Consider the following 240,112-nt stretch of genomic DNA (forward strand, 5'->3'; position numbering starts at 1 on the left):
AATCTTTGAAATTTTTATGCCAAGTGCCAGGTCAATGAATACTGTGTTTTCAAAGGTGAGTTCAAAAGACAATGTGGACCAGGGAGGAAAAAAGAGTTACGGGACTGACATAGAGACCAATGATCATGAAGTTATTGCTCTGTAACGCAGGTTCAGGAGACCAAACAGATAATTCTTCTCTATTTCTCATGTTCATTAATTTCTATTGTTATTTTGCACTTCCATTTCAATTCTGGGTAAAAACAAAAAGCTTATTTTATCTTGAATTCTATCTTCAACCATAGGAATGGAATTAGCCATTTGACCCTTCGAGCCTACTCCACCATTCAATAATGGCTAATTTATTATCCCTGTCAACACTAATCTCTTCATCTGATGTTCAAGAATGTAGAATTTCTTATATCTAAATGCCTGTTCTGGAATCAAATAACAAAGTGTCCATTCAAAGAGGTGCAGACTGTATGTACAACCAGGCTCCAGGACAGCTTCTATCCCAGTGTTATAAGAACATTGAATGTTTTCCTACTGCGATAAGATGGACCCTTGACTTCTCAGTTGTCCTTGCACCAAGTTGGATAAGTCACCAGGACTGGACAGGATGTACCCCAGGCTACTGTGGGAGGCAAGGGAGGAGATTGCTGAGCCTCTGGCGATGATCTTTGCATCATCAATGAGGACGGGAGAGATTCCAGAGAATTGGAGGGTTGCGGATGTTGTTCCCTTATTCAAGAAAGGGAATAGAGATAGCCCAGGAAATTATAGACTGGTGAGTCTTACTTCAGTGGTTGGTAAGTTGATGGAGAAGATCCAGAGGGGCAGGATTTATGAACCTTTGGAGAGGCGTAATATGATTAGGAATAGTCAGCATGGCTCTGTGAAAGGAAGGTCATGCCTTACAAGCCTGATTGAACTTTTTGAGGATGTGACTAGACACATTGATGAAGGTAGAGCCGTAGATGTAGTGTATATAGATTTCATCAAGGCATTTGATAAGGTACCCCATGCAAGGCTTATTGAGAAGGTAAGGAGGCACGAGATCCAAGGGGACATTCCTTTGTGGACCCAGAACTGGCTTGCCCACAGAAGGCAAAGAGTAGTTGTAGATAGGTCATATTCTGCATGGAGGTCAGTGACCGGTGATGTGCCTCAGAGATCTGTTCTGGGACCCCTACTCTTTGTAGTTTTTATAAATGGCCTGGATGAGGAAGTGGAGGGATGGGTTAGTAACTTTGCTGATGACACCAAGGCTGGGAGTCTTGTGAATAGTGTGGAGGTTACAGCGGGATATTGATAGGATGCAAAACTGGGCTGAGAAGTGGCAGATGGAGTTCAACCCAGATAAGTGTGAGGTGGTTCATTTTGGTAAGTCAAATATGATGGCAGAACACAGCATTAATGGTAAGACTCTTGGCAGTGTGGAGGATCAGAGAAATCTTGGGGTCTGAGTCCATAGGACACTCAAAGCTGCTATGCAGATTGACTCTGTAGTTAAGAAGGCATACGGTGCATTGGCCTTCATCAACCGTGGGATTGAGTTTAAGAGCTGAGAGGTAATGTTGTAGCTATATAGGACCCTGATCAGACCCCACCTGGAGTACTGTGCTCAGTTCTGGTCACCTCACTACAGGAAGGACGTGGAAACCATTGAAAGGATGCAGAGGAGATTTACAAGGATGTCTATTGGACTGTTATATTTACATAAATATTTGCATAGTAGTAATAACCAGCTGCTTTTATTTTCAGATCCTCCAGAATGGTTTCCTCTACATTGTAAAGATGTACGGTTAGTAGGTTAATTAGTCATATTGGGTGTAATTGAGTGGTGTGGACTCACTGGGCTGGAATGGCCTTACTATTCTGTATCTCTAATTAAAATATTTAATTAAGGATTTAAACATAAGTATGGCTTGCTGTAAGTTGCTACACTAACTCTATACCCAAGGTAACCTGATAACAATATGCAAGATCCATGCAAATCACTTACTTGCCTCACAAACATGAGTTGAAACCAACTATTTCCAAAATAAACCCAGTTAATGATAAAAGAAAGTTTTTTTAAAAAAGTTAGTCACAAAATTTTACACTTACTTGGCGCCACTGAATAAAGCTGGAACTAGAGATGGATCTTAACTCTTGGGAGTAGTTTCATCACTCCCAAGTTTGAAAACTTTGTTTGGTTGTTTTTCCTCTAGAGTCAGGGAACATGAATAATATCCTGGGAATCTGGTAATTAAACTCTGCCAGAAATAAGTAAAACATTTGAGATTTCCAAGAATTGGCGGAGCTGTTGTCTTGGTATCAATGGCCAGCAACCAACTACGCTGTGGTAAGAGCTTACTTAGGATTCTTCTCATTTTTCAGAATAGCGTCAAGCAGTAGGTCTTTCAACCCACCACATCCATACCAACTAGCGAGAGCCAATGCAACTACTCCCATCTTCCAGCACGTGGCCCGTTGCCCAATCAAGTGCTCAACTAGACTAGTACTCTGCTTCCATCGCTCTCTCAGGTAGGCATTATAGATGAAAAAAAAAGTCCCCCTTATATCTCTTCTAAACCCTCTTAAGTTAAATCTATGTCCTCTGGTTTTACCCACCTGATGCGGGGAATAGTTTCCTGCAGTCTATCCACTCAGTACGCCACATAATTTGACATAATTCAATCATGTCCCTTCTTAACCTTCCCAGCTTCAGGGAGAACAGGTCATTTAGGGACATTTAAAATGGAAGATTATGTGGGAGAGAACAGTTAGATTGACCTTGGAGTAAGTTAATGGGCTGGCACAACATATGGGACGAAGAGGCTGTACTGTGCTATGCTACGTTCTATTTCAGTAACACATCAATATCAACTTGTAGTCAAAAATTACCCTCCACTCCATCAACAGTGCCATCAATCTTCATTTCATCTTGAAAACCAACTGCTATGAAACTGCAAGAGAAAAAAGACCCTGATTGGAATTATCTACAGACCTCTGAACAGTAGCCCAGAGTGGGCTACAAATGACAATGGAACATAGAAAATGTATCTCAAAAGGACAATGTTATAATAATCATTGGGGATTTCAATATGCAGGTAGATTGGTAAAATTAGGTTGGTGCTGATTTTGGATCCCAAGAGAGAAAAATTGTAGAATGCCTACGAGATGGCTTTTTAGAGCAGCTCGTGGTTGAGCCCACTAGAGGATCAGCTATTCTGGACTGGGTGTTGTGTAATGAACTGGATTTGATTAGTGAGCTTAAGATAAAGGAAACCTTAGGAGACAATGATCATAATACGGGAGGAGAAGATAGCGACGTGCCTCCGGTGAAAAATGATATCATATCTGTTAAATAGGGGCCGTGGACAATTCTGATTTGATGGAAAATGGACGTGAAAGCACAGAGGAACATCTGGAGAAATTTCTGAAACGCCTCTTCGCTGCTCTCGTTACTGTGTGGTCGGGAATCCTTCGGGGGGTAGGCCTCAAAATCCCCGGCCTTGCATGCTTTTGGCGACCAAGAAGGAGGTTGAATCGTTCAGACAGAGGTGGCGCTCAGTACTCGGTGTCGGAGAGCTGATCAGAGCTCTAAGTTTTCGGATGACTCAGAGTCGGATTGTGGTTGGCATGGCAGGGAGAGTTTTTCTTCCTTCTCCCGTCTGCGTGAGATGCGGGACATTTGAGAAACTTTGAACTTTACTGTGCTCATGGACTTCTTCATCAAGTTATGGTATTGTTGCACTGTGGTAACTATATGTTATAATTATGTGGTTTTGTCAGTTTTTCCTGTCTTGGTCTGTCTTGTGTTTTGTGATGTCACACCGGAGGAAATAATGTATCATTTCTTAATGCATGCATTACTAAATAACAATAAAAGAGGACTACGTGACTTCATAATCATCATCATAAATTCACCCTACAATTTGAGAAGGAGATGCTAATGTTGAATGTATCAGTATTCTAGTGTAGTAAATGGAATTACAGAGACATGAAAGAGGAGGTGGCCAAAGTTGCTTGGAAACAGACACCAGCAGGGATGATGCCAAAGCAGCAATGGTTGGAGTTTTTGCAAGCAATTCGGAAGGTATAGTATAGATACATGCCAGAGAGGAAGTATTCTAATGGCAGGATGAGGCAACAATTGCTGACAAGGGAAGACAAACTCAACATAAAATCAAAAGAGAGGGCATATAATAGAGCAAAAATTAGTGGGAAGTTAGCGGATTGGGAAGCTTTTAAAAACCAACAGAAGGCAACTGAAAAAGTCATAAGGATGGAACGATGAAATATGGAGGCAAGCTAGTCAAAATGATGCTGGAGAGGTAGTAATAGGGGACAAGGAAATGGTAGAGGAACTGAATAAGTATTTTGCACCAGACTTCATTGTAGAAAATGCTAGCAGTATGCCAGATATTCAAGAGTGTCGGGAGAGAGGAGGACAGAAGTGTTATTATAGTTGCTATTTCTAGGGAGAAGGTGCCTGGGAAGCTCAAAGGTCTGAAGGTAGTTAAGTCACCTGGACCAGATGGACTACACCCCAGGGTTCTGAAAGAGATAGCTGAATAGATTGTGGAGGCATTAGTAATGATCTTTCAAGAATCACTACATTCTGGCATCGGTTTGGAGGACTGGAAAATTGAAAATCTCACTCCTCTCTTCAAGGAGGGAGGGAGGCAGAAGAAAGGAAATTATAGACCAGTTAGTTTGATCTCAGTGGTTGCGAAGATGTTGGAGTCGATTGTTAAGGATGAGGTTTTGGGGTACTTGGAGGCACATGATAACAAAAGGAGAAAGTCAGCATGGTTTCTTTAAGGGAAATTCATGTCATGCTTGACAAATCTGTTAGGATGCTTTGTGGAAATAACAAGCAGGATGGAGAAAAGAGAGATAGGGGATGTTGTTTACTTGGATTTTTCAGGAGGTCTTTGACAAGGTGCCGCACATGAGGCTACTTAGCAAGATAAGAGCCCATGGAATTACAGGAAAGATACTAGGATATATAGAACACTGGCTGATTGATTGGCTTCCAGTGACTAGTAGTGATCTGCAGAGGTCAGCATTGCGACCACTTATTTTTAAGTTGTACGTCAGTGATTTAGATGACAGAGATTTTTGCCAAGTTTGCAGACAATGCATAGATGGGTGAAGAGCCAAGTGGTGTTGAGGAAGCAGGGAAGCTGCAGAAGGATTTAGACAGATTAAGAGAATGGGCAAAGAAGTGGCAGATGGAATACAGTGTCTGGTAGTGTGTGGCCATGCACTTTGACAGTAGGAATAAAAGCGGAGACTTTTCTAAACAGGGAACAAATACAAAAATACAAGGTGTGAAGGGACTTGGGAGTCCTCGTGCAGGATTCCCTAAAGATTAATTTACAGATTGACTCTGTGATGAGGAAGGCAAATGCAATGTTAGCATTCATTCCAAGAGGACTAGAATATAAAAGGAAGAATGTATTCTGAGGCTTTATAAGGCACTGGTGTGGCTTATAAAGATCTGGAGTATTGTGAGCAGTTTTGGACCCCTTACCTAAGAGAGGATGTGTTGATATTAAAGAGGTTTCAGAGAAGATTCACAAGAATGATTCCAGGAATGAGAGGGTTATCGTGTGAGGAGCATTTGTTGGTTCTGCGCCTTTATTCACTGGAATTTAGAAGAATGAGGGGGGATCTCATTGAAATCTATCAAATGTTGATAGGCATTGATAGCGTGGATGTGGAGAGAATGTTTCCTATAGTGGTAGGTATCTTAGACCAGAGGCCACAGCCTCTGAATAGAGGGATGTCCATTTAGAATGGAGATGAGGAGGAATTTCTTCTGTTGATGAATCTGTGGAATTTCTTGCCCTAAGTGACTGTGGAGTTCCATTCATCAGGTGTATTTAAGGAGGTCTTGATAGGTTCCTGATTTGTCAGGGCATGACTGGTTATGGAGAGAAGGTAGGACAATGAGGTTGAGAGAAAAATGGATCAACCACGAGGAAATGGAGGAGCAGACTCGATGGGCTGAATGGCCTAATTATGCTCCTATGTTTTTTGGTCTTATGGTCAAATACTCACATCCACACCACTCACATATATTACAAACAACAAAAGTCGTAGCACTGATCCCTGTGGAATACTAATGGTCACAGGTATATTCCCTGTGACTTTTTGTTTAATTTCAGAACCACCAGGAACTCTTGCTATCATTTTGTTACTAATTGTCAAATTATTGTTCTGATGGTGTGATATCTGAGCCCCTGGTCACCAGTTATCTTGGATCCAAATACCTATCATTAGCTTGAGCTGGTTAGTCTTGTCAAGAATAACATCGCTAGTTTGATTACTGGGCTATTATCTGTTTCTGGATACTGTTGGGTAAAATTGAAAACCAAAATTAAAATCTTGGCATATCAAATTAATTTGCTCTGGGTCTGTAGTTTCTGGAATTTAGAAGAATGAGGGGGGGTCTCAATGAAGCCTATTGAATATTGAAAGGCCTAGATAGAGAGGACATGGGGAGGATGTTTCCTAGAGTGGGGGAGTCCAAGACCAGAGGACACAGCCTCAGAATAGAGTAAAATACAGGTAAGGAGAAATTTTGTTGGCCAGAGAGTGGTGAATCTGTGAAACTCATTGGCACAAACGGCTGTGAAGGCCAAGTTAATGAGTATATTTAAAGGTTGATACGTTCTTAATCAGTAAGGGCATCAAAGGGTACAGGAAGAAGGCAGGGGAATTGGGTTGAGAGTGATAATAAACCAGTCATAATGGATTTGCCAAATAGCCTAATTCCATTCCTATATTTTTTGGTCTTATATTCAAAGTAAGAATCCATAAAATTGAAGGAAGAATGAAGGCATAAAAGCTACAAAAGAGAGAAATGATTCATCTGTGGCTGACTTAAGAAATTAAAAGCAGCATTTATCAAAGAACGAGGTTTATAAAGTTACCAAGAGTTGCAGTAGACTTTAGCATCAGGGTGTACCTTGGAACTGAGTTTGAGAGGTCCAACTAACTGATAAAAAGGCAGAGCGTAGGCTGGTGAGAAATATAAAATCAGACTGTAAGAACTACAATAGGTAGGGAAAGGGGAAATTTGGTAAAGAGAAAGGAAGGTAGAGGAGCTAGGCAATTACTTTGTAACTGACTTCAAGGACAGAGACATACAAAGACTGCCAGAAATATCAAGGAAACAAGGATATAGTGAAAATAAGAAAACCAAGAGATTGTTGAGCTGGAAGGCAGGTGAGTACTAAGCACCTGACTGCATTTCAAAGTTTCAAAAAGCAACTGCATCTGCCATTCTATGAACACATGAATTAGGTTTCCTTTGAATATTTTACTTTGAGAAAGTGAAAAGATCCATCTCGGTTTTACTATTGGTTTGCACAGGCATTTACAGTAGCTTGAGCATACTCTCACTTGCGTGCAGTGAAATCTTATTGCTAACAAATTCTTTAGAAAACAGGGTCCTGATCTATGCTATGCCCTTTCCTCCTCCTGCGTATTACCTGGCTACGTCTTAAGTTCACGATTTGATCATAATTTGTACTCTTCTAATACATAGACCCAGTAGAGTACGAGGGTACTTCATTTACGTGTGTAACTGGAGAAATTCAGCAGGTCAGGCAGCATCCATGTAAGGGAATAAAGACCCAACACTTCACACCGAGATCCTTCATCAGGACTGAAAAGGAAAAGGAAAGAAGCCAGAACATGAAGGTGTCGAGGGGGTTGGGAAGAGGGGAAGGAGTACAAGCTGGAAAATGGTAAGTGAAGTCAGACAAGGGGACAGTTACCCGGGTGGAGAATGAAGTGATAGAAGCTGGGAGGTGATTGGTGCAAAAGGCGAAGGGCTGAAGAAACAGGAGGGGAGAGTGAATCCATGATGAAAGGGAAGGAGGAGTAAGTGATAGGTGGGTGAGGAGAAGAGAAGGGGTAAGAGGGGAGCCAGCCTGGGAAATGGGAAAAAAGAGAAGGGAGGAGGGAGAAATTACTAGCAGTTAGAGCAATTGATGCACGTTTGGCATAGAGCTGTTCAGGGCACTGCATGAAGCCACCTGCCTCTCCACCTCCTTTTGAAGCTTGAGCAATGGGTCATGCATTTGCTCTCTGATCCTGAGTTTCTTCCTGCAAGCACTCGTGTCAATAGAACTCTATTCTGTGAGGTATGATTGTAAGCTTGCAGACCTGATGATTGACAACTTTTCTGCTAACAATTCTACACTTAGTCTTCATTCCACTCACTTTAATGAGAAGAAAATGTATGCTCTTCATCTTGATATTTACGGTGACACCTGGGAGATTGAACAAGGGGGCATTTTGTCGCCGTTTTTGTTTGTTGCCATGGCCTGCTTTCTGAAGAAGCCATGGTGTGAAACCATTGTGGAATCCAATGAGCCCTCAGCTTCTGGCTGGTCTGTGTGATTTCAAGTTATCAGACAATATAAAGCAGATAAGCTAACCAAGAGAGCTCAAAAACTTTCAGTCTGAAGGTGAACAAAGTTATGCATTTTGAGCGTAATTAGCTCTATTTCAGAGCTTGCAATAACATGGAACTCTTTACTATAGGCTCTGTATATCTGAAATAATAAATTTCACATTCTAACTTTGCAATGAATAAAGCTGTTTATTTTGAATTCACTATAGGAATGATGTTAAGGTTCATATACTTATAATTCCAGATCTAAAATAACTTTAACAACAGGAATTCTGCAGATGCTGGAGTTTCAAGCAACACACATCAAAGTTGCTGGTGAACGCAGCAGGCCAGGCAGCATCTCTAGGAAGAGGTGCAGTCGACGTTTCAGGCCGAGACCCTTCGTCAGGACTAACTGAAGGAAGAGTGAGTAAGGGATTTGAAAGTTGGAGGGGGAAGGGGAGATCCAAAATGATAGGAGAAGACAGGAGGGGGAGGGATGGAGCCAAGAGCTGGACAGGTGATAGGCAAAAGGGGATACGAGAGGATCATGGGACAGGAGGCCCAGGAAGAAAGACAAGGGGGGGGGACCCAGAGGATGGGCAAGAGGTATATTCAGAGGGACAGAGGGAGAAAAAGGACCCGACGCAGACTGGGAGACCGCTTTGCTGAACATCTACGCTCTGTCCGCCAGAGAAAGCAGGATCTCCCAGTGGCCACACATTTTAATTCCACATCCCATTCCCATTCTGACATGTCTATCCACGGCCGCCTCTACTGTAAAGATGAAGCCACACTCAGGTTGGAGGAACAACACCTTATATTCCGTCTGGGTGGCCTCCAACCTGCTGGCATGAACATCGACTTCTCTAGTTTCCGCTAGGCCCCACCTCCCCCTCGTACCCCATCTGTTACTTATTTTTATGCACACATTCTTTCTCTCACTCTCCTTTTTCTCCCTCTGTCCCTCTGAATATACCTCTTGCCCATCCTCTGGGTCCCCCCCCCTTGTCTTTCTTCCCGGACCTCCTGTCCCATGATCCTCTCGTATCCCCTTTTGCCAATCACCTGTCCAGCTCTTGGCTCCATCCCTCCCCCTCCTGTCTTCTCCTATCATTTTGGATCTCCCCCTCCCCTGTATAAAGGTGTTTCGCCTTGCCCCTCCCCCTCAGTCTGGGGGCAGACACTCACCATGGAGGCCGTATTGTGCAGCGAATAAAAGCCTGTCGGTATTTTACCTAACCTCAGTCTTTTGGGGTTATTGAAGGTGCTTCAATTTTATTTGCTCTACATTTTAAAGCATGGAACATGCACTGAGACCCGACAAATTAGACCTCGATCCGCAAACATCTGAAGCTGGAAACGCTTTCGAACTCTGGCCTGCTTCGAAGCGTACCTAGAGGAGATTAAAGCGACCGACCCTGTAGCGAAGCGCAGAGTTCTACTCTCCAGGGTCAGTCCATGGGTCTATTCGCTATCAAAGACCAGCCGAGCTACGATGGCGCGATGAGAGCTCTCAAAAGCCAATACCTGCGGCTGATAAACAGCGTCTATGCTCTGCACCGCTTAGCAACACAGCAACAACAGCCTGGGGAATCAAGTGCTGAATTCATCCGAGCCCTACAGACACTCGTGCGGGCCTGCAATTGCCAGGAGCTGACGGTGGCGCAGCATGCAGAGCTCCTAGTGAGAGACGCCTTCGTCACGGCGACTAGGTCAGTGTACGTGCACCAGCGGCTGATGGAAAAAGCTGATCTTACCTTAAGTTCAGCGATCGAGCTGGCCGACATGCTGGAGGCCGCTCTGCATAACTCTGAGGCTCTCCAGGCACGTGATCCCCCGATGGCCTCGTAGGTGCCGCGGACCCCGCAACCCGCTGGCAAATCGACCTTGGCTGCCGTCAGTTGCAAGTCCCCGCAACTCACCGGCGAATCGACCTCAGCTGCTGCTAGTCGCGAGTCCGCAAGGTACTACTTCTGCGGACTGGAGAAACACTCCCGGAAATGCTGCCTGGCCCAAGAAGCTACCTGCTCCAGCTGCGGAAAGAAGGGCCACTTCACGAAAGTCTGTAAGTCCAAACCGTGAGCGAGTTCAAGCTGCACCGCGTGCAAAACATGGGGGTCGCCATCTTGCCTGCTGCCATCTTCCCTGCACGCCACCACCACATGTGAGACATGGGGGCGGCCATTTTGGTCAGCACCACCTCCCACCGCCTACGACCAACGGGTGCTCACGGGGCACCCCACCACGCCGGACCAAGACACCGACCCAACCCTGGCTTCCATGACCCTCAACCAAAGCGTTCCCCACCAACTCGCAAGGTCAATGATGGACATCCTGGTGGAGGGACACAAGACAAGCTGCCTGTTTGACACAGGCAGCACAGAGAGTTTTATCCACCCGGACACGGTGCGGCGTTGCGGACTCATGATACGGCCGGTAAGTCAGAGGGTCACCATGGCTTCCCGGTCGCATACAACAGACATCCAGGGGGGTTGTGTAGCGACACTAGTGGTGCAGGGCACAGAATATCGAGACTTTACGTTACTGGTTATGCCTCAACTGTGTGCCCCTGTGCTGTTGGGGCCGACTTCCAGAGCCACCTGAAAAGCGTGACAATGGAGTATGACGGGCCCCTCCCACCAATTACTGTCGTAAATCTCCAGTTTGGTAGGAATACGTCACATATCCGCTACTGCCCACACACACACGCCAACCCGCACATCCCACCCAACACCATGCCAACTGCCACACTACCGACACCACTTGTGGCCTCTCCACCCTTAGGATCCCTCCCCCACCGCTGTTCGCCAACCTGACCCCCGACTGTAAACCTGTGGCAAATAAAAGCAGGAGGTACAGCGCGGGGGATAGAGTTTTTATTAAGTCGGAGGTGCAGCGGCTGCTCAGGGAGGGGGTCATTGAGGCAAGTCCTTGGAGGGCGCAGGTGGTGGTTGTCCGGAACGGGGAGAAGAATAGGATGGTCGTGAACTATAGCCAGACCATCAATAGGTTCTCGCAGCTCGACGCGTACCCTCTACCCCGCATCGCGGATATGGTCAATCAGATAGCACAGTACAAAGTGTACTCGACCATAGACCTAAAATCCGCTTACTATCAGCTCTCCATCCGCCCGGAGGACCGCCCTTACACTGCCTTCGAGGCGGACGGCAGGCTTTATCAATTCCTGCGCGTCCCCTTCGGTGTCACGAACGGTGTATTTGTCTTCCAGAGGGCAATGGACCAGATGGTGGACCAGTGCCAACTGAAGGCCACGTTCCCATATCTGGATAACATCACCATCTGTGGTCACAACCGGCAGGATCACGACAACAACCTCCAAAAATTGCTCCAAGCAGCCAAAGCTTTCAACCTCACCTATAACAAGGACAAGTGTGTGTTCAGAACCACCCATCTTGCTATCCTTGGGTGTGTCGTGGAGAATGGAGTCATTGGCCCTGACCCCGACCGTATGCGCCCCCTGCTGGAAGTCCCTCTTCCTAACACCCTCAGAGCCCTCAAAAGGTGCCTGGGCTTCTTTTCATATTACACCCAATGGGTCTCTAACTACGCAGACAAGGCCCGTCCCCTGGTCAAGTCCACCACATTCCCCCTCTCTGCCGAGGCTCGCGCGGCCTTCAGCTGCATTAAAGGGGACATTGCCAAAGCAGCAATGCATGCGGTGGATGAGGCCATTCCCTTCCAAGTGGAGAGTGACGCCTCCGACTTTGCGCTGGCTGCTACCCTCAACCAGGCAGGAAGACCAGTGGCGTTCTTCTCCCGTACCCTTCAAGGCCCTGAAATTCGGCACTCTGCGGTAGAGAAAGAGGCCCAGGCCATAGTGGAAGCTATTAGGCACTGCAGGCACTATCTCGCTGGCAAAAAGTTCACCCTGCTGACTGACCAACGCTCAGTCGCATTCATGTTTAATAACCAACAATGGGGCAAAATCAAAAATGATAAAATTCTGAAGTGGAGAATCGAACTCTCCACCTTCAACTATGACATCATGTACAGGTCTGGGAAGCTCAACGAACCCTCCGATGCCCTATCCCGGGGAACATGCGCCAGCGCGCAGATCGACCAGCTATACATCCTACATGTAGATCTTTGCCACCCGGGGGTCACTCGACTTTTCCACTTGGTGAAAGCCCGGAACCTGCCTTACTCCCTTGAGGAGATCAGGACGATGACCAGGGACTGCCAAGTCTGCGCAGAGTGCAAACCGCACTTCTACCAACCCGAAAAGGCACAACTAATCAAGGCCATCTGCCCCTTTGAGTGACTGAGTGTTGACTTTAAGGGTCCCCTTCCCTCCACCGACCACAATGTGAACTTTCTTAACGTTATCGACAAGTACTCGCAGTTCCCCTTCACCAGCCCCTGCCCCGACACCACTACCACGTCAGTTATAAAAGCCCTGCGCAAGCTCTTCACTCTGTTCGGATACCCATGCTATATCCACAGTGACAGAGGGTCCTCGTTTATGAGTGACGAGCTGCGCCAATACCTACTGGCTAAGGGAATTGCAACCAGTAGGACCACGAGCTATAATCCCCGGGGGAATGGACGGGTAGAGAAGGAGAATGGCATGGTGTGGAAAGCCACACTCTTAGCCCTCAGGTCAAAGGGACTGCCGGTCTCCCGCTGGCAGGAGGTCCTTCCCGAGGCACTCCACTCCATCCGCTCCCTGTTATGCACGGCCACCAATGCCACCCCTCATGAGCGGCTCTTTTCATTTCCCAGAAAGTCAACCACTGGGACCACCCTACCAACTTGGCTAACATCCCCGGGGCCAGTGCTGCTCCAGAAACATACGAGGAGCGATAAATACTCCCTGATAAATACTCACTTACTCCATGCGAACCCTCAGTATGCCTATGTGGTTTTACCTGATGGGCGGGAGGACACGGTCTCCATCCACGACCTGGCGCCCGCAGGAGCACTGGGCCCCTATCCTGAACACTCCGTGGTGACTATTGCCCTGTACCCACCGATGGATGTACCCACGAGACACCGTGCACTCCAAACCCTACATAGACACCACACGACACTCCCATACTGGGCGCAACGCACACGCATGAAGGATTAACAATGCCTAACGTGCTGGCACCTCAAGTCAGGCCGGAACCAGCACAACCACCGTCACCGATGTAATCACCACCGGTGCTACGTAGATCACAGCGACGGACTCGACCACCTGATAGACTTGACCTGTAAATATACTTGTTGTAAATATTATCAGTCACTTCACCCCGCTGGACTCTTTTAAAAGAAGGAGGGGTGAATGTGGTAAACCATATATATGTTGTAACTGGGTTAACTGTCTGGACACGCCCCTCTGCTGACTGCCCCTGTGGCTCCTCCCACAGATTCCTGTATAAAGGTGTTTTGCCTTGCCCCTCTCCCTCAGTCCAGGGGCAGACACTCACCATGGAGGTCGTATTGTACAGCAAATAAAAGCCTTTTGGTATTTTATCTAACCTCAGTCTTCTGGAGTTATTGAAGGTGCTTCAATTTTATTTGCTGTACATTTTAAAGCATAGAACATGTACTGAGACCTGACAAATTAGACCTCAATCCGCAAACATCTGAAGCTGGAAACTCTTTCGAACTCTGGCCTGCTTCGAAGCGTACCTAGAGGAGATTAAAGCGACCGACCCCGTAGCGAAGCGCAGAGTTCTACTCTCCAGGGTCAGTCCACAGGTCTATTCACTGATCAGAGACCAGCCGAGCTACGATGGAGCGACGAGCGCCCTCAAAAGATACCTCCTTTTCAGTCTTTTGGAGTTATTGAAGGTGCTTCACTTATTCTCCTCCAAAGATGCTGCCTGACCTGCTGAGTTCCTCCAGTATATTGTGGGCTGCTCAGGGCCTAACTCCTGCTGCTGTCCATTTGATGAAGAATGTTACAGTATATTACTTTTGGTTATGAAATTAATACAGCAGGCAATGGAGAAAGCTAATGGCATGTTGGCCTTCATAACAAGGGGAGTTGAGTATAGGAGCAAAGAGGTCCTTCTGCAGTTGTACAGGGCCCTGGTGAGACCACACCTGGAGTATTGTGTACAGTTTTGGTCTCCAAATTTGAGGAAAGACGTTCTTGCTGTTGAGGGAGTGCAGCGTAAGTTCACAAGGTTAATTCCCGGGATGGCAGGACTGTCATATGTTGAAAGATTGGAGCAACTGGGCTTGTATACACTGGAATTTAGAAGGATGGGAGGGGATCTGATTGAAACATATAAGATTATTAAGGGATTGGACACGCTAGAGGCAGGAAACATGTTCCCATGTCGGGGGAGTCCAGAACCAGAGGCCACAGTTTAACAATAAGGGGTAGACCATTTAGAACGGTGTTGAAGAAAGACTTTTTCACCCAGAGAGTTGTGGATCTGTGGAATGCTCTGCCTCAGAAGGCAGTGGAGGCCAATTCTCTGGATGCTTTCAAGAAAGAGTTAGATAGAGCTATTAAAGATAGTGGAGTCAAGGGATATTGGGAGAAGGCAGGAACGGGTACTGATTGTGGATGATCAGCCATGATCACAGTGAATGGTGGTGCTGGCTCAAAGGGCCGAATGGCCTACTCCCGCACCTAATGTCTATTGTCAATTGAGTTTACTTGCATTCAGTGAGATAGTGGAAATGAAATTCATCCTGGTTCTCATTTTCCCTTATGAACCCCTCATCCTTATCCACTTAATCAGCTCATTATGTCTCCTCCAAATTGTCTCATACTATGGCCTATTTATATCTTTGCCATTTCCTCTTTATTTTGTTGGGTAAATTTGCTGTTTTAAAATTCAATTTTAAAGAAGTTGAAGTCAGTATGCTAAACTAAAACAAAGGCAGAAATAAATTCACCATTTCAAAAGTAAATGTAAGTTTTGAAAAACAAAATAAAATTCATTGGAGAGGGTCCAGGGGAGGTTTGTGAGGATGAGCCCAGGAATGAAAGGGTTAACTAATGAAGTGTTTGATGGCTTTGGATCTGGACCCGCAAGGAGTTTAGAAAAATAAGGGAGGATCTCATTGAAATATTGAAAGGTGTAGACAGAGTGGATATGGAAAGGATGTTTCCTATATCGGGAGAGTCTAGGATCAGAGGGCACAGCCTCAGAATAGAAAAACGTCCCTTTAGAACAGAGATGAGAAGGCATTTCTTTAGCCAGAGTGTGGTGAATCTGTGGAATTAATTGCCACAATTGGCTGTGCAGGCCATGTCATAGGGTATACTTAAAGCAGTGGTTGATAGATTCTTGACTAGTCAGGGCATTAAAGGTTACAAGCATATAGCAGGAGAACGCAGCTAAGAGGGAAAATAAATCAGCCACGATCAAATGGAAAAGCAGATTTGATGAGTGGAACAGCCTAATTCTGTTCCTATGTCTTATTGACTAAAACAAACATTAACAATAGCACTCTTTTCATTTCATTCAATTTAATAATTGCAGCACACAGATTTTACTTATTTGGTGGATTATTTCAGGAAATCTACTTCCATTGCATAATATATTATTGATGCAATGCATGCAAAGAATATCCTGAAAATCATACAAAATGGTTTCCTTTTTATTCCAATCACATAGCAATACAACACAGACGTAGACTCTTTGTCCAATGGTCACAATGCCCAGAAAACTAGTCCCAACTTCCTTCATTCCACCCATATCCCTCTAAGCCCTCCCCTCCATATACCTATCCAAGTGCTTCTTCAATGATACTATTTCATCTGTCTCAATGTACTCCCCCGCTCTCTGCGTGAAAAATTTGCCACTCAGATCTCAACTAAATCTTTCCCCTCTCACCCTAAACCTATGCGTCCTGGTTTTGGACTCTCCTACCCTGGGGAAAAGACTGTTACCACCCAACTTAACTTTACCCACATAACTTCAAAATATTTCTATAAGATCACCCCCTCATTCTCCTACCTTCCAATTCTTTTCTTTTTTTGAAGAATGCTGTTAAGTTAATTTCAACTTGATTTTATTTGAATTTGTTTCCTCCCAATATTCAAAATGAACAATTTTTCAGACTGAACTCAATTTAGAGTTCAACATTTTTAGACAATCAGAATGTCCAGAATTCTGTTCCCTTTCTTTTGATTATTTCAGTTATTTCACTTCCCTTTTTACAGCTCCCAGAACTGAACATTAGTTTCTTCACTGCTCCACCATCACTCTTACTTTGCAATATCATCACTATTGCCACTGATTTTTAGATAGCAAGACCCAGAATGTTTATATAAGACTATAACGCCTAGGACCAGAATTAGGCCATTTGTCCCATCAAGTCTCCTCTGCCATTCCATTGGGGCTGAGTTATTATCCTTCAACACCATTCTTCTGCCTTGGCACTGTACCATTTGACGTCCTGATTAAGCAAGAAACTAACCTCCACTTTAAATATATCCAATGAATCTGCCTACACAGCTGTCTGTGAGAATGAATTCCACAGATTCACCAGCCTCTGGCTAAAGACATTTTTCCTCATCTGTGTTCTAAATGGATGTCTTTCAATTCCGAAGCTGTGCCCTCTGGTCATAGACTCCCCAACTATATGAAACATCTCTTCACATCCACTCTATCTGAGCTTTTCAATATCTGATAGATTTCAATGAAATCACCCCTTCTTTCTTCTAATCTCCAACAAACAGAGGCCCAAGGTCATCAAACGCTTATGTTAACCCTTTCATTGCTGGGATAATTCCCATGAACATCCTCTGGACCCTCTCCAATGTCAGCACATCTTTTCTTGGATAAGGGGTCCAAAACTTCTCTCAATCTTCCAAGTGCAGTCTGACTAATGCCTTAGAAAGCTTCAACATTACATTTGCTTTAGTGTTTTAATCCTTTTGAAATGAACCCTAACATTGTATTTGCCTTCCTTACCACCAACTCAACCTGCAAGTCAATCTTTAGGGAATCTTGCACAAAAGTCTCTTTTCACTTCTGGTTTTTGAATTTTGTGCCCATTTAGAAAATAGTCTATGCCTGTATTTCTTCTGCCAAAGTACATGATCATGCAATTCCCTACACTATATTCCATATTCCACTTCTTTGCCCATTCCCCCAATCTGTCTCAGTCCTTCTGCAGACACCCTGCTTCCTCAATACTACCTGCTGCTCCAACTGTCTTTGTATCATCTACAAACTTGTTCACAGAGCCATCAAGTCCTTCAACCAAATCACTGACCTATAACATGAAAAGAAGCAGTAACACGTCAACACAGACCCCTGTGGAACACCACCAGTCATTGGCAGCCAGCCAAAAAAAGGCCACCTTTATTCCCACTCTTTCTCTTCTGCCAGTCAGCCAATCTTCTATCCATGTTAGTACCTGTCCTGTAATACCACAGACTCTTACCTTGTTAAGCAGCCTCATGTGCAACACTTTGTCAAAGGCCTGAAAATCCAAACAAACAACATCCACTAACTCTCCTTTGTCTATCCCGCATAGTATTTCCTCAAAGAATCCTTTGGTGCATTTCCTCTTTGTATTTGCACCGTTTGTTTTTTGTCCACCCTGTCAGGTGCAGTCTTTTATTGATTCTATTATGGTTCTAGGACTTACTGAGTACGTCTGCAAAAAAATAAATCTCAGGGCTGTATATGGTGACTTTGGTAATAAATTTACTTTAAACTTTGAACAGACTTGTCAGGAAAGAGTTCCCCTTTATAAAACCATGCTGACTTCAGCCTATTTTATCATATGCCAACCACTGAAGTCAGGCTAACTCAGCTATAATTTCATTTCTTCTGCTTCCTTTGCTTCTTAAAGACTGGAATGACATTTGCAATTTTCCATTCCTCCAGAGCCATTCCGGAATCTAGTGATTCTTGAAAGATCTTTATTAATGGCTCCACAATCTCTTCAGCCACCTCTTTGAAAACCTTTGGTGTGTCCATCTGGTCCATGGGACTTACCTATCTTCAGACTTTTCAGCTACCCAAACACCTTCTCCTTGGTAATAGGAATACCACTTACTTCCGCCCCGACACTCATGCATTTCTGGCACTCTGCAAGTACCTTCCATAGTGAAGACTGAAGCAAAATACTTATTAAACTCATGCCCCATTTCTTTCTTCCCAATTACTATCTCTCCAGACATTACCAGCAACAGAATCCAACAGTGTATTTGACAGAATTTCATCACAGCCCTCTACATTTTATTTAATTCCTCTGATATATTATTTTGGTTATGTGGTTTAATGATACTTCTAGTCATTAGAACAAAATAACTGCCACTGCAGGAAATCTGACACAAAAACAGAAAATACTGTAGGAAGTCAGCAAGTCACGTATCATCATGGAGAGATGACATTTCATCTTAACGACTCTGCAAAACTGCAAAAAATAATTTTTCCTGCATTGGTTGGATAACTTCAATATGCTTTGTAACGATCTGCTGATGCTGAGATACATGGGTCTCCCTTTATATTTTCAATTGGCTAAAGACATTATTCAACCTCCATTAGTAGATGCTTAGTTATATAATTGTTAGATAGTTCATTGACAAAATAATTAACATTACATGTCTAAGTTTAAATGAAGTCTGTAAATAACGTCATTATCATTTTCATAGAAGGAAGTGAAAACATACTGAGAAATAATGCAGTTCCTTGTCTGACAGGAAGTGTAAAAATTGCTATTCATTTTGCTTGGTAGATTGCCAAAAGCATGTTTAAAAAGTTTGGAGGATAGAAACATTGACTCTCCCTCCCCCACATTTTCCATAGGGATCACTCCCTACACAACTCTCTTGTCAATTTGCCCCTCCCCACTGATCTCCCTCCTGGTACTTACCCTTGCAAGTGGAACAAGTGCCATACCTGCTCCTCACTACTGTTCTGGGTCCCAAAGAGTCCTTCCAGGTGAGGTGAAAATTCACCTGTGAGTCTGTTGGGATAACTACTGTATCCAGTGCTCTCGATTTGGCCTCCTATATATCAGTGAGACCTGACGTAGATTGAGAGACCGCTTCACACCTACACTCCATCTGCCAGGAAAATTGGGATCTCCCTGTGGATACCCATTTCAATTCTACTTCCCATTTCCATTCCAATATATCAATCCATGGTTTCCTCTACTACTGTGATGAGGCCACACTCAGGTTGGAGGAGCAACACTTTGTATTTCATCTAGATAGCCTCCAATCTGATGGCATAAACATCAATTTCTGGAATTTCCTATAATTGCCACCCGCCCCTCCCAATTCCTGTTTCCCTCTCTCTCCTCATCTCCTTACATGCCCATCATCTCCCTCTGGTGCTCCTCCCTCTTCCCTTTCTTCCATGGTCTTCTACCCTCTCCTATCAAATTTCCCCTTCTCCAGCCTTTTATCACTTTCACCAATCAGCTTCCCAGCTCTTTACTTCACCCCTTCCCCCCTCCGGGTTTCACCTATAACCTACCACCTTGTCCTTCCTCCCCTCCCCCACCTTCTTACTTTGACTTCTCATCCGTTTTTCCAGTCCTGATGAATGGTCTCAGCCCGAAACGTCGACTGTTTGCTGTTTTCTATAGACGCTGAGTTCCTCCAGCATTTTGTGTGTTTTCCTGTGAGAGATTATGTCACATGGTGTCTCTCAGCAGGTGAAACAAAGGAATTTGGAAATTATGATTTAACAGAGTCCTTATTAAAGCCATTGATCAGTGACCTCCAAATGGCCTTACACTCATTATTTCCCTACTCTTCTCAGCTGGAGAGACAGTTAGTGACTTCCTCACATTGTCTTCTTCAGTCTCCCATGATTTTCAGCCTTTACCTCTTGGCCATCTGGTTATTGGCTGCCACACTGCTCTTTGGATTACAAGATCATACAGCTACAAAATGGAGAAAAAAATTGCTCCTCCTGCAGGGTAACCCCAAATTGATAGAGAAACAAGAATCAGGCTTCCAGAAGATCTACAGAATTTTATAAAATTCTGCTACTTGCATGACTCTCATTATAGCAGCACATAGAATCTATGGTAGGAGTGCAAATGATCAGGATCAGAATCAGGTTTAATATCACAGCACATGTTGTAAAATTTGTTGAATTTGTGACAATACATAATAATAAACCATGAATTACAGTAAATACATATATATAATAGCTAATTAAAGAAATAGCACAAAAATGGAGATTAAAACGTAGTGTGGTTGTGTTCATGGGTTCAATGTCTATTCCAAAATCGGACGACAGAGGGGAAGAAACTGTTCCTGAATCACTGAGTGTGTGCCTTCATGCTTCTGTACCTCCTTCCTGATGGTGGCAATGAGAATAAGGCATGACCGAGGTGATGGAGGTCCTTGATAATGGACGCCACCTTTCTGAGGCATCACTCCTTGAAGACATCCTGGATTCTAGAGGCTAGTGCCCATGATCACAAACCTGAGAAGTACGGGGTTGATCTTATTATTCACAATTCAAAGTTCAAAGTTAAATTTATTATCAGAGTACACACGTCACCACATATTTAACACATCTATAGAATAGTAGCTGTAAACTGCAAACATCAGGAACTGTTAACAAACTGTGCAAATGCAGATATAAATAAATAACAATATAGCAGAATTCTCAGGTGAGTGTAGCCACCCCCTTTTGTTGAAGGGCCTGATGGTTGAGGGGTAGTAACTGTTCTTGAACCTGGTGGTGTGAGTCCTGAGGCACCTGTACTTTCTACCTAATGAAAGTGAGAAAAGTGTATAGACTGGGAGGTAAAGATCTTTAATGATTGATGCTTCTTTTCTACTGCAGCATTTCATGTAGATGTGCTCAATAGTTGGGAGGGTTTTACCCTTGATGTACTGCGCTGAATCCACTACCTTTTGTAGATTCTTCCGCTCAAAGATATTGGTATTCCCATACCAGGTTGTAATGCAGCCAGCCAGCAGCCTTTCCACCAGACATCTACATTAGTTTGCCAAAGTTCTTGATCACATGCCAAAACTATGCAGACTCCTGAGGAAGTAGAGGCGCTGTTGTGCTTTCTTTGCAATAATATTTATATGCTGGGTCCAGGATAGGTCCTCTGAGATAGTGACACCCAGAAATTAAACCCTCTCCACCTCTGTTCTCCCGATGATTACTGGCTCATGGACCTTTAGTTTCCCTCCCCCAAAGTCTACAATCAGTTCCTTGGTCTTGAGTGGGAGTTTGTTATTACACCACTCAGCCAAGTTTTCAATTTCCCTCCTGTATGCTGATTCATCACCTCCTTTGGTGCAGCCCACAACAGTGGTATCGTCAGCAAACTTGTATATGGTGTTGGAACTGTATTTAGCCAAACTGTATATAGGTGTAAAGTGAGTAGAGCAGGGGGCTAAGCACACATTCCCATGGTGCTCCTGTGCTGTTGGAAATTATGGAGATATTTTTGCCAATCCGAACTGACGGGGGTCTATAAGTGAGGAAATCCAGAATCCAATTAAACAAGGGGATATTGATACCCAGGTCTTGGAGTTTACTGATTAGATTTGAGGAGAGGATGGTGTTAAATGCCAAGCTGTAATTGATAAAGAGCATTCTGTCCAGGTGTTCCAGGGTTTTGTGAAGAGCCAACAAGATAGACCTGTTGCTTCAGTAGACAAATTGGAGCAAATCCAAGTTGCCACTCAAGACAGAAGCTGATTTACTTCAACACCAGCCTCTCAAAACACTTCATCACTGTGGATGTTAAGTGTTACTGGGCAATAGTCATTTCGACAAGTTACTATTCTCTTCTTGGGCACCAACCAGTAGAATTGAAGCCTGCTTGATCTCCTTTTCACTACTACTGGCAGTTTGGTAACTCAGTAAGATGAGCCCCGGAAAGATAGAATTCACAATGAGGATGTTTCCTTCCCCACATCCCCCAAATAATCCACAACCACCTGAAAATTGCCAAAATAAAATAGGCTTTGTAGAAAATGTAAATTATTAAATTGGCAGAATACTGATGCAAATATCTGCTTATGAGTTTTTGTTAGCTCCATTCAAACTGTCAAGTGGTGAGTTTATGGAATTATTTTAGAATAATATTGCAGGATTTGAATTATCACTTACGGGAAGCTAAGAATGTTCCCGTCTCAGAAAAAATACTTAAGTAAATTTGCATGTCATAAATAGGCATAGGATTTTCATGCTCTATTTTCCCTTATCTGCTGGGTTTTTTTTTAGGTAACATAACAATGAAGAAAATCCCTTTAATTTACAGTGATCTGAAGAAAATTTTGGCTACCATGTTATTTCAGGAAATATAAATATGCTGAAACACAAGTTCTACAAAAGGTAGCAACAAACAACTTGTCAAGCAAACTGCTAATTTTATTCATTGGAAAGAATGTCTTAGGTTTAAAAAAATTACAATACTTAAAATCAATACATTTCACATTTTTTTAAAAATCCAAATCCGAAAGCAGGTTATGTCACTGTAGGTATCTTTTCTGTTCTCCTTAGCCTTATTTCAGACTTTCTGTTACATATATACATATTAATGACTTGGATGAGGGAATTAAATGCAGCATCTCCAAGTTTGCGGATGACACGAAGCTGGGCGGCAGTGTTAGCTGTGAGGAGGATGCTAAGAGGATGCAGAGTGACTTGGATAGGTTGGGTGAGTGGGCAAATTCATGGCAGATGCAATTTAATGTGGATAAATGTGAAGTTATCCACTTTGGTGGCAAAAATAGGAAAACAGATTATTATCTGAATGGTGGCCGATTAGGGAAAGGGGAGGTGCAACGAGACCTGGGTGTCATTATACACCAGTCATTGAAAGTGGGCATGCAGGTACAGCAGGCGGTGAAAAAGGCGAATGGTATGCTGGCACTTATAGCGAGAGGATTCGAGTACAGGAGCTGGGAGGTACTACTGCAATTGTACAAGGCCTTGGTGAGACCACACCTGGAGTATTGTGTGCAGTTTTGGTCCCCTAATCTGAGGAAAGACATCCTTGCCATAGAGGGAGTACAAAGAAGGTTCACCAGATTGATTCCTGGGATGGCAGGACTTTCATATGAAGAAAGACTGGATGAACTGGGCTTGTACTCGTTGGAATTTAGAAGATTGAGGGGGGATCTGATTGAAACGTATAAAATCCTAAAGGGATTGGACAGGCTAGATGCAGGAAGATTGTTCCCGATGTTGGGGAAGTCCAGAACGAGGGGTCACAGTTTGAGGATAAAGGGGAAGCCTTTTAGGACCGAGATTAGGAAAAACTTCTTCACACAGAGAGTGGTGAATCTGTGGAATTCTCTGCCACAGGAAGCAGTTGAGGCCAGTACATTGGCTATATTTAAGAGGGAGTTAGATATGGCCCTTGTCGCTACGGGGATCAGGGGGTATGGAGGGAAGGCTGGGGCAGGGTTCTGAGTTGGATGATCAGCCATGATCATAATAAATGGCGGTGCAGGCTCGAAGGGCCGAATGGCCTACTCCTGCACCTATTTTCTATGTTTTCTATATATAAAACAATACCATGAGTCAAATATGAAAATAGTGATCACTAAAGAAATTGAGTAATCATAACCAAGACAAAATGTTTTATTGTAGTCAATATGTACAATAAGGATTATATATGCCACTATTCACAATAGGGTGTTCTGCTAGCAGTTGCCGAGTTATTACAAATTTTCAAATTCCTACTTAATCCAGATCCTATTGGGCACAGCTCTGAAGGACATAAATTCTAAAATCATGACTCAGAATTCCATTGAATGATGAACTGAAAGGAGCTTCATTGTACTGGACAGTATATTGCGTAAATGCTTTAGCTGCAGCTTTAAATTAAACAAATACAAAGTCATTGACACTTCATCAGGCTTGAATTTCCAGTGAAAACATTATCACAGATGTTAATGTAACTTAGTTAGCTTTTTTTTGTCCCGCCTCTTCTGCCTTGGGGTCTTTGGCAATACACCTCTCATTGAAAAATGATAGCATCTCTCTGTTTGTCAAGTTTGCTGACTTCATTATCAAGTTTTCTCCATCATCTGTTAAATGGTGAAAAATAAATGATGTTAGTTATAGTTACTGAATCCTAAAATAAAGAAGCCAAGCCATGAGACCTCCATATTTTTTCTGGGCATTCAAATAACTTACATCATTAAACAATTTGAGTAATTAATTGTTCTACAAATATAACAACTAGGTTTGTTTTGGAATGAAATGGACTGCAAAGTGGAAAGAAAATTCATAAATGATAACTCTGAAAGTACTCTTAAGCTAGAGAAGTTAGGCATAAGAAAATCTAAAATTTCAGTTCTAATTACATCCCATGCCAAGCTAAGGTTGGCGCAAAATAACTTGTTCTTCAAAAATAAATAAAATATAAGATACACCTAGTGTTTGTGATTAAGTTCTGTTTTTAAATTCGGCTTCACTAGCCTGAGGCATATTTATACGGAGTGGGTGAATTTATTTCTATGAAGATAGTGCAACTCCCTATAGATTGAGTTGAAAAATGGATGCTGAACTTGCCATAGGAGGAGAAATAAAGTTGACTAGGTTTATATTCATTTGAAGAATGAGAGCTGATCTAATTGATACTTGCAAAGTTTATCTAAGTTAAACAAACTGAGCAGGTGATGCCAACAATTGCTGCATGATACAGGAACTGCACTGTGGTGGACAGGAAGACAGGTAATTTTGACCATCCGCTGCAGAGCTTTCCTGTCCTCCCTCTACAGTGCAGTTTCTGTATCATGCAGCAATTGTCTAAGCTGTTCAATGCATCACTGGCACCAGCCCTCCTGTTTACCACAGTGCAGTTTCTGTATCATGCAGCAAAAGTCAAAACTGTCCAATGCAACACCTGCGCCAACCTACCTGTCACAAGGACACACTGTATATACAAAAAGGTACTGGAAAAGGCCCAGTAACATCATGAAGAATCCCACCCACCCTGCTCATGGACTACTTATCACACTCCCATCAAGGAGAAGACTATGTAGCATCCAAGCCAGGTCCACCAGACTCAAAAACAGTCTAATCAACAACTCCACCCCACCAAACCCCCTACCATGACCACTTCATCATGTCCTGTCAGAATCACCTTATGAACAGACATTCTTGTGCCTAGCGCCAATTTATAGACATACAACCAATGTCTTTTTATCATTGTGTTCTTATCTTATTGTTTCCTTTTGTGCTGCATCCGATCTGGAGTAACAATTATTTCATTCTCCTTTACACTTACGTACCGGAAATGACATTAAACAATCTGGAATCCTAAATAAATGCCACACTTGTGACACTTTCCACTGCTGCCAGAGGTGGCTAAGTTGCAGGATATATTTACAGAGAAAGGTAAATTTCCACTTTCAAAAGATATCAAGGGGCATTAGGAGAGAGGGGGAACATGATACTGAGATAGCTAATCAGCCTTGATCATGCTGAATAGCCAGTCATACATCACAGCAAAGAGTGTGGCCTGGTATCTGTTTATAATTTACTGGCTATGGAATAGTCCCACAGATTGTAGGGTCATTGAGCAATACAGCATGGAAACAGGCCCTTCGGCCCAACTGGTCCATGTTGACCCACAACATCCTCCCTACTAGTCCCAGTTGCCTGCATTTGACCCATAATTCTCCAGGCCCCTCCCTCCACGTAATATCCAAATACTTCTCAAACGTTGCAGTTTTACTTGCCTCAATCACATTCTCTGGCAGTTCATTCCTGGTAAACCCTACCTTCTGGTCTCCCTTAAAATTTTCCACTCATCTTGTATCTTTGCTGTTTAATTTTGGACTTCTCAAAATTGGCCGTGCATCTTATCCATTTCTTTCATGATTTTATAAACTTCTGTGAGGTCATCCCTCACTCTCCTTTGCCCCAAGGAATAAAGATCCAGAGTGACCAGCTTCTCCCTATAACTCAGGTTCTCTTGTCCAGGCAGTATCATAAATCTTTTCTGTACCCTCTCCATCTTGACAATGTCTTCCCTATAACAGGGTGACCAAAACTCTACACAATACTCCAAACGTAGCCTCAGCAGCGACTTGTATAACTGCAATATAATGTCCCTTCTCCTAAACTGGATGCCCTGACTACTGAATGCCAGCATGCTGGGGGCTTCTTCACCACACTGTCTACTTGTGTGGCTGCTTTCAGTAAACCTTGCACTCGTACATCCAGCTTCCTCTGTTCTACAATACAGTATTCGAGAGTGCTCTGCCATTCACTGTATTGATCCTACCGGGTTTGAATGTCCAAAATGGAACATCTCACCCTTATCCAAGTTCAAATCTGTTTGCTATTCCTTAGCCCATCTCCCTAACTGATCAGGATCTCTTTGTAATTCATTATAACCTGCTCCATTATCAACAAGAACTCCTATTTTAATATCAGCAAACTTGCTGATCATGCTTATGTACATTCACATTCAAAACATTTATATAAATAATGAATAACAGAGGTCCTTAACTTGACTCCTGGGGCACTCCACTAGTCATAGACTTCCAGTCAGAGAATTGACCTTCAACCATTATCCTCTGCTTTCTATCACTGGGCCAACCCTGAATCCACCTCACTAGCTTCCTCTGAATCCCACATGACCTAAACTTCCAGATCAGCCTACCATGTGGATTCTGTCAAAGGCCTTACTGAGGTAGACAACATCCGTCCCTCGACCTTCATCTATCCCTAGTTATCTCTTATGATCTCCCATGCACAAAACGATGACTATTTTTGATCAGGCTTTGACTATCCCAGTGATGGCTGATCTTATCCCTCAGAATTCCCCCCAGTAACTTCCCTACAACTAAAGTCAGTCTCACTGGCCTGCCTTGCTACCTTTCTTTACAAATATGATTATTGGTGTCTTTATTATTCAAGTGCAAACGCTTGTCAGGATTCTCTGTGGCTTGAAAACACAAATCTCATTGATTGATGATTTTGATAAATTCATTTAATTTTCCCAAGTATCCATATCATCTTCAAGATAGTGTAAATACTTATGCACTAATGGTTATCCAATACTATTTAGTTGCTTCTTCTCCCCCACCCCCCCATGGCACCTCTAAAAAGACTGGAGGTAAGTAAAGAATTCCAAGGATAATAAAATGTTTTGCTTCAGAAATCAGGCCAAACATCACATGCAGACAAAGTTCTGTTTCCAGTTTGTTCTACAAACCCTATGTTCTGTTTTGTTGTGTTCTGAGATATTCACGGAGGGCATGCTATGTTAGCACCAAAACCTGTGGTGACACTTGCAGACTGCCCCCAGTAGATCCCTTGGTGTGCTGTTAATCACACAAATGGCATTTCACACTCTGTTTCGATGTACATGTAATTAAAAAATCTGAACCTGAAATGTCCATTGCTTCCCCTTGTAACTTCATGAAGAACTGAGATTTTTTTTTATCATTGCTGGAAGAAGTCAATAAATACAATTAATTGCTCCAAATGAATCTGAATCAGGTTTAATATCACGGGCATGTGTCATGAAATTTGTTGGGAGTACATTGCAAAACATAATAAAAACTATATATTATAATAAGTATATAAAAATTAAATAAGTAATGCAAAAAAAGAGGGAAAAATATACTGAGGTAGTGTTCATGGGTTCACTGTCCATTCAGAAATCTGATGGCAGAGAGAAGAAACTGTTCCTGAAACATTGAGTGCATGTTTTTAGGCCCCTCTACCTCCTCCATGATAGCAGCAATGAGAAGAGGGCAAGTCGTGGCTGATGGGAGTCCTTAATGATGGACATCAGCTTTTTGAGGCATCGCCCTTTGAAGGTGTCTGGATTCTGGGGAGACTAGTACCCATGACGGAACTGGCAGCTTCCTGCAGTTTTTCCCGATCCTGTGCAGTGCCACCCACCTCCCCCCCCCCCACCAGACGGTGATGCAATCACGTAGAATGCTCTCCACAGTACATGTGTAGAAATCTGCAAGTGTCTTTGGTGACATACCAATTCTCCTCAAATTCCTAATAGCCCCCAATCTAAGAAAGGATGTGCTGACATTGGAAAGGGTCCCGAGGTTCATAAAAATGATTCCACAAATTAACGGTTAATGTATTAAGAGCGTTTGATGGTTTTAGACCTGTACTTGCTGGAGTTCAGAAGAATGAAACCTCCTGGATATTGAAAGGTGGACGTGGAGAGGATGTGTGGGCGTCTGGTACCCGAGGGCACAGCCTCAGTTTACAAGTCACTTCAGAACAGAGATGTTGCAGAATTTCTTTAGCCAGAGGGTGGTAAATCTATGAAATTAATAGTCATAGATGGTTGTGGCAGCCAAGTCATTGGGTGATTTAAAGTGGTGGTAGATAGGTTCTTGAATAGTAAGGGTGTCAAAGGATACAGGGAGAAGGCAGAAAAATGGGGTTGAGAGGGATAATAAATCAGCTGTGATGAAATAGTGGAGCAGACTCAGTGGGCCAAATGGCCCAATACTCCCTCTATGTCTTATGATCTAAAATTTCAAATCAATTCCTCACAAACAAAAAAATTACGTGAAATTTAACATACAACTACATAGTTTGAGAGTATCATCCAAGTTGTTCTGAAAATTTAAACACATAATTAAATATTCTAAAATATAATATGATTGACTGTCTGGCAACACATAAAATTTGCTGGTGAACGCAGCAGGCCAGGCAGCATCTCTAGGAAGAGGTACAGTTGACGTTTCGGGCCGAGACCCTTCACCAGGACTAACTGAAGGAAGAGTTAGTAAGAGATTTGAAAGTGGGAGGGGGAGGGGGATGGGGATATCCAAAATGATAGGAGAAGACAGGAGGGGGAGGGATGGAGCCAAGACAGGTGATTGGCAAAGGGGATACGAGAGGATCGTGGGACAGGAGGCCTAGGGAGAAAGAAAAGGGGGAGGGGGAAGCCCAGAGGATGGGCAAGGGGTATAGTGAGGGGGGGGGGGGGAGAAAAGAGAGAGAGAGAGAGAGAGCGAGAGAAATAAAATAAAATAAATAAATAAATAACAGATGGGGTATGGGGGGGAGGTGAGGCATTAACGGAAGTTAGAGAAGTCAATGCTCATGCCATCAAGTTGGAGGCTACCCATACAGAACATAAGGTGTTTTTCCTCCAACCTGAGTGTGGCTTCATCTTGACAGTAGAGGAGACCGTGGATAGACATATCGGAATGGGAATGGGACGTGGAATTAAAATGTGTGGCCACTGGGAGATCCTGCTTTCTCTGGTGGACAGAGCGTAGATGTTCAGCAAAGCGGTCTCCCAGTCTGCATCGGGTCTCGCCAATATATAAAAGGCCGCATTGGGAGCACCGGACGCAGTATATCACCCCAGCCAACTCACAGGTGAAGTGTCGCCTCACCTGGAAGGATTGTCTGTCTGTCTAGGTACCATATCCAATGCAGACTTTGGTGACCATGGTTTTCCATATAGATCTATCCTTCGTTTTTTGGATGACTTCCATTTCCTCGATGTGTAGCCACCTGGCTAGGCTTTTGATGTACATAAGCCGAGGTCTTCCTCCAGGTTTACTCCCCTCAATCTTTCTAGAGAGTATGAGTTTTTCTAGTTCATCTTTCCACATGATGTGTCCTCGGAATCTGAGTTGTCTTTCTCTCTTGTTGGTATGAGTGATCGAACTGCTTGGGCTCTTCTGAGAACTTCTTCATTTGATGTGTGTGTGGTCCATGATATTTTTAACATTCTCCCGTAGAACCATAATTCGGCTGCTTCTAGTCTCTTTTCCATTGCTAGAGAAATGGTCCAGCATTCACTTTAATTTAATTTAATTTGATTAAATGATCTAAAATATGTTAAAACAGATGCAGATTTGACAAAAATGTACAATCCACTCTTATATAGAAAGCAACAGAATATACATGTACATATTTTTCCACATTCCCAGTTTCTCTTACTACTAATTAGCTCGGGAATTTAAAAGTTGAACTGATACGAGAGTGGGGGAGGGGGTACAGATTGCTTCCTGCCAAATTACCACCAAAGCTACTGCTGATGTATGTAGGGCAATGAACATTCCCTTTTGAATTATTGCTCTCTAGCAAGCTGACATTTGACCTCTGCAGTACATTTAGTACTACAAATGAGGTTGGAAAGCTCTGGATAATGTTCATATGAAGTCTGTTATAAATTGACAGTCACCCACAAAGGAAATGACTAAAAGGTAAATCACAGTGGCTTAGAGATAGTTCTAAAAGGCACAGAAATTTGGAGAGGTAAAGATGGCTGGAGAGAGAATAATGGATTTAAAGGTATGGAGACAAAAGTACAGGGATATGTGCAAGGTGCAGAATTTTAAAAACTGAGAATTTAGAAAAGCTATAAATCTGAAATAAGAACAGAAAGTGATATAAAAACTCAGCAAGTGAGGCAGTGTCTGTAAAGTGAAACAGTTAACCTATCAGGTTCAGTGCCCTGCATCAAAACTGAGAAACATGTGAATCTAGGTAAATTGGTTCATTATTGTTATTTGTACCGAGGTATAGTGAAAAACTTCTTGTTCATACAGATCAAATTATTACAACAATGCATTGAGGCAGTACAATGTAAAACAATAACAGAGTGCAGGTAAATAGATAGATAGATAGATAGATTTTATTGATACCGAGGGAAATTGAGTTTCGTTACAGCTGCACCAACCAAGAACAGAGCATCAATATAGCAATACAAAAACCACAAACAATCAAACAACAAAATGCAAACTATGCCAGATGGAAATAAGTCCAGGACCAGCCTATTGGCTCAGGGTGTCTGACCTTCCACGGGAGGAGCTGCAAAGTTCCATGGCCACAGGCAGGAACAATCTTCCATTACGCCCAGTGTTGTATCTCGGTGGAATATGGCTGGAGTCCAATAGCAAATGGTTCAATATCCAGTCTACAAACATATTCCTCGATCGTAATATGACCAGGATTGCACCATCTGTTGTTAACCAGAACTGCAAGCCCCCAACTCCTTTACGCTTACCGCTCTCAGTGCACTTATGGTCAGCCCGAACGGTCTGGAAGCCCTCCATAGAAAAGTTTTGGTCAGTATGTCCTCGTGCAGCCCCGTTCAGTAAAACACATGACACTGCTCTCCTGAAATGTTCTCTGACTCCTGGCTAGCGCTGTCAACTCGTCCATTTTATTACCCACCGAACTCCTCTTCTCCATAAGTCTCTGTTGTCTCGACCCGATCCTCTTTCCTCGCCTTTGTGATCCCCCTCTGCATCCTCTGTGTGTTTTCCTCCAGATTTTACCAGGGGTGTTCGCTGCTCTGTTCGCTAAACCGGCTGGCATAAGCACAGTCAGCTGGTCCCTGGAATAAACAATGTGACCATACTGCTGCCCCGCTAATGAGACGTGTCTGAATGTAACTATTTCCAGCGCTAAAAAACCAACTCTCTCCACCAGCATGTTAGAGAGGGTGCAGCTTCAACGTGTTACCATGAAAAAAAATACAACAAATAACGTAAGTTAAAAAAGTAAGAAGAAAAAAGTAAGAAAACTAGTTGGAATGGCTGTAACAGGCTGCAGGAATAGTGTTACAGTTATAGACAAACTGCAGTGCAAAAACATAGAAAACCTACAGCACAATACAGGTCCTTTGGCCCACAATGCTGTGGCGAACATGTACTTACTTTAGAAATTACCTAGGGTTACCCATAGCCCTCTATTTTTCTAAGCTCCATATACCTATCCAGGAGCCTCTTAAAAGACCCTATTCTATCTGCCTCCACTACCGTTGCCAGCAGACCATTCCACACATTCACCATTCTCTGCGTAAAAAACTTACCCCAACATCTCTTCTGTACCTACTTCCAAGCACCTTAAAACTGTGCACTCTCACGTCAGCCATTTCAACCCTGGAAAAAAGCCTCTGACTATCCACATATTCAATGCCTCTCATCATCTCATACACCTCTATCAGGTCATCTCTCATCCTCCATTACTCCAAGGAGAAAAGGCCAAGTTCACTCAACCCATTCTCATAAGGCATGCTCCCCAATCCAGGCAACATCCTTGCAAATCTCCTCTGCACCCTTTCTTCTCCATCAACTTACCAACCACTGAAGTAAGATTCAGTAGTCTATAATTTCTTGGGCTAACTCTACTCCCTTTCTTGAATAAGGGAACAACATCTGCAACCCTCCAATCCTCCGGAACTTCTCCCGTCCCCATCGATGAAGCAAAGGTCATTGCCAGAGGCTCAGCAATCTCCTCTCTTGCCACCCACAGTAGCCTAGTGTATATCTCGTCCAGTCCTGGTGACTTATCCAACTTGATGCTTTCCAAAAGCTCCCGCACATCCTCTTTCTTAATGTCTATAAGCCCAAGCTTTTCAGTCCGCTGTAAGTCATCCCTACAATCACCAAGGTCCTTTTCCATAGTGAAGCAAAGTATTCATAAAGTACCTCCACTATCTCCTCCGGTTCCATACACACAGGTAGATAATAAGATACAAAATCATAAGAGGGTAGAAAGAGATAAAGACTCTATCATCTCATATTAGGAACAGTTTAATAATCTTATAACAGTGGGATAAAAGCTGCCTTTGAGCCTGGTAGTACATGCTTTTAAACTTTTGTATCTTCTGTCCTATGGGAGGGGGAGAAGGGAGAATGTTTGGGATGGGTGGGGTCTTTGATTATGCTGGCTGCTCTATTGCAGCAGAAAAAAAGGTTTACCAGTATGCTGCCTGGATTAGAGGTTGGATTACTTGTGTTAATTTCTCTGCAGCATCTGAGACTGAGGGGAGACCTGACAGAAGATAAGGTCATGAAGCCACAGACCATCAGAATCATTTTGCCCTGGATAGAAATGTTGAGTACTAGAGACTATACATTTTTAGGTGAGGGGGGAGAAGTTTAAAAGAGATGTGTGGGACAAGTTACTTTGCTTGTTTTTTTTTGAAACACAGAGACTGGTAGGTGCCTGGAACAGGCTGCTGGGGGGAAGCAGTAGAAACACACATAATAGTGGCATTTAAGAGGCTATTAGACACACAGATCTGCTGGGGTTGGGTGGGATATAGATCATGTACAAGCAGAAGAGAATTATTTTAGTTTGGCTTGGTGTTCAGCACAGACGTTGGGGGAAAAGGGTCTGTTTCTGTACTGTACTATGTTCAAATACTGAAATGAGTAAACAGTAGAAAACAAACAATTAGAAAAGCTGTGGGAAACAGACAGTGTATTGGGCCTAATTAGATGAGTTCATGGGTGGGCTGAACTATCTCCTTCTGGCCAGTATTATTCTACCATCACATTTTATCCTTGAGATTCCAGGCACCAGAGGCATGTACTAAGTTTGACCAGAGAAAGCTGGACATCAGCTTGAATAAAAGAAGAAATCTCAAGATGAATTCTGTGCATAATTGCATATAATAAAGGTTGTCATACTAGATAAGAACTACAGTTTGGGTTACAACAGTCCATTACACTTATCAATGTAGCTCAAAAAACAGGGTAATACTAATCAGAAGTAATGTTAATGTCAAGAATTATGCAGCAGTGCAGTCAACAGTCATAGTAAAAAATATATAAATACATCTGTCTCCTGACACCGAGGCTAACATTAAGTAAAAATGTGGAATAGATGTTGACCTTCTTTTATCATTTCTGATAAAGCCTCACTTTTAATAAACTAAAATGGAAGCAAAACTTACTGAATGTTACAGTTATTACAGGCTCTGTCTCATCATGCCTTACATCAGCTACGATCCGACAGTTGGTGTTTGTTTGACGTGCCTTTTCTGTTCCTATTGCAGCAAGAAACTCTCTACAAAACAGGATTAGAAAAGAAAGGTAAATGGACGTAAATTGTGCCAACAAGGTTAAACTGTTAATAGGCTTTTCATGCTATTTTGGTGCAGATGCCACATTTATATTTCATGTCAAGTTTCAAAGAAAATTGTCTTATGTTCTTTTGCAGTTATTACATCTCAGTCTATGTATACAGGTCTTCTGAATACACACTATTAAATACATATATAAATACGCAAAGTAATAAACTTACTGCAACTTCTAAAAAATGTGAAAACCAATTTATGAATGTCACCATCATCATTATATCCCGTGTCGTATGACGTGGGCGGGCGATCATGGTTCTATCCATGACCGTGACTGTTTTTGGCAATTTTTTCTTCAGAAGTGGTTTCTTCTAGGCAAGGTCTTTACAAGGCGGGTGATCCCAGCCATATCAACACTCCAGAGATTGCCTGCCTGGCATCCGCAGTCGCATAACCAGGTTTTGTGATATGCACCAGCTGCTCATACGACCATCCACCACCTGCTCCCATCGCTTCACATGACCCCAATATGGACTAAGCAGGTGCTACACCTCGCCCAAGGGTGACCTGCAGGCTAGAGGAGGGAAGGAGTGCCTTACACCTCCTTTGGTAGAGACGCATGTCAACTCCACCACCCAATTATGAAAGCAAGTCTTCCAAAATACTAAACTTCCCTGAAATTTTAAAGGCATACTTCATAAAAGCTAAGATGTGATATTATTGAAAATGCTCTCTGGATTGGGGAGCATGCCTTATGAGAATAGGTTGAGTGAACTTGGCCTTTTCTCCTTGGAGTGATGGAGGATGAGAGGTGACCTAATAGAGGTGAATAAGATGATGAGAGGTATTGATTGTGTGGATGGTCAGAGGCTTTTTCCCAGGACTGAAATGGTTGCCACAAGAGGACACAGGTTTAAGGTGCTTGGGAGTAGGTACAGAGGAGATGTCAGGGTAAGTTTTTTTTACGCAGTGAGTGGTGAGTGCGTGGAATGAGCTGCCGGCAACGGTGGTGGAGGCGGATACAATAGGGTCTTTTAAGAGATTTTTGGATAGGTACATGGAGTTTAGAAAAACAGAGGGCTATGGGTAAGCCTAGTAATTTCTAAGGTAGGGACATGTTCGACACAACTTTGTGGGCCGAACAGACTGTATTGTGCTGTAGGTTTTCTATGTTTCTATGCTAAACTGCTAAATCTCTGATAACAGTCACAAGAGATCTGGAGAAGATTTATTATCAAAAGTATGATCTTCGAGATAGTTTTAAAAATTAAGATACAACATGGAAAAGGCCCTTCTGGCATTTCAAGCCACGCCACCCAGCAATCCCCCAATTTACGGAGGCCGCTTCTAGGCAGACGGAGGCCCTCCAGAAGGACTGAATTCGAGCTATTGTTCTCGATGCTGACAGAGGATATTTTCTAAATCCCTAGACATATGTGATTATTGGTGTGCACTGTAGATTATACTCGTCTTCTTCAGTTTTTCTGTTTTAGTTCTTATTGCCAATTGGCAGGTGGGCAATATGGTACTTTTTTTGGGGGTGAGGGAGGGGTTGGGTGTTCGACATTACTGTCGCTATTTTTTTGTGTGGAAGGAGCTTGGGGGTTAGGGGTTTGATGTTCAACTTCTTCAATGGTTTTTCTGTATTTTATGGCTATCTGGAGAAGACGAATCTCAGTTGTATTCTGCGTACATACTTTTGATAATAAAATGAACCTTTGAACCTTTAACCCTAGCCCAATCATGGAACAATTCACAATGATCAATTAACTTACCAGTCAGTACATGTTTGGAATGTGGAAGGAAACCGTAACACCTGGAGGAAACCCACATGGTCACGGAGAGAACATACAAGCTCCTTGCAGGCAGTGACGGGAATTGAACCCGGGTTGCCTGTACTGTAAAGCATTGCACTAACCACTATACTAAGGTGCCACCCCAATAGAAGTAGAGGTATACAAGATAAGAAGCACAGATAGAGTGGACAGCCAAAGACCTTTTTCCCAGGGCAGAAATGGCTCATACAAAGGTGCAGAATTTTAAGCTGACTGGGGGAAAGCAGAGGGGAATGTCAGAGTTAAGTTCTTTACACAGAGAGTGGTGGGCAAATAGAATGGCCTGCCAGGTGTGGTGGTAGAGGCAGATACATTAGGGGTATTTAAGAATCCCTTCAACAGGTACATGGATGAAAGAAAGATGGGCTGTTATGTAGGAGGAAGGGTGAGATTGATCGTGAGCTGAAGAGCCTGTATGGAGCTGTAATGTTCTAAGCTCATTAAACCATAATCTGAACATCTAGATGTGATTTAAAGATCTCATTATGACCCTCTATAAGCAAATCTCACAGCTATCACAATAAGGAATTGGGACGATTGTTTCAACCGAACCAAGCAAATATTTATAGTTCCACACTTCAATTATTTCTTTTAAATTTATGCTGTATCTCTTAATTTCCTACTTGTTCATGAATGCATTGGAGTTATCTACCACAGCATGTGGCATCAAATTCTATGTAACACCCACAAAATGCTGGCGGAACTCAGCAGGGCAAGCAGCATCTGCAGTGGGAAATAAATAATCGACATATAGTGCCAAGACCCTTCATCAGGACGGGAAAAGAAATGCTCTTCTGGCTTAAAGAAGCCATGCTGATTTTAGCCTATTTTATTGTGTGCCACCAAGTACCCTGAAACCTTATCCTTAATAATGAATTCCAACCACCGGTTAGGCTAATTGGCCTATAATTTCAAGTCTTTTCCTCCCTCCCTTCTCAAAGAGAGGAGTGACATTTGAGATTGTGAAGGAGAAAGTGTACAGAGAGGTGTTACACTGCTTGAGATTACATGGTACAGTGCCTGGGAAGAGAAGGAGGGAAGAGCTGCATTTTCTCAAGGAGGCTTTGAGGACATCCTTGAATCTTTTCCTCTGTCCACCTGGAAATCCCTTCTCAAGACACAGCTCAGAATAGTGAATGCTTCAGGAGCCTGTGCAGTACACATGAATAACGTAGCCTGTCCAACAGAACCAATCATATGCAATTGGAACTTCAATGCTGGAAATATTAGTGCTGATATTGGTTTTCTTATCTATCCTGTGGATTTGGGAGATTTTATAGACAGTATTAATTTTGCTGCCTTCCAGTGCCTAGAGGTAGCTGTTGTAGCCTACATAATTGTAACAATGCTATTCCTAATGTCCAATATGCCATTTGCCTTCTTGTTGTACCTGGACATATTTGTGAACATAGTCATAAGAAAACCTAGAATCTGATGTATTTCTCCTCATTTACATTCTCTCTAAATAAGTGTGCCTTTTGATTCCTCTTACTGAACAGCATGATCACACACTTCCTCACATTAAACTCCATTTACCAAGTTTTCATCAGCTGACTCAACTCATCTATATACTGTTGCAAGATCTAAATACAGTACCCACATCGCAACATGCAGTCCCACCAATTTTAGTGTTATCAATAACTACTACATCTTACATTTTGCATTCTCCTGCGTCATTAATATCAATAGTAAATAACTGAAGGTCATCATCTAATTGAGGGAACTCCACTAATTACCTTCTAAGTCCTCCCGGGAGGGGGGAGAAGATAGCAGCGCGACAACAGTGTGCGCGGCCACTTCAGTGATGAATATCTGTTATCTGTCAAGTAGGGGATCATGCACAATTCTGATTTGATGGAGACAGATGTGAGAGCACAGCAGGACATCTGGAAAACTTCTTAAATTCCTGCTTCACTGCTGCTGCTACTGTGTGGTAACCGGAATCTCTGGAGCTGAAGGCCCCGAAATCCTCAACTTTGCATGTTTCAGCGGCCGGGGAGAGGTTGAAGGCGCTCGGCAGAGGATGGCGCTCGGGAGGCTGTATCAGAGAGGCTGGTCGGAAGCTCGGAGTTTTCGGACGGATGGACTCAGTGTCAGCTGGGGTCGGCTGCTTCCAAGGTATCAGCAAGTTGACGGTGCCTGGAGGTTTATGGCAGGGAGCTTCTCCCTTTTGCCACCGCTATCGGGGACTTGGGAGTCGATCGACTCGGGACTTTGAGACTTTTTTTTATTGTGCCCATGGTCTGTTCTTTATCAAATTATGGTATTGCTTTGCACTGCTGTAACTATATGTTATAATTATGTGCTTCTGTCAGTGTTAGTCTTTGGTCTGTCTTGTTTTCTGTGATATCACTCTGGAGAAACATTGTATCATTTCTTAATGCATGTATGCATTTCTAAATGACAATAAAAGAGGACTGAGTGTTCTCATAATCTAACAACCTAGAAAAGTCCCAATTATTCAGATTCTGTCTTTCATGCAATAACCAAGCTTCAGTCCATGCTATCACACTTTTCCCAATCCCATGAACAATGGAGGGACAGAGTACATTTGCCAATAACTTACAGATTTGTGCATTGGACTGTTCATATGCAAAGCCTAGAGTCGTTATCACTTAGCCTTGCACTTCTTATGAAGTAAAATCAAGTGACATAGGCAGCAACAGGGCTTCACTTTCAAATGAGCTCAATGCCTTCTATGCTTGCTTTGACCATCAAAGCATGGAGGAAACATCACAAACTGCCACAGCCCTTGCTGATCCTGCGATATCAGTCTCTAAGGCAAACAGCACTTGTCAGGGTACCTGGCCAAGTATTAAAGACCTGTACTGATCAACTGGTTTGCGTGTTCACTAAGATTCTGAGCCTCTCACTTCGGCAGTCTGAGGTACCCATCTGCTTCAAACATGCTTCACTTACACCTATGCCTAAGAAAAATGTGGTAACCTGCCTCAATGACTATCATCCAGCAGCACTTACATCTACAGTGAAGGGTTGGTGATGAACCATATCAACTCCTGTTTGAGAAGTGACTTGGATCTGCTCCAATTTACCTACCAGCACAACAGGTCTGGACAGCTGAGATACATACATCGGGATGCTCTTTACTGATTACAGCTCAGCATCCGATACCATCATCCCCTCAAACTAATCAATAAGCTTCAAGCCCCTGGCCTCAATACCTCTTTGTGCAATTGAATCCTCGATTTTCTCATTTGCAGACCCCAGTCAGTTCAGATTGTGGAGGACATGTTGCCAATCTCCACAAGTGCGCTACAAGGCCATGTGCTTAGCCACCTGCTCTACAGTCTTTACCCTTACCACTGTGTAGCTAAGCACTGCTCCAATGCCACATTCAAGTTTGCCAATGACATTACTACTCTGGGCTGAATCAAAGCTGGTGACGAATCAGCATACAGGAGGAAGACTGAAAATGTAGGTGAGTGGTGCTACAACAACAACTTCTTACTCAATGTTAGCAAGACCAAGGAGCCAATTATTGACTTCAGGAGGAGGAAACTAGAGGTCCATGAGAGGATCAGAGGCAAAGAAGGTCTGTGACTTTAAATTCCATTATCATTTCAGAGGACCTGTCCTGAGCCTAACACAAAAGTGCAATTACAAAGAAAGCATGGCAGCATCTCTACTTTCTTAGGAGTTTGCAAAGATCTGGCGTGACACCTAATACTTTGACAAACTTCTACAGATGTGTGGAGAGTATACTGACAGCCTAGTATGTAAACACCAATGCCCTTGAATGGGAAATCCTACTAAAAGTAGTGGATATGGCTCAGTCCATCATGGGTAAAGCCCTCTCCACCATCGAGCAAAAATCTACACAGTGCACAGTGTTGTCGCAGGAAAGCAGCGTCCATCATCAGGGATCCCCAACATCCAGGTCATGCTCTTTTCCTGCTTCTGCCATCAGGAAGAACATACAGCAGCCTCAGGACTCACACTGCCAGGCTCATGAACAGCTATTACCCCTCAACCATCAGGCTCTTGTATCAGTAGGGATAACTTTATTCAACTTCACTTGCCCCATTACTGCAAAGTTCTCACAACCTATGGACTTACTTTCAAGGACTCTTCTTCTCATTCTCTCAACATTTATTGTTTATTTATTGTTATATTTATTTCTTTTTGTATTTGCACAGTTTCTTGTCTTTTGCATACTGGTTGAATGCCCAAGTTGATGCAGTCTTTCACAGATTCCATTATGGATTTATTGAGCATGCCTGCAAGAAAATGAATCTCAGGGTTGCATATGGTGACATACATGTACTTTGATATAAATTTACTCTGAACTTTGAACTTTAATGGAAGAGCTGCAAACTTCACAACAAAATCAGCAAAACTCTCACTCGCTGCTCCCCTCTGTGATCCAGCTTGCACCACTTCCCCTCCCCCCACCTTTTATTCTGGCTTCTTCCCCCTTCCTTTCCAGACCTGATGAAGAGTTTTGGGCTAGAAATATACTCCCCTCCACAGATGCTGTCTGACCTGCTGTGTTCCTCTAGCATTTTGTATGTGATATCAAGGTCATTATCTCCCTTGCCTGTGTGTTGTCATTTCCACTTAGTCTTCACTGTGAAAAATATGAGGCAAAATATGCACCAATATCATCTATTCTGAGTTTGTATTATCCCTTCCTGGCCCTGTATCTACTTTAATTTTCATTATTTTAATTATGCCTAGCTATTTTAGCCAAATGTGATATTTTCATGTCATGCCTCATCTATTCTTCCCCGATTGTCCATTCATTCTTCTCCTAATGTTATTGTATTATTTTCTTCTTGTTATGCTTTCCACTGTTAAAGCATTCTGTATTCAATACTTAATTTACCCAAGGCATCACATTTTCTGATATCATTACTTAGTCACAATTATATATTTTGACAGGCCATGCTCTCTTCTTGCTGCTGCCATCAGGTAGAAGGTACAGGTGCCTCAGGATTCACACCACCAGGTTCATGAACAGTTATTAACCCTCAACCATCAGGCTCTTGAACAAAAGGGTATAACTACACTCATTTAAGGACTCTTTTATCTTGTTATTTCATGCTCGATATTTACTGCTTTTTTTTTATTACAGGCTTCCCCCGCCATCCGAAGGTAGAGTGTTCCTATGAAACAGTTCGTAAGCCGGAATGTCGTAAAGCAAAGAAACAATTACCATTTATTTATATGGGAAAATTTTGTGAGCGTTTGCAGACCCAAAAATAACCTACCAAATCATGCCAAATAACACATAAAACCTAAAATAACAATAACGTATAGTAAAAGCAGGAATGATATGATAAATACACAGCCTATATAAAGTAGAAATACTTTTCAACAATCATTACTGAACTGTTCTCCGTAGCTAAAAACTCATGCAAGCGCTGTCGGCAGAAACACGCACAAGCGCCGTCGGCAGAAAATCTCATGCAAGTGCTCTCCAGTAACCTTCAAGCTATGAAGCTACGAAATCATACCAAATAACACGTAAAAATACACAGCCGATATAAAGTAGAAATAATGTATGTACAGTGTAGTATCACTTACAAGAATCTGGAAGTCAGCACCGAGCACATTGATGGTGGTGTGTTAGGGTGAATTGTCGGAGTTTGGGTGGTGCACTGGCCCCCACCCTCCGGGCAGCGAACCAATACCGATCCGTGAAGCATGCAGGGGTACAGCGGTAGCCGGGAGGCACACAGCACATCTTTACGAAAAAAGCCAAAATAAACACGGTAATTAATTAGGTGCCGCCCGGCACATAATTGTCGGTCCAGATCAGAGGCGACGCAATCGGCAATCCCCTCTGATCTGGGCCGACAATTACGTGCCGGGCGGCACCTAATTAATTAGCATGTTTATTTCGGCTTTTTTCTTCAAGATGTGCTGTGTGCCTCCCGGCTACCGCTGCATTCTCTGCGAATCGGTATCTGTCCACAGCCTGGGGGTTGGGGTGGTGGGACACTGGGGTGTCATCTCATCGTGGTCTGTCTCCATGAGGGTAGGCAGGTCATCTTCTCCTATGATTGCCCACCTCGATGTCAAAGGTCAAGGTTCATCATCTGCTGTGACTGATGTGGAAGGCTTGTTTGACTGCTGAGCCTCCCGCATTTTTAGATCATACAGTTCTTTGTAAGGACTCAAACCATCTTGCAAATATGCCCCAAACCGAATCAAAATTAAAGTCGTACTTTATCATTACTCATTTGGTTTCGATTGTTATCCCTTCCTCTTCCAATTGCATCAGCTCTTCATCTATCAGTTCTTGGTCATGGGATGCCAAAACCTCTTCAACATCATCTTCGTCAACTTCCACAAGCCAAACTCACTTTGTCCTTACTTCGTTCACCACGATCGAAACGCTTAATTATGTCTAGTTTTACGCTAAGTGTAACACCCTTACGAGCTCTTTTAGGCTTTTCCGATACCTTAGAACTCATCTTGCTAACGGCTGCTCACAGGCATGTGTTTAAGCAATGCCGGCAAGAATGCCGTTCCGAATCCGGGGGGACAGTGGCTGTTCGGGACGCGTGCTGCTTTTTTTCGTAACAGTGAAAACACCTCCTGTAGCAAAAACAGGGAAGTAATGTAGGTCTTTCGTAGCTTTCGTAAAGCGAACGTTCGAAAAGCGGGGGACACCTGTATCTGCATTTGCACAGTTTGTTTACAGCTTACAGATTCTGTTTACAGTTACTTATCTACAGATTTGCCCGCAGTAAAAGAAACTTAGGGTTTTATGTGGTGACATGTGTACTGATAATAAATTTTACTTTGAATTTTCAAATCACTTATTCTTACCACTTAAATTTTGAACTCTGCACAACATAACTGTAGCAAACATGCTCTTTGAAGTTTATCTTCAAGTAACATCAGAGATCATCATTCTCCTAAAGAGCTCTAGACCAGCCATTCTTAACGGGGGCCTGGCATATTTGAAAGGGGGCCACCGACTGAAAACTGTGAGAAGGGTTTATGGGGGCCCTGGTAACTGAACTGATGAAATACCCAAGCAGCAACCTTCACTGGAGTTAATAGTTACCCTCCTATTTATAATATCTTTCCAACACACCGTTTGAATTCGGCGTACCTGGTAAATTCATTACTTAAGCTCCTCCCACACAGCCTCACTGCAGAGTCAGTCGCGAATCAGACTGCACTGTATTCAATTAAGGGTTCTCGCATCCAATATCGCCATACTTCATTCTCTGAAGATCAGCGTGTCTTGCTAGGCCTTTTTTAACCTAGTAACTTTAAAGTGTATGTGTTTGGATATATTATATGTTACGGTAGGTTGTGAAGTGTTTATTACTGCATATGAAGTCACCGAAAAAAATATCCCTGGCTCCAGGTGACAGCATTTTTTGTCAGTATTTGAATTTTTTGAATCTGTATTTCGCGCGCTTAATATTTTCAGAAATAAATCTACCCATGAGTTCCTTGGCGAAAAAAAAGTGTCAGTAGTATTTAGTGAAATACTTATCATATGGTTTCATCGCATCTCTGCAAAACCCGTCTTTGCCCACGTGTTTGAACTGCATGATTACATTGTCAAATGAAAGCATGAGGCCAAGCAAATTGAAGTGGTCAAAAGTTACTTAAGCAAGAACACTGTTACAATGGAGAATATAATTGCTTGTTCAACTGATGGTGCCGCTTCTGTGGTTGGTCGATACAGCGGATTCATCGTCCATCTAAAAAGAGTTATACCTTCTGTCTTTACTATTCATTGCGTCATTCACAGGGAGCACCTAGTAGCTAAAAACTTAGGAGGACGTCTCAATCTTTCGCTTTCAGTTGTCATAAAGGCTGTAAAGTTCATTAAATTAGGACACATCTCATTAGCGAGGCAGCAGTATGGTCGCATTGTTTATTCCAGGAACCAGCTGATTGCGCTTATGCCGGCCGGTTTAGCGAACAGAGCAGCGGACACCCCTGCTGAAATCTGGAGGAAAACACACAGAAGATGCAGAGGGGGATCAAAAAGGCGAGGAAAGAGGACTGGGTCAAGACAACAGAGACTTATGGAGAAGAGGAGTTCTCCACTTGGACTGCACGTGGTCATACCCGACCAAAACTTTTCCATGGAGGGCTTTCAGACCGTTCGGGCTGACCGCAAGTGCACTGAGAGCAGTAAGCGTAAAGGAGTTGGGGGCTTGCTGTTCTGGTTAACAACGGATGGTGCAATCCTGGTCATATTACAATCAAGGAACATGTTTGTAGCCCGGATATTGAACTCCTTGCTGTTGAACTCCGGCCATATTCTGCCGAGATACAACACTGGGCGTCATGGGAGGTTGTTCTTGCCTGTGGCCATTGAACTTTGCAGCTCCTCCCTTGGAGGGTCAGAAACCCTGCGCCAATAGGCTGGTCCTGGACTTATTTCCATCTGGCATAGTTTGCATATTGTTGTTTGATTGTTTGCGGTTTTTATATTTCTATATTTATGCTCTATTCTTGGTTGATGCAGCTGTAACGAAACTCAATTTCCCTCGGGATCAATAAAGTATATCTATGTCTATGTCTAAATCCCATGCCCTTCAGGACCGTCTTTTCCAGCAGCTGTGTGAAGAAAATGAAGAGGACTTCCGGATGCTGCTGCTACATACTGAGGTGAGGTGGCTTTCCAAGGGAAACTGTCTTCAACGTTTTGTTACACTCTGGGACACCACAGTTTCCTTCATGTCTTTATCAGAGCATGGAGAAAGACTCATTAATGCTAAGGCAGGCATATTTTATCTGGCAGATATTTTTCAGAAACTTAATTTGTTAAACAAGACCTTACAGGACAGAAGCAGTAACCTCGTAGATTGTAAGGAAGCCATCATTTCTTTCCTTAAGAAACTCGAAGTCTATTGCCACAACATGGGATGTCGGAAATTTTTACAATTTCCAAACCTGAAGATGATCGCAGAGGCACTGAAGGACGATGACCTTGCCGTTTACGTGAAACATCTCAAGCAGATACACAAGGATATGCAAGAAAGATTTAATGACCAGTTAAACCTTGGTATCCCAGATTGGATTTTGAATCCATTTGAAGTACAACCCACCCAAGTTGCGGCAGAAATTCAAGAGCGAGTGATGATCTTCAGTGATATAACAGCACCTCGTCAGTTCAGTCAGCTTCAAAAAGATTTTTGGATCAAGAGTGATCTGCCGAATAAATTTACAACACTGTGGGAAAAAGCCTAAAGATATTTTATTGCCTTTCCCTCAACATATTTGGTTGAGAGCGGATTCTGCAAGGTAGTTTCCTTGAGAAAATCCAGCAGCAGAATTGATATCGCAACAAGAGGTGACCTCTGACTGTCATTGTCTAATTTGGAGCCCGATATCATGAAACTTGCAGAAAAGCACCAAGCTCAAGGATCGCATTAGGCCTGATAGATGTTTAATTTCGTACAGTCTTTTTTAAAAGTTTTGTCCAGTATGTCAGAAAGTTCAGGTTTTCTTGGTGTTCAATAATAAATGATCTTCTGTCTATCTGTTCGTGTTGTATCCCCATTTGAAAGGGGGGCCCTGGAACCTGAGAAGAGCTCCTAAGGGGACCGTGGCCAAAAAAAAAAAACGGTTGAGAATAACTGCTCTAGACTAGTTAATTACCTTTAAATATACATATATACACACATATACGCATTAGATATACAGACTTAGATAAACAAGCTTACATTAGACTCATAATTATTGTTCCAAGTTTGTATCATGACTATTCCTCCTGAGCTGCTTCCCCATAATTAATTTTCCTATCTGCTCCGATTCATTTCATGCTCTCAAATCTGACTCTTGTTCTTTCTTTGTTAAGTCTTTCTTGCGTATCAGGTTAGAGCATTCTGTGTTGTCTTGTAAAAATTTCATCACTTTTTTTGTTCGCTTGCCCCATAGGTTGATTTGGAGCAGCCAGAATTTCCCACCATTATGTGGATTTACTCAAATACAAATCTGCCCATTTCTTTCTCCCCATATTCCCTATACGCTATTTGGTTGCATGCAATTTGCCCCGAATTATACGATTAATCCACTCTTGTCCTTGATCACATTATATAAAAATTTTTTGATCTATTCACTACTTTTGTTCTTTTCTTCTATTTCCATTGTTATTTCTAAGACAGTAACTCTTCCCTCACTAATCCTTTCTTCTATCATCTTCACATACATTACAACAAACAACTTTTTCGATAATTCCTCTCATACACATTACCTGAAAAAATTTAATTATGAAAAATGTGAATATGGGAATGTAAAATGCATTAGCATCAAAGCCAGGGACTGCAGTAAAAGGTAAATTATTACTTTTGTATAGTTTTCTTAATTTATTATATTTTGTAATGGATTATCCATTCTATTCATCCTTTCTTTCACTGATAATTATTATTATTATATCCACTTTAAACCTCACTTACGCCATTTTGGAGTTCATTTGAAATTAAATATCTCTCTCCTGCTAGGATCTTAGTCCAACCTATACAGCTCGTTCCAGATCTATCAGCTAATAAAGTAAAGTAATGAACTAGAACTTCTTTCCACACAAGTCAGTTTCTTCTTCTTTTCTCCTTATGACATTAGCACATGACTGAAGAGGAATATTACCCTTAAGGAAATACATGTTGTACAAAACTATTTTTTGTAGATGAAACTGAAACAATCAAAATGTTTTACTGAAAGAGAATTTAGGATAGACAAAGTTCATGTTCCAAGTTAGTGAATGGAGCAGATCCATGTTCTCTTCTTGCTACTACCACAGGAAAGAGGTACAGGAGCTTTAGGTCCTACGCCACCAGGTTCAAGATTCAAAATTTTTTTATTGTCATTCCTCAGTAGACAAGTGTAAAGGAGAATGAAATGATTTTTATTCCGGATTCGAAGCAGCATTAAAAAAAACAAGCTCACAATAAAAACAAAAAAAAAACAATCAATATAAAAGCAATCCTATAAAACATAATGTACAAGCTTCTGATACGCATGATGCTAGGTGATGTGTATATAATGGTAATGGGGAACAGTTATTACTCTAAACCATCAGGCTCCTGAACCAGCATGGATAACTTCACTCACCTGAACTCACAACCTACAGAATCAATTTCAAGGACTCCAGAACCAATGTTCTCAGTATTTTTATTTGCACTATTTCTTCTTTGCATATTTGTTGTTTATCAATCTTTCTGTATAGGTTTCTCATAAATTATATTGCACTCATCTATTTTCAAGTAAGTGACCTTTCTTAGAACACTACAGCACAGCAGATCCTTCAGTCTAAAATTATATTTGAGTTAATTCACAATTTAAATGAATTTTGTTGCTTTGTTATGTGTGCTTGCTTTAACATTCCAAAAGTAGAACTTTTATATATTTTGGCGCAGTTGTTTGAGTGCCTTGAATGCAAATGTTGGAGAGCTTTAATAGTTTGCGAGTTTACAGAGAGGGCTCAACACCAGCCAAAGCTGTTCTGGGTACAAAGCCAGCCACTTAACAGAAGGGTTATGCAAAACGCAAAATCTCGCCAACTGGCCTTCCATCGACATGAAATCGTGTACTGTGAGGACAGGAAATCCAACTAAATTTCTGTTAAATTCTCTCCACTGACACTGCCCCATCTACCTTCAACGGTTACAGCTTTTTCTTTGTTTTTGTCAAATTATATTTACAGTCAAGAAGCGCAGAGTTCAGGCTTTTCTATAAAAGTGCAAGTGATTAGAAAAGTAATCTGGTTTATTTATCAGAATGTTCCTTCCACACATTTATGTACGAATGATAACTCTCCTCCATAAACAGCAATCAATTCTAATTTTAATGCTAAAGCATCACAGCGATCACTAAATGTACTTGGCCATATGGGGCAAGGCTGGGATTATGGATTAGCTCACAAATCAGGCATAACTTCAGACTCCAGTAGCTAAATGGAAGTCTATTCCTGGCCTAAAATCACTTAGCAAGCTACTGGAAGATGTGCGTTCATTCTGAAGGGCTTCCCTACCTGGCACTTCGGACATTGGACTGGAAAGGACAAAACTGCACGCTGATATCTTTCACCACTTTCAGCACCACTTTCGCCCTACCCGCCGCCATTTCACTGCACCCGGCGTCGTCAAAGAGCACACGTGACCCGAGTCTCGCTGTGCACGCTGGGGATTGTAGTCCTTGATCTTATCCAGGCAATGTCACTGCGCAGGTGCGTGTGCAATTATCCCTTCGCTTTTCAGACACCACTCTTTTTGGGGGGGGTCCCTGGGGGTGCGCAGGCGCAGTCGTGCTCTTCCCAGCTGTTTGCAGCGGGTTGTGTCTGGTCCAATGTGTGGGCGGAGCAGCAGGGAGGTAAGAAAGGCAGCTGGAGGCAGGCAGACTCGCTGCTGAGCAAAGCTCTGTGAGAACTGCATAGGGAAAACAAGCCCGCTATTCTCTCCGTTACAGCGTTGCAATCTACTGCTTCATATTTGTGCAGCACCTAAGCCACTAGTGCCTTTAATTTCCAACAACTCGGGTTGAGGAACCGCTGTGCGAATTAGAGGACTCGTTCGACATTTTTCGTGGCAAGTTTTCCCTTTTATAATTTTCGGCAGCTGGATTTGCAAAATATAGATGAAATAATTGGGACATATCACAGGGAATAGTATCTAAAACGAATCATTAATTTCTCATGCCGAAGGCAGTTTTCAGATGTTGATGTACAGTATAGGGCTGTGTAATACTTTGTTGCTTGAGGGATACAATGAAGAAGGCTGATGTGGTATAACACGGTTAAAATCATTAAAATAGTACATGACTACCTATGTGCTTGATCTGTTTTAGTTCAGTTTCAATCTTTTCCAGTAAATGGAAGTGTCTGACTTCGCGCAGTGAAGGAAATACATTAGTGCTGCACGCATTTATCGAAAAAAAAATTGTTCTTCATTAGAACCGTCACAGTTGCCTATGTGACTTGGATTCAAATCTGTAAATTGTGTCGAGTTGCGAGTTGTGTGATGCACTACGCGTTTCGTTTAATTGTTCTCCGAGATAATTTCGTGACGGTATTTTCAAACGTTAATAAGAAGTTGTAATTAAAGCCTAACAGTCTCGGAAGCAAATATAATTTAAGATTCCTCTAATCGCGTGCAAATTACTCGTTTTTTTTTGTCGTGTATACCCCGAACCAAATGTGAGGTTTTTATTATGCTTCGGTTTACAAAGCACGTTGTCATGCCTGGTGAATTTGAATTTAGGATTCTTGAATACTGCATAGACAATGCCAAATCTAATTAACTTTTATACGATTTTGATCGATTGCATGCGAATGTGATAGTTTACTGTAACAAATCAAATATTTGGTTAGATAATTTTTAACTAATCTTGGAAATGAACGTTCACAATGCAGTTTTGTGTTAATCTAGTTACGTACGGTGGTGCCAACCTAGTTTAAAGAGTCCTTAATAAACAGGATAACTAAACAGCTTCAAGCGTCTGGGTGGATGGCACTTGGATTTGTTACACATATAATTATGTGATGGAGATTCCCGGTCCAGGAACAGGAGGCCTTTCTTTTTGCTTCTAACATAGTTGTTAAAGCTTCTAAGAGATCAAGGTGTTGTTTTGAGCAAGATAAACTTCCAACCAATATTCTTTGTTCAGCTTCTTTCATAAATGGGAGCCAGACTTCAGCTGGCAAGCAATAATCTGTCTGAAGTTTAAAGGACAGCTTTTCAAGCAAATGCACTGACCCACAGCACCTGGACTGAATTCTCAAGAGTTATAGTGTAAGAATACAGATTTCTTTACAGTAATTGGGCTTGTTTCAAACCAGACAATGTGGCTAAGTTATTTAGTCAAAGGGAGCTTGCTGACCAGATTAATACCATCACTTAGCACATCAAATAGCTGATTTGTTAATAGTGGGAATTTGGGAACTCTGAAGTCACCCAAATGGCAGAAAAACAGTATAAGTGTAGAGAGTAGTCAGGCTTGTTAGGAATGATGCAGGAACATCAAAAAGATGACATAAAGATGGGGGTGGGGAATCCATATCTATGCCTTTGATTTTTGCGATGAACAATTTGATGTGTCTTTTTCGCTTATTGGAATTTTGCCTGTGTTTTGGAAATCCTTTGCATTTTAGAAATTGTTTGTAAAACTCAAAAGTTTTTCTATCTAATGAAAGAGTACCAGAGTTTTAAATGTATTTTGTTTTGTCAGATTTTAATCATATATCACTAGAAATAAGCTGTGTTTAAACTATTTTGTTAGCTGGAAATATTCCCATCCATGGCAGAGAAGGGGAACCCACCACTCAATAGCAGGTATTGTTTAAAATACAAAGGAAATTTATTGTCAAAGTACATATATGTCACTATGTATAACACTGAAATTCATTTTCTTGTGGGCATACTCAATAAATTTGGAGAATAACAACCATAACGGAATCAATGAAAGATTATAATCAATTCAACCAGTGTGCAGAAGACAACAAACTGGCAAATACAAAAAGATAGATATAGTATTTAAATAATAATAAATAAGCAATAAATATTGAGAACATGAGATGAAGAGTACTTGAAAGTGGGTCCATTGGATGTGGAAGAATTTCAGTGACAGGGCAAGTGAAGTTATTCCCTTCAATTCAACAGCCTGATAGTTGAGGAGTAGTAGCTGTTCCTGATCCTGGTGCTGTGAGTCCTGATACTCCTGTACCATCTTCCTGATAGCAGCAGTGAGAAGAGAGCATGTCCTGGGGTGGGGGGGGGGCGGTGGTTAAACTTGCTGTGGAGGATAAACAGGGAAGTGAACTAGTCTTTGAAGAACAGGTAGATACAGTATATTCAGCGAGTTATACCCATAGCTATCTGTATCAGATAAGGCATAAGGTATTTGTTTGAGGTTAGAACTTTGAGACTGGCAAACCCAAACATTATGCTACTTGGTGACAGAGGAACATTTGTATGTTTGTTCATGGTTGCATGCCAGTGGAATAAGCATACAGGGGTGCTGTGATTGCAGATGATTGCTTTTTACCCAATCAAGTGCATATTGTTTCCCAACAGAGCAATTGCATCACTCCTATTGCACCCTGCTTGTTTTCTACTGACTCATGCTGAAGGGTCATTGACAGTAGCCAATTAACATTAAATATTTTTTGAGATATAGAAGGAAATTGGAGCAGTCAACAGAGCCTCACAGAGCTATAAAGAGGAAGTCTACCCAGACAGCATACCGAGTCAGGAATTAATGCTGTTTCCTGGAGCTGAGGCATTGGTGTTAATACTGCACCACTATTCTGCCATTTCAGGATTTACCTTCCATTTGAATGGCACTTATTATTGCATGCTGTAATAGTAACAAAATATGTTTATAGAATGGTCTATTTGGAGAAAGGAAAGTTGGTTCCGAAGTTGTAGAAGGGTAAACTGTTAGGGCTTTTTTGAGGTTAGCACATAGAGCAAATAACTTCAGAAGCTAAATTCAGCCACCGATCTTCAAATCTGAATATGGACTGTAGATTAAATTTAAAATGCAGCTTTGAACAATGGGTTCTTAAGAGCCATGAATTACGGTTAGCGAGACCAGACAATGCGGATTAAAATTAATTTGATGGCTGTGGTATGGATGCGAAGTGGGAGGCACGAAAGTTGTGTGTATTTCAGAGGAATCATTGTGGATGCATTGTAAATATGAAATTATCTTTTGATCTTTAGCACATAAAATGTCAAGCGTACCTCTTCCTCCGAGAGGAGTCTCAATATGATACCTGCTGTGTCCCTTTTTATCAAATAAAGAGACTGCTTCATATCTACCAGTACTTTTTGGTGATTTTGTTCATGCGACAATATGTGTGGGCTCATCCGGGATATAGAATTTCTCATTAGTGGTATAATGCAGAGTAACTATGCAAATCTCTTTGATATGCAAATTAAATATTGTTCTGTGTAACGTTCCAAGTTTTTAGGACTGATTATTTCTTGCCTCATATTTCTCTGTCTTGGTTTTATTTTTAATAACCACTATCTCCTGCAAATGTAGTTCATTTGTTATACTTGTCACATTGTAATTTCAACATCAATGTTCTTACTAGTTTTTATATTCTAAATGAAAAATGTTTGCCTAGTTATATAAAAATGGAAGTTATTGGAAATTAGCTTTTCACAAATTCTTCCACCAGAAAATTTTGAGAATGTCATCTCGCTTTGGTCCTCAATCAATTTTAAATGTTTCTATTAAAGATTTGTGATATCATTAAATTACAATCTATTTTCTTTCCTGACTAATGTCTTGTTGTGTTGTTGGTCACCTAGGTTATCAAAGATCAAAAGATACTTAAAGCAAAGTGTATTGATATGCTAGGGCATTTTCAAATTAAGGAGGTAGAGTTCAGTCTCTTAAAGAGCATTAAAGTGGATAAGTCCCCAGGGCCTGTGGGATGTACCTCAGGTTGTTGAGAGAGACAAGAGAAGAGATTGTCCACCCTAGACACAGGCAAGGTCTTGGAGGACTGACGAGTAGCTATTGTTCCATTATTCAAGAAAGGAACTAGGCATCATCCTGGAAACTATAGACCAGTGAGTCTCATGTCAGTGGTATGGAAGTTTCAGGAAATAATCCTTAGGAATAGGATTTCTGGACACTTGGGAAACCATGGCCTAATTAGGGAGAGCCAGCATAGCTGTGAGTGGGGCAAGTCATGTCTCACCAACTTGATTATGTTTGTTAACAAGGAGACGAGGGTGATTAGTGAAGGTAGAGCTGTGGATGTTACCTACGTGGATTTTGGTAAGGTGTTTGACAAGGTCATTCATGGGAGGCTCATCTAGAAAATTAAGATACATAGGATCCATGCTGTTTGGATTCAGAGCTGACTTGCCCATAGAAGACAGAGGGTAGTGGTTGAAGGGACTTGTTCTAGTTAGAGGTTTGTGATGATTAGTGGTGGTCTGCAGGGATTTGCACCTTTGCCGTTTGTGATGTATATAAAAGACCCGGATGAAAATAAACTGTTTGGTAGGTTAGTAAGTTTGCAGGTGATACAAAGCCTGGTGTTGTTGGATAGCGTTGAAGACTGGCAAAGAATACAGCTGGATATAGATCAATTGTAGATATGGGCAGAGAAATGGCAGATGGAGCCTGGACTAATGTGCCCCTTGGTCGGTCAAATGTAAAGGGACAGTACAGTGTTAAGAGCAAGAGCCTTGGCTCTTGCAGAGTGGCGGGAAGTGTAAAGGGATTTTGGGGTCCAAATTCAGATCTCCCTTAAAGTGGCTGCACAGGTTGATAGGATGGTTAAGAAGGCATATAGAAGAAGAGAAGAAGAAAGCCCTTAAATCCGAGTGGAGTCATCGGGACGCTGTCATGACGGCGTTTCTTTTTAAGCAGGCTTTATTATTTTTACGAGGCCGAGTTGCTAGTTCGGCACTCAACCCAGCACGGATGGAAAGCATGCAAGGGAACCAGCTGGATTCGAATTCGGGATCCGTCGCTCCGAAGTCCGGCACTGATGCCACTACGCCACCAGCCGGCCAAGAAGGCATATGGCATACTTTTATTAGTCAAGGCATTGAGTTCAAAAGTCAGGAACTTATGTTCCAGCTTTATGAAACTGTAGCTAGGCCACATCTGGTGCATTGCATAGAGTTCTGGTCATCACATCATAGGAAGGTTGTCAAGACCTTGGAGATGGTGCAGAAGAGTTTTACCAGGATGCTGCCTGGATTAGAGGACGTGCTATAACGAGAGGTTGGACAAACTTGGTTTGTTTTCTCTGGAGCAGCAGAGGGTGAGGAGAGATCTGATAGGGGCTGATAAGATTGAGAGGTATAGATGGAGTAGACAGTATCTTTTTAAAATCATTTTACTTTATTTTATTGAGATACAGCATGGGATTGGCCCTTCCAGCCTTTTGAGCCATGCTGTCCCATCCAGCAATCCTCCAATTTAGTTCCAGCCTAATCGTAAGACAATCTATAAAGACCAATTAAACTATCAACTGATACGTCTTTGGACTGTGGGAGAAAATTGGAGCACCCGGAGGAAACCCACGTGGTGACGAGGAGAACGTGCAAACTCCTTACAGGCAGAGGCAGTAATTCCCAGGGTTGAAGTATTTAATACTAGAGACCATGCATTTATGGTGAGGGGTGATTTCAAAGGAGATGCGAGGGGCAAGTTTTTTATACAGAGAGAACGGAGGGTGCCTGGAATGTGCTGCTGGGGTGGTGTTAGAGGCAGATACATTAGGGACTTCTACTAGATGGTGAGGTAGGCACATAAATATGAAGAAAATGGAAGAATATAGACATTGTATAGGCAGAGGGTTTTAGTTTAGTTGGCATTTGATTACTAATTTAATAATTTTGGCACAATGTTGTGGATCAAAGGGCCTGTTCCTGTGCTGTACTGTCCATGTTCTATGACTTATTTTGGAAGTAGTTCCTCTTGGAGACAAACCCCTTCAGCTATTTTAGCTGCATGTTCTTTCCTTGATTTAGGCCCACACCTTAGAGTATTCCATTAAATCTAGTTCCTTGCCTGTGTTTTTGGTTACATATCCTGTTGTTTCCTTCTATAATGCAGCGTCTATCTACATGGGGTGAGAGGAGAGGCATTCCTTATATGGAAATGCTGCACTGAGGAGGAAATCCTGAAAAACAGCATTGAAAAGTTGGCAGGCCCAACTCTGGCAGGTCAGGCAAAGCTTGGCTTTCTTAAGGGGATGCACACCTTATAGTTTAGTTCAGTCCCATCTCCTCGAAAACAACTTGAAATTATACAATTTTAATGAAGAAAAATGTCTCAAATTCATCTCAAATTCAAAATCATTGTCATGCAAAATTTGTCATCAAACTACATGATCTATTAGGATGTGAGGGTTTTTTTTTTGCAAGCTGTGCAGAAGATATGGAGAGTCCACCGAGGGATATAGATAGGTTAAGTGAGGGGGCAAAGGTCTGGCACATGGAGTACAATGTTGGTAAATGCGAGGTCATCCACTTTGGAAGGGGAAATGAAAGAGCAGATTATTATGTAATGGTAAAAAAATTGCAACATGCTGCTGTGCAGAGAGACTTGTGCATAAATCATGAAAGATTGGTTTGCAGGTGCAGCAGGCTATCGGGAAGGCAAGTGAAATGTTGGCCTTCATTGCTAGCGGGATTGAATTGAAGAACAGGGAGGTTATGCTGTAACTGTACAGGGTACTGGTGAGGCCATACCTGGAGTACTGCGTGCAGTTCTGGTCTCCTAACTTGAGGACGGATATACTGGCTTTGGAGGCAATGCAGAGGAGGTTCACTAGGTTGATTCCAGAGATGAGGGAGTTAGACTATGAGGAGAGATTGAGGAGCCTGGGACTGTACTCACTGGAATTCAGAAGAATGAGAGGAGATCTTATAGAAACATATAAAACTATGAAAGGAATAGATAAGATGGTAACAGGAAAGTTGTTTCCACTGGTAGGTGAGACTAGAACTAGGGGACAAAGCCTCAAGATTTGGGGGAGTAGATTTGGGACAGAGATGAACTTTCCCCAGAGAGTGATGAATCTGTGAGATTCTCTGCCTGATGAAGCAGCGGAGGCTACCTCAGTAAATATATTTAAGACAAGGTTGGATAGATTTTTGCATAGTAAGGGAATTGAGGGTTATGGGGAAAAGGCAGGTAGGTGGAGACGAGTCCATGCCCAGATCATCCATGATCTTATTGAATGGTGGAGCAGGCTCGACGGGCCAGATAGCCTACTCCTGCTCCTATTTCTTATTATTGTGTTCTTGCTTAATATTCCTTCCATATTGAGAGGACTCCAACATACAGAAAAAAATGTGTCCTTTATTGTACCATTAATAAGTTTTAATGATTTACCTAATCTTTGCTTAAAATTATTTAATATAGTGTTTAATGCTTGGCATTTCCAATATTTTTACATGAAGTTCCCAACGGGGGGTGATTAAAGCAAAAATAAATACATTAAGCATATCTTTGACAGGGGGAAAATAAACTGTATCACTGAATGTTTCTCACTGCTATTCTGCCTTTGAAAGAAATTCACAATGTAATCTTGTTTCTTAAATTTAATTGTCAAGTTCCAAGCTGAAGTGAAAAAGGAATACAATGATGTGGTGGGTGTGTGATGCAGGGGGATGAAAGGAAACTCTAGCTTAGAGCAGCTGATGTAATGTTAATTCCCATGCCATTTCTGGTGTTTGAGAGGATCAAAGGATTTGGAAATGGAAAAACAAGAAATGATGCTAGAAATCTGAAATAAAAATAGAGGATGCTGGAATCGCAGGGCAGATTAAGTAGAATCAGTGGAAAGAGAAACAGTTGAAAGTTTTGGGTCTGGGATACCTCGCCAGTTCAGGACCTGGAACTCTACTGTTTCTCATTCCACAGATGTCGCCAGAATGATTCCAGCATTTTCTGTTTTACAGAGGATTTGGAGGGGTTGCTTAGGGAGGCTATCACTTCTGATGTGCAAGATCAGAATTAAGTGGCAGTAAAACAAGCTGATGTCAGGACTATTTCTTTCAGGTACTAGAAAAATGTCTTCCTCAAAGGTTCATTTTACTGTCAAAGTATGTACGTGTAATATTTGTTTTCGCCAGATAGCCATTAAATACAGAAAGACCATGGGTGGTGATGAAAGAAAAGGCATCAACTCCCTCCCCCACCCCCCCAACCCCCACAAGCATGAAAAAAACGGCCTGGTCAGCTGACAATTTTAAAAGTGAATTGAACTAAAATTTGTTTTTTAAGAATATAAAAAAAGCTCTCCAGCATGTGGTGAAAACTGCCCAGCGGATTATCAGCACCCAATTGCCCACCATTGAGAACATCTGCCATAAACGCTGCCTGGGCAGGGCGAAAAGAATTATCAGGGATGCATCTCACCCTAACTGTGGGCTTTTTACTCTCTTCCCATCTGATAGGCGCTACAGTAGTCTCCGCTCCCGCACCAGCAGGCACAGGAAGAGCTTCTTCCCTGAGGCTGTGACCCTGCTGAACCTCTCATCACGGCGCTAAGCAGTATTGCATCCCTATTGTACTGTCTCAGTACTTTTATATTTGTGGGCTGTAGCACTTTTTATTCGCAGTTATTTTGTAAATAACACTATTCTTTGCATTTCTGGTCAGATGCTAACTGCATTTCATTGGCTTTGTATCTGTACTTGACACAATGACAATAAAGTTGAATATAATCTAATCTAAAGGGGCAAGGAACATCTTTTATAATTGCTAGGTTTGAGTGGCTGAATGTTCCATACCTGTTCGGTATGCCAATCCCTATAATTTTGTGTATTTTTGCCATTTTCAAAACCCCACTGGATGAGCGGTCTAATGGGTTGTTCAAGTAATGTTGATACATACCTTACTGCTCAGGATGGTGCAGAGCGAAGAGGAGTGGACACTACTGGAAATATCAAAGCCATTCAATGTCCCCTGGAGGGATCATTCCCTTTTCGAATCCTGTTGTGATTTGTGGCCTCGCGGTGGACAAGTCAGGGCTTAACCCATCCAAAAAGGAGTTTGGGTTGGAAGGTGAAGTTGAGGAGAAGCTTGCCACATTTCTGGAATGATGAGGGTGAGAGGAATGTCGGAACGGGAACAGATGTTCTCAAGTGCCTTGTGGAGGAAATTACCAACAGAACCACAATGAGCACTGGTATGGAGGAAGCATTGTATAAGCAGCGGCAATGGAAACAGTGGAAGTACGGACAAGGCTGCTGCCAGGAGTCATATGGGGACCACTTGTTGCCAACGTCTCCCTAGAGAAGCTTAGGAAGAGAAGGATTATGCATATTCTTATCCTCGTATGGTTGTGCTGCTGCAATCTACTGCTTCATCATTAATGTGCAGATCTCATTGGAAGCTGCTTCCTGAGCCATTTCACTTGTAGTTTCTACAATAGGTGGTCTCTGCCTCCCTGCCTCTGAAGTGCTTTTTTCCATGGCTCGAGCTGATGGATGCCTGAAGCTGTGCCTTAAGGTCACATGCTTTCCCAAATACTGACTTGTGGTTTTGCTTCTGTCCTGGCCAGACATAATTGGTTATATATTGGTTATAGACCACTTTACAGTCACAGGAATCATGGTTTCCCATTTCTGACTCTGGCGGTTAGCTTGTTTCCTATAATTTTAAATAAACCTCTGTATATCAGTTACCAGGTGCCAATGGAGAAAACGTGCCTGATAAACCCATTCGTATAGCTTTGCCAGATAAATTTGCATCTGCAGCTTGTGCTGATGTAAGCACCTTCACATTTGTCAGTACTGTATCCCTTCCATCCATTCTTTCTGACTTCAGAAAAGTAAAGAGCTGTGTCAGAAGCGGGAGGCCTGTATCCATAAACCAACCTACAAAAGTGTTCCAAATTTGTGTTGTTTTGACAAGTCCTTCAGACTTGTAATCCCCAGTTAATGCTTCTGCTATCTTGATGTGAGGATTGAAATCCTAACTGAAATACTTTGGTCAGTGCAGGTTTGTGGCATGCGTCTAGCTTAAATTATTTTTTCAAGTTGAGTATCAGTTGTTTTATCGCAAAGGCAACAGGTCTGCTGATGCTGCATCAGTTTTGAATCCCAATTCTGAACTACATTCTGTGTTTCAGCATTGCTATCCATTGCCTTTATGGTGTATTAACCCAGCAGAATATGTCCAAACTGATCCAACCCCTATTTCCACCCCCATCAGCCCCCTCCACACTGGAGTTCCTAAGCATTTTATTGCACCCCATTTGTGCCTGCACCAAACCTAATCTGAACCCTTAGTTTCATTTTGGGGAATCCTAATCACTTAATTGCCAGAAATGCCTTTTAGTTTTCTATCTTGCCACCATACAAAAACTTAACGCAGTCTACAGCCTGGGAACTCTGTGTGACCCATCCTTATTGCCAATGTGGTGTATCATATTATGCTTGTCCACAACTGAGAATCCCTTTCATGCATTTGCTCAAGAGTGGCAAAGGTATCAAGTATACACAATGGTGAAGAGTGACTGCAGGAAAAGCAGTGTTTTAATAATTAACCATGTAACATGGTCCTTCTTGTGATAGTGATCTCGTCATTTTTTAAAACATATTCTCATGTAATAGATACACAGCATTTTGGTACCTAAGAACCATAAGATAATTTTCAAGAGCTGTCTTTGCCTGAGGAGAATTTATCTTCTGGGCCAGGGAGCTGGGCGTGCTTTCTAAGCACAAGAGATTCTGCCGATTAAGAAGAGCTTGGGTAACGCAAGCAAAATGCTGGAGGAACGCAGGAAGGCAGGTAGCATCCATGGAAGGGAGTAAACAGCTGACCTTTTGGGCTGACACCCTTCATCAGGACTGGAAAGGAATGGGCAGATGCCAGGTTAAGAAGGTGGGGTGAAGGGAAGAACAACAAGCTGGTAGGTTGAGACCAGGTGAAGGGGAAGGTTGGTAGGTGGGTTAAAGTATGAAACTGGGAAGTGATAAGTGGGAGAGGGAAGAGGTTGAGAAGAAGGAGTCTAATAGGAGAGGGACAGTGTGCCATGGAAGAGGGGGTGCGCTCCAGAGGGAGGAAATAGGCTGATGAGAAGAGAAGGGGTGAGGAACCAAAATGGGAATGGAAAAAGAGGTGGGGGAAGTTAGAGTAATTGATGTTCATGCCTTCTGGTCTGAGACTAACGAGATGGAAAATGCAGGAGCAACATCTCCGTTTGAGTGTGGCCTCAGCATGGCAGTAGAGGGGACCATGGACAGACATGTGAGAATGGGAAGTTGAACTGAAATGGGTAACCACAAGGAGAGTCTGTCTTTTGAAATAGCCCCTAATCTACGTCGGGTCTCACCGATGCAGAGGAGGCGGCTCCAGGAGCATGTGAGAAAGTAACTCAAAGACTTGTAAGTGAGGCATTCCTTCACTTGGAAGGACTGTTTTTGTCCTTGACTGGTGGTGGAGGTTGGGGTGGGGGGAGGTGTCTGGGCAGGTGTAGCACTTGTCATGCTTACAGGGATAAGGTAGCAGGAGGTAGATCAGAAGGAAGGGACGAGTGGACAAGGACATCACACACTTCCCCTCTTTACGTTCTTGCATCTTTACAGGAAAGATGTAAATAAAGTTGAAAGAATACAGAGAAAATTTGCAAGTCTGTTGCCAGGTCTGGAGGGCCTGGGTTATAAGGAAAGATTGAATAGGTTAGGACCTTATTAATAATATTGAGAGGTACAGATAGAGTAAATGCAAGCGGGTTTTTTTTCTGCTGAGGTTGGGAGGGACTACAACCACAGGTCATGGGTTAAGGGTGAAAGGGGAACCTGAGGGGAACATGAGGGAAAACTACTTCTCTTAGAGGGTCATGAGAGTGTGAAATGAGCTGCCAGCACAATCGGTGCATGTGAGCTCAATTTCAATGTTTAAGACAAGTTTGGATAGGTACTTGGATGGTAAGAGTATGGGGGTGGGTTGTGGTCCCTGGGAATAGACAGTTTAAGTCGTCTTTGGGAGTAGATAGTTTAAATGGTTTAGCATGGACTAGATGGGCCGTAGGGCCTGTTTCTGTTCTATACTTTTCTGACTCCTGAAAAAAACACTGTTCATTGCACTTTTGGCTTTATTTGGGAATATCTTGTCCACAAATGAGCTTGTCTCCAATTCTCAAAAATCTGTGGGAGAGGTTCACTGTATTAGCATGTGTTGGATATACACTGCATGTCAACTGATATTTCCAACCTGGGGTCCACGAACACCTTTATGGTATTGGTCCATGGCATAAAAAATGCTTCTAGTGAAAAGCCAAAAAAAAAGAAATGTTACTCATACTTTAATGTTATTCATTTAAGTAAGACTTTGTAGTCGAATTAGAGGGTGTGAGACATGCTACATTTTTAGCACTTGTAAATGGTGTTAAGTCTTGAATTTTAGTAAATTCTTGCAGTCCCAATTTACATTTATGGTGCAAAATGCAATAATGCTAACACGAGGAATTCTGCAGATGCTGGAAATTCAAGCCACACACATCAAAGTTGCTGGTGAACGCAGCAGGCCAGACAGCATCTCTAGGAAGAGGTACAGTCGACGTTTCGGGCTGAGACCCTTCGTCAGGACTAACTGAAGGAAGAGCTAGTAAAAGATTTGAAAGTGGGAGGGGGAGATCCAAAATGATAGGAGAAGACAGGAGGGGGAGGGATGGAGCCAAGAGCTGGACGGTTGATTGGCAAAAGGGATATGAGAGGATCATGATCACCTGTCCAGCTCTTGGCTCCATTCCTCCCCCTCCTGTCTTCTCCTATCATTTTGGATCTCCTCCTCCCCCTCCCACTTTCAAATCTCTTACTAGCTATTCCTTCAGTTAGTCCTGACGAAGGGTCTCGGCCCGAAACGTCGACTGTACCTCTTCCTAGAGATGCTGCCTGGCCTGCTGCGTTCACCAGCAACTTTGATGCAATAGTGCTATTGTTCGACATTATTTTACCCAGTTAATGTTGATTGCTATTTTGGAGACATTTTTACCTCCGTACAAACTTATGTAGGTGGAACTGGAGGTAACTTTGTCCAAGAAGCTCAGTAGCTGTTTACTAACAATCGTATCAATTGTTGAATAGAATTAGCACTTGCAACTTTTAATTAAAATTAATTAAAGAAACATACTGTGTTTCTGAGTTAAAGACACTCAAGATATGGATAGATAGATAGATATACTTTATTAATCCCGAGGGAAATTTGGTTTTGTTACAGCCGCACCAACCAAGAATAGAGCGTAAATATAGCAATACAAAAAACCCCTAACAAATAAACAACAAAATGCAAACCATGCCAGATGGAAAATAAGTCCAGGACCAGTCTATTGGCTCAGGGTGTCCGACCCTACATGGGAGAAGCTGCACGTTCGATAGCCACAGGCAGGAACGACCTCCAGTGCCGCCAAGTGTTGTATCACGGTGGAATGTGGCCGAAGTCCAACAGTAAAAAGTTCAATATCCAGTCTGCAAACACGTTCCTCAATCGTAATATGCCCCGGATTGCACCATCCGTTGTTAGCCAGAACAGTAAGCACCCAACTCCTTTACGCTTACCGCTCTTAGTGCACTTCCGGTCAGCCGGAATGGTATTACCCACCGAACTCTTCTTCTCCAAAAGTCTCTGTTGTCTTGACCCGGTCCTCTTTCCTCGGCTTTGTGATCCCCCTCTGTGTGTTTTCCTCCGGATTTCAGCAGGTGTGTCCACCACTCTGTTCGCTAAGCCGGCCAGTCTTTGCTGGTCCGTGGAGTACACAATGCGACTTTGCTTCTGTCCCACGTGTCGGGATGTAACCATTTCCAGCGCTAAAGAAAACCCAAGTAAAACTCTCTCTACCAGCATGTTAGAGGGGGTGCAGCTTCGACGTGCTACCGTGAGAAAAAAAATACAAAAAAGTGTAAAAACAAATAGTTTTATTTGTGCTTGTAAGAACAGTGGAAAGGGTTGATATAACTTCTAACACAATATCATTAAAAAAAACCTACTCATTCAGTAAGTCTGAATTGCAGTTCCCCTTGGTGAGGCATATGTGACTCTAACGTGGAAAGAATTTGGATAATGTCTGCAAAAGCTAGTTAAAGGACTGCAGTGTGCCCTGGGCGAAATGAAGAAATCATGTTCCTGATCCTTGCAGTATGTCAAGCTGAAACCTTGTAACAGGTCAGACGAGGAATGGCTGGAAGATTTTGCAGCATCAGAAGATAATGCTTATTCATTCAAGGAACTTCTATGATATTTTGCTCACTTTGCTTTAGGTTTTGACTTCATTTGAATGTATATTTATGGTACTTAATAGATGCAATAAGACCTTGCAGTTTCTTTTTTTTTAATCCTTTTCCTATAATTGACTCTCATATTCAACATAGTAAAGAGCGAATAATTAACTTGATTAGCAACAGGGCTCTGTGTAACTAGTTTGTGCCAGTGGCGTAGTGGTATCCAGACAAGATGTCCCAGGTTCAAATCTGGCCAGCTCCTTGCATGCTTTTCATCTGAGCTGGATTGGGTGTTGAGCTAGCAATTCGATCTCGTAAAACAGACAAATGTTTAAGAAACAGCAAGGTTGCTACCCAATGCACCAAACAAGGCGTGGGGTGGAACTGTATATAACTGACAAAGTTACCTGGTTGTCATGTTGAAAGACAATGTTAATTCTGGCTTCATGTTTTATTCTCTACTATTATATTTCTATCTACTCAATCTAATTGCCATTGTTTTAATGGAAATTTACACTTATTTATAGACAGACATTTACTGAGTGTGTAATTTGATTAATAATCTGTGATGAGAACCTTTTAAAATTCCATTTTTCTTGATTTGAATTTTTTTTAAGCGGCCATTGTTTTGAACGATTATCCTCAGTCTGAATATTCTATGGCTAGAAAAAAAATCAGTAAACTATATTGCACAAATATGTTCATTTATCATTTCTCCCATCATTGTACATCAATAACATTGGCTCATGAATTTGGACTGTCGGCACTTGTAATAACATCAAGCTAAATTGTATACTGTTTGCTTAGAATTTGTATCTGGCAACTCCAGTCTGTAACTTCAGTGTGCAGAAATGTTTCCCAAGAGCTGAAGGTTCAGTGCACTGAAGCTGGGCGTAAAGGGATTTCTGTCTGTGTACCAGCATTGGATGCAGCAGGTATTTGCCAGTTTCTGATGGTGGCTGTGACCATCTGATAAAGTTGGAGAACGTGTATTAAGTTGCAGAGTATGTAGTATTTTAGCTGAAGTTCTGCAGAACAAATTGTGGCAAAGATGTAGCAGCTGGAGAAATGAGTGCATCTCATTCAATGGGACAACTTCTAGTTATGCCTTGTGACCCCTGACTACTTCCGGACAGCAGATAGTAAGCAGAGTTTTAAAAATAGTTGAAGTGCAGCTGATGTGAATCTGAAAACCTGGTTCAATGTAAGTAACCCACAAGTTCCACAATGTTTTAAAATCAGAAAAGTATCTGGTTTCAGCTGCAAACATCTATATAAACATTGTAGAATAAATGCCTCTTGCATCCCACTGTGTACAGTTTATTAGGTGGTAAGTGCAAACCATGTTTCCATAACTTACACTGAAAACATGGACATTTCCAGCCCCTGCCCTCCTTTACAGATGATACTAGCACCAAACTTAATTTCTTTCCTATTTGCTTCTCAAGTGCTCTTTTTTTGTTGCTGGGTCTGAGGGACCTGAGTTATAAAGAAATATTGAATAGGATAGGACTTCATTCCTTGGAATTCCGGATTTGATCAGGGACCTCGAGGTAAAGGAGCCATTAGGAGGTAGTGACCATAATATAAGTTTTAATCTACAATTTGAAAGGGAGAAGGGAAACTCGGAAGTGTCAGTATTACAGTTGAACAAAGGGAACTATGGTGCTATGAGGGAGGAGCTGGCCCAAGTTCAATGGAACAATACCCTAGCAGGGATGACAGTGAAACAGCAATGGCAAGTGTTTCTGGGAATAATGCGGAAGGTGCAGGATCAGTTCGTTCCAAAGAGGAAGAAAGATCCTAAGGGGAGTAAGGGGAGGCCGTGGCTGACAAGGGAAGTAATGGACAGTATAAAAATAAAGGAGAAGAAGTATAACATAGCAAAGACGAGTGGGAAGCCGGAGTATTGGGAAACTTTTAAAGAGCAACAGAAGGTAACTAAAAAGGCAATATGCGGAGAAAAATGAGGTACGAAGGTAAACTAGCCAAGGATATAAAGGAGGATAGTAAAAGCTTCTTCAGGTATGTGAAAAGGAAAAAAATAGTTAAGACCAAAATTGGGCCCTTGAAGAGAGAAGCGGATGAATTTATTATGGGGAACAAGGAAATGGCAGACGAGTTGAACAGGTACTTTGGATCTGTCTTCACTAGGGAAGACACAAACAATCTCCCAGATGTAATAGTGGCCAAAGGACCTAGGGTAATGGATGAATTGAAGGAAATTTATATTAAGCAGGAAATGGTGTTGGATAGACTGCTGGGTCTGAAGGCTGATAAGTCCCCGGGACCTGATGGTCTGCATCCCAAGGTACTTAAGGAGGTGGCTTCAGAAATCGTGGACGCATTGGTAATCATCTTCCAATGTTCTATAGATTCAGGATCAGTTCCTGTGGATTGGAGGGTGGCTAATGTTGTCCCTCTCTTCAAGAAGAGAGGAAGAGAGGAAACAGGAAATTATAGACCGGTTAGCCTGACGTTGGTGGTGGGAAAGATACTGTAGTCAATTATAAAAGATGAAATTATGACACATCTGGATAGCAGTAACAGGATCGGTCCAAGTCAGCATGGATTTACGAAGGGGAAATCGTGCTTGACTAATCTTATGGAATTTTTTGAGGATGTAACTATGAAAATGGACAAGGGAGAGCCAGTGGATGTAGTGTACCTGGACTTTAAGAAAGCCTTTGATAAAGTCCCACATAGGAGATTAGTGGGCAAAATTAGGGCACATGGTATTGGGGGCAGAGTACTGACATGGATTGAAAATTGGCTGGCTGACAGGAGACGAAGAGTAGCGATTAATGGGTCCCTTTTGGAATGGCAGGCGGTGACCAGTGGGGTACCGCAGGGTTCAGTGCTGGGACCGCAGCTGTTTACAATATATATTAATGATTTAGATGAGGGAATTAAAAGTAACATTAGCAAATTTGCCGATGACACAAAACTGGGTGGCACTGTGAAATGTGAGGAGGATGTTATAAGAATGCAGGGTGATTTGGACAGGCTGGGTGAGTAGGCAGATGCATGGCAGATGCAGTTTAATGTGGATAAATGTGAGATTATCCACTTTGGTGGCAAGAACAGGAAGGCAGATTATTATCTAAATGGAGTCAAGTTAGGAAAAGGGGAAGCACAACGAGATCTAGGTGTTCTTGTACATCAGTCACTGAAAGCAAGCATGCAAGTACAGCAGGCAGTGAAGAAAGATAATGGCATGCTAGCCTTCATAACAAGGGGAATTGAGTATAAGAGCAAAGAGGTCCTTTTGCAGCTGTACAGAGCCCCGGTGAGACCACACCTGGAGTACTGTGCGCAGTTTTGGTCTCCAAATTTGAGGAAGGACATTCTTGCTATTGAGGGAGTGCAGCGTAGGTTCACAAGGTTAATTCCTGGGATGGCAGGACTGTCATATGTCGAAAGATTGGAGCGACTGGGCTTGTATACTCTGGAATTTAGAAGGCTGAGAGGGGATTTTATTGAAACATATAAGATTATTAAGAGATTGGACATGCTGGAGGCAGGAAGCATGTTCCCGCTGATGGGTGAGTCCAGAACCAGAGGCCACAGTTTAAGAATAAGGGGTAAACCATTTAGAATGGAGTTGAGGAAAAAACTTTTTCACCCAGAGAGTGGTGGGTATATGGAGTGCTCTGCCCCAGAAGGCTGTGGAGGCCAAGTCTCTGGATGTTTTCAAGAACGAGATGGATAGAGCTCTTACAGATAGCGGAATCAAAGATTATAGGGATAAGGCAGGAACTGGATACTGATTGTGGATGATCAGCCATGATCACAGTGAATGGCGGTGCTGGCTCAAAGGGCCAAATGGCCTACTCCTGCACCTATTGTCTGTTGTCTATAACATAAAAGACTGAGAGGAGATTTGATACAGATATACAAAATTGAAGGGTATAGATAGGGTAAGTGCAAGCCAGTTTACTCCACTGAGGTCAGGTGGGGCTATCACCAGAGGTCATGGGTTAAGGGTGAAAGGAGAGAAGTTTAAGGGGAATATGAGGGGAAACTTCCACACTCTCACCACCTTCTGAGTGAAGAACAAGCTGCCAATGCAAGTGGTGCATATGAGCTCATTTTTTTTTAATGTTTAAGAGAAATTTGGATATGTATATGGATAGTAGGGGTATGGAGGAATATGGTCCAGGTGTAGATTGATGAGAGTAAGTAGTTTGTGGTTTGGCACAGACTAGACGGGCCAAATGGCCTGTTTCAGTGCTGTACTTTTCTATGACTCTATTACCCTTCATTTTACTTTTTTCTCTTCCACCGTCAATCAATTTCCCCTGATTTTTGTTCTGATATACACTGTTGATGACCATTTGTTTTACCACTCAGGCCTTAATTTGGATACTGATCATACCATTCCCAACTCTACTCAACCACCCCCCCACCCCCCCATCCCCTTTCCTTGTTAACTGTTTTGATTCAATGTCTGGTCACTATTGTTCAGTGACTTGTAGACCAGAACAAAGCAATACGTTAGGAACATAGAATAGTACAGCACATTACAGGCCCTTCGGCCCACAATGTTGTGCCATCTGTCAAACCCTGCCTCCCATATAAACCCCACCTGAAACTCCTCCATATACCTGTCTAGTAGTCTCTTAAACTTCACTAGTGTATCTGCCTCCACCACTGACTCAGGCAGTGCATTCCACGCACCAACCACTCTCTGAGTAAAAAAAACCTTCCTCTAATATCCCCCTTGAACTTCCCACCCCTTACCTTAAAACCATGTCCTCTTAAGTATTGAGCAGTGGTGCCCTGGGGAAGAGGCACTGGCTATCCACTCTATCTATTCCTCTTAATATCTTGTACACCTCTATCATGTCTCCTCTCATCCTCCTTCTCTCCAAAGAGTAAAGCTCTAGCTCCCTTAATCTCTGATCATAATCCACACTCTCTAAACCAGGCAGCGTCCTGGTAAATCTTCTCTTTACCCTTCCCAATGCTTCCACATCCTTTCTATAGTGAGGCGACCAGAACCGGACACAGTACTTCAAGTGTGGCCTAACCAGAGTTTTACAGAGTTGCATCATTACATCATGACTCTTAAACTCTAACCCTCAACTTATGAAAACTAACAGCCCCATAAGCTTTCTTAACTGTGTTAGGAAGTAGAATTTAAGTATTTTTCTTTATGGCATGTATGTAGCTGATAGGTTAGCTGGTCGCTTTCCCTGTTGCCGGTATCCACGATGTGACTGATACAGTACATTAAATGATTTTTTTTTTTGTAGTCTTTCAATTTGGTCAGGTCTCACTTCTTATTTCGGAACAGACTTGGCGCTCAGGGCTGCCCCTACCAATTGTGTGTACATTGATAGTAAATAGTTTCTCAGTAAGTTACATGCTGCAAACCTGACAGCAATGGACATAATGAAGGTCCTGATCTGAATGACAAGGTGGTATCAGTGTCACAAGACTGGAAATCTAGAGCTACACACACAATGTGCTGGAGGAGCTCAGCAAGTCAGGCAGTATCTATGGATACTGGAAATAAACAGTTGATGTTTTGGGCCAAGACAGAGGCTCTAACTTCTTCCCCCTTCCTTTCCAGTCCTGATGAAGGGTCTTGGCCCGAAATGTCGACTGCTTATTCCCATCCATAGATGCTGCCTGACCTACTGAACTCCTCCAGCACATAGATGGTATCAGTGAACTGAGACAAAAGTAGGGTCCAGGAGTACTGATTGGCAATTCTTCTTTCTATATATTTACAGTATGTCAGCAAGACTGATATTTTGTGTGATATTAACCAATAGCTGCTGTTCCTAAGAGCGGGAATCCTGTGGTGTTCCAAGTTCCAAGATTTCGATGATATGTCAATAAGATGTTTGCAAGTCAGAAAGGTGTAGAATATAAAGGGCAATTGCTGTGTACTGTATGCTTTCTTCCTTCCTGCCCTGTCCTTAATGAATCTTATCTATTTCTATGTGATGAAGATTGTGGATTTGGGAAGAAGTTTTGAGCTGTAGTGCTATGCCTGGTGTCGGGCAAGTGAATATTTAAGGTCAAGACAGGGTGCCAATCAAGTGAGCTTCTCTGACCTGAAGTAGTTTTGCTGAAATAGTTTGCTTCTGGGCAAATGGAGAGCATATTTCAACCTTTTAGATGGGTGAAAGGCTTGTTGACAGTTGGTAGTTGGCCTGCTGGGTTTCTAGTCTGGCTTTAGTTTTTACCTCCTAAATTTGCACACTGTGCTTTGTTTTGTAAAGGAATATTCATGGTGACACCTCCTTACATTGGCTACCCAGTTCTCTCCCCACCCCCCCATCTTTTCACAATTGTATGTAGAAGGGTAGGAGGACTTCTATAAGGTTAGGGTTTGATCTGAGCCGTAGACATAGGTTTGTAGCTTTGGCTAACTAGTATGAATTGAATTTGTGAAACCAAAAAGTGACGGTGTATACCAGGGGTTCCCAACCTTTACTATGCCATGGACCAAATGACATTAAACCAGGAGTCCACAGACCCCCAGTTAGGAACCCCAGTTGTACACTCTGAGGTGCTGGAAAGGCGGAGCACCAGCTTTGAATTGTCATGGAGGAAATTGATGTGAAGGAGAGAATGGATTCCTGAGCCAGCTGTCAGTCATTTGGCAGAATATCTCATCGGCAGAGTTTACAAACAAGCACTAAACCTTACCCGGCTATAAGTAGGAGCTCTTTTCATCATATCCTTGTGCATAGTCACAGTTTCACTTCCACCATACCACTGACTTCAGCTTCAGTACAAATGAGACCATTATCCACCTTCTTGTGGACTATGTGTTTGCCAAAAACTTCTGAAAAGGACTGCTTTGGTCCTACTGAAGTTCATTCTTTGATCTATGGGCTCTTCCCAATGAAGAAGATCGTCAACATGGTGAAAGGCATACTTTAATCTGTCTTAAACTTGTTGGTCTTCCTGTGTAAGGAGATGTCATCTGCTGACATGCTGAGAGAGAGAGAGAGAGATACTAAATCTGGGTGCAGCCACTACAAAGGCTTTGTGCGGAAGGTGCACAAGTAGGTGCTGCCACTGATGGTCTGGGTTCTGCTTAGCAGCCTCTCAAAAGTTTCTCAAGTGCACTGCCTTAAGAAAGCAACACAGGTGCTGATGCATTGTAAGAAATGTTTGGAATCATTTTTTCAATGAACGTAGAGAATGATGTGTACTGTAATCCATATTTTTGAATTTGAGAAAATCGGAGGTGAGTTGAGAAAGCAATTAAAATGTACAGATGGGGAAATATCAAAGCCTAGTTAGGTGTGTTGGGGTTGAGGGCAGATGATGTCATGTAAATGTGAAAGATTGAATAAGCTCCGCTAGGTGTGTGGTTAATTTTAATCTGAAGTGCTATATATTGTATGAAAACATTTTGGTAACCTTAGTAATGAATATCATTATCTTTTGCATCTTTTCATATATGAAACTTGTTTGAAGTAGCGAATGAAAGAACAACATCTTGCAGGTCAGGAGCCATCTGAAAGCTGCAAGTCTCATCAAGAATGAGTCATTGTTTAAAGTAGTGAGTAAGAGGGTGACATCTTGCAGGTCAGGAGCCATCTGAAAGCTGCAAGTCTCATCAAGAATGAGTCATTGTTTAAAGTAGTGAGTAAGAGGGTGACATCTTGCAGGGCGGGAGCCATTTGTGAGCTTCAAATCTCACCAGGGCTGAGTTTTATTTGAGCCAAGGGAGGTGCAAGAGGAGCAGGGGTGGGTTTGGCAAATGCAGGCAGAGGGTCTAAGTAAGTTGTTTTTTTTTATATCTCTTTGACTATTAGTACGTAAATAGTGTGCTGAGAATGGGTCTAAAGTTGGTAATGTGTTCTTTGTGTGAGATGTGGGAACTTCAGGAGACCTCCAGTTCCTTGATAACTCCATCGGCATGGTGTATCGAGCGGCAGCTCCTCAGATACTGTGTTAAGGAACTGGAGTTGCAGCTTGACCTGTGGGTCAAATGGGAGACTGAGGTGATGGGAGCTGCAGGAAGGTAATCACCCCGAAGTTGCAAGGGGGACGTACCAGGAGAGGGGAAAGGAATAGACTGCCAGTGCAGATTACTCCTGTGGCTGTTCCCCTCCAATAGTAAGTACACAGCTTTGGATAATGGTGGGAGGATAGGGGTGGGGACCTACCATGGAGAAGCCACAGCGGCCGGATCTGTGGCACTGAGCCAGGCTCTGTGGCTCAAAAGGGAAGGGGGAAGAAAAGGAGTGTGGTAGTGATAGGAGATTCCATAGTTAGAAGAGCAGACAGGAGATTCTGTGGATGTGATAAAGACATCTGGATGGTATTGGGCCTCCCTGCTGCCAGGTTTGGGGATGTCTTGGATCCAGTCACAGCATTCTAAAGGGGGGGGGGGTGAACAGCTGGAAGTTGTGGTACATATTGGTACCAATGACGTGGGTCAGAAATGGGAGGAGGTCCTGAAGAGAGAATACAGGGAATTGGGTAGAAAGCTGAAAAGCAGGATCTTCAGGGTGGATATCTCTAGATTGCTGCCTGTGCCATATGCCAGTGAGGGTAAGGAAAGAGTAATTTGGCAGATAAATGCATGGCTGAAGAATTTGTGCAGGAGGCAGGTTTTCAGATTTCTGAATAATTGGAATCTCTACTGGGGAAGGTATGACTTGTACAAAAAGAATGGGTTACAGCTGATCTTGAGGGGTCCAATATCCTTGTGGGCAGATTTGCTAGAGCTGTTGGGGTGGGTTTAAACTAATTTGGCAGGGGGATAGGAACTGGAGTGACGGTGCTGGGGATGGGGCTGTTGGTATACAAGTAGATACGGTGTTTTAGAGAGACTAAGGAAGAGCAGGCAGATAGAGGGATGAGTTGAAATGTTACATGGGGGCAAAATTGAAAAGAGTGAATACAGGACTGAAGTTGTTACATTTGATTGCATGCAGTATATGGAATAAGGTGGACAAACTTGAAGCACGGTTAGAGATTGGCAGGTATGAAGTTTTGGGCATCAGTGAGATGTGGCTGGGAGAAGATCATAGTGGGTGCTTAATATCCAAGGATGGATATTGTATCAAAAGGACAGGTAGGTAGACAGAGAGGGGAGGTATCTCTGTTGGTAAAAAGTGAAATCACATCTTTGGAAAGAGGTGACATAGCATCAGAAGATTTAGAATCCTTCTGGGTAGAGTTAAGAAACTGTTGGTGTAAGAAGGCCCTGATGGGAGTCATATACAGGTCTCTGAATAGTAGCCAGGATGTGGGATACAAATTACAATGGCGATAGAAAGGCATGTCGAATGGGCAGTGTTATGATAGTCATGGGGGAGTTCAACATGCAGGTAGATTGGGGAAGTTTGGTTGTTGCTGGATCCAATGAGAGGGAATTTGTAGAAAGCCCATTAAATGTTTTGTAGCAACACACAAAAAAAATTGCTGGTGAACGCATTTTTTTTGTGTGCATTACCAGCATTTTTTTTGTGTGTGTGTTGCTTGAATTTCCAGCATCTGCAGATTTCCTGGTGTTTGAGAAGTTTATTAGAACAGCTTATGGCTGAGCCCACTAGGCGAAAGGCAGTTCTGGTTTGAGTGTGATGTAATGAACCAGATTTGTTTAGGGACCTTAAGGGAAAAGAACCCTTAGGAAACACTGATTATTTTGATAGAATTCACCCTGCTGTTTGAGAGGGAGAAGCTAAAATCAGATGTATCAATATTACAGTGGAATTACAGAGACATGAGAGATTTGATTGGACGAGAACACTAGCATGAGCAGCAATGGCTGGAATTTCTGGGAGCAACTCAGAAAAGTACAGGAGGGATACATCCCAAAGATGAAAGTATTCTAAGGGGAGATTGAGGTAATCATGGCTGAAAAGGCAAGTCAAAGACAACATAAAAGGTGAAGAGAGGGTATATAATATAGCAAAAGCTAATGGGAAGTTAGAGGATTGGGAAGCTTTTAAAAACCAGCAGAAGGCAACTTGAAAACCATAAGGAAACAATGCCAAACATTTTGTTTTCAAATATATAAAGAGTAAAAGAAAGGCAAGAGTGGAAATTGGACCACTGGAAAATGATGGTGAGTGGTAGTAATGGGGGATGACCTTAAGCCTTTTGCATCAGTCTTCACTGTGGGCAACACTAGTAGTATGCCAAGAAATTTGAGAGTATTGGGGACAGAAATGAGTGTATTTGCTATTACTAAGGAGAAAGTGCTTAAGAAGCTGGAAGGTTTGAAGGTAGATAAGTGACCTGGACCAGATGGACAACATTCTAGGGTTCTGAAAGAGGTGGCTGAAGACATTGTGGAGGCATTAGTAACCTTTCAAGATTCACCAGATTCTGGATGGTTCCAGGGGACTGGAAAATTGCAAATGTTATTCCACTCTTTAAGAAGGGAGCAAGGTAGAAGAAAGGAAGTTATAGGCCAGTTAGCCTAACTTCAGTAGTTGGGAGGGTGTTGAAGTCCATTATTAAGGATGAGTTTCTGGAGGCACATGATAAAATATGCAGAAGTCAGCATGGTTTCCTTAAGGGGAAATATTGCCCGACAAACCTCTTTAAATTCTTTGAGGATACAAGAAGCAGGATAGACAAAGAAGACTAGGAGGAATGTGTGTACTGGATTATCAAAAGGCCTTTGTCAAAGTGCCACACATGTGGCTGCTTAACAAGATAAGACCCATGGTATTACAGGAAAGATACTAGCATGGATAGAAGGTTAGCTGACTGGCAGGAGGCAAAGAGTGGGAATGAAGTGGGCCTTTTCAAATTGACTGCTGGTGACTGTGTTCTGAAAGGTGCATGTTGGGGCCTGTTTTTTTTTCATGTTATATGTCAGTGATTTGGATGATGGAATCGATGGCTTTGTGACCAAGTTTGCAGACTATATTAAGATAATTGGAGGGGCAGGTAATGTTGAAGAAGTAGAGTGTCTGCAAAAGGACTTGGATTAGGAGAATGGGCAAAGAAATGGCAAATGGAGTATAGTGAAGGAAAGTGGATGATAGTGCAGTTTGGTAGAAGGAATAAAGGTAGAGACTATTTTTTTAAATGGGGAGAAAATTCAAAAGTCAGAGATGTTAAAGGACTTGGGTCCTTGTGTAGGATTCCCTAAAGGTTAACTTGAGGTTGAATCAGTAAAGAAGGCAAATGCAATGTTGGCATTCATTTCAAGAGGACTAGAATACAAAAGTAAGGTTGTATTGCTGAGGCTTTGTAAAGCATTAGTCAGACTACAGTTGGGAGTATTGTGAGCAGTTTTGGGCCCCTTATTTATGAAAAGATGTGCTGGCATTGGAAAGGGTCCAGAGGAGGTTGATTCTGGGAATAAAAGGGTTAACATATGAGGAGTGTTTGATGGTTCTGTGTTTGTACCTGCTGGAGTTTTGAAGATTGAGAAAGGAATGTTATTGAAAGGTCTGGATAGAGTGGATGTGGGGGAGTTTAGAACCACAGGGCACAGCCTCATTCTAGTGGACGTCCATTTCGAAAAGAGATGAGGAGGAAATTTCTTTAGTCACGGTGGTGAATCTGTTGAATTGATTGCCACCGATGGCTGTGGAGGCCAAGTCATTGAGTATATTTAAAGTGGATGTTGGTAAGTTCTTGATTAGTTATGGCATCAAAGCTTACAGGGAGAATGGGAGTCGGGTAGATAATTAATCAGACATGATGGGATGGCAAGGCAGACTCAATGGGCCAAATGGCCTAATTCTGCACCTATGTCTTATGGTGGTCTCTCTTTCTTTTATTTATTGACATTCAATGTGGAATAGGTCTTTCTGACTTTTCGAGCCACGCCGCCCAACCATCCCCCAATTTGATCCTAGCCTAATCATGGGGCAATTTACAATGACCAATTAAACCACAAACTGGTACATCTTTGGTATGTTGGAGGAAACCGGAGCACCTGGGGGAAACCCATATGGTCACAGGGAAAACATACAAACACCTTACAGGCACAGGTAGGAAACGAACTCTGGTTGCTGGTACTGTAAAGTGTTGTGCTAGCAACTACACTACTGTGCTGTCTTACAGAACAACATGTATTGCAGTTATAATGCACGGATTTCCCAGTTTCTATAACCATGAGTTAAATGTGTAAATTGGCTGCTGTTTGTTATGTTTTGTGTTCTCCGTGATGTGGTAGATGTGAAATGTAAGAAATTCCACAATATTTAGATGTTAGTTTAAAAAGTATATGCACTTGGGGCTTTTGATGTAAACAGCAAAAAATTGTCATTGTCATAGATTAATCATGTACTAAAACAATTCCTTCAACCCATTAAGTCCCTACTGAAGTATTATTTTGCCTAGAAGCATTGACCTACGCACAGACCTACCCACCCCACCTATTCACCTACTTATCCAAATGGTGCAATTGAACAGACATCCACCACTTTTGCTGGCAGCTCATTTCACACTCGCATCACCTTCTGAAAGAAGAAATTCCCCCTCAGGTTCCCCTTAAATATTTCACCTTTCACTCTTAACCCATGATCTCCAGTTCTAGTCTCACCTAACCTCAGTGGGCAAAGCCTGCTTGCATTTTCCCTAACTATACCTCTCATCATTTTGCACCCCTGTATCAAATCCTCATTCTACTATGCCCCAGGGACTAAAGTCCTAGCCTACTTAACCTTGTAACTTGGGTCCTCAAGTCCCAGCAACATCTTGTAAATTTTCTCTGTATTCTTCCATCCTTCCTTGTATCTTTCCTGTAGGTAGGTGACCAGAACTGCCCATGATACTCCAAATTAGGCCTCATCAATGTATTGTATAACTTCAACATATCTCCTGTACTCAATATTTTGATTTATGAAGCTAATGAGTCGAAAGCTTTCTTTATGACCCTATTTACCTGTGATACCACTTCCAAAAAGTTATGGATCCCTCTGTTCTACTGTAGTCCTCAGTGCCCAAATTTTACTGTGCATGTCCTACTCTGGATTTTCTTCCTAAAATGTGTTATATTCTTCAAAGCTTTTATATTTCTATTTCATTACAGGTTTCCATTAAAAACAATGATTCTGAAAATCTCTTTGCCTGTTTTTATTTCAACAGATTTTTATCAATATTGTAAATCTCACTTATTCTCTAGTTTTTTTTCTCGCCACCCTTCTAACATTCTTACCATTGAAGCAAATGTTTGGTAGTCCTGTTCTATGTTGCATATGGTATATTTTATGGAGCAACACATACAAGATGCTGGAGGAATTCAGCAAGTTAGCAGGCATCTATGGAGGAGAATTAACAGGCAACGTTTTGGGCCAAGACTTGAAAGGAAAGGGACAGAAGCCAGAATGAGAGGGTGGTGGGGGAAGAGTTGCTCAAGATTTTCAGCAGCTGTAGAATTTTTTTTGAGTGTGTGTATATAATTAGTCCAGTCACTTAGTTACAGAGCTGAGTTTGTTCACTTCATACACTAGGCACTGCTTACAAGATGTTGCTTTTTGCTTTGTGACATTACACAGCTTTCAACTATCATGATCTAGGACTAAGCTGGCAGATCATATCAGTACTCCTCTGTGGCAAAAAAGAAAATGCTAAGAATGAAAATAATACTTTTTCACATTTTCAGCCTCTAATACTGCTTCTCGAATTGACACACACAATGGTATTATTTATGACTTCCTTGGCTTGTGAATTCTGAAAATACTGAGCACCTGAAAGTGTTTCTCACACTTGGATCTTAAAAAAAAATCAGAATTGTACAAGCAGTTCCTTACAGAAGTCACATTTTGAATGAAAATTCACTTGTATTATTTTTATATTTGAGTCCATTCAAAGTAAATAGTTTTTATTTAAATAAAATGAATGATTTGAATTGGTATGTTCTCTAAAGTACCTTATTGTCTAAAAACATTTGTGACAGACAGAATTCCCAAATTTTTACGGAAGGGATGGAAGAGAAGGAATGCTGCATTATCTTCTCACTATATTGAAAGTGTGCATTTGAAATTTAATTTGTATAATGAGCAAAATCCACACATCATTGTCGTATCTCTGGGCTTCTTTGATGTTGCTACACATTCTGTTACTGAGACTCATCAGTGGATCTGTGTGAATATACCACAGTTGTTACAGACTTTATATCTGTATGTGTGTGTAAATGTTTGAAACTTTCACCAGGAAACACCAATGCCTTAGCCCAATAGTGGAAAACAGATGGAAAAAGAGGAATGTGGATGTCTCAAAAAAATACAGAACGTAAACATGTTGAATCAACATCAATCATGTGCTTTGATTTTAAAAACTCAGCATTCATAACTGATTGAAACAAAGAGAATTGCAAGGCTTGTGCTGATAAACTAGCTTTTGAAAATCTCACCACCAGCATTTATTTGGTCCTCTTGCTGCACAGCAATGTGTAGAAGCAGATTTTCATTTGGAGAATGAGATCTACTAATTGATGCCTAAGAAGTGGGAAATTCACCTTTATGCAACACTGCAAGATAACAAGTTGGAGTCCATTTAAAAGCCAGGCAAGATGAGCTTGTTTTGAAATATAATCACAATTGTTCCCTGATCTAGCAGAGTTCATGGGTGCAAAATATAGAGTCTAATTTCTTGATGCTATTGCATAAATGGAACAGAAACGCTGCAATTTTAGTAGAAATGTCCAAAATACATCCTGAAATATTTCAAGATTTTTGTAGTATTGATGCCCTTGCAGTAAATGTTTCTATGAATAGTAATATGCATGTATGCAACTATTTCACTGTTAACCACAAGTTCCTGTGGTTTATGTGCTTTGGGGATTTAGTTATATGCAGTTCAGGGTAATTCTCATGGCAAATGTTCCTTCTGGATGTCTCTACAGAGGTTCCTAACAAGAAGTGATCATTATTTTTTTAATCCAAGAGGTAAGGATATAAAATAGATGTAATCAAAATATATTTATTGCATACTTGGTCAAGTTTTAAATTGTGGGTAAGGTAACAACTTCAAGGAGGAAGATGCCCCATTAATCTAAAAATATATTTAGCTAGAGATGTGAAAATGCTGCTTAGAGCTGTTTGAACAGCTTTGCATCAGCAGATAGTTGGATGTATAACATGGGAACATAAACTTTTATATTGTGGCTCAGAGAAATTTGTGACCTACAGAGGCCATTTGGCCTATCATGTCCTTGCAGCTCAAGTACTCCACTTGACTACTATTTTTAAATGCTTAGAACATTTCTAACTCCAATACTGTTTCACACGAGTTTCCTCTTTTCCACGAGAAAAGTTGGGTGGTTTTTCTCCCAAATAATTATATCAATTAATGTAAAATATATCTCATACATTTCTAGTTCTCGAATTCTTTGCCTGGACTCCGTGACATCAAGGATGTATTACTGATTTAACAAACTTGCTGTCCTTCAGAGATGTATGTATAATTACAGACTTAAAGACCCCTCTGATCTTTGTACACTTCTTGATAGCTTTCTATATATTGTATGTTTCCCCCCCCTCACTGTTTATGCTTCCAAAATGCAGTAGTTGTACTGTTTTTTTCAGGTTGAATTCCACTTGTCAGTTTTCTGTCTACTGACCTGTCAGTTGGTATCTTCCTGCAGTTTCATTTTTTTAAAACATACTGTTTTGCATGCTGCTTCGTCATGTACTACCCTGTAGTTCATTTATACACACCATAAAAGAACAAGGAAGTTGAGCTATACGGAACCCCACATAGTCAGCAAGAATTTCATTATTCAATCTTTATCTTTTTCCATGGTGTCTTCACTGTTCCCTCTCTCTTGGTTTCTGCATCATCTTACCACTTTTTCTGCTCTAGCTTCTCCAAGTTCTAATGAAGGGTGTTCGGCTTGAAATGTTGGCCCAGAAATTCTTCTCCTTTGTTTTTGCTACCACCCAAAAAGAATTCTGTGTGAAATAAGTTCTGAGGTTCCTAGAACAGAGCTGCTGGGGTTTCTCTTGGGTAAAGCCTGATGTTGCTTTATCATGTTGTTGCATTAATCTGTTGTCAAGTTTTGCAGCTATGCAGGCAATTCTGTTGAATTGAGAAGGAATGCCTCAGTAATGGACGAGGAGAGAGAGGAAACCCCCTGAAGGCTCAAAGTATCCTCAAGGCCTATTACTTATTGGATTTATGTTCTTTTCTCCAAGGGGCTATGCAGATCCTCCAGGATTAGATGCTCCTGACAGTTTGTCCATGAAGCCTGTGGAGGGAGTAATAATTATGTGCTGTCTATGAATGCCTTCGCTCTGCAGTGATCAACTCGCATGCTCATTTTGCTGTTGCTGGCTGAAGGAAAGGCAGATGAAGTCAATTCCTCCTTTGGAATATGGAGCTTGGGTGATGCCCTAATACAGCAAGTGGCAAATTGAGATCTAGCATTAAGTATTTGTAGGGAGCATCAAATGATCCTGAAAGGAGGGTGGTGAGGGTGATCATGTCTTTGATCGTCACTGGCAAAGTAGTTCAGTTGCATATGTAATGCTGAATTTAAGGTTGCAGGAGGTGCCAATCTCAGTGAGTGCTGTTGTGATAAACAGTAACCCGTGTCACCCTCTCTCCTCAAATAGTTCTGCCTATGGAAGTGGCTCCTGATATTTTTTTTGGAAGGATAAAAATTTAATGATGATGCCTGGGAATATACATGTTTTATTTTTTTTTACTGTGCTCCAGGCTGAACAGACCTTTAACTGCATAGCAGTTGACAGAACCATTTTTGAGGCCCTAAGTTTATTCTCCTCACAGATGTGGCCTGGCTATTTAAGTATTTCCAGCTTTTTCTGTTTCTATTCAATTGTTCTTTTCACATTTTGCTATTTCAGTCCATCTTGTAAAAAGCAACCATCCAAAATATCTGTTCTCCCCACATCAATCAGCTAACTTATGTATTTCCAATTACTATTTTATCTTCTTGGAAAATAAATTTGCATCTATTTTACGTAACCTGATATCCACTTACGTGCATTTCCCCCCACGCATCCTGAAGGCTAACCGTATGCTGTAGCTGCCACCAGTCTCATTTGCATGAGCAAGGCAGTAGCATCCGTGGTTTCCACTTAATCACCAGGAGTTGTACCATGAAAATATCTCATCTGTGCAGGAGTTTAGAAACATAATTATGACTGTCATGTGGAAAATGTACAGTACTGTGCAAATGTCTTGGGTGTATAAATATATATCTATATAGCTAAAGCAAAAATAAACCTAATTTCGTGATGTATGTGAGTGATGATGAGCCTGATTCTGATCTGGGTCTCTGTTGTGGACTGAGAGTGGGAGGGGAGAGGGAAATCATGGTTGGGAAATGGGGAAGGGAGAGCGGAGGGAGTGGGAAGCACCAGGGAGACATTCTGTGATGATCAGCAAACTAATTGTTTGGAATCAAATGACCTTGCCTGGTGTCTCGGGTGGGTGTGTCTGTACCTGTACCATTCCCCCACTACTACCCCCCCCCACCATGGCACACCTTTTCTGCCACCTGTCCCACAGCGCTCCACCCTTGCCATTCCAACTTCCTTTGCTCCCGCCAAATTTACAAACTCACTGTTCCCCACATTGACAACTACAGTACTGTGCAAAAGTCTTGGGCACCTAGCTATCTGTATGTGCATATGTATATGTGCTCAAGACTTTTGTACAATACTGTACTGTGCACTTACTTCAGATGGCATGCCAATACCCTGTCCTCGCATTCATGCTATCAATCACAGGAGTAACAATGGAGAACAAGAAAGTTCTCTCTGGCCAGTGTTTATTCCTTGACCGATACCACAAAACCCACAGTGGATGTTGGTTAGTTTACTCTGTAGTGAGATATGACTCTGCTTAGTTAATCCCGCTCTTGCTTTCCATGAAGTCGTAAAATATGTATAGTCTATACTTGAATCAATGAAAAGGTATTTCTTCATTTTCATTGTTCTATAGATAGTAGAGTAACATTCAAAATGATCACGTTTCAGATGTTAAAGTTCAGATTTGCATTACATATAACATAATGGCTGACCGTTTGGTCACAACCAGCCGATGTTCCTCTTAGGCCTTTCCTGCGTACATCCAATAGTGAGCTGTCAATTCCCTTCTCACTCGAAATAGTTATCCTGACTCCCTTTAAATGTATCTATACTGTCCATTTCCATTTCACTCTCTATTCTCCTGGAGGGTATTTTGTTTTGAGTTCTGTGACTTGCTTTGCCACTATTTTCTCTACAGCCGCTGAATCAAAATCTTGCATAATTTTAAAGACCTCGATTGGACAGTCCACTTTCTGAGTAAAGAAACCGAGTTTGCTTGTTCTGTATGGTGCATGTATACCATTGCATTTCTTGTGTAATCCTTCTAAATCTATTCTACATTCGAGTGCCTTAATACATCTCTCATTGGATGCAATGATGAGAGTGATCTGGAGTACTCCAAATGATTTCTAACCAGGGTTTAATATTGATTGAGGATAATCTAGCTACTTTGCAATTCTATTCCTCTAGAAATCGTGTTTTTTTTTTTTAATTTTTTTTTTAAAGACTCTGCTATTAATCGGCTATCAAGAGCAGCAGATGTCCCAGAACTGATCCTTGTGGAGGACAGCTACCTATCGTGAACATCTGCCTAATTTTCCTTGCCCACTTTTCTATCCTAAAGCCAGCCAGCAATTAATTCTGCAACAAATCCCTCCGTTCTGCATTCTGTGGAGTATTTCATCAGTCTAATTTGAACTGGTTTATTGAAGGTGTTCAAAAATGTAAATAATTTGCATGTACCATTAATAACATTGTCTAATCTATTAAAATTCACTAAGATCGGTAAAGTAACAATTTCTTCATGGAATCAGTGTTAGATATATATTAACATTTCATCTAATGATATTCTATTCATTTTTTAAACAAGAATTCCATGTTTTACATAAACATGAGATTCTGCAGATGATGGAAATCCAAAGTAACACACACTAACCCTGATGAAGAGTCTCTGCCAGAAGCATCGGGTCTTTATTCCTCTCCGTAACTGCTGCCTGACCTGCTGAGTTTTTCCAGCATTTGGTGAGTGTTACTGCATATTTTTCATGACAGAATTGATACTCAATTAAATGGGGACACCTCTTCTTCCCTTATTGGGAGGTGGGGGAGAGAGAGAGAGCTTGTATGTCAAATTACCTGGTGAACGAGTAGTCTTTGGGGTATTAAAAGTCTGTGCCTTTATTGACACTTTGCTGCGTGCTGAGCAGTCAGTGGAGGGTGTTTTTGTTTTGCTGGTGGTGGGGGTGAGGTCATTGCCTTGCTGCTGCTTGTGTGTGGGAGGGGGGAGCTGTGGGGGGGTGCTTCGGGGTTCTAACATTTTAACTGTCATTCATTCTTTGGGGCACTCCTTCACGATGTATATTGTATACATTTCTCTGACATTAAATGTACCTATTGATGGAATCCCTGTTCATATTCCATAAAAATTAAAATATTGGTGTTGTACTGTACACATCCACAGTAAATACAAAGAAACACAATAGCATCATTGAAAAACCGTACACAAGGACAGACAAACAACCAATGTGCCAAAGACAACAAATTGTGCAAAGACAAAAAATATTTAAGAACATGTGTTGTGGAGTCCTTGAAAGTGAGTCTATAGATTGTGAAATCAGTTCTGTATAGGGGTGAGTGAAATTATTCTCTCTGGTAAAGAGCCTGATGTTTGAAGGGTAATAATTTTTCTGGTGGTGTGGGACCTGAGGTTGCTGTACCTCCATGATGGCAGCAGCAAAAAGAGAACATGGCCTTGTTGATGGAGATCCTTGATGGATTCTGCTTTCCTGCGACTTTGCCCCTTGTATATGTGCTCAGTGCTGGGAAGGGCGATACCTGTGATGGACTGGGCTGTATCCACTACTTTTTGTAGGCTTTCCTGTTCAAAGGCATTGGTGTTTCCATACCAGGCTGCGATGCAGCCAGTCCGTATACTCTTCACTATGCAGCTATAGAAGTTTGTCGAAGTTTTAGATGACATGCTGAATCTTCACAAACTTCTAAAGTAGAGGCTCTGGTCTGCCACCTTTGTAATGGCATTTATGTGTTAGTCCCAGGATAGATCCTTTGATATGATAATGCCAAGGAATTTAAAGTTACTGACCCTCTCCCCCACTGACTTGTGAACCTTTGGTTTCCTCCAAAAGTCAGCTCCTTGGTCTTGCTGACATTGAGTGAGAAGTTGTTGTGGCACCAGTCAGCCAGATTTTCAGTCTCCCTCCTGTATACTGATTCATCACCACCTTTGACTTGGCCATTAACAGTGGTGTTTTCTGCTAACTTAAATATGGCATTGGAGCTATACTTAGCCTCACAGTCATAAGTGTAAAACTAGTAGAACAGTGGTCGCACGCAGCCTTGCAGTTCACCTGTGCTGATGGAGATTGTGGAGGAGATGTTGTCGCCAATCCAGACTGACTGGGGCCTGAAAATGAGGAAATAGGGGATCCAGTTGCACAAGGAGGTATTGAGGCCTGCGTCTTGGAGATTATTGATTAGTTTGAATGGATGATAGTGTTGACTGTAGAGCTGTAGTCAATGAAGAACGTCCTGATGTATGCATCTTCATTGTCCAGGTGTTCCAGGGTTGAGTGAAAAGCCAATGAAATGACATCTGCTGTTGACCTTTTGTGATGGGAGGCAGACTGAAGCGGATCCACGTAACTCCCCAGGCAGGGGTTGATATACCAGTACGACCTTTGCCCTCTGAGCTGTTGGTCATCACGTGGATTACTGGCCACAATTTTGATCCCTTTTTATTGGAAAAAGAATATGGTGGCATTGGAGATTCATAAAGTTAATTGACACAAAGTACTAGAGGAACTCAGCAGTCAGGCAGCGTTTATGGAGGGTAATGAGATCCTTCATCAGGACTGGAAATGAAGGGGGCAGAAGCCAGAGTCGGAAGGTTGGAGGCGGGAGAGGAGCACAAGCAGGAACATGAGGGGATGGGAGAGTGGGAATGAGGTGAAAAACTAGGAGTTGATGGGTGGAAGAAGTAAAGGCTGATAGGAAAGGGCAGTAGACCATGGGATAAAGGGGAATGTGATGGGTAAGTTGAGGGAGGAGACGAGAAGGGTGAAAGGGCCGCAACAATGAAGAAAAGCAAAGGATGCGGGTATAGGGGAGCAGTTACTGGCTTGATATGAGGTTAATAAATGAAAGGAACATTGAGGTAAAATAAGCTATAAGCCACCTCCCCCGGTGCCCCTCCTCCTTCCCTTCCCCCATGGTCCAATCTCCTCTCCTGTCAGATTCTGTCTTCTCCAGCCCTTTACCTTTCTCACCAACCTGGCTCAACCTATCACCTTCTAGCTTGCCCTCCTTCCTCTCCTCCCACCCTTTTATTCTGGCATCTTCCCCCTTCCGTTCCAGTCTTAATGAAGTGCTTCGGCTGAAAATGTTGACTGTTTATTCATTTTCAAAGATGCTGCCTGGCCTGCTGAGTTCCTCCGGCATGCTGTGTGTGTTACTTGATGAAGTGTTAACTGATCAGGGAAGCCAGTTAATCTAATCTATTAAAGTTAAGGTGTTTGATAAGTTTCATTATATATCTCAATGAAGCGGTAGAGAAGAAAGGTATAAAAAATGTGGTAGTTGGTGATTAGATACATTTTTGAAAGTGTCATCTTTATTCAGTTATCTTCAATTTTCATGAAGCACCTGTAACACCCAGGGAAAGGTTTCACTGCTAATGTAATGGTCTTTCTGTAGAAGCAGTGTTTGAGTTATGGTTAGAGGTAACAAGTGCTTTGGAATGTGAGCAGTACAATGAAAGGAGTGTGTTTTCGTGTTGTGTGCCTGACACCGGCGTGAACTGGGTCTTTGGTTCGGTGGGAGATGAAGGGGAAGACGCCAGGGAGAAGAGGTCGTAGGACTCGACCTGACAAAACCCAGGGAGATGGAAGGAGGATCAGCGAAGGGGAAACTGTGAGCTCCAACTTGTGCACGTGAGACTGTTTCATTAAAATGGGCCCTTTTCTTTTTTTTACACACCCAAAGGATAGTAAACAGAATTGTCCCTAGGTTTCAGTAGCAGAATTCCTTCCATGTTTGATAAACTCTGAAGTATAGCTTGAAATTTGCAAAATGTAGAAAACTGTGGCCAGGATTGTTATTTTCCTTTACATTGATTTGTATTGATTAACAAATTACAAAAAGTTGTCACACCCCAAGCTTTGTAAAACAACAAACTCAATTGGCTAGGAAAATAATGATGTCCTGTAGTTGGGCCATGTTATCTCACTGTACACATTTTCGACATTTTTTTAGAGCCATGATTTGTGGCATGGACCCAGAACCTCTTCTATATTTATATATAAAAGTAGTCATTTATATATAGTGGTCTAAACTCCAGATGTTTGTTCCCTTAAAATTTTGCCAGGTTTTATGGTGAAACGATAAGGAAAGTAGCTTTTAAAATTATAATGAATTAATTCTCTAAACATGTTGGAACGTGAGACTGCTCTATAACAAGTACTAAAGTGAGTGTCTGAATTAAATTTCCTTAATACAGTACTGTGCAAAAGCTCAGGAGCCTAAGACTTTTGCACAGTACTGTAATAATTTTGTGTTGCATTGTACTGCTTGCTGCAAAGCAAAGAAATTTCATGACACCTGAGTGATAAATGAGAGAGGGAGATAAAATCATTACAAGATTAAACAAAACTATAGTCAACTGCTGCTGCTCATGAGATGTATAGAAGTTCTGCATAGCATTGGGTTAGTTGCAAATTGGGGCCAGTGTGACCCTTGAGTCAGATTGTTCTTGCATGAAATGTTGTGAGATTATTGATATCCTAGCCTAGAGTCTTGTGAAAGGAGAAACTGGAAGTGAAAGAAGTTGGTGGTGACATGGTTTGAATTTCTGAACTTTAAATTTGGTATTATTTTTAGGCATGTTTAAAGTTGCTGATATTTTTGTGTTTTTGTGTTTTTACAATTTGGGTACTCAACCTTATTTAATATTTAATTTTATTTAATGGGAATTTCAGATTTCTGCAGTCCACCTATTTTCCATATTAGAGTTTTATCATTTGCTCTGGCTGAAAATTCAGAATGATGGCTTTAAATATTTTATAATTATGGATGTGCCCAACATTTCATGTAAATTTTGGGCCACAGATGCAACATCAAAAGAATAGCAAACTTGTGTAACCATGCACTATGGAAAACTCTTGTCATTTTAGGCCCCAGATGGAGCCCATGAAATCCCTGATAGCTTCAGCTTAAACCCAGTGTTAATGATAATGTGGCAAGTGACCAGGAAAGTGGTTCAAAATGAAAAAATGTGATTGGGAGGTAGGGAAGGTGGAGGAAGGCTCTGGGACTCTGAAGTTGTATAAGACATTGGTGAAGCCTAATTTGGAATATTGTGTACAGTTTTGGTCACATAGTTACAGGAAAGCTGTGAACAAGTTTGAAAGAGTACAGAGAAAATTTTGCAAGGATATTGCTGGAAGGAAAGATTGAATAGGTTAGGACTTTATTTCATGGAGTGTAGAAGACTGAGAGAAGATTTGATAGAGGTATACAAAATTGTGAGGGGTATAGATAGGGTAAATGCAAGCAGGCTTTTTCCGCTGTGGTTGGGTAAGACAAGAACTAGAGGTCGTGGGTTAAGGGTGCAAGGTGAGAAGTTTTAAGGGGAACATGAGGAGAAACTTCTTCACTCAGAGGGTTGTGAGAATGTGGAACAAGCTGCCAGTGCAAGTGGTTCATGCAGGCTTGATTTCAATGTTTGGATAGTTACAGGGACGATAGTGGGATGGACGTCCAATGTCCCAGTGCAGGTAGATGGGACTAAGCAGTTTAAATGGTTTGGCATGGGCTAGATGGGCCAAATAGCCTGTTTCTGTGCTGTCCTTTTCTGACTGTCACTGCAGTAATGCAACTCGTACCTAAAAGTGTGGATTCTGGTGCTATGTTGGCAGGGGGAGCAAATTTAATCTGTCTAATCATTGTACACTCATTAACATGATGAAAGCCAATATTGATGGCAATTGCTCCCCAATAATCAATTCACCAAAATCACAAAGCTCCAGAGCTCATCAATCTTGGTTCAAGCATGAACCGAGAAGCTGAACACCAGAAGTGAGGGGGTTATGACTGCCCTTGACTTCAAGGCAGTATTTGGCAGAGCTTAGCATCAAATTCCATCGTAAAATTGACAATGATGTGTGTTAAAGATTAAACCCTCCAGATTTTTTGCACTTTGTTGTCAGTAAATCTAGCACCAGGGCATTGCTGCTAGATGTCTTCAAGGCAGGATCCTAGCCAAAAAATCTAACTGCTTCAATGACTTTCTATCAGAGTGGAGAAATAGGAGTGTACATATTGTTATGTGTAGAAAATACCAGCAGGAAGCAAGGCAAACGGCATTGAGATGTCATTGTTCACTTATGAGCATACATTTGTACTGTGAAGGTCCTGTGTGATATCTATTTCTAATGAAATTATAGATTATCAATGGGAACCATATCTATAGTTTAACCTGAAGTCCACCTTAGGCCTATGCAATACATCCATAGTGCTCTTACGTGCAAGATATGATATAGCTGTTGGCCTCAAACTAGTTGTAATATTCATGTCTTGAAGTTAGTTGGTTCAAATCCCAATCTACAGTTAAAATCTACCCCTTATGCTTCCAATGCAGTCCTGCATTGCTGTGCTGCTTGTAGTATCTTTTCTCTGATCCAACACTAAAGCTGACCTCCATCTGCCGACCTGGAAATAAGTTGAGTGAGTTTGAAGAAGGGCAAGTGAGATTTCCATTTCTCCTTCTGTGTACTTGAACTTGCTGTTATTCAACTGCCTTCCTGTAGCTACCACTGGGTTGTCAGAATGTATTTTTACTGGTAATCTTGTCAATTGAGAATGAAAGCTGTACCAAATTCATAGTCAGGTTGATCTCCTGGTGGACAAATGCACCTTGGAGAGCATTCTAACTGGTTGCATCACCGTCTGGTATGGAGAATCGGAAAAACAATCAGAAAAAGCTGTAGAAAGTTGTGAACTCAGTCAGCTCCCTCATAGGTATTAGTCTCCCCAGCATGTAGGATATCTTCAACAAAAAGTGATGCCTCAAAAAGGCAGCATCCATCACTCAGGACATCCTCTCTTCTCATTGCTACCATCAAGGAGGTACAGGAGCCTGAAGACACACTCAGTGTTTTAGTCATAGCTTCTTCCCCTCCACCGTAATATTTTCTGAATGGACAATGAACACATGTACACTGCCTCAATATTTATTACTTTGCTCTCTTTTTGCTCTATTTATTTTAATTTAAAATACATTTCTTACTATAATTTATAGTTTTTTTATGATTATGTCCTGCTGTCACAAGGCAACAAAGTAGATGACGTATGCCAGTGATATTAAACCTGATTCGGATTCTGCTGCAATAAACGCATACTATTTGTATTCCTCGTTACATATTATACCACAATGACTATTTTGAGGATCTCTGTACAGCAGCTTTCAACGTTGTCTTTTCATTTAAAAGATATTTTCTGTTCTTCCTGCCAATGTGGTTAACTTTTCATTTATGTAAATTGTACTGGGTTAGAGATCAAATGCACAAGAGATTTTGCAGATGCTGCAAATCTAGAGCAACAAACACAGAATACCAGGGGATCTCAGCAAGTATAGAGAGGAATAAACAATAGATGTATCCTACATCCAATCTGGAAAGGAAGGGACAAGGTGGAGAGAGGGGCCAGGAGTACAAGCTGGCAGGTGATGGGTGAGCCAATCACAAACAAGAGCTGGAAATCCGAGCAACGCACACAAAATGCTGGAGGAACTCGGCAGGCCAGGCAGCAACTGTGGAAAAGAGTACAGTCGGCATTTTGGGCTGAGACCCTTCAGCAGGACTGAAGAAAAAAAAGATGAGTAGAGTTAAGAGATAGTTGGGGGAAGAGGAGGGGAAACACAAGGTGATAGGTGAAACCAGGAGGGGAAGAGGTGAAGTTGATTAGAGCAAGTTGGTGCACAGCGAACCAGTCACCCAATCTTCGGGTCTCACCAATATACAGGAAGCCACACTGGGAGCACCGGACACAGTGTATGACTCATATGTTGGGGAACCTACGCTCTGTCCACCAGAAAAATTGGATTATCCCAGTGACCATTCATTTTAATTCTACTTCCCATTCCCATTCCGATATATCCATCCATGGCTGCCTCCGCTGTCACGATGAGGCCACACATAGTCTGGAGGAACAACACCTTATATTCCATTTGGGTAGCCTCCAACCTAATGGCATGAATATCGATTTCTCAAACTTCTGGTGATGCCCCCACCCCTTCTCTATTCCCCATCCCCTTTTCCCTCTCTCACCTTATCTCCTTGCCTGCCCATTGCCTCCCTCTGGTGTTCCTCCCCACTTTTCTTTCTTCCATGGCCTTCTGTCCTCTTCTATTGATTCCCCCTTCTCCAACCCTTTATCTCTTTCACCAATCAACTTCCCAGCTCTTAACTTCATCCCCTGCTCCCAGTTTCACCTATTGCCTTGTGTTTCTCCCTCCCCTCCCTCCACCTTTTAACTCTGCTCCTCATCTCTTTTCTTTTCCTCAGGTCCTGCTGAAGGGTCTCAGCCCAAACTGTCAACTGTAGCAGAGAAAGGATCAGCATGGGTATGGACCAAGTATGTCCAGAGGGGCAGGTAGTCAGACAGTGTGTACATCTTTTGCAAACCCTTCAGTAGTTGCATAGGCACCTGAAGAGCAGGCTATCTGTTGGATGGAAGTGACTGATAGAGGCAGATGCCAAGTTTTTAAGCTCACCAGTGGGAGGTGGTGCTTTAGTACTGCTGGCCCACCACCTTGAGGGAGTCTTGATCATAAGCGGGCCGAAACTCCTGAAGACAGGTGGCAGATCAACTGATGAACCTACTGGTGATAGCACAGGACAGTAAACATCTTAGTCCACATGTATTCTGTAACTCTTTCCATAGAAGCTGCCTGGCCTGCTGAGTTCCTCCAGCATTTTGTGTAGGTGATGGGTAAAACCAGGTGAGGAGGAAGATGGGTGGTTGGGGAGGGGGAGTGAACTGGGAAGTGGGGAGGTGATAGATGGAAGAGGGAAAGGACTGAAGAAGGAGGGATCTGACAGGAGAGGACAGAGGATCCTGGGTGAAAAAGGAGGGGGAACACCAAGGGAAGTGTTGCGCTGGTGAAGAGAAGGGATAAGAGGGGATCTAGAATGAAAAAGAGGGAAGGAGGGGAGATAAAAAAAACCCTGGAGTCCATTGTTCATTTATGCTTGCAAATCAAAAATGAGGTTGGCTACATCAAATTCCCAATAATTCATAATTGCTAGTGACTGACAGGTTGAGCAATTCTGACAACGCGCAAATTATCTTAAATTGTTGATGCATCCATAAAATCTTTTCAAAATCTGTTAAGTGTAAGAGGGGTCATGTGAGGAGGTCATATTTATTGCATCCACTCTTGCCCAGCCCAGCAGTGTCGTTTCAGCTATTGACTGAAATTACCAGCTGCAGCATCAGATAGTACTTAAACCAGAGGTGATGAATTATTAGAGTATTTCTTCCATCCCTGTTCAAAACCAAAGGGTGAATGAGAAGGCATAGCTTTATAAGAGGGAAGACTGCATTTTAGTGTTGTTATACTGCTAACAGGAGCACAAATACATGCTGGATGTGAACTTCATCTGAAATAATATTGTAATGCTTGTGTGTAGAATTACAATGTACTCAGTTACTCTGTTGATTTTGAAAATGGAATTAGTTATAACTTCTGGAAAGAATTCTCTTTCTCTATTTGCAGTGAGTGAGAAAAGTGCACTCATCTATTGAAGTAGTATGCTATTAATCATTTAATAACTATTTTGTACTTTATTGTCAAAATCCTTTCAGATGAACAGTCAAAGCTATTGACATCTTTATGCATTGATTATAAGTAATTTCTAATGGTCTAAGACATACAAAGTGATAATATGGCCAATGGGAGTAGGCAGTTTAAATGGTTTGGCATGGACTAGATGGGCCAAAGGGCCTGTTTCTGTTCTATACTTTCCTATGACTAAGAATTTTGTCTGCATTTGTCAGCTGACAAGTTGGTGCAATAGGCAGGACTACAAATAACATAGATGCCTTATTTCTATTGATATATTTAAGCAAAGATAGGAAGTATCTATTTAAAACTACTATGAGATTGTGCCTAATGTCTCACCCACGAGCCCTTGCAAAATGCATCTTGTCATTTTGCACCACAGAATTTCCCATAAACAGCCAATGAAGTAGATTTACTGAGAGACGTTGATGCCATGGTCAACAAAACACTGCTTGCCTTGAATATGGCTGAGGGATCTTTATCTACTGTGATATCAACATAGTCTTTCTATGCTAAGATTACCCTAGATATATACTCAGTGGTCAGTTCATTGGGCGCAGGAGTGGAACTCAACATGGTCCTTTGCTGTTGTGGCCCATCCTCAAGATCCAACATGTTGTGCATTCAGAGATGCTCTTCTGCACACCTCTGTTGTAATGCATGGTTATTTGAGTTGCTGTCACCTTCCCGTCAGCTTGAAAATCTGGCCGTTCTCCCTGATCTCTCTCCTTTACAAGGCTTTTTCACCCACAGAACTGCCACTCACTTGATTATTTTGCACCATTCTCTGTAAATCCTGAGACTGTTGTGCACGAAAATCCCAGGAGATCAGCAGTTTCTGAGATACTCAAACCACCCTGTCTGGCACCAACAATCATTCCAGTGTTAAAGTCACTTGGATCACATTTCTTCCCCATTTTGATGTTTGGTCTGAACAACAACTGAACCTCTTGACCATGTCTGCATGCTTTTATGCATTGAGTTGCTGCCAAATAATTGGCTGATTAGATATTTGTATTAACGAGCAAGTGTACAGTGCATTGTGGCCACTGAGTGTCGATCAAGAGCAAAAAACATTTTCCTTATATGAGGAAAGTTTGACAGCTCCGGGTCTGTACGCACTGGAATTTAGAAGGATGAGGGGGGATCTCATCGAAACATTTCAAATGTTGAAAGGCCTAGACAGAGCAGACATGGAAAAGATGTTCCCCGTGGTTGGTGAGTCAAGGACAAGAGGGCACAGCCTCAGGAAAGAGGGCTGTCCACTTCAGACAGAGACGCAGAGAAATTTCTTTAGCCTGAGGGTGGTGAGTTTGAGAAATTTGTTGCCACAGGCAGCTGTGGAGGCCAGGTTGTTGGGTGTACTTATGGCTAAAATTGATCAGTTCTTGAATGGACATGGCATCAACGGTTATGAGTAAAGGCCTGGGAGTGGGGCTGAGGAGGAGAGAAAAGGGATCAGCTGTGATTGAATGGTGGAGCAGACTTGATGGGCCAAATGGCCTTTTTCCATTTTGCCCTTCCCCTACTTACTGCCAGAACACGGATGGGCCTAGTCTTTCACCTGTTGGTAGACACAGAAACCCTTGTGGTTTTTCCCCAATGCTTGGGCAAACGTTTAAAATGCGGTCATTTATGTGGTTAGGAAGGAGTTCCAAAACAGGATCTAGCAGACTTTTTTTATTGTATAATAAGCAGCATGCTACCATCACCCACAAGGAAATAATGGAGTTTCAAATTTGTATTGCACTGTTTTCTCATATGTAGTCACTGGTATGTTCATTTTTTTTATTTGTTCGTAACTTTGAAAAGTAAGAAGGCGATAGAAATGCTTGGCAGGTCTGAAAGCATCAGCAGAGAGATAAAGAGGAATTGTCGTCTCAGGCTCAGTGCCAATGTTCCCTCACACCTTTTGCTACCAGTGCACAAAGGAATTTAAACTGCGCACAAAAGGTTGTTGTCCTCTATCCTGTTAAGTATGTGTCGGGATCAGTCACATTTCCTTTTCCGGTTTCTGATGTGGACAGTGTTGACAACGTGGAGTTTGTGATGATTTGTCTGCAGATTTTAGAACTGGCTTATTTATACTGTTCTTATTGAATAGATTATTCAGTGAACACATGTTGTTGTCACTGGGCGATAAATTGCACAGCACAAGATTTTTGCGCACACTGGCCATTACAAATTAGAGGGAACATTGGTCAGACCTGTCTCTTTATAAAGAAATCTGGCAGTCGATTATAGCAATGTCTAATAAACAGTTTAAAATGTCAAGTAAACAATTAAAAGAATGCTGCTGGCCAAGCATTAGGAAAGCAATCCTACAGGTCTATCCCAGCATGTGAAGACAGACTCCGGCGGATTGAGCAGACGAGACCAATGGAAGGTCCAACGGTCAAGAAGGCGGTCTCTGCAAGTGTCATGGAACGTGTAGAGCAGGACAAGACACAGAAGATGTCCTGGTCATCCACTGTACCTAGTCCCATCTCCATCCGTCTAGACTCTGTCTTGCTACTGGATCCAGATGGGAATTGGGAAGAGAGAGTGAGGCTGACATTGCACAACTCTCCCTCACTTAAATCCAAACCATGCGCTAGTCTCGACACCATCTGGTGTCCAGGTCCTCATCGACGTCGACGATGGACGAACAACTCAGGACTAGAATTCAACTGCATCTTTCATTCATTTTATGGATTGACTAAATGATTTTTCTTTTCTCCTTAAAGTTTTTAATAGTTGCTTTAATCCTGTGTGCAATCAGTTTTTCATTACTTGCTGCTTTTGTCTTTGTTCAAGAGACGCCTTCAAACTTGTGTTAACATTTTGTGGAAAGTGTGTTAGAACGAAGTGCTGATAACTTTCTCAAGTTCATGCTTTATTTTTTCAAAAGAAGCAAATGTGTTGTGTAGTTATTTTTCTTGATCATTTAGAAATAGTTCTTGGCTGTTCTGAGACAGTATGCTGAAGTGAATTTTGTTTGCAGGTCTTTAAAATCAGCACGGGTTACAAAATAATGATGAATTGCACACTTTTAAAACAATAAATCTGTCATGAAGTAAGACTTCATGGCAGGACTTACTTTGCCCAATACAGAGAATAGAAATGAGTGTGAATTTGAAGCACCCAGCTGAATATTTCAATTGAAACTGCAAATAAATCACATTGACAAGAGCAGTGTCTTTAATGGTGCTGTTTACAAGATTTATCTCTTGACTATTGACTGAATTGAAAAGGAAAAATGTATTAACACAAGCCCAGTTCACAAAATAATTCCCTGCCACAATGTCAGTTTGGTGAAGTACTTGTGTTCTGCAGTGAAAGTCTAATTTTGTAGTTCAATAAATCAAAATACAAGAGATCAAAGAATGGGTTCAGGGCCACAACCTAGTTGTCAGTTATTTTTATTCTTCCTGCTATTATCTATAGCCCCTATTTCTGTATCTTTACATCTTTGCCTATGAAGAAAAAGAGGGTTTCTCATGCTGCTGATGATAAATTCCATGTGGCATGACTTGGATATTGAGAGGACCATTTTGCTATAATATAGGAGCAAGGGTAGATCGTTCAACAGTTTGAGCCTACTCTGCCTTAATCAAGACCATTTCCCTGCACTTTTGACTGATCGCTTTAATACTCCAAAAACCTTTTGATGTTTTGAATGACTGAACCTTCGCCCCAGAATGCTGTGGAGAATTCCAAATGTTCACAGCCTTCTTGAAAGAGTGAGGGCAAGAACAAGAACCTTGAGTAAATTAGACTTGTTCTCAGACTGGCCTCTTGTTCAAACTCCTCATTCAGGGGAAACATTCTCCCTGGAACTAATCTGTTGAGATGTAAGAATCCTCAATATTTTAGTATGGATTCTGTTTCTAATTCTAGTGCAATTTCCTCTCATTGTTAATTCTAGAGAACATAAACCTGGACGAAATGACCTTTCCTCCAGCCTGGTTTAAAAATGAAAATCGCTATCAAGCACTTGAATGCTGTGGCAGGATCCGCGGAAAGATAAAACGAGTTAATGTTTCACATCAAAGAACTCGTGAAAAAGTGGGGAAAAAAGTTAGTTTTTAAGCTGCAGCAAAGGTGGTTGTAGGGATGGATAGGACACAAAAAATAACTGTGATAGGACAGGGGGTTGCTGAGGATTGAGTTCTTGACTGAATGTTTATAGGTTGACCGAGGTGTATGTTGCAGATAGCAGGTCGGGAAGATCCATTGGGAAGAAAAGAGAAGCCGAGGCAAAATCATACTTCTGGAGCCAAATGGGTATTTCTGATAACTGGCTTCCCTATCTATATTAGAACTTTGAGTCTTTTAAATTGGAGCCTTGCACTATGTAGGTCATTGACACAAACAACATATTGTGCTGCATGTCTCAATGTGTATGTGACAAATAAAGATAATCTTTACATGGCAATGGGTACCTTGTAGAATTTGGAAAGCACCCTAGTTCCAATTTACATAAATGATCACCAGAATAGTTGGTTCAATTTTTGTCAAAGATGGTCATTGTCAAACTTGAGGCATATTTTCAAAATCTGAGTGTATTCAGGTCTTGAATGAAGATTTGTTGTCTTGTCTTGATTTGAGCTGTTGGTGGGCCAGATCATTGGTGCAACCAGGTGTGATTAGGCCTGGATACTACATTGAGAATCTGCAGCAGCAGACTCCTGGGAGGCTGGAATGATTGGTTTCTTCCTTTAATTCGAACCATGTGGGTGGGGTGCATTCCCCTCCTTCCTGTCATTTTCAGCTCTATGGTGACTTCTTGATCTGACACTTGGTTAAATGTACCCCCTTGTCATCAAGGGGCCAGCTCTCTCTGCTGATCTGTTTCATGTGCCTGTGGTTGAGCTGAGGTCTGGCAGACCCTGAGCTAAGCATCTGTGTGTTCGTGGAGTAATTGCCATTTAATTATTCAGTCAGTGAGCAGTTTCCATTACTCTGAGATGCAAAGCTACTTCAAAGCACTGCATAAAAGTTAGAAGATGGCTCTGGTCACATTTGAAATGGGAGCACAATTTAGTCCAATATCAGGCTTAATTTTCTCAGTTTCAGTTTTCTCTTGAATTTTGTACGAGTATGTTGAATGGTGCTTCAGAAAATTCTAGAGTATAGTAGTGAGGCCCCTTGGCCCAACTCATCTGTGCAGCCATGATGCCTGTTCATGCTAATCTTATTTGTCCACTGTAGGCTTTTATCTCTCTCTCTTTTCTATCCAAGTCTTTTTTTCTGTCTAAACAGCTTTTAAATCCTGTAATGGTATCTACATTTAACACCTCCACCATCATCAAGTGCCATGCCCAGTTTGAGCTTTGACTGTGATGGCCCACGCACTCCTGTTTCGGGTCAAGTGGATCAATTCATTGGTATTCATTTCCAGTTCTCTGGCTGCTGTCTCCATCATCGTTTGTCTTTGTCTTCCTCTTGCTTTCTTCCCTTCAATCTTTCCCATAACTACCGTGCATTCTAACTCCTCTTTCCTAATCACATGTCCAATGAGGTGACATTGTCTTTTCATGATCTGATACATTATTTCTCTTTTTGTGTTTGCTCTGTTCATGACATCCTCATTATATATTCGTTTTGTCCATGATATTCTTTGCATCCTCCTCAAAAACCACATCTCTGCTGCTTCAATTCATTTCCTCATGTTACTAGATATTGTCCAACATTCTGAGCCATATAACATAACTGGATAAACATAACATTTCACTGCTCTGAGGTGGGTTGTCATGCCTAGTTTAGCATTGGTCAGTATACTCTTCATTCTCATAAAGGTGTCTTTTGCCATCCCTATTCTTCTTTTGATGTCCATGTCGTACCTGCCATCTCATGTCACCCAGCTTCCTAAGTAGCAAGAGTTCTGTTCTTGACTTATGTCTTTCCCGTTTATTCTCAGCCTGCAGAACTAGGATTCTCCTTTTTGGGTATCACCATATATTCTGTCTTTTTGCAATTGATAGATAGACCCATTTTTGCACTTTCTTCAACGATTATATCAATTAAGTTTTGTAGTTCTTCCTCCGTACTTGCAATTAACACGGTGTCATCTGCATATCTGAAATTATTGATGTTTTCACCGCCAACTTTGTTTCCCAAGATGTCTGTTATTTTTTCTAATATAATTTCACTGTACACATTAAATAAATCAGGGGAGAAAACACACCCTTGTCTAATGCCTCTCTTGATTTTTGTAAACTGACTCACTTCTCCATCTATTCTTACAGTGGCAGTTTGTTCCCAGTACAGATTTCTGATTAGGCGGAGGTTTTTCAAATCTAGATCTGGAGTTTTCTGTAATATTTCAAATAACTTATTACCCTACTATCAAAATAATTTTGCATCCATTAGCTCGCTCACTCTGGATTCCATGTGCTCTAACTATCAGACCAGCCTACCGTGCAGTACCTTGTCAAAAGCCTTGCTAAATTTCATGTAGACTGTCTACCATCCTCCTTTGTCTATCATCTTGGGTCACCCTTCGAAAAGACTCCAACTGTGAGTCACTATTTCCCGTGCACAAGGCCATGCTGACTTGCTCTCTGTCCTTGTCTTTCCAAATGCAGATCAATCCTATCTCTTAGAATCCCCTCTAATAAATTGCACACCAATGACTTTGGGAGTTTTGAAGCAAGTTTTTTTTTTGTCCCCGCAAGAGTGCTAGGTACCTCCAGAAGAGGTGGTGGAAGCAGATATGCTAACGTACCTTAAAAGAACATTTAAAAAGACGCATGAAGACACAAAGTAGAAATGTATGGGCCATGAGGCAGATGGGGATTAGTTTGATTAACCCTTTGTCAATGGGTGGAAGGGATTGTTCCCATGCTGAGCCTTTCTGTTTCTCATTCACAACACTGATAAATAAAACCAGTTTCCTTCTGTTTGATACCACATACTTGACATCCTTCATAGCTATTCCATCCTTCATGCTGAACGTAACTTTACACAACTTGTAGACTAAGGAACATTGTCCTTGAATTATTTCCTTTATTGGGATTTCAGTCGTGGATACAAGAGGGAATCATTTTGAGGAGATTGGAGGATAGAGGAGAGGTCAGAGGTAAGTTCTTTACACAGTGTGGTGAATGTGTGGAATGCCCTGCCAGGGTGGTGGTAGAGGCAGATATATTAGGGGCATTTAAGAACCCTCTTGGGTAGGTAAAAAATGGATGGTAGAAAAATGGAGGGTTATAGAGGAGGGATGAGTTAGATTGATCTTAGTGTATGTTTCCACCGCTGTCTGCAAGGAGTTTGTACCTTCTCCCTCTGACCATGTGGGTTTCCTCCCATGGTCAAAGACATACCGGTTAATAGGTTAACTAGTCATTATAAACTGTCCCATGATTAGGCTAGGATTAAATCAGAAGATTGCTGGGTGGCAAGACTCAAAGGACCAGAAGGGACTATTCCACACTGCATCTCAATCAATCAATCAATGATTTGCATTGTGGGCTGAAGGGCCTGTCATCATCATCATCATCATCAGGTGCCGTGCCCAGTTTGAGCTTTGACTGCCATGGCCCACACACTCCTGTTTCGGGTCAAGTGGATCAATTCATTGGTATTCATTTCCAGTTCTCTGGCTGCCGTCTCCATCATCATTTGTCTTTGTCTTTGTCTTCCTCTTGCTTTCTTCCCTTCAATCTTTCCCATAATTACAGTGCATTCTAACTCCTCTTTCCTAATCACATGTCCAATGAAGTTACATTGCCTTTTCGTGATCTCATATATTATTTCTCTTTTGTGTTTGCTCTGTTCATGACATCCTCGTTAGATATTAGAAGGGCCTGTACTGTCCCTTTAGGTTATATGTTCTAAAGGCACATTGTGTGCAGTTCTGGTCACCTAACTATAGGAAGGATATCAGTAAGATTGAAAGAGTGCAGATAAGATTTATTAGGATGTTGCTGGGTCTTCAGAAGTTGAGTTACAGGGAAAGATTGAACAGGTTAGGACTTTATTCCTTGGAGCGTGGAAGAATGAGGGGGAACTTGATAGAGGTTTACAAAATTATGAGGGGTATAGACAAAGTAAATGCGAGTAGGCTTTTTCCACTTAGATTAGGAGAGATAAGTACAAGAGGACATGGCTTTAGGGTGAAAGGGGAAAGGTTTAGGGGGAACTTCACTCAGTGGAACGAACTGCCATCTGAAGTGGTAAATGCAGGCTCACTCTCAAGTTTTAAGAATAAATTGGATAGATACATGGGTGGGACAGGTCTGGAGGGTTATGGACTGGGTGCAGGTCAATGGGAGTAGCAGAATAAAGTTCCGGCACAGACTAGAAGGGCTGAATGGCCTGTTTTCTGTGCTGTAGTGTTCTATGATGAAAGAACAATGAAAGGCTATGTGGGAGGGAAGGATTAGACTGATTTTGGAGTAGGTTAAAAGGTCAATACAACGTCATGAGCTAAAGGATCTGTCCTGTGCTGTACTGCTGTATGTTTAAAATTAACATTAAATGGAATTGCAGAAAGATGAATACATCAAATAATGTGAAGAAAGTTGGATCAATAATTCATGTGCAAATACAACATTCTTTATAAAACTGTGGTTGTTGATGAGTTGCTATTTATGCAAAGCTAATTGCAGAATGATGCCAATCATCAGGTAACATGGAGATGTCGAGCTACAAGTCTTCAGCAAGACCCCAACTAAGGAGGAAGTGATGCGAGGATAAGATCAGAAGATAATTGCCTGCCTTCCCTTGAGGAGAAAAATGTAACCAAAGGAGAATGCACAATCATAAGTTGCTGCTTCAAGCCGAGTGTGACATTCTGGGCAGCGTGTCTGAGTTGTCACCGAATCGATAGTGCAGGCGATAATGAGTTTTCGCTACTTTGTTTTCAATCCAGACTGGGAAATTGACAATAAATCAAAATTTACATGAATTTAACGATGTCACACCAAAGGCAAATGTCCCAATCTGAAGCTAGTTAACGCTTAAATAACAGCTGTTATTTGTTCATGTACTCCTGCTCCCAGTGACGACTTTTTCTGATGGAGTATCCAATTGTGTTTCACTCCTTCCAGAATGATCACTTACAGCTTGCACATCTCGTCATCCATTTAATGTGTCTGCCTTACTAAAATCATAGAGGCGGCAACTGTTCAGCCTATTATTTCAGAATCTGGGTTATTATCACTGGCTTGTGAGATGAAATTGTTTTGCAGCAGCACCACAGTGCAAAGACAGAAGAAATGCTATAAATTACAAAAATAAATAGCGCAATAAAAACCGATAATGAATAAAAAGAATAATGTGTTGCTCACGGTTTCATGGAGTGTCAGAAAAATGATGCTGGAGGGGTGGGGAGGTTGGGGGAAGAAATTGTTTCTAAATTGCTGAATGTGGGTCTTCAGACTCTTCTGCCTCCTTCCCCAATGGTAGCCATGAGACGAGGGCATGTCTCAGATGCTGTCAGCTCTTAGTGATTGCACTACCACTTGAATGGTGTGGAGATTCAAAGTATATTTATTATCAAAGAATGTATGCAGTATTACAACCCTGAAACTCGTCTTCCCCAGACAGTCATGAAACAAAAAAAGAACGTCATGCTCCCCTTCCCCATCGTGTGTATAAAAAAAAGCGCAAATGCCAACAAAAAAAAAGTTGAAATTAGAGGTATATGTCAGTACAGTTCAGCTCCATGTTCAGCTGGCTGACTCTACAACCCAATGTAGCTTTTTATGACCCTGCCCACGGGACTCTCTGTACCAGACTGGGATGCAACCACTCAGAATGCTCTCCATTTTACACTGATAGAAATTTTATAGTGTTCTGTGATGGCATGCTCAAACTCCTAATGAAGTACAGCAGCTGGCATGCAATTTTTGCGATTGCATCAAAGTGTTGAGTCCAGGATAGATCTTCTGAGATGTTGATACCCTGGAACTTGAAGCTGCTCACACTTGCACTGCTGAACCTTCAAATGAGAACTGATGTGTGTTCCCCCGACTCGCCCTTCATGAAGTAAGTCAATTCCTTGGTCTTGCTGATTTTGAGCACAATGTTGTCGTTGCAACACTATTCAACCAACTATCTCACTCCTCCATGCCTCCTCTGCACCATCTGAGATTCTGCTGACAGCAGTTGTGTCATTGGTAAATTTATAGATGGTATTTGAACTGTGCTTAGCCACACAATCAAGAGAGTATAGAGGGAGAGTAGTGGGTTAAGCACGTATTCTTGAAGTTCCTCTGTGTTGACTGTTAGTGATGACAAGATATTATAATGGATCTGTACCGAATCTGGTCTCCTCATGAAGTCACTGAGAATCCAGTTACAGAAGGGTTTACAGAGGCACAGTTTTTGAAGCTTTTTAATTAATATTGAGTGGGCAATGATGTTAAACGCGAAGTTGTAATCGATAAGCAGCAGCGTAACATATGTCTTGCTGCTGTTAGGTGCTGAAAGGCTGAGTACAGAGCCAGTGAGTTTGTGTCCACCGCTCTGGACTTTGCAGTGTAGACGAAATGCAGTGGATCCATGTCCTTGCTCAATTAGTTAATTACATTTCTTACTCTCAACTGACAGACTGGCAGGTTATGGCTTTCGTGCATTTCTAAATGCTGCTGATCATTTCCAGCACCACCACTTGTTCAGACAGTGAATTCCATACCCTGGCTTACTCATTGAAATCATTTCTGAATTTTCTTATTCTACAAGAATTCCACTCTTTTTATTCATCCCTCTGTTAAGAAGTCCTTTTCTTTTGTTCTTCGCTCAAAAATGTTATAACCTTCAATTAAATCTTCAATCAGTTTTCCTGTGTTTCAAAGAAAACTGTTCCTGCCTCTCCTCATAGCTATGTTTCTCCAGCTCTGACGTTATCCATCTCTACTAATACTAGACATCCTATAGTGTGCAAAAGGTTAGGCATAACCTGTGGTCATTAAGGAACCCTCCACTCTGTGTAGCCATGAAGAACAAACACACAAAATGCTGGAGGATCTCAGCAAGTCTGGCAGCATCTATGGAGGGGAATCCATAGATGATTCCATAGATGGGAATCCTATCCTTTGAAGGATCTCGATCTAAAATGCAGAATGTTTAATTCCTTCCATAGATGCTGCCTGACTTGTTGAGTTCCTCCAGCATTTTCTGTGTTTCTCTATTTTCAGCATCTGTGGAATCTCTTGTGTACATGACAACTGTGTTCTTGATAGATTCTCTGACTCCTTTACAAAATTATGAGGGGTATGGATAGGGTAAATGCAAGCAAGTTTTTCCACTGAGGTTGGGTGAGACTACAACCAGAGATCATGGGTTAAGGGTGAGAAGTGAGGGGTTTAAGGGGAGCAAGAGAGGACGCTTCTTCACTTAGAGGGTGGTGAGAGTATGGAACGAGCTGCCAACAGAAGTGGTGGATGCAAGCTTGATTTCATTGTTTAAGAGAAGTTTGGAAATGTAGGGGTATGAAGGACTATGGACCGGTGCAGGTCAATGGGAGTAGGCAGTTTGAATGGTTTGGCATGGACTAAATGGGCCAAAGGGCCTGTTTCTGTACTGTACTTTTCTATGACTTTGTTACCTTGTCTGACATCTTTCCAGGACTGTCACTTGTCCCGGTGCACTCTCATTCCTATCCCTGCCCTCATTAAACAAATTCTGCTAAAAGGCTGTTAAATATCAGAATAGATTTCATGAATTTGAACACAGCAAAAACACTTACTTATTTTATCTTGTAGGAGTATCTAATCATAACGAGTATAAATACATAAAAGTAGCAAGGTGGAAACATTGTTCTTTTCAGGCGATGAAGCATTTACTAAAAGGTTACTGTTAAACTCGGTGTGCTACATTGTTGCTTTGTAATGCAAGGAATTATCATAGTCAATCTGTGCATGAAGTCAGTTGCATTCATTGTATTGTGGGATTCATATTGGCCAGGCTACTGAGAAGACATCCCTACCTTGAGGTCAGAGAATTTTACTTTGGTTGAAAATTGACAGGCTATTTCCACATTCCATCAAAAAGAAGGTATTTCAATCTGTGGTTCTTTCGGCACTTGGCATGTGTTTACTTGAACTCATCGTTTTTAAGATTGGGTTTGCACTGTACTTTTCTATCACTCTATGCCACTACATATCTTGCACTTCCCACATCCCAACAGTTTTAAAAGTGTTATACTGAATATAAATTGAATTGAATATAAATATAGTGGGCAGGATTAAGGAAAACTCCAAAGCATTCTACAAGTATGTGAAGAGCAAGAGGATAAGATGAGAGAGAATGGGACCAATTGAGTGTGATGGTGGAAAAGTGTGTATTGAACTGGAGGAGATAGTAGAGGTACTTAATGAGTACTTTGCTTTTCACTGCGGAAAAGGATCTTGGCAATTGTAGGGATGACTTACAGTGGACTGAAAAGCTTGAGCATGTAGATATTAAGAAAGAGTATGTGCTGGAGCTTTTGGAAAGCATTACGTTGGATAAGTCTCCGGGACTGGATGAGATGTACCCCAGGCTACTGTGGGAGGTAAGGGAGGAGACTGCTGAGCCTCTGGCGATGATCTTTGCATTATCAACGGGAACGGGAGAAGTTCCAGAGGATTGCAGGGTTGCAGATGTTGTTCCCTTATTCAAGAAAGGGAGTAGAAATAGACCAGGAACTTATAGACCAGTGAGTCTTTCTTCAGTGGTTAGTAAGTTGATGAAAAAGATCCTGAGAGGTAGGATTTATTAACATTTGTAGAGGCTTAATATGATTAGGAATAGTCAGCATGTCTTTGTCAAAGGCAGGTCGTGCCTTACAAGCCTGATTGTATTTTTTTGAGGATGTGACTAAACACATTGATGAAAGTAGAGCAGTAGATGTAGTGTATATGGATTTCAGCAAGGCATTTGATAAGGTACCCCGTGCAAGGCTTATTGAGAAAGTAAAGAGGCATGGGATCCAATGGGACATTGCTTTGTGTACCCAGAACTGGCTTGCCCACAGAAGGCAAAGAGTGGTTGTAGACGGGTCATATTCTGCATGGAGGTCGGTCACCAGGGGAGTGCCTCAGGGATCTGTTCTGGGACCCTTACTCTTTGTGATTTTAATAAACGACGTGGATGAGGAAGTGGAGGGATGGGTTAGTAAATTTGCTGATGACACAAAGATTGCGGGTGTTGGTGTTGTGGATAGTGTGGAGGGCTGTCAGGGGTTACAGTGGTACATTGGTAGGATGCAAAACTGGGCTGAGAAGTGGCAGACAGCGTTCAACCCAGTTAACTGTGAAGTGGTTCATTTTGGTAGGTCAAATATGATGGCAGAATATAGTATTAATGACAATAGACAATAGGTGCAGGAGTAGGCCATTCAGCCCTTTGAGCCAGCACTGCCATTCACTGTGATCATGGCTGATCATCCACAATCAGTATCCAGTTCCTGCCTTATCCCCATAACCTTTGATTCCGCTATCTTTAAGAGCTCTATCCATCTCTTTCTTGAAAACATCCAGAGACTTGGCCTCCACAGCCTTCTGGGGCAGAACATTCCATACATCCACCACTGTCTGGGTGAAAAAGTTTTTCCTCAACTCAGTTCTAAATGGCCTACCCCTTATTCTTAAACTGTGGCCTCTGGCTCTGGACTCGCCCATCAGCGGGAACATGCTTCCGGCCTCCAGCGTGTCCAATCCCTTAATAATCTTATATGTTTCAATAAGATCCCCTCTCAGCCTTCTAAATTCCAGAGTATACAAGCCCAGTCGCTCCAATCTTTCGACATATGACAGTCCCGCCATCCTGGGAATTAACCTTGTGACCCTACGCTGCTCACCCTCAATAGCAAGAATTTTCTTCCTCAAATTTGGAGACCAAAACTGCACACAATATTCCAGGTGTGGTCTCACCAGGGCCCTGTACAGCTGCAGAAGGACCTCTGCTCCTATACTTAATTCCCCTTGTTATGAAGGCCAGCATGCCATTAGCTGTCTTCACTGCCTGCTGTACCTGCATGCTTGCTTTCAGTGACTGATGTACAAGAACACCTAGATCTCATTGTACTTCTCCTTTTCCTAACTTGACTCCATTTAGATAATAATTTGCCTTCCTGTTCGGTATTTAGTGCGGTATTGAAGTATTACATGAATCAAATTTTAGCTTGGCAAAAGCAAAATGACCAAAACTGAGCCATAGTATTGCTATTGAGTGACCAGTGATTTCTGCAGCTGTAAATGTGATCAGACCTGTCTTCCCAGATCCCTTCAGCATCTTTCGTTACCAAAAGAAAGAAAAATATTGTGCATTAATAATTTCTTCACTGGAATCAAATATAACAGTCATCTGACTGAAAATACAGTGGATTCCAATGAATCGAGATGCATCAGGACCAGTATATTTTTGTCCAGTTAAGCATCTGCCCCCATTAGCTGAAGATTCATGGAAGTAGTTAAACGGTATACAAAAGACAAACTACCACTTAACTGAGTAACAATTTGTGTATTGAAATGAAATGTAGAACAAACTGGAACACTGTCACTGCCTCACAGTACTATAAAATTGTATTAGTTTCAACAGAGGACTTCATCTGCCATGTTCATTCAGTTGTGTCTACTGAACAAAATCAGCACAGATATCTAGTGCAGATTGCCTTCGCACAATGCTGAAGACCGGGTGTTCCCAACATGGGGTCCACGGACCGCTGGGTTAATCGTAGGGGACCGTGGCACAAAAAGTTTGGGAACTTGTGCATCCTTTAGGCTGATTGCATCCTTCAGATTTTCGTTTTCATTTTCACTCCTGGCCATTTCTGGCAAGCCTGAATGCTTGAATCAGCATTGAGTAAAGCAATTGTCTCGCTGCTTATTTCTCACCAATTATCAGTGACAAAAATCTCTGCTTTTTGAACACAAACACATGCAACTGACGCTATAGGAAAAACTGATTGCTCTAAACATTGCATACATGTAAGCACAGATGACTGACGCTAGTTAGAAACACCTCAGCAACAGTCTTCTTCCCCAATTAAGCGGCATAATGTCCCAAGGGAACAAAAGGAATCCTGGCCATTTTCTTGATTAGTTTTTGTTCTCTAAGCATTGTCTTAAATAAATGACCATCCTGAAGGCCAAATTAACCGGAATCCACTGTATTTCTCGCTTTCCCTTCTTAATTTCTCAGTTGGTCCTTGAATTACCAGCTCTTTACTTCACCCCTCTCCTTCTACCGGTTTCATCTATCACCTTGTACTTCTCCCCCAACCTTGCTCTAGCTTCTCATCTTTTTTCCAGTCCTGATGAAGGGTTTCTGCCTGAAACTTTGATTGTTTATTCCTTTCCATAGATGCTGCCTGACCTGCTGAGTTCCTTCTGCCTTTATGTTACTGGAATTTCCGGCATCTACAAATTTTCGCTTCTTTGTACAACTGTGATTTTTGTGTATATTTATTTGCCATTCTTCATAGTAGGCAGAATCATTGTAAATCTGCGTTTGCAAATGTTCAACTCTTTAGTGTGGAAAGAAGCCGCGATATTGACCCTGATATTCTCACAGTAAGCTACCCATACTTGCTCCTGTAATATGAAGATATAGTCTCGTATTTTCTACATACCCAATGTTGCTTTGCTAATTTAGCACCATCTTGATCGCAAATGGCACAGCCTTGCATGGTTGCTGGTGGCAAAATTAATCCTCGCGGTCCAGGACAAGCATCTTTATAGAATGGTTGATAATTTTAACAATGGTCAAAGCCACACATTCAGGCTGAACTAGGTGTCAAGGCTGTCAGATTGGAAGTTTAAGTGAAGGGTGAGTACTCCTGATGGTTACATGATTTTGTTTTAAATCAAATATATGCAATTTAAAATAATTTTTTTCTCATACTCATTCTTCTTTCACCTGTGATTACTGGGGCATCGGACAAGTTATTTCTCTATTGGACTGAACTCCAAATGGAGTCTTAAACTGGAGCACAGATGTGTGTGTGTGTATTTTTTTTCTGAACACAATAAAGTGAGATATATGTAGTTCATTGAGAAACTACTCATAAAGTTTCAGTCTATTAAATTTCTGTAAACTTCCCGAGGAGCAAGTAACAAATGAAAACCTCTTCTGATAAGATTGATGCCGAGCAGCAGTGATTGCTGAATGTACCATTAAGTCATTGCTGTGGCGTCAGACAAGTCATCTATTGTGTATCTTGCAGGCGTGTGTCTATTCTGTGAAACAGGTTGAAAATGTGTTTAATTGAAACCACAATGTGATCAAATAGTTCTGCTGATTCAGCCACTGCATATTTTACATTCCTATATCCCAGCAGCTTTAAAAGTATTGTATTGAATATAAAGTATGGACTACATGACGGACGTAATGAAAATCAAATTCATTCCTGTTGCAAATAATTGTGGATTGATTTGGTGCATTTTATAAGGCGAGGGGCCTTTTAAATCATGTGCCTAATATGAGAAACCAAATTTAGTTTTTTTACATTCCTGCCCTGATTGAGAGTGCAGAGAAAATTTACAAGGATCTTGCTGGGACTTGAGGACCTGAGTTATGGGGAAAGTTTGAAAAGGTTAAGATTTTATTCCCTAGAGTGCAGGAGAATGAGGGGAGATTTGATAGGATGGGGGAATGCGGGGAGGTTTGATAGAGCTATACAAAATGATGTGGGGTGTAGGTAGGATAAATGCAAGCAGGCTTTCTCTACCTAGGTTGGGTGAGACTAGAGCTGGGTTAAGACTGCAAGGTGAAATGTCTAAGGGGGATGTGAGGAGGAACTGCAGAGCGCTGAAAGTTCTGGAACGAGCAACCAGCGGAAATGGAATGATAGTTTGATTTCAACATTTTAGGGAAACTTGGATAAGTATGTGATGGGAGGGGTATGGAGGGGTGTGATCCAGGGACAGGTCAATAGGACTAGCCAGGGTACAAAGGTTATGGTGAGAAGGCGGGGGTGTAGGACTAAATGGAGAATGGATCAGCTCATGATAAAATGGCAGAGCATACTCGATGGGCCGAATGGCCGACTTCTGCTCCTTTGTCTTGTGGTCTTGTGGACTAGCCTAAATATTAGTTCACACAGACTGGGTGGGCTCAAGGGCTGATTTCTTTGCTGTAGGGTTCTGTGACTCAGACACATATTTGAAACCCAAACAGAAGAATTGGTTTATTTATTTATAGTGTAAATATAATTTCTTAGCCGTCGTCTCCAGTTTGAGTTGTGGTAAACAGTGGAGAGGTGGAAATGATCTATGGTTAGTGGTGATTCACAAATCATAGAGCAACTCTTCTTCCTGACAAGTCGTCGAGATTAGCATTGCTAACAACGTGCCTTATAGCTTGTCATTATCCCAAGAAACATTAAAACTGACCAGGGTTTGAAACTGGGACAGTAATGTGCAATAACTGAGGATGTATACTGAAAGTGAATTAATGCCATTTCCTAGACTGCATTAGCTGGCTCTTGGGAGGAACTGGAGTGCTGGAACTGAAGATTGATCTTGATGGAAATAAACAATTGGGGCACAGCATATATTGTACCTTTGCTATGCCCAAATTAATTGGTAGAGGAATACTTCAGAATCAATTTTAGAGAAAGAACATTTTGTTTTGAACTTACTCCAGAATTTTTCACTGGTGTCAGCCATCAGAAGGATGTGTAGATACCTGGAAGGGTCTCAGCCCGAAATGTTGCTTCTTCAGCTCCATCTGCAGATGCTCCCTGACCCCTGCAGAGCTTTTCCAGCATTTTGTGTTTGTTACTCTAGATACCTGGCTGTCCCTTATTGCACGACATCAGTGCTAAGTTGAAACAATTGAATATTGAATATAAACTTTTTAATGCAAGATTAACTGAGATATTTCTGTAAGTTTAAAATCACTGGCACGTGTTGAGAAATTTGTTGTCTTTGCGGCAGCAATATAATGTAATTGAGAAGAAAAAAACGCGAATTACACTAAAATATTTTATACGTGTATACACGTGCACACGTACATACGCACACACACAGACATGCGCACACGTGCACACATGCCCATGCATCCATCCACGCACAAACACGTACACAGCTCACTAATATATATTCACTGTGTGCATGCCCACGTGTGTGTACACATGTATGCAGATCCACACACTGTACACATGCACACACATACACGTCTGTACACCACATGTATGTATATGCACGTGCAGTACGTCAGCACACTATACACGTACATGCGCATCCGTACACCTACCCATTTGCAAACATACAGGTTCACACAGGAATGCACGCAAACCCATACATGTATAAACACACGTTCACAGCCCACACACATATACACACTGTGTACACCAGGTACACAGACACACACACCTACATACACGGGCACACACCACACACAAACACACTACACATATGACAGTGCGCACACATGCACGGATGAACGCACATACATGTACACACATCATACGCATGTCCAGACACCACGCACCTTACATATCAATGCACATGTGCACATTCACACACCCACTCGCACCTGTACACCACACTCATACACATATGCACGTACACATCCACAGACGTGCACACATCCGCATACCACGCTTGCTCATGTGTATCTTCATGCACTCTTGTACATACACCACACGCATACACACATGCAAGCTTATACAGGTACAATATAGGTGTGTGTACGTGCACATGTGTACTTGCGTACTCGCATGTATTCACACAGACACATCTACATATAAACACTCACACCACAGGTATACATCCACACCCATGAGCATACTACATACCACACATATGCATACGCATGCGTACCCCACACACACCACAAGCATACACACGCACACATTCTCTCACAGCCTCTTCCGCTTGGAGTCCATAGATGCTGTGATGAAGGGCTGCTGCAAATTAAGTACTTTCACAATACAGGCATTGGCGTAGGATGACTACAGCCATTAACTGCACAGTGATTCCCAGGAAGTACGCCCTGGTCCATTTTAGCAACGTTAGATACTGGATTAAAGACTGACCAAGAAATCAGTGGGAAATCCCCTGGCTTTTAAACGAGTGCCATGGGATCTCTTGTATGTGAGCAAGTAGGGCTGTGGCTGAACATTTGATCTGAATGACAGCTTCCTAGTGCTGATTTGTCAGACAAAGGCAAGCGGATATCTTGGCTATTTATTTACTTCGCAGCTCAGCGGAGAGTGGGCCCTTTTGGCCTCTTGAGCCATGCTGCCCCAGCAACCTCACAACCCTGATTAACCCTAATCTAACTTTTGAGATGGCGTGAAGTTTTTTTTGTTTTAATGGCCCTGTAGCATTTTCCAGAAGGGAGCTGTTGGAAAAGGAGGTCTGCTGGGTGGGTAGACAAAGGATGTCCAATTAAAATTCTTTTATATTGGATAAAACATTTTGCCCTGTGATTTCTGATTCCTCCCAACTCCCCATAGCATTAAATAAACTTAGATTAGATTATGAGGACACTCAGTCCTCATTTATTGTCATTTAGAAATGCATGCATTAAAATATGATACAACGTTCCTCCAGAATGATATCACAAGAAAACACAGAACAAACCAAGACTAAAACTGACAAAACCACATAATTATAACATATAGTTACAACAGTGCAAAGCAATACCATAATTTGATAAAGAGCAGACCATGGGCACGGTAAGAAAAAGTCTCAAAGTCCCGATAGACTCATCATCTCACGCAGGTGGCAGAAGGGAGAAACTCTCCCTGCCATGAACCTCCAAGTGCCGCTAACCTGCCGATGCAGCACCTTTGGAAGTACCCGACTGCAGTGGACTCTGAGTCTGTCCGAAAACTTCGAGCCTCCGACCAGCCCCTCCGACACAGCCTCTCCGAGCACCATCCTCTGCCGAGCGCTTCGACCCTGCCCCAGCCGCCGAGCAACAAGCAAAGCTGAGGACTCGGGGCCTTCCCCTCCGGAGATTCTGGATCACACAGTAGCAGCAGCAGCGAAGCAGGCATTTCAGAGGTTTCACCAGATGTTCCTCTGTGCTCTCATGTCTGTCTCCATCAAATCAGGATTGTGTACGGCACTCTACTTGACAAATAACAGACATCACCACAGGAGTGGCTGCTGCGAGCTGCGTCGCACCGCCATCTTCTCCTCCCGCCAAACTTATGATTTGTTCTAATCCATAACAATAGTTCAATTTTTGAATTAAATGGTTACTTCTGTTGATTGCTATTTTTTTAATGATTGGTAGCTAATGAGTGAAAGAGAACTTTGTTGTATATTTAAAGCCTTAGTTAAGATAGATTGCATATAATTTTGTGGGTTCGGCTAACAGCTCATGGTGGTGGATGACTAATTCACACAGCTTTGGTCTCAAATTGTATAACTGTGGTCAGTGTCCACCCATCTTTTCCACTAAGCCTTTGCACAATCATGCACCGCCCTTTGGGTGGGACTTTGTTGTGTGGGTTGCAATTTATGATTCATGTATCCTCTGTAGACTAGCAGAGATGAAAACATTAACCTCCACAAGACAAACTTTAATATTAAATCTTACAGGCTGGAGCAGGTTATTTATTTATGATTTTCATTTTAGCAAAACATTAAAATAATAAAGTTTCAACTTCAGATTTTGAAGTTTGTCAACCAAATTCCTTGGAGTGAAACCACACTCAGGTTGGAGGAACAACACCTTGTATTCCGTCTGGGTAGCCTCCAACCTGATGGCATGAACATTGACTTCTCTAACTTCCGCTAACGCCCACCTCCCCCTCGTACCCCATCCGTTATTTATTTATATACACACATCCCCTCTCCCCCCCTCCCCCCCCCTCCCCCCCCTCCCCCCCCTCCCCCCTCTCCCCCCTCTCCCCCCTCTCCCCCCTCTCCCCCCTCTCCCCCCTCTCCCCCCTCTCCCCCCTCTCCCCCCTCTCCCCCCTCTCCCCCCCCTCCTTTATCTCCCTCAGTCCCTCTGACTATACACCTTGCCCATCCTCTGGGTTTCTTACCCCCCCCCCTCTTTCCTTCTCCCTGGGCCTCCTGTCCCATGATCCTCTCATATCCCTTTTGCCAATCACCTGTCCAGCTCTTGGCTCCATCCCTCCCCTCCTGTCTTCTCCTATCATTGTGGATCTCCCCCTCCCCCTCCCACTTTCAAATCTCTTACTAGCTCTTCCTTCAGTTAGTCCTGATGAAGGGTCTCGGCCCGAAACGTCGACTGTACCTCTTCCCAGAGATGCTACCTGGCCTGCTGCGTTCACCAGCAACTTTGATGTGTGTTGCTTGAATTTCCAGCATCTGCAGAATTCCTCGTGTTTACGTTTTTAAATTCCTCGGACTACAAGGAGCTCACTGATACCTTTCTGTGCATGCTATCAATGTGGGTTTTTCTGCATAACTTTTTCTAAATTCTCTTCTGGTTCCCCTTGCAGTATTTGTTTTCCCTTGGGCAACTGACAGCCTTCCAAAAATGGAAATCATGAACACAAGAGATTCCACAGATGCTGGAAATCTGGAGTAAGGTGTGCAAAATTTCCCCTATGATCAATAAAGTATAACTATGACTAAAATGCTGGAGGAATTCAGCATGTCAGGCAGCATCTATGAAGAGGAATAAGCAGTTGATGTTTCGAGCCGAGTTTTGATGAAGGATCTCAGCCTAAAACAGCGACTGTTTATTCCTCTACGTTGATGCTGCCTAACCTATTGATTCCTTCAGTGTTTTGCAATGTGTTACTTCCAGAAATGGGTACGTGGTCCCTAAGGAAACTTCAGGTATCAGTCTATACCATAAAATTTCAAAAACCATTGATTTTATCAGAAAAACTGAATCATGTTGGAATTCCAATCAAACAAAAACAGGGTGCAAAATTGTAGATATGAGACAATACGTTTTTAAAAAATCACCTTTCTACTGAGGAGTTTGGATTTGGGAAGTCGGTGAAGGAAGAAGAAATTACAGGAGTTCACCAGAGCAGAGGACTTGTAGTGTACCATGTGCTGAAGAGAGGTGGTTTACTGGAAAGAAGAGCAGCTTGCACTAAGCTTGCTACTTTATCAGACAGGTCAACACACTGAACATTGGAAACAACGTACAATATCCTGGTTCCTTTGGAAAATTGACTTTCGATTCTTCAAACTTGTACAAATTTTGACCTCTGCGTCTGACCATCTATTTTAATGGCAATTTGTTTTAAGTTTAGATTTTTAAATTGGAAAGAATGTATTGCACTAGATTAGTTTCAACTAAAATCAATTTAACTGAAGGTAAAAATATTCAAGTGATTATTGTTCTAAATGTGATCCAAAATGAGATATTCATGGTTATATTTCAGACTTTGAATGTTTGTAAACATTGCTGTTTTCAACCCAAAGAGGTATTGCGAGAAGTGGTTAAAAAAATTGGTTGGTCTAAGCTGGTTTATTCTTGGATGCTTCTTGGTCTGTGAGCAAGGTTCCCGAAGGAATACTGCAGCATGCAGCATATGAGTGTCTTGGAAAGCAATACTTAAAGATCTAGTCACCATCAAACAAAATTAAGCCAAATATTTTTTACACTATTTCCTTCAGTTTTCTGTCCTTGGGGCCTTGTGCTGCCAGCATTACTGCCGTAGAGTACTCAACAAGTGTGCCATCAGGGGAGACATTCTGTGTCCTTTTGGGTGAACAAAGTAACACCACCATTCCGATTGTTCAACTGATATAAAATTAGGAGGTGGCGTTGCAAGGGAAGAAGATGATTGTAGATTTTAATCAGTTAGGGATGTTGGCAGAGGACGGCAAATGGATTTCAGTGTGAGTTGATGCATTTTGGAACTTTATTGTTCACACGCACTGTACTTTCTCTGAAGCTGCTACCCATTATTCTGCATTATTATTTTTACTTGATCCACCTCGGTGCACTGTGTAATGGTCTGATCTGTACGAACAATATGCAAAGCAAGCCTTCATAACTCTGTGCATGTGACAATAATATCCCAAATCCAAACCTGTTTAGGACTTGCATCTTGAATAGTCGGGCACTAGCCAGTGTAATAGAGTACAAATGCATAGTTTATTGACAGCGCCATCACAGTTAGACAGCGTGGTCCATGGCCATCTCTATTACCTTGATGAGGCTACTCAGGTTGGAGGAGAAACCTCTCGTATTCTGCCTGGTTAGCTTTCACCTGATGCATCAACATTGATTTCTCCAATGGTCCAGTAAGCTTTTTCCCTCCCCATTACCTTTTCTTCAATTCCCACTCTGACCTTCCTCTTGCCTCTTTTCCTCACCTCCCATACGTCATGATCAATTCCTCTTGGTGCACAAATATATCAGTGCTGTCCCAGTTCTGCTCACCAGACCTGGAATATACTATTTCTGCTTTTGCATGATTTGTAATCTATTCTATATATGTATACTGTAATTGATATGCTTATTTATTATTTTTTTTCTCTGCTAGATTATGTATTGCATTGAACTGTTGCTGCTGAGTTAACAAATTTCACGACAATGCCGTGATAATAAACCTGATTCTGATGATGCCCCTCCTTCCTCCCATGCTTACATGGTCCACTCTCTTCTCCTATCAGATTGCTCCTTCTTCAACCCCTTATCATTTTCACCTATTACCTCCCAGCTTCTTACTCCTTCCCCTTCCTCTCCCCTGTGCCCCACCCCTGCCCCCCACCACCACCTTCTGGCTTTTTCCCCTTTTCTTTTGAGTACTGATGAAGAGTCTTGCCCCCAAAACATTGACCGTTACATAAGAACGCAAGAAATAGGTGCAGGCCCATTGAGCCTGCTCCGCCATTCAACAAGATCATGGCTGATCTGGCCGTGGATTTGCCTCCACCTGCCTGCCTTCTCCCCATAACCCCTAATTCCCCTACTATGCAAAAATTCATTTCCATAGATGCTGCCCAACCTGAGATCCTGCAGCAGGTCTGTGTTGCTCTGGTGAAAAGTTGCTTGGCATGCTGGCCTTTGTCAGTCAGGGCACTGAGTACAGGAGCTGGGACATTATGTTCTGGTTGTATAAATCATTCATGAGACCGCACTTGAGGTGCTGTGTCACCCTGTTTAGGAAAGATGTCATTAAACTGGAAAAGATTAGCAAGGAACACACACAAGATGCTGGAGGAACTTAGCAGACCAGGCAGCATCTATGGAAAAGAGTACAGTCGATATTTCTGACTGAGACCCTTGAATTTTTTGTGTGTGTTGCTTAGATTTCCAGCAGCTTTTCTCTTGTTTAAGGTTTATAAGGATGTTGCCAGGACTAAAAGCCCGAAGCAAGAGGGAGAGATTAGCCAGGCTTTGTCTTTATTGCTAGAAACACGAGAGAACATTTGAAGAAATGTTTAAAATTACATGAGAGACATAGATGAGGTGCTGGTGATGGTCTTTTCCCCAGTGTATGGGAGAGCCAGGGTTAGGTAGAAAGCTGCAAAGCAGAATCTCCATGGTAGTAATCTCTGGATTACTGCCTGTACCTCATGCCAGAGAGGTAAGAATAGGATGTTTTGGCAGATGAATGTGTGGCTGAGGATTGCTGTAAGCGGCAGTACTTCAGATTTCTGGATCACTGGGATTTCCTCGGCTGAATGTACGACCTGTATAAAGATGATGGGTTACACCTGAACACGATGGGGGAACCAATATCCTTGTGGGTAAGTTTGCTAGAGCTGTTGGGGAGGGTTTAAACCAGTGATTCCCAGTGGGGGTGGTTACGTGCTCTAAGGGGAGGGGCACGTTGGGGAAATAGAAGTCGTCAGGGGACGTTCAAGATTCTCGGGGTGGTGGTAAGCGGCACCCTAACCTGAGGCATGAGACCTGACTGACCATGTCATCTCGCTGCTGTCATCAACATCCAATAGGGATTCCCAATTTGTGTTAATTATTTAGTTTAATTTAGTCCCGTTAATGATGGATAAAACATATGATATGATCTCTGAGTCTGAAGGCGGTGAAGCCCTGAATTCTAATGCTGCAAAGAAATAGAAACAACAAAAAGTGCGTCAATACAATGTGACATACCTGGAGTAGGGTTTGACTCCATTCTCATCAGATCAGTGACCCCCCCCCCCACCAACAATTTGTCTTATTTGTAATACTGTACTGCCTAACGAAGTCATGAAACCATTAGGAGTGCAGAAAGACTTCCATAAAAGACACCATGAAAAGGCTACTTATGATATTACTCAATTCCAGAAGGTGAAAGAAGCATTGGAAAAGTGTTGCACACTCGAGTCATTTTCCAAGAAAGCTAAAAATGACTTTTTTTAGTGGTCTCATTGCTTCTTATAACATTTCGACCATAAGACATAGAAGCAGAATTAGGCCATTCAGCCCATTGAGTCTGCTCTGCCATTCCATCATGGCTGATCCCGGATCCACTCAACCCCATACACCTGCCTTCTCGCCATAATCCTTTGATAGAACATAGAATAGTACAGCACAGCACAGTACAGGCCCTTCAGCCCACAATGTTGTGCTGACCCTTAAACCCTGACTCCCATATAACCCCCCACCTTAAATTCCTCCATTTACCCCCCCCACCTTAAATTCCTCCATATACCTGTCTAGTAGTCTCTTAAATTTCACTGGTGTATCTGCCTGCACCACTGACTCAGGCAGTGCATTCCACGCACCAACCACTCTCTGAGTAAAAATCCTTCCTCTAATGTCCCCCTTGAACTTCCCACCCCTTACCTTAAAGCCATGTCCTCTTGTATTGAGCAGTGGTGCCCTGGGGAAGAGGTGCTGGCTATCCACTCTATCTATTCCTCTTAATATCTTGTACACCTCTATCATGTCTCCTCTCATCCTCCTTCTCTCCAAAGAGTAAAGCCCTAGTTCCCTTAATCTCTGATCATAATGCATACTCTCTAAACCAGGTAGCATCCTGGTAGATCTCCTCTGTACCCTTTCCAATGCTTCCACATCCTTCCTATAGTGAGGCGACCAGAACTGGACGCAGTACTCTAAGTGTGGCCTAACCAGAGTTTTATAGAGCTGCATCATTACATCGCGACTCTTAAACTCTGTCCCTCAATTTATGAAAGCTAACATCCCATAAGCTTTCTTAACTACCCTATCTACCTGTGAGGCAGCTTTCAGGGATCTGTGGACATGTACCCCCGGATCCCTCTGCTCCTCCACACTACAAAGTATCCTGCCATTTACTTTGTACTCTGCTTTGGAGTTTGTCCTTCCAAAGTGTACCACCTCACACTTCTCTGGGTTGAACTCCATCTGCCACTTCTCAGCCCACTTCTGCATCCTATCAATGTCTCCCTGCAATTTTCGACAATCCTTTACACTATCCACAACACCACCAACCTTTGTGTCGTCTGCAAACTTTCCAACCCACCCTACTACCCCCACATCCAGGTCGTTAATAAAAATCACGAAAAGTAGAGGTCCCAGAACAGATCCTTGTGGGACACCACTAGTCACAATCCTCCAATCTGAATGTACTCCCTCCACCACCACCCTCTGCCTAATACAGGCAAGCCAATTCTGAATTCACCGGGCCAAACTTCCCGGGATCCCATGTCTTCTGACTTTCTGAATAGGCCTACCATGTGGAACCTTGTCAAATGCCTTACTAAAATCCATATAGATCACATCCACTGCACTACCCTCATCTATATGCCTGGTCACCTCCTCAAAGAACTCTATCAGGCTTGTTAGACATGATCTGCCCTTCACAAAACCATGCTGACTGTCCCTGATCAGACCCTGATCCTCTAAATTCCCAAAGATCCTATCTCTAAGAATCTTTTCCAACAGTTTTCCCATCACAGACGTAAGGCTCACTGGTCTATAATTACCCGGACTATCCCTACTACCTTTTTTTGAACAAGGGGACAACATTCGCCTCCCTCCAATCTTCCAGTACCATTCCGTGGACAACGAGGACATAAAGATCCTAGGCAGAGGCTCAGCAATCTCTTCCCTCGCCTCATGGAGCAGCCTGGGGAATGTTCCATCAGGCCCCGGGGACTTATCCATCCTAATGTATTTTAACAACTCCAACACCTCCTCTCCCTTAATATCAACATGCTCCAGAACATCAACCTCACCCATATTGACCTCACCATCATCAAGTTCCCTCTCATTGATGAATACCAAAGAGAAGTATTCATTGAGGACCTCACTCACTTCCACAGCCTCCAGGCACATCTTCCCACCTTTATTTCTAATCAGTCCTGTCCTTCACTCCTGTCATCCTTTTGTTCTTCACATAATTGAAGAATGCCTTGGGGTTTTCCTTTACCCTATTGGCCAAGGCCTTCTCATGCCCCCTTCTTGCTCTTCTCAGCCCCTTCTTAAGCTCCTTTCTTGCTTCCCTATATTCCTCAATAAACCCATCTGATCCTTGCTTCCTAAACCTCATGTATGCTGCCTTCTTCCACCTGACTAGATTCTCCACCTCACTTGTCATCCATGGTTCCTTCACCCTACCATTCTTGATCTTCCTCACCGGAACAAATTTATCCCTAACATCCTGCAAGAGATCTCTAAACATCAACCACATGTCCATAGTATATTTCCCTGCAAAAACATCATCCCAATTCACACCTGCAAGTTCTAGCTTTATAGCCTTATAATTTGCCCTTCTCCAACTAAAAATTTTCCTGTCCTCTCTGATTCTATCCTTTTCCATGATAACGCTAAACGCCAGGGAGCGGTGGTCACTGTCCCCCAGATGCTCACCCACTGAGAGATCTGTGACCTGACCCGGTTCGTTACCTAATAGTAGATCTAGTATGGCATTGTGGGAGGAGAGAGAGCAGCGCGCTGTGCGTACGCAGCCCTCCTGTGAAAAATGATACCGTATCCATTAAATAGGGGCCGTGGACAATTCTGATTTGATGGAGACGGACGTGAAAGCACAGAGGAACATCTGGAAAAATTTCTGAAACACCAGTTCGCTGCTGTTGTTACTGCATGATCGGGAATCTTTCAGAGGGAAGGCCTCAAAATCCCCGGCTTTGCCTGCTGTTGGTGACCGAGATGGAGGTCGAATCGTTCGGATAGAGATGGCGCTCAGTACTCTGTGTTGGAGAGCTGATCAGAGCTCGAAGTTTTCAGATGACTCAGAGTCGGACCGTGGTTGGTTATGGCAGGGAGAGTTTTTCTTCCTTCTCCCGTCTGCGTGAGATGTGGGACATTTGAGAGACTTTGAACTTTTACTGTGCTCATGGACTTCTTCATCAAGTTATAGTATTGTTGCACTGTTGTAACTATATGTTATAATTATGTGGTTTTGTCAGTTTTTTTAGTCTTGGTCTATCCTGTTTTGTGATATCACATCAGAGGAAATATTGCATCATTTCTTAATGCATGCATTACTAAATGACAATAAAAGAGGACTGTGTGTCTTCATAATCTAATTCCCCCCTTGTCGGCCTGTCAACATACTTTAACAGGAATCCGTCCTGGGCACACTTAACAAACTCTGCCCCGTCTAAGCCATTGGAACTAATCAGGTGCCAATCAACATTAGGGAAGTTAAAATCACCCATGATAACAACCCTGTTATTTTTGCACCTTTCCAAAATCTGCCTCCCTCTCTGCTCCCAATATAGTAACTGCTCCCTTCCTGTTCCTGACTTCCACCCATACTGACTCAAAAGGGGATCCTGCTACATTACCCACCCTTTCTGTAGCTGTAATAGTATCCCTGACCAGTAATGCCACCCCTCCTCCCTTTTCCCCACTCTCTATCCCTTTTAAAGCACTGAAATCCAGGAATATTGAGAATCCATTCCTGCCCTGCTGCCAGCCAAGTCTCTGTAATGGCCACTACATCATAATTCCATGTATTTATCCAAGCTCTCAGTCCATCACCTTTGTTCCTGATGCTTCTTGCATTGAAGTACACACACTTTAGCCCTTCTACCTTACTACCTTTACACCCTGTATTCTGCTTCTTTCCTCAAAACCTCTTTATATGTTAGATCTGGCTTTACTCCATGCACTATACTTGCAGTTCTCGCATGACCTTTATCCTCCTCCACTTCACTATCTGCTCTAACACACTTGGTTCCCTTCCCCCTGCAAATCTAGTTTAAACCCCTCGGAGCAGCACTAGCAAACCTTCCTGCAAGGATGTTAGTCCCCCTCCGGTTCAGGTGCAACCCGTCCTGTCGGAACAGGTCCCACCTTCCCTGGAACAAGGCCCAATTGTCTAGAAACATGAAGCCCTCCCTCCTGCACCAACTCCTTAGCCACGTATTTAGCTGCATTATCTTCCTATTTCTAGCCTCACTAGCATGTGGCATAGCTAGCAATCCTGAGATTGCAACCCTGGAGGTCCTGTCCTTCAACTTTGTACCTAACTCCCTAAACTCTCTTTGCAGGACCTCCTCCTCTTTCCTATCCATGTCACTGGTCCCTAGATGGACCACGACATCTGGCTGCTCACCCTTCCTCCTGAGAATACCGAGAACTCGATCCAAGATATCACGGACCCTGGCACCAGGGAGGCAACAGACCATCCGGGATTCTCGATCTCCCACAGAACCTCTTATCTGTCCCCATAACTATCAAATCCTCTATCACTACTGCTCTCCTCTCGGTGCCAGAGACGCGATCACTGCAACTTGTCCCTGGTAGGTTGTTCCCACCAACAGTATCCAAAACGATGTACTAATTATTGATGGGAATGGCCACAAGGGTGCTCTGCTCATTCTGTCTATTCCCCTTCCCTCTCCTGACAGTCACCCAGCTACCTGTCTCCTGACTTTTAGGGTGACTATCTCCCTGTAACTCCTGTGTATTTCTGCCTCTGCCTCCTGAATGATCCGAAGTTCATCCAGCTCCAGTTCCAGTTCCCTAACTCGGTTTGTCAGGAGCTGCAGTTCGATGCACCTTTTGCAGGTGTAGTCATCAGGACAATTGTGCTCGCCCTGACTTCCCACATACTGCAAATGAAGCACTCGACTGCCCTAACTGCTGCCTCCATCACCTACTTCTGAGTTAATTAATTAAAGGAACTTACCCGGCCTTACCTCACTGGGAGCAAGCTCGTCCTCAGCCTCTGCTCGCCGAAGCCTCTCAAGCCAAAGCCTTCCTACTCTGTCTCCCACTACTCCATCACCCGCTCCATTAATCTGCTCGCTTTTAAAACTCTCCGGCTTTTCTCACAGGCCGGCCTTCATGCGCTTGTGCATTCGTGCCCCGTTCAAACTGCCGAAGAAATGACCTGACCGATCAGGAAATGATCAACTTCCACCTTAAATATACTCACGAGCTTGGCCTCCATCGCAGTCTGTGCGGAGCAATCCACAGATTCACTACTCTTTGGCTTTTAAAAAAAATTCCTCCTTACCTTTGTTTTAAAAGGTCACCCTCAATTTTGTGGCTGTGCCCTCTGGTTCTGGACACCTCCACCATAGGAAACAACCTCTCCTCATCAACTCTATCTAGTCCTTTCAACATTCAGTAGGTTTCAATGAGAACCCCTGAATTCTTTTAAATTCCAGTGAGTACAGGCCCAAACTGCCAAACACTACTTGTATGTTAATCCTTTCATTCCCGGAATCATCCTTGTGAACCTCCTCTGGACTCTCCCCAATGACAACATACCCTTTCTGAAACATGGGGCCCAAAACCGTTGACAATACTCCAAGTGCGGCCCGACTAGTGTCTTACAAAGGCCCAACGTTAACTCCTTGCTTTTATATTCTGTTCCCCTTGAAATAAATGCCAACCTTGCATTTGCCGCCTTTACCACAGATTCAACCTGTAAATTAACCTTCTGGGAGTCCTGCATGAGGACTCCTAAGTCCTTTTGTACCTCTGCTTGAACCTTCTCTCCATTTAGGTAATAATCCACACTATTGTTTCATTTCCAAAATGATAGCAAAGTGCGGAAAATCTCATACAATTGGTGAAAGAATAATAATGCCTGCTGTATCAGAAGTGCTGACCACTGTTCTCAAAATGGATACCAGTATTTTAAAATCAATTCTTTTGAGTAATAACTCTGTAGCTCGTTGTACTGATGAGATGAGTGAAGACATTGAGTATCAGCTATGCACAGAACTCCAAAATACAGAATTGTAGATACAACTTGAGGAGTGAACTGTGTGAGACAAGGAGACGTTGCTAATGGCATATGTACAGTTTATCAAAAATGGAAAGGTACTGTTTTGTAAAAAGTTACAAACAAACATCAATAGAGAATCAATCTACGACAAGCTCAAAATGTATTTTGAGGATAATAGAATTCCAATTTCTTGTGATTTCTTGTGCAACAGAAGGAGCACCATATATGACAGGTTGCCATGCTGGTTTAGTGGCATTTATGAAAAAAGAAATTCCAAGTCTATTTGCATTCCATTGTGTAATTCATTGTCAAGTTCTTGCAGTCAAAAACCTCAGCCAGTGACTTTTTTTTCAAGAATGGCTCTTGTAGTATCTGATATCAACAAAGTTAAATAGCATGATATTTTGCCAGTTATGCCAAGATGACAATGAGGAGTTTGACGCTTGCTTCTTCACAGTGAAGCGTGTTTGCTGTCAAAAGGCTGCTGCTTAAAACGTTTCTTCAATCTTTTTGACACTGAGAAATAAAGAAGGCATATAATATAGCAAAATAAAATGGGAAGTTGGATGATTGGAAAGCTTTTAAAAACCAACAGAAGGCAACTAAAAATGCCTTGAGGAGAGAAAGGATGAAATATGAAGGTAAGCTAGGCAATAATGTCAGAGGATGCCAATAGTTTTTTCAGATATATAAAGTGTTTTTAAAAAAAAGGTAAGAGTGGATATTGGACCACGTGAAAATGACGCTGGAAAGGTAGTACTGAGGGACAAAGGAATGACAGATGGATGTAATAAGTATTTTACATCATTCTTCACTGTGGTAGACAGAAGCAGTATGCTAGAAGTTTGTGATTGTCGGGGCTAGGGATGAATATAGTTGCTATCACTAAGGAGAAGGTGCTTGTGAAGCTGAAAAGTCTGAATGTAGATAAGTCGCTTGGGGCAGATGAACTACACCTCAGGGTTTTGAAAGGGGTAGCTGAAGAGATTGAGGAGGTATTAGTAATGATCTTTCACGAATCACCAGATTCTGGAATGGTTCTGGAGGACTGGAAAATTAGAAATGCACTCCACTCTTTAAAAAGGAAGAGAGGCAGAAGAAAGGAAATTAAGAATAGGCCAGTTAGCCTGACTTTAGTGGTTGGGAAGATGTTGAAGTCCATTATTAAGGATGAGGTTTCAGTGTACTTGGAGGCCCATGATAATGTAGGCCAATGTCAGCATGGTTTTTTTAAGGGGAAATATTTTGTGACAAACCTGTTGCAATCCTTTGAGGAAATAACAGGCAGGAATGACAGAGTCAGTGGATAATATATACTTGGATTCTCAGAAGGCCTTTGACAAGCTGCTGCACATGAGGCTGCTTAACAAGATAGACCGGGGTATTACAGGAAAGGTACTAGCATGGATAGATGATCGGATGACTGGCAGGAGGCAAAGAGTAGAATAAAGGGGCCTTTTTGCAGTGGCTGCCAGTAACTAGTGGTGTTCCACAGGGGTCTGTGTTGGGACTGTTCCTTTTCATGTTATATGTCAATGATTTGGATGATGGAATTGATGGCTTTGTGGACGATATGAAGATGGATGAAGGGATGTTAGTGTTGAGGAAGCAGAGAGTCTGCAGAAGGATTTGGACAGATTGGGGGAATGGGCAAAGAAGTGGCAGATGGAATTTGCCAGAAGGACAAGACTGCGCAGGTGCGTGATGTAACAGGACAGCACGGAGAGTTTAAAAAGGAGACCACCCTATACAGCGGGTAGCTGTCGGAGCGGGCAGCGGAGTGAGCGGTAGCAGAGTGTCGGGCTTTGGTGTCAACAGGCTTCGGCGGTAAACGGAAAGAGGCGAGAGCGAAGCACCAACTTTTTTTCTCTCTCTTCCCGCCCCCCCGCCTTCGAAAATTGGCCCGGACAGACAGGAACAGCAGGGCTCTCACAGCTAACAGTTTAAAAAGTTAATCTCTTTGGCGAGGTAAGTGGGTGAGTAAACTAATTTTTCCTGTTTCCTGGAAGTCAGGAACAGGAAGGGAGCAGTTACTCTACTGAGGGTATTCTATAGGCCCCGTGGTAGCAGCAGAGATACAGAGGAGCAGATTGGGAGGCAGATTTTGGAAAGGTACAAAAATAACAGGGTTGTTATCATGGGTGACTTTAACTTCCCTAATATTGTTTGGCACCTGATTAGTTCCAAGGGTTTAGATGGGGCAGAGTTTGTTAAGTGTGTCCAGGATGGATTCCTGTCACAGTATGTGGACAGGCTGACTAGGGGGAATGCCATACTAGATCTAGTACTAGGTAATGAACTGGGTCAGGTCACAGATCTCTCAGTGGGTGAGCATCTGGGGGACAGTGACCACCGCTCCCTGGCCTTCAGCATTATCATGGAAAAGGATAGAATCAGAGAGGACAGGAAAATTTTTAATTGGGGAAGGGCAAATTATGAGGCTATAAGGCTAGAACTTGCGGGTGTGAATTGGGATGATGTTTTTGCAGGGAAATATACTATGGATATGTGGTTGATGTTTAGAGATCTCTTGCAGGATATTAGGGATAAATTTGTCCCAGTGAGGAAGATAAAGAATGGTAGGGTGAAGGAACCATGGGTGACATGTGAGGTGGAAAATCTAGTCAGGAGGAAGAAGGCAGCATACATGAGGTTTAGGAAGCAAGGATCAGATGGGTCTATTGAGGAATATAGGGAAGCAAGAAAGGAGCTTAAGAAGGGGCTGAGAAGAGCAAGAAGGGGGCATGAGAAGGCCTTGGCGAGTAGGGTAAAGTAAAACCCCTAGGCATTCTTCAATTATGTGAAGAAAAAAAGGATGACAGGAGTGAAGGTAGGACTGATTAGAGGTAAAGGTGGGAAGATGTGCCTAGAGGCTGTGGAAGTGAGTGAGGTCCTCAATGAATCCTTCTCTTTGGTATTCACCAATGAGAGGGAACTTGATGATGGTGAAGTCAATATGGGTGAGGTTGATGTTCTGGAGCATGTTGATATTAAGGGAGAGGAGGTGTTGGAGTTGTTAAAATACATTAGGACGGATAAATCCCCGCGGCCTGATGGAATATTCCCCAGGCTGCTCCACATGGTGAGGGAAGAGATTGCTGAGCCTCTGTCTAGGATCTTTAAGTCCTCGTTGTCCATGGGAATGGTACCAGAGGATTGGAGGGAGGTGAATGTTGTCCCCTTGTTCAAAAAAGGTAGTAGATAGTCTGGGTAATTACAGACCAGTGAGCCTTACTTCTGTGGTGGGAAAGCTGTTGGAAAAGATTCTTAGTGATAGGATCTCTGGGCATTTAGAGAATCATGGTCTGATCAGGGACAGTCAGCATGGCTTTGTGAAGGGAAGATTGTGTCTAACAAGCCTGATAGAGTTCTTTGAGGAGGTGACCAGGCATATAGATGAGGATAGTGCAGTGGATGTGATCTATATGGATTTTAGTAAGGCATTTGACAAGGTACCACATGGTAGGCTTATTCAGAAAGTCAGAAGGCATGGGATCCAGGGAAGTTTGGCCAGGTGGATTCAGAATTGGCTTGCCTGCAGAAGGCAGAGGGTGGTGGTGGAGGGAGTACATTCAGATTGGAGGATTGTGACTAGTGGTGTCCCACAAGGATCTGTTCTGGGACCTCTACTTTTCGTGATTTTTATTAATGACCTGGATGTGGGAGTAGAAGGGTGGGTTAGCAAGCTTGCAGATGACGCAAAAGTTAGTGGTGTTGTAGATAGCGTAGAGGATTGTCAAAGATTGCAGAGAGACGGTGATAGGATGCAGAAGTGGGCTGAGAAGTGGCAGATGGAGTTCAACCCAGAGAAGTGTGAGGTGGTACACTTTGGAAGGACAAACTCCAAGGCAAAGTACAAAGTAAATGGCAGGATACTTTGTAGTGTGGAGGAGCAGAGGGATCTGGGGGTACATGTCCACAGATCCCTGAAAGTTGCCTCACAGGTGGATAGGGTAGTTAAGAAAGCTTATGGGGTGTTAGCTTTCATAAGTCGAGGGATAGAGTTTAAGAGTCGCAATGTAGTGATGCAGCTCTATAAAACTCTGGTTAGGCCACACTTGGAATACTGTGTCCAGTTCTGGTTGCCTCACTATAGGAAGGATGTGGAAGCATTGGAAAGGGTACAGAGGAGATTTACCAGGATGCTGCCTGGTTTAGAAACTATGCATTATGATCAGAGATTAAGGGAGCTAGGGCTTTACTCTTTGGAGAGAGGGAAGATGAGAGGAGACATGATAGAGGTGTACAAGATAATAAGAGGAATAGGTAGAGTGGATAGCCAGCGCCTCTTTCCCAGGGCACCACTGCTCCGTACAAGAGGACATGGCTTTAAGGTAAGGGGTGGGAAGTTCAAGGGGGATATTAGAGGAAGGTTTTTTACTCAGAGAGTGGTTGGTGCGTGGAATGCACTGCCTGAGTCAGTGGTGAAGGCAGATACACTAGTGAAGTTTAAGAGACTACTAGACAGGTATATGGAGGAATTTAAACTTGGGGCTTATATGGGAGGCAGGGTTTGAGGATCGGCACAACATTGTGGGCCGAAGGGCCTGTACTGTGCTGTACTATTCTATGTTCTAATTCCTGTAAAATTAGATAGCATGCCTGCAGGGTTAGTCTTTTGTTCAGGGTATTAGATGTGGGAATCCTGGGAGACCTCCAGCCTCCCTGATGGCCACATCTGTGCCAGGTGCACCGAGTTGCAGCTCCTCAGAGACCGTGTTAGGGATCTGGAGCTGCAGCTCGATGACCTACTGCTTATTAGGGAAAGTGAAGAGGTGATAGACAGGAGCTACAGGGAGCTTGTCATCCCTAGGCTACAGGGGTCAGAAAACTGGGTCACTGTCAGCAGAGGGAAGGGAAATGCCCGGATAGTGGAGAGCACACCTGTGGCTGTCCCCCTCAGCAACAAATATCTTGTTCTGGATGCTGTTGAGGGGAATGACCTGACAGGGGACGCCCACGGTGACCGGGTCTCTGGCACTGAGCCTGGAGCTGTTGTGCAGGAGAGGAGGAGGGAGAAGAGGAATGCGGTTGTCATAGGGGATTCCATAGTCAGGGGAATGGACAGGAGATTCTGTGAGCCTGATAGAGATACCCACATGGTGTGTTGCCTCCCAGGTGCCAGGGTACGGGATGTCTCGGATCGCGTCCAGAATATTCTGAAGGGGGAGGGTGAGCAGACAGTTGTCTTGGTGCATGTTGGTACTAATGACATAGATAGGACTAAGGAGGAGGTCCTGAAGAGAGATTTCCGGGAGTGAGGAAGGAAGTTGAGAAGCAGGACCTCCAGGGTAGTAATCTCAGGATTGCTACCTGTGCCACGTGCTAGCGAGGGCAAGAATAGTAGGATCAGGCAGATGAATGCGTGGCTGAGAGACTGGTGTAGGGGGCAGGGCTTCAGATTCTTGGATAATTGGGATCTCTTCTGGGGGAAGTATAACCTGTTCAAAATGAACAAGTTACACCTGAACCCGAAGGGGACCAATATCCTGGCGGGAAAGTTTAATAGAGCTGTTAGGGAGGGTTTAAACTAATTTAGCAGGCGGATGGGAACCGGAATGATAGAGCGAAGGAAGGGGAAAACAGAAATAAATCTAAGATAGTGAGCAGTAAAGATGTCAAGAAAGACAGGCAGGTGATGGGGCAAATTTGTAGCCATTGGGATGAGTCGCAGTGGAATAAAGTTGCAGTGAAATCAAAGCGAAAAGTACCAAATACTGGTCTTAATGTGTTGTACTTAAAGGCACGCAGCATAAGGAATAAGGTGGATGATCTTGTTGTACAGCTACAGATTGGCAGGTATGATATTGTGGCCATCACTGAGACGTCGCTAAAGAATGCATGTCTCTGGGAGCTGAACGTCCAAGGATACATGGTGTATCGGAAGGATAGGAAGGTAGGCAGAGGGGGAGGCGTGGCTTTATTGGTAAGAAATGATATTAAATCATTAGAAAGAGGTGATATAGGATCGGAAGGCGCAAAATCTTTATGGCTTGAGCTAAGGAATAGCAGGGGTAAAAGGACCCTGATGTCAGTTATTTATAGGCCTCCAAACAGCTGCAGGGATGTGGACTACAAATTACAACAGGAAATAGAAAAGGCTTGTCAGAAGGGCAGTGTTATTATAATTGTGGGGGATTTTAACATGCGAGTGGATTGGGAAAATCAGGTCGGCACTGGATCTCAAGAGAGAGAATTTGTAGAACGTCGGCGAGATGGCTTTTTAGAACAGCTTGTTGTTGAGCCCACTAGGGGATCGGCTGTACTGGATTGGGTATTGTGTAATGAACCGGAGGTAATTAGAGAGATTGAGGTGAAGGAACCCTTAGGAGGCAGTGATCGTAACATGATTGAGTTCACTGTGAAATTTGAAAAAGAGAAGCCGAAATCTGATGTGTCGGTATTTCAGTGGAGTAAAGGAAATTACAGTGGCACGAGAGAGGAACTGGCCAAAGTTGACTGGAAAGGGACACTGACGGGAAAGAAGGCAGAGCAGCAGTGGCTGGAGTTTATGTGAGAAGTGAGGAAGGTGCAAGACAGGTATATTCCAAAAAAGAAGTTTTCGAATGGAAAAAGGATGCAACCGTGGTTGACAAGAGAAGTCAAAGCCAAAGTTAAAGCAAAGGAGAGGGCATACAAGGAAGCAAAAATTAGTGGGAAGACAGAGAATTGGGAAATTTTTAAAAGCTTACAAAAGGAAACTAAGAAGGTCATTAAGAGGGAAAAGATTAACTGTGAAAGGAAGCTAGCAAATAATATCAAAGAGGATACTGAAAGCTTTTTCAAGTATATAAAGAGTAAAAGACATGTGAGAGTAGATATAGGGCCGAGAGAAAATGATGCTGGAGAAATTGTAATGGGAGATAAGAAGATGGTGGAGGAACTGAACGAGTATTTTGCATCAGTCTTCACTGAGGAAGACATCAGCAGTATACCGGACACTCAAGGGTGGCAGGGAAGAGAAGTGTGCGTAGTCACAGTTACGACAGAAAAAGTACTCAGGAAGCTGAATAGTCTAAAGGTAGATAAATCTCCCGGACCAGATGGAATGTACCCTCGTGTTCTGAAGGAAGTAGCTGTGGAGATTGCGGAGGCATTAGCGATGATCTTTCAAAAGTCAATAGATTCTGGCATGGTTCCGGAGGACTGGAAGATTGCAAATGTCACTCCGCTATTTAAGAAGGGGGCAAGGAAGCAAAAAGGAAATTATAGACCTGTTAGCTTGACATCGGTGGTTGGGAAGTTGTTGGAGTCGATTGTCAAGGATGAGGTTACAGAGTACCTGGAGGCATATGACAAGATAGGCAGAATTCAGCATGGATTCCTTAAAGGAAAATCCTGCCTGACAAACCTATTACAAATTTTTGAGGAAATTACCAGTAGGCTAGACAAGGAAGATAGTGGATGTTGTATATTTGGATTTTCAGAAGGCCTTTGACAAGGTGCCACACATGAGGCTACTTAACAAGGTAAGAGCCCATGGAATTACGGGAAAGTTACATACATGGATAGAGCGTTGGCTGATTGGCAGGAAACAGAGAGTGGGAATAAAGGGATCCTATTCTGGTTGGCTGCCGGTTACCGGTGGTGTTCCACAGGGGTCCGTGTTGGGGCCGCTTCTTTTTACATTGTACATCAACGATTTGGATTATGGAATAGATGGCTTTGTGGCTAAGTTTGCTGACGATATGAAGATAGGTGGAGGAGCTGGTAGTGCTGAGGAAATGGAGAGTCTGCAGAGAGACTTGGGTAGATTGGAAGAATGGGCAAAGAAGTGGCAAATGAAATACAATGTTGGAAAGTGTATGGTTATGCACTTTGGCAGAAGAAATAAATGGGCAGACTATTATTTAAATAGGGAGAGAATTCAAAGTTCTGAGATGCAACGGGACTTGGGAGCCCTTGTACAGGATACCCTTAAGGTTAACCTCCAGGTTGAGTCGGTGGTGAAGAAGGCGAATGCAAAGTTGGCATTCATTTCTAGAGGAATAGAGTATAGGAGCAGGGATGTGATGTTGAGGCTCTATAAGGCGCTGGTGAGATCTCACTTGGAGTACTGTGGGAAGTTTTGGGCTCCTTATTTAAGAAAGGATGTGCTGACGTGGGAGAGGGTACAGAGAAGATTCACTAGAATGATTTCGGGAATGAGAGGGTTAACATATGAGGAATGTTTGTCCGCTCTTGGACTGTATTCCTTGGAGTTTAGAAGAATGAGGGGAGACCTCATAGAAACAATTGGAATGTTGAAAGGCATGGACAGAATGGATGTGGCAAAGTTGTTTCCCATGATGGGGGAGTCTAGGACGAGAGGGCATGACTTAAGGATTGAAGGGCACCCATTCAGAACAGAAATGCAAAGAATTTTTTTTAGTCAGAGGGTGGTGAATCTATGGAATTTGTTGCCACGGGCAGCAGTGGAGGCCAAGTCATTGGGTGTATTTAAGGCAGAGATTGATAGGTCTCTGAGTAGCCAGGGCCTCAAAGGTTATGGTGAGAAGGCGGGAGAGTGGGACTAAATGTGATTATGGATCAGCTCATGATAAAATGGCGGAGCAGACTCGATGGGCCGAATGGCTGACTTCTGCTCCTTGGTCTTATGGAATATAGTGTAGGGAAGTGTATGGTCATGTTCTTTGCTGGAAGGAATAAAGACGTAGACTACTTTCTAAATGGGGACAATATTCAAAAATCAGAAGTGCAAAGAGACCTGGGAGACCTCTTGCAGGATTCCCTAAAGGCCATCTTGCAGGTTGAGTTGGTGGTAAGGAAGGTAAATGCAATGTTAGCATGCATTTCGAGAGCAGTAGAGTACTGAAGCAAGAATGTAATGCTGAGGCTTTATAAAGCATTGGTCAGGCCACATTTGGAGTATTGTATGCACTCTCAGAAAAAATGTGCTGGCATTAGAGAGGTTCCTGAGGAGGTTCATGAGAATGAGTCTTGGAATAAAAATGGTAAGTTATAAGGAGTGTTTGATCACTGGAATTTAGAAGAATGAGAGAGGATCTCATTGAAACCTTTTGAATATTGAAATACCGAGATGTGGAGAGAATGTTTTCTATAGTGGGGCGGGGGTCTAGAACTAGACACGGCCTTTAGAACAGAGGGTGTCCATTTAGAACAGAGATGAGGAAGAATTTCTTTAGCCAGAAGCTAATGAATCTGTGGAATTCATTGTCACAGATGGCTGTGGAAGTTATTATTGGGTATATTTAAAGTGGATGTCGATAGGCTATTAATTAATCAGGATATCAATGGTTGTGGAGAGAAGGCAGGAGGATGAGGTTGAGCCAGTAATGAATCAGCCATGAAGGAATGGCAGAGAAGAGTTGATGGGCCAAATGGCCTAATTCTGTTAGGGTGAGAGGAGGGATTCCAAAAGGACCTGAAGAGCAACTTTTTCAAACAGGATGGTGAGTAAATGCCAGAGGAAGTGACTGAGGCAGGTCAATTAATATCATTTAAGGAACACTTGGATAGATGGACGGAGGGGTGATGATTGAGCTGAATGCAGGAAATTGGGACTACCTTGGTGGACACCATAGTTAGCATGGACTTGTTGAGCTGAAGGACCTATTTCCATGCTTTATCGCTTCATGACTTTGTTTGAAGACTAATAGAAATTGTCTGTGTATTCCTCAAGAAATGTAAAGTAGATGAAGTATCCACTTATCTTTGAGAGTATAATGTATGTTATGATTTATATTTCTGCAATAATAGTACTATAATATACTTTATAGAATATGTAATACTCAGGAGTTCATCAATTTGAGTCTCATTTTTCTGTCCCTCCCCTTCACTTTTCACAATGGTGTTTACTTCTAACATCCAACTGAGAGAACAAGGCAATGATTTCTGTCCTGGTCATGTCACAGATGATGCCTGTCTGGGTGAGATTTAACAATATTTTTGTTTTTGTTTTTCCTTTGCATTTTTTTTTTTGTTGTGTGTCAGTGCATTTAAAGAACCTGAATAAGGAACAGGACAACTATTCTCCTGATACATGGTCAACTGAGGGATGACTATCCTTCTAGTTTAAAAAAAAGCCACTTGCACAATCCACTCGAAGAGCAAATGCTTGAAATCTCTGACAAATGTCAATAGGTTTTTTCCCCCTTGTTTTTCACCTTTTTAAAATAATTAGCAGTTGTCCTGAAGCTCTTGGCAGAATTAAATCTGTTATAGTCCTGCACAGAAATTTATCTGGTCATTTTTTCCTCATTGCTTTAAACTTAATACTGTTGTGGTGGTGGTTGACTGAATAGGACTGCATTTTGTTTGGAATACAGAATTTTTAATTATTTCAAAAACTTTTGTGTTTATCTAAATACTAACGTACATGGAGAATATTTCAAGCCTAGAACTGCCAGATTGAAAGGAATGTTGGGAATTGAAGTAGGTACAGCAAATTTTCCAGTAGTCTGTTGTCTTCATGTATGTAAAGAGCACTAACAGATTTTCTAAGGATGAATTCAAATGAGGACCATCTTCCTTATAGATTACAGACAAGACAAAATGTGCAGATGCTGAAAATCCAAGCAACACACACAAAATGCTGGAGGAACTCAGCAGGCCAGGCAGCACCTATGGGGGGAAAAAAGGTACATTTTTTCCATAGATGTTGCCTGGCCTGCTGAGTTCCTCCAGCATTTTGTGTGTGTTCCTTATCGTTTCTTCACTATTTGAACAAAGTACTGCACAATTACTGTTGTGCATTTGATTTTTAATCAATTAATTTACAATATATTTAAGGAAATACTGAGGGAATCAGAAAGTGATTTTAACAAAATGAGAGATCTAAATGGCATTGTGCATTTGTGTGAATGTTAGCAGTCTTCACTGGGATTAAACGGTGTGTGAAATGCTGTGTCTACTGGTGTACTAAACTCTGCAAACAACAACATAAAACAGTGAGGCAGTAAAAAAAATTGGATTGACGTTAAAAGATTATTAAAAAAATTGTAAAATCTCTCTGTAGAAGAGTACAAAAGCAGGTGAAAATTACAAATTTTTGACCCAAGTTTAATAGGACGAATGCCATATGTAATTTAAGAAATTAATAAATAGATACATTTAATGACAGAGAAATGTATACAATATACATCCTGAAGTGCATCCTTAATAATGCTTTGTGGGAATTGTAAGCTCTGAGAGTGGATCAGGTTTCTATGACAAAGGGTATAAAAATACAATTCTAAAATGTAAACGAGGGTTAAGCTCTCACTTCTGTGTTATGAGCAGAGCGCAATATTAAAAATGAGCGCAAAACAGTTATTGGGTGACAGTACCGTGGGACAATGAATCAAATTCATTTACAACTTTGACTGAACACATGAGTTCTCAGGTCAATATGGAACGGAGAAATGTTCTGTTTTCAAAAAAGGTGAAAACAAAGCTATTTTGTGTTCACTGTGATCATGGGAGATCTTCTATGTCCATTCCACATTTATTATATTTTAACAGAACATCAACTGCTTGTATGGGTAAGGTATGTCAAAGCATTATTACTCTTCAATGTTTGGAGTTTTTATCCTTTCACAATTGTATATGATTAAAGTTCTTGTTGATTACCTTCACCCTCATGGCTGTTCCATTTCATTCAAGTAGATACACTCACTAGATGTAACTTGCGTTCAGGTATTTCCACTGCATGAATATTTTGGCCAGTGGGGTACCTTAAGGATGAACTTTTGGATCTTGGCAGAAGAAATCTCTCCTTGTCTCTGTCCTAAATGGTTGACCCTTTATTCTTAAACTGTGACCCATAGCTGTAGACTCCAGTGAGGAAAATTACCTCCCAGCATTTACCTCATCGAGTCCCTCAGTAATTTTATGGGATGGAACTACTGCCATTCATGACTCTTAGCTGCCAGGAAGGGTGTGATTCTTGTGTGAACAGGAAAAACCCAAGCTTGCTGTCTCAGCTCTAGCGTAGTTACTCATCTGCACTCCAATGTGGAACTCAGAGTCCAAGAGTTGAGCTGCAGTTGCTGAATTGCTTGCTGCAATTTTCCAGCCGATGTACAGACCCTGTGAACGCACTCATGTGAATGGAGGGAACAGTGATGAGGTGGAGCATAATTCACAAAGTAATTTTCTCGTTCTTCTGATTTGCTTAAAGTATTGCGATTTCAGTAATGTAAGTCTTTAATTTTCATTCTTTTAATTGTTTTTGAATGTTTCTCAACAAAATTATACTGAAGCTTTCAAAATCCTTAATCCTTGACAGTCAGTCGTGCCTAACAGCTAGCCAATCTTTAAACTTGCTTAATTCGTATAGGTTAATTACAGAATGAGAAAAACTAGATATATTATCAGTGTTCCACGTACATTAAAACTAAGTGGAGCATACAAAGAGTCTGCATAAGGGAAGCATAAAGCATTGAATATGTGTCACTTGCATAAGGGGAAGGAAACTAGAAAAGCAGAATTATTTTGGAAGACTTGGTTACATTGGTATTCTAAAGGTCCAGTTCACAAATCTGTTTCTTCCTTCTACTTTCGGCTTGTTAGTAAGTCGTCTAAACCATGAGAATGAATACTGCCTATCTTTTAATTTTCAGTTTTTCTCATCAAATATTTTTTCGAACTATTTGTTTCAGCTATTGATTCCTGCCCCCCACCCCAAACTTACTACTTACCAAGTAGATTTATCAAGCACAATAGCCCGGGTTTTACAATGTAAAACTACTAGCCTTCACAAATTGGCAGTGAATTCGGGATTCCCATGCATGGCTCATTTGATTTGGAAGTCCTTACATTATGTTCTTCCATAAATTTCGACCACGAACAGTCTTCACCACAATCAAAGGAAATTATGACTTGCCACAATTCAAGATATTTATGCCCAGTTTTAAAATGCCATGAGAATTTTGTGCTAAATTACAAAATCGACATTTTAATGTCATTCTAAGTCACTGCTAACCGTCTGACTGACCCTAAGATAAACTATATTTGTGTACATCTTTTACTCCTTTTGAATATTTTAAATTAAAGGGTTTGCAATTATTTTGCAGGCTTAAATTTCAGTTGTTTAAATCGTAGAACTTTAGTCTTAGAACTTCATAATTTGTTAATTACAATCAAATTATTCTCTCTTTTCTGGTGTTCAGGTTGTGTGAATTATTTAAAGTGCTATTTAGATAGCATACCATCCACTGAACTCAACAATTCCTCTGGAGAGGCTCTTGATATGGTGGGTTTTGGCAAAGGGGACAGCTATTGCCAAAGAAATCACAAGATGTTTTGTCAGAAGCACTCCTCATGATCAGAGGCTGCTGATAAATACTTTTTCCATGTTCCCTGAAGGTCTTTTTTTTTATGTTAATACTCAGCAACTCTATGTCAAATATTTTCTCAGCAGGCTCAGGGTTAGAGGTGCAGAGCTGTGCTCTGAATCAGCCCAGGAGGAATTCTGCAGACCCAGCAATGCACTTTCTCAAGCCCAATATCTTCTGTGGTCTGACTGAGCAGCTGTGCTAATGCGTGTTGAATTTTGAATAATTTTGTTTTCTGTCCTCAAGGTTACGAAATTGTACTTGGCCTGCAAAATCAAAACATTTCATGCCGATGAAAAGGGTAGCTTTCAAATCTACGTTTCAGATGAACAGGTAGTCTTTGCACAAGGTTTTATTTCCAACCAGCAAATATATTTAGTGGAGCATCTTTTTAGATATGATTTAGATGGTGAAAATACCAGGAGTGTAGTTGAAGTATTGTGAATTGCCAAACTCTTCTGAGGAGCCAATTCAGCAGCTGCTTCTGCCCCAGGCCATGGATATTAGCTGAAGTGTTTTCATCTAATGTGGGAATAATAGAGCTATTTTTTGCGTGAAAATCCATTTCATGTCCTTTTCTTTGGAATGTGCTGTACATCTATGACATGAGAACAGCTTATTAGGCTGCTTTATTCACAAACTTAGTCAATATTGCTTCAGCCACAGCATAACAACATTGGATTTGATGGTAAAGCCATTCCATGACTTCACATTGTGAGGATGAAATGTTGTCAACTACCATACACATATAACCATATAACAATTACAGCACGGAAACAGGCCATCTCGGCCCTTCTAGTCCGTGCCGAACTCTTACCCTATCCTATTCCCACTGACCTGCACTCAGCCCATAGCCCTCCATTCCTTTCCTGTCCATATATCCATCCAATTTAACTTTAAACGACAACATAGAACCTGACCCAAAACACTTCTGCTGGAAGCTCATTCCACACAGCTACCACTCTCTGAGTAAAGAAGATCCCCCTCATGTTACCCCTAAACTTTTGTCCTCTAATTCTCAACCCATGCCCTCTTGTTTGAATCTTCCCCACTCTTAATGGAAAAAGTCTAACTACGTCAACCCTATCAATCCCCCTCATAATTTTAAACACCTCTATCAAGTCTCCCCTCAACCTTCTACGCTCCGAAGAATAAAGACCTAACTTGTTCAACCTTTCTCTGTAACTTAGGAGATGAAACCCAGGCAACATTTTAGTAAACCTCCTCTGTACTCTCTCAATGTTATTGACATCTTTCCTATAATTTGTTGACCAGAACTGTACACAATACTCCAGATTTGGCCTTACCAATGTCTTATACAAATTCAGCATTACATCCCAACTCCTATACTCAATGCTCTGTAGTACTCCTGACTTGTCTATTATCCTGACCTGCCACTATGCAGATGTGATCCTTCTCCTCATAACTGCTCATCGTACCTTTCATTTTTCATTTGTCCAAGTCCACAACTCTCATAATAATTCTAGTTATTAATAATTATTCATACTTTTTCCACTCGAGAGCTCCCTTTTAGAGGCCTTTATTCCTTGGGTAAGTTCAAGGTTTCATTGATCTCAATGTTACTGAGGTTTTCAATCCCAGTGGATGGTGTTGGCATGTGCGGTATCTGTAAGCAGTGTGGTTGACGGCACCAAGCTACAGAGGTACTGAGAGAATTGGCAGAAATATGGCAAATGGCTTAAAATGCAGACGGTCATTAGGGTTAAGTGTCTGTGCTGTGGGGCGTTGAAACTGAGAAGAAACGTAGCCAATGTTTATACATCTGGAACCGCATCTCAGTCACTTCTCCCTTCAGAAGATGCAATCACAAAGAACAGCATTAACAAAGTACAGGTACCCCAGTTCAAAGGAGCAGCATCCTTTTTGACTCTGTTACCAGGGATTCTTATCCTGACCACAACTCAAATGAACTGGATAAATCTGCTATTAAATCTTGCCTGCCTTCTATCCAGATCAATGTCTAATATCATTAGGTCATGTTTTCGTTGGCAATATTTTTTCTCACAGTAAAGATCAGAATATCTATAAAACATGTTTTTCTAGTTTAAATTGTGTTTGTCGATGCTGAAAATTGATTTCTAAAAATTGCAGCAGAAAAAAATAACGAATGATAGGGCACGGTACAAGTTATTTTATATTGTGTGTGTGTGTGTAAATGAAGAAATATTTTAATATATCTAAACTATATTTAATATGTTACTTCTGGTCTGAAAGAATTTACTTCCTCTACAGCTTTTCAATTGTATCTGTACAAATTGATAACATAACTGCTGGTGTAAATTTGTCATCTTATAATTACTCTCCCTTGGTGAAACAGCAAAACTGAAAAATTTATGCAAAGTGTGGTCACAGACGCAACCTCAAGATGTTAACTTGAAGTGTTTGCTATTTAAGGTGTATCATTTATATTCTGCTCTGAGCACTGATGGAGAGGCTTTCTTTGGGCTGCCAGGGCCACCAAGGACAGAGCATTATGGGAAGCTCAGCCTTTTAGAGACAGAAGGAGAAAAGTCAAAGGAGCGATAGTCACGGGGGATTGTGTTATGACGGGAGCAAAAAGATGTTTCTACATTAGGAATTGTCAGTGAGAGTACATTTTAGTTTGTTGGAAATCAGCATTTAGTTAATTTAGGAAAAACACAAAGGTAAAACAGGAATAAAATTTCAAAGTGGGAAGATCAATTTTGCTAAACTAAAGTGATTAAAGTGTAAATGGACTGGAAACAGCATATCAAAGGTAAATTGGTCCTTGAGCAATGGAGGCACTTGAGGAATAAATAAACTATATAATGTTTTGCAAAATAAATCTAACTTCCAGAAATATATGCATAGAAGATAACTTAAAGCCAAGGATGGGAACCATAACCTCAAGAGATTTGTAGATCAGAAAGCTTAGAAGAGGAAGTGTGGAAGAGTAATTAAAAGGAAAATGGGGAATGTGGAAAAAATAAAATGAAGGAAATTTCAAAAATGTTGTAAGTGCAAGATGATAACTAAAGATAGAGTAGACCAAATTAGAAAAGGAAGGTTCCTGATTTTATTGCAACTGTCTTAAAGGGAATATTGACAATGTCATTGTTAACATGAATAAATTTAAAATGTTAGATCTGAGAAATGTGACAGAAGGGCTGAGTCATTTATTATCTTTGAAAAGGCCCATCTTAGGACTATCAACTTGAAACTTGATAGGGAGCAAGTAAAGTCTGGCGTAGCAGTATTTCACTGGAGTATAGGAAATTACAGTGGGATGAGAGGAGTTGGCCAAAGTAAATTGGAAGGAGATGCTGGCAGGGATGTCAGCAGAACAGTAATTTGGTGAGTTTCTAGGGGAAAATGAGGAAGATGTATTCCAAAAATGAAGAAATACTCAAATGGCAAAAGAGTACAACTGTGGCCGACAAAGGAAGTCAAAGCCAATGTAAAAACAAAAGAGAGGGCATACAATGCCACAAAAATTAATAGCAAGGTAGAGGATTGTGAAGCTTTTAAAAACCTACAGAGAGCAACCTAAAAGATTCATTAGGAGGGAAAAGGTGAAATATGAAAGCAACTAGCAGACAATATCAAAGTGGGTAGAGTAAAGCTTTTTCAAGTATCTAAGAAAAAAATAGAAGTGAGATGAGAGTAGTTATAGGACCGTAGAAAATGAGGCTGGAGAAATAGTAACAGGGGACAAGGAGGTGGCAAGTGAATTGAATGAGTATTTTGCATCAGTCTTCACTGTGTGCCAGATATTGAAGGGTGCGAGGGAAGAGAAGTGAGTGTAAGGGAGAAGATGCTCAAAAAGCTGAAAGACCTAAGGGTACATAAGTCATCTGGACCAGATGAACTGCACCCTAGGGTTCTGAAAGAGGTAGTGGTAGAGATTGTGGAGGCATTAGTAATGATCTTTCGAAAATCATTAGACTTTGGCATGGTGCCAGAGTACAGGAGAATTGAAAATATCACCTCACTCTTTAAAGGAGGAAGGCAGCAGAAAGGAAAATTATTGACTGGTTAACCTGACCTCAGTGGCTGGAAAGAGGTTGGAGTCAATTGTTAAGGATGCGGTTATGGAGTATTGACACAGGACAAGATAGGACAAAGTCAGTAATGTTTCCTTAAGGGGAAAATATTGCCTGATGAACCAGTTGGAATTATTTGAGATTACACGTAGGATAGATAAAGGGGGTGTAGTGGATGTTGCATATTTGGACTTTCAGAAGGCTTTTGACAAGGTGCCACACGTGAGGCTGCTTACCAAGTTAAAAGCCCATGGTATTGCAGGAAAGTTACTGGCATGGTTAGAGCATTGGCTGATTGGTAGGAGGCAGCGAGTGGGAATAAAAGGATCCTTTTCTGGTGGGCTGCCAATGTCTAGCGGTGTTCTGCAGGGGTCAGTGTTGGAACTGCTTTTTATGCTGTATATCACTGATTTAGATAATGGAATAGATGGTTTGTTGCCAAGTTTGCAGACCATGCAAAGATTGGTGGAGGGGCAGGCAGTGTTGAGGAAACAGTTAGGCTGCAGAAGGACTTAGACAGGTTAGGAGTATGACAAAGTGACAAATGAAATACAGTGTTGCAAAATGCATGGTTGTGCACTTTGGTAGTAGAAATAAATGTACTGACTCTTTACTGAATGTGGAGAAAATCAAGAACTCTGAGATTTGGGAGTCCTTGTACAGAACACCCTAAAGTTTAACTTGCAGGTTGAGTCGGTGGTAAGGAATGCAATGTAATGTTAGCATTCATTTCAAGAGATCTAGAATACAAGAGCAGAGATGTGATGCTGAGGCTTTATAGGGCAATAGTGAGGCCTCTCCTTGAGTATTGTGAATAGTTTTAGGCTCTTTATCTGAGAAGAGATATGCTAGCATTGGAGAGGTTTCAGGGGAGGTTCACAAGGATGATTTCAGGAATGAGAAGTTTATCATATGAGGAACTTTTGATAGTTCTGGTCTGTATTCACTGGAATTTAGAAGGATTGATGAGGGGGAATCTCATTGAAACCTTTCGAATGTTGAAAGGCCTAGACGGAGTAGATGTGGAAAGGATGTTTCCCATGGTGGGGGTGTCTAGGACAAGAGGGCACAGCTTCAGGATAGAGGGGCATCCATTTAAAACAGAGGTGCAGAGAAATTTCTTTAGCCAGAGGGTGGTGAATTTGTGGAATTTATTACCACAGGCATCTGCAGAGGCTGTATAGTTTTTCAGGCTTTGGCTACAAAAGTGTTACCTGGGGTTTGCTAAGGATGACTTGTGTCTAAACATGGACTGATAAACCAAGTAGTTAGCTTAATTTTAATTTGTTATTGGAATCCATTTTAAAGAATATTTCAAAATAGACTGATTACTCAGGGATAGTCAGTAGAATTGAGGAAAGTTTCTGACTGATAATTTTGATGAAACTCTGAGAAAGTAACATGGAAGATATGTGGCAGTGTTTCTTGTCTAAATAGATTTTATCAAGGCTTTAGACAAAGTGCCACATGGCAAACAAGTCATTAAAAGTGTGGAATCTCATAGAGTTGGAAAATTAGGTCCTTCTTCTTAATATCCAATTTGCTAAACCGTTGTGCTTGAAGGGTGTTTATGATTCGAATAATGTGATCAGTAAGATTCCTTAGGGTTTAAAATATTGACCCTTGCTCTTTGTAACATATGTACAATATGTATAATTTTTTTTAAATTTTGGGATCATGTTAAAGAAGGTTAAAATAATTGGCCATGTGGGTGACAATATGGAAGAAAACCTGGACTGCAGGAATATACAGATGTCCAGGTTATTTGGACAGGAAAAAAAATTACATGTGGAAGTTGATCAGGAAAAGTGTATGGGGTGGTGCACAAGGCAAATGAATGCACAATAAATGCGAGGATACCAAATATTATGGGGTGAATGGAGTGAATATGGAGTTTCTATATAGATTCTTCAAAGGTAGAAAGACAAGTCAGTGTGATTTAAAAAGCTAGAAGATGTATTTGCCTTAGAAACATTGTAGTTTTGAGGAGTAAAGAGTATTACAGCACATAAATGAGCCCTTGGCAGAACCCATCCACACCAACCAAGCTGGTGCCATACCTCTCTCAACTCCTCCTATCCATGTACCTGTATAAATGCATTCTTGAATGTTGTTGGTCATAGTCATAGAATAGCATGGCACAGAAACAGGCCTGCAGCCCATATACTCTGTGCCGAGCCATTTAAACTGCCTACTTCCATCAGCCTACAGGAGGACCATAGCCTTCCATACCCCTATCATCCATGTACGTATCCAAACTTCTCAAACATTGAAAGCAAGCTCCCATCTGCTGGCAGCTTGTTCCACACTCTCACCACCCGCTGAGTGAAGGAGTTTCCCCTCATGTTCCTCTGAACTTTTCACCTTTCACCCTTAACCTAGGACCCCGAGTTGTAGTCCCAACTTTACACCTGCCTTGACCACCTCATTTCATACGTGCACCACCCTTTTGTATGAATAGTTAACCCCTCAGGTCCCTTTCAAATCTTTCACTTCTCATCTTAAACCTGTGATGTCTAGGTATTTTTTTGGTTCCCCTTCCTTGGATAATAAACAAAAGCTTTCGCTTTATCTGTCTATGCCCCTCATGATTCTGTTAGGTCGCCACGAAAGAATAATCCTAACCTGGCCGACCTATCCCTATAACTCTGGCCCTTGAGCTCTGGCAGCATCCTGATAACTCTGCACTCTTTCCAGTGTGATGATAGTTTTCTGATAATAGGGCAATCAAAACCTCGCACAATACTCCAAGTGCGGTCTCACCAACGTCTTGTTCAACTGTACCACTACATCCTGACTCCTATGTTCCATGCACCTCTGAAAGTCCAACCCTGCAGCCCTGTTGTTCGAGGTGGAAACGGGTAAGGCTGGCCAGCAGGGCTCTGGTGAATCTGTGTAGGCCAAACCCCTGTAGAGTGGATCCAATGTATTACAGAAATATTGATGAACTCATCAATGACCTACGTCCCACTGGGAGCAAAGGTCCAAGAAGATGATTGTCCATGCCCTGGCTGAAGGCTTGTATGCCAAACACTGCATTTAGCACAATATCCGCTTTCAACAAACTACTACTCCTCATCTCCCTCTGTTCCACAGCACTCCCCAATGTCCACCTTGGTTTGACTTCTCAAAATGCAGCACTTCACAGTTACCCAATTTCACTCTTTCTTGGATAAGATTACTGTGCATCAATAAACAGGGTGCAGAAGGATTTCGACTTGCTGCAGGCAAGTAGGATTAGCATAGATGGACAAAAAGGTTGACTTGGATATACTGGGCCAAAGGGCCTATTTCTGTACTGTATAACTCTGACTATCCTTTAATAGCCATGGTGTAGGATGTAAGAGCAAAGAGGGAATGCAAAAACTGTGCATAACACTGGTTAAGCCACATCGTAGATAACACATAGGATCCTGCTCGTCTCATTAAGCACAAAATGTTTGCATTGGAGAGCGGGCAGACGATTTGAGCAGTTTGCCGGGTCTAGAAAACCGTAGCCATGAGCAGGTAGTAGTCCTATCCCCTTGTCTGTCTGTCTGTCTATATCTATCTATCTGTCTGTCTATCTCTGTCTCTCTCGTCTCCCCTGCCCATCACCTCCCTCTGGTGCTCCTCCCCCTTCCCTTTATTCCATGCTCTTCTGTCCTCTCCTATCAGATTCCCCCTTCTCTGGCCCTTTATCTCTTTCACCAATCAACTTCCCAGCTCTTAACTTCACCTCCTCCCCCTCTCCCGGTCTCATTTATCATCTACTACCTTGTACTATTTCCTCTCCTTCTCCCCCACCTCCTTACTCTGACTTCTAATCTTTTATTTCCCCCAGTCACGTTGAAGGGTCTCGGCCCAAAACATCAACTGTTTACTCTTTTTCCATAGATGCTGCCTGGCCTGCTGAGTTCCTCTAGCATTTTGTGTGTATAGCTATGAGGAGGACTGGCTAAAGTAAGTTTCCTTAGAATGAAAGGCTGACGGGGGATTTAAGGTACATGAATGTAAGAGGCCTAGATAAAGGAAAGAAGTCCTTCCTTATTTACCTTAACAGAATGGTTAGAATCCATGAGAGAGTTTAAAAGGGGAGTGAGCATAAATTTCACCCAAGAGATTAGGCTGTGGAACTCACCGGCAAGGAAGGATGTTAAAGGCAATCAGATTTAAATAATACATCGTACGTGTACTTAAAGAACTGGCGCTGTGGACAATATGCTGGAAGATGGATTTAGTTTGGAGAGCTATTTATTTTGACCAGCACTGACCTTGACTGGATTTATGACTGTTTCCTGAGTAAATTTATTGATTTTCATCGAAATGTTTGAACTCACCTCTTTTCTATTCTGAACTGCTTGTTTACTTCCTTACTTACAAACTTGTCAGCAGATTCTTGAGACCATTCCAGCATTTTGCAACATTCCTAATTAAACATCAGGAAGCAATCTCCTCCCTCCATTCTGATTATTTTATAAAATTTAAAATGAAAGAGGTTCCAGTCTGGAGTTCATCAGACCTCCATCCACTTGATGTGGAAGGAGAATCAGCTTTTTGCCAGCTCCAGGATAAACAGGGTGATGGAAATTGTGGCTTAGATCTGTGAAGAATGAATGTCTATACAGCTGGAATTCTGTTATTTATTTATTTATATATATATATCTCTTCTCTCTCTCTCTCTCTCTCTCTCTCTCCTCTCTCCTCTCTCTCTCCCCCCTCCCCCACCAGAATTAACAAGGCTTTAGTTTTGTTCTCTTATTTTGTGGCATCATTCCTGGTTTGTATTCACTGCTGTGATATATCAAACCTAATTACTGTCCTGTATGCTGGCTTTCCCCTCTGTGACCATTTTGTAAAGGGTGATGTAAAGATCCATTTACTGAATTTGGTTATTCATGTAAATATATCCAGAATGTTTGGGGTAATTGCATTGGGACATTTGAATTGATCTACTTATTTGCAGTACTGGGTTAAGTCCTTCAGATATTTTTCACTGTTTAGTTAGTTAATGGTTAATCTATAAGTGCATTTACCTTTTACACAAAATTTAAAACTACATTTCTCTTCAAAGCTACCAAAAATTTTAACTTAATTCAGCAACCACAGCCAGTGAATTACTTTGAAGGTTAATTAAAGTTCAAAGTAAATTTATTATCGAAGTACATACATGTCACCATGTATAGCCCTGAGATTCTTTTTCTCACGGGCATACTCAATGAATTTGTAGAACAATCATCATAACAGAGGCAATGAAAGACCGCCCAACTAGGACGTTCAGCCAGACTGTAGAAGACAACAAATTATGAAAACACAAAAAGAAGAAATAATAGTGATAAATAAATAAGCAATAAATATTGAGAGTGTGGGCATGTGGCCAAGTGGTTAAGGCATTGGACTAGTGACCTGAAGGTTGTGAGTTCGAGCCCCAGCCGAGGGAACGTGTTGTGTCCTTGAGCAAGTCACTTAATCACACATTGCTTTGCAACGACACTGGTGCCAAGCTGTATGGGTCCTAATGCCCTTCCCTTGGACAACATTGGTGTCATGGAGAGGGGAGACTTGCAGCATGGGCAACTGCTGGTCTTCCATACAACCTTGCCCAGGGCTGCGCCCTGGAGAGTGAAGACTTTCCAGGTGCAGATCCATGGTCTCGCAAGACTAACGGATGCCTTTACTTAATATTGAGAACATGAGATGAAGAATCCTTGAGCGTGAGTTCATTAGTTGTGTGAGCGTTTCAATGACGGAGCGAGTGAAATTGTCCTCTTTGGTTCAGGAGCCTGATGGTTAAGGGGTGATCGAGCCATTGTTGGTTTTCAGTTTCTTCAGTAGGAGGAAGTACAACTTAAAACATGTCCAAAAGGTATGAGTTAGATCACTAATCCTTCAGTTTTCAGTCCAAACCGGAAATGGTAGCCTTTTTTGTACGGGTCTAATGCTGCTTTTACAACACAATTGTACAGTATTAATGTCATGTTAATTGTATTAATGTCGTTGTACGTGGCCTATCAGCGGCGTCAACTGAGCTTCACCAAGAGGGATTTCTCGCAGGTCTGCGGCGGTTATATAAAAAAGAATCTTTGAGAGTGTTTGTACGTGGCCTATCAGGAAACACCAATCCTGAGTTAAATAGCAGGGAAGGTTCAGGCATGAAAGAGAGATGCTGTCTAGCGGAGCGGTCACTGATGGAGTGATCTGAGGCAGAGTGGTAGGGCTTTGGCTCATGTGGGCTTCGGCGCTAACGGGTTGAGGCGAGGTAAGTTGCCTGTGAGGAATAGAAACAGGAAGTATGTCTGTGAGGCCAGTGTTCTGTACTGGGTGTCAGATGTGGGAAGGCTCCTGGACGGCCACATCTGTGCCAGGTGTGTCGAGCTGCAGCTCCTTAGGGACCGTGTTAGAGAACTGGAGATGCAGCTCAATGACCTTCATCTGGTCAAGGAAAGAGAGGAGCTATAGGCAAGTAATCACACCGGGGCCTTGGGAGACAGATAAGTGGGTAACAGTTCTGAGAGGGGCGGGCAGGAGTCAGATACTAGAGAATACCCCAGTGGCTGTCCCCCTCAACAGTAAGTACTCCTGTTTGAGCACTGTTGGGGGGGACGGCCTACCCGGGGGAAGCAACGATGACTGCACCTCTGGCACAGAGTCTGGCCCTGTGGCTCAGAAGGGTAGGGAAAGGAAGAGGACGGCAGCAGTGATAGGGGACTCTATAGTTAGGGGGTCAGACAGGCAATTCTGTGGACGCAGGAAAGAAAACGGATGGTAGCTTGCCTCCCAGGTGCCAGGGTCCGGGATGTTTCTGATCATATCCACAATATCCAGAAGTGGGAAGGTGAACAGCCAGAGGTCGTGGTACATATTGGTACCAACAACATGGGTAGGAAAAAGGAGGTCTTGAAAACAGACTACAGGGAGTTAGGAAGGAAGTTAAGAAGCAGGACCTCAAAGGTAGTAATCTCGGGATTACTGCCTGTGCCACGTGACAGTGAGTATAGGAATAGAATGAGGTGGAGGATAAATGCGTGGCTAAAGGATTGGAGCAGGGGGCAAGGATTCAGATTTCTGGAACATTGGGACCTCTTTTGGGACAGGCGTGACCTGTACAAAATGGATGTGTTGCACTTGAATCCCAGGGGGACCGATATCCTGGCTGGGAGGTTTGCTAAGGCTATTGGGAAAAGGTTAAACAAGAATTGCTGGGGTTGGGAACCAAACTCAATAGACGGAGGAAGGGGCAGTTGGCTCCCATTTAGAGAAAGCTTGGAGACAGTGTGAGGGGAAGGATAGGCAGGTGAAGGAGAAGGGATACGCTCAGACCAATGATTTGCGATCTGTCTATTTTAATGCAAGAAGCATCATGAACAAAGCAGATGAGGTTAGAGCATGGATCAGTGCTTGGAGCTGTGATGTTGTGGCCATTACAGAGACTTGGATGGCTCAGGGGCAAGAATAGTTACTGTGAGTGCCAGGCTTTAGATGTTTCAGAAAGGGCAGGGAGGGAGGCAAAAGAGGTGGGGGCATGGAACTGCTGATCAGAGATAGTATCACAGCTGCAGAAAAGGACGAAGACATGGAGGGATTGTCTACTGAGTCTCTGTGGGTGGAAGTTAGAAACAGGAAGGGGTCAATAAATCTACTTGGTGTTTTTTTTATAGACCACCCAATAGTAACAAGGACATCAAGGAGCAGATAGGGAGACAGATTCTGGCACGGTGTAATAACAGAGGGAGAAAAAGGAGAGTGAGAGAAAGAATGTGTGTATAAAAATAAATAACAGATGGGGTACGAGGGGGAGGTGGGGCTGTTATTTATTTTTTATACACATTCTTTCTCTCACTCTCCTTTTTCTCCCTCTGTCCCTCTGACTATACCCCTTGCCCATCCTCTGGGTTTCCCCCCCTTGTCTTTCTCCCCGGACCTCCTGTCCCATGATCCTCTCATATCCCTTTTGCCAATCACCTGTCCAGCTCTTGGCTCCATCCCTCCCCCTCCTGTCTTCTCCTATCATTTTGTATCTCCCCCTCCCACTTTCAAATCTCTTACTAACTCTTCCTTCAGTTAGTCCTGATGAAGGGTCTCTGCCTGAAACGCCGACTGTACCTCTTCCTAGAGATGCTGCCTGGCCTGCTGCGTTCACCAGCAACTTTGATGTGTGTTGCTTGAATTTCCAGCATCTGCAGAATTCCTGTTATTTTTGTTTTTGTCAAAGGCAGGTTGTGCCTTACAAGCCCGATTGAATTTTTTGAGGATGTGACGAAACATGTTGATGAAGGTAGAGCAGTAGACGTAGTGTATATGGATTTCAGCAGGGCATTTGATAAGGTACCCCATGCAAGGCTTATTGAGAAAGTAAGGAAACATGGGATCCAAGTGTACTTTGCTTTGTGGATCCAGAATTGTCTTGCTCACAGAAGGCAAAGAGTGGTTGTAGATGGGTTATATTCTGCATGGAGATCGGTGACCAGTAGTGTGCCTCGGGGATCTGTTTTGGGACCCCTTCTCTTAGTGATTTTTATAAATGACCTGGATGAGGAAGTGGAGGGATGGGTTAGTAAATTTGCTGATGACACAAAGGTTGGGAGTGTTGTGGATAGTGTGCAGGACTGTCAGAGGTTCCGGCGGAACATCAATAGGATGGAAAACTGGGCTGAGAAGCAGCAGATGGAGTTCAGCCCAGATAAGTGTGAGGTGGTTCATTTTGGTAGGTCAAATATGATGGCAGAATATACTATTAATGGTAAGACTCTTGGCAGTGTGGAGGATCAGAGGGATCTTAGGGTCCGAGTCCATAGGACACTCAAAAAGGCTGCGCAGGTTGACTCTGTGATTAAGAAAGCATACAGTGTGTTGGCTTTCATCAGTCGTGGGATTGAGTTTAAGAGCCAAGAGGTAATGTTACAGCTATATAGAATACTGGTCAGACCCCACTTGGAGTACTGTACTCAATTCTGGTCACCTCACTAGAGGAAGGATGTGGAAACTGTTGAAAGGGTGTAGAGGAGATTTATGAGGATGTTGCCTGGATTGGGGAGCATACCTTACAAAAACAGGTTGAGTGAACTAGGCCTTTGCTTGGGGTGACTGAGGATGAGAGGTGGCCTGTTAGAGGTGTTTAAGGTGATGAAAGGCATTGATCGTCAGAGGCTTTTTCCCAGGGCTGAAATGGCTAACACAAGAGGGAACAGTTTTAAGGTGCTTGGAAGTAGGTACAGTGGAGATGTCAGGGGTAAGTTTTTTTTCCGCAGAGCGTGGTGAGTGCGTGGAATAGGCTGCTTGCAACGGTGGATACAATAGAGTCTTTTAAGAGATTCCTGGATAGGTACATGCAGCTTTGAAAAATGGAGGGCTATGTGTAACCCTAGGTAATTTCGAAAGTAAGTACATGTTCGGCGCAGCATTGTGGGCTGAAGGGCCTGTATTCTGCTGTAGGTTTTCTATGTTTCTTATGTTAAGTTTTAATTGAGCTGGTGGTGTAGATGTGTGACATCAGACTGCATAAAGAAGAGGAAACAGCCTTTCGGTCTATTAAATCTTTGAGTGCCATGCTACATTGAAGCAAAACCACCACCTCCCATCTAGTTGTAAGGGGGTTTCGTCTCTTATGTTACTGCGTAGGCTCATTAAAATGGCTTCTTTGTTATGTTATACTTGGGAATGCTTCTTTGTTATGTTAAACGCTGAGAAAGTTTTTGTGCTAGCAGCTTGTTTTGGTTTAGAGTGTGATAAGAATATGTTACAAACCAATTGGGATAGTTGTTATGTTTTTGGTGTATTTGAAGATACTGTATGCGCGGGGTTTTTGGGGAGAAGGCAGGAGAGAGAGAGACAGAGGATGGACCAGGTGCTGTGATGTCCGCTAATGGGATCGGACCCCGAGGAGGGGGTTCGGCGAGGAGACGGAGACAGACTCGTGTGGAGCGTCTGGTCGGCCACCGTTGTTGGTCCCAAGCGGCGGGTCGAGGTGGTTCGAGGGGTCGCAGGATGAAGAAGGGTCCTGAGCTCCAACTGTTTGTGCACGAAGAGATTGAACTTTGATAAGTGTGGCGCCTTTTATTTTCCTTTTATATATTATTCTCTCTTAATTATATAGTTCCAGTAATATCTATAAACTGTAAATCATTTAATTGTATCTGGTGTATTGTCTGTTATTTGGGCGGGGTGGGGTACATCACACAGCTTCCACACAGACTAATTACCCAGCTTGGCAGTGCCGAAGGCTGTTTCCCTAGATGACAGCGAGCCGAGTGACCCTGAGGTTGGCTGGGTTGGGGGGGCTACATAGTTATTACAAGTAGAGTTTGTACAAGCTGTTTTCAGCTGATTCAAAAACTTGCATCTTAATATTTAAGGTAATTGGACAGCATGTAGCCTAATGGTTAGCGCAACACTTTTCAGCTCCCCCTGTTAGATCGGGGTTCAATTCCCACCATTGTAAGGAGTCTGTACGTCCCCCCCACCCCGACCACAGAGGTTTTCTCCACTTCTCTTCCATATTCCAAAGATGTGCGGTTAGGGTAGGTTAGAGTTGTGGGCATCCTATGTCGGCGCCAGAAACACTTGTGTGGTGACGTTTGTGGGCTGCCTGACACAATCTTCACTGATTTGATTTGACAGAAACAACACATTTCACTATGTTTTGATGGACATGTGACTAATACTAATCTCCTTATCTGTTTTTGGTTCTGTGGTTCCAGTGTCCTGATCCTTTTCATAGTATTTGGTCAGATTCATAAAATTTTCATCAATGCTGTTGTTTTAAGTTGCTGGATGATTCACCAATTTTATATGCTGCTACTATGTCCTTTCAATCCTATTTCATCTTCAATTGGCTGCAGAGCCAAGGTTTCCAACCCTATTTTTTTAAATGCCATGAAGCCTTACCATTAACTGAGGAGTACATAGACCCCAGGGAGGGAACTTTGATTTAGTATTGCATCAAGCAAGTGTATTTCAACAATATTGCAATGCAGTTTCAAACCAGAAGTTCACACTGTAAAAAATCACCATGAATCACTATTAATTGGACAATTTCTTTTGGAGACCTCTTGATAGAAATTAAAATGAAAGTATTTACAACAAAGTTGGTTACCTCAGTGGTGGTGGAAGCTTTGGAATAATGTTCCATTCCCAGCAACTAATGATGCCACGTGTCGATGAGGCACATTTCACAGCTAAAGTCTACTCTTATCAAAAAATGATTTTTGTATTAGAAATACCCAGACGGGAGATGAAACTAACCAGTAGAAAATAGGAAGAAACTATAGTTTAAGTTTGTCATTCAACTGTATACAGCTAAATGAAACTATGTTCCTCAGGGACCACAGTACATATCAAATACAGCACATAAAATATTAACACAGAATTATTAACATTATTAATTTTGTACAAGTTGACAAAGCGCATATATAACATATAATTAAATATACAACAGTGTGACTAAACCTACTGAGAGATTGCCAGCTTTGTAAAAATTTTTGAGGTTTTTCCTGCACCAAATCTTTTTGCTAACTGTGTGCTATCAACACTGCTTCAGATTTGGGGCATCTGTTCATCTTTGCTCAACACTTCAGTCATTAGTTGTAGTTCCATATGACGAGGCCCAGTAATTCATTTGCAATGTAAAGTTGTCTGCCTTCGATTTGGCTTCAGGACATTCTGCTCTTCTCCTGTGCTTTAAAGTGCTGATAAAAGTTACTTTACACTTTTAGAGATTAAGCAATCAAATGCAAAGACTATTTTTATATTTAACAAAAAAAAAACTACTTGTAATCTTTGGGGTGTTTCCTTCCATTTTAAGTATAGGCATCATTGTATTTTTAGTTGGACAAATTTACAATCCTTTAAATACCCCTGCATTTCTTTTGGTTCAAAATTTTGCCCACTTGTTCAATTTCATTTAGTCCATTTTATTTGCTTTTTAAAAAATTTTTCCTTGCCCACCTCCACACTTCATTGCAAATGTGAACTGTCCACCAATGTCAACTGAAGTCCACTGAGTCCCACATTGATTTCAGATCTGCCCACCCTGTCTGCTGTAAGGACTCCCTATCAGTTTTTCTGAAACGCCAAGAATACGATGCTGCCTTCCACAAGGGCATTTAACTATAGCAACTAAGACTCTAAACATTTGCCTTCCCCCAAGAACTGAGGTTCCCCAGTACCCTCAACTTGAATCTCACCAGTTTCCACACCAGTAAACTCTGACAAGAATAGGGTGATTTTCATGACCTACACTAATATGTAACTATTAAAAATAACATCTAGTTACTTCTCCATTTTCATCCTAAGAGAACTGTTCCCTCCTTGATCATCTTAATCTGCTCTTCAATAACAGCTGTTTCTCTTCCCTCACTATCTTCCCATAAAAGGTTAAAGGGTATGATAACTGTCTTTTCCATTCCTTCTCCCTCTATATTTAGACAGAATTCAGCGAACTCTATCATGGAAAAACAACTCCAGTGCATTGTATTTGCTGCTTAGAATGTGGTATCTTTGGCAGTGGGAAGCCTGAACATGGTTTTAGCCAAATCACTCTATTCAGTCTACAAGCATATTCTGGAGCTGCCACTTGCCCTTTGAATTCTCAATTCCACCCCAAAAAATTGTTTTATTCTAGTGAATTTAAACAGTTTTTGGTTGAGTTCTCACAACCTTCTAGAGCACGGGTTCCCAACCTCTATTATACCATGGACCAATATCAGTAATGGAGGGGTCCGTAGAGCCTCTATTCTGCAACCAACTGCACCATCCCTTATCCCTTTACACAGAGCACCACCCCCTCCACATTTCTTCAGTTAGAGCTCTATCTCAGATCTGCACATTGTCTGTTTTTCCTCTCTCTCTCTCTCTCTCCCCCCCATGATTCTGTATTTTCTTGTGATCTATTAAATCTGCCACTGATAAGTGGGTATCAGCTGGAAACATTAATTCTTTCTTTTTTCAACATTGTTCGCTAAGGACAGCAAATGCAGGCAGCGTGCCTTTAGTTCCTGATCAATGCCTTCAGCAGACCAGCTCCATTTTGAGACACGCACTTCAGAGCTGCAATCCAGCCCCAAAAAAACAGCAGCTGTTATAGCACATCTGGTCAGTTAACCTAAGTTGTAGAGTTTTTTTATGCTTTCACGTCTGGCTTAATAAGCTAGGTTTCACTTCTTGATGCACATAGTTGAATTTTTAAGAATCTGTTGCATTCTCTTAGGCTGGTACCTCCTTTGTACAGAGGGAATGTGAAAAATTCTATTTATTATTGGCTTTTTCAGATTACGTAAGTAGTTTGTGTTGTCTTCTGTTGAACTGCACTCTTGATGATGTCACTTATCCTGCAATGAAATGTTCCAGAAAACTGGTGCTCATTAGAAAACTGAATTATGGCAAGCTTAATATTCGTACGCAGTTTTAAACAAAGTAGTCTCCATCTAGTGGTAACAATATGAAGCATTTTTACTTTACTGAACATAGCAGATAATCAGAATCAGGTTTATTATCACCGGTGTGTGACATGAAATTTGTTAGCTTAGCAGCAGCAGTTTAATGCAATACATAATCTAGCAGAGAGAAAAAATAATAAATAAAATAAAACAAGTAAATCAATTACATATGTTGAATGAATTATTAAAAATGTGCAAAAACAGAAATACTGTATATTTAAAAAAAAATTGAGGTAGTGTCGAAAGCTTCAATGTCCATTTAGGAATTGGATGGCAGAGGGGAAGAAGCTGTTCCTGAATTGCTGAGTGTGTGCCTTCAGGCTTCTGTATCTCCTACTGATGGTAACAGTGAGAAAAGGGCATAAGGTGAGTGATGTAGCCTTCTTCATTAGCCTTCTCCTTGTATTGAGAAGGACTTCATTCAGCCCTGGTCTGGGTTTGCTGTAAATGACTTTTTAAATCTTGCACTTCCTTCTTCACGGTGTGTCATCTCTGGATATATTTTTAATATAAGTTTTACTGCTCCATCCGTTCAGGCAGCTTATAGCTTCTCTCTATATTTTGGATGGACAATCGTGTTAAGAATCAACCAGATTTCTTTTTCTCTCGAGTGGTATGCAGTTGAGATTGGTGAGCATTAAAACAAGTGGTATCAGTTATGGAAGACCTTGACAGTGTTTGTATCCAGTCAGGTATCATTAGGCATTGGTGAATCATCTGTTTTGACAGTAATCTAATTAGATTTCTGGTCATCAGTACTGATATTAATTTTTATTTTTGTTTCAGATGTCACTTCACCCCCAGCCCTACCCTTAATGAGAACACTGATCTTGGAGGACTGGAGATTTGCTAATGTAAGAGTACCATATATGAAAGAAAAGCTCTAACAATGAGTTACTGTTCATTCAGTCTGGCACTATTGGGAGGGAAGTTGTTGGAGATCAATATCAGGACGTGGTTTTCATTTGTGAAGTTGGGGCTTAATCAAGAAAAGGCAACAGAAATGTCTGACAAATCTGATTTTAGACTTTTGATGTAATGCATGGCAGGAGTATATGGACTTTCAGAAGGCTTTTGGGGACGTGGCCTACTGGTGGTTTGTTCAAAAATATTGAAAACAGTGAAGTTTATGGAAAGTGAGATCAGGGATCCAAAATTCGTCAGATAATAAGAAACTAAATGCGGTGGGTAGATAATTTTCATTGAGGTTTTCACAAAAGCTTTTTTTGGAAATTGCTAATTATTTTTCATCTGTGGGTGGACTTGTGTAAAGGATGTGGCAGCTGAAGTTCGAAGCTGATATGAAACTTGTCAAAATCATAAAAGATGATAAAATAGAATAGCTTAGAGGCTTCACAGTGACATAGGCAGAATGCCAAAGTGAAAGCAGCAGATGAGAATTGAGAAGGAGAAAAGGAAGCACTGTGGGGGATCTGGGCACTTGGAACATAGAAGTTTTTTTCTTACAGCACTAAAGGTTGTATATATCATGGCTGTTGGCAAGCTCCAGTGAGCCTTGCATCCACCTTTTGTTCCTTAGGGGTTGGGTTTGCTGCTGGACCTCTGTCTAGAGGTGTCTCTCATATGCACCCACAGCTTATGGGCTGCCCCGGAGTCTGCCATAGTTTGCACTGTGAAGAAAAGCAAAAGACCCATTTTATGAGAATTAAAGACTAAGGAGCTAATCAGTTGCTCAACCGCCTCCACCTAATGGCTGAAGAGCTACTCCCTCACTCGGTGTGGGTTTGTTTCTTCCAAGTGAACAGAGGATGTTAACCTCACCATGTGACATCTCCGAGCAGTATGGGAACCAGCCTCAACTGCTTTACATGGTCTCCTTCCACCTTGCTGAAGTCTTTTCCGCTGATAATAGAGAGGGAGTTCAGAACTAAAGTATCTCAAGTTCAGCAGCCCACAGAAATGCTTCCACAGTATCACGGTTTGCATCATACCCTCAGTTTTATTCCAAAAAAAGCTCTTGAACCTGGGCCTCTGTACCTCCCTCTGCAACTGAATCCTTGACTACTTCACTGGGAGACCATAGTCAGTGCAGATTGGAAATAACATCTCACTGACTGTCCACAGTGGTGCACCTCATGGATGTGTGCTTAGCCCACTACTCTATTCTCTCTATACCCACCACTTTATGGCCAGGCACAGCTCAAAACACCTTCTATAAATTTGCTGATTACACAACTCTTATTGACAGTATTTCAGATGGTGGCAAGGAGGCATAAAGGAGTAAGATAAATTAGCTGGTTGAGTGGTGTCACATTAACAACTTTGTACTCAACATCTGTAAGACAAAGGAATTGATTTTGAACTTCAGGAAGGGGGAGTCGAGGGAACACACTCCAGTCCTCATTGGGGGGTCAGAAATGGGAAGGGTGAATAGTATCAAGTCCCCGGGCCCAGCATATTGAGGCAATTACAAAGAAGGCACAACTGTGGCTGTATTTCATTAGGAGTTTGAAGAGAATTGGTACGTCACCAAAGACGCTCGCAGATTTCTGTAGATGTACCAAGGAGAGCATTCTGTCTGGTTGCACCATCATCTGATGTGGGGAGGCCATTACACAGGATCAGAAAAAGCTGCAGAAAATTGTACACACAGTCGGCTCCCCTGCATGCAGGACATCTTCAAGAGGCCTAAAAAAGGCATCCATCATTAAGGACCCCTATCACCCAAGACATGCCCTCTTCATCAAGGAGGTGGTACAGGAATCTGAAGTCACACTTGATGTTTCAGGAGCAGCATCTTCCCCTCTGCCATCAAATTTCTGAATGGACAATGAACCCATGAACATTTTCTTGGTATTTTCTCCCCCCCCCCTCTTTTTTTTAAACAATACTTGTGTAGTTTTTAAAAATATATATACTTGTTGTAGTTAGGGTTAGATCTCCCCTTAGCCTCTGCAACCCAAGTTTGTCCAATCTCTCATTATAGCATGTGCACTCTAATGCGACAGCAGTTTGGTCTCTTCATACTCTCCAAAGCCTAATGTGTATATACTACAAACAGCAGAGGTCACAATATTTGCGGAACACTGCTAGTCATTGACCTCCAGCCAGACTGTGCCCTATCGACCACTGCCCACTTTTTATGTGCAAACCAGTTCTGAATTCTTACCCCCAAGTCATCCTGGACCCCATGCATCTTATTCTTCTGGTTGGGTCTCCCATGAGGGACCTTGTCAAACACTTTTCTCCATCTTCAATCACCTCTTCAAAACTCAAATCAAGTTAGTAGATGTGATTTGCCCCTCACAAAGACGTGCTGGCTGTCCGTCACCAGGCTATGGTTTTCAAAATGTTCAGAAGTTCTATCCCTAAGCATCCCCTCCAGTAACTTCCTTCCAACTGAAGTGCAATTCATCCGTTTCCAGGATTATACTTAATTCCTTTCTTGATTAACGTAACGCTGTTAACCTTGTCTGTGGCTAGAGAGGACAATATATTGGACAAGGCCCCAGCAATCTCAGCTCTTGTGTCTCAATAGTCTGGTTTTGAGGACTGATCCACCTTGAGGTTCTTTAAGAGTCCCCACACCACATCCTTCTTTATCTCAAGTCCCAAGCATATTACCATGCTCCACACTGATCTTCCCAACTTCCACATCCTCTTTGGTAACTACTGATGCAAAGTTCTCATTTAGGACCTCACCTCATCCTCCATCAACAACCATGTGCTCCCTCTTGTATCCTTGAGTGGTCCTACCCTCTCTCAAGTCATCCTCTGCTCTAGGTGCATGTATTCAAATGCCTTGGGATTCTCATTAATCCCATTTGCCAAGGACTTGTCGTAGACACTCTTGGCTCTCCTAATTTCCTCCTTGGGTCCTTGTATAGCATTTTTATAATCAAGGGCTCTCTTTGATGTTAGCTTCCTAAACCTTACACACATTTCCTTTTACTTCTTGACTAAATTCACCACCTCTTGGTAACTGTTTCCTTTCTTTGCCATCCTTGTCCTTCTGACTGGAGCGTACCTGTCCTACACTTTGTGCAGGTAGTTTTTAAGCACCCTCCACACGTCAGGTATGGATGCCCAAAAGCAGCTGTTCCCAATTATCTTTCCCTAGTTCGTGCCGAATTCTCATGTAATTTGCTTTTCTTGAATTTAATACTTCCCTGCAAGATCCATACTTGGCTCTAGCTATCTTAAAACTTAAGTTGTGATCACTCTTCCTTAACAGTTCTCCCACTAAAAGGTCATTCACCTGGCTAGCCCCATTATGTAATGCTAGGTCCATTATAGCCCCTGTTCTTTTTGGACTATATACATACTGATTTAAGAAAACCTCCTGGATGCACCTTACAAATATTGCCCCATATAAACTACTTGTGCTAAGGAGGTCTTTGTGAATGATTGCACCTTTCTTATTTTTGAGTCTTAACATTATAGATCCAAAGGTTGAGCCCCCCAGTTTGTCCCATCTGAGTGCCATTGTGATTTCTTCTCTAATAATAGCATAACTCCTGCTGGCCTTCTATCTTTATCTTTTCTAAAACATCGAAACCCTGGAACATTCAGCACTCATTTATGTCCCTCACTCAACCAAGTCTCTGTAATGGCTACAACATCATAGTTCCATGTGTTGATCCATGCACTAAGTTTATCACCTATATGTTTAATGCTCCTCGCGTATAAAATACACACACTTCAACTTGCCCATCCCATTGTGTCTGTTACCTTGCTCCTGCCTATTCTTCCTGGTCAATCCCTCCACATTCTAACCTGGTGCTCTGATTCACAACCCTTGTCAAATTAGTAACACCAGCAAAGCTCCCAACCAGGATATTAGTTCCCCTGTAGTTACGGAGCAACCCGTCCTCCTTGTTCAGGTCATCGAGAAGAGGTTCCAATGGTCCAGGAACCTGAGGCCCTGCCACAGCTGTTCCTACCCTGACTAGCACGCGGCATCAGGAATAATTCTCAGCTGCGTTCCTGACTGCCTATACTCCCTGTGTAGGACCTCTTTCCCCATTTTCTTTTAGAGATACAGGGCAGACTAGGCCCTGTGAACCACACCACCTAGCAGCCCCTGACATCCCTGATTTAGCCCTAATCACAGCACGATTTACAACGACCTCCCTCCCTGGTATGTCTTTGGACAGCAGGGGGAAACTAGAGGACCCAGAGGAAACTCGTGCACTGTACAGGGAGTACGTCTAGGAACTCCTTCCAGAGGACACTGGGATTGAACTCCAGATTCTTGATGGCCCGAGCTGTAACAAAATGGTGCCCATGTTGTGGTGCATGTCATCACCAAAGACATCTGGCTGCTGAAATTCTCCCTGAGAATGTTCTGCAGCCACTGTGAGACATCGCAGGTGGCAACACACCACCCCAGTGCCTTCTTTGCAGCTACAGGATCTCCCAGTTGATCCCCTACTTATCGAGTCCCCCTATGTTTATCGTTCTCCCTGACTTTACCCTTCCCTGCTGGGCCTCAGAGTCGGCCGCAGTGCTCCTGACCTGGTTGCTGCGGCTGTGCCCTGCTTAGTTGTCCATTCCCAGCTGTGTCCAAAGGGGTGGGTGACCGATCATGCAGACTTGTTGCTGAGAGGAACAGCCACGGGCACTCAGCGCTTTCTGTAGACGGAAAGAAGCCTGGCATTTAATTTCAGAATAAACTTCCTCCTTATTACAAGCTGACATCAATAGAAGAGTCACTCCCCCTAAAACAGATACTTCTCCATTCAATGATTTCATTATTTTTAAACTATCTCTTATCTACATTCCCCCCCCCCAAATCATCTGTATCCCACTTGTGCTATGTATGCAGAGTGAGGTAAGCCTTTGCAGACTCAAGCTTCAGAACCAATATACTACGTGAGCTGTGTGCAGTTCCACTTTCACCTTGTGTACTTTGTCAAGCTTCTGTCCTGGAGTTTTTTTGAAGCTGTTGCTCAGGACATGGTTTCACTTTAGCCTACAGTTTGTGGTTCTGGCCAGCTGAGCATGTTACAGACTCTCACTGCCTGTACCAACCGTGTAGGTGCTCCCGTTATCTCACTGCTTCATGTTCCATCCCCCTTTCTCTCTGTGCTGTACTCCAAAGTCATGAATTCACCATTCCCTACTAGGAGTTTACCATCGACCGTCTCTTCTCCTTATCTATCCTGGTGATCTCGCAGCGAGCTGCTGCCTGCGCCTTGGCTGTAAACACCTCACTTAACTCATCTATGAAGCAGTCAGCATCCTGGACAATCCTAAATATATCTGACTATGGCATACATTCCACCAGGAGCTGCGGCTAGGCGTACTTGCTGCAGGTACACGGGCAGCCTCCCCGATCTCCCATGGACCACTATCCTAACTGACATCCCAGCTACTCCAATTCTACGAAAAACCTCACCTGTACCTGCCTGCTCAGCCACCTCGCACCAAAGCCTCAGCAATTGTGTCAATCATGGCACTGAAACCTCCAGCATGGCTGCATCACTGTAGCCTGTTGCTCTTTTATGTGGGGAAAAAAAACAATTGGATTAACAACCCCGGAACTGGAAAACAATTCCCTGAAAGCTTCTGGCTCCTCCCTTCTCCTCTGAATGCTGCAAATAGGCAAACAATCTTTGAGCTGAAAGGATCCAACTCAAGCTGAGGGCAATTGTAGGATCCACATTCAAAAAAGCGAAGGCCTTGCAGTTTAATATAGCTGAATGATTTCAATTAAGAGCTCGGAAAGGTTAGAATGTCATCTTTGTATGAAGAAATTTAAGATTCGATCTGGTATGTTTAAATGGAGATGAGAGTTTAATGAAGCAGAAAATATTCATTCCGGCTGACGTGATAATGATCTGTGGTCACTGGTCTCTGCATCTGAAGGGCTCAGAACTGTTTGGCAAGAGTGCTACAGGGAACATAGTAGAAATTCTTTCACTGAGTTGTCAGCATCAACCTCTGAAGCTGAAGTTTGTTTTCAAAAGTCACACTAAAATGGGCATTTTATTGTTGAAGGTTTCTGGTCAAAGAGTGATGTGTGCACAATTGCACATAGAGTCGTAGAAAATAACAGCACAGAAACGGGCCTTTCAGCCTGTCTACCCCCTGCTGAACCTTTTAAACTGCTTACTCCGATTAACCTGCACTGGGACCATAGTCCTCCATATCCCTACCATCCATGTATCTATCCAGACTTCTCTTAAACATTGAAATCGAGCTTGCATCCTCTACTTGTGCTGCCAGCTCGTTCCACAATCTCATGACCCTCTGAATGAAGAGGTTTCCCCTCATGTTCCCCTTAAACTTCTCACCTTTCACCCTTAACCCATGATCTCTGCTTGTTGTCCCACCCCAACTTCAGTGGAAAAAGCCTGCTGGCATTTAGTCTATCTATATCCCTCATAATTTTGTATAACTCACTGTCTTCTATGTTCTAAGGAATACAGTCCTAACCTGTTCAATCTTTCCTTATAACTTAGGTCATCCAGACCTGGCAACATTCTTGTAAATTTTCTCTGTACTCTTTCAACCTTGTTTATATATTTCCGGTAGGCAGGTGACCAAAAACTGCACACGATACTCCAAAGTAGGTCTCACCAATGTCGAATACAATTTCAACATAACATGCCATCTCCTGTACACAGTACATTGATTTATAAAGGGCAATGTGCCAGAAGCTTTCTTTATGACCCTGCTTTCAAAGAGCCAGCACAGCCTGAACAGTCCAGATGTCTGTTTGTCTGCTGTGTTGTGTTCTTTGATTTCTTAATGTCAGAATTGTGTTCGACGTGGAGCAGAATTTCCAGGTGATAATTCTGATTTCTGATTTGTCTCCAGTGCAGTGTGATTAGTCTGGCGTTATTGTTCGGCAAAAAAATTCACAATGATTGTGATGTTTCTGCTACTGACCACCTCAAACCAGCCATCTTTTTGTGAGTTTCAGCAGCACTGCCACCAGTAAATTCCAGCACCTCAGCGTTTTCCTAAAGTTTAATTTTGCTGACAAGTTAACACAGTGTTTGTAAAAGCAGGGTTGAGACATTGGTCATATTAAATCAGTTATACAGCACAGAAACAGGCTCATTCAGCACAGCTCAACCATACTGACTGTCCACGCAAATCCCATTAGGCCCACATCTCTCCACTGTTCTAAGTACTTGTCCAGACCTCTCTTAATTGCTGTAATTGTATCTGCCTCTACCACCTCTTTGGGCAGCTTGTTCCAGATAACTATAATACAGTGCGGGGGGGGTGGGGGGCGGGTGGGAAGCTTACCCCCAGATCATTGTCAAATCTCTCCCCTCTTACCTTAAACCTCTGCCCTCTCGTTCTAGACTCACCTGTCCAAAGGAAAAATATTCTGTTTATCCTTTCAGTGCACCTCTTAATTTTATAAATCTCTGCATGGTCAGCTGTAATCTTCAGTAAGGAGAATATTTGCAGATATCTGAAAGCCTCTTCATGGAATTTCCACCAAATTGGTGCATCCGTAGGTCTATGCATTTACACTCAGTGGCCACTTTATTAGGTACAGGAGTGGAACCTAGCATGGTCTGCTGCTGTGGTCCATCCACTTGAAGGTCCAACATGTTGCAAGTCCTGCGCACCACTGTTGTAATACATGCTTATTTGAGTTTCTGTCACCTTCCTGTCAGCTTGAACCAGTCTGCCCATCCTCCTCTCAGCTCTCTTGTTAGCAAGGCAGTTCGGCTCACTGGATGCTTTTTTTTTGTTTTTCGCATCATTCTCTGTAAAGTCTGGAGACTGTTGTGCCTGAAAAATCCCGGGAGATCAGCAGTTCCTGAGATACTCAATTCATCTCGTCTGGCACCATTCCATGGTCAAAGTCACTTGGATCACATTTCCTCACCATTTCTGCTGTTTGTTCTGAGCAACAGCTGAATCTCGTGACCGTGTCTGTGTGCTTTTATGCATTGAGATGGTGCCACGTGATTGCCCGATTAGCTATTTGCATTAATGAGTAGGTACCCCTAATAAACTGGCAACTGAGTGTGTGTAGTTTTGGACATGGCCATTTCCTCTTTGTGCACTGTCACTTGGCTTAATATCCGTGAGTGGACCATATGCAATATAAAGGGCAAATTACAATGAATCATCCTTTTGGCACAGTGCAGCTAAACCTTAGTCAAGTCAAGTTTATGGTCATTTAACTATATACACGTATACCGTCAAATAAGATGTTTCTCTGACCAGGGTGCAAAGCACACATATACATAATAACTTATGAAAGTAAGGATGAAATCTATAGATAGATTACACATGAATAAACAAACTAAGGTGCATAAGTTAAATATTGTCAGATTAACCAGTGACACTTTGAATCCAATGCGGTAGGGAGTTCAGAAGCCAAATGGGTTGGGAGAAGAAACTGTTCCTCATTCTAACTGTTCCTGTTTTTATACATTGGACTCTCCTGCCTGATGGTGGAAAGTTTAAAGAGGATGCTGGTTGGATGGGTGGGATCCTTAATAATTCTAAGAGCCCTGCGTATACAGTGCTCCTGATAAATATCTCTGATGGAAGACCTCTATGATCCTCTCAGCCATTCTTACAGTCCTTTGTAGAGACTTCTGGTCCAGTCCGATGTTCGGCTGCTCCCATAGCAGATGGAGATGCAACTTGTCAGGATGCTCTCAATGGTGCTCGTATAAAATGCAGTTAAGGTGGGAGGTGGAGATTTCCACAATCTCCATAGTAAGTGGAGTTCTTCTTGTTCCGGGAGGTGATATTAAGGGACCAGGAGAGATCCCAGGAACTTGGTGCACTTAAATCTATCTAGAGAGGAGCAATGTATTCACATGACTGGCATCCTGTCACACTCACCTCAAAAATAAGCAAAAGCTTTGAGAGGCTGGTCAAGGACCACATCTGCAACATTCTACCATCCACATTGGATTCCCTATGATTCACCTACTGACACAACCGTTGATAGATGATGCAATAGCCACAACTCTACACACCATCTTTACACATTTGGAGAAGAAGGATGCTTATGTGAGAATGCTGTTCTTGGACGATAGTTCAGCATTCAACACCATAATTCCATCCAGGCTCGACAAGAAGCTCAGAGACCCCAGCCTTCACCCTGCCTTGTGTAGCTGGATCCTGGACTTCCTGTCAGCTCACCAGCAGGTGGTAAGAGTGGGCTTCCTCCTCACCTCTGCACTTCTGACCCTCAATGCAGGTGCCCCTCAGGGCTGTGTTCCAAGCCCCCTCCCTTACTCTGTATACCCATGACTGTGTCGCCACCCACAGCTCCAATCTGCTGAATAAATTTGCTGACAATACTACACTGATTGGCCTAATCTCAAATAATAATAAGGCAGCCTACAGAGAAGAAGTCATCACCCTGACACAGTGGTATCAAGAAAACAACCTCTCCTTCAATATCGCAATAACAAAGGAGCTGGTTGTGGATTACAGGATGAATGGAGATGGGCTAACCCCCATTGACATCAATGAATCTAGGGTTGAGAGAGTAAACAGCTTCCACATCACCGAGGATCTCATGTGGTCTGTACATACCGGCTGTGTGGTGAAAAGGCACAACAGCGCCTCTTTCACCTCAGACTGTTGAGGAAGTTTGGTGTGGGCCCCCAAACTGTAAGAACTTTCTACAGGGGCACAATTGAAAGCATCCTGACTGGCTGCATCACTGTCTGATATGGGAACTGTACTTCCCTCAGTCGCAGGACCCTGCAGAGAGTGGTGCAGACAGCCCAACACATCTATAGATGTGAACTTCCCACTGTTCAGGATATTTATAAAGGCAGGTGTGTAAAAAGAGCCCAAGGGATCATTGGGGACCCGAGTCACCCCAACCACAAACTGTTCCAACTGCTACCATCGGGGAAACGGTCCTGCAGCATAAAAGCCAGGACCAACAGACTCCGGGACAGCTTCTTCCACCAGGCCATCAGACTGATTAACTCATGCTGATGCTATCGTATTTCTCTGTTATATTGACTGTCCTGTTGTACATAATTATTATAAATCGCTATAAATTGCACATTTAGATGGAGACATAACATAAAGATTTTTACTCCTCATGCATATGAAGGATGTAAGTAATAAAGTCACAAACACAAGGAAATCTGCAGATGCTGGAAATTCAAGCAACACACATAAAATGCTGGTGGAACACAGCAGGCCAGGCAGCATCTCTAGGAAGAGGTACAGTCGATGTTTCGGGCCAAGACCCTTCGTCAGGACTAACTGAAGGAAGAGCTAGTAAGAGATTTGAAAGTGGGGGGTGGAGGGGGAGATCCAAAATGTTAGGAGAAGACAGGAGGGGGAGAGATGGAGCCAAGAGCTGGAAAGTTGATTGGCAAAAGAGATATGAGAGGATCATGGGACAGGAGGCTTAGGGAGAAAGAAAAGGAGGAGAGGAAGATGGAGAGCAGGCAAGGAGTCATTGTGAGAGGGGCAGAGAGAGAAAAAGGAAAAAATAAAAAATAAATAAGGGATGGGGTAAGAATGGGAGGAGGGGCATTAATGGAAGTTAGAGAAGTCAATGTTCATGCCATCAGGTTGGAGGCTACCCAGACGGAATATAAGGTGTTGTTCCTCCAACCTGAGTGTGGCTTCACACTCTCACAGCTACCTGGACTATTCCTCTTCCCACCCTGTCTCCTGCAACAATGCCATCCCCTTCTCGCAATTCCTCTGTCTCCGCCACATCTGCTCTCAGGATGAGGCCTTTCATTCTAGGACGAAGGAGATGCCTTCCTTTTTTGAAGAAAGGGGCTTCCCTTCCTCCGCCAGCAACTCTGCTCTCAAACGCATCTCTCCCATTTCACACACATCTGCTCTCACCCCATCCTCCCACCACCCCAATAGGGATAGGGTTCCCTTTGTCCTCACCTACCACCCCACCAGTCTCTGGGTCCAATATATTATTCTCCGTAACTTCCGCCACCTCCAACAGGATTCCACCAGCGTAGCACAACTTTCCCTCCCACCCCCCCAGCTTTCCGCAGGGATTGCTCCCTGTGCGACTCCCTTGTCCATTCTTTCCCCTCATCCCTTCCCACCGATCTCCCTCCTGGTACTTATCCTTGTAAGCGGAACAAGTGCTACACATGCCCGTACACTTCCTCCCTTACCACCATTCAGGGCCCCAGACAGTCCTTCCAGGTGAGGTGACACTTCACCTGTGAGTTGGCTGGGGTGACATACTGCGTCCGGTGCTCCCAGTGCAGCCTTCTATATATTGGCAAGACCTGACACAGACTGGGATATCGTTTTGCTGAACACCTACGCTCTGTCCGCCAGAGAAAGCAGGATCTCCCAGTGGCCACACATTTTAATTCCACGTCCCATTCCCATTCTGATATGTCTATCCATGGCCTCCTCTACTGTAAAGATGAAGCCACACTCAGGTTGGAGGAACAACACCTTATATTCCGTCTGGGTAGCCTCCAACCTGATGGCATGAACATTGACCTCAAACTTCCGTTAATGCCCCTCTTCTCCTTCATTCCCCATCACTTCTTTATTTATTATTGTCTATTTTTTTCCTTTTTTCTCTTTTTTTTCTCTCTCTTTCCCTCTCACAATAACTCCTTGCCTGCTCTCCATCTTCCTCTGGTGCTCCCCTCCCCCTTTCTTTCTCCCTTGGCCTCCCATCCCATGATCCTCTCCCTTCTCCAGCCTTGTATCCCTTTTGCCAATCACCTGCCCAGCTCTTAGCTCCATCCCTCCCCCTCCTGTCTTCTCCTATCATTTCAGATCTCCCCTGTCTCCCTCCCACTTCCAAATCTCTTACTATCTCTTCTTTCAGTTAGTTCTGACGAAGGGTCTCGGCCCAAAACGTCGACTGTACCTCTTCCTATAGATGCTGCCTGGCCTGCTGCGTTCCACCAGCATTTTGTGTGAAGTAATAAAGTCAATTAAATTCAGTTCAGTACTTAAGCAGTACTTAAAGTTTTCATCCAAGATGCATCCTCCCTGTCTACTACAATCAATGTCACTAGCTCAGTATCCCTATTTCCCTCCACCCGACACCAATATAGAAACATAGAAACATAGAAAATAGGTGCAGGAGTAGGCCATTCGGCCCTTCGAGCCTGCACCGCCATTCATTATGATCATGGCTGATCATCCAACTCAGAACCCCGCCCCAGCCTTCCCTCCATACCCCCTGACCCCCGTAGCCACAAGGGCCATATCTAACTCCCTCTTAAATATAGCCAATGAACTGGCCTCAACTGTTTTCTGTGGCAGAGAATTCCACAGATTCACCACTCTCTGTGTGAAGAAGTTTTTCCTAATCTCGGTCCTAAAAGGCTTCCCCTCTATCCTCAAACTGTGGCCCCTCGTTCTGGACTTCCCCAACATCGGGAATAATCTTCCTGCATCTAGCCTGTCCAATCCCTTTAGGATCTTATATGTTTCAATCAGATCCCCCCTCAATCTTCTAAATTCCAACGAGTACAAGCCCAGTTCATCCAGTCTCTTTTCATATGAAAGTCCTGCCATCCCAGGAATCAATCTGGTGAACCTTCTTTGTACTCCCTCTATGGCAAGGATGTCTTTCCTCAGATTAGGGGACCAAAACTGCACACAATACTCCAGGTGTGGTCTCACCAAGGCCTTGTACAACTGCAGTAGTACCTCCCTGCTCCTGTACTCGAATCCTCTCGCTATAAATGCCAGCATACCATTCGCCTTTTTCACCGCCTGCTGTACCTGCATGCCCACTTTCAATGACTGGTGTATAATGACACCCAGGTCTCATTGCACCTCCCCTTTTCCTAATCGGCCACCATTCAGATAATAATCTGTTTTCCTATTTTTGCCACCAAAGTGGATAACTTCACATTTATCCACATTAAATTGCATCTGCCATGAACTTGCCCACTCACCCAACCTATCCAAGTCACCCTGCATCCTCTTAGCATCCTCCTCACAGCTAACACTGCCACCCAGCTTCGTGTCATCCGCAAACTTGGAGATGCTGCATTTAATTCCCTCATCCAAGTCATTAATATATATTGTAAACAACTGGGGTCCCAGCACTGAGCCTTGCGGTACCCCACTAGTCACCGCCTGCCATTCTGAAAAGGTCCCGTTTATTCTCACTCTTTGCTTCCTGTCTGCTAACCAATTCTCCACCCACACCAATACCTTACCCCCAATACCGTGTGCTTTAAGTTTGCACACTAATCTCCTGTGTGGGACCTTGTCAAAAGCCTTTTGAAAATCCAAATATACCACATCCACTGGTTCTCCCCTATCCACTCTACTAGTTACATCCTCAAAAAATTCTATGAGATTCGTCAGACATGATTTTCCTTTCACAAATCCATGCTGACTTTGTCCGATCATTTCACCGCTTTCCAAATGTGCTGTTATCACATCCTTGATAACTGACTCCAGCAGTTTCCCCACCACTGACGTTAGGCTAACCGGTCTATAATTCCCCGGTTTCTCTCTCCCTCCTTTTTTTAAAAAGTGGAGTTACATTAGCCACCCTCCAATCCTCAGGAATTAGTCCAGAATCTAATGAGTTAATATTAATGAGTTAATGAGTGAATCTAATATGGTGTGCAGAAGAGCATCTCTGAACTTGCAACATGTTGATCCTTGCAATGGGTGGACCACAGCAGCAGAAGACCACGCCAGGTTCCACTCCTGTACCTAATAAAGTGGCCACTTAGCATAGATACATAGACCTACGGATACACCAATTTGGTGGAAATTCCATGTTCTTACAGGTAGTCTTCTATCCATTTCTCAGGGCAACTAGCGATGAGCAATAGACGTGACATCCAATGTGAATGTGAAAACATTATAACAAAAACCCCAATCTGTTGTGTGCAGTTCTGGTCACCTAACTATAGGAAGGATATCAGTAAGATTGAAAGAGTGCAGAGAAGATTTACTAGGATGTTGCTAGGTCTTCAGGAGTTGAGTTACAGGGAAAGATTGAACAGTTTAGGATTTTATTCCTTAGAGCGTAGAAGAATGAGGGGAGATTTGATAGAGGTTTACAAAATTATGAGGGGCATAGACAGAGTAAATGTGAATAGGCTCTTTCCACTTAGATTAGGAGAGATAAATACGAGAGGACATGGCTTTAGGGTGAAAGGGGAAAGGTTTAGGGGGAACTTCTTCACTCAGAGAGTGGTGGGAGTGTGGAACAAGCTGCCATCTGATGTGGTAAATGCGGGCTCACTCTTAAGTTTTAAGAATAAATTTGAAAGGTACATGGATGGGAGAGGTCTGGAGGGTTATGGACTGGGTGCAGGTCAATGGGACTAGCGGAATAAAGTTTCAGCACAGACTAGAAGGGCCGAGTGGCCTGTTTTCTGTGCTGTAGTGTTCTATGGTTCTAGTCTGTTAATTGAGAGTCCTCTTAAAGTGTCAGGTTCACCATGAAGCTAAATAAAGACCACTGTCCATTAAAAGTAGAATGTCAGCAATAATCTGTGGGATTGGAAATGAATGGGGGAGCCAAATTGTGGTCAGCCTTGTCTGATAATGCAGCTGGTGTGATTCCATTTGCAGACACTCAGTGGCAGCAGTGCCTCTCGATAAGCAAAAATTGGAACAAGATATGTGGAGCATGCAGAAGCAATTTACTTCGGCTCTTACGATCATTAAGAGCAGTTGTTTTTCGCTAAACTGAAGTATCCATCATAATTCAAACTGGTCTCAAATTTGCATTTTCTTAAAAATAAAGATTTGTGGACAAGTTTATCACTTCTACATAAATGTTGTCCAGTTCATGTAAAAATATACATCATGCAATTAAGCAAATTGCCCTTGTTGTTTCCATGTGTGATACATACCAGTTTTCCCAATATCTGCCAGAGCCAGTTATGTAATTGGCTCTGTTTAAAGTGAAGGACGTATTAGCAATGGTATTCATTGATCACACATTAATAATATTGGGTAATACTGTGTTTGTGTGATTGATTGTTTTGTGACTTGGATTGCTTTCAAATTAATTCATTATGGGATAAATCATAACTCAGAATATTGGATGAATAGAGATCTGATGTTGAGTAATACAGAGATTCAATATCAAGAAAGTTAATTCTGGACAGCTTTAATACTTCACAAGCTGTTTGAGCTTTTAATAGCAAATGTTTTAAAGTGGACGTGGAGCTCGGGTGCCATGTACTTGCAAATCGTTTCCAGGATAGCTGGAAATTGCCAGGACATAAGTAAGAGGTGTGGAACATTAGACAGTTGCTGTTTGTGTGATTTTACTTTGGGACTCTGAACTCTGCTTATATCCCATGTGCCTCTAACCTCCAACCACCCAAGAACCTTTCCCTACTCTTTGGAAAAGAAACATGCCCACAATTAGCTCCTGAATTTCCGATTTCCTATTTAGCCTGCCATCTCTCACATCAATGTGCCACACTTAGCCCACTCGCTGCTCGTTGTGTATGATTCTGTACAAACCATTCACTCTAATTGGCCAATTCAGTGACAGCAAAATTGTTCACCCAGTATTTAACTGGCTTGGTTTCCTCGATATCCTATCTGGCTTGGATATACTGTAATTATTGGCAGATAAAGCTGGTGGCTTTTCTCCAGTACAAGCTAACTTTCTTCCTGGCTTGGCCATCTGTAACAAGTAAATGCAGCTCATGTGTTTCTTAGTTTCCACACTGGTGCAGCTGCCTGTAATGCAGATTCCACTCAGCCAGTGCTCTGTCAGCAACATAATTCCAGCAATGGTTTCTTTCTCTAAAGCAACGACAAATTGCTGTAAAACAGCTGCTGCACTGCTAATCAAGCTTCTTTTTGGAGCAATAATCTTTACAACACTTTAGAGTCACAGTCATAGAAAAATACAGCATTTCAACAGAGCCTTCAGCCCACCTAGTCCATGCCATCCTTCTGTGCAATTTTTTCTCTAACTTTGGCTACTGAATAAGAATGACCTCCGTTTTATTTTTGTTATAGGACCATAAGACATAGCAGAATTGGGCCATTTGGCCCATCGAGCCTGCTCCACCATTTCATCTTGGCTGATCCCATTCCTCCTCAATGGTTCCAGAAAACTAAGAAGGGAACTGATAGATTGGTTAGCCTAAAGTCAGTGGTGGGGAAGATGTTGGAGTCGATTGTTAAGTTTGTGGATTCAGGGTGTTTGGAGCTGCATTATGAAATAGGCCGTAGTCAGCATGTTTCCTCGAGGATTTCCTGTCAAATCTGTTGTTGTTGTGTACTTGGGTTTTTCAGAATGCCTTTGACAAGGTGCCACACATAAGGCTGCTTAACAAGTTACGAGCCCGCAGTATTACAGGGAAGATTCTGGAATGGATAAAGCAGTGGCTGAATGACAGGAGGTCAAGAGTGGGAATAAAGAAAGCCTTTACTGGTTGGCTAGTTGGCTGCTGGTGAACCACAGGGGCCTTTGTTCGGCCCAATTCTTCTTACATTACATGCCAATGATTTGGATGACAGAATTGATGGCTTCATGTCAAAGTTTGCAGACAATACAAAGATAGATGGAGGGTCAGGTAGTTTTGAGGAAGTAGAGAGGCTACATGAGGAATTGGACAGATTAAGAGAATGGGCAAAGAAGAGGCAGTTGGAATACAGTGTAGGGAAGTATGTGGTCATGCACTTTGGGAGAAGAAATTAAAAGAGTAGACTATTTTCTAAATGGAGAGAAAATACAAAAAACTGAGGTGCAAAGGAACTTGGGAGTCCTTGTTCAGGATTATCTAAAGGGTAAATTGCAGGTTGAGCCTGCGGTGAGGAAGGCAAATGTGATACTAGCTTTCTTTTCAAGAGGATTAGAATATAAAGGCAAGGATGTAATGTTGAGGCCTCACTTGGAGTATTGTAAGCAGTTTTGGGCCCCTTATCTTCGAGAGGACATTCTGGAACCTCAGTGGGTTCAAAGGGGGTTCATGAAAATGATTCCTGGATTGTACCCCTTGTCATATGAAGAACGTTTGGCTCTGGGGCTGTATTCACTAGTATTCAGAAGAATGAGGGGTGACCTAATTGAAACCTATTGAATGGCAAAAGGCTTTGATAGGGTGAATGTGGGGAGGGTGTTTCTTATGATGGGTGAGTCCAAGACACAACCTCAGAATAGAGGGGCGTCCTTTTAGAATGGAGATGAGGAAGAATTTCTTTCGCCAGAGAGTGGTGAATCTGTGGAATTCACTGGAGGCCAAGTGTTTACATAGATTTACGACAGAAGTTGATAGATTCACGACAGAAGTTGATAGATTCTTGATTGGTCAGGGCATGAAGGGATGCTGGGAGAAAGCAGAAGATTGGGGCTGAGAGGAGAAATTGATCAGCCATGATAAAATGGCAGAGCAGACTCAATGGGCCAAATGGCCTATTTCTGCTCCTACTGTATATCTTGTAGTCTTAACCCCATTCTTGTGGAAGGAAGAAGTACCCAACAAATATTTTTTGCTTATAATCAGACTGACAAATACAGGACCATTGAAAAGGTTAATATTTTCAGGATAATTACAGAAAAGGTTACTCAACTTACGTAAACTTATCCATCCAGCTAGGTCCCAGTATCCCCTAGCATTTTTCTGAATGTCTTAAATCATCGTGGAATTATGTGGCCTGTTTCATATGATATCATTCAAACTGTCTTAACTTTTGTAATTCATTACAATACTTTGAATTCATTTTCACTGGTTCTAGACTCCAAGTTTAATGTCATGTTATAAGACTGTATTTTTTACATAACTGAACCAATGTGGATATAATTTGAAGTTCAAAGTAAATTTTATTGTAAGAGTAGCTATGCATCACCAAATACAACCCTGAGGTTCTTTTTCCTGCAGGATCAATAAACGATCAAGTAGAGCATAGAAGACAACAAACTGTGCAAATGCAAATATAAATAAATAGCAGTAAGTAACAAGAACATGAAATAAGATGAAGAATCCTTAAAGTGAGATCATTTGTTGTACGAGCATCTCAATAGATGAACGTAGTTATTCTCTTTTGTTCAAGAGCCTGATGGTTGAGAGGTAGTAACTGTTCTCGAACCTAGTGGTGCGAGTCCTGAGGCTCTTGTACCTTCGGCTTGATGGCAGCAGTGAGATAAGCAATAGCCTGGGTGGTGGGGATCTTTAATGATGGATGCTGCTTTCTTACGACAGTGTTTCATATAGGTATGCTCGATGGTCAGGAGGGATTTACCCCTGATGTACTGGGCCGAAACTACTACCTTTTGCAGGATTTTCCATTCAAAGACATTGGTATTCCCATTCTAGGCCATGATGCAGCCAGGCAGTACACTCTCCGATACACATCAACAGAAGTTCATAGAAACATAGAAAATAGGTGCAGGAGTAGGCCATTTGGCCCTTCGAGCCTGCGCCGCCATTTATTATGATCATGGCTGATCATCCAACTCAGAACCCCGCCCCAGTCTTCCCTCCATACCCCCTGATCCCTGTAGCCACAAGGGCCATATCTAACTCCCTCTTAAATATAGCCAATGAACTGGCCTCAACTGTTTCCTGTGGCAGAGAATTCCACAGATTCACCACTCTCTGTGTGAAGAAGTTTTTCCTAATCTTGGTCCTAAAAGGCTTCCCCTTTATCCTCAAACTGTGATCCCTTGTTCTGGACTTCCCCAACATCGGGAACAATCTTCCTGCATCTAGCCTATCCAATCCCTTTAGGATTTTATACGTTTCAATCAGATCCCCCCTCAATCTTCTAAATTCCAACGAGTACAAGCCCAGTTCATCCAGTCTTTCTTCATATGAAAGTCCTGCCATCCCAGGAATCAATCTGGTGAACCTTCTTTGTACTCCCTCTATGGCAAGGATGTCTTTCCTCAGATTAGGGGACCAAAACTGCACACAATACTCCAGGTGTGGTCTCACCAAAGCCTTGTACAACTGCAGTAGTACCTCCCTGCTCCTGTACTCGAATCCTCTCGCTATAAATGCCAGCATACCATTTGCCTTTTTCACCGCCTGCTGTGCCTGCATGTCCACTTTCAATGACTGGTGTATAATGACACCCAGGTCTCGTTGCACCTCCCCTTTTCCTAATCGGCCACCATTCAGATAATAATTTGTTTTCCTATTTTTGCCACCAAAGTGGATAACTTCACATTTATCCACATTAAATTGCATCTGCCATGAATTTGCCCACTCACCCAACCTATCCAAGTCACTCTGCATCCTTTTAGCATCCTCCTCACAGCTAACACTGCCACCCAGCTTCGTGTCATCTGCAAACTTGGAGATGCTGCATTTAATTCCCTCATCCAAGTCATTAAAATATATTGCAAACAACTGGGGTCCCAGCATTGAGCCTTGCGGTACCCCACTAGTCACCGCCTGCCATTCTGAAAAGGTCCCGTTTATTCCCACTCTTTGCTTCCTGTCTGCTAACCAATTCTCCATCCACATCAATACCTTACCCCCAATACCGTGTGCTTTAAGTTTGCACACTAATCTCCTGTGTGGGACCTTGTCAAAAGCCTTTTGAAAATCCAAATATATCACATCCACTGGTTCTCCCCTATCCACTCTACTAGTTACATCCTCAAAAAATTCTATGACATTCGTCAGACATGATTTTCCTTTCACAAATCCATGCTGACTTTGTCCGATGATTTCACCGCTTTCCAAATGTGCTGTTATCACATCTTTGATAACTGACTCCAGCAGTTTCCCCACCACCGACGTTAGGCTAACCGGTCTATAATTCCCCGGTTTCTCTCTCCCTCCTTTTTTAAAAAGTGGGGTTACATTAGCCACCCTCCAATCCTCAGGAACTAGTCCAGAATCTAACGAGTTTTGAAAAATTATCACTAATGCATCCACTATTTCTTGGGCTACTTCCTTAAGCACTCTAGGATGCAGACCATCTGGCCCTGGGGATTTATCTGCCTTCAATCCCTTCAATTTACCTAACACCACTTCCCTACTAACATGTATTTTGCTCAGTTCCTCCACCTCACTGGTTCGTCAAAGTTTTTAAATCTCCGCAGACTCCTAAGGAAGTAGAGGAGCTGTCGTGCTTTCTTTGCAATTACATTTATATGACGGGTCCAGGAAAGGTCCTCTGAGACAGTGACACCCAGGAATTTAAAGTTACTGACCGTCTCCGCCTCTGATCTGCCAATGAGGACTGGCTCATGAACCGCTAGTTTCCTTCTCCTAAAGCTTACAATCGCTCCTTGATCTTGCTGTCATTGAGTGAGAGATTGTTGTTCTGACACCACTCAGCCAAATTTTCAATCTCCCTCCTGTATGCTGATTTACCACCACCTTTGATACGGCCCACAACAGTGGTGTCATCAGCAAGCTGAAGATAGTGCTGGAGCCGTGCTTAGCCACACAGTCAGGGGTGTAAAACGAGTAGAGCAGGGGGCTAAGCACACAGCCCTGTGCTGCAAGTTTTTCCCATCATAACGATCACATTTTCCAGTTTTGTATGAAGTCCTGATGTTAGCCAGAAATCTGTGGTTTCCTTGCTAAATAACACTAGATGAGATATATTACTATAAGCATTAGTGATGATGAGGAAAATCCTTAAGGCATGGGCACAGAATTGGGTTATTCAGCTAATCAAGCCTGCTCCATCATTTGATCATGGCTAATTTATTTTTCCTCTAAGCCTCATTCTCCTGCCTTCTTCCCATAAACATTGATGCCTTAACTAAAAAAAACACATCAGCCTTCACTTTAAATATTGTATAGGTTTCAATGGGTACATTTAATGTCAGAGAAATGTATACAATATACATTCTGAAATTCTTTTTCTTTGCAAACATCCACGAAAACAGTGCCCCAAAGAATGAACAACAGTTAAATGTTAGAATCCCAAAGACCCCCCAGCTCCCCCTGCCATGCATAAGCAACAGCAAACCCCCTCCCCCTCCAGCAAAAAAGCATCTGCACCCTCTACCAAGCACTTAAGCGTGCAGCAAAGCATTAATACTTACAGACGCAGTACCCCAGAGACTACTCGTTCACCCAGTATTCGACATCTTTTTTTTAAAAAATATGGGGTCCAGAACTGTTTGCAATACTCCAAACGTGGTCTGACCAAAGTCTCATAAAAGCTCAGCATTACTTCCCTGCTTTTATATTCTAGTCTTCTTGAAATAAATAGTAACATTGAATAAGCTTTCCTAACTACTGATTCAGCCTGCAGGTTAGCCTTTAGGGAATCATGCCCTGGAATTCCCAAGTCCCTTTGCACCCCCACTGGGGCTTTAAGCAAGCCCTGGGTACTAGATTATATGGGCAGTACGGTAGAGTAACAGTTAGCGCAATGCTTTCCTGTATCAGCTGTAAGACTGCGGATCCATTCCCTCCGCTGCCTGTAAGGAGTTCTCTCTGTGACCATGCAGGTTTCCTCCGGGTGCTCCAGTTTCCTCCAACGTTCCAAAGGCATACAGTAATGTTTATTGAGTTGTGAGCTTGCTGTGTTGGTTCTAGATGTGTGGTGACATTTGCAGGTTGTCCAGCACAATCCTCACTAGTTTGATTTGAGGCACGTAATTCATTTCACTTTGTTTCAATGTTTGTGCGACAAACGAAGCTCATCTCCAATCTTTTGAGCCTGGTTTAAGCAAGTACCTGTCATATCAGCATGGTATTCAAGGTGGCCTATTCATCACAGCTTCAGGTTGTGTAACACGCGCTAGAATGGAATTGAGAAAATGTTGATGCTGGAGTGGTAGAAATTTAAAATTGAAAAGGATTTGCTGCATAATTCATTATTCTCATTACTACCATTGGGTAGGCAATACAGACGCCTGAAGACCCATACTCAACATTTTAGGAACAACTTCCCCTCTGTCATCAGACTCTTGAATGGTCCATGAACTTGATACTCCTCTTTTCCACGATTTATTCATTTGAAATTATAGTAATTTTTATGTCCTGCACTGTACTGCTGCCACAAAACAACACATTTCACAGCATATGGCATAATAAACCTGTTTCTGATTCTAACTGTCATTTAACTTTGTGAATTCAAACTTCTACACAGCCGAAGCCTCAATCCTTAATCAGGTAACTGCCTCTTTAAAAATATTTATTGTTAGACATTTAGAGACCATTAAAAATTATCTTTTTAATGTATAATATATAAAATATATTTGAAAGATAAAAATGTTAATATATATACAAAATACACAGCATATGTAAGTTGTATTCAGATAGTTATACAGTAATAGCCAGCTGCCATCTGAATGACTTCCTCATTAAAGATGCTTCACTTAAGTACTTTAACAGCAAAAAGAGTTTGAAAAATAATTACCCCTTTTCTCCCTTCTGAACTTTCCACAATCTGGTTGTACATTATCATTTCAACTTAAGTCTAAAAATAAGTCTGCTGTTAAAATGATTCTGGCCATCAGCAAGGACCTTCAAGGATACAAAAATATACTTGTGTAAAATCGGAGGTGGCCTCTCAAAATGAGATTAAGGGCAGTGAAGCGTGTTCCCTGTTTCAAAGTGACTGAACTTATTAACTTAAAATAGATACATCAAACAGGAAATCTATAAAATGCAAGTTCAAATGAGAATAAATCTGTAGATATAAAACTGGAGCATATTCATCTTCAAAAATATGTTAAGTTGAGATAAATCTTGATTTTAAGTAAATCAAGCTGATTCCAATGCATCCTGCATTGAGGTTATGTGACAGTGTTTTAAGGTATTCTCATCCAGTGCCAAAGTACTTTGTGCAAAACTGTTATTCTGTTGTTTTCTATTTTCAATGCACATTTGTTCAACTTAGTTGGTTTTACAAAGCTTATAATTTTGCGGTTCCATAAGAGGCCACAGAAAGATTTGATGTGGGATTTATAATTAATGGTATCCCATCTGATATTTGTGGCCCTATATTTCCAACTGATCTATGTCCTGCTGAATCCCTTGAAAACCATCCTAGCTAACCACAACTCCACCATTTTGTGTTGACTTCAACCTTACCACCTATCACATACAACTGATATTGTTTGGAGTAACCATTAAAGTAAAAAATCACCAAGTATAAATACATTTTTCAGTTCTCTTTGGCAAGCAAACTCTGATTTCCTTCAGGAATCAAAAGCAACACCATTCAAAATGTTGCTATGAATTTGAAGAGTTTGATATGGAGAGTTGTGAAGTGTGGCACTTTGGGAAGTCAAACGTAAGAGGAAAGTGTGCAGTAATTGGTATGACCTTTGGGTGCATAAATGTGCAGACGGATCTTGGGGTGCAAGTCTGTAGTTCCTGGAGGTGGCGATACAAGTAGAATGCACAAAAGAGGGACATGCCTGACCTGCCTTCATCGGTTGTAGCACTGAGTGTAAAAGTTATGAAGTCATGTTGCAGTAATACAAGTTCAGAAAGATGATAGGGCGCAACATGATAGATTTGAGGAGAATGTTCCCCCGGTTAATAAGTGTAGACTTAGGGTTCATTCTCAAAGCATAGGACATTTAGAGCTGAGATGAGGAGAAATTTCTTCACATAAAGGATAGTGAGCTTTTGAAATTCTCCAGCCCAGTGCCCTCTGCAGGGTCAGTAACTGTGTTTACTTTATCGTCAAATGTTTGGTTCTAAAGGATTAAGGAATTATGGAGCTAGGACAGGAATGTGAGGTTTGGGCAATAGAAGATCAGCCATGGTTTTCTGAAAAGCCTTCTCCTACTCTTACTTGCATGTATGACTGATTACTAATAAGAATGTTTTTGTGCTTTTCATATATTTCAGGTCCTAGGAAGATTTCTACACTGATGTCATTCAGTAATAGGAACCTCCTGCCTTCCTAATGGCTCCAATTTCTGCTGACGTTGTTGGAGTTATCCCAGGGTTACTTGACAGTGGACAATATCAAGTCATTTTCTGGGGCCTATTTACCTTTGCTTGTGCCTTTTTGGTCATGATTGTTTTCATTTTCTTGTGCAGTAGCTGCAACAGGTAAGAGAAATTAATCTTAACAAACAAAATAAAGCATATCCTTTCCTATTCTACTGAATCGTGCATTATCCAGTTTTCAGTCGGTCCTCAGAATCCAATAAGCAGCTTTTCCTCTGCTTAATATATCATTCATGTAACTTTCTGGATACCTGTGCCTGTCACTGGGTCAGTACTCAGGATGAGAACCAAAATATAATTCAAGGATGTGGGAAGTAGCTGAAGGAACAGGCTTCAGAGTGGGATTGCAAGATGGGAAGATCAGGAAAGAAAGGGAAGTGTAAAATCTGATAACCCTTCTATGGACAAAAGGTTTTGGTATCCTAGAAGGTATGGATAATGCTTTGAGATTTACAAATGAGTTTGTTTGTTATGTGCTGTGCCTTATGACATGGACAATGATGGTCTTTCCACGACCATGATTGTTCTTGGCAAATTTTTCTACAGAAGTGGTTTGCCATTGCCTCCTCCTTGGCAGTGTCTTTAGAAAACAGGTGGCCCCAGCCACTATCAATACTTTTCAGAGATTGTCTGCCTGTCGTCAGCGATCTCATAACAAGGACTTGTGTATGCACCAGCTGCTTATACGACCACCCACCATCGGCTCCTGTGGCTTCATGTGACCCTGATCGGGGGGGGTTAAGCAGGTGCTACACCTTGCCCAAGAGTGACCTGCAAGCTAGCAGAGGGAAGAAGTGCCTCTGGATAGAGATGTATCTCTACCTCACCACCCAATTACAGATTACCGATGGTGAAAGTTATAATGTGTACCAGCTCCTTTTGTTTCAAGTTTCCAACTTGGATTTTGATCCAGTTTATCTTTGCCACTCAAAGAGACTCTTAATTTCTGCTCACACAGTTCATTGCTGTATCTTTCCTTTTACTAAATACATATGGTTTAAAAGCATACCTATGGGAAAATTGATGTGCTCAGTAGCTGTTCGGCCCATCTTTCCCTACATCCCTGCAAGGCACCAGAAGCCCATAGTGCCTTTTCACGTACTCCCAACAGGAGTCATCATCTTTGAGAAGAGGAAAGAAAAATTGAGATGCCAATATTTCAGGAATGCCTGGTTGCCAGCTGAATACTAGAAAGTATTCATGTACCAATTATTCTTTTATCAATGAGTGATAATACTTAAGGTACTTCTAATATGTATATTGTTCAAAGGCAGTTAACAAGGAAATTAGAACATGGAACACCGAATTAGAACATGGATCACAATACAGGCTCTTTGGCCCACAATATTGTGCCAACCTTTTAACAAACTCGAAGATCAATGTAACCTTTTCCTCTGACATACATTGTAGCCCTCCATTTTTATATCATCTATGTGCCTATCTAAGATTTTCTTAAGTAAGTGTCCTTAATGTATCAGCCTGTACCATTCCGTGCACCCCGCACTCGCACAAAAAAAACTTTCTCTGACATTCCCCTACTCTGTATACTTTCCTCCAATCATCTGAAAATTATGCCCCTCCCCATATTAGCCATTTCCTTCCTGGGAAGAAGTCTCTGGCTATCCACACTAACCATGCTTCTTATCATCTTGTATTCCTCTTCTTGCAATCCTTTGAGTTGAGTATGATGTTCTCCTGAGGGAATGTGTATTGGTGAGTCGTCAGGTGGCTGCAGAGGCCAATCAAGGATCCGCATATTCCACGGGACTTAATCCGAGATGTTTGGGTAGGTTCACTTTATGGAGAACACCTGTGCATGACTTTCTTTAATGTCGGGAGGCAGATGCATGTGCAACCACCACGTGGTCCTTGTCAGGGTCCAGTGGCATCGTATGCAAGATGACTGGGGAACCTTCACTGCTGCAGCCTTCCTATGTCTTCACTGGCATTGTGTCATCATCGTCTTCCAGCACCATTGTTGAAATGTGGGTTCGATTGGCTCTTCGGTTGGAGCCTGCCCCTTGATCTTACCGCTGCTGGTGACCTTACCAGACACTCTCCGGCTCTCCGGAACACACAAGCCTTACCACTACGACAAGATGATTATCCTCAAAGTAGTGTTTACCTCTCTCAAGTCATCACTCATCCTCCTTTGTTCCAAAGGAAAGTACACTGGCTCACTCAACCTATCCTCAGAAGACATTAGGGAGCAAGAATGGACAATGACATGTAGCTACTATGAGGACAGAATATGTGCTTTAATTAAAGATGGAGAGAAAGGGTGCAGAGTTGGATCATTGGGGGTAAAAAGTTCCAGAAATTACGATCAATACTATAAGACCATACACATAGTAGCAGAGTTAGGCCATTCAGCCCGTCAAGTCTATTCTGCAATTCCATCATGGTTGATCTCAAATCCCACTCAACCCCACATGCCTGTCTTTTTGCATTTGATGCCCTGACCGATTAGAGTAAATTAACCTTCTGGGAGTCATCCACGAGGACTAAGTCCCTCTGCAGCTCTGATGTTTGAACCTTCTCCCCATTTAGATAATAGTCTGCACTATTGTTCCTTTTACCACAATGCATTATCATACATTTCCCAACACTGTATTCCATCTGCCACTTTTTTGCCCGTTCTTCCTATTTGTCCAAGTTCTGCTGCAACCGCATTGCTTCCTCAACACTACCTGCCCCCCCCCCACCTATCTTTGTGTCATCCGCAAACTTTGCCACAAAGCCATCAATTCCATTATCTAAATCATTAACAATGTGAAAAGTAGCGGTCCCAATATTGACAACTGAGCAACACCACTAGTCACCAGCAGCCAACCAAAAAAGGACCCTTTTATTCCCACTTTTTGCCTCCTGCCTGCCAGCTATTCCACTATCCATACCAGTATCTTTCCTGTAATGCCATAGGATTTTATCTTGTTAAGCAGCCTCATGTGAGGCACCTTATCAAATGCCTTCTGAAAATCCAAGTAAATGACATCCACTGCCTCTCCTTTACCCACCCTGCTTGTTACTTCCTCGAAGAACTAACAGATTTGTCAGGCAAGATTTCCCTTTACAGATTTGACTTATTTTATCATTAGTCTCCAAGTACCCTGAAATCTCATCCTTAATAATAGATTCCAACGCTTTCCCAACCACTGAGGTTAGGCTAACTGGCCTATAATTCCATTTTTTTTTTTTTTTTGCCTTTCTCCCTTCTTAAAGAGTAGATTGACAATTGCAATCTTCCAGTCCTCCGGGGCCATGCCAGAATCAAATTATTCTTGAAAGATCATGACCAAAGCATACATTGTCTCTTCACAACCTCTCTCAGGACTCTGGGATGTCATCCATCTGGTCCAGGTGACTTATCCACCTTAAGATCTTTGAGTTTGCCTAGCACTTTTTCCTTTGTAATAGCAATGGCATTCACTCCTGCTCCCTGATGCTCACGGACTTCTGGCACACTGCTAGTGTCTTCCACAGTGAAGACTGATGCAAAGTACCCACTAAGCTCATCTGCCATTTCTTTGTCCCTCATTACTACCTCACCAGCATCATTTTCCAGTGGCCCAATATCATCTCTCACCTCCTTTTTACTCTTTATTTAAGAGTAAAAACTTCATAAAGTTTTTTTTATAAAGGATACTGAAAAATCTTTTGCAATCTTGCTTTATATCATTGATTAATCTGCCCTCATATTTCACTTTTTCCCTTCTTATAGCTTTTCTAGTTGCCTTTTGTTGGATTTTAAAAGCTTCCCAATCATCCAACTTCCCACTCACTTTTGCTACCTTATATGTCCTTTCCTTGGCTTTTATGCAGTCCTTAACTTCCTACGTCAGCCACGATTGCCTACCCCTGCCATTTGAGAACTACTTTTGTGGGACATATCTATCCTGTGCCTTGTGAAAGGTTCTCAGAATCTTCAGCCATCTCTGCTCATACAGGTGAAGGCATCTCTGTATTGGTGAACCAATTAAAACTAGGCTAGAATTAACGATGCAAAGAGATCCAAAGGGGAGAGGCTAGGGATGAGTCCATGTGGGAACTTTGAATTGAGGTTATGTATTTTTGAAATTATATAATGTTAATCTAACTACTTAGCCTTTTCCACTGAAATGCATTGCTTATTAATTTATGTTTCTCTGCTCTTATATAAAAAACAAAGCCAGTTGAAAATAATCATTCTAAGGAGAATACTCTTTAGTAGTGCACTTGACTGGATTGTGGGAATTGAGAAATACAGCAGTTCCAAATCTGTATCCTCTGCTCTGGTGTTGAGAATGGAGAGCAGGGTGAATTCATTTTAATTATCTCCCAAGATTCCTTATTGTAGCGAGGACATTCATGACCTAGATTTCATTGTTTATAGTGAGTTTTATTAAAACATTGTGGGCAGAAGATTAAAGAGCTTACGCAGGAGAGGCTGGTCTTCTAATAATTTGCTATTAATCTCTTGCTGGTTTGTGAAATCTTCCCTGAACACAATTTGAGCTTATGGATGTAGCAAGTCTATAATGCCCTTTTCTTTTTGAGATTATCAATATGGTCTTGCAGTAGATGCCAGTCTGGTTATCGTGCATCCCAGTATGTGTGCAAATTTAGCATCACAATCCCATAACTGAATGGACTGAAATGTCCGTGCATCAATCTACAATAAGAATTCATGTTAGCGTTACAGTTCTTTTGAGTATTCATTTAAGCTCCATTGTGTAGCATCAAGACATTTCCATCTCTAGCAGTAATCGTGCAGGCATTGGTACTTAAAGTATATTTGGTATTTTATTGTGTTAAAAGTAAAAATGAATTGTCCAATTATTTTTGCAGAAGGTAAAATCACTCATGAGTACTCATTCAATGAGTATGCAAATGATTTCTGAAGCTGAACAAATACAATTTCTCCGTTATGGACATAGTAGGTGTACAATATACAGAAAATGACAATCAATAGCATTTAAAAAGATAAAGATACTGAAAATGCATTAAAATGATATGTACATATCTCCAGAAGGGAGTCATCCAAAGGGATGTTTGATTTGTTTGCATTGATTGTGGGTGGGATGACGTGGTGCATTACAGACGACGCACAAGTTCTCCCACAGTTAGACTTTTCTTCAAATGAATTGTGCTGGACACTGAGTGGTCACTTTATGAGGTACTTCCCCTGAGTGCATGTTCATGGTCTGCTGCTTCTGTGTCCCATCTGACGTGTTGTGCATTCAGAGATGATCTTCGGTATTTGAATTACAGCCACCTTCCAGTCAGCTTGAATTAGTCTGGCCATTCTCCTCTGTCTCCTCTAAAGCATTTTCACACACACAACAGCTTCTCACTGGATGTTTTTATTGCTATAAACTCTAGAGCAGGGATTTCCAACCTTTTTTATGCCATGGAGGCTTACCATTAACTGAGGGGTCTGTGGACTCCATATGGGAACTCCGACTCTAGAAACTGTCGTACATGAAAATCCCAGGAGATTAGCAGTTTCTGAGATATTAAAAACCATCCCATCCAGCACCAACAATCATCCCATGCTCACAGTCACTTCAATCACATTTCTTTCCATTCTAATGTTTGGCCTGAGCATCAGCTGAACCTCTTGACCATGTCTGCATGCTTTCATGCGTCGAGTTGCTGCCACATGATTGGCTGATTAGATATTTGCATTTACGAGCAGGTATGTGTAATGAAGTGGTCAGTGAGTGTTTATACACAAAGTATTGAGAAGGAACCAATGTTACAGAAAATAATACAACCCAAGAACTAGATCAGTTTGGCCCATTTTGGAGATGGAAATAATGGAGAAGGGAATGCGTATGGTTAAGAGAACGGGAATATTAAGAGAAGGGATGTTGTTGGGAAGGTTGATGACCCTTGTGTGTCGGGGGTGGGGGGGGGGGAATTGTGGAGATTGGAATGAAATTTTGGCTTCTTTGATTTAGCCTGATGCTCCAAGCAAAGCATAGCTGTTTCCAACACACCATTATAAAGGCATGCTACATCAGGTTACCATTCATTTTACCTGATGGATTTCCCAAAGCCCCAGAAGTCAGACTAACTAGTCTGAAAATAGAAATCCTGTAAAGTTATGGTATCCTTAAAAAGTTTTCCACAGTGACTGCACCGAGAGAGGATAGTTTGTCCATCCCTCCCTCCACCTTTTTTAATATTTTAATTAATCACCCCATTAAGATCTACATTTTTAAAACTCTTCTGAGTAATGAACTGGTGTAAAGTCATAGAAAAGTACAGCACAGAAACAGGCCATTCAGCCCATAGAGTCTATGCTGAACCATTTAAAACTGCCTACTCCCATCGATCAGGTGTTTTTATTAATACAATAAAAAGAAAAATATTGCCTAATTTTTCTCCTCTGAGGGATTTGTTTGGATTGTAATTGGAATGTTGGTGCTTTGTGTTCCGTCTCATATTGCCCACACAACAGAGGGATGGAAGATGTGTTTAATCATGTTGCCCCAACACATGACTGACTTAAGGTCAACTGGCAGTTCAACAAACTTTTCTGGAATGGAAACGCTATCCATCGTGTCCAAACTTGAAGTTAATTAATAATCCTGTGATCCCTTTAAATTGAATCTACCTCAGTATGATTCTTTCAGAAGAAGGGAAGGTGAAGGTATGCCTTCATTTTCAAAAGATGTATTATCGCTGATATATCTGTGTATTGTTTTGAATATCTGTAGAATTACACAGCTGTTAATAGGTATACAGAAAACATACACCTTTTTCCCCCTGTAGCTGTTCAATTATTGTGGTTGTAGGCTTATTTATCATCAGTAGTACTTATGGAACCTTCAGGGAGTGTACTCGCAACAGAATCAAAAGCATAGTGTTTTTATCAGTGGGGATCTTTACATGGTTATTATTGAATTATTTGCTAGGGTAACACTTTCACCAACTTATACAGTATCCCCAACCATTCTTCATTTACACAAAAAAGAACTAAGAACAAGTATTTTGGGCAGCATGAATGAATTGGATCGATAGGCTGTACACTGTCTTTAATATTCCTACCCAAATGAGCAGATAATCCAGACTCAGCAAATAATTCCAAATTTGCATGAAAAGCATACTTCCGCAGGATGCACTCTTGTCTATGGTGACAGAGCTAAACCTAGGAACTTTTTTTTCAAATCATTATCCCTGCTTACGAAGAGTATTGTTTAGGACCATGTGAATGATTAATGCTTTGAGGTTGTTATTGTGTTGATTATGCTAGATTGTAGAAAACTCAAACAACTGCTTCATTGTAATGCACACTTCGCCACTGTCACTGGGCAAATAAGACTAAAGCTACGTCCACACTAGACCAGATAATTTTGAAAACGCTGGTTTCATGTAAAAACGATAGGCGTCCACACCAGGCGTTTTTGAAAATACCTCCGTCCACATTAAAACGGGTATTGGGCGAATCTCCTCCTACTGGGCATGCGCAGGACACACAGAAAACAAACAAAGAGGAAACTGTATACTTGGTGCGCATTTGTCCAGTTACAGACTAGAAAAACTAAAAAGGAAATTGCCAAACAAAAGACTTGGTGCGCATTTGTCCAGAAACATTTCTTACAGCCATAGTCTCTTCACTGATGAAAGGGACGACAGCTACAACTAAATGCAATAAGGCTTGTTACTGAGCAAAAGTGGAATTTGCTGTTACCTCGTTTGTTTGCCTTTACTTTTGCCATGTCTTTGTGTATTATTTTGCTGCATTTAACATGTTCAATAAAATGAGTTACTGGGCAAAAGTGACAATTGCATCTATTGAATGTTTGCACAAGCAATACATTAATAAAGCACCTTGTTAAATGGATAAAACATGTCTGCATCAGTGTTATCTTGTATTTCCACACAATCATTAGGCTGTTACACATCTATTGTGAGATATTGTTGTGGTGTTGGAGGTTGTGTTTAAGAAAACAATGAAATGCCGCACTGCCGCCACCATTTGTTCCGGCACGTCATGACAGCGTTTTTAAAATTATCCGGTTACCCCGTTCACACTACAACGGCCAACTGGTGTTTTCAGATTTAAACACTCTGGAGAGTGTTTTAGAAAAGCTCTGTTTTCAGGGGAGGAAAATGCCGTTTCAGTGTGGACGGAGGGTCAAAACGAAGAGAAAAAGCTTCGGTTATGGATTTATCGGGTCTAGTGTGGACAGAGCCTCAGGTTAACTGTTATTTCAAAGCATGTATTTAAGTACATTTGACGATGTAACAATGAATTTGTCCTTCTACTGACAGATCTCCAGATAAGGAGGACAATCTACTAAACATGGTAAGTGTTCTACAACTCTTTAGTTTTCTATGAATCAAACAGTACATCACTGCATAGGTCATTCAGCTAATGATGTTGCTCTGATTTTAATGCCCTCTCTCCTTTTTGCCTCTTCTTCCTTTCCCTTTTCTCTCCATGTCCCCAGCATCTCCAATTTAATTGGCATATTCTCACAGCAGCAGCCTACTGAATCCATTAAATGAGATGAGATTTGATAGAGGTATACAAAATTATGAGGGATATAGCTAGGATAAATGAAAGAAGGCATTTTCCACTGAACAGCATGTACAAAATGCTGGAGGAACTCAGCAAGTCAGGCAGCATCTGTGAAAAGAGTAGACAGTTCACATTTTGGGCCAATACCCTTCTGCTACCTGATCCGCTGACTTCCTGCAGCATTTTGTGTGTGTGTGTGTGTGTGTGTGTGTGTTTGAGTGGGATTACAAACAGAGGTAATGGGTTAGGGGTGAAAGATGAAATGCTTAAGGGGAACATGAGGGGAAACTTCTTCGCTTCAGAAGGTTTTGAGAGTGTGTAATGAGCTGCCAGTGCAAGTGGTATTATCGACCTCAATTTCAACGCTTAAGCGAAGTTTGGATAGGGGTATGGAGGTCTTTGCTGTCGGTGCAGGTTGATGGGAGTAGGCAGTTTAATTGGACTAGATGGGCTGAAGGGCCTGTTTCTGTGCTGTACTTTGACTCTATGGCATTAGATGTGCTCTATCTCCCTTTCCTCTTCCTCTTCCCTCCACACCAACTCCACCACCCATATGAACTTTTCTGCTGCATTTTATTAATTTCACTGTGCCTGGTCACTGTTGGTGCCTATTATCTTTTATTTTCTATTTCTGATTAACCCTGCCTATAGCTAAGCACAGTATAGGCCATGATGTCGGTTGACATTTTAACCTACTAAGATCAATCTAGCCCTTTTTTCACACATTGCCCTCCATTTTCTGTCATCCATGTTCCTGTCAAAGAGTTTCCTAAATGCCCCTAATCTATCTGCCTCTTCCACCACACCAAGCAGGGCATTCCAAACACTCACCAATCTCTGTGTAAAGAATATATTTCTGACATCTCCACCACCCCCCATACTTCCCTCCAATCAACTTAAAATTATGTCCGTGGGCATTAACCATTTCCACCTGAGGAACAGTCCACACATTCCAGGCCTGTTATCATCTTGTACACCTCTATCGTCACCTCTCATCCTCCATCACTCCAAAGAGAAAACTCAAACTTGCTCAGCTTATCCTTATGAGACATGCTTTCCAATCCAAGCAGTACCTGGTAAATCTCCTCTTGCACCCTCTCTAAGCTTCTACGTCCTTCCTATAATGAGGCGGCCAGAACTGGACACAATATTCCAACTGAAGTCTAACCAGGGACTTGTAGAGCTCTAATGTAATTGAACTCAGTCCTATGATTAACGAAGGCCAACACACCATACCATACCTTCTTAACCATCCTATCAACTTGTTGGTAAGTTTGAGGGATCTGTGGACGTAAACCCAAGAACCGTCTGCTCCTCCACACTGCCAAGAATCATGCCATCAACACTGTATTCTGACTTCAAATTCAACCTTCCAAAGCGAATTACCTCACACTTTTGAGCCAGTTTTTTATTTGTTTATTTTTAATTTATTGAGATACAGCGGGGAATAGGCCCTACCCGGCCCTTTGAGCCACGCTGCCCAGCAGTCCAGATTTAGGCATCCGTTGGTCTCGTGAGACCATAGATTTGTGCCTTGGAAGGTTTCCAGGGCGCAGGCTTGGACAAGGTTGTATGGAAGACCGGCAGTTGCCCATGCTGCACGTCTCCCCTCTACACGCCACCGATGTTGTCTAAGGGAAGGGCACTAGGGCCGATACAGCTTGGCACCGGTGTCATCGCAGAGCAATGTGTGATTAAGTGCCTTGCTCACGGACAGAACACGTTGCCTCAGCTGAGGCTCGAACTAGCGACCTTCAGATCACTAGACCGATGCCTTAACCACTTGGCCACACGCCAACAGTCCAGATTTAATCTTGGCCTAATCACGGGACAGTTAACCTACCAACCGATACATCTTTGGACTGTGGGAAGAAACCGGAGCATCTGGTGGAAACCCACTGCGGTTACGGAGAGAGCACGGGAATTGAACCTCTGGCGCTGTAAGGGGTTGTGCTAACCACTGCGCCACCGTGACGCCCCACAAGTTATGAGAAGTAGAAGAGTGAACAAAGTGATTGATTCACCATCCAGAGATGCAGGGTTTTGACCCAAAATGTCGCCAATTCCCTTCCTCCTCCCAGATTCTCCACAACCTGCTGAGTTCCTCCAACAGATTGTTTGTTAGTCACCCAGTTTATCTCCATTTGCATTTCCAGCCCTCTTACCTCTGTGTTGCAAATTTAATTTTTAAATTGTCACCTGGAGTACTACAAGGTTCTATCTCCTAGCATTTAAACAAGTGTACTGCAGTTTATTTTTTATTTCCAAAAGCCTTACAGTTTCCTTCCAATGAAACATGATGTAGTTTTTCTTTCGGCATTCAACATGTGAAAAGGAGGGGTTGTTTTGTTTTTATTTTTCATTTACTTCACCAACAGAGGTTCAATTGCACAGCTCCAGAAATTCAGTGGGGCACTCGTCTGCAAATTGCCAAGTGCAAATGCCAAGTTTAAGGGCATTGAACAGCAGGGCACAATGAGGAAATTGTTGTGTATTGCCTTAATAGAAATTAGATGTGCACTTTCAGAACAATCTTACAACAGGGCTTCCCTTGCCACTTACTACTTTAAACTTCTAATGAATTTTTCTAGACCTGAATCTCTGTGTCATATCACTCACTCGTACAGGTGATAAAGGGGGATGAAGTAAGAAGCATGGACGTGATAGGTGGAAAAGTGCTGAAGAAGGAATCTGATAGGAGAGGAGAGAGGACCATCACATTAAAGCTTGTACTCCTTCCCCTCCCCTCCCCTACCACCTTATTCTGGCATCTTCACTCTTCCTTTCTCGTCATAAAGAAGCACCATTGACTCTTTATTCCTCTCCAATGCTGCCAGATTTCTGTGTTACTCTGGATTTCCAGCATCAGCAGAATCACTTTATAATTCCATTCAAATGACCCAAACCTGCGCAAGAACTACAGGCTTATTTCTGCAATATAAGATTTATTTATTTTTTTATTTCAGGCAGCCTAAGCACACTCAAGTGTCAAATTTTTCCAAGAAAAGTGGCGGGGCAAATTTCTTATTGTAACTGTTTTTTGGAAACTCTGCAGTGACATCAATGTTTTTCAGCCTTCAGAGAAGGAGACCAACAGTTACCTAGTGAGCTTCAGAAGTGAGCTGCCAGCGAATGGTCACACTGAGAGCCTTACAAATGGAGATGGTAAGGCAGCAATTGGCATGTGCAATCCAAAGTAACTTTCTCAACTTCTAGCAAAGGAAAGCGTAGACCTGCTGTACATTCGGTATATAAATAAATAACATTTCAAATGGTTTGTGGTGGGGAGATTTTTAACAATTCTAGGTGGATTAATGGTCCCTTTCTGGAAGTCGTCAAAATGTCACCATTTATTTTCATTGATATTTATTATTTTAGCAATGCCATTGTCCAATATCAAAGCATTTCATCAGCATGGTGTTATTTAGAAACATAAAGCAGTACAGCTAAGTACAGACCCTTTGCCCTTCTAACTGAATGCAAGTTCAGCCTCATCCTTCTCTTCCTCTAAGCTCTCCATTTCCTCTCATCCATGTGTTAAGTACACTCACAAACTTCTGTAGTTGTACTGTGGAGAGCATTCTGACAGGCTGCATCACTGTCTGGTATGGAGGGGCTACTGCACAGGACCGAAAGAAGCTGCAGAAGGTTGTAAATCTAGTCAGCTCCATCTTGGGTACTAGCCTGCAAAGTACCCAGGACATCCTTAGGGAGGGTTGTCTGTGAAAGGCAGTGTCCATTATTAAGGACGTCCAGCACCCAGGGCATGCCCTTTTCTCACTGTTACCATCAGGTAGGAGGTACAGAAGCCTGAAGGCACACACTCAATGATTCAGGAACAGCTTCTTCCCCTCTGCCATCCGATTCCTAAATGGATGTGGAAGCTTTGGACACTACCTCACTTTTTTAAAATATACAGTATTTCTGTTTTTGCACATTTTAAAAATTCTGTTCAATATACGTAATTGATTTATTTGTTTATTATTGTTTTATTTATTATTATTTTTTCTCTCCCTGCTAGATTATGTATTGTATTGAATTGTTGCTGCTGAGTTAACAAATTTCACATCACGTGCCGGTGATAATAAATCTGATTCTGATCTTGAGTCTCTTAAATGTCCCTAATGTATCTGCTTCTGCCACCACCCTGGCAGCGCATTCCACACCACTCTCTGTGTAAAATGAAATCTACCTCTGACGTTCCCCCCCCCCCAAACATATTTTCCTCCAATCACCTCAAAATTAGGCTCCCTCCTATGTATCAACTGTTCAAATGCATCAATGCCAATTTTTGGTTGTCAAACCTTAATTGCAGATGGGTGGGGGAAAAAAAATCAACTCAATTATTGTGCTTTTTAAAAATAGAAAATGTTGCTATATAACTTTGCTTTGGTAGTCCTTTCAGATCAAAGTACAATTGTAAATTCCTCTGAAGATGCATTGCTTCCAGTTGAGCCAAACCAGGATGCACAGTGTAAATCTTCAAAATGTGCACAGAGTAGGGAGCTGCCTGAAATACCAGGCAATGATCCAACAGCTGCCGCAGAATCGACAGATGTGAATGAAGCCAAGACCTCGCAGGGAGTGTGTAACACCTATGAAGTGTTAAAGGACAGCTCCTCACCGGACATGGTCACTGAAGACTCTCTCTATGAAACAGTGAAAGAGCTGAAAGAGGAAACTGGCAGTGTGGTCAATGAAATTTATAGTGAGGCAGAAGCTACAGATTTGAATGTTGTGGTACAAGATCAAAATCACCAGCCCGCTGATGGTACCGCGGCATACGCAACAGTAAGCAAGGTGAAAGTGAATCGCAGTCTCTCAACAGAGCAGATATTGGTTACTGAAGATGAACCTCCTCCAAATCTGATAAAGCAGCTGGATGAAAACGTAGAGGTGAGCCATTTTGTTTGTTGTTTTTAATTCATTGAAACGTCATCCTTACTTCAGAAGCTCCCAGCATTTCATTTGGAGGATCTTGCAAACTGCCAACTGCACTTGGTACGATGTGGAATTAGTAGTGGTTTCCCTGCTGTTCGCTCCCTTTATGAATTCAGTGCACCCGGTTAGGCTCAGTGCACATCTCAGTTTCTCTGAGGCTTCACACTATGGATCTCCTGTTGTGGACCTGAATCTGCCACTGAAGTCTAGCAGCGATTTAATGCAGACAAGTGCCAGGCTTTGCACCTCGGTAGGTCCAACAGGAGTAGGTCTTAAACAGTGAACGGTAGAGTACTGAGGGGTGTGGTAGAACAAAGGGACTGCAAATACAGGTCCATAATTCATTGAAAGTGGTGGCACAGGTAGATAGGGTTGTTAAGAATGCTTTTGACACATTGCCCTTCATAAATCAAAGTGTTGAGTGCAGGAGATGCAATGTTATGTTGAATTGTATAAGGCATTGGTGAGGCCTAATTTGGAGTATTGTGTGTAATTTTGGTCACCTGCCTACAAGAAAGATGTAAATAAGGTTGAAAGAGTGCAGAGACAATTCACAAGGATGTTGCTGGGTCTGGAGGACCTGAGTTATAAGGAATAGGTTAGAACTTTATTCCTTAGAGCATAGAAGATTGAGAGGAGATTTGGTAGAGGAATACAAAATTATGGGGGGTATAGATAGGGTAAATGTAAGCAAACTTTTTGCACTGAGGCTGGGTGGGACTATAATCAGAGATCATGGGTTAAGGATGAAAGCTGAAGAGTGTAAGGGGTACGTGAGCAAAAACGTCTTCACTCAGCGGGTTGGGAGAGTGTGGAATGAGCTGCCAGTGCAAGTGGTCCATGAGCACTTAATTTCAATGCTTAAGAGAAGTTTGGATAAGTGCATGGATGATAGGGGTACGGAGGATGATAGTCCCAATGCAGGTCGACGGGTGTAGGCACTTTAAACAGATTAGATGGGTCAGAGGGCCTGTTTCTGTGCTGTATTTTTCTATAACTCCCTCATTAAACTGAATGAGGTTAGATTTTTTTCATTTCTGCCCCCCCCCCACTACATAGCAGCTGTATTGTCACACTTGGAAATAGCAGGGTTGTCAATCTGCATGGAAAAGTAAGTGCAGATGAGTAGTTTGGCTTATCTTGTTAAAATATTAAAATTATTTCCACAAACCAAATGTTTTTAAACTTTACTGATGAAGGGTCTGACCCTGAACATCAGCCGTTTATTACTTCCCGTAGATGCTGCCTGACTTGCTGAGCATCTCAGCATTTTGTACGTTTTGCTCCGGATTTCTGGCATCTACAGAATCTCTTGTTAAATATTATTTTCATTATTTATATCGATTTTAACTTCTTCCAAAAATCTCAGTATGAGGGTCAGAAGTCGTTTGAGTCACAAAGTCTGTTTTTTTCTGCTGCCTGCAGCCCACTTGTCACGCGTGGACCTTTGTGGTTTGTGGAGAACCCTGCTGCAGCGAGGGTTTGGTCTCTGAGAACCATGTGAATGTGAGCGTCACAAGGCACGGGCTGGGCTGAGAGTGCTGTCCACCGCTGCAGCTGCAAGTTTTATACAGTGGATTCCAGTTTACTGGGCCATTGGTTAATCAGGGCAGCCGTTTATTTGGGACAACTACGAAAGAACGAAAGCTAATCGAGCAAATAGCCTGGATTCCTTTCATTTATTTGGGACACTCTGACACTTAATAGGGGCAAGAGACTGTTGCCAAATAGTTTCTAACTAGCATCAGTCGCATGCACTTGTGTGGCCATTAGACACTACGCTGTGCTTAGAGCAAACGGTTTTTAAATAGCATCAGTTGTGTGTGTCTGTGTCCAGGAAGCAGAGATTTTGGTCACTGATTGTTGGTGAGAAATAAGCAGTAAGACAATTCAGAACCGTTTTACTCACTGTGGTTTCAAGCATTCTGGCTTGAAGATGCCTGAAACGGCCAGGAGTGAAAAGGAACTGTTTTCACTACTTCAAGTTAGGAATTACGAAGAATTTGAAGCTATCAACAATCATCTTGCATGTTGAAATGAAAATGAAGATGTGGAGGATGCAGAGGTTGAAAGCATTGCATGATCTGCACTAGGTGTCTGTGCTGATTCTGTTCATTTACAGTTGTCAGTCAAAAGAACACGCTGCGTACACTGGGTGAATTCCTCTGTTGATAACTATTTAGAACTAATACACATTTTTTATAGTACTGTAGTAGTATTGATAGTGTTCTAATTTGCTCTGCCTTTCATTTAAGTACATAACTTGTTACTCAGTTAAATGGTAGTTTTCTTTTTTTATACCTTCTTTAACTATTTCTATGAAACTTTGCTAAATGGGGCAGCTGCTTAATTGGTTCAAAATATACTGGCTCCGGGGTGTCTCAGTTAGCCAGAGTCCACTGTATACATCTTGTCTGACTGTGTCCATATTGATGGGCTGCTTAAGACCACAGGTCTCATTACTGTAAGTAGTTGCACCTTCAGGTCAATTAGAACTCGTTACCCTCTGGAGCAATCTCGGATCATTTGGAAAAAAATTTCTGCTACTAAAAAAAGTTTCTCTGGCAGGGGTTCCCAACTTTTTTAAATGTCATGACCAATACCATTAAGCAAGGGTTCTGGGTGGACTCCAGGTTGGGAACCCCTCATTGATAGTTGCTTAATTTACAACTTGATGGCAGGAAAGCAGGGTAGGACTTGTACAGTGAATAGGAGGACCCTGGGGAGTGCTATGGACAGAGGTACCTAGGAGTGCAAGTGCAGAGTTTGCTGAAAGTATAGTCACTGGTAAATCGGGTAGTGAGGAGGGTGTTTGGCATACTGACATTCATCATTGGTTATAGGAGTTGGGAAGTTATATTGCAGATACCTAACATTGGTGAGGCGCAGTTGGAGTGTTGTGTGCAGTTTTGATTACCCTGTTATAGGAAAGATGTCATTGAACATTGAAGAGTACATGAAAGATTTATCACTGTGCTGCTCAGACTTGGGGCCTGAGTTATGAGGAGGTTGCACAGACTAGGACTCTGCAACGTCTGAGATTGAGGGGCGAGCTGATAGAGGTATGTAAGGTAACGAGGAGACATGGTCCCTTCCCCAGGAAGGTGGTGCTAAAAGTAAGGGGGATTAAGTTTAAAATCAGAGGTGCAAGATTTAAATAGTATATCAGGGGCAGCTTCTTCATGTAATGGACAGTGCGCATTTGGAATGAGTTACCAGAAATGGTGGTTGAGATGGGCATATTAGCCAATTTTTAAAAGCCATTTAGAATAGTAGGTGGGTAGGCAAGGTCTTGAGGGCTTTGGGCCTAATACAAGCTGATGGGACTGGTTTGCTGGGCAACACAGTTGGCATGGGTGAGTTGGACAGAAGGACGTGTTTCCATGCTGATGTGAGGGTTTGGAGTTGTAGGCTAAGGCAAAGGTGAGGCCGAGTATTGTGTACAATTTTGGCCTGAGAAGTGTATAAAATTTGGGATGTATAGGAAGAACAAGCTCACAAGTGAATTCCAATGGTCTGAAGAGAGTGAGGGTGATGGTGAAATGCTGTATGATGCAAAGTCTAGAGTTGGGAGCTTACTGCGAGAGGAGGGTCTATACCATGGTAGCCCTGTTGGAGGCAGTTTCGGAGAGGCATAAAAGATCAGACTGCGGTGCCGAATCACTGTAATCACAGAGATAGTAATTTAAAGAAGCAAATGTAGCTTTATAGTAACAAATATAAGCAGGTGTAGATTGCTAAAAACATGCAAAACTAAGGGAAAGTTAAACTCATCAGTATTTACTTTCAGTAAGTTAAATGCAGTGTCATACTCTCAGCAATTCTTTACAGAAATAGTGCTTTCAGTAAGCAAAGGCAGTAGTCTTGACCAGTTGCCAATCTAATTTACAGAAATGCATACAATACAATTTGAAAACATTGAATAATTTGAGCAAATAGTTAACATTTCTGACACAATGCATTTTTGATTATCAGCAAAGCCACACAGCAGCACTGAGGATTATAGTGCTCCAGCCAGCTAGTTTCCTGTGCACCCCTGTGGCTGAGAAGGAAAACTTCACCAATGGAAGTACAGTGGCTGGCTGCTCCCAGTACTGTATCTATTCTTGAGAGGGTTTGTTTTGTAGAGTCTGAGTGATGGTGCCCTGTATGGACAGAGACAAGGCTGCCTTTCTCTGGGTCAGAATAATTGCAAGTTATTGATACAGCCTGCTTTATGTTGAGCTATGCTTGGTATGGTCTGCAGCAACATCAGACGTCCACAAGTAGAATAATAGTAGTCGGTGAATTTCGCAAAGCTGGCTTGCTGGATCTCCTGCAGAAGTAAGGACAGGATGCTGAATTTATCAGTAAGGATAAGGTGGCCTGTGAAAATGGCTGGGATGGGTGGGGAGCAGAGAGCCTTTTTCCAGTAGCAGTTTGATTTGTTCCTCCCTCCAGTCTGACCTCAGCATCTATCACACCCACATTCACACAACGGTCCAGGGGATATGAGGATACTTCAGTCACCACCCAGATAAATGCTAAAACACTGGGGAGGGGGGGTGGTCGGTGAGGTTAGGGTGTGAAGAAATATACTCAACACACAACAAAGAAACAGCTTCTATGCACCTTTTAAAGACTTTCCAGTCCAGGTTTCTGATTCAGTAATTTCAACAGCATCCTAAGTATGCTGCCCAGAGTGGAAGGTAGTTTGGTGACTGTTCTGGTTGGGTCATTAGATACAAGGCAACACACACAAAATGCTGGAGGAACTCAGCAGGCCAGGCAGCCTCTGTGGAAAAGTGTAAACAGTCAACGTTTCAGGGTGAGACCCTTCATCAGGACCAGGCCTTGTGAAGGGTCTTGGCCCAAAATGTCGGCAGTTTACTCTGTTCCATAGATGCTGCCTGGTCTGCTGAGTTCCTCCAGCATCTTGTGTGTGTTGCCTTGGATTTCCAGCATCTGCAGGTTCTCTCATGTAGGTCATTATAGACACTCGGTGGCCAATTTATTAGGTACAGGAGTGGAACCCAGTATGGTCTTCTGTTGCTGTAGCCCACCCATTTCAAGGTTTGATGTGTTGTGCATTCAGAGGTGCTCTTCTGCACACCTCTGTTGTAACACGTTATCTGAGTTACTGTCACTTTTCCTGTCAGCTTGAACCAGTCTGCCCATTCTCCTCTGAACTTTCACGTGAAAAGGTATTTTCACCATAGAACTGCCACTCAATGGATTTTTTTTTGTTTATCCCACCATTCTCTGCAAACTCAAGAGACTGCTGTGCATGAAAATCCCAAGAGATCAGCAGTGTCAGAGATACTCAAGCTATCCCATCTGTCACCAGCAATCATTCTACAGTCAGTCACTTGGATCATATTTCTTCCCTGTTCTGATGTTTGGTCTGAACCTCTTGACCATGTCGGCATGCTTTTCTTCATTGAGTTGCTGCCACATAATTGTCTAATGAGATATCTGAATTAACATACAAGTGTCCCCAATAAAGTGGCCACTGAGTGTATTTTCCTGGCTTCAGGCATTCGGCTTTGCTTTTATTTCACAACACAAGGAAGTTGAAATATTAAAAAGTCAATCTGATCCATTGTGTTTTCAAGGAAAGTCAGTGCTTTCCTCCTAAGAAGTTAAAGGGAGCTGCCTTTTCAATGTGTTGGTTATCTGGGAGGAGGGAGAGAATTGTGGCTCTGCAGAGCTAAACTCATTCCTTGACCCTCTCAGAAAATGTTCTTCCTCATTTTAATACCAGTTCCAGTTACATTAATGCACGACTGGCAGTTTTTGAGGATTTATGTCTCTATAGATTTAAGGCTACGTCTACTTGTGGCTCTGTTCCCGTGAGATTGGCACATCTTCATCAACAAAATTGCACTTTCACTTCTAACTTTCAGGGGATTCAAGATTGTTTATCGTCAAACTTCAGTAAATAAGTGTAAAGGAGAATGAAGTGACTGCCTCTCCAGATTCGATGAAGCATAAATAAAAACAATAAGCAAAAGAACATGATATAAAACACAAAAAAAATCCAATATGAAAGCAATCCTATAAAACCCAATGAACAAGTAACAGTTATTTACACAGACTGATTGTATGTACAAAGTGACAATAAGTTTACTTTGAAAAGTACATAAACATCACCATATCCAACCCTGAGTTTCATTTTCTTTTAAGGTAAAGCTAGGTGATGTGTATGTAGTGGTGGTGGGATGGGTGAATGGGTGGAGCTATTGATCACATCGAACTCTTTCAATCCTGTTTCCAAGGAAACCACACCAGAATTACATAAATTAATTTTGAAAGATTTATAATTTTAACAGCCTATTAATGTTTAGTTGCAAAGTGACTAATAATTCAAATGCCATAAATAAAATTTGATTGAATTGTTGAACAATCTTTAGCTGAAAAGGGGAAAAAAAAGCAAGTTCCTGCAATTAGCAGATAAAATACATTTAATTGAGTTTTCTTTTAACCTGTACCAATTCATTTTGCTGATGAGAATAAAATTGAAAGAAAATTATAGCTTTAAACATTCTTACTTTGATCCTGTTCTTGCACACCAACCTCAATGCATTGAATAATACAATAGAATGGGTAGAAACGATACTTAGTGTTTGTGTTGTTAGAAACTAAACAGCATTTCATTAAAGCAAATTAATTTCCAGAGAAACTGTGCAAATTAAAATCTTCTGAGATGAGTATTGCATTGTTAAATATCTGTCTTATAGTCTATAGATCGCACTTGCTCTTTTATCCTACGAATCGCCATCTATCTGAAATTTTCTTCTACAATTTTAAAAATAAATTAAATGCTAGACATTTTTTCATTGATGCTACTGACTGTGATTTACAAAAAGAAATAAAATTTACAAACAAGAATAATTTGTATTTATCAGACCTGTTGTGTAACCCTTTGCCTCCTTCGATCTAGTTGGTCTTCCGAAGTTTGAATGTGTGTGTGTTATGTACTTTTTTTATTTATGTAATGACACAATATGGAACAACAGCCAGCAACCCACCTATTTAACACTAGCCTAATCACAGGACAATTTACAATGACCAATTAACCTACTAACTGGCACGCTGTGGGAGGAAACCCTCAAGCTCACGGGAAAAACGTACAATTTTACAGAAGACGCCAGAATTGAACTCTGAACTCTGACACCCTGACCTGAAATAGCATCGTGCGAACCTCTACGCTACTGTGGCACCTATTTTCTCCCTGATCCCTATCCGTTTCCCTTCTGGTTTCAATACTGATTCCAGAACACAACTGAACATTTTCATTAAGTAACCTTTGACTCTTTCACCAATCATTCTTTGTCCCCTCTCATTATTGAGGGCTATTTTCCTTTTCCCATACTGCCTTGTGCCTTTCCGATTTTAAACACCTCTTCAATTTCTCTCTCAACTGCCTTGTCTCAAAGGAGAGAAACCCTAGCTTCTCTAATCTCTATCCACCAATTTATGACCATTATTTTATCCAGTAATTATCTCATGAACCTACTTGGAGCCTTCACATTTTCATCTGGTTTGTGACCTGATACTCTTGTTTCAGCTAAAGTAGTGTATCTTTCCTGATTTTGGAGAGGAAAATGTTGATTTACGCTGATGTTGGTTTGTTTATTCTACAGTGCATTTAGATGACTTTACAAAAATGGGCGTTTCTCCAATACTTCAGTACTATAAGACCCTTAGAAATGGAAGCAGATTTGGCCCATTGAGTCTGCTCTGCCATTAAATCATGGCTGATTTTATTTCCAATTCTATTCTCCCAAATCTTCTCTGTAAACCTTAACCCACTTACCAATAAAGAACCAATCAATTTCTGCCTTAAGTCCACTCAGTAACTTGGTCTCCATTGCCCTCTGTGGCATTGAAATCCACTGATTCACCTCCCATTGGTTGAAGAAATTTCTCCTCCCCTCAGTTTTAAAGGGATATCACTTTATTCTGAGGCTGTGCCCTCTGATCCTAAAGCAACAATAACACGGTGAATCTGACTTTACAATTGGTTATCAATGTATTTTGATTAATTATTTCTAACAGAATCAAAGACCCTCGCGTTTCTAGTTTTGCATCAGAAACGGTGCTCTTGACCTCTTAATTTATTCGTTCCTATCATGCCGCATTCCCTGGAAGCTTCCTACCTTTTCAAGCGTCTCTCATTTCAATAGCAATAATGTAATTAAATGCAAAAATGTCGGAATACTACCAAAGTTGTATGTCATCTGATCATATGATCAAATCTCCGAAAATATTGCCAGCTGCAATTGGCCACCCTGTGCATGCGCCAAACTCTATCTCTGCCTAGTAAACTCTTAACGGTCTGCACACATGGGAAATTTGTTTTTAAGGTAACCACAGGAGAGATCTTAAGCTCAGTTTATATTGCCTCTCACTGAACTAGAGCTACACACACAAAATGCTGGAGGAACTCAGCAGGCCAGGCCCTTCCTACCTATATCCGTAATACTTGACATGCTCTGGATCTTTTTAATGATTTTAAGTTTTCTGGCCCCTGTCTTATTTTTCCTATGGATGTCCAGTCCCTATACACCTCCGTCCCCCACGAGGAAGATCTCACAGCTCCCTGGTTTTTTTTTTTCTGGATACCAGATCCAACCAGTTCCCCTCCACCACCACTCCCCTCCATCTAACAGAACTTGTCCTCACTCTTAATAATTTCTCCTTTGGCTCCTCCCGCTTCCTTTCTCCATGGGCACTTGCATAGGTCCCAGCTATGCCTGCCTTTTTGTCGGCTACATAGAACATTCTGTGTTCCAGCCCTACACTGGTATCTGTCCCCCACTTTTCCTACACTACATTGATGACTGTATTGGTGCAGCTTCCTGCACCCACGCAGAGCTCGTCGACTTCATCAATATCACCTCCAACTTACACTCTGCCCTCAAATTTATCTAGTCCATTTCCAACACCACCCTTTCCTTTCTCGATTTCTCTGTCTCTATCTCTGGAGACAGCTTATCTACTGATACCTATTATAAATCCATGGACTCTCACAGGTACCTGGACTTTACCTCTAGCTATCTTTTTACTTGTAAAAATGCCAGCCCCTCCTCTCAATTCCTCTGCCTCTGCCGCATCTGCTCAAAGGATGAGGCTTTTCATTCCAGAACGAAGGAGATGTCCTCCTTTTTCAAAGAAAGGGGCTTCCCTTCCTCCACCATCAGCGCTGCCCTCAACCGCATCTCTTCCATTTCACGCGTCTTCCCTTACCCCATCCTCCCACCACCCTACTAGGTATAGAGTTCCTCTTGTTCTCAGCTACCCCACTCCAGCCTCTGTGTCCAGCACATAATTCTCCATAGCTTCCACCATCTCTAACTGGATCCAACCACCAAGCACATCTTTCCCTATTTCCCCCCCCCCACTTTCTGCTTTCCACAGGGATCGCTCCCTACACAACTCCCTTGTCCAGTCATCCTATCCCACTAATCTCCCTCCTGGCACTTATCCTTGCAAGCGGAACAAGTGCTACACCTGCCCCTACACCTCCTCCCTCACCCCCATTCAGGGCCCCAAACAATCCTTCCAGCAGAAGTGAGTTTTCACCTGTGAGTCTGTCGGGGTCATGTACTGTGTCCGGTGCTCCTGGAGTGGCTTCCTGTATCTCAGTGAGACCTGATGTAGATTGGGAGACCGTTTCGCCGAGTACCTATGCTCCATCTGCCAGAAGAAGCAGGATCTCCTATTTTAATTCCACTTCCACTTCCCATTCCCATTCCCATCCTGATATGTCTATCCGTGGCCTCCTTCACTGCCACACTCAGAATGCAGGAACAACACCTTATATTCCATCTGGGTAGTCTCCAACCTGATGGCATGAACATCGATTTCTCGAACTTCTGGTAATGCCCCCACCCCTTCACCATTCCCCATATCCTTTTCCTTCTCTCAGCTTAATTCCTTGCTTGCCTATCGCTTCTCTCTGGTGCTCCTCCCCTTTTTCTTTCTTCCATGGCCTTCTGTCCTCTCCTATCAGACTCCCCCTTCTCCAGCCCCGTATCACCTTCATCAACCAACTTCCCAGCTCTTTACTTCATTCCTCTCCCTTCCAGTTTCACCTATCACCTTGTGTTTCTGTTTCCCCTTCCCCCCACCTTTTAAATCTACTACTCTTCTTTTTTTTTTCTCCAGTCCTGCTGAAGGGTTTTGGCCCAAAATGTTGACTGTACTCTTTTCCATTGATGCTGCCTTTCCTGCTGAGTTCCTCTAGCATTTTGTGTGTATTGCTTGGATCTCCAGCATCTACAGATTCTCTCTTGTTTCTGAACTAGAACTGTACCTTGTGTGCCATCCAATCTGACTCCAGAATTGCACTGAAATTGATTGGGGAGAAAGGTTGCTGGTATGGTCAAATGGTCTTTCAAAAACCCTGCAGGTATTTCAATGCACTCTCACTTCAGTGAAAGTGTTCCATTTCCTTCACCACATCTCATCCATTACAGAGCTTCCTCCGGTATTTTATGCTGAAAAAATAGTTATTCGGTTTCTAGTGCAAACAAGGTTTGGATTTTTTTATGTATGACCATAAACCAACGTGAAAGGCAAAAATCTGTCCTTTGTTCAAAATCACAAGAGACTGAGTTGTTCCATTAATTTATCACAGAATTAAGTCCCCAGCTTCAGTAATGGACTTTGAAGTGTTTTCAAGCATTGGAGAGCTTCTTCCAAGCCTTTTAATGAGCCCATGCTGTTCCTCCTGCGATGTGTATTTTACTGTAACTGTGCTTTTTGGCTGGCTCCCAAGAAACATTGTACTTGAGTGTTGGGTTTTCTAACTGTGTTTACCGGCTCTCCTTTTCCAACCTCCTCACCTGTCCACCCAAGCAACTTAGTAGTCTTATTTCCCTTTAAGGCTTTCTTGCTGATCTTTAGCTGGATGAACATGGCACCATAATACCTTCATACATCCACAGCAGGAAGATGTTGCCCGTACTCTTGGCCATTAATAACTGGCTGACAAACTTGGGCAAGTAGAGTAGTGGAGAATGATCCCCATAATTAACATTCCTTTATTAGCAGTCACTGCAGTCACATGCTCTTTGCTTTCATGTATATGGTTCTCAGTAGTTCTCAATGGTGGTGGAAGGGAAACCACATAATTTACATTCACTGGTAAATTTGAATGCTTTGCATTCCTTAACCAAAGGCCTGTGAGCGCAGTTGAGAGATCTCTACCTGCCTCACAATTATCCCTGTTTTAACCACATATACATTTTTCTTCAGGTTTAAGTAACATTAGGTGTTTACACATTTCCTTGTATTCTACAAATCTACAATCTGCGGGATTACAGTGGTGGAAGAACTGTCTTTGGAAAAATTCACTGACTCATTACGTTGCTAAATGAAGTGGCTTTAAGTGGTTGAATACGTAACTATCCTTAACATCTTTGTAGAGGTATTTAAATTCTGTCAAGAGCTGAGCACTACGAGAGCTCTTGATGATGGATGCTACTAATTTTAGTCAGCCCTAGTCTCAGTTAGCAGAAATATTAGTTCTTCTATTTGTGTCACGGTGTTCTGTAGATTAAGCTGCAAAAACTATAGCTTTGTTTGTTTCCAGAATTCATTGAGAAGATTGTATCAGCTTTTTCACCCGGTTTAATTTATTGCTTAATTACCATCCTTAGTTAACAAGTGCAGTAATCTGCTCTAATATTTAATTCTGTTGTATCGTGCCATGTTCAGATTGCAGGTTCACCAACTTGCATTACAGTTTTTGGATTTATTACCCACTGCCTTCTCTCAAGGGTGTATGGAATAAAGCATTTTAATCATGACTTTAAACTAATCTTACAGAATTAATAATTCCACAAACATACAGAATAGAATATACAATAACAAATGTGTTGCTCCAAAGCACTAATTTGACTCCTAAGTACATTGAAGTGTGATAAAGCATGGTCTGCACCTGATTTTTGTATTAGACAATTCACACTTGTGCCGGGTCTTCTGTTTGATATGACCACATGATATTTTACCTCCATCTCACTTTCCATATAGAGGTTTCCCCCACCATCTGAAGGTAGAGCGTTTCTCTGAAACGGTTCGTAAGCCGGAATGTCGTAAAGCGAAGAAGCAATTACTATTTACTTATATGGGAAAAATTTGTGAGCATTTGCAGACCCAAAAGTAACCTACCAATCATGCCAAATAACACATTAAACCTAAAATAACAGTAACATATAGTAAAAGCAGGAATGATATGATAAATGCACAGCCTACATAAAGTAGAAATACTTTTCCACAATCATTACTGCACTGTTTGCCGAAGCAAAAATCTCACACAAGCGCCGTCGGCAGAAAATCTCATGCGAGCACTGTTGGCAAAAACACGGCGCAAGCACTCTCCAGTAACCTTTAAGCTATGAAGCTGCCAAATCATACCAAATAACAGGTAAAAATACACAGCCTATATAAAGTAGAAATAATGTATATACAGTGTAGTATCACTTACTGGAATTGGGAAGACAGTGCCGAGCACACTGATGACGGTGTGTTAGACTGAGTCGTCGCAGGTTGAGTGGTGCAGTGGCCCCCACCCTCCGGGCTGCCGAGCGATACATTGCCGTGAGACACGCAGGGGTCCAGCGGTAGCCGGGAGGCATCCAGCACATCTTTAAGAAAAAAGCCGAAATAAACATGCTAATTAATTAGGTGCCGCCCGGCACGTAATTGTCGGCCCAGATCAGTGCCGATTGCCGATTGCATCGCCTTTGATCTGGGCTGACATTTACGTGTGGGGCGGCACCTAATTAATTAGCATGTTTATTTCGGCTTTTTTCTTGAAGATATGCTGTGTGCCTCCCGGCTACTGCTGCATTCTCCGCGAATCAGTACAGTATCTGTCCGCGGCCTGGGTGTTGGGGTGGTGGGACACTGGGGTGTCATCTCGTGGTCTGTTTCCATTAGGGCAGGCAGCTCATCTTCTCCTATGACTGCCCGCCTCGATGTCAAAGGTCGAGGTTCGTCATCTGCTGTGGCTGATGTGGAAGGCTTGCTTGACTGCTGAGCCTCGCGCATTTTTCTATCATACAGCTCTTTGTAAGGACTCAAACCATCTTGCAAATATCCCCTAAACCTACGTACCCTTTCAAAATTAAAGTCATACTTTATCATTGCAGCGAAAATCTCATGTAGTTGCTTCACTTTCGCTACTGCATTCGGTTTTGATTGTTATCCTTTCCTCTTCCAATTGCATCAGCTCTTCATCTATCAGTTCTTGGTCATGGGATGCCAAAGCCTCTTCAACATCATCTTCATCAGCTTCCACAAGCCAAACTCACTTAGTCCTTACTCGTTCACCACGATCGAAACGCTTAATTATGTCTAGTTTTACGCTAAGTGTAACACCCTTACGAGCTCTTTTAGGCTTTTCCGACACCTTCGATCTCATCTTGCAAACGGCTGCTCACAGGCACACGTTAAAGCAATGCCGTTCCGAATCCGGGGGAGGGCAGCTGCTCGGGGCGCGCGCTGCCTTTTATCGCGCGCTGCTTATTTTTCGTAACAGTGAAAACACCTTCTGAAAGCGAAAACAGGGTACTAATGTAGGTCTTTCATAACAGTGAGGTTTCGTAAAGCGAACGTTGGGAAAGCGGGGGATACCTGTACTAACCCACATCACTTGATTTCTTCAATATCCAAAAGAACTATTGATCTCTATCATGAATTTTACCTGTGTCTGTATCTTACTACCTCCTTGGGTAAAGGATTCCCTACCATAAGAATGAAGAAATTTCTTCTCATCTGTGACAATTCTGTTACATTAAGACTCCAAAATCCAGTTTCTAGACCTACTATGCAGTGAGCCAATCAAACCCTGTTTTCTTTAGAAAATAAAAAACAGTTTAGGTTTCAATGAGAATACGTCTCATTCTTCTATATTCAAGAGAGGAACAGTCCAGTCTGCTTAATCTGTCCTTGTAAAAGACACGTGGATGTGCATCTGATGAACCTTTCTTGCACTTCCTCTGAAGCACTTTGATACCCAACCTTCTGGGTGTGGTTTCACGGTGTTATTGCAGTGAGATGGCTTTCTCGCATTGAAATCCAACCGCAGTGCTGTTGACCTCACTAACTGCTCGCCATACCGGCATGTCTACATAAAGATTCACGTGTAACGAAGAGCACGTCCCTCTGAAAACCAGCGGTTCTCAATTTCTGACCATTTCAAAAGATGTTTTTTCACCCCCCGTCTCATTTTTCTGTTGAGGTTCCCAACCTGAAAATGATGAAGAAGAACTTTATTTATCATCGAAACATACAGTGAAATGCTTCTTTTGTGTCAATTCAAATCGGCAGGGATTGTGCTGAATGTCACCGTTGTGCCAAAGTAGCATGCCCACAACTCTCAATTCACTAACACTAACCATATGTCTTTGGAATGCTGGGAGTAAACCAGAGCATCCACAGGAAATCAATGTGGTGACAAACTCTTACAGACAGCAATAGGAATCGAACCCCGATCTGTAAAGCATTACGCTAAATCTCTGCTCATTATGCCCTTTAACTAGTCCTTAATCCACACTAGCTTTTATCCCCAAGCCCATGTACACTAATGCTGATTATCTTCTACTTGTATGGCACCCTGAGGCCTTCTGAAAGTCCAAATGCAGCTCCCTAGAGCAACACACAAAATTTTGTGGAAACTCTGCAGGTCAAGCTGCATTTACGGAGGGAAATGGTCAGAGCTCTTCATATCAAGACTGTAAAGAAAGACGGGAGACAGCCGTACAAAAAAACAGTTGGGACGGGGAGGGTGGAGTATGTTCGCAAATAATGTTAATTGCTAAGTGCTTTGACACGGGTCACTGAATTGACCTACCATTTTTTTTTCCCCTTGGATATCAAGGCTAGTGTTTAAATCCTGCTCTGAGTGCCATTGAGGTGCTAGTCATGAGTTACCTTAATAAACCCACTCCATTCCAGTCAATGAAAGGATTCCCAGAGCACTGTACAGCACAGAAACAGGCCCTTTGGCCCATCTAGTCCATGCTGAACCATTTAAACTGTCTACTCCCAATGATCTGCACCGGGACCATAGCCTTCCATACCCCTACCATCCATGTGCCAGGCTGAACTTCTCTTAAACATTGAAATCAAACTAGTGCTGGCAGCTCAAGCCACACTCTCACGACCCTCTGAGTGAAGAAGTTTCCCTTCATGTTCCCCTTAAACTTTTCACCTTTTATCCTCACCCTGATGCCCCTTTAGTTGTCATCCCACCCAACCTCAGTGAAAAAAGCCTGCTTTCATTTACCTTATCTATACCCCTCATAATTTTGTATTCCTCTACCAAATCTCCTCTCAATATTGTACATTCCAAGGAATAAGAGTCTTAACATATTCAATCTTCCCTTATAACATTGATGGTGAAGGAAAGGATATTGTGTCTGGAAGCTGTGTGGTTCTGAAGGATGCCTCTGGGTGATTATATAGGATTTTTTTTGAGTGAATATGCTTCTTTGCTCAATATTTTGAATTACGTCACTCACTATTTTTGAGTGTTTACTTGCTATTTTGAATGTTTTGCATCTTGGCCCCAGAGGAACATTGTCTTGTTCAGCTGTATCTATGTATGGTTTGAATGATAATTAAACTTGATTTGATTTTGGTTTGAAAAGTGACGTTTCCAGTCCCCTGCTGTCCTTATTCTTTCAGTTTACAGGGGTTTGGGAAGTTCTGTGATAAGTCTATAAACATCACGTTAATTCCAATGTACCAAAGCAAGCTTAATGTTTAAGAAATTATTGGTGGAACGCTAAACATGAGATTTGTTTTCATTTGGATGCTTTTTGAAAGCAATGTTAATGTGGACATCTGATTTTGTGTGCCTGAAACACTTTCAAACCTCCAGTGTCTCTGTTTTCATTTCAGTATAACAACTTAATTAAATCATTCCTACAGCTGCAACTGAATTTCGTTTATCATACTTGAAAACTGCCAGGATAACTCAAGTTAGCACACTATACTTAACTATGTAATTTCCCAAATTACCATCCACTTTATTGCTTGCAATAATGTGAAATAAAGTATCAGATTTATATTTGTGTTTACCAGTGCTTTTTATTCCACTACCTCTTTTGGGAGCCTGTTCTATGGATTTAAAAGTTACTCTGAGATAACTCCAATTTCCAATCAAATTTACAGTGGAAACAACTATCCCTCTCTCTTGTGCTATCTTGTTAGTGAGCATGCATGCATATAATTTAGCTACCTTTATTAATTTTTCTATAATTTTAATAACTGCACCTTCAGTCCTTGTGCTTAATGAACCTCTGTTTTAATTGTATCTTGCTCTGAATTAATCTGCACAGCAGTGTTCATACTCATCTGAAATTCACAGAAAGAAATAACAACCTTTATCTGTATTCTTGTTGAGTTGATTTATTTGAATATTGTGAAAAAGTGTGACATTTGAACTCTTCACCTAATTTAGCCGATTTTGTGTTTTTCTCATACAGTCATAGAGCAATACAACACAGTCCATCTAGTCCGTGCCAAACTATTATTCTGCCTAGTTCCATCAACCCGTACCTGGCCCATAGACCTCCATACCCGCCCCCCACCATCCATGTACAGTACCTATCCAAACTTCTCTTTAAAGTTGAGATAGAAATCGCATCCACCACTTGCCCTGACAGCTCGTTCCGCACTCTCACCACCCTCTGAGTGAAGAAGATTCCCCTCATGTTCCCCTTAACCAGTTTATCTTTCACCCAAAACCCATGACTTCTGGTTCTAATTGTTATGTTTTGTGACTTCGACACACTAAACCAATTCAAAGGAAGACACGGGAGTGCAAAATGCAGGTCTAACTTTGAGTTTATTTTTAGCAAGGTACATATGTACCTTGAGGGAGTTAGATATGGCCCTTGTGGCTACAGGGATCAGGGGGTATGGACGGAAGGCTGGTGCAGGGTTCTGAGTTGGATGATCAGCCATGATCATAATAAATGGTGGTGCAGGCTCAAAGGGCCGAATGGCCTACTCCTGCACCTATTTTCTATGTTTCTATGTATCACTTGGTAGTGTGATGACATATACAATTAACGTATATTAATGCTTGCATTTAACCTATCTATATCCCTCATAGTTTTGTATAGCTCCATAAAATATCTCCTCATTCTCCTACACTCCAGGGAATAGGACATTTCCTAACCTATTCAACCTTTCTCTATAACTCTGGTTGTTAAGTTCTGGTAACATCCTTGTAAATTGTCCCTGTAAAAATAATTCATAGTATATCCTGTTGTCATTAATAGTAAAAGTGACTGCTACAATAAGTGATGCTTAAGCTGTTTAGCTATCAAAAAAAAAGCTGAGATATTATAAATTATTATAAACCAATTGGGAAAATGTGTATTAATTTTAGGGTTATTGTTGTTCAGTCAGCAGAAGTGTGGAAAGTAATATTTTTCAGCTACGTAGAGAAAATATTTTGAAGTCTCTTGCTTTGCCCATCTAGAATTCTAATAATGTAAATGGTCTCTCCCCAGATTGCCGCCATGTACTCCACTGTGACTAAATCATCACAGCAATGGCATCAGACAGATACGGAGTTAGAAGCTGGATATGCCTGTATTGAGGAGGTGACCGCTAGCAGACTGCCACCTACACCCAACCATCTTTATGCATCTGTCAGTGAGCTTGAAGGAGCACCAAAAGTTCCAGAGCAAAACAAATCTGTGGATGCTGGAGGTGAAGATATTGATCCAGGATACGAAGCCATCAGTGGTCTGAAAGAGGCTCCTCCAGAACAGAACATTGAGTCTGGTGGAAACCAGTCTACCTGCCTGGGAGAGAGTGATTATGAAAGCATTCGTGAAGTGAATCAGAAATAATACACCTGGACTTTAACTGCAGCATCTCCTGCAAATCTGCTGACGCACATAGTTTGGGTTCTTATTTTAAAATCTTGTGCTGTTCAACATTTAAGTACATGCAGTTAGGTACCTTGTAAATAGAATGTAAGGAAGAAATACTTTGGCATTTATTCCTTTGTGTTCATGAAAAGAGCCTTTGAGTGAGGGGGAGGGCAAAATTATTTTAAGGGTTATGAGTAGAAAATTGGAAACCTTTGTTTTTCTGGTTGCACATTTTCATGCAAAAGTAGTGCAAATTAAGTTGTAGAAAGTGCTGCAGTTAGTGCAATTGTCATTTTTATATAAACTTGGAACTTACATTTAATTTTGTTTGGGGGAAGAAGGGCTGGAAATTGCTTTACCACGTTTTTATTGTGGCGTCACATCAGCACTGTGGATCAAGTGTGGTGTTTGTAATATTTTAAGGGATATGATCTTCAATTGCAATGTTTCAGGAGCGGTGTTACTAATCAATGGCGTAGTGATAGGACTGGTGACGACAGACTGCTTCCAAATGGCCAAAGAAGACTGGCAAAGGATATTGCCTGATAGAGCTGTATTCTTTGTGCAAGAGGCCTGTTCGACATGCTCCAGACTGGATATTGCTGGGAGGCATTCTTAAAAAAGTCATACCACATGAAGCTCCCCATAAACATCTGGACTTTGGAGGCAGATGTCCCTTCCCATCTGCCCCACCCTGTGGCATGAAAGCAAAATGAATGAATTCTTCTCTCTAATGCAAGAATAAGCACAAGACTATGAAATGTGGCAGAGACTGGCTGCCTAGAATGATACGAAGGCAAAGAAATTTGAGGTATACAGCCTGACTTCCACCAACAAAACTATCCCTGTGCACATAGTGCTGTGCTGGGGATCGCAGGAAGTCATGGAAGGCAAATAGTGCATTTGCTTTTGACTCTATAAATAGCACAATTTGATGCGAGATGGGGTTAGTTAAGGCTTTGTGAGTAAGTAAGTACTGTTGTTTTTTCAGATCCAGTGAGTTTAAAAATGACCCTGGAGTTAAATGTTGGTGTTCGCATACTGCTGATATCATGTGGAGGGACTGCATGCCAGAGAGAAAAAAAAAATGGTGCTATCACAATTGAAATTTCTACTCAAAAACCAGGTGTCAATTTTCCTGAGCTGTACTAAGACGCATAAGAATGGATGTGAAGTTATTTTACTTTGAGTTAGGTCACTTTTTTTTAAAAAAAAAGCACAACGATAGATTTTTTTTGGGAGGGGGAGCTGTGCAAAGAAGTGAATTAACGTAAATTAAAGAATTGAGTACATGTTTTGTGGCATAAGGGCTAAGTATTGTGTGCAGAATAACAGTTAAGAATTGAATGCATGTGATTGACCACTTCAACTTTCCTTGCTTGGTTATGCTGCAGCTCAGTTAGAATTGGGTCTAAAGTTAGTCAGGTGCAACCACAGTCTTTGTGTTCCCTCTGAGTTGTTTCCAATTTTACGCTTTATACTATTGAAGCATTCTGTCAACTATACCTCAGTTACCTTTCTCCTGTTGATGTTTCTCTAATAAGAAAATTACATGTCTTCCATTAAGCATAAAGCTTGTTTCCAAAAGAATTTGTGAAGAATTGGAAAGTTAACCTCTGGAAAAAAAGTGGCTAATTCAACCCACTGCACCAGAAATCAACTTTAACTGCACTTGCTTCTCAAGTTATAGAAAAGCACAAAGTCACTGGGTCAAGTTTATTCAGCACTGACTGCTTGTAATGACAGGGAAGTGTTACACAAACTCTTCCCACTCTGGTCTTCCTCTAGTTATTTTAGTCAATTTATACCAAAAATCAAATTGCCTAATAATTTCAGGCTTTAGTTGAGGGGTTGAATTACTCATCTGCACACAAGTTATTCTTGTGATGTTACTTTAACAGAAATATTTAAGAAACTGTTATTCTACCTATCGGCTTGAAAGACTGCTCACCACTGACTCCTATGTGTTTTCAAACTCCAGCTAGATCAGTCATTACTGCAATGCTTTTTGAAGTGAATGTACAATCAGGTGTAAAGTACTGACAGGCACTTTCAATTATGTTCCTCTCAAGTAGGATCAGATATAGATCCTCATTTTTTTTCTAGTAAGTAGATAGTTAAATAAACGATTAGTTTTCCTAGACCTGGGTACATGTTAGTGCAGTTAATGCTCTCTGAATTAAGAGCTCCCAATCCTTAACAAATTAAGCTGTTGGTCTGACTGTGAACATATATTTAAACTATATTCCTGCGTAGTTTGGTATAGCTTTGGATACTAGATTGTGATAGATTTGCTATTAACTTCTAACCTTCCAGATTGTTAAACCATAAAGTCAAAGTTACCATTTTTTTTTCAGATTGACAGGTGATGTAGTCCATGCATCAGAAAATGTTTCTTGAAATCTGAATAAGATTTATTATGACTTGAAATTGGCTGTTTTGCAGCAGTAGTACAGTACGAAGATGTTAAATTACTATCAATGACAAAGTAAATAGTACAAAAAAAACAATGAGGTGATGCTCACAGACCATTCTGAAATCCGATGATGGAAGGGAGGAAGCTGATTATGAATCATTGAGTGTGGGTCTTCAGGCTCCTGGATCTCCCTGATAGTAGAAACAAGAAGAGAGCATTACCAAGATGGTAGGAGTCCTTAATGATGAATGCCACCTTCTTGAAGCATTACTTCTTAAAAATATCCTCGATAGTGGGGAGCATTTTGCCTGTGATGGATACAACTGTCTTGCGATCCTGTGCATTAAACCAGGCTATGATGCAACCAGACAAAATGCTCCCCACTGTACATCTATATAAATTTGCAAGGTTCCTTTGCTAAGTAAGTTAATAACTGCCAATTGTTTTAATTCAATAGAATAGTTAATTCCATATAGACTTTTCCAAGAACAATGCTCTGTTATAGTGTTATTCCTTCTTACTTGTTTGAAAAATACCTACTAACGTCAATAAACGTACTTTCCTTTCATAGAACTGGCACAATCCCCAATGAAGTTTCCTTACACTTTCACTATGATGGCACTTACTGACACCCATTTGGACACTTCAGCTCCAATGCATGAGGCACAATGTAAATAATAGAATTGTCAGTAAAAATTATTTTCTCTACCTGCCTGGGACAGAATGAAATACTGGACACCGACAATACAAAGTTTCAGTTTAGGTAATAGTGAACCAACAGGGTAGTGAAATCAGAAACTGGAAATAAAAGCAAAATGGAAAAATGTACAGATTGGTGGAATAATGGAAGATGCAGTGTGGTATGTTTGAAAAATCTTTGCATCATAACAAAATTGTCAGTTTGTTCACCTACACCAGAAACAGTATCAAAGAGAAAGCTGAATAATTCCCAGATCTGCTGCACACTTCACAGTAGACTTGTCCCATATAGACAGAGCAACAGAGAGCACATTTTAACAAATGACTGCAGTTATCTTTCTAAGATAGGATATTTTATTATTGCACATTATTATTTTAAAGTACAAGAATAGAACTATTAGATTTTCACACAGTGATCGATGTACAGGATAGAATCAGACAAAACTGAAAGCAAAAAAGAGGTTTCTTCATTATGTGACCATTAGGATCAGACTGGTTTGTTGAATTCTAATGGTCTTTCTCTACCGTATTTATGACATAACAAAAAAAATGGAATAATGGATTTTATAATCTGTCCTAATAATTCCAATACCCTCTATTAAGCAATCACAAGCTGTTTAGATACCAGTTACCATTATGGTATTTAACATTTTTTACAGGGGGTGGTAACAAATGGATGTGATGCCCAGACAATGTTGAGTGATGTTCACTTTCTCAAAAAGCTGATGTCTGCACACCAAAGTCAGTCATGCATCATGTACCTTTGTAGAACGAGCACAACAATGGAACTTTCCTTCAATCATTTAGATTCGGTGGTGTCCAGTCCAGGGCAAATGGATCAACAGCAAAGCAATGATATACCATATATACATGGTTTCAAGCTTTCAGTTTAAATATGTTTAGCTTAGTTTTATTTTAACAAGTTGGCACTGATATCACATTTAGCTACAATGATTTTTTAATGAATACATTTGCAAGATATATCTTAAGTTTATGTACCACTTGGAGACTTAAGCTGTTAGCTTTAGAATTCTTTACTAATATTGGAAATTTACATTCTACAAGTGTGGGTATTTTACAGCACACTGGCCAGTTGCTCTGGATTAGTAAGTAATCCGCTACGGAGGAAAGCATGCTGGATCAGAGAAAATTATGATAAAATAACAGATAAATACCACATTTCTAGTTGTAAAGGAATTTTTTTTTTGACAGTGACAATATTTCATGAGTTTGTTTACCAACTACACCTGTTTTTAGCTGCAGTATCTATGAACCTCGGTTTGTGTTACATATTACATATTATGTAAAGTTCAATACCTTTTATATTCTCTTTTGAATAAATATTTTGTACTGTTTAAATTACAAGATATATACATCATTTTACTGAAGACTAATGGATAAATTATTTTTATGAAATGTGTGTTTTACTTTTGAAGTTCAACAAATTCAGTGTTCGATAAGATGTTATTTTAATGAAAAAAAGTTTGGCAATTTTGTTTATTGAGTTAAGGAATTCTGATTTCAATGTAACGATGCCCTAGGAAATTGACATGATGTATTTCATTGTAGTTTATATCAATCTGAATTTTGGGAAATGTGAATGTTTTACTTTGTGAGGAAGTAAATAGCATTAGGGGAATGAAACGTCGACTCAGACCATGAGAGGCCTGCGTCGGGCACTTTCATGCCTTACAAGGCGCAGATTGGAAGTCTGTGGTTAAGTGCCTTGCTCAAGGACACAAACACGCTGCCACAGCTGAGGCTCGAACTAGCGACCTTCAGATCACTAGACGAACGCCTTAACCACTTGGCCACGTGCCAACAAAAATGCCCAACGCAGGCCTCTCAAGGTCTGAGTCGACGTTCCCTCCCTCCCCAAATAGCATTAAATATGAAAAAAAATCTGCAGATGCTGGAAATCCAAGCAACATACACAAAATGCTGGAGGTACTCAGCAGGGCAGGCAGCATCTATGGAAAGGTGTAAACAGACGACGGTTTGGGCAGAGACCCTTCATCAGGACTGGGAAAAAAAAAAGATGAGAAGTTGGAGCAAGAAGTTGGGTGGAAGAGAGGAAGAAATACATGGTGATAAGTGAAATTTGGGAAGTTGATATGTGAAAGAGATAAAAGGCTGGAGAAGGGGGAATTTGATAGGAGAGGGTAGAAGACCATGGAAGAACGGGAAGGGAGAGGAGCACTATAATGAGCTGATGGGCAGGTAAGGAGATGAGGTGAGAGAAGGAAATAGGAATGGGGAATGGTGAAGGGGGGGGAGGGCAGTTACCAGAAATTTGAGAAATCAGTGTTCATGCCATTAGCTTGGAGACCAGCCAGATGGAATACAAGGTATTGTTCCTCCAGCCTGAGTATGGCCTCATCGCAGCATTAGAGGAGGCCATGGACTGACATGTCATATTGAGAAAGGGAAGTAGAATTGAAATGGGTGGCCACCAGGAGATGCCACTTCTTCTGTTGGATGGAGCGTAGATGCTCGATGAACCGGTCTCCCAATCTACGTCACATCTCACCAACATACAGGAGACCGCACCAGGAGCACTGGATACAGTAGATGACCCGAACAGACTTACAGGTGAAATGTCACCTCACCTGGAAGGACTGTTTGGGACCCCGAATTAGACTGAGGGAGGAGGTGTAGGGGCAGGTATGGCACTTGTACCACTTGCAAGGATAAGTACCAGGAGGGGAAGGATAAATGCACAAAGGAGGTCACATAGGGAGCAATCCCTGCGGAAAGGTGGGGGGAACGGAGGGTAGAGAGAGTAGGTGTGCTTGATGGTGCTTGGAAATAGCGGAAATTATGGAGAATTACGTGCTGGATGCTGAGGCTACTGGGATGGTAGGCCATAATTCCCTCTAAGGTGTGCGCATGTGAACACATCTTTTGCCACAAGCGCATAAAGGAATGTAAACTGCACACAAAAGCTTGTCACCCTCTACCTCATTGGCTTGGAACTGACTTAATTATACTCGTTTTATTGAATAAATTATTCAGTGCGCACATGTTGTTGTCACTGGGCGATAAATTTGTGCACACCGCTCATTACAAATGAGCAGGAACATTGGTGGTAGGCGAGGACAAAAGGAATCTATCCCCGGTCGGATGGCAGTAGGGTAGGGTGGGGCAGATCTGCACAAAGTGGAAGAGGTGCAGGTGAGGGCAGCATTGATAGTGAAGGAAGCAAAGCCCCTTTCTCGCCCTCTCCTGGTTTCGCCTATCGCCTATCGCCTATCACCTTGTATTTCTTCCTGCCCCCACCTTCTTGGTCTAACTCGTTTTTGCCTGATGAAGAGTCTCGGCCCGAAATGTCAACTGTCTCCTCTTTTCTATAGATGCTGCCTGGCCTGCTGAGTTCCTCCAACATTTTGCATGTGTTAGTAGCATTAAATAGTTTGGGCACTACTCAATCACACAATTTTTCACTCTTAAATTCAGGATAGCTTAACCCTTGGTTGCTGTTTGATTTGGGATTAATTGCATCTTTCCTAAATCTGCAAAAGAAACTGCTGCCAAGAAGTGACGATTTATCCACCTCACTTCTCCTGTGTTGCAAGTCTAATTGTATCAAAATGTTATTATTGTCACATGATTAGTGCTTGGACTACATTATGTTCCGTGTAAGAATTCTGTAATTAATTAAAGTCTGTTATTTCAATCTGTATCCTAATTTCTTATTATTTATCACCTTAGAATTGTCTTGCACTTGGTGTATTACTATGTTCATGATTTAAAATCATATGAATTTTTGCAAATTTATGGACAATAGCTATTGTAAATATAAATACACCATCTGTTCATATTGGATCTTTATTGCAAGTTAATCATTTCTATTTTGTTTCAAATTTTAGTGATACTTATCATTGAACTAACTTCAAAACATTTATCCACTGTGTTGTAAGTAAAGTCAAATACCACTAAGTATAATTTTTTAACAAAAGTAGCAACTTCAAGTCAAATACCGAATGTAAGGATTGTGACCAAGTCTGAAATATTCATCTTTATCTATGCATTTAAAATGCAATGGCATATTATTAAGAATTGTTTGTGTTTTTATAAATGTTGTCAAGTAATATCCATGTACAAAACATTAAATCTGAATCTAAATTGAATTCACTTATCCCCTTGTGAAGAAAAATAAATTCCCTCAACTGCTGGCAGTCCTCAGATTACAACTGTTTGTATCCTGCTGTTTGTAAGCCTGGCCGGTGATCCCAGCTCTGTCCGGGTGCTGATCTCGGTGAGTCAGCCTGGCCGGTGATCCCAGCTCTGTCCGGGTGCTGATCTCGGTGAGTCAGCCTGGCCGGTGATCCCAGCTCTGTCCGGGTGCTGATGTCGGTGAGTCAGCCTGGCCGGTGATCCCAGCTCTGTCTGGGTGCTGATCTTGGAGATCCCTGGATGACTTGACCCAGGCTCTGATGGTTGCAGCTCAGGGGAGGGTGGTGTTGGTAGAGGAGCACCAGTGAGAAGAGAAAGTATGCGGGAAATGACCTGTTCCTCCATGGTGGAAGATATCTGTGGTCTCACAGTATTGAGCACATCCACTCCATAAGACATAAGAGCAGAATTAGGCTATTCAGCCCATTGAGTCTTCTCTGCCATGCCATCATGGTTGATTTGTTTTCGCTCTCAACTCCATTCTTCTGCCTCCTCTCAATAACCTTTAATGCTCTATTTAATCAAGAACCTATCAACCTCTGCTTTAAATACGACTTGGCCTCCACAGCCATCTGTTGCATTGAGTTCCACAGGTTCACCATCCTCTGGCTAAAGAAATTCCCTCTCACTTCTGTTCTAAAGGGCCATCCTGTTCCGAGCTTGTGCCCTCTGGTCCTAGACTCTCACGCTGTAAGAAACATCCTCTCCACATCCAGTCTATCTTGGCCTCTTAATATTAAGTAGATTTCAGTGAGAACCCTTCTCATTCTTCTAAACTCCAGCTTGCACAGGCCCAGAGCCATGAAACACTTATCATAAAATAACCCTTTCATTCCTAGGATCATTCTCATGAACCTTCTGTGAACCCTCTCCAGTGCCAGCAGCTTTCTTAGATAAGGGGCCCAAAATGGCTCACAATGCTCTAACTGTGATCTGGTCAATGCCTTATACAGCCTCAGCATCACATCCTTGTTTTGCTAGTCTAGTCCTCTTGGAATAAACACTAACATTGCATTTGCCTTCCTTACTGCCAACTCAACCTGCAAGTTAACCTTTCGGAAGACCTGCACAAGGACTCCAAAGTCCCTTTGCTCTTCCAATTTCTGAAATTGCTCCCTTTTTAGAAGGTAGTCTACACCCTTATTCTTTCTACCAAAGTGCGTGACCATCACTTCCCTACACTGTCCATCCTGTTGGTATCCCAAATGCTTATATCTCCACCAGGAGAAGTAAGAGGAGTAAGGCATTAGTGCAGGGTTCCCTTGTGGCTATTCAGCCCCGCAACAAGTGTACCTCTTTGGATACTGCTTGGGGGGGATGACCTATCGGAGCACAGCCAAGCCAATGGCATGCTGGTTATTGCTGAAGCTCAGCAAGGAAAGGCAAAGCCAGTGACAGGAGACTCTGTGGCTGCAAAAGAGATGCCAGGCGTTAAAGGACAAGGATGTCTCAGAGCCACTGCAGAATATTCTCAAGAGTGAGGGTAAGTATCTAGAGGTCGTGGTGCACATTGGTGTACATGGGTAGAAAGGGGGAAGAAGTCCTGTTCAGTGAGTATAGGGAGTTAGGAAAGAGGCTGAAGCACAGGACCTCCAAGGAATAAATCTCTGGATTACTCCCAGTGCCATGTGCTAGTCAGGGCAGGAATAGAATGAAAGGACAGATGAATGAGTGGCTGAGGAACTGGTGCAGGGGGCAGGGTTTCAGGTTTTTGGATACTTGGAACCTTTTCTGGTGTACAGGAGGGGCAGGTTGCACTTAAACTGGTGGGAAACTGATATCCTGGTCAGAAGGTTCGCTAGTGCTGCTCCAGATGGCTTAAACTAGTATGACAGCAGGACGGGAATCAGAGCACCAGAATTGAGATTGAGAGAAAGGTAAGTGTCAAGGGCAGGACCAAAGTAATAGATGGGACAGGATAGATAGTTTGAAGTGTGCATATTTTAATGCTAGAGTATTATTAGTAAAGATGATGAACTTAGAACATGGATCAGCACACGGAAATATGATCTTGTATTACAGGGACTTGGTTGAGAGAGGGGCAGGAATGGGTGCTTAATGTCCCAGGGTTTTGACGCTTTAGAAAAGATAGAGAGGTGGGGGAGTTGTATTACTAATCAGGGACAATATCACTGCTGCATTTAAATGGGACATAATGAAGGGCTTATCCATGAGCCTACAGTATATGGGTAGAAATCAAAAATAGGAAGGGTGCAATCACACTGATGGGATTGTACTACGGACACCCCAGTAGTGACTGGGACACTGAGGAGCAGATATGTCAGCAGATTAAGGAAAGGTGTTTATACAATAGTGTTGTTGATATGGGGACTTCAACTTTCCTAATAGAAACTGGGACCTTCTGAGTGCAAGAGGTTAAGATGGGCTAGAATTTGTTTGGTGCATCCAGGAGGGTTTCTTAAATCAATATGTAGATAGTCCAACAAGAGGAGGGGCTATACTGGACTTGGTGTTGGGTAATGAGTCTGGCCAGATGACCAACCTTTCAGTGGGTGAGCAGTTAGGGAATCGTGATCACAACTATAGATATGGATAAGTATGACCTTGCAGGGGAGTATTAAATTGGGGCAGGGCAAATTACGAGAGCACTAGGGAGAGTTCATTGTTAACAGCTATTTTGGGCAAGGCCACATCTGACACATGGAGGTTGTTTAAAGACCAACTACACAAAAAGCACAGGGCAGGTATGTTCCAGTCAGAAGGAAGGACAAGGATGGCAAGGTAAGAGAACCTCAGATGCAAGAGAGGTGATGAATTCAGTCCAGAAAAAAAAGTATGTAAAGCTTAGGAAATTGGAATCAAACAGAGCCCTTGAGGATTTTAAAGAACCCAGAAAAAAACTCAAGAAGGGAATTATGAAAGCCAGGAGGGGCCATGAAAAGTCCTTGGCAAGTAGGATTAAAGAGAATCCCAAGGCACCCTATATATACATCAAGAGCAAGAGGATAACTAAGGAGGGCTATTTAAGAAAAAGGAGGGAACATTTGCTTGGATGTGGAGGAGGTGGGTGACGTCCTTAATGAGTACCTTACATCAAAATTTACCAAGGAGAAGGATGTGGAGGATAGAGAGATCAGTGCTGAGTGAATTGATATGCTAGGTACTGTTGGATCTCTTAAATAGCATTAAGATCGATAAGTTCCCAGGTTATTGAGAGAGGCAAGGGAGGAGATTGCCAAAGGCTTGACCAATATCTTTGTGTCCTTTCTAGCCACAGGACAGGTCCCAGAGCACTAGCAAGTAGCTAATGTTATTCCATTATTCAAGAAGGGAATAAGAGCTAATCCTGGAAACTATAGGCTGGTGAGTCTCATGTCAGTGATAGGTGGTTACTGGAGAGAATTCTTAAGGAAAAGATTTATGAGCATTTGGAAAACCATGGCCTACTTAGGGAGAACCAGCATAGCTTTGTACTGGGCAAATCATGTCTTACTAACTTTATTGAGTGTTTTGACAAGGTGATAAGGGTGGGTGATGAAGTTGGAGCTGTGGATGTTGTCTACATGGATTTTAGTAAGGCGTTTGACAAGGTCCCTCATGGGAGGCTTATCCAGAAGATTAAGATGCTTGGGATCCATGGTGAACTGGCTGTTTTGGATTCAGAATTGGCTTGCCCATAGAAGACAGAGGGCAGTAGATGAAGAGGCTAATACTAGCTAGTCTGTGATTAATGATGTTCGACAGGGATCTGTACTGGGACCTCTGCTGTTTGTGATGTATATAAATAACCTGGACGAAAACATAAATGAGTGGATTAGTAAGTTTGCAGATGTTAGGAAGAGTGGTGGTGGTGTGGATAACATGAAGACTGGCAAAGAATACAATGGGATATAGATCAGTTGTAGATATGGGTGGAAACATGGCAGATCACGTTTAACCTGTCCAAATGTGAAGTGTTGCACCTTGGTGGATTAAATGCAAGATAGTTAAGTATTGATGAACAGAAGGATCTTGGGGACCAAATTCATAGCTCCCAGAGAGGCACTACACAGGCTGATGGAGTAGTTAAGGCATATGGCTTGCTTCTTTTATTAGTCCAGGCAATGAGTTCAAAAATCAGGAAGTTGTGTTGCACTAAAATAAGATTTTAGTTGAACCACATCTGAAGAACTGCATACAGTTCTGTTCGCCAAATTATAGGAAGGATATCAAGGCTTTAGTGAGGGTGCAGAAGAAGTTTATCAGGATGTTGCCTGGATTAAAGGGCATTACGAGAGGTTGGACAAACAGGTTTTTTTTCTTCTAGAGCTGTGGAGGCTGAGGGTAGAAATGTTAGAGGTTTATTAGATTATAGAGGCATAGATGGAGAAAGATGTCTGCTTATTCAAAGGGTTCAAATGTTTAATACCAGAGAGCATGCATTTAAGGTGAGAGGGAGTACTTTCAAAGAAGATGTGAGAGGCAAGTTTTCACACAGAAAGTGGTGGATGTCTGGAATGCACTGACTGGTAGAGGCAGAAATATTAGAGACCTTTAAGAGATGTTTACATAGGCATATGAATGTGAGGACAATGGAAAGATATGGACATTGTGTAGGCAGAAGAGATTAGTTATCCATTTAATTACTAGTTTAATTGGTTCGGCACAACATTGTGGGCAGAATGGTTTGATCTTCTGCTCTACTGTTCTATGTATGGGTTGTCCACAAGTTGGACCTTGTATGCCGGGAGTGCCTATGCTTGTAGTAAGCTCATGCTTGTAGGATCAGGAGCAAAGAATTTTCTCTCGTTTCAATTCCTTTCCCTTCAAATGAGGCCTGCACCAGCTGAAATCTGGTATTTTGTTAAATTCCCTCCTCCTCCCCAACCACATGTACATAAGGCAGTCACCAGCTCAAGAGGCAAGTAGCACTCTGCAAAGTAATTTCCTGCACACGCACAATTCTTGCTGGCAAAGCTGAAAGTCCCAAAGTTTATGACAATTGTAATTTGAGTGCATGTTAATGAGATGGTATTTCTAGTTGTCCGTACAATATTCCTCTTCCCAGCATTTAATTTCCTCTGTTTTCAAGTAAAAGCACCATTCAATAGAAATGGCATTCCATCACATATTGAGAAAGCAAAAGAAAACTATCTTCATTGGATATTAAGCAAACATATGACAGCCCAATCAAGGGAGGAGGTGTCAGGAAGTTTACTGGTTTTTTGAAGAAGCCTCAGAAAAGCGGAAGCCAAGTATCTGACAATTTGGACACAATCTCTTTTCAATTTAAAACAATGGATGTTGTGTATGGTCTAAGAGTAGACTCAGTTAGAAATATTGGAGGCTATAGGAGCTGAGGCATATGGAAATACGAATAGACCAAGAGACATGACTATTCACCAATAATAACTTCTGGTCTATTTAAATGTTTGGACTAGGATGAGGGGGTCGATGGGAATGATGAATTGTATGGATGGAAACTGGTTTGCTTGAGAGATTGAAGGAAAGTAATCCTGTCTATCATAAACACAAGAAAATCTGCAGATGCTGGAGATCCAAAGCAACACACACAAAATGCCGGAGGAACTCCAGCAGATCAGGCAGTATCTGCAGAAATGGAGGAACAGTCAACGTTTCAGGCCGAGACCCTTCTTCAGGACTGGTAAGGAAGCGGAGAAGTCAGCATAAGAAGGTGGAAGAAGAGAAGGAAAAAGTACAAGGTGGCAGGTGATAGGCGAAAGCAGGGGAGGGGTTGAAGTAAAGAGCTGGGAATTTGATGGGTGACAGAGATAAAGGGCTGGAGGAGGGGGAATCGGATAGGAGAGAATAGAAGACCATGGAAAAAAGGAGGAGGAGGAGCACCCAGAGGGAGGTGATGGGCAGGTAAGGAGATGAGGTGAGAGAGGGAAACAGGAATGGGCTTATTTACCATAAGCAGTGAAAGAAAGGTTCTTCCCTGATAGATTCAACCTCTTTGATTCCCGAGCTACCTGCCAGCCTAGTCATCATATGGGAGCCCAAGCACGGGAAGATGAACCCTGGGCGCCCTCCCAAGACTATGGTGAACACGCTCCTAGAAGACAGCAGTGCGGCTAATGTAGATGAACTGAACATACTGATGAGGGAGAGGGAGAAGTGGAGAGTCTGTCATCGTGCCCAACGCTGGCCCCTGAGGCCTGAATCGACGTAGTAGTGATTCTCATTGCCAGGCTTCCTCAGGTACCCTTAAAGTTTTAAAATTTATGGTGCATAGGCTCAATTTGTAAGTGCATGATTCGCCTGCCTCTAATAAACAGCTAACTTACCTTTCCCTTCCTCACTCCAGATTAGCTTAGTTAACAGTTTGAAACTGGTTAGGATCAGAAGAGGATTGGTGGCTAAGATTAGTTTGATTTGTCTTAGTATATGAAAAACAATTGTGGGTGCATTGGTAATGCTTTGAAACTTATCTATTTAGTTCACTATTTCCAAGTCTGTACTGGCACTTGTATTTACCTGACAATTCAATACCACATCTTGAGTACATCAGCACATTGTCTCTCTTACATGGAACATGATGTAAGGAGCAAGGTTACTAATCTGATTGAGATTGCTATGCAAATTTCATTTTGCTACCAGGATAATCAATGGAATAACAATAAATTGAAAGCAATTTTAGGTTTAAGGTTAGAGGAAGAAGTTTTATAGAGGATCTGAGGGGTAAATTTTCTTTGAACAGAGTGGTTGACATCCTCTGGGTTTTCCCCCCCTCCCCCTTGTCTTTCTTCCCGGACCTCCTGTCCCATGATCCTCTCATATCCCTTTTGCCAATCACCTGTCCAGCTCTTGGCTCCATCCCTCCCCCTCCTGTCTTCTCCTATCATTTTGGATCTCCCTCTCCCCCTCCCACTTTCAAATCTCTTACTAACTCTTCCTTCAGTTAGTCCTGACGAAGGGTCTCAGCCTGAAACGTACCTCTTCCTAGAGATGCTGCCTGGCCTGCTGCGTTCACCAGCAACTTTGATGTGTGTTGCTTGAATTTCCAGCATCTGCAGAATTCCTCACGTTTAGGTTGATATCTGGTTCTCACTGAGGAAATTGTAGAATCAGCTACAATTGCTGCATTTAAGTTGCACTTAGATGTACTGAAATAGGCAAGAGATAGCAGGGTTTGGTTCTAACGCTGTCAAATGGAATAAGTGTGGATGAGTAAAAAAAAATCGTCAATGTGAACGCATTGGGCCAAAGTGCAAATTTCCGTGCTGTTTGAATCCCTGAAGTACTGGTCTTTAAATTTAATGAAGTACCACATCATAATGAGAATGTCAGTGAAATTGTGTTTTGGTTCACCATATAAAGATGCCAAATTTATTATAAAGAAATCCCTGCAACTTTTAGGCTGCACTAATATTGTGCATGCAAATGTTTTATTGGCTACAAAACACATTGGAATTCCCTACGTTTGTGAAACATGTTGAGATGCAAATTCACAAGTTTGTTTTCTCAGGATACTTGTGTTTCTGTTGTATGAACATTGTGTTAGTCTGCACTATTCATTTGCTAGCAGTTCTATAGAGAATCACCAGACATCTCCTCTCACTCTTTAGCTCATCTCTAATTTCCATACCTGCATGTTTAAGATGCAGGAGTCACGGACAAACTGGAGATTAAAGGTCAGATGCAAAGTGAATTCAGGGAGCAGGCTAGGTGATCGTTCATTTAAAGTAGAGCTGGAACAGGTGCAACAATGTAGATAGAGTCAACAACACAGAAACAGGCCCTTTGGCCCATCTAGTTCATGCTGACCCACTATTCTGTCTAGTCCCATTGACCTACATCTGGACATTAGCCCTACATACGCCTCCCATCCATGTACATATATAAATTTCTCTTAAATGTTGAAATTAAACCTGATTTTCCACTTCCACTCTCAGCTCGCTCCACATTCTCAGCACCCTCTGAGTGAATAAGTTCCCCCTAAACATTTCACCTTTCACCCTGAGCACATGACCTCCATCTGTAGTCTCACCCAATCTCAGTGGGAAAAGCCTGCTTGCATTTTCCCTATCTATACCCCTCATAATTTTGTATACCTCTGTCAAATCTCCCCCTCATTCTCCAGGGAATGAATTCCTAACCTCTTCAGCCTTTACATATACAGAAACTCGGGTTCTCAAATCCTGGAAACATCCTTGTAAACTTTCTCTGAATTCTTTCAATCTTATTTACATCTCTCCTGTAGTAAGTGACCAGAACTGGACACAATACTCCAAATTAGGCTCACCAATGTCTTGTACAAGTTCAAAACAACATCCCAACTCCTGTACTCAATTCTCCGATTAAATGAAGGTTAATGAAACATTCTTTATGACCCCATCTACCTGAGACACCACTTGCAAGGAATTATGGGTCTGTATTCCCTGATCCCTCGGTTCTGCTGCACTCCTCAGTGCCCAACCACTCACCATGCAAGTCCTACCCTGATTTGTCCTCCTAAAGTGCAACACCTCACAAATATCTGCATTAAGAACATAACAAGTAGGAGCAGGAGTAAGCCATCTGCATTAAATACCATCTACCATTCTCAGGCCATTTTTATTCCCAGCTCGTGTGCTTATAATTCGGCAATTTCCCAGTGCTGTCAATGGGACAATAATGGGAATCAACTTATTTGTTTGGGAAATAACCTAGAAGAAATGGAAACACTGCAATGCTCCAGTCAGGTTTTTCTCCACAAGAAAGGAAGGACATTAGCCGGGAGGATGTGGAATCGATATGGGTAGAGCTGCATAACACTAAGGGGCAGAAAATCCTGGTGGGAGTTGTGTACTGGCCACCTAACAGTAGTAGAGAGGTTGGGGATGGCATTAAACAGGAAGTTAGGAATGCATGAAATAAAGGAACAGCAGTTATAACGGGTGACTTCAATCTACGTATAGATTGGGTGAGCCAAATTGGTAAAGGTGCTGAGGAAGAGGATTTCTTGGAATGTATGTGGGATGGTTTTCTGAACCAACATGTCGAGGAACCAACTAGAGAGCAGACTATTCTAGACTGGGTATTGAGCAATGAGGAAGGGTTAATTAGCAATCTTGTCGTGAGAGGCCCCTTGGGTAAGAGTGACCATAATATGGTGGAATTCTTCATTAAGATGGAGAGTGACATAGTTCATTCAGAAACAAAGGTTCTGAACTTAGAAGGGTAACTTAGAAGGTATGAGATGTGAATTAGCTAAGATAGATTGGCAAATGATACTTAAAGGGTTGATGGTGGATATGCAATGGCAAGCGTTTAAAGATCACATGGATGAACTACAACAATTGTTCATCCCAGTTTGGCAAAAGAATAAACCAGGGAAGGTAGTGCACCCGTGGCTGACAAGGGAAATTAGGGATAGTATCAATTCCAAAGAAGAAACATACAAATTAGCCAGAAAAAGTGGCTCACCTGAGGACTGGGAGAAATTCAGAGTCCAGCAGAGGAGGACAAAGGGCTTAATTAGGAAAGGGAAAAAAGATTATGAGAGAAAACTGGCAGGGAACATAAAAACTAACTGTAAAAGCTTTTATAGATAAGTGAAAAGTAAAAGAAAAGGGATTAAAGGCAGATAAATCCCTAGGGCCAGATGGTCTGCATCCCAGAGTGCTTAAGGAAGTAGCCCAAGAAATAGTGGATGCATTAGTGATAATTTTTCAAAACTCTTTAGATTCTGGACTAGTTCCTGAGGATTGGAGGATGGCTAATGTAACCCCGCTTTTTAAAAAAGGAGGGAGATAGAAACCAGGGAATTATAGACCGGTTAGCCTAACATCGGTGGTGGGGAAAATGCTAGAGTCAGTTATCAAAGATATGATAACAGCACATTTGGGAAGCGGTGAAATCATCAGACAAAGTCAGCATGGATTTGTGAAAGGAAAATAATGTCTGACGAATCTCATAGAATTTTTTGAGGATGTAACTAGTAGAGTGGATAGGGGAGAACCAGTAGATGTGGTATATTTGGATTTTCAAAAGGCTTTTGACAAGGTCCGACACAGGAGATTAGTGTGCAAACTTAAAGCACACGGTATTGGGGGTAAGGTATTGATGTGGATAGAGAATTGGTTGGCAGACAGGAAGCAAGGAGTGGGAATAAACGAGACCTTTTCAGAATGGCAGGCGGTGACTAGTGGGGTACCGCAAGGCTCAGTGCTGGGGCCCCAGTTGTTTACAAAATATATTAATAACTTAGACGAGGGAATTAAATGCAGCATCTCCAAGTTTGCGGATGACACAAAGCTGGGCGGCAGTGTTAGCTGTGAGGAGGATGCTAAGAGGATGCAGGGTGACTTGGATAGGTTGGGTGAGTGGGCAAATTCATAGCAGATGCAATTTAATGTGGATAAATGTGAGGTTATCCACTTTGGTGGCAAAAACAGGAAAACAGATTATTATCTGAATGGTGGCCAATTAGGAAAAGGGGGGGGGGGGGGTGCAATGAGACCTGGGTGTCATTATACACCAGTCATTGAAAGTGGGCATGCAGGTACAGCAGGTGGTGAAAAAGGCGAATGGTATGCTGACATTCATAGCAAGAGGATTCGAGTACAGGAGCAGGGAGGTACTACTGCAGTTGTACAAGGCCTTTTTGAGACCACACCTGGAGTATTGTGTGCAGTTTTGGTCCCCTAATCTGAGGAAAGACATTCTTGCCATAGAGGGAGTACAAAGAAGGTTCACCAGATTGATTCCTGGGATGGTAGGACTTTCATATGATGAAAGATTAGGCTTATACTCTCTGGAATTTAGAAGATTGAGGGGGGATCTTATTGAAACATATAAAATCCTAAAGGGATTGGACAGGCTAGACGCAGGAAGATTGTTTCCGATGTTGGGGGAAGTCCAGAACGAGGGGTCACAGTTTAAGGATAACGGGGAAGCCTTTTAGGACCGAGATGAGGAAAAACTTCTTCACACAGAAAGTGGTGAATCTGTGGAATTCTCTGCCACAGGAAACAGTTGAGGCCATTTCATTGGCTATATATTTAAGAGGGAGTTAGATATGGCCCTTGTGGCTAAAGGGATCAGGGGGTATGGAGGGAAGGTGGGTACAGGGTTCTGAGTTGGATGATCAGCCATGATCATACTGAGTGGCGGTGCAGGCTCGAAGGGCTGAATGGCCTACTCCTGCACCTATTTTCTATGTTCCTAAAGGGAAAAAAAAACATACTGGCTTATTCACAACTTACACTGTTGATAAGTGATCTTGGAACAGTGGCCTTTGTTAAATGTTTTCTGTCTCTCTGCTTTCACCATGTCATCTTCCTGTCACTTGTTGTATGTTAGATACATGTTATACTGCTGGACATTGTAGACATGTAATTTTTGCACCAAAATGTGAGGCAACACTTGCGGGCTGCCCCCAGCATATCCTTAGGCTTATGAGGCATACCCTCGGCCCTGATGAAAGGGCTCAGCCCGAAATGGCGCCTGTACTCTTTTCCATAGATGCTGCCTGGCCTGCTGAGTTCCTCCAGCATTTTGTATGTGTTGTTTAGATTTCCAGCATCTGCAGATTTTCTCTTGTTTATCCTTAGGCTGTGATGGTGTTAACATAAAATGATGCATTTCACTGTAGGTTTCGATGTGATAACTTAATCTAATCTAATGTGACAAAGGATAGTTTAAGGAAGGAAGGAAATAAAAAAGTATTTTCCAAATATATTTTTGGTTATAGTCAAGCCTTACACCAGTCTGATAAACTCAACATGAAAATGAAATATGAACTTTAAGGAATTGAAATAGCCTATTTTCATTAATTAACTCTGTGTGTTTTAGAAACATAAAAACCCTACAGCACAATACAGACATGTGTGCCGAACATGTCCCTATCTTAGAAATTACTAGGCTTACCCATAGCCCTCTATTTTTCTAAGCCCCATGTACCTATCCAAAAGTCTCTGAAAAGACCCTATCGTGTCCGCCTCCACCACCTTTGCCGGCAGCCCATTCCACGCACTCACCACTCACTGAGTAAAAAACTTACCCTGACATCTCCTCTGTACCTACCCCCCAGCACTTTAAACCTGTGTCCTCATGTGGCAACCATTTCAGCCCTGGGAAAAAGCCTCTGAATATCCACATGATCAATGCCTCTCATTAACTTATACACATTTATCAGGTCACCTCTCATTCTCCGTAGCTCCAAGGAGAAAAGGTCGACTTCACTCAAACACAAGAAATTCTGCAGATGCTGGAAATTCAAGCAACACACATCAAAGTTGCTGGTGAACGCAGCAGGCCAAGCAGCATCTCTAGGAAGAGGTACAGTCGACGTTTCAGGCCGAGACCCTTAGCCAGGACTAACTGAAAGAAGAGGTAGTAAGAGATTTGAAAGCGGGAGGGGGAGGGGGAGATCCAAAATGATAGGAGAAGCCAGGAGAGGGAGGGATGGAGCCAAGAGCTGGACAGGTGATTGGTAAATCGGATATGAGAGGATCATAGGACAGGAGGCCCAGGGAGAAAGAAGAGGGGGAGAGGGGGTAAACCCAGAGGATGGGCAAGGGGTATAGTGAGAGGGACAGAGGGAGAAAAAGGAGAGTGAGAGAAAGAATGTGTGTATATAAATAAATAATGGATGGGGTACGAGGGGGAGGTGGGGCATTAGCAGAAGTTTGAGAAGTCAATGTTCATGCCATCAGATTGGAGGCTACCCAGACGGAATAACACCTTATTCAAACTTCTCAAACTTCCGCTAATGCCCCACCTCCCCCTCGTACCCCATCTGCTATTTATTTATATAGACACATTCTTTCTCTCTCTCTCTCTCCTTTTTCTCCCTCTGTCCCTCTCACTATACCCCTTGCCCATCCTCTGGGTTTTCCCCCCTCCCCCTTTTCTTTCTCCCTGGGCTTCCTGTCCCATGATCCTCTCATATCCTTTTTGCCAATCAACTGTCCAGATCTGGGCTCCATCCCTCCCCCTCCTGTCTTCTCCTATCATTTTGGATATCCCCCTCCCCCTCTCAAATCTCTTACTAGCTCTTCTTTCAGTTAGTCCTGACAAAGGGTCTCGGCCCGAAACGTTGACTGTACTTCTTCCTAGAGATGCTGCCTAGCCTGCTGAGTTCACCAGCAACGTTGATGTGTTTTGCTCAACTTCACTCACCTGTTTTCATAAGGTATGCTTCCCAATCCAGGCAACATCCTTGGAAATCTCCTCTGCACCCTTTCTATGGCTTCTGCATCCTTCCTGTAGTGAGGCAACCAGAGCTGAGCACTGTACTCCAAGTGGGGTCTGACCAGGGTCCTATATAGCTGCAACATTACCTCTCGGCTCCTAAATTCATTTCCACGATTAATGAAGGCCAATGCATCTGCCACTTCTCAGCCCAGTTTTGCACCCTATCAATGTCCCGCTGTAACCTCTGACAGCCCTCCACACTATCCACAACACTCCCAACCTTTGTGCCATCAGCAAACTTACTAACCCATCCCTCCACTTCCTCATCCAGGTCATTTATAAAAATCACAAAGAGTAAGGGTCCCAGAACAGATCCCTGAGGCACACCGCTGGTCACTGACTTCCATGAAGAATATGACCCGTCTACAACTACTCTTTGCCTTCTGTGGGCAAGCCAGTTCTGGATCCACAAAGCAATGTCCCCTTGGATCTCATGCCTCCTTACTTTCTCAATAAGCCTTCCACGGGGTACCTTATCAAATGTCTTGCTGAAATCCATATACACTACATCTACTGCTCTTCCTTCATCAATGTGTTTAGTCACATCCTTAAAAAAATTCACAGGTTTGTAAGGCACAACCTGCCCTTGACAAAGCTGTGCTGACTATTCCTAATCATATTATACCCCTCCAAATGTTTATAAATCCTGCCTCTCAGGATCTTCCCCATCAACTTCCCAACCACTGAGGTAAGACTCACTGATCTATAATTTCCTGGGCTATCTCTACTCCCTTTCAACAACATCCGCAACCCTCCAATCCTCCGGAACCTCTCCCTTGATGATTCAAAGATCATCGCCAGAGGCTCAGCAATCTCCTCCCTCACCTCCCACAGTAGCCTGGGATACATCTCATCTGGTCCCAGTGATTTACCTAACTTGGTGCTTTCCAAAAGCTCCAGCACATCCTCTCTCTGAATATCTACATGCTCAAGCTTTCCAGTCTGCTGCAAGTCATCACTACAATCACCAAGATCCTTTTCCATGGTGAATACTTAAGTAAAGTATTCATTAAGTACCTCTGCTATTTCCTCCAGTTCCATTCACACTTTCCCACTGTCACACTTGATAGGTCCTATTCTTTCATGTCTCATCCTTTTGCTCTTCACATACTTGTAAAATGCCTTGGGGTTTTCCTTAATCCTGCCTGCCAAGGCCTGCTCATGGCCCCTTCTGGCTCTCCTAATTTCCTTTTTAAACTCCTTCCTGTTAGCCTTATAATCTTCTAGATCTCTAACATTACCTAGTTCTCTGAACCTTTTGTAAGCTTTTCTTGACTAGATTTATTACAGCCTTTGTACACCACAGTTCCTGTACCCTACCATAACTTCCCTGTCTCATTGGAACATACCTTTGCAGAACTCCACACAAATATTTCCTGAACATTTGCCACATTTCTACCATACTTTTCCCTGAAAACATCTGTTCCCAATTTAAGCTTCCAATTTCCTGCCTGATAGCCTCATAATTCTCCTTACTCCAATTAAACACTTTTCTAACTTGTCTGTTCCCATCTCTCTCTAATGCTATCGTAATTTACATGTCTGGTGGGGGAGGGAGAGACAATTCTCTACTTGCTTGAACTTATTATGAAACAAAACAAGCTAGTTATTGGTAACAATAGTTATTGGGGAATATAGCCTGTTTCCAATTTGCTTTATTTGGAAGGAAGTATTCAGGTACTTAGTACTAAAAACATCAAAAACATCCCCAGATGTTCTGAATGACTTTTTAATTAAATTTCAAAGCAAGCTGCTCCATCAGACACAAATGTAAAAAGCTAATCTCATTTACAATTGGTTAAAGAAGAACCTTTGGTTCTATTTGTTATCCAAGGTTCAAGATTCAAATTTATTAATCACAAATACATCAAAACATACACCTAGTGTCAGCTGTGTCACTGAGTTTATAAGATCATAATATAAAGTAAAGGCATCCGTTAGTCTTGCGAGACCATGGATCTGCACCTGGAAAGTCTTCACTCTCCAGGGTGCAGGCCTGGGCAAGGTTGTATGGAAGACCAGCAAGTTGCCCATACTGCAAGTCTCCCCTCTCCACGACACCAATGTTGTCCAAGGGAAGGGCATTAGGACCCATATAGCTTGGCACCAGTGTTGTCGCAGAGCAATGTGTGATTAAGTGCCTTGCTCAAAGCCACAACACGTTCCCTTGGCTGGGGCTCGAACTCAGGACCTTCAGGTCGCTAGTCCAATGCCTTAACCACTTGGCCATAATATAAGATCATAATATAAGATGATGCAAAGAGAGCAGAAATTAATTTTCACCAAGAATAACATAATTTTGTAAAAACAGTAAAAAAAAAGAACTGAAGTCCCTTTCATTTTCATGACTGGAAATAAAGTAGACTAATCCTGAAGGTTTTGAAGATTGTAGGATTACCAAGAATCTTTTAAAAATGGAGAATTGAGAATGTGGATAGGGCAATAGATGTTGTCCACATGAATTTTAGTGAGGCATTTGACAAGGTCCCTAATGGCAGGTGGATCGAGAGGTGAAGATGTATGGGTCAGCAGTGACTTAGTAGTTTGGCTACAGAAATGGCATTCCCATGGAAGACGAGAGTAGTTGTGTCAGGGTGTTACTATAGCTGGAGATCTGTGACCAGTGGTACTTTCCAAGAACTAGTGTTGGGTCCTCTTTTGATGGTGATGTATAAAAATGACTTGGATAAAAATGTAGATGGGTGTGTTACTAAGTTTGCCAGAGACATTAAGATTAGTGGAGTTGTGGACAGTATAGAGTGCTGTCAAAGGATACAGAAGAATAGAGATAAGTTACAGATATGGCTGGACAAAATGGTAGATGGAGTTTAATTTGAGCTAATGTGAGGTGGTACACTTTGGGAGGCCTAATGTAAGAGGATAATATGGAAGTACCCTTAATTACTGTCTTGAGATAAATCAGGGTGGATAAACCCCCAGGGTCTGACAACGTGTTCCCTCGGACCCTGTGGGAGGCTAGTGCAGAATTTGCAGGGGCCCTAGCAGAGACATAGAAACACAGAAAACCTACAGCACAATACAAGCCTTTTGGCTCACAAAGCTGTGCCAAACATGTCCCTCCCTTAGAACTACCTAGGCTTTACCCACAGTCCTCTATTTTTCTAAGCTCCATGTAGCCATCCAGGAGTATCTTAAAAGACCCTATCGTTTCCACCTCCACCACCGCCGCCAGCAGCCCATTTCTTGCACTCACCACTCTCCGCGTTAAAAAAAACTTACCCATGACATCTCCTCTGCACCTACTTCCAAGCACCTTAAAAATATGCCCTCTCATGCTAGCCATTTCAGCCCTGGGGAAAAGCCTCTGACTATGCACATGATCAATGTCTCCCATTATCTTGTACACCTCTATCAAGTCACCTCTCATCCTCCATTGCTCCAAGGAGAAAAGACCGAGTTCACTCAATCTGTTCTCATAAGGCATGCTCCCCAATCCAGGAAACATCCTTGTAAATCTCCTCTGCACCCTTTCTATGGTTTCCACATCCTTCCTATAGTGAGGGGAACAGAATTGAGCACAGTACTCCAAGTGGGGTCTGACCAGGGTCCTATATAGCTGCAACATTACCTCTCAGCTCTTAAACTCAATCCCACGATTGATGAAGGCCAATACGCCGTATGCCTTCTTAACCAGAGAGTCAACCTGCGCAGCAGCTTTGAGCGCCCTATGGACCTGGACCCCAAGATTCCTCTGATCCTCCACACTGCCAAGAGTCTTACCATTAATACTATATTCTATCATTATATTTGACCTACCAAAATGAACCACTTCACACTTATCTGGGTTGAACTCCATCTACCACTTCTCAGCCCAGTTTTGCATCCTATCAATGTCCTGTTGTATCCTCTGACAGCCCTCCACACTATCCACAACACCCCCAACTTTTGTCATCAGCAAATTTACTAACCCATCCCTCTACTTCCTCATCCAGGTCATTTATAAAAATCACAAGAATAGGTGTGCCAGAACAGATCCCTGAGGCACTCCACTGGTCACCGACCTCCATGCAGAATATGACCCGTCTACAACCACTCTTTGCCTTCTGTGTGCAAGCCAGTTCTGGGTACACAAAGCAATGTCCCCTTGGATCCCATGCCTCTTTACTTTCTTAATAAGCCTTGCATGGGTTACCTTATCAAATGCCTTGCTGAAATCCATAAACACTACATCTACTGCTCTACCTTCATCTATGTGCTTATTTAAAACGTCCTCTGCCGTGGGTGAGGTGTTGGAGGATAGCTAGTGTTGTTACGTTGTTTAAGAAAGGCTTTACGAATAAGCCAGGAAATCATAAGCCAGTGAGCCTGACAACAGTACTGGGAAGGTTATTGGAAGGTATTCTAAGGGTTTATATATATATATATGTGTTTGGAGAGACAGGGACTGATTGATTAGAGATAGTTAACATGTGTATGGTAAATCGTGTCTAACCAATCTTACAGAGTTTTTGGAGGAAGCTACCAGGAAAGTTGATGGAGTCAAGGCAGTAGGTGTTGGACTTTAGCAAGGCTGGGAGGTTGGCCGAGAAGATTCAGTCAGTTGGCATTGAAGATGAGGTAGCAAATTGGATTAGACATTGGCTTCGTGGAAGAAGCCAGAAGCTAGTAGTAGAGGGTTGCCTCTCTGACTGAAGACCTGCGACTAGTGGTGTGCTGCAGAGGTCAGGGCTGGGTCTATTGTTTTTTGTCATCTGTATCAATGATCTGAATGATAATGTGGTAAACTGGACCAGCAAATTAGCAGATGACACCAAGATGACACGGATCTTGCCGATGACACGTAGCCTATGAAAAGGCAGGCTTAACTGGGGCCCATGTGAGTGCCCATAGCTACACATTAAGTGTGAAGAAAGTGGGAGGAGGCCAAAAGGGAAACTGTTGAGGGTGAGGACCAGTTCAGCCAGACAGAGGAAGGTGGGGGTGGAGGAAAACTAGTTGGGTCTTTTGTTGAGAAAGAAGTAGAGACCTTTAAGGCTGCCTTGATGGGGAGATAGAAATGTAGAGAGACTGGACGTCCATAGTGAAAATGAGGTGATCAGGGCCTGGGAATTGTCAGTTGTTGAGGAAATTGAGAGCACGTGAAGTGTGTTGGTGTGAAGGGTCTGAACCAATGGGGATAAAGTAGAGTCTAAGTATGCAGACCTGAGTTGAGTGGGACTGTCTCAGGTAGAAACAATGGGTCTACCCGGGCAGTCAGGTTTGTGGATCTTGGGTAGGAGGTAGAAAGGAGCAGTGCAAGGTGGGGGAACTATAAGGTTGGTCGCAGTGGATGGGAGATCTCCAGAGATGATGAGGCTTGTGATGGTGCCAAAGACAATGTCTTGACGGTCCTGAGTGGTTACCTTTCAAGGGATGGGTAGGAGGAGGTGTCTGAGAGTTGCCGCCTGGCCTCAGCAAGGCAGGGGTCAGTCTGCCAGACCACAGCAGCAGTCCCTTTGTCTGCAGGTTTGATAGTGAGGTTGGGAGTGGTGTGGAGAGAGTGGAGGGCGGTGCATTCAGACGGGGGCAAGGTTCGAGGAGGAGTGCTGAAGTCAAGCCGGTTGACATCCCGTCGGCAATTCGAGATGAAAAGATCCAGAGCAGGCAGAGAACCAGAGCGGGGGGTGTCCAAGAGGAAGAGGAGGAGGAGGGTGGAGGCAAGAGAAGGGGTCATAGGTGCGGTGAGGGGAATCCTGGCCAAAGAAGTAGATGTGGAGACGGAGACGACGGAAGAAAAGCTCTGTTGTGGTGAGTGCAGAACTCACTGAGGTGTAGGTGAAGGAGGACAAAGGTAAGGCCCTCGCTGAGCACAGAGCGTTCTGCCCCGGCAATGGTGAAGACATGTCTGGGATTAGAGCTGGGATGAGAGGAGAGGGTCGGGGTGTTCAATGAAAGTAGGGTGGGAGGAATATTGAGGCTCGGAGGGCCCAAATAGTGATGGGGAAGCCTGAGAGATCCATGATTGGGGAGTAGTGATGGGGGGAAGGGGTGCCCAGCGGCCCAGCGGCGCTGCAGCAGTGTGAAAGGTCTCGGCCTGGAGTTGGAGGCAGCCAGTGGCAGAGCTGGATATCATGTAATTGGCAGTTGAAAAATATCCGGGGTCATTGTACATAAAACTCTGGTTAGGCAACGCTTGGAGTATTGAGTGCAATTCTATTTGTTCCATTACGGGAAGAATGTGGAGGCTTTGAAAAGGCTGCCAAGATTGGAGAGTTTGAACTATCAGGAGAGGTTGAATAAACTTGGGTTGTTTTCTGTGGCGTGCTGGAGGCTGATGAGAAACCCAGTAGAAATATGCGACATTATGAGAAATGTCAAGCACTAGAGGACATGCATTTAAGGTGGAGGGGTCAAGTTTGTTTTTAAAACAGAGAGGGATAGGTCCCTGGAACATCCTGCTAGGAAGGATGCAAATGTGACAGTGGATTTAAGACGCTAACAAGTGATCCTGCAGTGAACAGAGGAGTACGGACCACTAGCAGACAGACGAGGACTATTTTAATACAGTATCCTGTTCAGCGGAGACATTGTGGGCAGAAACACCTGTTTGTGCACTGTACTGTTCTTTTTTTATGAGTTAATAAGGCATGTACATACGTTCTGGGTGGCGGGATGGAGATGCGTCTCTGTAAAGGTGGTGTAAGACACTCCTCCTAACTCTGCTAGCCTGCAGGTCGCCCTTGGGCAAGGTGTAGCATCTGCTTAGCCCCCCCCCACCCCCCCAAAATCAGGGTCACGTGAAGCCATGGGAGCAGGTGATGGAGGATCATTTGAGCCGCTGGCGCAGATCACAAGTCCTGGTGATGCGACCACTGATGCCAGGCAGAGAAACACTGAAGGGTACTGATAATGGCTGGGGTCACCTGTCTTGTAAAGACACTGCCCAGAAGAAGGCAATGGCAAACCACTGCTATAGGAAAAAAATTTGCCAAGAAGAATCGTGGTCAGGACAGCTGGAGGACCATGATCGCCTACACCATACAACATGGCACATAATGAAAATGATGATAATAATGATAACATCAGTTCAGTATCATGTCCACTATGGTAGTGAGCTGGTCCATTCTACGTCTTGCTGTGGACCTTGCCATGCAGAGGATGCAGTTTTGAAGCTTGCTTTAGGCTTGGATGCTCAATCTGTATGATCACAAGCCAATGGCAAAGAAAGGAAATAGAGTTAGTGACAAGGGTATTATTTTGTGGAGGAGCCATCACTCTGGCATCCCTGTTCCAGACTCTTCCTATCAGTCCAAACTAAGTGGAATGAACCCATTCCTCAAAGGGCCATAAGCTTCGGAACTGAAGCTGGTCACGTCGACAAATACAATGATCGCTTTCATGTTATTGAAGCAAGAGAAATACAAAGGGAAGCCACAGCTGATGAATTAGAAAACTGATTTCATCAAGTAAAAATGAATATGTCTTGCAGGAAATGTATGGAAAACATAAAATAATTGAAGGAAAGACTATTAACAGAATGTGTGCACCATGTTCTAAAATAATCTGTTGTTTATTATTTTGATTTAGGCTGTGTACTGTCCAGTCTGCTGATTATGTAATCATTGCTTTTCATGACCAATGTAAACAGACAGTACAATGTAATGAACCTGCAATCAGTACCCTATAATTCTGTAATTAGAATGGTAACTATTATTGACTGAAAATTAGTCATGCAGTCACACAGCACTACAGCCCGCAAACAGGCTCTTCTGTCTATTCACTCCGTGCTGAATTCTTATTCTGTCTAGTCCATCAACCATAGCCCTACATACCCTTCCCACCCATGTACCGATCCAAATTTCTCTATTATATTTAAATTCTAAACCTTAATGCTAAAGTCTTAAAATATTCAATATATTTGAGCACTAGGGTTTGAATTTTGTTGTGGTAATTGATATGTCACTCTTCCCAGCAGTTCGTTACTTTTGTATCCTGTCACACCTTCTACTGTGTTATGTCATAATGAACGCTCAACCACCACATTAAACGTTGTCAACCGCTTGGTGGCTCAGAAGTTTCTCCAAAGTCTGCACAACATTGTGGGCTGAAAGGCCTGTGCTGTGCTGAATTTTTTTTTAACTAAGTGCAATCATGAACAATAGCCAGATCAGAAATGCTGATCAAGTCAACTAGTTCTCAAAGAGAACTCTGATAGGCCAATCAGATGGTTCACTGCTGCTCAGCGATAGAACACAAAAAAATCATGTGTACAATTAAGAAACATTAAAAAATAGTAGAAATTGTACAATTAAGAGACGTTAAAGAATAGTAGAAATGTCCTGTGTTTGTACCTTAGCTGAAGCATGAACTCTCATATCTATCTCCCTCTCAAGTACATCCAGGAAAAAGACACAGCTTACTGTTTTCTAACACTTGGACACTAATTAAACAATATGAACACCATCTGAAGGGGGCTTCATTCGTCATCACATTGATATAATTACAATGATATTTGTTTCTATTGGAAAGCTGTAATGTGCGGGATTTTCATTTCAAGATGTAAGTACCTTTCCCCGACCTCTTCACTAATTACCTATTTGTTTACTGAATAGTTCCCCAAAGGAAATGCAGGCACATCATTTTGTCAATACCCTTGGAGAATAGTTGAAATCATTCATTAAAGTATTTATAATTTTCTAATTAGCTGAAAATTTCTTAAAACATCTATGAGATGTGAGAATCCCTAGTGTCCTACACCAGTCTGCATCTAGCCTATCCCAACGTGCGATGCATCACGTGCAAGTCAACTACTATGTCCCAATACAATAACTGAGTTGTTCTCCTCATCTCTCTTACTGGTGCTGTCTGTATCATAACTTGGATCAAATCAGCATGAAGATCATGAGGTGGAATTGGGCCATTCAGTCATCGAGTTTGTTCCCCATGGCTGATTTTATTTTCAACCTATTTTCCTACCTTCTCCCCAGAACCCTTAACCAACCCCCTCCCCATAAATTTCTGCTTAAATATACCCAGTGTGTTGGCCTCCAATAATCCTCCTAGCAATGAATTCCACAGATTGGCTGAAGAAGTTCCTCCTCTCAGCTTTAAGGAGATGTCCCTTTAGTCTGAGACTTTGCCATTGAGTTATTGTTACTCATAGGAATTAAAAGGGAAATATTATGAGTTGACATTCTAAAGGTTACAAGCTTAACTCCTTACGATCTACAAAATGCAGTATTATTTCTGCATTTTATCTTGCCACATCTTTTTAAAGACATTTATTTGGCATGCATTCTGAGATACTTTTTCAATCTGCTCAGCCAATCTTTCAACAGATGACTGCAAATGCTGGTGATCTCACTCTACTTGCTGAGGCTTTTTTTTTAATTTTTGTTTTGCAAATTGTAAGGTTTAATTTCACTTCTTGTTTGTCTACAGATTGTGCGCTTAAGCAAAGTTATAGATAGCATGGGGGAAGGGGAACGTTTTTCCCACTGCCTTGCTCAGCAATAACCCCCAGTGAAATCTTGGGTACAGAGTCCTTCCCAGAGTGAATTAAGTAGCTGCAAGATGGAGCTGCCAATGCAACAAAGCACACTGAACCTCATAGTATCCTAACACATCATAAGCTTAACCTGCGTGAGCCTGAAGTTTAAGGCAGGGAACTTGTTCTTTGGGTATCTTTAGGCCCCGACTGGGAGAGGAGCTCTGAAGGAACAAAGCAAACTGCATTCCTCTGTTCTGAGTACTAGCTCTGATGTAGTAATGCTTTGTTTTAAATTCTTGTGGACAAATGCAGGTGGCAGGAGCGAGCACTTCAATGCGCTTCAAAAACCACAGAATCTTTGCTTTCATGTTCATAATATTTTGGTCAGTCTGCTGGTTAGTCATGATTATATGCAAAATAATTCATTCTGTGGAGGAGCAGGGAGTCACTAAAAACAGCTTTTGGATTTCCACATTTGACGTTATGTGTATGCTCTAGTTATCCCTGGTTTCACCTTGTGTCAATGGAAAATCCTGATGGTTTCATCATATTAAATAATCCACGTTTTTATAACTGCAAGATTTTTATGTAGATGCCTGCCATCTGTCGTACTACATCAGAACACAATAATCCTTAGTGTAATAAAGCTATTATGAGGAGATAAGCATGGTTTTTCCTGTGGAAAAAGTACTGAGCAAGTTCAGCAAACATTGAACCAGAATCGGTTTTAATATTACCAGCATATGTCGTGAAATTTGTTAACTTTACAACAGCAGTGAGAACGATTTGGAATGAAAATAAATGCTGCAAAGACAAAGATGATGGTAGTATCACAGAAGAAGGAAGTCCCCAAAATCAGTATCAAAATTAATCGCATAGGCATAGAGCAAGTCAAGAAGTTTGTGTACTTGGGACAGATGGTCACAAAGAATGGGAAATGTGATACAGAAATTAGATGAAGAATTGAAATTGCAAGATCAACGTTCTGGAGCCTGAGTGACGTGCTGTGTGGCAAGAGGTTAGGCTTTGGGCTGTGTTGTAGAAGTTGGAAATGCTACGTCTGGAGCAGTCTGTTGTATGGAGTCGAATCAAGGCCCTTATGCAAGGAAGCGCAACGACGACTGGAGGCATTTGAAATGTGGTGTTTAAGGAGAATGCAGAAAATTAGATGGGTGATGAAGGTCAGTAATATGGAAGCGTTGAAGAGAGTGAGGAGAGAAAAGGAGCTGCTGAAGGATCTGCAGAAAAGGAAGCTGGAACATGCTGGACACTTGTTAAGAGGTGGTGGACTGCAGAAGTCGTTATTGGAAGGGATGATAGAAGGAAAGAGGAAGGCAGCGATCCACTTGGTACGATAATGTGAGGCAATGGACTGGGTTGAGTTATACTGAGGCCAGAAAAAGAGCGTAAGACCGAAGAAGATAGAGGTGCATACCCGCCAACCCTGGATTCGGGACGGCATCCACCGACTGACTGACTGACAATGAAATGCATCATAAATAAATATAGAGGAAAAAAACGTTACAATAAGTATGTTTATGTCTAATAAATAGTTAAGTTAAAACAAGTCGTGCAAAAAAAACAAATAAAAAAAGTAGTGAGGTAGTGTCCATAGGTTCAATGTCAATTCAGAAATTGGATGGCAGAGGAGTCTAAGTTGTTCCTGAGTTGCAGGAAATTGGAGAAACATATACATAGTGGCCACCATATTAGGTATCTGTTGTACCTAGTAAAGTGGCCACTGGGTGTACGTTTATGGTCTTCTGGTGTTGTAGCACATCCACTTCAGGGTTCGATGTGTTGTGCATTCAGAGATGCTCTTCTGCACACCACTGTTGTAACATGTGGGCCATTCTTCTCGAACTTCTCTCAATTAACAAGGTGTTTTCACCCACAGAACTGCTGCTCACTGGATATTTTTTGGTTTTTGCACCAGTCTCTGTAAAAGTAGAGATGACAGGCAGGATAGTGGAATACCAGGATGGTGAAGTGCTCCCCTTGTGGGAAGTGGGAGGGCAGGGACACCTCCAGTGTCCCTGATGACTACAACTGCGAGAAGAGCATCCAGCTGCAGCTTCTAACAATCCACGTTAAGGAGTTGGA

The 240,112-nt window shown here is 42.2% G+C and overlaps 2 protein-coding genes across 9 annotated transcripts; one reads left to right on the forward strand and one right to left on the reverse strand.

Annotated features, from left to right (window-relative positions):
• Positions 1-22,658: 22,658 nt before the first annotated feature.
• On the reverse strand, positions 22,659-48,017 carry mrpl53 (mitochondrial ribosomal protein L53). Its single transcript, XM_072252958.1, has 3 exons — positions 47,882-48,017; positions 33,953-34,065; positions 22,659-24,335 (listed from the first exon to the last, which is right to left on the reverse strand). The coding sequence occupies exons 1-3, from the start codon at positions 47,971-47,973 to the stop codon at positions 24,208-24,210; spliced, it is 333 nt and encodes a 110-aa protein (XP_072109059.1). The 5' UTR covers positions 47,974-48,017; the 3' UTR covers positions 22,659-24,207.
• Positions 48,018-48,155: 138 nt separating this feature from the next.
• Positions 48,156-215,373, forward strand: pag1 (phosphoprotein membrane anchor with glycosphingolipid microdomains 1). 8 transcript variants are annotated; one of them, XM_072252993.1, is made up of 8 exons: positions 48,156-48,219; positions 81,378-81,529; positions 152,827-152,894; positions 176,700-176,906; positions 185,067-185,100; positions 188,391-188,481; positions 189,713-190,212; positions 207,777-215,373. In XM_072252993.1, exons 4-8 carry the CDS (start codon positions 176,758-176,760, stop codon positions 208,119-208,121), a joined length of 1,119 nt encoding a protein of 372 aa, XP_072109094.1. In that variant the 5' UTR covers positions 48,156-48,219; positions 81,378-81,529; positions 152,827-152,894; positions 176,700-176,757; the 3' UTR covers positions 208,122-215,373. The 8 variants fall into 8 exon arrangements, with proteins under 8 accessions (XP_072109094.1, XP_072109074.1, XP_072109139.1 ...); XM_072252973.1 differs by lacking the exon at positions 48,156-48,219 and adding an exon at positions 48,228-48,434; XM_072252983.1 differs by lacking the exon at positions 48,156-48,219 and adding an exon at positions 69,749-69,771.
• The last annotated feature ends 24,739 nt before the right edge of the window (positions 215,374-240,112 follow it).

Source organism: Mobula birostris, chromosome 1 (assembly GCF_030028105.1).
Source record: "Mobula birostris isolate sMobBir1 chromosome 1, sMobBir1.hap1, whole genome shotgun sequence".
In the NCBI taxonomy this organism is placed as follows: Eukaryota; Metazoa; Chordata; class Chondrichthyes; order Myliobatiformes; family Myliobatidae; genus Mobula; species Mobula birostris.

Bases quoted from the DNA above. Each gene is read 5' to 3' on its own strand.
- mrpl53 (XM_072252958.1), bottom strand. From the start codon at position 47,973: ATGGCGGCGGGTAGGGCGAAAGTGGTGCTGAAAGTGGTGAAAGATATC. The intron at 34,066-47,881 runs GTAGGGAAGCCC...CCTGTTTTGTAG, and splicing joins TCCAATGTCCGAAGTGCCAG to AGAGTTTCTTGCTGCAATAG. The intron at 24,336-33,952 runs GTAAGTTTTGCT...ACCATTTAACAG, and splicing joins TGTAATAACTGTAACATTCA to ATGATGGAGAAAACTTGATA.
- pag1 (XM_072252993.1), top strand. From the start codon at position 176,758: ATGGCTCCAATTTCTGCTGACGTTGTTGGAGTTATCCCAGGGTTACTT. The intron at 176,907-185,066 runs GTAAGAGAAATT...TTCTACTGACAG, and splicing joins TTGTGCAGTAGCTGCAACAG to ATCTCCAGATAAGGAGGACA. The intron at 190,213-207,776 runs GTGAGCCATTTT...GTCTCTCCCCAG, and splicing joins AGCTGGATGAAAACGTAGAG to ATTGCCGCCATGTACTCCAC.